This window comes from Megascapheus bottae, chromosome 18 (assembly GCF_031878675.1).
Source record: "Megascapheus bottae isolate mThoBot1 chromosome 18, mThoBot2.hap1, whole genome shotgun sequence".
Lineage (NCBI taxonomy): Eukaryota > Metazoa > Chordata > Mammalia > Rodentia > Geomyidae > Megascapheus > Megascapheus bottae.
The window spans coordinates 10,595,574-10,844,366 of record NC_143526.1 but is presented as its reverse complement, the minus strand read 5'-3'; the positions used below and the strand labels follow the sequence as shown (position 1 = coordinate 10,844,366).

General features: G+C 43.5%; 5 protein-coding genes and 1 pseudogene across 7 annotated transcripts; 4 read left to right on the top strand and 2 right to left on the bottom strand.

The window, feature by feature from the left end:
• Nucleotides 1-13,334: 13,334 nt before the first annotated feature.
• Nucleotides 13,335-20,760, bottom strand: Vsx1 (visual system homeobox 1). Its single transcript, XM_090352921.1, has 5 exons — nt 20,337-20,760; nt 17,306-17,381; nt 16,623-16,746; nt 15,076-15,256; nt 13,335-13,621 (listed from the first exon to the last, which is right to left on the bottom strand). Exons 1-5 carry the CDS (start codon nt 20,758-20,760, stop codon nt 13,335-13,337), a joined length of 1,092 nt encoding a protein of 363 aa, XP_090209047.1.
• Nucleotides 20,761-56,560: 35,800 nt separating this feature from the next.
• On the top strand, nt 56,561-88,211 carry Entpd6 (ectonucleoside triphosphate diphosphohydrolase 6). Of its 3 annotated transcripts, none has more exons than XM_090351901.1 (14): nt 56,561-56,647; nt 68,311-68,638; nt 69,819-69,895; nt 73,656-73,799; nt 76,969-77,044; nt 77,638-77,673; nt 78,540-78,628; nt 79,978-80,057; nt 80,614-80,678; nt 82,545-82,646; nt 84,125-84,262; nt 86,237-86,293; nt 86,679-86,791; nt 87,040-88,211. In XM_090351901.1, exons 2-14 carry the CDS (start codon nt 68,347-68,349, stop codon nt 87,136-87,138), a joined length of 1,368 nt encoding a protein of 455 aa, XP_090208027.1. In that variant the 5' UTR covers nt 56,561-56,647; nt 68,311-68,346; the 3' UTR covers nt 87,139-88,211. The 3 variants fall into 3 exon arrangements, with proteins under 3 accessions (XP_090208027.1, XP_090208029.1, XP_090208028.1); XM_090351902.1 differs by having other exon boundaries at nt 56,566-56,647; nt 68,315-68,638; XM_090351903.1 differs by lacking the exons at nt 78,540-78,628; nt 79,978-80,057; nt 80,614-80,678.
• Nucleotides 88,212-103,943: 15,732 nt separating this feature from the next.
• On the top strand, nt 103,944-148,837 carry Pygb (glycogen phosphorylase B). The gene is made up of 20 exons (XM_090351900.1): nt 103,944-104,288; nt 119,105-119,206; nt 126,758-126,836; nt 130,460-130,563; nt 131,573-131,704; nt 132,118-132,229; nt 132,667-132,749; nt 133,781-133,924; nt 134,405-134,497; nt 135,378-135,524; nt 136,817-136,980; nt 137,438-137,552; nt 138,404-138,505; nt 139,117-139,264; nt 140,283-140,341; nt 142,417-142,558; nt 143,640-143,847; nt 144,973-145,107; nt 147,124-147,190; nt 147,814-148,837. Exons 1-20 carry the CDS (start codon nt 104,046-104,048, stop codon nt 147,964-147,966), a joined length of 2,532 nt encoding a protein of 843 aa, XP_090208026.1. The 5' UTR covers nt 103,944-104,045; the 3' UTR covers nt 147,967-148,837.
• On the top strand, nt 111,875-113,617 carry LOC150050091 (cyclin-C-like; annotated as a pseudogene).
• A 2,764-nt stretch (nt 148,838-151,601) lies between the features above and the next one.
• On the bottom strand, nt 151,602-229,096 carry Abhd12 (abhydrolase domain containing 12, lysophospholipase). Its single transcript, XM_090351899.1, has 13 exons — nt 228,730-229,096; nt 176,905-177,029; nt 169,566-169,671; nt 167,118-167,237; nt 164,356-164,386; nt 161,906-161,951; nt 159,534-159,663; nt 158,536-158,573; nt 158,120-158,199; nt 156,856-156,938; nt 154,614-154,692; nt 153,274-153,401; nt 151,602-152,265 (listed from the first exon to the last, which is right to left on the bottom strand). The coding sequence occupies exons 1-13, from the start codon at nt 228,921-228,923 to the stop codon at nt 152,226-152,228; spliced, it is 1,200 nt and encodes a 399-aa protein (XP_090208025.1). The 5' UTR covers nt 228,924-229,096; the 3' UTR covers nt 151,602-152,225.
• Nucleotides 229,097-234,589: 5,493 nt separating this feature from the next.
• On the top strand, nt 234,590-246,661 carry Gins1 (GINS complex subunit 1). Its single transcript, XM_090351898.1, has 7 exons — nt 234,590-234,698; nt 236,473-236,537; nt 237,114-237,212; nt 238,068-238,158; nt 240,060-240,176; nt 244,143-244,217; nt 246,356-246,661. The coding sequence occupies exons 1-7, from the start codon at nt 234,624-234,626 to the stop codon at nt 246,422-246,424; spliced, it is 591 nt and encodes a 196-aa protein (XP_090208024.1). The 5' UTR covers nt 234,590-234,623; the 3' UTR covers nt 246,425-246,661.
• The last annotated feature ends 2,132 nt before the right edge of the window (nt 246,662-248,793 follow it).

Genomic DNA, 248,793 nt, shown 5'->3' with positions numbered 1-248,793 from the left:
TCTGTCTCTCTGTCTCTCTGTCTCTCTGTGTCTCTCTCTCTCTCTCTCTCTCTCTCTCTCTCTCTCTCTCTCTCTCTCTCTCTCTCTCTCTCTCTCTCTGTGCTAGAGTGAAGAATAAGGAAGGCAACGTGCTTTGTTGGGGAGCCATGAGGGTAAAGAAAAACAAAACCTATTTCTAATGTTTGAAATATTTCAACACCCAAGAAGTAAACACTTAATAATGAAGATACCCAAAAGAAGATGGAGTATTCTGGGGAACTGGTTTGTTGGGTTCTTTGAGCTGGCAAGGGTGCCTTCCTGTTAGCTGTGACAACAGAAAGAAAACAGCCTGCCCTTCAGAGGCAGCCCCAGCCAGGGGATCAGCCACCAGTCCCTGTGTGCAGAATGTTACTTCCTGCGGGCGGACTGACTACTGTACAGCAGTGACAATGGCTGGCACACCATGTACTCAGCATTTTCCACCTGGTTGAAACATTGTCTAAGCAGAGGGGCACTTCATGGCTCATGTCTGTAATCCCAACTACTTAGCAGGCTAAAACCAGAGGAAGGAAACTCGAAGTCAGCCCTGGCAGACAAATCTCAAAAATTCTCCAGTTAAACCAGCAGAGACCCAGAAGTGAAAGTATGTCTCAAGTAGCAAGAGTACCTACCTTGAGCAGAAAAAGCTAAGTGATAGTACAAGACCCTAAGTTCACGCCCCAGTAACCAGCAAGTAAGTATGCATGTGTGTGTGTGTGCGCACACACACACACACACACACACACACACACACACACAAATTATCTAAACCATGCACATTTGTAGTCTTAACTACTGGGGAGGTTGAGATGAGAGGATCCCTGGAACCCACAAATTTGAAACCAACCTAAAACAGCAGAACAATGTACCATTTGACAAACAAAGGCAAAACAAACAAAACAAAAACTTGGTTAGGGCCAGAACCTATAAGCCTTAAGTCAGTTGGAATGTTTTATCTCTCAGTCACAGAGATAAAACAGCTTTTAAAATAGCTACAATTTTTTAATGCAAGGTATTATACCCTTGTCGTCCTAGATTCCCTATCTCACATGTCAATTGCAAGCAATTAGCAAATCTAGGGGTTGGCCTTCAAAATTCCCCAGTCACCTGCTCCTCCCCCATTTAAGTCATGTTCATTTTTGGATTATTCAGTAGGCTTTTAATTGCTCCAACTTTTTCAGTGGTAGAGCACTTGACTAGTAGGCAGGTACAAGGCCCTGGGTGCTTTCCTTTTTTTCCTTAGCACATATAGATCTATATATTTGCTCTTTGTTTTCATTCTGCTCCTAGCAGGGGGTTCTATGAGGGAAGAAGTCAGCTGCCATGATATGACTGTGTTGCTATCACCTAGAGCCATCCTGACATGGGTATGTACTCACATTTACTTATTTGTCTGTTTTCTGCCTGGGCTCACTTTGAAAAGCAATTTTCAGATCTTAGCCTCTAGACTAGCTAGAGTTATAGGTGTGAGCCACCAGCACCTGGCTTGTACTCATATTTATAGAGAGACAGAGAGAAAGAAAGAGAAGGAAGGAGGAAGAGAGACAGAAAAAGACAGCAGAAAATTCTGATAAAATGAGGCATTCTCGATGATAGTTCCTCTTGTTTTTGTTTTCCAAATGTCTATGTTTTTATGATACTAAAAGAACAAAGAATAAATCATTTGCTTTCCTTCCTCTCTTTCTCTATTTTTCTTTCTCTTTCCTTCTTTCTTTCTTTCCATTCTCCTTTCCTTCTTACGTGCATTCTTTTTTTTTTTTTTTTTTGCCAGTTCTGGGCTTGGGCTCAGGGTCTGAGCACTGTCCTTGGACTTTCTCAAGGCTAGAGCTCTACCACTTGAGCCTCAGTACCACTTCCGGCTTTTTGCTATGTATGTGGTACCGAGGAATCGAACCCGGGTCTTCATGAATGCTAGGCAAGCACTCTACTACTAGGCCAAACTAAGCACATGATCTACTGCTGAGCCAAACCTCTAGCCCTAACTTTATTTTAATAGAAATACTACATACTTCCGTTTTCCTCTGATTGGATAAAGAGAAGTGAAAATGTGTACATAACACATTACAGAGCCAACTAGACAATGTGGATTTGCACCTGCTGCTGCTCAGTTTATCCAAGAGGCTATGTGGGACCTAAGTGTCATAGCCCCAGGTTAAGGTCCTCCTGCTTTCTTTCCTTAGCAGCAATGATCCAAGAACCAGAGGAAGGGTGAGTTCTGCCTGGCCCAGTGTCCACACAGCTGCTTCCCTGCGGCACACAGTTCTGAGAGTGCTACCATCCATTGTGGACAATACTGGCTGCATTTCTCCCTAAGAAGCCTTGGCCTTGACTTCAGTAGGTCCCAGTCTGGAAGCTCTGAGACCCAGGCTGCAGGAGAACAAGCTAGGGGAGGAAGGTTTCCATGGAAATCCAGGGCTTGTCTACTTTATCAGCACCAATGTTATTATCAGGGGTGACTCTGAACCCTTACAACATTGGGAGAGGGATACTCTTCTCCTCACTTTACCAGTGGCGAAACAAACTCAGAAAGACACACACACACACCCTCTCTAGGTCAAGCAGCTAGCTGAACCATACTACCAGTCCCCAAAGCTTATTGAGCAGCTTAGCAATGCAACACAGCTTTGCCTTCTGCCTTCCTGGTTCCTACCATTCTTGTTGCTTGGAGAGATGGAACACTCAGATGTTCCTAAGTATCAAAGGATACAAGGAGAGGGGCAAGAGAATCTTGGTTGATAAGGGATTCCTTGGAGAGTGCCCCCTACCCCCACCCCACCACCCCTGCCAGCCCAGCAAGGCCTAGGGTGTAGTTACTAAATCCAATCACTGTGAAGGCCTTGGCCTCTGAAGAATCTACGAAGTTCCTGCTTCCTTTCTCATCTCCTCCTTCTTGCACATCCTCCTGCTCTTTCATTCCTCCCCCTCCCTCAGTCAGGCACACTTCTTCCCAGTGACACTTGAGACCATCTGTGGGGCCTCCTGTGCATGTGACCCAAACTCAAGGATCCTCAGATCAACAAAGATGGGAACTGTAGTTCCTGCACTCCATAAGATCACAATGTGGGGGGATGAGGGGCAGGGAATAGCAGACATCACTGCAGATAACTAGAATGCAAAGCAAATGAAAAACCCCTAGTTCTCCAGTAGAACATGGAGGTGGTGGGCAGGACAGCAGATTTAAAAGTAATTATGGGATCCATCATCCTTCCTATTTCCAGTGAGCTCAATGGTAACTATAGAGGTGGAGCTTCTGCTTAAACATACATCCAGTGAGCCCCCAAATGACCCCTCTACAGCCGCAGGGGTCCCAGAGCTCCCTGTGTAACTCTGTGGGACATGCATAAGCTATCTTCCACTCTGTTAGCCCAGCAATGCCCAGCCACAAACAGAGAGGTTCAGGAAGGGGCCAGAAGTGAAAGTCAGGACCTCTGCAAGCCATAGCCAAACATCCTTCCCATATCTGTGGGCACACATAAAGAGTGTTCTATGATATTCCGAGGGCCCTGAGCATGCTGAGTGGCCAGACTCCCACTTGATTACTCAGCTCCTTCCCAGTCGTCATAGCAAGATGGTATCTTGAAGTCCATCCACATTAAATCACGCTAAAACTTTTCCTCAGCGGCACTGGGGATGGAATCCAGGGCACTGTACATGTCAACATGCATGCTGCCACGAGCTATACCCAACCCCCTGATAACTCTTAAAAATGCACTCTGGTCATCCATGAGTGTTAAAACGCTATGCGCCCTCTTGAATAGCTAAATCCCCTCTGCTCCTTACTGTGATGGCAACACAGTTTGCTCTCATTCAAAGACCCTTGTGATTTTTGTCCTGTGGGTGCATTGTCCAACAAGTCCATTCTCATGAGGCTTACTTTAAGTGAAACTGTCCCCTCCGTGGTGTTGGCACTCAATGCCTTTTAGCACACCAAGGAAGGACCATTTGAAGGCTTGTTTGTTTTGGTAGTAGTGGAAATGAAACTCAGAGCCTCACTTCTCTCTAGGAACTCTACCACTTGTACCATGCCTCTAGCCCCTAGAGGTGTCTATTTTCTGGGATACACTGGGAAAAGAAGTTACATGAGGGAAGGAAACAAGAAAAAGGGGAGGCAGGAAAGGAGGAAGGGAAGAAGAAAAAGGAGGAAAAGGAAGAGGAGATGGAGGCCATAGAAAGGCATTTGAGTACATGTGAGCTGTCCTCCAGGCAGCAAAGGCAGTTGTAACTGCCATGGCTATCTCTGCCTACAGCCTTCGGAAGTTCTCTCGGGGTTCCCTAGCCTCTTAGCTCAAACCCAAGCATAAAGATGATGTATGTATGTATGCGTGTATGTATCTATGTATGTATGCATATATGTATGTATTGTAGTGTGCTGGTACTGGGGCTTAAACTCAAGACCTTGTGCTCTCACTTGGGTTTTTTGCTCAAAGCTAGAGCTCTACCAGTTGAGCCACACCTCTACTTCTGACTTTCTGCTGGTTAATTGGAGAAACAAGTCTCATTGATGTGTCTAGTTGGACTAGCTTCAAACAATGATCCTCAGCCTTCCTTAGTAGCCAGCATTATAAATGTGAGCCACCAGTGCTCAGCCCCAGTGTGAAGATTCATAATACTATAATATAAGCACAACTTGAAGACAGATAACAAGCAGGGCTTAGTCAGCAAACATTGCTGATTGTCTGAGCCAGATGTTGCTTTCTCTGAGGCCAGTCCCCATAGGATCCAGCAGGAGATTAAACTTGGCCCCAGTGAATCCCTTTTCCCTGGGACACTGGAGGAAACTAAGTATTGCTTGAGTAGTGGTAAAACACTGTTATTGATTAGTCTTTGTTGTAAGTACCTTGTTGAACATCTATGGTTTTTTTTCGTTTGAATATGTTGACATAAGGCCAGGCACAGTGGCTCACGCCTGTAATGCTAGCTACTCAGGAGGCTGAGATCTGAGGATCACAGTTCAAAGCCAGCCCCAGCACTAAAGAACTTGAGAATCTTATCTCAAATTAACCACTAGAAAACCGGAAGTGGTGCTGTGGCTCAAGGAGTAGGGTGATAGCTTTGAGCTGAAGAGCTCAGTGACAATGAATGCCCAGGCCCAGGGGTAGGGTGGTAGCCTTGAGCTGAAGAGCTCAGGGACAGCACCCAGGCCCAGAGTTCAAGCTCCATGACTGACCCAAAAAAAGAATTGCTGATATAGTGGAGGTGGAGGCTAGAGAAATTCCCCAATCAACAGCTGCTCTACCCTTCCCCAGGGCCCCAGTTGCCTGGGGTGAAGGCTTGCCAGCCAGGCAGCTGCACTGTCCTTCCTGCCAGCCCTGGCCACTTTAAATCCAAAGCATGACTCTTGTTCTGGAAGGCTTTGTCTGAGCACTAACCTTTGGTCACCACAGTAACCATTCCCATTCAGGCCAGAGAGGGGAGCATATCCTTCCCCCAGCAGAAGACTGGTGACAGACTGTGCCATGTAGAAACATGATCCTTCCCTTGCATGGCTGCCTACTGGCACCTTCACTTCTTCCTTCAAACTGCGCATCTCACTTTGTGTCCAGTGGAGAAAGCCCCTGTCCTGTGCCTGCCCCTGCAACGTGAAGTCCAAACTCCACTCTAGTGGTGACAGTAGAAGCAGCAAGAGCAGAAACCATGGAAGGAAAATCAGTTCCCACCGTAGCAGAACCATTGGCACGAACACCATGGAGAGGCCCAATGAGCTTTCACAATGGGAACGCCTGCAGGCTGAGCAGAGTTTCCCATGGCAACAAGAACAAGGTTTGCCTCAGCCATTTATAAGGGCCACAGCCATGGGCCCCAAAACAGCACTGGCATATAAGAGCTTTAGCACACTTCCAGCCACAGGCTGTGTGGGCACAACTCAATGCAAGCAGTATATACCTCTGCTCAAGTTATTGATTGCCCTGGCCTCCAGCCCTCACTTAGGTACAGTAGCTCCAATGGGCCCTGGGGTGAAAATCCATGTCACTGTCTTTGAGGGTATGACCTAACTGTCCACTGCTGCCATCTGCCACCGCTGCTGCTGGCTACAAAAACCAGCTAAGAGCCCGTAATTAACTTGAGGTGCTTCTCCTCATCTACTCACAACTTCTATGTAGGTAAAACAGAACGCCTACCAGCTGGTTTGTAACACCACCAACCCCTGCTGTGGACCTAAGAGGGTGTATATGTATTGACCAGTAGCTAATATCATCCAAATTCCATAGAGGCCTGATTTTAAGAAATTATCCATTCGATCTGTACTGCTGCGCATGGTAGAATTCTATTCTGTTTAGAATCTTCTCCAGGACAAGCCAACTGGTAGAATACAACAGTCATGTGATAGTCAACAAAGTTCAGGAGAATTCTCTTTTCTTGTCAGTCACGGGGCTTGAACTAGGCAATCTACCACTTGGAGCCACAGCACCACTTCCAGTTTCCTGGTGGTTAATTGTAGATAAGAGTCTCACAGGGCTGGGCACGGTGGCTCAAGCCTGTAATCCTAGCTATTCAGGAGACTGAGATCTGAGATCAAGGTTCAAAGCCAGCCTGAGCACAAAAGGACCTGAGACTCTTATCTCTAATTAACCTCTAGAAAACAGGAAGTGACGGGGGTAGGGGTAAGGAAATGGGGATCAAGACATGAGAAAGGGTATCAATGTTTGTGAAGTAATGCACCTTCTATCCAATGAATATAATGTAACCCTTCTATTAATTATAATAAAAATATATGAAAAAAGGAAACAGGAAGTGGGACTTGGCTCAAGGGTAGTGTGGTAGCCTTCAGCTGAAGAGCTCAGGGACAGTGCCCAGGCTGAGTTCACCCCCATTATCCCACACATACACACACACACACACACACACACACACACACACACACACACACAAAGATTCTCACAGACTTTCCTGTCCAGGCTGGCTTTGAAGTGATCCTCAGATCTCAGCCTCCTGAGTAGCAAGGATTACAGGCATGAGCCATCAGTGCCCATCTTAGGGGCATTTTCTTAGTAGCAAAGCTTCTTCCTGGGAAGATCTTCCTGGGAAGATCTCATCTCTTCAGTGAGCTTCTGAATGGATTTTAACAAAGGTAGGTAGCTAGACAGCTCTTGTTTAGCTTTTTTTTTTCTTTCTCAAGTCTAGCATTCAGTCATGTCAGCTACTTATTCATTTCTGGCTTCATTGGAGTTAAGGGTCTCATGGATTTGTCTTCCCAGATTGACTTTGAACTTGATCTCAGTCTCTGAGTAGCTAGGATTAAAGGATTATAGGACTCTAGGGCTGGTAGCTCAAACCTGTAACCTTTGTTAGGTTGAGACTGAGATCTGAGGATCATGGTTCGAAACCAGCCTAAGCAGAAGAGTCCCTGTGAGACTCTTATTTCCAATTAACTACCAATTAACTAATCAAAAAAATGGTTCTGTGGCCCAAGTGTAGCCTTGAGCACGAAAGGTTCAGGGACAGTGCCCAGGCCCTGAGTTCAAGCCCCACAACCAACAACAACAACAAAAAGATTTTAGGTGTGATTCCCCAGTTACCAGCTTCAACTAAAAGTTTAGTTATTTTAAATTTGGATAAGTACTGTAGGTGGTCTCTGGAGAAAGGATATGGAATATTAAGTTTCAAAATGCCCCTGCAAGAGGGAACTAATTCTGTATAGATTGGAATAGTAGATTACAGGACATTTATGTGCACAAAATCATTTCAAAACCTAGGTTGAGATCAGAGCTGAGAGAGAAAATTACTAAAGCTGATGATTTAGGGTGAGCTATAAGGCTCTAGGTAGAAAAGAACAGAAATTATTTTAATGTAAATATAACCTGTAAATTTAGATGACAGTATGTCACCATAAATGTGTGTTAAGCATACCTGCCAGTAGGTGGCACCAGCAGGCCATTTATGATGGGAAGAGGTGACAAGGCAGCTTCACAAGTGTTACGTCACACATTTTGTGAGGGGGGGGTGGAGGGAAAGCTTGAACTCAGAGCTTAGATGTTATCCCTGAGGTTTTTTTTTTGTTTGTTTGTTTGTTTTTGTTTTTGTTTTGTTTTTTCTCAAGGCTAGCTCTCTATCATTTGGAACCACAACTCCACTTCCGGCCTTTAGGTGATTTATTGAAGAACCTCAGGGCCTTTTTCTGCCTGGGCTGGCTTTGAACCATGATCCTCAGATCTCAAAGGTCTCAGCCTCCTGAGTAGCTAGGATTACAGGCATGAGTGGCCCTACTCTTTATTTTAATGCATTGGTCCACTTGTATTCTCCAAGTGAATATTAAATTATTGCGATTTTATAAAAGTATTGATCTGAAACAAGCTAAGCTGCCAGCCTTTTGTATGTATATGGCTTTACTAGGACTTGCTTAGCCTTCTTATCTCAGGGCAGTGCTCTATTACTTGAGCCACAACTCTACTTTCTGAGTTTTCTGATTAATTGGAGATAAGCATCTCATGAATTTGTCTATCTTAGCTGGTTATGAACTGAGATCCTCAGATTTCAACCTCTTGAATAGCTAAGATTATAGGTATGAGCCACCAGCTTATTATTCAAAGGTGTTTTAGCTCCTTTTGGCATTCTACCATCAACTTAGCCAGTCAATTCCATTTCTCTGCAGCTATTTTCTTTCTCTTTTCCACTTGAACCACAGCTCCACTTCTTGTATTTGGGTGAGTAATTGGAGATAAGAGTTTCACAGACTTTTTACTCTTCTCTCCCACAGAAAACAATTGCAAGAGATGGTAAACTATTTGTAGCCCTTGGAGATTAACTGGAGTTTTAGCTCATTATATGTGTACTACTCGCCCTGAAGAGAGAGTATTGATTGCAATATCTACTCTATTTGTGGAGCATTAATGAATACTCCTCTCAGGCTGCTTGCTACCTCCTGCTGCTACTGGAAGCCAAAAGTACCTGCTACTTCTCATTAGGCACCTTTCCAAATTGTGATTGTTTTTTTAAATTTTCTTTTCAGATGTTGGCAGCACATTTTTTCTGGCACATCATTCTGAAACACTGGAAAGGATAACTTTGCCATCAGCCAGTGCACAGAGTCTCGAGTGACCTGCAAGACAACTTGAGTAAAGATCCAGGAGGACCATGTGTGAAATTCCTGCTGGGCTCCTTTATCCAAGAGGTCCTTGTGAGAACCAGGAAAGAATGGAAGACTAGATAAGAGTCTCCCTGGGACTTTTCTGCTCCAGCTGGCTTTGATCCTCAAATATCAGCCTCCTGAGTTGCTAGGATTACAGAGACATGAGCCTGGGGTGTTTTTCTTTGTGAGGCACAAATTTGCCTTCAATTATTGCCTCAGCCTCCTATTGTTGATTTCTTTTTTGATGTATATACTTTTCTTCTTCTTACCTTCCTTCCTTCCTTCCTTCCTTCCTTCCTTACTTCCTCTCTTTTCTTTTTTTTTCACATACACACAAACACACATGGACACACACACATACACACACACACACACACACACACACACACACACACACACACACACACACACACACCAGTACTGGGGCTTGAATTCAAGGCGCTGTGCTCTAGATCAGCTTTTTGTTTGTTTTGTTTTATTGTAATGAATAGAGGGGTTACAGTTTTATTCGCCAGATAGTAGATGCATTACTTCTCACACATTGATACCTTCTCATGTTTTTGTCCCCATTTCCCTCCCCCCCAACCCCCTCCCAATCTAGATCAGCTTTTTTTGCTCAAGCTAGCTCTTTCTCATCTGAGCCTCAGCGCCACTTCCCAGCATTTTAGTGGTTAATTGGAAATAAGAGTCTAACTTTCGCCTTAGCTGTCTTCCAACAACCACCTTCATATCGCAGCCTCCTGACTAGCTAAGCCTACAGACATGAGCCACCAGCACTGAGCTCTTTTCTTTTGTCATATAATAGACAATATTTTATGTACTGAATGCAGCAGAACGGTTGGTTGGCTAGTTGTAATTCAGTGTCTTGTTACAAGGAGCTTACACATGTTCAGTTTTGGGGAAACAAGAGCATACCAAAGGCTAGGTCACAGCCCAGCCCAAGATGATTTTACCAAGCCAAAAATTCTGCCCACTTTGCTGGTGATTGGCTTAGGTCTGAGACAACTGACAAGCAGTTGTTCTGACCAATTAGGAGTTTGAAAAGGTGAGGGTGGAGTTAGTTGGTAATGGAATGAGCCTTACAGGAACAACCAGAAGAGATAGGTCTAAAGATGGCAGACAGGACAGAAAATATCTGTGTCCCAGATGATGTTCTTGAGCTGCTGAAAATCTGCATGTTCAGATTCAAGTTACACTAGGCAGAGGAGGGCCCTCCCAGTATACCCTTAGCCAAAACAAGGGGAACTGGATACCCCTAGACCTATTCTTAAGAAGGAAGTTTGCTCTGTTCCTAAAACTCACCTTAAAATTACTTATAAAGTGATTCCATGATTACGTTAATTCCATACTGTCAATAGGATAAGCTTTCTCATTGAATTCTTGGCATGCGTAGGGGGTCATATTAGTGGCAGCAATAGTTTATATTTATTTTGTTCTTTATCTTTTACACAAAACTGTACCAAATCCATTACTTACATTGTCTCACTTAATCTTCAGATAGAAAAAAAAGAATAATGTGTGAGCCAGGCAAGGTGGCTCAAACTTGTAATCCTAGCTACTACAGAGGCAGAGATTGGAGGATTCAAGGCCATCTAGGGTAAAGTAATCAGAAGTTCACAATCTTTGACTAGATCAATGACTAAGCCTGGTAGTGATTGGCTGCCTTTCAAGCAAGTTGGAGAAGCAGAAATAGAAAGGTTACAGTCTAGGCCTGCTTGGGGCATCAAGTTAAAATCCTATCTCAAGAAAAGTAATGCCAACAGGCTAGGGATGTGGCCAAGGTCGTAAACCATGTCAAAGACTGCTCTTGTATATCTGCATCACACATGTGTATGTGTATGTGTGTACACATTATAAAATATTAAGTTGCTGCTTTGAAATAAGATCACTCATGTTAAGAAAGTCCAAGTGTTTTCCCTTCCTAAAGAAATTTTAAGTGAAATTGATATCCCATTTATAGAATTCTTCTCAATGTTTGTTATCCAACAATCTTGATTCAAAGCCAGCCCTTTTGAGACTTTGGTCTAATTAACCAGCAAAAAAGAACAGGATGCATGGTTTAAGTGATAGCATACCAGATGAGGGGGGAAAAAGCCAAGTAAGAGTATGAGGTTCTGAGTTCAAGTCCCAGTTCCAGCACAAAAATAAATAAATAAATAAATAAATAAATAAATAAATAAATAAGGAAAGATAGGAGGAAGAAGAAAAGAAAAGGAAGGAAAAAGAAATAAGAAAAAGAAAAGAAAAGGAAGGAAGGAAGGGAGGGAGGAAGGAAAGATGAGTATGCCAGCCTGAAGGCTAAAATGCTTTAGATATTCCAAACTAATGAGGGCAGCAGTGTTGATGTGCACACAGATTAGGAAGGAGGGCCTTGCAAAGCAAAAACACCACACAATGTTTATTTTTAAAGAATAAATACATGGCAAAGGAAATACAGGAAAGGAAACATTCATCAAATCATGAAAGTGCTTTCAAACATAAATTTCCAAAAGATCAAGAAGCCTGCCCTGCCCTTTAGACATTGTCCAGATGAACCATGTTCAAGACTACTTCAAAAAGGGACTGAATATAGCTTTCTCTACTGTTTATAAACTCCAATACGCAGAGGCTACCAAAAAGACATTGCAAGCACAAATCATTTACCTGATACCAAAACTGAAATGCCCAAGGTCAAGTTCAAAGAAAAGGTACTGTATAATTCATCCATATGTCTGTATAGAATTTTCACCACAAAGATGTTTGATTCTTCTGGAAATTAAAAGAAATGGACATTTTCTGCTGGGTATGCTAGCACATACCTGTCACCCCAATACTTAGGACACTGAGGCAGGAAGATCAAGAGTTTGAGACTAGCCTGTGTCTATAGTGAGATCTTATCTCATAAAAAGCAACAAGGGCCGTGAGCATGGCCTAGTGGTCGAGTGTTTATCTAGCATGCACAAAGCCCTGGGTTCAATTCCTCAGTACCACATACACTGAAAAAAAGCTGGAAGTGGTGCTGTGGCTCAAGTAGCAGAGTGCTGTCCTTGAGAAAACTCAAGGACAATGGCCAAGCCTTGAGTTCAAGCCCCTGACTGGCAAAAGAAGAAGAAGAAGAAGAAGAAGAAGAAGAAGAAGAAGAAGAAGAAGAAGAAGAAGAAGAAGAAGGAGGAGGAGGAGGAGGAGGAGGAGGAGGAGGAGGAGGAGGAGGAGGAGGAGGAGGAGGAGGAGGAGGAGGGGAAGAAGGAGAAGAAGGAGAAGGAGAAGAAGAAGAAGAAGAAGAAGAAGAAGAAGAAGAAGAAGAAGAAGAAGAAGAAGAAGGAGGAGGAGGAGGAGGAGGAGGAGGAGGAGGAGGAGGAGGAGGAGGAGGAAAGAAGGAGAAGAAGAAGAAGAAGAAGAAGAAGAAGAAGAAGAAGAAGAAGAAGAAGAAGAGGAGGAGGAGGAGGAGGAGGAGGAGGAGGAGGAGGAGGAGGAGGAAAGAAGGAGAACAAGGAGAAGAAGAAGAAGGAGGAGGAGGAGGAAAGAAGGAGAAGAAGGAGAAGAAGAAGAAGAAGAAGAAGAAGAAGAAGAAGAAGAAGAAGAAGAAGAAGGAGGAGGAGGAGGAGGAGGAGGAGGAGGAGGAGGAGGAGGAGGAGGAGGAGGAGGAGGAGGAGGAGAAAAGCAACAGCAACAGTGATGTATGTATGTACGTACGTATATATTTTTGCTCCAGTACTAGGGCTCTAATACAGGACCTCACTTGGGTTTTTTACTCAAGACTGGCACTCTGTCACTTCCAGGTTTTTGCTGGTTAATTGTGGTGATAAAAGCCTCTCAGACTTTTCTGCCCAAGCTGACTTCAAACCTTGATCCTCAGATCTCAGTCTCCTAAGTAGGTAGGATTATAGGTGCTTGGCTTGTATGTTGTAATCTAGAGTAAGATGGCAGGCCTGACCTCTGTGTATTCCAAATAATATTCAGCAGTAAAAATGCCTTTTGAACTTCAGATCCTTCCTGCTCAAGTGCTACACAAAAGGATTCACTCTTTTGCACCAAATGAATGATTTGAGTGCCTTTAAGGAATGGTTTCCATTCTGAAATGAAATGGAATTTTCCCTAAGTCATTCATTCACCCTGTTCGAGCAAGAAGACCCATGCTTTATCCTGACACCATAAGATGAAAATGAAACTGAAAATATTTGTCTTAGACCACTTTTGTCTTTTGAAAAACACCAATGAGAAATAATGCACATTTACAACCTTTGTAGGTGGGACCTGGAGGGGGCGGGTCTCATAAGTCTCCCGCCTTCTCAGACTGACGCCCCTCCAGCCCAGTGGCATGGGCGTACCCTTGAGCACCAGCTCCTGGATATACTTTCTTGGTTTCCTGCCGAGCAGAACTGGAGAGATCAATGGCCTCTTCCAAGCCGTTCTCAGGCCTCCCCTGGTCTGAGCCTCTTTGAGATCCACCCTGGCTCTCACCAGAACCTTCTTTTAGGGGATCAGAGCCCCAGAGTCCTGCCAATTTGTCTCCACTTCCTGATTTCCTTATCATTCCCGTAGATTTTTTATGCATACCTTACAATAAAATAAAAGAGAAAGAAAAGATGAAAATAGATTAAAATTAAAATTCCCTGTGATGATCCTTTAAATACCCCTGGAATTGTCCTCATCAGGCTTGTCTCTTGGGCCTACAGAAATGACAGATAGGTAGGGTTGAAAAATCTCTGTCTGCCAGGTGGCAGCTTTTGTTTGGATTTGCTTGGCATTTGTTTGTGGAACATTGAGTCCATTTATTTGGCATTCTGTAGGTGCCAACTAGTTTTCCTCCCTATGTGCTTATATAATCCTAGATACTTGAGCTTGGCTATCTAGCCCAAATTCTCTCTAGTCTCTTCAGTCTTTAGGGCAAAATCAAGATTGTATCAACCACTGGTGTCTCTGGTTCTCAGCATGGTGCCTGAAAAGTAGACGTTCAAATATCACTTGCTGAACAAAGCTGCCAGCTCCTTCTTGAGCTAATATACTGCCAGGATCTAGGATCCATCTAACTAAGGGCTCCAGCTGCTTATCTGGTTACTCATTCCTCCAAAATGTGATCCTGACCAGCTGGTCTCTGGCTACAACAAACTGAACAAAAACAGTGGGCTTCCTGAGAAGGCCCAGCCCCAAAGTTGGACAGGTTAGATATTATTTCAGCAGAGAAAACCCAAGGAAGAGAAAAACTTCAGAGGCTAGGCACTGATGGCTCACACCGTAATCTTAGCTCTTCAGGAGGTTGAGATCTAAGGGTCATAGTTCAAAGCCAGCGTAGGCAGGTAAGTCCATGAAACTCTTATTTCCAATTAACCATCAGAAAACTGGAAGTGATGCTATGGCTCAAAGTGGTAGACTGCTAATCTTGAACAAAAATTTCTCAGGAGCAGCAAGCATCCAGACCCTGAGTTCAAGCCCCACGAGAGAGAGAGAGAGAGAGAGAGAGAGAGAGAGAGAGAGAGAGAGAGAGAGAGAGAGAGAGAGAGAGAGAGAGAGAGAAACTTCAGAGAAGATTGTTAATGGCAGAACCAGAACTAGGAACTGTACTCTTTATTCAAAGTAAATGATAGTGGTAGGTTTTCATGGTTCATTATTGCCTTTTTTATTATCTGTGTCCTAAATTGATGGTTTCTAGTTTTCTAATAGCATCCCACACTTGGGAAACATTACATTAAACATAATCCAAGAATATCATAATCAGAATATCTGAAATTCTAAGACATGTTCACTAACACAAATACCCTAATGGGGTTTTCTATCCTTCAATTCCAAATAGTCGATCATCTGGACATAATGAACCTTGTATTTAAATAGAAATTTGATTGTGGGATTCAGGACCTGAATCTTAGTACACTGACACAGACACAGACACAGACACAGACACACACACACACACACACACACACACACACACACACACAAACACACATTTTGCAAATGACTGCCTAAGTAAGGCTCAGTCCATCCCATCCTCAACCCCAGGGTGCTTGTCCTACCGAGGAGCCAGGGCGCACAGGAGCCACGCAGACCGCCCTCGGAGGAATTGAGCACAGAGTCCGGCAGGGGGATGCAGTGACGCACCATGGCCCCATAGAGGCCATACTCAGCCATCACACTGCTGCCACCCCAGCGCTTCTCTCGCTTGCGCCACTTGGCCCTCCGGTTTTGAAACCAGACCTGGAAGGAGACAGTAGGGCACACAAGAAGAGGCTCTGTGAAGAGGGATACTTGGAGGAGATGATTAGTCCCAGGATGCTTCTAATAAGGGCCACAGAAAGGAAGTCGATCAAGCTCTAGGCATAGCCACAGGAATTCAGCCTGCAGTCAATGGGTCAGGAATGAAAAATAGGAAGAAATTATTTTCACCACATTGTATAAAGAGACCTAAGACAGCATTTCCTAATTGTTCTCATTGATTGGAAAGAGTCCCCTGGGGTATTGGCCTCTTCCAGTCCTCGGTTGTTGAATTGCTTATATTTTCCATGAAGAATATTAGGTTAATAAAAGAATACTTTTGAGATCAGGGTACATGTGGCTCATACTTTTAATCCTAGCTACTCAGGAGGCTGAGATCTGAGGAGCGTGGTTCAAAGCCAGCCCTCGCAGGAAAGTCCTTGAGACTCTTATAGCCAATTAACTATCAAAAAGCTCAAAGTGGAGTTGTGCATCAAGTAGTAAAGTGCTAGCTTTGAGGAAAAAGAAAGTTTAGAAAAAGTATTCCAGTCCTAAATTCAAGTCCCAGGAGTGGCACCTAAATAAATAACTACATAAATACATAAATAAATAGAAAATTATTGGATAGGCATAACTATTATAAGAAGAATGCATTAGTGGCCAATTCAAGAAGGGAAAAGGTACAACATTCTCTCTGTGTGTAACCATACATATGTGCACTCATACTTAGCATGTGCACATGAGTTTTCAGGGCTAGACAGACATAGGCTTTGAAGAACAGGTGTTGAAAGGTTGTGTTTGGCTGTATAATGATTACTTTGAGGATTTTAGGTGTAGAAATAGTCATGTTTCACATTGGTATAGTTTTGTGAAATGTCTAGCACACATATTGTATAATTTTTGAGAATGCTTTAATAATGAAGTGGTGCCAGTGGCTCATACCTGTAATCAGGAGGCTGAGATCTAAGGATAGCAGTTTGAAACCAGCCCGGAAAGACCTGAGACTCTTATCTTCAACTTAACCAACAAAAAAAAAAACAGAACTGGAGATGTGGCTAAGTGGTAGAACATCACCCTTGACCCCCCAAAAAATGGCAAGGAAGAGTAGCCAGGCCTTGAGTTTAAGTCCCACAAAATATAATGATAATAATAATATCATAATTATAATAATATAATACATAAATGAAAGGTTTAAAAGTATAAGGAGCAGAGTGATCCCTATGACATCTTTAGCCAAGCGACTGTCCATTTTTAAGCTAAAGAATATATTGGTTTATTTAGAAGTCTCTTTTGGGTTGGCTTAATGTGGGTAGGAATGACATGTTATTCAAAATCTTTGGGAAGGAGAAAGGGGACCCCAGACAGACACCTGTATTCGATCTTCAGGGAGCTCCGTTTTCATAGCCAGCATTTCCCGGGCATACACGTCAGGATAGTGGGCTTCACTGAATGCCTTCTCCAACTCTTCCAGCTGGTGAGCAGTGAAAACTGTCCTGTAGGGAGCCAGAAATAGGGCATGTGCCCACAGGGACTGTCAAGCTGCCAAGCCTAAGGACCACTACCTCCCTCCCTCCCCTGCTATCCTTACCCCCAAAGCTATTCTGACCACTGGATGACCCACCTATGAAAAAGAAAATCTAAAGTCTCTGCAAAACTCAGAAGTTTGACTCAAAGATGACAGTTTTCACTCTCTCAGGTTATGCGTACGTGTGCGTGTGTATGAATGTATGCCAAGGAAATGAACTCAGGACTTTGTGCATAAGCTGCATCCCCAGCCCTCAGCCCCTAATTCCATCGATTCATTCTGACAAGACCCATTTTAAAGAACCACAAAATTGTGTCATTAAAGTGGTACAAAGATGGTTTTGCAGCCTCCTGGGAATTGCTATGTTTTTCTTTGCAAATGGCTGTTGTGGTCTTCTCACTGCCAACAAGGAATTCGCTAGGCCTGCCATAACCCAGAGCCAGAATGTTCCCAGATGTTCTCTCCCTAGACAGGGGGGTGGTATGTGAGGAACAGTGTCAAAGAGGACTACCCAGTCTTTTCTATACCTGTGTCTCCGCTTCTTCCTCTTGGCTAGTGTAGGGGAAACTTTCAGGTCACTCCTGTCTTCAGGACTATCCTCATCTGTTAACACAAGAAAAGGAGAACTGTAAAGATGAGCACCTGGGACTTGAGCTCAGGACCTAAGCACTGTCCTTGGGCTTTCTCAAGGCTAGAGCTCTACCACTTGAACCATAGCACCACTTCCAGCTTTTTAAGTATGTGGTACTGAGGAATTGAACCAGGTCTTTGTGCATGCTGGGCAAACACTCTTCCACTAGGCCAAACTCCAGGCCCCAAGATGAACACATTTTTTAAACTTAATTTCCTAGATTTCAATATGAGAGTTGAAGCTGCCAGCCTGTTAGGCATACATTTAGCAGTAAAAGCTACAACTTTTAGCTGCCCCAGGATCTAGGCACTATATGGTGCTTAACATTGCTATGCCATATCTCAATTATTCTGCAAACCAACCAACCAACCAACCAACAACACCAAGGTAGCTGCTATTATGACTATTACCCTTCTCTCATAGGTGACAAAACAGTCCAGGAAAAGAAATCAAATAAATTGTCCAAAATCACACAGAGAACAAATAGTGATATTGGAATTCAAATCTCAGGTTCTGTGAAATCAAAGTTACATGGCCACTTTATGCCCTTTTTCTACACTCCACACATGAATTCATCTACTTCTCTCTTTCTTCCACGTCATCTTAACTTCCATATCAACCTTTCTCAAAGGCAAAGCTGAGGCTTGTGATACCCCAGTCTTCATCAGAACATCCATGCTCTGGTGTCCCATTCCACACTCTCTAGAGGTAGGGCCCAGGAAACTTATTCCTGCCAAGTGTGCTCAGACCATGTGTAGATATACCAGAAAATTTAAGAACCACTCTACTAATCCAGATGTTGGCTTCTCATGCCTGTAATCCTAGCTACTTAAGGGACTGAGATATGAAGATTGGAGCTCAAAACCAGGCTCTGTGGGAAAGTCCACTGAGACTCTTATCTCTGATTAACCAGCAAAAAACTAGAAAGTAGAGGCACGAGTCAAATATGGTAGATCATTAGCCTTGAGCAAATAGAAGCTAATGGACAGTGTGTGAGCATACACACACACACACACACACACACACACACACACACACACCTACTCTACTGTGCATGGCTCTTTTATATCTATGATCCAAATAGAAAGGTTAGAAAAATGAACTATGGTCAGATTCATGATGGTTCAATTGCCTCAAAAGATTTAAAACAGAATAAATCAAAGCAAAACTACTAAAGTAATGCTAGTTTTTCCTCCTACATCAATTAGTTCACCATAGAATTGTGTATCTGCACAATCCAGTAGCCTTTAGACATATGAGGTTATTGGATGCATAGAAAGAGGCTATTCAGACTGAGACTGTCCATAAATACAAAATGCTCAGCAGAGCTAGAAATTTTAGTGCCCTTCAAAGTAAAATAGTTTCATACCGATTGCATGGAAATACTCCCTGCATGCAATAATGGATTTAAAACAGTATTTAGGCTGACTGTAGCTCAGTAGAACTTTGCCTACCATGCCCAAAGCTCTGAGTTCCATCCCCACATCACCAAAATAAATGTTCAAATGAATAGTTCACTGGGGCACTCTACCACTTGAGGAAGGACTCTACTTCCAGATTTTTTTGTTGGTGGTGGTTTTATTTTCTTGTTAATTGGAGGTGGCATCTTGAGGCTTTGTCTGGTTGGGGTGGCTTCACACTGATTCTCAGATCTCAGCCTCCTGAGTAGCTAGCATGACAGGTGTGAGCCTCCGTCTTTTCCCTTTTAAAGTGACAGTTTTCATCCAACTCATTTTCAATCACCCTATTCTATTTCTGTTGGATACAGCTCTAGGTCTTTGTGAAATACACTCACAGGAGAGGGCTTATTACATTCTGTCTTTCAAATTATCTATTCTCATGGAAGAAAGAACCCATTTTATGAAGACAGCCTGTGAATTTTTAGTTATTCTATCTTTCAGAGAGATTCATGAAATAAAATCATTTCAGGTCTTTATTTCTATTTGATCTATATTTATTTAGTGCTCATCGATCCCGATGCTCTGGCATGCTTTCTTTTACTTCATATCGATTTCTTTTCCTTCTTTTGGCAGTACTTACCACCAAGTTTAGGACATTGCTAGGCACATTGTACCATTTGAGCCCCATGCAAGTATATCTGTTTTCATGTACTATCTCCAAAACATAAAACACGCCTTTTGCCTTGGCTGCCTGATTGCTCTACTCTGGGTTCTACCCTATAGTTTCACTACATCTGTGTTTTCTTGTGCAATTCTCCTTTCTCTTTCCCCACATTCCCAACCTCTCATTTTGCCCTGGTACTTCTTGGAATTTAATGAATCTTCCTTTTGCACTTATCCATCTCGACATCTTTGAGGAAAGAATTAGGCTCCAAACAAAAAGCAAGCATAAAGTCCACCGACACAGAACCATGATATTTTCTTTTGGGCATGCTAGAGTTGGAAAGTACCACAACCCGGGACTCCCTCTTCAGCGGCAGAGAAGCTGGCAGATCCAGGGCTCACTGCTCCATCCTCTGCAAACACTGGCAATCCTCCCGTCCCTTTAGCAACCCCCTCACCCCATCCCTGGCCACCAGGTTCCTGCTCCAGAGATCCCAGCGGCTCCCCCGAGGCCCAGGCTCGGGCCAAGGGCTTGGGAGAGCAAGGTCATGGGGCCAGGGCTGCTAGAGCGTCCGTCGTTCCCCATTTCACCTCCCATCACCAGGTCGCATCCGGAGTTGGTGGTGAGAGTCCCCACAGTCCTCGAGAATCGGATCTCGAAGGGCAAGCAGGGATTGGAGTGGTCCAGCAAGGGGCAGGCCAAATAAATGTGCCTCCCCCAACTGGGCGTCCTCCTGGGGTCCCGATTTCCTGGAAAGAAGGGATGAAAGGGGATGGGGAGGTGCCCATGGCGTGTTACCCTCGTAGGGCTCCGAACCACCAGGACCAGAGAGGGTCAGGGTCGGGAAGCGCGGGCCTGATTACCGGACGCCGAGACGCTCTCGCTGCGCTTCTGGAGGCTCAGTGCCGGCGACGGACGGCCTGGGGCCTGCGGGGCAGCGGGCTCAGGTCCCCCGGGTGGCAGAAAGGGCACATCAGCTAGAAGCAGGCAGGGAGCCCGGGTAGCGGAGGGTGGCTGGGCGCTGAAGCCGCAGAGGAGGCCCAGGCCGAAGGGGACAGCCCCACGCGCCAAGCAGGAGCCACCGAGCCCAGATCCTGGGCTAGGTGAGGTCGGTGGGCTCTCACAGCTGGATCCGGGCCCGGGACAGGCGGGAGCCGGCAGGTCTGCTTCCAAGCCTAACAAGTCTGTGATGGCGAAGCCTCGAGGGCGCGAACCCGTGGAGGAGCTGCTCGGCACCAGGGCCTTGTTCCTGACGCGCCCATCACAAAGAGCATCCCGTCCGGTCATGATTCTCTGATTTCGCCTCCTGCTCTGATCACCTTTCCAGAGGAGGCTCAGCTCCCAAGACTCTTTATATGCCCCGCCGGGCATGGAAGGCCTGGAGGGTTCCAATCAGAGCCGGGGGGGGGGGGGGAGAGGGCGGAGGGGGGACAGAGGCTGGCGCGCGGATCCGCTGGGGATGGGGTCGCCACTCTTACTCCCCAGCCCCCCACCCCCGCCTCGGTTGCCGCCCTCCCAGCTGCAGTTCTCCGCGAGCCTCCAGCTGTCCCCCCCCACCCCACCCCACCCCCTTTCCCTGAGAGAGAGAGGGAAGCTGTCAGCCAGAATCGCTAAAAGCCACAACTTTCACAGCCCGCTGGAGCCTTACAAGTCTGCTTCCCACCCCAGGAATCCGAACCTTCTCGACATGCCCGGTAAGAGAGAGGACTTAGGTGACCCTGTCCCGAAAGAAATGCACTCTCTACTCTTATGTAACTGTAACCCCTCTGTACATCACCTTTATAATAACACTTGTTACCAATATTTTTAAAGACAAGAGGATTCCCTGGGCACGGTGGCTCATGCCTGTCATGCTAGCTAAAATTCTCAGAAAGAGCAGTTGGAAGCCAGACAGGGCAGAAAAGTAAAGTGGAGACTCCATATTCAAAAAGAACCAGCACAAAACAGAGCTGGAGGCATGACTCACATGGTAGAGCTCCAGCCTAACAAGTTAACAGAGCAAGGGACATCCCCCCCCCACACACATCACACACCTGTAGGAAACAACAGATTAAAATGACCAAGGATCGCATTTCTAAAGGACCGAGATGACCCCCATTACTGTAATGATTTCCCCGAAAAATCTCCGAGATGAAAAGAATGGAAACATTTAAATAATTCATGGCCCGTGTGCTTCCAAGTCAATTTTCCTCCTGGACTCTCAAGGCTGGACTGTAGGGACTCGCAAACTCGGCCAACTTTACGCCTCATCGCTGAGAGCCCTGAGCTCATTCTATCTAATTATAGGACTTTGAAAGGACTTGGGGGGACATCGAACCCCTTTCCTCCACTCCTTTCCACTTCCCGAGGGCCGGGCCATTCCAAGGCCACCCAGCGTGGACAGATCTGCGTGGCTTCCCGCTGAAGCGGCTGGAGTCGGGGCCAGAATCCCCTTTAAAGTGAGTCAGGCTCGCCTGGTTCTCCAGCCAGGCCTCGGCTAAACTTGCAGATTAAACAGGGGGCTTCCGATAAAGATAATTACAAGAGGCTGCGCATTAACTTTCCATTATTAAAGGAAGACCCAAATCTCCCCCCCCCCTCTCCCCGCAAGCTGTTCCCTGGATTAGCAAAACAATAACTTTCCTTTGGGATAATTGTCCTTTGAATCGCTCTGGGCTGGGGAGCTGAGGTCCCTGCTTTAGATGCCCGCGTCGTGGTATTGTGTGTTTGTGTTTGTGGTTTTGTTTTTGTTTTTATTTTTTACTCTGCCAGGAATTCCCCCCACAAAAAAATTTACCCGTAGATTTAGGAGAAGGCATCCGCTGTAAACCACCTTCCAGCTGCCCCGGCTCTCTGGCTGGCAACGTTGGCGTTTATCAATTAATTGCAGTTAAGAGAGATTCCACACATTTTGTAATCTGCAACCAGGTTAGGTGCGGCGGGACAGGTGACTGGAAGGTGGCTCCACCGGGGTCGCCTGGTTCCGCATTTCAGGAAGTCACCAAGGTGACAACACCCCAAGTAGATGGCCAGGGACCCGAAGGGACCAAAGAGGCCCAGAGTGAGCAGGGAGCCTGACCTCCGTTCCGTGCCAGGAGGAGATTTGTTTGCGGCCCCACGGGAGAGATCTTACCGATCTTGCAGAAGCGAAAAGGTGACGTTTATTAATTGGGTTTACCAGACAACAGTGACAGAAGAGATGGAGAACAAGAGCCCGGGTTGGGGGACTAAAGGGCTCAGAGATGAGAAGAGGCTGGGGGATCCCTGCAAGTCTACCACTCCCTTGACAGAAAAGAGACCTGCAGGGCGGCCCTGGGTGAGCTGGATCCTGAGGCGAGCTCCTTATCCAGTCCTGGGTATTGCGGGAACACTTTCCCGGCCTTGTCTCTAACAAATGCCTCCGGGCGCAGCGCCCACGGCGGCTCTAATCTGCATCCCCTCCCCTAACAGCTGGGAGCCACCCAGGTCCCATCGCGAGCTGGGGATCAGGTAGTGCCCCCGAGACAAAAGATGGGGACGAAGCAGCCTCAGAGGCAAGGAGGTTAGCTCCGAGTCTTTCCAGGTAGAGGGAGGAACCGATTACAGTGATTACAGTCGTTTAGGGGACGTGGCTAAGAAAAAGTGAGACGCGCCCCTCCTCGCGCCCATTCACAGTCCACGCTGCGCACAACTGGTCACGGGGACCGGTGGTTCCTTTCTGTCTCCTCCGGCTTTTCTGCAAATCTGCTGCCAGAGGCCCGCCCCAGGCCACCTCTGAGAGTGGTTTTGGGGCCCTGAAGCTATGAAAGAGTCTGGATCTGTCTTCATCAACCGGGATAATCCCGGGATTTAACTAATCAGTCAAGTTTCCCTGCTCAGCCAACCACGAAAGTGCGATCCACTTCCTAAGCCCCTGGGCTCCTTCAACTTGGCTGGACTGGGTGCTTTCTAGACCCTCCTTTTGCCCCTCCCCCATCCCCACAAATATCAGGCTTAGTCTAGTGTGGGTGATCCACACAGACACCCCTCTTCTCAAGCCACCTCAGAACCTGAGCTGGCCAACCTGGCTGCCTAACTTAATCAGACACAATAGAAATGGGATGCTCAGCGTGGAGGACTTTATATCCCCTTGGGAGTGTCTCCACAAATGAACCCCTTGGCACTGACTAGGCCTTCTGATTTCCTCCTGTTATGCCCAAATTGTGAGACGATCACCAAGAAAACCACTGAAAGCCAGACGTTTCCAAATGCAAAAGCAAGGCTTTATTCAGGGGGCTGCAGCTCAGGCCTTCTCCTACACTCCGACACAGCCCGGCTTAGGAGGAAGCCCCAAGCTGAAATTTTACAGGGCTTATGAAGGCAAAGACTACAGATTTACAGCAACTAGGGGTTTGAATAAGATAAGGTGGGGGTTAGGGACATTCCAGGGCAGCCGGTTGAGTCCTCATTAGCTGTCTTGAGGGTAGTTTTATGGCTGAGTCCTAATTAGCTATCTGAGGGTAGCTTTATGGCTTAGAAAACAAATGCTGCCAAGACATGTGAAAGGGTATCAATGTATGTGAATTAATGCACCTTCTATCTGGCAAATATCATGTAACCCTTTTACTAATTACAATAAAAAAAAAGAAATGGTGTCCCTGGAATTTAAGAGTTTTAGTTAATTTTAACACAGACAGGTCAGTTCCTGGAACTTATGGGCACCACAATTCTGTTTCTTTAATTCATGTGCGCTTTTGGGTCACTCATAGTTTATATAAACAACAAGATGGTTACTGCCTCAGAATGGGGAGCACTTTTTAGCACCTCACTCCAACCTTCAATAATTGCTCTTCTCTTCTGCTGTTGTGTCCTTCCTCCAATATTGACGTAGGAGGTGATGCTTGACTCTGTCTACATCTACTTTGTACACGTGAACACAAGCATGAGTACGTGCATGCACACACACACACACACACACACACACACACACATCAACTTCCACAGCTGCTCACCTTGCCCTGGGGGTTTCCCTGAGTTTTCTTTGCCTACTTAGCATAATAAGTTTTGAAAAGCTCGGAGCAGAGACTCAGAGGAGTTGAATTAAAAGTACCCTAATCAACTCCTCCAACATCTGGAATGCATTCTATTTTGTCTCTCTAAAGTCTTAACAGGACTGTTACCTGGCTACTTACCAATGATTGCTTTCTTACTGCTTTCTCCATCCCATCAGACCCTTTGCCTGGATTGGCACACCTTCCCTACCTGCCAAGCATGTTGGCTGCTAGCACCTTACCCAGGTCCTCATTGGGAGAATTCCCGTGTTTTGGCAAATGTCCCTTAATCCAGCACACACAGTATGTGTGGTCTGGTGAGAGCAAGTATGATGTGAGTGTTCTCTTTATGAACAAGTGCTATAATCATGTCTACTCCCAAAGCCACTCCCTGTATAAATCAGGCTAATCATATTCTGGCTCAGCTCCTTCACTTTTGCAGGCCTCACTCAGTCCTGAAGATTCCCCTACACTTTCAATAAATCTAATACACCTAGACACCCAAACACTGTCTCCAGTCTAGGGACCCCGGCTTCAGACACCTTCTTTTGCCCCTTTCTTCTTCATGGGTGTTTCCAGAAGTCACCTCCAGATAGACACCTGGAACTCATGGCTCAGAGTCCACCTGGGCGCCTCTCCTTCACCTGGAATCCCATGGTATAATTATCACCCTACCAAGAACTTTCAAATCTGTCTCCAACCTGGGATACCCTCCTAAAGTCCTATCTCCAATGGCCAATTGCTTATGCACTTAAGAGGCTTCTAGAAACACTGAAACACTGCCTACCCAGCGCTGACCTACTTCCAGCTACGCACATTTTGATCACAATTTAATCAGTAGATAACATTATTGTTCACATTTTTTTTCAGATGAGGAAACAGAGATTTGGAGTAGTCAAATAATTACCTAAATTGCCCAAGGTCATTTAGAGCTACTATTTGAAATCTACCAATAGGAAGCTGGAGCCTGATTCTGGGCCCTGGCTTCCCTGTCCCCTTCTTCAAATTCTCTCAAAGCAGGAATTCTCTCTTTCTATGTCGACTGCCACCCCTTGGGTCAAGGCTAACCTCTCATCTGAAGATTACAGTTATATTTTTAAAGTTAATTTATGATGACCCAGTATGCACATAAATTTTGGACTACCCTAAAAACTTAACACCTTCAAAAGGTAAAATACAAAAACAGACTGTAGGTGTTTCTTTATCCAAGTTTGTTCTTTAGCATTGCAAAGTTATTTTTTTTGTTGTTTTTTCCGATGTTACCTGGGATCTTGACCCAATATGTGATGTAAGCAACCCCCACTACAATAGTAGTGAGTCATATACAACATCTCCTGTGAACATCATGACACCTACACAGCAATCTTCTAGCATGATCTGGCCTGGTGTGGTTCACAGATACCTAGCCTGCCTTGCTCTTTTTCCCTAGTTTTCCATATTCCTGAAGGGAAAATATCATTCATAAAATTCTTTTGTGTGTTACTTGACAGGATGTTGTTAGCATCCAAGAACACTGTGTACGACACCAGTCTCTGTCCTCTAGGGTCTCCTCCTGCCTTTTGCATGCCTCTCCCCACCACTCTGATCTCTAATCCACAACCCCCTGATCTTTGCAAGAGCACACTATTGCTCCAGTCTCCAACACCACCCTGGCAAAGCTAACAACTCCCTTGCTAGTGATCCAAGAGGTCATCCTACCACATGCATAGTTCCTCCAGGCACAAGTGAGTAATGGGGAGTCCATGACCCAGAATGTCATAGAACTGATGCCAAACCATGTTAAATGATCCGAAACTGCTATCAGTGACTATGGATCCAAGATTACCAGCCTTTGATCTCTTCCATGGTTAAATGTTTTGGCTTCTATTTCCTGCCTGAGGCCATCTAGGAATAGCTATCCTCAGATCTCACCCCTCTGAGGAGCTAGGATTATAGAAATGTGTCACCAGCACCTAGCTTGGACTCTTCTATTTCTGATTTTCCTTTGAGTTTTCCTTCATAGGGCACACCCAGGCACATACACTCCACTGTCTCTGGAATGAGGAAAACATGCCATTACAGGCACAGAGAAAACTGTGCCTCCTCATCCTCTCTTTTCTGCCTCCCATCTGCTAAAGGAAGCAAGGAAACTGTCCTTGTCCATAAGGAAGAAAAGAAGAAGGTACATTGAGTTACTGCTCAGCAGTAATCAGCCACAAAACTCAGCTACTGCAATGGTAATATGAAAGGGAACTCAAAGAGGAAAGCAAAAGGCAGAATGGGAAGAGTAGGAGCTTTCCCTGGCGGGAGAAGCTCTGGGGCTGCTCCTAATGTGGGGCCTAGAGTAGGCTACGCAGGGCAGGTTTGGGTTCACCATCTCTGTCCGGGACTTTCCTCTCATACAGGCAAGGTAAGATGCCTGGCTCTGCTGGGATATTAGTCAGTAGTTCTATCAAAGGGAGATATGAGGATCCTCAAAAGAAGCTTTGAGAAATTTTGCTAGACTAGCAAAAACCAGTAGTTGGGAATCTTGGAAAGAGAGAGGTTGCTGCAAGAGCCAAGAGGTAAGCAAGAGAAAGCAAAGATGGAGCTGTGTCTGTATCATAGGACAAGTGAGCATCACATCTTAGAAAATCCAGCAAGGAAATAGCCTGGAGTTGTCCTAGGAGTTGTCCTAGAGGAACAATGAGCCTGAAACAAACAAAAAAATGTATTGTTTTAACTCTAATTTTTTTTCTGTAACAATATTAATTGTATGTAGTTCAAAATGTCAGCAGGTGGCCAGGTACGGTGGCTCGGGCCTATAAACCCAGCTACAACAGAGGCATAGGTTGGTCTGAAGCCAAACTACAAAACCAGAAAACTCTTCTGAAAAATGACTAAAGCATTAAAGGACTGATGCTGTGGCTCAAATGATGGGATGCTCACATAAGGCTTGCATTTAAACCTAGAATTATACCAATAACTAATAGTGCAAAGTTAAGCCATATACCATAAGACATATTAAATTGTAAAAATCATTACATACACAAGTTTCTGCTTTATTGAACAACTGAGTCTTTGAGATAGAACTTTTTTTTTTAGCTTAGTGCATGTGTGCATGGGTAAATACTAAAGATTGCTAGCCTGCCAGTTGACAATCTCTAATTATACTTTTCATTTTTTAAGATCAGAACACTGAGTTATCCTAGTCACATAAAAAAATCAATGGGATAGGAAGCTGTTTTGTGTGTGTGTACGTGTGTGTGTGTGTGTGTGTGTGTGTGTGTGTGTGTGTGTGTCTAAAATTACTGGGGCTTGAACACAGGGTCTCATACTCTGGCTTGGTTTTTCACCCACAGCTGGCTTTCCACCACTTGGGGGCACTTCTCCACCTCTGGCTTTTTACTGGTTAATTGGAGATAGGAGTCTACAATTAACTCCAATAAATGTCTGCCAGCCTGGCTTCAAACCTCAATCCTCAGAACTCAGTCTCCATTAAGTAGCTAGGATAACAAGCAGTTTCTTTATGAGACCATCACTCAGATCCTTGAGTTCTTTCCTGATCTCCTGTCCCAGCCCCCACTTCTTTTTAAAATTTTTTTTCTTGGCTTGTATGAGTTATATGGATATAGAGGGGAGAGATTCCACTGTTATAACTCCATGTTTTCCAACCATGTTTATTCTAATCTTTTCACACCCTCTCTCACAGTCTCTGTACCCTTCCCTCTAAAACACAACATCCCTAACAAGTACCCCTCCTTCTGACTGATCTTAGCTGTCAGCCTAATCATCAAATACTCATTCAGTTTGCTAGAACAAAGACTAAGACAATACCTGACTTCAAAGGTATTTCTTAATCAGTTTTCATAGCCTGTATTTTGAGAAAATAAAACTTAAAAGGGTCTATCAAATTATGGCCAATTGTACTTATTTTCCATTTTTGAGGCAACTTGTTTATTGTCATATCTAAGAGCTGTTAGAGGTACTTTATGGGGGAAAAAAACCCCACAAAATCAAAATGAGTACAATTGGAAAATATGCATTTTAGAACTGTTCCTGGCGGCTCTGAGTAAAACCTAATGCAGTCAATCTATATCTACTTTATATGTCACTTTAAATATCCAAGAAATAAAGTGCTTGACAGATGGAGAGAGAACTACACCTACATGTGAGTATACATAGGAACTGATTTTCTAGTTATGTGTCTAACAGATTTAGCACAGGCTCTCCCCATCTGAGCGGGAATTAATCCTACTAAATGAAGCCGGTTTCCTCAAATTCAGAGAATTGCTTCCTAGATTATGGTTTAGGGAGATGTTTATCCTGCATACATATATGATGTGTGTCTTGTTATAGTGTGAGAGCCCTTTAATCTGGGCTCACAGCCCAGTGTTTGCAAAGGCTAAGTGTGTGGTTCATGTACCAGGAAAGACATTCCACCACACACGCCCTGCTGCTCATGGACTGATGGCATCCACATTTTGCTTCTTGTTTGTTTGTTGTCAGAGATTGAATCTAGGACCTCACGCATCATAAGCACCTGCTCTACCACCTTGCTATACCCTTGATCCCCTAAATTTTTTTAAATTTCAAATGGGTTTGCAGTATCTCTTTTCTTTTTCCTTTCCTTCCTTTCTTCCTTTTCTTTTTCTTCGCTTTATCTCTATCTTTTTCCTTTTTATATTTGGTGCCAGTCCTGGGGCTTGAACTCAAGGCCTGAGCACTGTCCTTGGGCTTTTTTCTCAAAGCTAGCACACTGCCACTTGAGCCGCAGCACTATTTCTGGCTTTTTCTATGTATGTGGTACCAAGGAATCGAGCATGGGTCTTTGTGCATGTTAGGCAAGCACTCTACCTCTAGGCCAAACTCCTGGCCCCTTTACTTTCCTTTTTTTTTTGCCAGTACCAGGTTAAACTTAGGGTTTGCTTAGTTTTCTCCACTCAAGGTCATCACTCTTACCACTTGAGCCATACCTCCACTGACTTTTTCCTAGTTAACTTAGAGATAAGAACCTCATAAATTTGTCTGTCCAGGCTGGTTTTAAACCAAAATTCTCAGATCTCAGCCTCTTGAATATAGCCTGGCTCCAGTTCTTTTTCAAAAAGGTCAATGAAAATATTTCTCCTCTAAGTCTAAATCACTGTTTTAAAATATATTAAAAAAATAGGGCTGAGGATGTAGCTTAGCAATAAAATGTGTGCTTAGCATGCACAAGGTCTTGAGTTCCATCCAATACCCAAATGAAAAAAAATGTATGGCTATATAGGGATATTTAACCATAAATATTTTGTATTCTCATGTGCAGGTATAATGTTGCTCAGTTTGAAGTAAAGGTAAAGTTGATACTAGTGGCTGATTCACTGTAATCTTAACTATTCAAGAGGAGAATCATAGTTCCCAACCAGCCCAGGAAGAAAAGTCTTCAAAGCCCCAAAATAACCAGCAAAAAGCCAAAATAAAGACATAGCTCAAGTGGCAGAGCACCAGCTGTGAGCAAGAAAGACAAGCAGATATGAAGCTCTGACCTCAAGCCAGAAAAAAATATTATTTCCCTATACCCTTTGCCTTGATGCCAAAATGTGCAGAGACCCATGCTGTACCTTCAGCATTCTCACTGTTGAGGGTAGGAAGATAGAATTGGCTTGCTATCTACTTTGTTGGCATTCCCCAGAATTCCATGTATGAATGATAAACATTCTAACTCTTAGAATGTATATTTATGGGATGAATACTTTCCAGATGGTGCCATCATTCTTCTCATAACTACAAGCTCATGGGCCTCTTTCCCTAGAAAACTACCCAAGACAGACAGATCCACCTGGCTCTCAAATGCCTCAGTCATCTCCGACTGCTTGACTGAAGGAATCCTTGGGCATGCCCTTTCTCCTTGTGGTGGAATTTGTGCCATATACAGACATGCTTGTTTCATTCTTTCCTCCATACCATCTAGCTTTGTTCCTTTCCAGATCCACAATAAACCATAGGTACCAAACCCTTGCCTCATGCTCTACTTGCAATGAACCATGGCTTCTGATGATAAAACTCCAAGATTTGTGGTTACCTGATTACAACTCTAGAATTCTACATCTTAAAAAAGTGAATTTTAGTGCTCTTCAATCATGCATCAAAAGAGTTGCCTTAAAAAAAAATTGAGCAAGGTACCAATGGCTCACACCTATAATCCTACTCATGAGGCTAAAATCTGAGGACTGTATTCAAAGTCAGCCTAGACAAGAACGTTTATTAGACACTCAGCTCCAATTAATCACCAAAAATAAACAAACAAAAAGCCAGAGTGGAGCTGTAGCTCAAGTGGCAGAGGAACAGCCTGGATTACAAAAGCTCAGGGACAGTGCTCAGACACTGTGTTCAAGCCCTAGAACCAGCACTAAGAAAAAATTAGTATAAACTCAGAATTAGAGCCCTTGCCTGGAATGTGTGAGACTCTGAATTCCACTCCTAGCACTTAAAAAAAGTTGCAGGTGAGCTTTTTGTTGTTGTTTTGCTGGTCCTGGGACTTGAATTCAAAGCCTAAGCACTGTCTCTAGGTACTGTCCCTGAGCTTCTTTGGTTCAAGGCTAGCACTTTACCACTTGAGCCACAGAACTACTTCCGGCTTTTTGTGAGTTGTTTATTGGAAATAAGAGTCTCATGGACTTTCCTGCCATGGCTGGCTTCAATCATGATCCTCAGATCTCAGTCTCCTGAGTAGCTATGATTACAAGTGTGAGTTACCAGTTCCTTGGCAAGATGAGCTTTTATGGGAAAGTAGTCATTGCTATTACTAGGAGAAAAAGTTTCTGTTTATGACATTCAAATCAAGAAAAAACTATGGAAAACCAAAAAGGAAGTGCCTTTACAGTGTGTGTGTATGCATACACATGCGCATGCTTGCATGCACATGCGGTTCTTGAAGCTGACCCTGGGACCATATGAATGCTAGTCATATTTTCTACCATTGAGTTATACTCCTCAGGCCAGAAAACACATTTAGTATATCCTCACAACCTCTCAGCTGACAGCATCCTCCTAAGTGAGGCAGATGAGCTTAGGAAAGTGTCATTCTCAAGATATACCAAGTGCTGACAGAAGGGCAAGTCTGTTATTGAAGTCTCCTTCATGAGAGACAAAGAAGAAGCAAGAGACAGGGGAAAGGGGCTGGGAGTTTGGCCTAGTGGTAGAGTGCTTGCCTAGCATACACGAAGACCCGGGTTCGATTCCTCGGCACCACATAATAGAAAGAAAAAAAAAGCCAGAAGTGGTGCTGAAGCTCAAGTGGTAGAGCTCTAGCCTTGAGAAAGTCCAAGGACAGTGCTCAGGCCCTGAGCTCAAGCCCACGACTGGAAAGAGAGAGAGAGAGAGAGAGAGAGAGAGAGAGAGAGAGAGAGAGAGAGAGAGAGAGAGAGAGAGAGGGGGAGGAGAACAGGTAGGAAAAGGCTTGGGACCAGGGGTGTGATAATTGTTCTGCCTTTCAAAGGAGTGTTGCTCAGAGCCCCAAGGCTGTTACCCACTTGCCTGGCTGTCCTGCATTCATGGGCCAATGTGTGATTATTTAGAATCTGGCTCTTTTATCTCTTGTTTTATTTCCACTTAACCAGCTTCCTGTTAATAGAAAGTCCTACTCACCGCAGGATTTGCTGGGATTTCTGTAATAAAATAGAAGGATTTGCATTCAAATGCTGGAAGAACCTTTTGCAAAAAATGGTATTTTTCAAGTGATTAGGAGGCCAGGAACATATTGGCATTCCAGGGCTGCAAGCCTGCCTTTTTCACTGAGTGGTGGTGACAGATGTCTCGTGTTAATGTCCAGTGATTAAATGCCACTGAAGAGACACTTCCTGTCCATATAACCTGTTCCATTCTCTCTGCAGTCACCATGTTGCTGCTGGTTTCAAACCCCATATTCCCTGCAAATTGTGGGCCTTCTTCCAGGGTGAGTGTCCCAGCCAACAGCAGGCCTGCCTTGGCACACTTAGGGGCAAATGCTGTCAAGTAAAGATAAAATTCACCATGAATACAGCCTAAAGATAGGACGGTGACAGACAAAGAAGATCCATTTCCTTCTAGAAATTGATCCCCCCAAAAAGGACACGATATTTAGATATAAGTTCATTTGCTATAATAGCAAAAATGAAGAAATAAATAAAACAAAAGAAAAAAAGCAGAATATCTTAGAAAAAATCCTTAAATGATGAATTCACTTGATTGGTTATGATGGGCTGTTGAAGCAAGAATTATGGAGTAAATTGGTTAAATATGGCCCACTGAGAAAGTTTTAGTTCCCATTTCTCCACAATGCTTGTCAAATGAAAGGAAATGGAAAGATGTGTAAACCACCCCACACATACAAAAAAAGAAAATGAGAGAAGAGAAAAAGTACCACAGTCAGTGGACAAAGGCCAATAGAAACTCTAAGAAAGTCAGTAATGGAGGTTGGGCACTATGGGAGAAAAGAAGGAAAAGCCAGAGGCCTGTGAAAGGAACATGGGGACATAGCGGATGTGCCATATAGACGGAGCGGGGCCAGAAACCCCATATTCCTGGGAAGACAGGATGAGCCCTGGGCTAAAAGGGAAATGTCTTTGGGGGACAGTAGGTGGATGTCAGAGAGCATCTTTTTCCCTGGGGTCATTTGACCCCAGCCTTCTGGAAGCTGAGCTGTTTTTCCCAAAGAAACTTGGGGGCTTCATACTCTTGCTTAACACATTCTTTCTTTCTTTCTTTCTTCCTTTCCTTTCTTTCTTTTCCTTCTTCCCTTCCTTCCTTTCTTCTTTCCTACCTTCCTTCCTTCCTTCCTTCCTTCCTTCCTTCCTTCCTTCCCTCCTTCCTTTCTCCCTTTCTCTTTCTTTCTTTTTCTTTCTTTCTTCAGTCATGGAGCTTGAACACAGGGCCCTGACACTGTCCTTGAGCTTTTTTGGTCAAGACTAGCACTCAACTACTTTGAGCCATAGCAACACTTCTGGTTTTGTTTGGTTTGGTTTGGTTGCCTTGGCACTGTCCTTAGGCACTTTTTGCTCCAATCTACACTTAAGCCACAGCACCACTTCTAGCTTTTTCTGTGTATGGTGGTACTGAAGAATTGAACACAGGGTTTCATGCATACTAAGCAAGCACTCTAGTACTAGGCCACACTCCTGGCCCCACTTCTGAGTTTTTGATGGCTAATTGGAAAGTCCCACAGACTTTCCTATCTGGGCTGACTTTGAACCTCAATCCTCAGATCTCAGTCTCCTGAGTAGCTCGAATTAGTGTGAGCTCAGACAAGCTTCTTAGAGAAGAACTAAGCCAAGTGTCATTGTCACACTTGTAATCCTAGCAAATTGGGAAGGCTGAGCTCAGTAGGATTGTGGTTCAAAGCCAGCCTAGGCATATGCACCAGATCCCTTCTCAACCAATGCTGGCCCCAGTGGAATGTTATTGTTATCCGAGCTATGGGAGAGGCTGAAATTGGAAATGTCATAGTTCCAGGCAAGCCCAAGTTTCCAGACATCATCTCAGTGGAAAGAAGCTGGACATAATAGCACAACCATGCTGACTTAAGCCAAGCATAGGCTTATAGTGACCCAGGCATATTTATTGCCCACTGTGGGAGTCACAGGTGGAGAATCAAAGAATGGGGTACTGGGAAGAATAACTATTTGAAGAAATCCTGGATGAAAGCTGCCTTAATTTGAGGCCATACATGATAACATACATCCAAGAAGCTTGGCAAACTCTAAGTTACATAAAGTTAAAAAGCCATGCTAAGAAGTAGCGCTGTAGTTCAAGTGGTAGAGTGCTAGCCTTGAGCTAAGGAGCTCAAGGACGATGCCCAGGCCCTGAGTTTAAGCCCCAGGACTGGCAAAAAAAAAAAAAAAAAGCCATGCTAAGGGCTAGGAACGTGGCCTAGAGGTAACATGCTGACCCAGCATGCACAAAGCCTTTGGTTTGATTCCCCAGAACCACATACCAAGAAAAAGCTGGAAGTGGCGCTGTGTCTCAAATGACAGAGTGCTAGCCTTGAGCAAAAAGTGTCCAAGGATAGTGCCCAGGCCCTGACTTCAAGCTCTAGGACTGGCAGAAAAAAAAAAATCCATGCTAAGCCAGCTGCTGGTAGCTCACACCTGAAATTCTAATTGCTCAGAAGGCTGAGATCTGAGGATTGAGGTTCAAAATCAGCAGAAGGAGAATTTTATCTCAAATTAACCAGTAAGTAGTTGGAAGTTGAGGTGTGGCTCAAATGACTGAGCGCCAGCCTTGAGAGAAAAAGCCAAGCATGAGCTATCCTTTATGTAGACGGCTATTTATTAAATTATCATTCCGAAAGCTAATATCATTGCAGTACATGTACTTTGCTTTATACCACCACATTCTGTTTTCTACACAATTTAAGAAAACGATACATCTAAAAGAGAGGAAACAGCTGTAAAATAGAAATCATATGTGTAAAGTCAAGCTGCTATAAACTCAAGATAAAGCGTTTAACTTTTATGATGTTGCTAGGCACTGGTAGCTCACTCCTATAATCCTAGCTACTTAGGAGGCTGAGATCTGAGAGTCACAATTAGAAGCCAGCTCAGGCAGAGAGTCCATGAGACTTTTATCTTCAACTAATCACCAAAAAGCTGGGAATGGAGTTGTGATTCCAGTGGTAGAGAAACAGCCTTGAGCAAAAAGGCTAAGGGACAGTACTCAGGCTCTGAGTTCAATTCCCAGTACCCGCAAAAACAAAAACAAAACAAAAACAGTGATTTCGATGGTAACCTATATGAAACTAAAACCACCTCATAAAACTACCTCATGATCTCAGTTCTCAGGGTGTTTGCAGTCTTCTGCACTATTCCTAATAGCCATATAGAGACAACTTAAGGGTCCATTTACAGATGAATGGAAAAAGAACATGGCACGCACACACAACCCCCCCCCCCACACACAGTTATACACAACATAGCATTTCAGCCAACAACAAACAGCATATGTAGTGATGGTTCCCACACAACATGGTAGCCTTGTTTGTATAAGTACTCTATGATCTTTGCGTAATCTATAACAATGTAAAAAATCACAGGGCATGTTTCTATAACTGAGATACTTGAAAACTGTATGTGTGATAGAATATAATTCATCCTTTAGAAAATCTGTCATTTGCAGAACCAAATTCTATAATAAGAAATAATAAGCTATACTAAATAATAAAATAAAGACTGACAGCCAAGTGTTAGTGGCTTATACTTATAAATATATCTACTCAGTAGGCTGAGAACTGAGGATTCAGGTTTGAAGCCAGCCAAAAACTGGAGAGAAAATTGGAGAAAATGAAGGAGGGGGTAACATTGTATTACTATAACTCCTCTGTACATCACCTTTACAATAAAATTAAATTTAAAAAGTGAAAAAAAAAGAAAATCTGTCACTTGTAACATGATGAACCTGGAGAACCATGAAGAACACTGTGCTAAATGAAATAAGCCAGAGATAAAAGAACAGATACCGCATGACCTACTCTACATGTGATTTAAAATAGAATTCACAAATAGAATAGGAGCACAGAGTAGAATGGTGATTGTCCAAATAGGGAAACAGGGAGATATTGGAGGAAAGGGATAAAGTTTCCAGTTAAACAAGAGTTTTATTAGTTCAACTGAACTTTCATTCAGTATTGTAAGCTAGGAACAAGCTCTAGAGATCAATATACAGTGCGGACCACTGTTACAAATATTGCAAAACACATAGGTGTGTATATATTACTATATTATATATGTGTATCTCTACATATATATTATATACAATATATATAACTACACATTGGACAGATATTGCTAAAATGAATATTTCATAAACTATTTTTCATATACCAGTACTGGGGCTTGAACTCAAGATCTTTCACTCTTGCTTAGATTTTTCACTCAATACTGCCACTCTACCATATATCCACTTTGGCAGTTAATTGAAGATAAGAGCTTCTTGGATTTGTCTACTCAGGCCGGCTTCAAACAGTGATCCTCAGATCTTAACCTCCCGAGTAAGTAAAATTGCAGGTGTAATATATACACAAATGTATGTGCGTCAGTTATACCTCAATAAAACTAGGCAATGGAGAACAAGAATAAGTTCACTTCCTGCTACACCAGATGATACTGTGGCCTTCTTTTTCTACACAGGAAGCTCCACATCCGTGGACTTCTCATTTCCTAAAACTGAATGTCGTCATCCTTCAGCATCCATGATGCCAAAGCCCAGGGTATTTCTATGCAACCGGTAACTTCCCTTATCTATTTTATATTATCTATAGATGATTTGTAGTGCCTAATACTATAAACATGCTAGATAGATATCTGAAGCTGATTTCCCATTAATTACTGATTTTTCTCCCCAGCGGGTGTGTTTTAAAAAAATACCATTGTTTTAGAACAAATACTGTCTTTTATAAGATTGTAATCAGCTTCACCCACTTTCCATATAATCTGATTGAAGCAGATTTTCTACAAAATCTTTTTTATTCTGTTGCTATTAAAAGATCACCTATTTAGATCTGCCTCCAACTCTAAGTTCCTGGGATCAGTTCATAAGTTCATAGATGACCTACTCAGAAACTAAATAGCTCTCCTTTTAATTAAAATCAAAAAAGAAAAAGGCAAAGATAAGAAAGATGGAGGGAGAGAAGAGGAGAGAAAGAGAGAGGGAGTGGGAGAAAAGGAGAAAGTAGGAGGGAGAGGAGGAAAGGACAGAGAGGGGAGGAAAGGACAGAAGAGGGAGGAAGGGAGGAAAGGAGGGAGAGGAGAGGAAGAGGCTAGAGAGACACACAGAGAAATGGATTTCCTCATATAGTGGCATTTGTGGAGGAAATGTTATGTACTACATTATTAAATACATTTGAGCCTATTTCTCCCAGCTCTGTGTTATAAGTCTATTCACCGTAATGCCTTTGGGCCCTCTGCACTTACTCCATCATAATTATCCTTTAATACTCTTATGAATAAACTTTTAGCTTATCATCCTTTAATTCTCCAAACATGCAAAGCCATCTACAGAAAGTGTTTAACCCTTTCATGAATGAGACAGGAAGTTCCTAGATAGGAATTTCATTGTCCTCTGGGGTACGTGTGAACTTGATCTGCCTCTCCTGCGAATCCCAAATGGTGATTCTCAACTTGTAGGTGGATTGAAGTGAGGAAGGGTTCCTGGCATTGGCCAGGAGGATGGGCCATATCCTTCCATATCCTCTAGGCACCAGAGGAGGGGTGCTTCTCCTGGAGCACAGGCATTATAGGACTGTGTGTACAAGGCAAGTGTCCTCATCTTCATGACACAGTGGGAGGCTCTGAATGACACATCAAGCAACAAGAGTATAAGGTCAAGTGCTCTGAGCTAGACTGACTTGGTACTTAAACCCGCCACATGGTAGCAGTGCATCCGTGGGCAAGAGACATGGCTTCCTCACACGGTTTCCTAGTCCTCCTCTTTCAAGTAAAAATGGGCCAGGTGATGGTATGGCTCATAGTTATGATTTTTAGCTACTCAGGACCCTGAGGTTTAAGATTCAAGATTCGAAGTCAGCCCAGGCAGAAAAATCCATTAGATTCTTATTTCCAATTAACTAGGAAAAATCCAGAATGGAGGTATGACTCAAGTGGTAGAGTATCAACCTCGAGCACAAAAGCTAAGGTCCCCAAGTTCAAGCCCCAATACCAGCACTGAGTTAATTAACTAATTAATTGGTGAGAATAATCTGAATGTATAGTCCACAGGGCTGTGGTGAGATGTGGCCAGGACAGGTGAGGCACTCATAATAGTACCAAGAAAATTCACCATGCATGCACCATCTTGTCTTGCCCTGATATTCCAAGCCCCTGTGCATGAAGATGGTACTTCCTTACAAACACCGGCAGCAGGATTTTCGTCAGCTGTTGAATGCTACCGAATGGTTGTTCCTCCAGTGGGGGAGGGTGTCCTTAAGAGGGGCCTCTAGCATGGCTGGCTGGGATTGAGCCAAGTTGCTCACAGCATTGCTGCAGGGGAAGGCACTGGTTTAGGCTCCTCCTCTTCTAATCCACTTTACTCCCCTAGTGAAATTTCCTGGGATAGCCAAGAATCACCTATCTCTGGCTATTGTGCTCCAAGGCTGTAAAGAGAAGCCAATGCCAGTTGCTTCTACTCTATTATCCAACTTTACCTTTGGTTTGCATCTTCCTACCCAGCCACCACTCACCACTCTGATCAAATTACACCTGTCTGTGTGTTCACATAGGAAGCTAGAAACATTGTCAACCAGATTCTTCAGATGCCTCTCTTTAAGTAAATGCAGCCCCTGCTGAACCTGTGTCTATACTGTCACACTCTAAACTCCAGGGAACAGCCTGGAATTCTTTTTTCTTTTTTTATTGTGATTAATAGAAGAGTTACATTATATTCACCAGCTAGAAGGTGAATTACTTCACACACATTGATAACCCTTCTCAAGTTTTTGTCCCCATTTCCCTCCCCCACCCCTTCCCCTCATCTTGTTTTCCCCCCTTCCCTATCCTATTTCAAATAAACAAATAAACATATATACAATATACCACATAACAAGGTAAGATACTGGAACAATATGAGATAACCAAGGGACAACAAAAGAGATGAGAAATAACATAGTACATTAAGAACAACAATCACACTTTATCTGGCTCTTGTTTCCATATCCTGGAGGTCCTTTCATTTAACCTCATCCTATATAGCCTATGTATCTAGGTTTTGCCCTATTGTAAACTTCTGCTAGGAGAGTCCTAGATATGTACTAATTATTACAAATGAGGGAAACCATTGAGCCTAGGTTCCTTTGAGTCTGGCTTACTTCACTTAATATAATTTTTCCAAGTCTTTCCATTTCCTTACAAATGGGGTGATGTCATTCTTTCTGATGGCGGCATAGAATTCCATTGTGTATAAATACCACATCTTGTTGATCCACTCATCAACTGAGGGGCATCTGGGTTGGTTCCATATCTTTGCTATGGTAAATAGTGCTGCAATGAACATCGTTGTGCTAGTCAGCCTGGAATTCTTGACATTCAATGGAATGAAGAAAAAGAGAGAGAGAGAGAGAGAGAGAGAGAGAGAGAGAGAGAGAGAGAGAGAGAGAGAACGGAAGGAAGGAAGGAAGGAAGGAAGGAAGGAAGGAAGGAAGGAAGGAAGGAAGGAAGGGAGGGAGGGAGGGAGGGAGGGAGGGAGGGAGGGAGGGAGGGAGGGAGGGAGGGAAGGAGGGAAGGAGGAAGGAAGGAAAGAACCCCAAAGTGAATTAGAGAAACCAGAATGGCTCAGAATGGATATCCTCATCTGAGGTCCAGAGTTCAAAAGACAAGTTAGGGATTCATGTATGTGAAGCTTGTCTAGAGTATTCTTCTGAGATACAAGATTGGGAAAATGAGAACTTTGTACCCCACTTCATCCATACCCAGCCACCTCACCTGGCAGTCAGAAGACACAGCTGCCAGTAAGATGGAGGCAGCCATTCTGGGCAAAGCAGCTTCAGCACCTAAAAGGGTCCAGGTGGCAGGAGTAAGTCCTCACCCCTCCACTTGTAATAGATTCTAGGGAGTCTGGTCATGTGCTTAAAGGTTTAGAGCTTGTATTAGTTCATTCTTGCTGCTATACCAAAATTCCTCAGACTGAGTAATTACTCAGAGAGAATAAATCAGAGAACTATTGCTTATAGTTCTGGAAACTGATAGTGTATGATGAAGTTGCTACACAGTCAACAATTTCACTTTTTTTGTTGTTGTGGTTAGTTGTGGGCCTGGGTGCAGTCCCTGAACTCTTCAGTTCAAGGCTCTACCATGTGGGGCCACAGTGCCACTTCTGGTTTTCTGGTGGTTAATTGGAGATAATAGTCTTGTGGACTTTCATGTCCAGGCTGGGTTTGAACTGTAGTTCTTCAATCTCAACCTCCTGAGTAGTTAGGATTAGAGGCGTGAGCCACTGCCCAAAAGCCTGTTTCTTACGATACCCAATAGTGGGATCTTATAGCATGGAAACAATAAAATGAGAGTCAATCATATATTATAAACAGAACATGCAAGGGTTCTTTATTGGAACTTTTGTTTCAGCTGGCTGTCTGGAGCCAAAAAGAACTCATGCTGACCAAGGTAAAGAGATTGCTATTTGAACTAAGGAAGCAGTAGACATCAATTTTTCTGGGCTAGGATAAATTGATCACTGTTCAACTGATCAGGAAAATAGCTTCCAAAGAGGTTTTACAATGATTCCCCAAACCCAGAATAGTCATGAGTACCTTTTGCCCATGAACAGCTTTTCTTGAAATACTAGCAGATGATCCTGGAAGGGAGGCTTTACTAGAGGGCTGGAACTCAGAATGCTTATCCTTCTTACCAGCTTCTCCTCCCTTTCCTGCTTGGCAAAGGAACCGTGTCTCCCCAGGGCCAGTTTCTCCAGCCTTTATATCACAAAAGAGCACACAGAATTGTCTACATAGGATTTAGAGCAACAACAGAACTCTTTCCCAGAGCTAGTTACCCTCCTCTGTGTGGGCCACACTCTTGGAAGACTGTGGGAAGAAATGGCCTGGAGGCGGCCAACCACAGATCACTATCTGAGCCTACTTCACAAGTTAGGCCTTCTTGACTGGTGTGAAAGAAGCAGTCAAGGGCCAGTGTGGAGCCTCCTCTTCCCACTCCCCTCCCTGCTCTCAGCAGGTACAGAGGAAGAAGACTCCCCATCCCCTGCCATCTCTTGTTCTTCCCTGGCCACATTAACTTCCTCAGCAGACACCTGCTCTGCCTTGCTCCCCCCCCCCTCCTTCTCCATCTTCACTATTTTGAGCTTTGTGTAGTAGAGGTGGGACCTGATGATGTCACAGATAGATGGTCCCATTTCTCTTCTCACTTGGTAGACCCTCACATATCCATTTCTAAGAATTTTCTTCCCAAAGGTTCAGCTGCACTCAACGCACCTGTCAGTGCCACCAGAATCCACACTGATAGACCAGGTTGCTATCCTCATTCCCAACTGGAAACTAGAACCCTGCTTGGCACAGGCACACCTACCCTCCATATCAGCAGATATGCCAATGTGAGGTTGGCCTTCTCCCCACATCCCTGATCCTTCTGGTCACTAAGTCTCCCTCTACTCAGCTGTCAAGACAATAACCTCTCTGTCCTGGAGCTCTGTTTGAATCCCACAAAATGATCCACAGCCCCTCTGGGTCTTCCTGTCCTCACTCATTATTGTCCTTACTCATTATTCTAAACCTACCAATGGCTCCCCAGCATCTATGGATAAAACTCAAACTTCTCAGCTTCTCTATTGGTCCATTTCCTGCCATTCTTACCCCGGTCAAACCTCTTCTGTCTTGGGCACTGTGTCACTGGACACACCCTCCTCTTTTCTTCCTGGCCCACACCTAGACATGGCTTCACTTTACCCCAGAGTCCTCTTTTGGAGGAAGCTCTCTGCAGCCTTTGAAACTCCCTTGGGTTCCACCTGAGACACTCTGCTCAAATGCTTCAGGATGTAAGAATTGTGACCATGACAACTGAAGACTACGTGCTAAGCTGTGTACCCCTAAAAAAGTTCAGCCTCTCTGAACTGGTTTTCTTCTCTGCAACAAGATGACAAATATGCTACCTGTAGCCTGCCTTTCCTTTTCTTTGTTTCTCCCTCCCTTCCTTCCTTCCTTCCTTCCTTCCTTCCTTCCTTCCTTCTTTTCTTTTCTTTTTGCCAGTCATGGGGCTTGAACTCAGGACCTGGGCACTATCCCTGAGCTCTTTTGCTCAAAAATAGTACTCTAGCTCTTTGAGCCACAGCACCACTTCTGTTTTTCTGGTGGTTCATTAGAGATAAGAGTTTCACAGACTTTCCTGCTCAGGTTGGCTTTGAATCATGATCCTCCGATCTCAGCTTCCTGAGTAGCTAGGATTACAGGTGTGAACCCCCAGTACCTAGTCCATTTTTCTAGGGTAATATCTCACTATGTAGTCCAGGCTGCTCCTGTACTCTAAATTATCCATGCCTCTACCTCCATGCTAGTATTATAGGCATGTGTCACCTTGTCCACTTGAGAAATATGCTTTTCAAATAATGCTGTCATTAAAATGTTCAGTGTCCAGGAAGTGGTGCTGTGACTCAAGTGGTAGAGCTTAAGAGCTCAGAGACAAGCACCCAGGCACAGAATTCAAGTCCCATGACTGGCAAAAAAAGTATGGTGTCCAAGAATAATAAATGATGAACAGTACAGAATGGAAGAGTGAAAGTTCCATTTTGCAAAAGTTAAAAATATGGAGCAGAGAAGAAAAGTTATATGAAAAGTTTTTGCAGGCATATTTAGCAATAGTTCAGGTAGTTAATGGTATCATGGCTTTTGGTTCCTCCTTTTCTCTCCCACCTCCTGTAATGATTTCTTGGCTTTCAAACCATATGGATAATAGTTTCACAGAAGGAAGAAACTTAGAGGAAGAGATTAGAGGACCAAATTGATGCCCAAAAGAACAACCAAAAAGTGGTCAGTAAAGATGATAACATCAGAATCCAGCAAATAATGGTGTCTTAATGCTATCTGGAAAGAAAATTTAAAGGTATAGACTTGTACAGATGGAAATGGAGGACTGTGAGTTTGGCCTAGTGGTAGAGTGCTTGCCTACCATTCATGAAGACCCAGGTTCGACTCCTTGGTACCACATACATAAAAAAGCTGGAAGTGGTGTAGAGCGCTAGCCTTAAAAAGCCCAAGGACAGAGCTCAGGCCTAGAGTTCAAGCCCCAGGACTGGCAAAAAAAAAAAAAAAAAGGACAGATGGAAATGGACTAGACTGCAAAACTGCCTTGCTATACATAACAACCATGGACTTAAAAACCCAAACACTAGCTACTCCTAGAAGCCGAGATCTGAGGATCATGGTTTGAAGCCATCCTAGGCAGAAAAGTATGTGAGTCTCCATTTAATCAGAAAAAATGCCAGAAATAGAGCTGTGGCTCAAGTGATAGACTCAACAAAACAAACAACAAAACAAAACAAAACAAAATGCACACAATTAGATTTATCCCCCACATATTAAGAATTTGCTGCATTTTTTAGGGATTTTATACTTTTCAGGCCAGCCATTCTAATGGACTATTGCATGTAGAAACTCTATGGACCCAGCAGTGCCATTGGTTGAGAAGGAGCTAAAGAATCCTCCCCCGCCCAGCCTCTGAGCTCTATTCCCTTATCCTGTTATACAAGGAGACAGTAGATGTTCCCTAGAAAGTTCAGAACAATCATATTAGTAGGCTAAGCTATTCAAGAGTCTGAGGCAGGATGATTACTTGCATTGAACTTGAGGTCCTATAGCGAGTAAGGACAAGTATTCTATCACTTGAGCCACACCTCTAGTCCTTTTTGCTTTTGGTTCTTTCAAATAGACTCTTCTATGTGTGTATGTTTGTTTGGGCATTTTATTTGTTTCTTTGTTTTATGTCCATCTTGGGGCTTGAACTCAGGGCCTGGGCACTGTCCTTGGACACTTTTTGCTCAAGGCTAGTGCTCTGCTATTTGAGCCACAGCACCACTTCCAGCTTTTTCTCAGTATGTGGTACTGAGGAATTGAACCAAGGCCTTCATGCATGCTAGGCATGTTTGCTTGGTTTCTGCTTGAGATGACCTTGAGCTATGATCTTTTTCACATTGCCTCCACCTCTGGAGTAGCTAAGATCGCAGGCATGTACCACCAAGCCTGGTCTGATTATAACTTAAGACCTAAATTTCAAACACTACAAGGAACAGTCTGGTGACCACGGGGCAGAAGTTTTAACGCCAAGAGGCTTGGGATGTCAAACTCTCCCTAAAGGAAGGAACCTCAACAAAACATCAACAACATTGATCTTCCATCAATACCTTCCTCTTTTGAGTTATTTTTTTTTCCTCTATGGATCATGCAACCTTCTTTATTGTGGTTTTCTTTTTTCTTTTTTTTTTTTGTCAGTCTTGGAGCTTGAACTCTAGGCCTGGGATCTGTCCCTGAGCTCTTCAGCTCAAGGATAGTGTTCTATCACTTTGACACACAGCACCACTTCTGGTTTTCTGGTGGTTAATTAGAGAAAAGAGTTTCACTGTCTTTTTGTGCCCAAGCTGTCTTTGAACCTCAATCCTCAGATCTCAGCCTCCTGAGGAGCTAGGATTATAGGCGTGAGCCATCAGTACCTGACTTTCTGTGGTTTAGAAGCAAAAGAAGCTGCCTTACAAAGACCTAGACAGGCTTCATCATGCAAGAGCAGAGCACTCAGTGTAACTGAAACCTTAAGGTATTGTTTAAAAAGAAAGGAATCTTCATAAAAGTATTCTCTGATCACCTAAACTAGAAAATATAAATAAAAGAATAATAATATTTCTACCACCCTGAAGTTACCACTTATAGGTTAGTAGATATCCTTCTAGATTGTGAGGTATTTTAATGGATATTTACATGGTAAATATGGTAATGCACAGTGAAAAAAATTGCACCTATTCATGTTCAAATGATATTTAGTTGTAAAAGTATGTATGCACTGAAAAGTATTAAAATGCAATATACCAACAGGGCTCATTTGTGGATCAAAGACTTATGGGTGACTGGTATTTTCTCATTTTCCACACAGTCATAGAGACTTTCATAATCAGAAAGCAAGAAAACAAACATGTCAGGAAATAATTATACTTATTTCAAAAGTGTGTCGTAATTTTAAGTATGTGTGAAATCAGGTAATATCATATTTATGTCTGATGGATGATTATGTGGTCAGGTTAAGTTGTTTGGATTCTTCCCACCCATCACTGAGGGGAAAAAGAAAAATCAAATGAGGTTGTGATATAATTCCCGAACCTGAGCACGTGGCATAACAGGAGTGCAAATGTCACATGGTCAATCCATTGGCATGAGGATTATATTATCAGGAGAATGAATACAAAGTTCTCAAGGTACTTTGCTCTAGTAATCAGGACTTTATTTATCTCTAAGCTAGGACAAGGGATTTAATTCCTTAACGATGATCAGAAAATGCTTTTAGGAAGATTTATTTCCTATTAAACAATTTCTTAAAGTCACAGTAAACACTCTGTGGCCTGCTCTTATCAGGTAAAGCCTGCCCAGGCTTTGGTGGGCAGTTTCCTTTGTCTTCAAAACCACAGGGAAAAAAACCTTCTTGAACATTTAAGAACACTAAGGCAAATTAACCTGGTGGACTTGGAAAAAATCATATTAAGTGAAGTAAGCCAGACTCAAAGGAACATAGGCTCAATGGTTTCCCTCATTTGTAATAATTAGTACATATCTAGGACTCTCCTAGCAGAAGTTTACAATAGGGCAAAACCTAGATACATAAAGCCATATAGGATGAGGTTAAATGAAAGGGTCTCCAGGATATGGAAACAGAGCTTTATGTTATGTGATTGTTGTTCTTAATGTACTATGTTATTTCTCATCTCTTTTGTTGTCCCTTGGTTATCTCATATTGTTCCAGTATCTTACCTTGTTATCTGGTATATTGTATATATGTTTATTTGATTATTTGAAATGGATAGGGAAGGGGGAAAACAAGATGAAGGGAGAAGGAGGGAAATGGGGACAAAAACATGAGAAGGGGTAGCAATGTTTGTGAAGTAATGTACCTTCTATCTGGCGAATATAACTGTAACCCTTCTATTAATTACAAAAAAAAAAAAAAGAATACTAAGGAAACTGCAGGCATCGTTGGCTGTAGGTACCAGCATGACACAAACCAACCAACTTGATTTCCAAACAGCTTGTTGGGTTGGTTTTTTTTTAATTCGTTTCTTTTATGCCAGCATTAGGATTTGAACTCAGGGTCTTTCACCTTTACTTGGCTTTTTTTTGTGCAAGGCTGACACTCCCTCCATTCTACCACTTAAAGCACAGCTCTACTTGAGGATTTTGCTGGTAAATTAGAGTCTCACAGACTTTTCTTTCACTGTAAAGATAATAAACAGAGCAGTTATGGTTAAGTAAGGTAAGGAGTTCATTTCTTGTTGAACTCTGTTACCTCTTCCTCATTTTCTCCCACTTTCCCTCCCCCATCCCCAACTTCTTTCTCCCCCAAGTTGTAAAGTTCATTGCCAATATAGTGTCTGTGAGTATTGCTATTGCATTGGTTTCTGATACACTTTTCTTTCCTGGGATGGCTTTAATCTACATCTTCAGAACTCAGCCTCATGAGTAGATAAGAGTACAGGTATGAATCACCAGCACCCAACCCAGCTTAGTTTTCTTTTCTTTTTTGGGGGGAGGCTGGGTGGGAGAGGGGTTGGTCATGGGGCTTAAACTCAGGTCCTGGGCACTGTCCATGGGCTCTTTTGCTCAAGGCTAGTGTTCTACCACTTTGAATCACAGTATCACTTCTGGTTTTCTAGTGGAGATAAGAATCTCACGCACTTTCTTGCCTGGCTGGCTTCAAACCACAATCCTCAGATCTCAGTCTCCTGAGTAGCTAGGATTACACGTATGAGCCACCAGCACCAAGCCCCAGCTTAGTTTTTTGTTTGTTTTTTTAATCTAATGCTATGATTTGGATCATAATTTGCCCTAAAGCCTCATGCATGAAAGGCTGGGAGCCCAGCTATTAGCACTGTGGAGAGATGGGCACATTGCAGTATGCCCTTCAAGAGGACAGTGGAGGGCTGCCCCTTCTCATCTCTCTCTGCTTTCTTCCTCCCTATGTGTGTCTCCTCCACCAAGTGCTCCCAATTGTGATGTTTCTAGCCATAGGTCCCAAAAGCAGCAGAGCCAAGACAAAATAAATCTTTTCTCTCTTTAAGTTGATTCTTCCCAGGTATCTTATCATAGCAGTGGAAAGCTGATACAATTAATAAATACATTGTTTTAAGGTTTTGTTTTAATTCATACATACACACACACATGCACACACACACACACACACACACACACAGAGGAAACAACTGAGTGACAACTAGAGACTACAGAGATAGGATGATTCATCCCAACAGTGAATCCAAAATGAGATTCCAAAACAGAAAAGGGACAGCAGCGGGAAACCTCGTGAAACCCAAGTAAAATCTATAGCTCAGCAAGCAGCATCGTGCCAGTATGAACTCTCAGCTGTGATGAATATTTAACAGTGTTAAAATTGGAAAAGCTGGGTATAAGGTACTTGGAGAGTTCATGCTATCTTTGTAACTCATTAGGATAGTTTATATTATCTCAAAATATGAAGTTAAAGTAGCACAGGAAAGGCAACCTGTTATTGGCAGCTACAGTCTTTTATCAAGCAGTTTAATAATTCCTAGAGCATCGCAAATCCTCTTGGTGAACTTCCAGAGTTCTGCTCCTGTGTTGATGTTAGAGCCCTCCGTAGGGAAGCCCCACAGGCCCCCTCAAGAACTCCAGGATGATGAGACTAGACAAATGATAACACTTATCTGTATTTTGTACTTCAGGAAGCTGTCCTCTCTCACAACCATCCCTGACCTGAGTCTCTGTTGGAAGCTAGTCTCTGCCCAGGGACCAAATGGAGTCCCTATGAGGGCAAGCAAAAAAGCCAAGGGGCTGACACCCCTGGGGAAGCATCAAATAATTATTGCTCGTGGATGAAGATGGGATGAGATGGTACACATTCCCAGAGATCCACACTGGCTTCTGTTTCCCCTCCCCCTCCCAACCACCTCACCTTGCCTTGGCACTTTCTCCTCTTTCTTCTCCATGTCTGATTCTCTGTATTTTTGTTGGTGCTTCCCAGGGTCACAGTTCAAATACCCTCCAGTCATTTATTAAACAAAATCCATGGATGCTCAAGTCCCTATGTAAGATGGTGTTGTGATTGTATATAAGAGCTGTGTACTCTCACAATGGCTCTGTGTCATGCTGGTTTTACAGGGGAACTCTCCTGTGATAGCTCCTATTAGCTTTAGCCAATTTACCTGGGGCATACCCTGGATATGCCAAGGTGTGCCAGCTCCTTATTAGATACTGTGAATGTCAAGGAACTAAAGCAAAGACCACAATCATTAATAAGTCTGCTTAGTCCTCTCACAAGCTAAGCATTATCCCTGAGGTCTAGGGAGATGTAAAAGCCACGCATGCCTGGGACAGGAGAGCAGTAGTGAGAAGCCAATACCTTCAGAGAAAGGCTGGCAGAAGAGAAAGGAGGAAGGTATACAGCAGCGATTTGGGGATGGGTTCAGGCTGGGCTTCATCTCATTTTCCTCATTTCTGTAACATGGACAGTGATAACCATCCCTCTCATATCTGTAGGGAGATGAGTATAATGAGGTGAATCTGGACAGATAGCTTAAGATAAGTGTTCTCCACACAATGAGATTGACCTTGTTTTCATTAACAACCATTTCTCAAATCTCTGAAGCCCCGTAGATGGAAAACTAGCTCTTCCTGATTGAGAAAACAGAAGCAGATTTAAAAATTAAATGACTCCTTTTCTCCCAAGACAGAAAACTTGACACTTCTTTCTTTCTTTCTTTCTTTCTTTCTTTCTTTCTTTCTTTCTTTCGCTTCCTCCCTCCCTCCCTCCCTTCCTCCCTCTCTCTTTCTTTCTTTCTTCCTTTCTTTCTCTCTTCCTTTTTTTTTTTTTTTTTGGCAGGGGGAGGCTTGAACTTTGGGCCTGGACATTGTCCCTGAGCTCTTCAGCTCAAGGCTAACACTCTACCACTTTGAGCCACAGCACCACTTCTGGTTTTCTGGTGGTAAGCTGGAGATCAGAGTCTCATGGACTCTTCTGCACAGGCTGGCTTTAAGCAGTGATCCTCAGATCTCAGTCTCCTGAGTAGCTAGGATTATAGGCAAGACTATCAGTGCCTAGCTTTGAGAATTTCTTTAAAAGAAAATTCCCTGTCTGACTTGGGAGTTTCCTGAAAGAGAAAAGATTTAGACCATTCCTCAAGTGCCCCACTGGAGCTTCAATATCTTGATTCCATGATTCTTAAAATGTCCTTCATTAAATTGTCTGGCTTCATCTCTGCTCCCTTTGCCCTCCTTCAGCCCCTGCTCCCCCACTACCCCCACACTCCCCAGCAGCACCTCCACTCCCCACACATATTCTAGGGAAGAGACAACCTATAAACTGTCCATTTGCAGACTCTCCACCCCTCAGCAATATGCTGCACAGTCAGCCCACCCTCCTTTGTGCAAAGTCCAACTGGTAATGGGCAGTTGGAATGTCTTGTAAGCAGACAAAAGACCTGCTCAAGTGTGCAGCTATTTGTGAGTAGTGGCCACTCCCTCTGCGGGTGGTTAAAGCCTGTGCTGCCAGAAGCCAGCTGCTAAGTCCTAAGAGAAGAATAGAGCAGGCATGTGGGCCTGACAAAGGCAGAGGGGCCTGGGCTCTGAGCATCTTCAGCATATGGGTCCCCAGGGGCTTCCCCTCACTTAACAATCATGACTTCCCTCTTCAGGACACCACAAGGTTTGGAGACCTTAAATGGGCCGTGAGACCAAATTAAATTCCCCAGGCAGTCAGAACCAAGATGTTAATTGGCTTGGCTCATGATTTTTCCCCTCAGGGAGACAGATTGGCTCATTTTTCAAACCACTAATTATTAATTTGAAGCCATGAATAGAAAAGAATGAGGGAGGACCTGTCGCCGCCCCGCTTAGTAAATGTTAAAGCTTTGTTATTTCCAGACACAGCAAGGAGCTGGAGAGCAAAGAGGCCAGTTGGGTGTACTGTTTGTATAAACTGTGCTGTGTTATTGCTTTTCTTCTGTAAAACAAGGTGGAGAGCCCATTTATAATGGATGTCACTGTCAGACCTTATGGGGTACAAAGGTTCTGTCTGTCTGTCTGGCCTCAACAAATCCAGGCTTTGGAGGTTTCTCCAAAGTTTGTATGAAAGTCCTTGTCTGTCTGGCCTCAACAAATCCAGGCTTTGGAGGTTTCTCCAAAGTTTGTATGAAAGTCCTTGTCTCTACAATGTGTGGTGTTAAGTTTTCAGAATTTAAAAGTTAAAAACTGATTCATAACATCTTGACCAGATTTCTTGACCAGACCACACTTTAAGGTTTGAACTCAGGGCCTGGGTGTTGTCCCTTCGCTTTTTTGCTCATGGTTGGAACTCTCCACTTTTGGAAAGTGTCTACTTCTAAGAGTCTCATGAGCTTTTCTGCCTGGGATGGCTTTGAATTGCAATCCACAGATCTTAGCCTCCCAAGTAGCTAGGATTACAAATGTGAACCATTGATATGCAGCTCATCTTTTCTCTTTTCTCTTTTCTTTTCTTCCCCCCCCCCCCGCTTTTTTTTTTTGAGAAGTCTATGTTGCCCTAGCTTTCCTTGAACTCCTGTATTCAAGCAATCTTCCTGTCTCAGCCTCCCTAATTGCTGGATGACAAGTGTTTGCCACCACACTTGGCTGCATTTCTGATCTTGATGGCTACAGTATGGCTGTCTAGGAGTGTGTTAGGTAGAGCTTAACAAGACTAATTACAGCTATTAGAGTTGCAAGCAGTTATAGTCTGCCCACAGGTTTATCATTATATATGGTTTTGTCACCTGATTATTTAGCAACGCATGCTTGTTCCCTGAGGGTATTCCATGTGATTATGACTTAATACACTGGCATTCAAATTTGTTTATGCAACAGACTTTGAATTGGCTCTACTCAGGCTGACTTCACATTCTAATCCTTAGATCTCAGCCTCCTGAGTAACTAGATTACAGGCATGTGCCTCCAGGGCCTGGCTATAGGATCATTTCCAGCAGCACTAGATTGGAAATGTATGTTTATCATGTCCACACAACAGAGCACTGTGCAACCATCAGACAGAAGCACCACATGCTGTGATCCCAGCACTCCTAAAATAGGATTAGGAGAGTAGCAAGTTCAAGGTCAGCCTGAGTTATTTCCATGTCAGACTTCACAGCTTGATTTTATAATGATGTTAAACTAGGCCAGGTTCCTATTAGTTGAAATAAGCATACATGTATTTTTTTTTTATTGTAGTATTGTTGTTGTTGGTCGTGGGGTTTGAACTCTGGGCCTGGGTGTTCTCCCTGAGCTCTTCGGCTCAAGGCTACCACTCTACCACTTGAGCCACAGTGCCACTTCTGGTTTTCTGTTGGTTAATTAGAGACAACAGTCTCACAGAGTTTAGTGCCCAGGCTGGCTTTGAACCTCGATCCTCAGATCTCAGCCTCCTGACTATATAGGATTACAGCCACGGCACCCATCTTACACATGTTTTTGAGAGACTTGTAAACTCATTTTTCATGCACCCTTACCTGCTTTCTGTGGTTGTATCCTGCCACCTTCTGTCTGTTCAACAAATGACACCAAGCATCATCTCAGAAACGAATTCAGATAAATAAGGAAACAGAAGCTAAGCCATCTTATTATGGTTGAGGTTTCAGAATTGCACCTTTCAGAATGGAAGTCTGAGGCATTTATCTAACTTGGTTAAGGGTTGCTGTGAAAGTGCCACAGAACACAATCATGCTTAACAAATAGGGAGCAAGGGACAATAGAAACCTAGGTAGGATTCATTGCCTGCCAATCCCCAAAGCCTAGGAAATCTGCCCTCCACTGTACCTGCCATCTGCTTGCTCCACAGATGAAGGACCTCGGACAGCAGCCCACCTGCGGTTTTTCCTTCTTTCTTTTTTTTTTTTTTTTTTGCCAGTCCTGGGCTTGAGCTCAGGGCCTGAGCACTGTCCTTGGACTTTCTCAAGGCTAGAGCTCTACCACTTGAGCCTCAGTACCACTTCTGGCTTTTTTCTATGTATGTGGTACCGAGGAATTGAACCCGGGTCTTCATGCATGCTAGGCAAGCACTTTAACCACTAGGCCAAACTCCCAGCCCTCCTTCTTTCTTTTCCTTTTCTTTTCTTTCTTTTTCTTTTTCTTTTTTTTTTTGCCAGCCCTGGGGGCTTGAGCTAAGGGCTTGGGCACTGTCCCTAAGCCTCTCTGTGCGCAAGGCTAGCACTCTACTACTTGAGCCACAGCACCACTTCTGGCTTTTTCTGTTTATGTGGTACTGAGGAATTGAACCCAGAGCTTCATGCATACTAAGCAAACACTCTACCACAAAGCCACATTCCCAGCCCCTCACCTGGGGTTTTCTATATTTCTAGGAAGACTTGAAATGTTGGGCTACCACATAACTGAAGGAGATCCTGTTTCCAGGATAGGAGAGTCTCAGCTGTTCCAGTCAGACCCTTCTTCTTACCTCAAGATAGTACTTTCCTCAAATTCTACAGTTATAGCTGAGTATTACAAGCAAGACAGGAGGACTGGATTGCTTCAAGCATACCTAGAGAGTTTCAGTAGTTAGCCCTAAGAAAATAAAACTTTCTTGATCTTTTGGGCTGTGACTGCACTTAGAGTTCCCAGATGCAGTCCGAAGGTACGCTGAAAAGAAGGCGGCAACAAGATGCCTTGAAGTGACAGCACTTATTAAGAAGTCTCTGACACAAGCTGAAGTCAGAGGTGGATTAGGGGACCAGGTCCCCGGTGCCAAACACCATTAAATAAGTCAACAAGTAAATAAGAGTGGGTGCCGTGGGTGCTATGAAAGAACTGCATAGAAGAATGACAGCCGGTTGCTATAATCCTAGCTACTCCGAAGGCTGAGAGCTGAGCATCACCGTTGGAAGACAACCCCAGCAGGGTTATCTTATCTCCAGTGAGCCACCAGAAAACCGGGAGAGGAGCTGTGGCTCAAAGCAGTAGAGAGCTAACCTTGAGCGAAAACGCCCAGGGACAGCGCCCAGGCCCTGAGTTGCAGCCCCATAAACTGGCACCGCCCCCCCCCCCCCCCAAAAAAAAGAATGTCAGAACTGCGAGGACTTAGGGGAGACCATCCCAAGTTAATTGTTCTGAAGGGGGTGACGGTGGGGAAATTCGAGCCAGAGAGGGGACGCAGGCAACGTCCGATGCCAAGATCCCACTTTTCGGTCAGCCTCACTCAGGGAAGAGAAAACCACCGTGGGCCGAAAAGCCGCCTGCAGGCTGGAGATCAACCGCACAACTCAGGCCCAGAAGCTCCAGAGCGGGGCGGGGCCAGCGTCGCTTTGCCCTGTCACGCATGCGTACCTGGGTCTGCCGCCCCGCCCACTCGATGACGCAACGTGAATGTGGGCGGGGCTAAAGTCGTGGGATCCTCGGGGTCGTGGCCTGCGGGGTTGACGCTGAGGTGACGCGGAACGGGACCGGAGAGCTGACAAGCGTCCGGAGCGGGCCGCCGGCCGCTGAAGAGACAGCGCCTGTTTCCCGAGGTGAAGCAGCGGGAACTGCGCTGGGTAAGCGAGACTAAAGAGGTCTGCCGGCCCCTGAACCTCCTCACGCGTGAAGGCTGGGACCTGAGAGTCCTGGTCCCCCGGCCTGCAGGCCCTCGCGCCCGGCTGGTGTCTCACGCTGGTTCCCGGGTCTTGATGAGGCCTCCGCGGACGGAGGTTCTGCTTCTGCGTTGGGAGGACCGGGCAGGCCAGATGGCGTGAGTCCTCGAGCAGCCTCCGGGCCCGACGCTTCCATTCAATGCACTGGCATTCGCTGACCCGCCTTCCTTCCCCCCCTCGCTCCCCTCCCCCAGCTCTCAGTCAAGCCAGGCCAGGTCCCTCCGCTCCCCTTCTGCCGTTCACCGAGGGGAGGGCGGTGAACTTCGATGGTTTGAGAGTGATCAGGAAAAGAGTTTGGGTTCCGTCCGAGCTGACCGATGGCCACCGTGCTTCAGGCTAAGAGAGGGAAGAGACCCTGAGGTGGATCGAGCTGGGTGCCATAACGTATTGGTTCTGGAGAAATCGCACAAATAACCAGAGAGAGTGTGAAGGGACTAGGAGACAGAGAAGGGAGGGGGAGGGTTATTTTAAGCGCACGTGGAGACCATTAGATGGTTTAAAGTGGATAAAAAGGAAGCCCTAGGTTGCTGGGTAAATCAGGATGAGCACAGTCCCTTATTCTGGGTGTGTATCCACAGGAACCAATCGCCTGAAAGAGCCTGAGCCATTCTAGGATTATCTGTACCCAGATACATATCCTACATCACAGCATGATACTGGGGAAATAGCCAATAGCCAACGGTGGAAGTATGTCCAGTGTCTGAGGAGGAGGTTCCTTGGGGGAGAGCTGGGTGATGGATGCGATTACAAGGGCCACACCTTGAACCTGTACGCAGAGCCAGGAATTGCAATGGGAAAGAATAGTGTTGTCTGGAGGAGATTTCTTCGTTGGTGTTAACATTCTATGATCAAATAAATATGTATGCCCTGGAAATACCTGAAAATCACAGATGTACGAGTCCAAAAACTGAAATGTTTTATTGCCCCTCTATATCTGCCCCGGAAATGATACTGGTGGATGAGGTTCCTAGATAGAAAAGGACTCCCCAAAACTCAACCCTTTAGATTCTTGTCCCCAAACACAGAATAAGCATTAGGCGTGGACACATCAAGTGGGTGAGAAACAGGTATTTATGCATCAAGCAGAGCAAAAATACCATGTGCTTCATACAAGGCATGGGCTGGTTTAGCAAAGATTGAAATGCCAGGGAAAATGTATGGGAGTGGGGAGGATGATTCCTGCAACACAGCTCTACCTGCTGCACTAATGTTCTGATGTTATCAGTTAGGTCTGAAGTCATAATTAAGTCTGAGATAGTTAACAAATATGGGTCCTTGCAACTTGAACAGTCTGTGCTTTGTGGCTTCTTAAAAAGAAGGGAGTGGAATGGACCAGGCTGTTTTCTTGAAAGTATACATACTTAATCCCTAAAGAGTCCATACTTCAAAGTGTGAAGCAAAGAAGGAAGTGGGAAGAAGATGTCAATCACTTTTATTGCTCAGTGACTGCTTAGAGAGGGAGTGTGAAGGAAATAATACGTTTTTATATACTTTGAATCTGGTTACTCATTAATGATTACTTCTGAATTCCTGGTTCCTTACTTCTCAAATCCCACTCCCTAGTCTGGCCTGCCACAGAGTCTGTTGGCTAAAGGTTATCTGCTTTTGAAGCCTTATATGCACAACCTGAGATGTGGACGGATGTTTGTGTGACAGTTCCCCTCCCACCAAATCCTGTGAAAAGGAAACAGCAGATGGAAACCATACAATTAATGTATGGTTGTGCGGGGGTTTTTTTTGGGGGGGGGTACTGTTGTTGGTACTGTTGTTGTTGGTGGTAAAGTAGGGTTTTGTTGTTTTGTTGCAGCCCCCCCCCCAAGAAGTCTTTTTACACCTACCAGGAGAATGAGTGATGGTTTGCTAATGCACATGTGTTCATTCTTTCTTTTCCTCCCTCTTGTCAGTACTAAGGTTTGATCTCAGAGTCTTATGCTTCACATGAGCCACACCTCTAGCACTTTCATTTTAGTTTATTCTTCAGATAGGGTCTCATGCTACCAAACCCTATTCTAGACTCCAATCTTCCTACCTCTGACTCCCATCTAGCTGGGATTACTGTGTAAGATACTACAGCCAACTTTGAGATAGAATTTCACCACCTTTCATCCTGGCTTGCCCCATGCTAGTCCTCCCATCCCATCTCCATGTACTTTCTTTCTAGACATGTTTTCAGCATATGCGGCAGTCATTGGCAATCATAGTACTTTCTCATACTTTCATGAAAACCTGGGGGGGGGGAGAAACTGGGTAACAGATTAGACAGCTGCCAGCCCAAATCACATGGACCATGTATTTCAATAGAGCCATTCTGCCGCCTTCAGCTCCTAGAAAGCTAGTCAGGAGATAGGGCAGGCTCCTACTGCCACACTCACATTCTCCTCTGGCTCGTGCCTTCCTGACAGAGGGCAAGCCCCTGGCAGGAGCCAGACCTCTGTTTTCCTCAATATATCCTGCTTCCTGTCCTACCTTTCACTTATTCTCCATTTGGCTCACCTTCATGTCAGCCCCACTCTTAACTCAGTAAAGAATAGGCTAAGATTATGTTGTTTTCCTTCCTCCATAAGTTTCTCATAAGATTCTAAGCAGAATATCCCATTGGCTATGTGATTTGGCCTTTCTGTAGGTATCTTAGATTTGGACAAAGTCCTTAACCCAATAGGTGAATTTGCTGTTAAGATTTGAGGACATGAAAGTGACCATTCCTCATTCTGTGCTTTCTCTATTTGGACTCTGTTAATTATCATCCCAAATTTGTTGTTGACCAGTAACATCCATGTAGGTACTGTAAATTCATGTGCTGTTATTTGGTTGTCTAAAGTACAGTCTTCTGTTTATAGGGGAAGTGATGTAATAAAGCACTTCATCTTGGAGACAAGTCTGCACACTCATCTGTGATCCATCACCTACCAGCTGTTCAATATCAGGCAAGTCCATCAACAGACACTGGGGAGGGGGGAGCTTTTTTGTGTGATGTTTAGAGAATGAGGACAATGTTGCAGACTGGACACAGGAGATGTTACATAAAGGTTGGTTGATTTTTTTTCTTTAAGTGGAAAAGTAAATTTAATAAACAACCACTGCTGCCCCAAACTTGATAGACCATTTGTTAATCAGATCATGTAGAACATGGTTTTTAGAATGAAACAGGCCATTGTAAAATTCGATTCTATAAAGAGAGTTTAATAAAATACCTTCACAATTGCCTGACATTAATGTAGCTTTTGGGTCCTTTCTTATTTAAAACCACTTCAGAATTTTCTCTATAAATTCAAGTAAATCAATATTTAATAATCACAGACAAATATGATGGTTTGGCTCATGATAACCTTCCAAAGAGAAGGCTACAAGAGAAACAGTTATAGGATGAGAACTGACTTCTCTGGATGGGGGATAGCCTCTGGATCTCTTCTGAGTCCCCCAGGAAGATAATCTCCCAAGTGCCTGCCTCACACCTGTCATCTGGCACAAGAAACAGACCCATTTCTGAATAACCTGCTGGTTAATGTGGTTCTTTCTTGCCCAACAGTAGCATGCACCTGTCCATTGATGCCTCCATCTTCCTCTTATTGCCTGTTCTGCCTCAATAAATAGCTAACTCATCAAATGACCTCCCTCAGCAGCAAGTATTGCTAAAAGCTGCTAACCTCTGGCCTCATGTTGGGTGTTGGACATTGTGAACTAGTCTTCGCTTCCAAAGAGGCAATATCTGACCGAGGAGGAGATAGCCTCATGTGAACAATCCCACATAAAATTTATCAGTGAAACAGAAGTGTGTGGAGCACCATGGAACCCAAAGAAGGGGCCTCTAGAGGCTGCATTTCAGTAAATATCCTGGAAGAATTTCAAGGATGTGGAAAAAGGATAGAAAAAAGCAGGAGGCTTTAAAACAACAGCAGGAAGAATCACAGTAAGGCATGACCTGCTACGTTTTTAAGAGTGAGGCATTATGAAAACTGGATGTATTTGTCACAATCCTGTAATCCCAACTTCACAAAGATGTAGGTCCAAGGCTAGTTGAGGCAAAAAGTATGGGGAAAACAAACTAAAAGCAAGGACTTGAGCCATAGCTCATGTAGTAGAATACTTGCCTAGCAGCTTGAGGCCCTGAGTTCAATCCTCAGTATCACTGAAAACAGAGAGAAGAGTGAGGCATGATGAGAAGTTTAAAATTTGTGGCACCCTCAGGGTGTTCCAAAGAAATGAAATCAGGATCACAAAGATACATACCCAGTCACAAAAGCCAAAAAGTTAAAGCAAGCCAAAATGTCAACTGACAGATGACAGACATATGGATAGATGTCTATTAAATTGAATATGATTCAGTCTTGACGAGGAAGGAGGCTGGGACTATTAACTCAGCAGTATAGTCATCCTTAGTAAGTATAAGTTCTAAATTCAATCCTCAACACCATAAAACATTAAATAGACTATATAGATAGATACACACACACATACCCTCAGCATCTTTCCCCCACCTGAAGGAGTGGGGGAGGGGGAGGAGCCAGGGACATGGTTGTGCTGTTTGAAGGCATGCCCCTAGTGACCTACTTCCCCCAACTAGGCCTTACTTTCTAATATTCCATTCAGCTATAAATTTATCAATGGCTTTACCCTTTGGTGGGCTTACCACCCTTATGATCTAATCACCTCTTGGTAGCCCACCACTCTGAAGGCCCATACCTTCAACCTTCAACACGCAAGCCCTTGGGGATATTTTATATCTGAACTATTAACGGTACACTACATAGAATTTCATCATCTTAGCTTCCTCTTCCTGTAACTGGCCCAAAGTAACCTGTAAAAATGATTCACTACTCTCTAGATCCAGAAACCCCCACAAAAGCATGCAAGTCAAGAGGCCCAAATCTTCAGATTCACTTTATGAACACCAGAGAAACAGCCCAGGCCATCAAGGATATGCATATCTGAAAAGCTACGAAGTATCTGAAAGATGTAACTTTAAAGAAACAATGTATGCCATTACAATAGTGGAGTTGGCAGGTATACCCAGGTCAAACAGTGGGACTGGACACAGGCTGGGTGGCCCCAAAAGAGTGCTGAGTTTTTGCTGCACATGCTTAAGGATGCAGAGAGTAATGCTGAACTGGAGGGCAGACTTCCTGGTCATTGAACACATCCAGGTGAACAAAGATGCACCGCTGAACTTACAGAGCCTATGGTAGGATTAACCCATACATGAGCTCCCTGGGCCACATTGAGATGATCCTTACTGAAAAGGAGCAAAGTGTTCCTAAACCAGAAGAGGAAGCTGTACAGAAGAAAATGGTATCCCAGAAGAAAGTGTAGAAACAAAAGCTTATGGCACAAGAATAAATTTAGCATAAAATAAATGTAAACATGAATGTTGGTTATCATAAAAAATGGTTTTTTATCATCTTAGCCATTTTTACTGGTACCATTCTGTGAAATAGAATGCTTACACAGTGTGTGCAAACACCACCATCATCCATCTATCTGCCCCCACTGAAATTCTATATCCAATAGGTCTTTATTCTCTCCTCCCCACTGCCACTAGCCCACCATTCAACTGTATATCTCTATGAATTTATGGAATACAAGGAAGGGAACTTTATGACTGGAATAATACTTCACTTACTTGACCTTTAGGACTGGTTTATTTCACTCAGTAGAATGTCTTCAAAGTTCATCCATATTCTAACACACATCAAAAGTTCCTTTCTCTCTCCTTCTTCCTCTTCCTCTTCCTCTTCCTCTTCCTCCTCCTCCTCCTCCTCCTCCTCTTCCTCCTCCTCCTCTTCTTCTTCTTCTTCTTCTTCTTCTTCTTCTTCTTCTTCTTCTTCTTCTTCTTTTTCTTCTTCCTCTCTCTCTCTCTCTCTCTCTCTCTCTCTCTCTCTCTCTCTCTCTCTCTCTTTCTCTGTATGTCTATCTAGTCTATTTAATGATTTATGATGTTGAGGACTGAACTCAGAACTTTCACTTACTAAGCATGACTATACTGCTGAGTTATAATCCCAGCCTCCTTTCTTGTCAAGATTGAATCATATTCCATTTAATAGACATCTATCCATGGGTCTGTCATCTGTCAGCTGACATTTGGCTTGCTTTAACATTTTGGCTTTTGTGACTGGGTATGAAAATGTATCTTTGTGATCCTGATTTCATTTCTTTTGGATATATACTCAAGTAATGTTGCTGGATTGTATGGTAATTCTATTTTTTATTTTTGAAGGAAACTTCATGCTGTTTTCCCTACCAGCTATCCAATTTTACATTTCTACAAGCATTTCTCCACATCCTCACCAATACTTGTTATTTTATGGGTCTTTGTTGTTGTTGTTTATAGTGTCAATCATAATAGATGTCAGGTGGTATCATTGTAACTTTGTTTCTCTAATTATCTGCTGTATTCAACTTTTTCACATTTGTTGACCACCTGTCACCTTTGAGAAATACGTTCACTTTTTTTAAAACTTAGATTACTTTCAGAGTTTTAAGAGTTCTTTACTATATTCTGATGATTTGTTATCAAGTGTGATATGGCTTGTAAATATTTTTCTACTATTCCATGGGTTGCTCTTTTATTGATTATTTTCCTTTGTTGCAGAAGCTTTTCTTTTTTAAAGATTTTATTAACACTGATTTTTACATCATAATTTAAATGTCATGTTTAACAAACAAGTATTCAAGAAGGGAATATATATGCAATCACTGGCACATAGATTTTAGAACATAATTAAAATTAAGCTAAGGTTTTGTATGTCATAGATACATATCAATCTATATAATATAACATGTCTATAGAGTATACATTCCATCATAGATTTTTATGTCTATGTAGTTATGTTTATATCTTCAAGACCATGTCCATAACCTTGGCTACCCGAATATTGAGTCATCATGCTGTTTGGATCTATATCCATATATCAAGGAGACCATACACCTTTTGTTCCTTTGGTCTTGACTTACCTCACTCAACATGATTTGCTCTAGTTTCATCCACTTCCCAGCGAATGCCATTATTTTATCTTGTCTGTTGGCTATGTAGAATCCCATTGTATATATGTACTGCATTTTTTGTATCCATTCATCTGTAGTAGGGCATCTGGGTTGTTTCCATGGCTTGGCTATTGTGCATAGTGTGGAGATGAACATGACTGAGCAGGTGTCCTTATCATATCCTGGGTTGTGATGCTCAGGGTAGATGCCCAGAAGTGATATGGTAGGATTGTAGAGAAGGTCTATTTTCAGTTTTTTAAGAAACCTCCAAACTGCCTTCCAGAGTGGCTGTACTAGTTTACATTTCCACCAGCAGTGCAATAGGGTTTCTCTTTCTCCATATGCCTGCCAGCATTTGTTGTTGTCCGCGTTCAGAATGCTGGTCATTCTAATGGGGGTAAGGTGGTATCTTAAGGTTGTTTTTATTTGCATTTCGTTTATAACCATGAACAATGAGCATTTTTTTTTTGCCATTTTAACCCCTTCTTTTGATAAGTCTATCTTCAGTTCCCTTGCCCATTTAGTGATTGGTTTGTTGGGTTTTGGGGGGATTAGTTTCTTGAGGTCCCTGTAGATATTGGATATTAAGTATTTGTCTGATGTATTATTGGTAAATACCTTTTTCCAGTTAGTTGGCTGTCTTTACTTCAGTAGCTATGCCTTTGTCTCTGCAGAAACTTTTTATTTTTAGGTAGTCCCATTTGTCAAGTCTCTCCAATCTGTTGTGACCCTGGGACTCTGTTCAGGAAGTTTTTGCCTGTGCCTATGGGTTCTAGTTTCTCTCCTACTCTATCATGTAGCCGTTTCAGGGTTTCAGGTCTGATATTGAGGTCTTTGATCCATTTTGAGTTAATGCTTGTGCATGGCAATAGGCTGGGATCAATTTTTAGTTTTATGCATGTGGCTGCCCAGTTTTGCCAGCACCAATAATTGAACAGGCTATGTTTGTTCCACTGTATATCTCTGCTCCTTTATCGAATATAAGTTGACTATAGGTATGTGGTTTTATTTCTGAATCTTCTATTCTGTTCCATTGTTCTTCTGGTCTATTTTTGTGCCAGTACCATGCTGTTTTGTTATTATGAATTATTAGAGTTTTGTTATTTGTTATTAGTTTGAAGTCTGGTATTGTAATACCATTTGCATTGCTCTAATTGCCTAGAATTGCTTTGGCTATTCTAGGTCTTTTGTTGCTCCATATGAACCTTTGGATTACACCTTCTATTTCAGTTTTTTAAAATGCCTTTGGGATTTTGATGGGAATTGCATTGAAATTTTGGCAGTATGACCATTTTCACTATGTTGGTTCTTCCTACCCATGAGCATGGGATGTCTTTCCATTTCCTGGTATCCTCTTTAATTTCTTTCTTTAGGCTTTTAGTTTTCATTTAATAATTTCTTTACATCTTTGATTAAGTTAATTCCTAAATATTTTATTCTTTGGGGGCTATTGCAAATAGGATCATTTTCTTAATTTCTCATTCTGTTTGTGTATTATTGGCATATAGAAAAGCTACTGATAGGGCCAGGAGTTTGGCCTAGTGGTAGAGTGCTTGCCTAGTATGCACAAAGACCCTGGTTCGATTCCACATACATAGAAAAAAGCTGGAAGTGGTGCTGTGGCTCAGGAGGTAGAGTGTTAGCCTTGAGAAAAGTCCAAGGACAGTGCTCAGGCCCTGAGCTTAAGACCAGGACTGGCAAAGAAAAAAAAAAAGAAAAGCTACTGACTTCTGAAGGTTGATTTTGTATCCTGTCACTTTGCTAAAGTAGTTTATTAGTTCTAAGAGTTTAGAAATGGAGTTTATTGGGTTTTTCAGGTATAGGATCATGCTATCGCCTGCAGAAACTTTTAAGTTTGACTGGTTCATTTTTGGGTTTGTTTGTTGTTGTTGTTTGCTTGTGCTTTCTGTTTCATTTCTAAAAAGTCATTGCCAAATTCAATGTCATTAAATTTTTGTCATATGTGTTCTTCTAGGAGTCTTAGAATTTAGGTCTTTAGTCCATTTCTCAACTTCACTGTTTCTCCATGTGAGTTTCCAGTTTCCTGATACCATTTGCTGAAAACACTCCTTTATTGTGTGATTCTGGCAAGAGATCATTTGGCCACATGTATGGGGACTTACCTCCGGGTTTGTTATTCTGTTGCACTGTTCTATGTCTCTGCCTTAAAGCTGCATTGCTTTGAGTACTGTATCTTCATAATATGGTTCAAAATCAGAAACTATGAGGTCTCTTACTTTTCTTTTTTCTCTTCAGTCATGTGGTTTGAACTTGGCCTGGACTCTGTCCCTGAGCTCTTTTGCTTAAGACTAGCACTTTACTTCTTTGAGCCATAACTATACTCTAATTTCTGGTAATTAATTTGAGATGAAAGTCTCATGGACTTTCCTACCTGGGCTGGCTTTGAATTGAGATTCTTAGATCTCACTCTCCTGAGTAGCTAGCCACCAGTGCCCAGCCTCTAAAATTCTTTTTTATCAATTTTTTTTCATAGTTGAGTAACAGTGTCAATTTTGATTAAGTTCTAAATACTAAGTCCCAGTGATTGTAAATAGAGATTCCCTCCTTGAACACTTGTTTGTTAAACTTGTCATTTAAAATATGATGTAAAAATCAATGTTAATAAATTCTTTAATAAAAAAATTGCCTGTTGGGCCAGGAGTTTGGCCTAGTGGTTAAAGTGCTTGCCTAGCATGCATGAAGACCCTGGTTCGATTCCTCGGTACCACATACATAGAAAAAAAGCCGGAAGTGGTGCTGAGGCTCAACTGGTGGAGCTCTAGCCTTGAGAAAGTCCAAGGACAGTGCTCAGGCCCTGAGCTCAAGCCCAGGACTGGCAAAAAAAAAAAAAATTGCCTGTCTTGCTGGGTGTCAATAGCTCACACCTGTAATCCTAGCTACTCAGGACAACAGTTTGAAGCCAGATCAGGCATACATACACATGGGAGCGCGCGTGCACACACTCGCACACACACACACACACACCCACACCTGCCAATCTTTTACCATTGAGTATATTTTTGTGACTTTCATATGTAGCTATTATTATGTTGAAGTAGTTTCCTTTCATTCCTAGACTGCTATTTGTCTTTTTTTTTATTCTGAAGGGTGATATACTTTGTCAAAAGCTTTTGCTCAAACAGTTGATTATGTTTTTTTTTCAATTGCTAATATAGTAACCAAGATTGATTGAGTTTCATATGTTGAACCATCCTTGCATTCTAAGAGTAAGTCCCTACTTGGTAATGGCATACACTCCTTTTACTATTCAGCTTGCTATTTGTTGAGGATTTTTGAATTGTTATTTATAAATAATATTGGTTTGTATGTTTCTTGTAGTGTCTTTATCTGGCTTTGCTATGAGGACCTTATGGAACAAGTTAGGAAATGCTATTTCCTCTAATATTGTGCAAGATTTTAGAAGAATCAGTATTAATTCTTTATACATTTAGCAAAATACATAATATTCTAATAATCACTCAAAATTGGTTCTCTGCTACTTGAGCTGCAGCTCCACTTTCTGGCTGTTTGGGTGGTTAATTGGAAATAAGTCTCACAGACTTCTTTACCTAAGGTGGCTTTGAACCCCAATTCTAGGATTACAGGCATGAGCTACCAGTGCCTAGCTCAAGCTCTTTGTTTGTCTTTGAGTCACAATCTCTTTGTATAGCCTAAGCCAGTCTCAGATTCACAATCCTCCTGCCTCAGCCTCTAATTTTGTTTGTAGTTTCTTCTTTGACTCACTGGTTGTTTAAGAATGCTTAATGTCCACATAACCAGTTTTACTTCTACTGTTGAATTCTATTTTCATGCTACTGTGATTGTAAGAGATACCTTGTATGATTTTGATTGTTTTTTCATTTATAAAGACATTTTCTGGAGAATGTCTGACAGGTCACCTGCCCACACTTGAGAATAATGTCTTCCCCTCTTGTTTCAGTTTAGTTTTGTTCTAATCCTGTTTCCTATTGTTCTTACATTTGATTTTTCCATCCATTAGTCACAGTGGAATATTGAGCCAGGTGTGAAGGCCTACCTTTGAATCTTGGCACATAGGAGGCAAGGAATAAGCTACATGTGAGACATTGTCTCAAGACAGAAAAGAAAAAAAGCCAGGCAAGTATCAGTAGCTCATGTGTATAATCCTAGCTACTCAGGAGGCAACAAGCAAGGAGACATGACTCAGCTGTGAATGGAAAAGCAGACCAAGAAACTGAGATTACAGACTCTTGAGTTCTAGCCCAATTACAGAAAACCAAAAAGGATATTGAAATCTTTTACTGGTTTTTTTTTTCAGTTCTGTTAATGTTTATTCAGATATTTAGGAATTCTGAATGTTACATATGTTTATAATTTTTTATCTTCCTGGCCTATATAAATACACACATATTTATATACATATATGTTTACATATATATGAGGATTTTTATCATTGATTTTCTTAATTATTTTTCGATTCTCTACTGTATTTACCCTCCTTCTGGGACTGTTCTATCATACTATGTCTTTTGGCTCATATGACAATTTTTGACTTAAACTCTCTTTTGCCTGATAGTACTTTGCTCCTTTTTGGTTACTATTTATATGAAATACTTTCCATTTTATACTTTCAGCCTGTATGTGTTCTTAGATCTAAACTGAGTCTGTTGTAGATTAGCAAATAGTTGGGTCCTGTGTTTTTGAACCCATTCTGTTTACTGCTGTCTTCTGATTGAGGTGATTAACACATTTACACTTATGGTAATTCCTGAGAAGAAAATATTTATTCTGTCATTTTGTTGTTATTTTCTATGTGTCTTACAGCTTTTCGCTCATTTCCTCTATTGATGCCTTCCTGTGGATTTAGTTGACTTTATAGAGACAATCCTAATTTCTTATTTGTATATACTTGATACGTAGCCTCTTTGTGGTTTCTGTAGGAATTGCATATTTTTCGTCCTAGTTGTAACACAGTTTTAAGTTGGTTCCAACCTAACTTCACATATAGCATCCTCTCCTTTACAGTCCTACCTGTTCCCACTTACATTTACTTATATCACACATTTCATCTTTATGAATTGTTAACATATTTATAAAGTTATATATTTTTCTCTTTAAATCATGAAGAATATTAAAGGTAAAATTATAGGCTAGGAATAGAGCTCAGGGGTAGAACATAACATAGCATGAACTAGACTCAAGGTCCAATTCCAGCACCAAAACAAACTTGAGTTAAAGACTTTAATTTATAATAATGCTGCAGTTTTCTGTTATCTAATTGTTTACTTTTGCTGAAGGTCTTTATAGTCTCTTACAGTTTTCAATTACTACCTATTACCCATTCACTACAACCTGAAGGACTTTGGCATATTTGGTGGATAAGATTAGTGATAATGAATTTCTGAGCTTTTATTTATCTGATAATGTCTTAATTTCTAACTCATTTTTTGTTTGCTTGTTTTGCCTTGTTTTATTGTTGCCAGTACTGGGGCTTAAACTCAGAATCTCCAGCTTTTTTTTTTTTTTTTGCCAGTCCTGGGCTTGAGCTCAGGGACTGAGCACTGTCCTTGGACTTTCTCAAGGCTAGAGCTCTACCACTTAAGCCTCAGCGCCACTTCCGGCTTTTTTCTATGTATGTGGTGCCGAGGAATCGAACCCAGGCCTTTGTGCATGCTAGGCAAGCACTTTAACCACTAGGCCAAACTCCCGGCCCCAGAATCTCCAGATTTCTTGCGCACAGTTAGCATTCCACTACTTCAGTCACACCCCACCATATACACCACAGCCTGGCATTTTGCTGGGGTCTCGCAGCCTGTTCTGCTCAGAGTGGCTTTTAACCTTGATCTTCCAGGTCATAGTCTCCTGAATAACTAGGTTACAGGTGTGAACCACCTACAGCTGGCTCTCCCTGGTTTTTGAAGGACAGGTCTGCTGAACATAGAAATCTCTGTTGGCAGGAAGATTTTATGTTATCATTGGCTTATTGATGTTGTTGTTTTCTTTCTGGTTTTGGCTTTGACTTTGGTTTGAGCCAGGGTATCCTGTGTGTCCCAGGCTGGCTTAGAAATCTCAGTCCTACCTCACTCTCCCACATGCTGCTGTGCTGACAAGATTTCCTTTCAGTAATTTGAATGCATGATTCAACTGCCTTCCAGACACCAAAGTTTCTACTGAGAAATTGGCTGATAATCTTAAGGATTCTTTGTTCCTAATTTTTGTACATAATGAGTCGTTTTTCTCTTTCTGATCTTAGTATTTTAACCTTGTCTCTTGGTTCTTCAATTAGATTGTGTCCTAATGCCTATGTTTGGGCTTAGGAATGCTGTTCCTTGAACTTTTTAGATGGTTATGTGCATGCATTTCTCAAACTTGGGAAATTTCAGCTACCTGCTGAAGCTAATCTATTTCCCTGTTCTTTCTCTTCCTCTTGGACTCAATAATTAAGTATATATTGGTCGTTGATGTCTTAGAAGTCCCTTATGCTCTATTTACCTCATTCTTTTTTCAGTAACTTCAGATGTTCTATTTCAAGTCTGCTGATGGTTCTGCCTATTCAAATATACTATCTAATTAATCCTTCTAGTCAAGTTTTCATTGCCCTTTTTTTTTTTTTTTTTTTTTTTTGGTCAGTCATAGGGCTCAAACTCTGGGCCTGGGCGTTGTTCCTGAGCTCTTCAGCTTAAGGCTACCACTCTACCCCTGGGCCTGGGCATTGTCCTTGTAGTCTTCAGCTCAAGGCTACCGCCCTAATCCTTGAGCCACAGTGACACTTCCAGTTTTCTAGTGGTTAACTAGAGATAAGAGTCTTACCTTCTTTAGTGCCTGGGCTGGCTTTGAACCTTGATCCTTAGATTTCAGCCTCCTAAGTAGCTAGGATTATAAGCATGAGTCACCGCGCCCAGCAGTTCAACAATTTCTATTTTATTCCTTCTTACAATTTTTCTTTGTTGATATTGTGTGTGTGTGTATGTGTGTGTTGGTACTGGGGTTTGAACTCAGGTCCTGGGCACTGTACCTGAGCCCTTTGTTTGGCATTGTCTGCCACTTGAGCCACAGATCTACTTCTGTCATTTTGTGGGTAATCGGAGATTAGATTCACATGAACTTTTCCTGTCCCAGCTGGCTTCGAACTTCAATCCTCAGATGTTGGCCTCCTAAGTAGCTAAGATTACAGGTGTGAGCCACCAGTGCAAGCTGCTATTTCTATTTCTCATATATCTTTTCCTGATTTCTTTCAATTCTTAGAATTTCCCTTTAGCTCTTCAACATGCTTAAATGCTTGTTTTAAACTTTGTCTTCAGGGATATATTCTGCTCCTCTCTCATCTACCTTTGGTGAGTAATATGTTTTCATTTCTTTGTAAGCTTTGTGATTTTTTTTCATTGAAAATTAGGCAGTTAAAAAAAGCCACAGCTGGGTGCTGGTGGCCTGTAAGCCTAACTAGTCAAGAGGCTGAGATCTGAGGATCGAGGTTTGCAGCCAGCCTAGGCAGGAAAAGTCCTTGACACTCTTTTCTCCAAATAACCATCAGAAAAACCAGAAGTAGAGCTGTGGCTCAAAGCTAACTTCTAATACATACTGAAGTCTTGTAGCCTAATAATGTGCTTTCCCTATCCCTCCTTTCTTCTAGACAGCAGCGGCTGCACAATCCTTGACAGACTAAGAAATGAGAAAAATATCGAACCATGGGACCCTGCGGATGACAAAAGTGGCATATCCACTAGGACTGTGTGTGGGCCTGTTCATCTATGTCGCCTACATCAGGTGGCACAGGGCCTCTGCTGCCCAAGCCTTCTTCACTATTGCTGCAGCAGCCTCAGGGGCCCGGTGGGGCCAGCAGGCCCATAGCTCCTCCATTTCAGCTGCACAGAGTCATGAAGTCTTCTACGGGATCATGTTTGATGCTGGAAGCACCGGCACCCGCATACATGTCTTCCAGTTTACCCAGCCACCTGGAGGTACTCTGGCCTGACTGAGCTTCTTTGGTCTCAGACTTCGGGACTGCCTTCTCCCTCTCTCATGCAAGGTCTTAGGATCTTTTCACTTCAAAGTGAAAAATCCCTAGAATCCCTGGCTTGGGCTCACCTTGTTATCAGAGTGTTCTCCTAAGATGTAAAAGCCACAAGACAAAATATATATATATATATATATACCTATATATACGTATATAGGTATATAGATATATATATAAACGTATATATATATGTATATATATATTAGACTTTTTCCATATAAATCAAACACACTTATACTGAGCTATACTTCTAGCTCTTAAACTTTGACTTTGTTTTGTTGGTCACGGGGCTTGCACTCTGGGCCTGGATGTTGTCCCTGAGCTCTTCAGCTTAAGGCTACTGCCCTACCCTCAACCTACAGCACCACTTCCAAAAAATTTTTAATTAAAAATATTATAGATAAGGAGGCTATGGATCAAGAAAAACTCCAGATCTGTACAGTTCTATAATTTAGCTAACCCAGAAATAAGGAAGTTTGTTGTTGTTTTTTTTAAACCAGTCCTGGGGCCTAATCACAGGCTGTAAGCACAGTCCCTGAGATTTTTTTTGCTCAAGGCTAGTGCTCTACCAGCTGAGCCACAGCTCTGTTTCTGGCTTCTTGATGGTTAATTGGAGATAAAAGTCTCTTGAGCAAACTTTCCTGCTTGGGCAGCTTCAAACCATGATCCTCAGATTTTAGGATTATAGGCATGAGCCACCAGAACCTGGCAATATATAATTTTAACAACTATTTGGAAATTATCTTTAATAAAATTGGGTTTTTTCTTTTATATTTATGATAACAATGATGTTGTGTGATATGTGGGGGGGAGGGAGAGGAAGGGAGGAAGAGAGAGAGAGACTGGAGATCAAAGCCAGAGGTTCATACATATGTTAGGCAAGTCCTATGCTACTGAGCCACACTCCAGCCCAAAACTGATTTTTTAGATAAATCAAAATTCTTACCCAAACATTAGGTATCATATTGGGCTTGGTTAAGTAAACTAAAAGAGTCAGAATTTCAACAGAAACATACTAAGGAATTAGTCTATGTAGCCAGACATCTGTTTAGTTAATCTCAGATGTATATATTCTTACTTCATATATGTATTACAGTTGTGCCTTAAAAAATATTTCCCCTTAGAAACTCCCACCTTGACCCACGAGACCTTCAAAGCACTGAAGCCCGGTCTTTCTGCTTATGCTGACGACGTTGAAAAGGTAAACGTGCATTGGGTCTACACGCACACACTTTTGTGTCCTCTGATAGTATAGACTTGTGACTTTGGTGGGCTATCTCAAGAGAAGAAATCTTTTCCAGTGCTCCCTGGGCCCTTCCATGCCACCAAGAACAAGTGGAGAGGACTATGCAGGAGAGCTTCAGGCATCCCAGACCCACCTACTAGCGTGCTGGCCCAACATAGGATCCTGCAGTCTTGGTACAGTTCAGAAATTCAGATGCTGTAAATGTAAAAAAAAAAAAAAAAGGATTGTTTGGAAGTTTAGTTAAAAACTGTATACTATTGCAAGTTTTCTATACTACCTTTTTTTTTTTGGCATTAGGGATTTAACCAAAGGCCTCTTGATGAAAGTAAATGCCCTGCCACTTGGCTACACTCTCATCTCTTTTAATTTTTATGGTAATTCTTTCTATTGAAGATAATACATATTCACTGAGACAAAATTTAAAGTTTCAAACTTTTATGTTAGGCCAGGAGGTGTTGCTCAGTAGTAGAGTATCTGCCTTGCCTCTGGAGGACCAGCATCGGTTTTATTGTATGTGTGCGTGTCCACAAAATCAAATGCGTACAAAAAAGATTTCATTAAACTGTCATCAATGATTTGGTATATTAGTTGTGTATTTACTTCTTCTAAAGCCTCTAATGCTTACCACTGCACTAATGTAGGACACCTGGTTTTCTCCCAAGGCACCATCAAAACTGGCTGCTTACAAGAGTTGTGAATTCCCTAATGGTTCTAAGGAAGATCTTTCCTGGTTCCTGTGTCCATATACCTGCCAGTACCATTTGAGTTACTGTCTCATGATTTTTTGCCAGTCCTGGGGCTTAAACTCAGAGCCTGAGCACTGTCCTTGGGCTTTCTCAAGGCTAGAGCTCTACCACTTGAGCCACAGTACCACTTCTGGCTTTTTCTATATATGTGGTACCAAGGAATCAAGCCTGAGTCTCCATGCATGCCTGGCAAGCACTCTTTTGCTGTTGTTGTTGTTGATAATGATGATTGATGATTTTCTTTCTTCTTTTTTTTAAAATTTTTTATTGTGGGGGTAATGTATAGAGGGGTTACAGCTACATTCACCAGATAATAGGTGCACTACTTCTCATACATTGATAACCCTTCTCATGTCTTTGTCCTCATTTCTCTCCTCCACCCCCTCCCAATCATCTTGTTTTCCTACCTTCCCTTTCCTATTTCAAATAAACAAAGATATATACAATATACCAGCTAAATTGAAAGGACCTCCAGGATATTGAAACAAAAGCCATATAATGAATGATTGTTGTCCTTAATGTACTATGTTGTCTCTCATCTCCTTTGCTGTCCCTTGGTTATCTCATATTGGTATAGTATCTCACTTTGTTATCTGATATATTGAATTTATTTGTATTTGGATATTTGAAATTTGATAGGGAAGGGGGGAAAACCAAGATGGGTGGGGGGTGTGGGGGGGGAGGGAAACGGGTACCAAGACATGTGAAAGGGTATCAATGTATGTGAATTAATGCACCTTCTATCTGGCAAATATCATGTAACCCTTTTACTAATTACAATAAAAAAATAGAAAAAAAAAACAATATACCAGCTAACAAAGTCAGATCCAGTAATAATATGAGATTAACCAAAGAGCAGCAAAAGAGAAGAGAGTAACATAGTACATTAAGAACAACAGTTATACGAGATAAGCCTCTTCTTTCCATATCCTAGAAATCCTCTCATTCAGTCTCATCCTATATGACCTTATGTACCTAGGTTTTGAGCTATTGTCATCCTCTGCTAGGAGAGTCCTAGGTTTGTACTAATTATCACAAATGAGGGAAACCATTGAGCCTATGTTCCTTTGGGTCTGGCTTACTTCACTTAATATGATTTTTTCCAAGTTTTTCCATTTCCTTACAAATAGGGTGATGTCATTCTTTCTGATGGCAGCATAGAATTCCATTGTATATAAGTACCACATCTTCTTGATCCAATCATCTAAACCCCAAAGGGCCACTCACATTCTAAGCAAGTGAGTGAGCTATACTCTTAATCTACATCCATCATCCAAGTCCAGCATTAAATCATGAGTTAAACCATACTGCCCACAAATGTGTCATGGCTTTAAGCAATGTCTTGCAAGTTTTGTTTTTTTCTATCTTGGATATGAAAAAAAATTCAGGGCAAGGAGCATACACAACTCACTCCTGTAATCCTAGCTATTTAAGAAGCTGAGATCTGAGGATCTCATTTGAAGCCAGCCTAGGCAGTAAAGTTCCTTAGACTCTTATCACCAAGTAACTAGCAAAAGTACGAGATTGGAGGCACAGCTCAAATGTTAGAGCTCCAGCCATGAGTAACAAGCTAAGCAACAGCAGAAGACCCTAAATTTGAAACCCCAAGATGGGCAAAAAAATGGAAGAGTATCCAGAAGGGCCGGATAAATGGCTCAAGTGGTATAGTGCCTGCCTGGCAAGTGCAAGGTCCTAAGTTCACACCCTACTACCAGGAAAAAAAAGTAGCTATAATCTAAACCCAAATAAACTAAATATCATTAAAAATAAACTGAAAAATTTTGAAATCTTGCTTGTAGGTAAGTAAGGTACATTTAATGAGTCAAATGTCCAAGCTATCGAGGACAACAGTGAGAATATCACTCTACCTCCAGTTTGTTTCCAGAACCATGCCCCTGCCTTTTCACATAGGTTTTATGAGCCAGTATATATATATCCACGAGCAGCTGGCTTGTCTTCTTTCTTGCTTGCTTGCTTGCTTGCTTGCTTTCTTGCCAGTCCTCAGGGCCTGAGCACTGTTCTTGGGCTTTATCAAAGCTCTTGAGACACAGCACCACTTCTGGCTTTGTGTATGTGGTACCGAGGAATAAAACCTGGGTCTTTGTGCATGCCAGGCAAACACTCTTCCACTAGGCCAAACTCCAGGACCTGTCTTTTCCTTTTTCTTTTTCTTTTTTTTTTCTTTCTTTCTTCCTTTTTTTTTTGTTGGTTGTGAGTCTTAAACTCTGGACTTGGAGATTGTCCCTGAGCTCTTCAGCTCATGGCTACCACCCTAACACTGGTGCCACAGCACACCTTCCCATTTTCTAGTGGTTATTTGAAGATAAGAGTCTAACAGGCTTTAGTGCCCAGACTGGCTTTGAACTGTGACCCTCAGATATCAGCCTTCTGAGCAGCTAGGATTTCATGTGTGTGCCACTGCACCTGGCATCTTCTCCTTTTTCAACATGGCAGAGTACAATCTGGAACATCACAACCACCCCCACATGAAAGGGCATCTTCTGATGAATTCATGGAATGAGAATTGGGTAGAAAGAATTATGAGTTTTCCCTTTGGAAAGATATTGCCAAGTACAATGTAATTATTCATAAGACTTTAATTCTTTCTGTAAGATATCCTAGAATTTGTTGGCTCCTAGACTCTCATGACATCTAAAGGAGTCACAGCTTATATGTGGTTGCCCAGTAAGGAATAATGACAAAGACATTCCTCAGAAGGCTCAGAAGTTACTGTAAAGGGCAGGTTTAACCTTGTAACTTCTGACCTGCCCTTACTTTGCCACATTGCACACTAAGATCCTTTCTCCATGTTCTAGTGCCCATGTCTCAACATGCTGGCAGTAACATTTAAGTCATTATCTCCTGTTGACTGAAAATTAGAAAAATTTTATGCTTCCAGAAGGGTCAAGGTAACTATGACTCTGTATGCTAGACATGACAGACATGCTTTGTTTTTACTATATCCACAGAGTACACAGGGGATTCAGGAGCTGCTGGATGTTGCCAAGCAAGACATCCCATTTGACTTCTGGAAGACTACCCCTCTGGTCCTTAAGGCCACAGCCGGATTGCGCCTATTACCAGGAGAAAAGGCTCAGAAGTTACTACAAAAGGTGAGCTTGGGCATATCCCACTCTGAGAGGGGCGAATAAGAGCTAAAAACACTATTCCAGGGAGATGGCAGTGGGGACTAGGAGGAGGTAGGTAGACAAATAGAAAGGGGAACATTGGGTGAACACAACCATAATAGTCAACTCAAATGTTTATCAATGGAACTAGGAATCCCAGGTGGCTAAATGGGGAGGAGAATTATAGGAATGACTGTGATCAAGATGCACTGAGCACATATGTAGATATGTTAAACTAGAAGTGAAAAAGTGGATATATATAGATATACATGCTTATATATATTTATGAAAATATTTAAGTGGGGGAATTTCCTTCAAAAGCATAGTGCATTTAAAACAAAGTTGCTTTTTCTTCTTATTAAGACACATCACCCTAGAAAACAGTCTTAAACGTCCAAACTGTTCAGTAATGGCTGGGAGACTAGTGGTGTAGTAAGTCAAAGTACTCTAGAGTCATCCTTCTTCAAGATATAATTTAACTGTTAAACTGTGTGGTTTTACCAGGATGGGAGTCTGGCCTAGAGGTAGAGTGCTTGCCTAGCATGCACGAAGACCCAGGTTCGATTCCTCGGTACCACATACATAGGGAAAAAAAAAGCCAGAAGTGGTGCTGTGGTTCAAGTGGTAAAGTTCTAGCCTTGAGAAAACCCAAGGACAGTGCTCATGCCCTGAGTCCAAGCCCAGGACTGGCAAAAAAAAAGTGGTTATACCATGCAGTCTCCTGTGTATATCATATTTTAGTCACTCTGATTATATAGATATATGCATATGGCCATTTTAGATTTAGAAGCTAGTATTTGCTGAACCTACTTCTAGTGAAATACCCCATTGAGTTCAGTGAGCTCTTTCATAAGACAAACCAACAAGTTTCTTTTGCTATCAGATTACTGAACACAATGAACTAAATATGAATACAAGAGTTCATCCACCTAACATTTACTATTTGGGATTTTGAAGGTGATATTTGCTGCTTTCTAAATCAGCAGAAGAGCTGAGTTTAAAACATTTTAGAACTGTTTTTATGAAAAGAGAAACACACATATTCTAGTGCTTTCAGCTTTCTCAGCTCCTCAAAATAAGTGTGTATGTAAGAATTCATCAAAGCTAACCTTAACCATTTAAAGATTTAGAGGCTAATATTTGCCGAACCTACTTTCAGTGAAAACTCCATTGAGTTCAATGAATATTATCTCATATGTATTTTATTTTGGGTCTAATATCCACATATGAGATAAATCAAAGTATGGAAATAATATGCATATACATCCTTTGTCTCTCTGAGCCTGACTTACTTCATTCAATATGATTTTCCCCCCAGGTCTATCCATTTCCCTCCATATGACAAAATTTTATTGTTGATGGATGAATAAAATTCCATTTGTGGGGCCGGGAGTTTGGCCTAGTGGTAGAGTGCTTGCCTAGCATGCACGAAGACCCGGGTTCGATTCCTCAGTACCACATGCATAGAAAAAAGCCAGAAATGGTGCTGAGGCTCAAGTGGTAGAGTTCTAACCTTGAGAAAGTCCACAGACAGTGCTCAGGCCCTGAGTTCAAGCCCACGACTGACAAAAAAAAATTCCATTTGTGTGTGTGTGTTGGTCCTAGGTCTTGAACTCAGAGCCTGGGCACTGTACACTTTTGTGTACAAGGCTAGTTAGTGCTCTACTACTTGAGCTACAGCTCCATTTCTGGCTTTTTTTTTAATCAACTGGAAATAAGAGTCTCACAGACTTTCCTGCCCAGGCTGGCTTCCTACTGTAATTCCCAGATCTCAGCCTCCCCAGTAGCTAATATTACAGGCATAAGCCACCAGTGCCTGGTTATAGCACATTTTCATAATGTTAGTTGGTTGTAAGGCATCTGGGCTGTTTCTATAACCTGACTGTAGTGAATAGTGATTCAGTGAACATAGGTGTATAAGTACCTTTATTGAATCCTATCTTGCCATGTAGAATTTTTTGTGTGTATGTGCCAGTCCTGAGGCTTGAACTCAGGGCCTGAGTGCTATCTTCAAGATTTTTGGCTCAAGGTCAGCATTCTTCCATTTGAGCCTCAACTCCACCTCTGGTTTTTTGGTAGTTAGTTGGAGATAAGAGTCTTAGGGACTCCATTTCATGGGCTTTCTTCAAACTGTGATCTTCAGATATCAACTTCCAAAGTAGCTAGGATTATAGGTGTGAGCCATTGATGCCAGTCACCACTGAGGAATTTGATGTAGTCAGAAGGCCATCGGAGCTTAGCATGAGCTTGCTTTGCTTACTTACCTTGGCACTTAAGTCCTGCTCTTGATCTGATGCTCAGATGTGCCTGCTCAAAAGGTCCTTTAGCCTCTTCCCCACTCTTAAAGCTTCTCAGAGCATGTGCTTCTCCAGCTACTCAACACTTTGCACTAGGGCTGGAATTATCTTCCTACCCACTGAGGTTAGGAAAGAGCTCTAAGCGCAGGATCTCCTTACCTCTCCACTGTTCTTACAATATTGAGCTGTGAGATGGTGGTCCTTCAGATTAGTACTATAGGACACAAGCGAAGTTTATATAGACAGATACACTGAAGCTTCTGTGTCCTGAAGCTTACTGGAAAACAGTGTGACATTTCTAATTGTTCACAGCCTCCACCTCACCTTTGCCTAGATATGTCCCTGAATAGTGCCTACCAGGCCATACAAATGGTCTTCAAGTTTGAGTCCCCTTTGTAGTTTACTTCAGATCATTTCCCAAAGCAAGGCAAGCTAAGCCAGCCTAACCCACCCAGGCCAACCATTCCTCCAGAGATTTTCCATTCCAGACCAACCTAAGACAGAGTCTCAAGGGGCAAACGCACTTCAGCCAACCCAGAGGAGACTAGCTGACCCTCACAGAAGGTTGGAGACATTTTGAACAAAATGCAGGCTTTGCTGCAGAACACAGCAGAGCCTTCAGTGTTCGGCTCCTGTTTACTAGACACATGATGCAGCTAGAAGTCACAGACCCTCCTTCTCTTTTTGATTTTGATTTTTTTTATTGTGTAATTATTGCAGGGAGTTGTTTTGAGATTGATGGATAGTTAAAGCTAGCCACAAATCTGAGATCTCCTGCCTCTGCCTCCTGAGTGCTGGAGTTACTTACAAGTATACATCACAATTCTCTACTAAAAAATGTCTCTTTTTATATTCAGGTGAAAGAAGTGTTTAAAGCATCACCTTTCCTGGTAGGAGATGACTGTGTCTCCATAATGAATGGAACGGATGAAGGTAGAGTGACCAGCAGTGCAACTGGACACTGCTGTATCACAGTGATACAGGGCTGTTGGGAATTACAGGCCTGGGAACTCCCTCTTTAATCAACTACAGGGCTGAAGGATAATTGACATTATTGTTCCATTTACAATTTAAGTATCCTAGAGCAGTATTAGGGGGATAGTGTTGAGAGGTAGATTCTTGTCTTGACCCATTTTAAACCTGGCTCAAGTGAAGTCTCTAAAAACATACATTTGGCTTTAAGGATATTGGACAGAATTCCAATTGCTGCCATGTTTTAAACATTCTAAGAGTGAATTTGTGTGGGGTGGAAGTAACACAGGGCCAACTTGCCAAAGAGGAACCTGCTGATGAAGCACCAGGGGGAGACTTGGTATGTGGGAGAGTATTCTAGGTTTGAGTATGGTATCTTCTAGAATAATCTGCTTGAAGTCCCTATATTCATTTATGCACAGTGTTCTTCTCTGAGTGGTCTGAAAGCCAAGAGTTTGAGTTCCCCATGTAGGGCTCCTGAATCTGGAACTAGTAGGTAATGGTCTTGGGTGTTGTCTTGACAGTCTCAAGTGACCTATACCTTTCTGTTGTAGGCGTCTCAGCCTGGATCACCGTCAATTTCCTAACAGGTGCGTGTCTACTTGATGGGAAAGGCTAGTTGTTCATAGTTCCCAAGAAAAAGGCCTGTTGGGGCTTTGTGGAGCATAGAGGCCTTGTTTCTATGACCCCTGGCTTTTAGTGCTGTTGATCCAGAGGTAGGCTGTGGGTGCTGGGTAGCTGAATATCCATCTGGCTTGGTGAACAGTCACGAGCTCACAGGTATATGTTTGGAGAATCTTCCCACTCAGCCATTTCTAGCATAGTCAGAATCTGCCTAATACCTGCTGAGCATCCACCAGGGCCCCTGCACTGTCATTTGTTTGTGAGAGAGGTAGTGAATGAGACCAGTGTGGCCCCCACATATTCAGTGTGATGTGAATGTTAATCACCTTATATTAGAAATGTTTGTTGTTGAAATCATACAGCGAGGAGATAATGTCATAGATCATTCCCAGGGCAGTTGTGTAGTGTATATGTGAAGATTTCCTGACAAGATTCAGCCTTTAAGAGGTCTGGAATCGCCATCTTTAAATGCCTCTGGGGAGCACAGCAGGACCAAAGTAGGGTGCCCAGTAGCCAGTGTCAGCATATCAAACAATTTCCTATCTCCTGAGAGGTGAGGCAGGCCTTCCCAGCAACTCCAGTCCCTCTCCAGCAGTCAGTGTCATCCTGCCTTGTCATTATTCACATCTGACAGCCAGTAGAGTCACTGATCTTGCCCTTTAGATGCATAGCATATTTGTAAGCAGAGATTTTCTTTTAACAGTTGCAGCTACTTCCCTATCTTGTTTTTCTTTCCACTAAAGGACCCAGCTTTTGACCTCTCTTGATCTCCCTACTAATCTTGGCAACTTCCTAATACAACAGTGCTGTGTCTTTACTCACCTTGATCTAGGCAGTTTGAAAACTCCAGGAAGGAGCAGTGTGGGCATGTTGGATTTGGGCGGAGGATCCACTCAGATCACCTTCCTTCCTCGGGTTGAGGTAATGAGCCAGCCTGCCTTAGGGAACAGCACAGGGGCAGCCAGAGGTGCATGGCACCCATGTCTGCTAGGGAGCTGCAGCTGCTCAGGGCGGGCCCTTTGGCTGATAGAGGCACTCCCCACCCCTGAACTTTCTCACAGATAAAGCTTCTAACAAGGAAATTCATTCTGTAATGGGGTAACAAGATTCCTTGGGGGCTGGGAGTATGGCCTATTGGTAGAGTGCTTCCCTAGCATGCACAGAAACTGGGTTCAATTCCTCTGTATCATATGTGTGTAAAAGGCTGGAAGTGGTGCTGTGGCTCAAGTGGTAGAGTGTTAGCCTTGAGAAAGCCCAAGGACCATGCTCAGGCCCTGAGTTCAAGCCCCAGGAATGGCCAAAGGAAAAAAAAAACAAAACGAAAAAAGAACCTTTGGATCAGAGAATATGAAATGGATGCTTCCTATCCCTTGTGGGATTCCAGAAAAGGTACAAAAATTTTCATAGTCTTATGAAATCTGTAGTGATCCCTTTTCAATATAATAGTTCTAAAGGACATACACACACACACACACACACACACACACACACACACACACACAAACTTGAAGTTAAGACCACCTGCTTTTTTATTATTTATTTATTTATTTTAGTCAGCCATGGGGCTTGAACTCTGGGCCTTGGTGCTGTCCTTCAGCTCAGGGTTAGCACTTGAGCCATGACTCCACTTCTGGTTTCCTGGTAGTTAACTGGAATAAGAGTCTCATGGACTTTTGTGCCCAGGCTGGCCTTGAACCACAATCCTCAGATCTCAGCACCCTGAGTGGCTAGGGTTATAGGCATGAGCCACTGGTGCCCAGTAAAACCATCTGCTATCTTAAATAGCTTTCTTTACCACCCATTTCCTTAAATTTATGGATATCCTATTTGCCTGTTTAGACCAAATTTGTCACATGGGGTAAAATGCAGGTAAGCACTCTTAACAATCCCAGTACTTGAGAATCTAAGGCAGAAGGCTCTCAAGTTCAAGGTCGGCCTGGGCAACTAGAGCACCTGTCATGAAATAAAAAAGTTTAAGAATGTAGTTCAATAATAGAACGCTTGCCTAACATGCATGAGGCCCTGAGTTCAATATCCCCAGTACTGCTAAAAAATAAATAAAAATGTTATTCAAAAGGGGAAACGCTTTGGATGTGTTTTCATTGCTTATTCATGAAAAGCTCAATGAACTCCATATGAATGTCCCTCATGTGTTGAATCACTTAGCTGGATACACTGAAGGTTGTTGGACTAAACAAATTGAAAGAGGAAGGGACAGTTGAAAAGGACCACAGGAAACACAGTAACCCTTACATTCCTCATGTTCCTAGGGCACCCTTCAAACCTCCCCTCCAGGCCACCTGACAGCACTACAAATGTTTAACAGGACCTACAAGCTCTATTCCTACAGGTGGGTTTTCCAGGGGTAAGGAAGGCTGAAATGTCAGCCCTGGTGGCCTTGCACTGCCCCTGGTGTGCCTCCCACTCCGGCCTCTCAGCCAGATCAGATCCCAGCATAGACAATCTCGGAAGCTTTGTGCAGTGAGTCCATAGCAACCTTGTTCTTCTGGCTCCTCTCCTCCCTGTTCCTCCTCCCTCCTTTAAAAAGTATATTTATAGTAAAATCACATCCTTCTTTTCTGCTCACTCTGTTCTGCTTCAAAGGAGACTCACAAAATCTTAGAGGATCCCTGGGTCTATACTGGAACTTTGTCACCCATGTGGCACCTTCAGTCAATTGTACTTTATTCACTGTCTCATTCACTGCAGTTTCCATAGCTCCCTGGTGAGCTCAGTAAGCCCTCAAGTGTTGAATCACTTAGCTGGATGCACTGAAGGTTGTAAGAAGCTTCTAAAAGAAGCAAGAGAGGCCATACTGTTTTGCTCCAAGAATCCTGCCTTTCCCATCCATGATGGGACCAGGCAGGTCCATGTGTGCACCAAGCTTTCCGGTGTTACCTTCACAGCTACCTGGGGCTAGGACTGATGTCAGCGCGGCTGGCCATCTTGGGCGGCGTGGAGGGGAAACCTGGTGAGTGGAATGCACTGCTCAAGGCTGTGTCCTCTCCCTCAGTGGGAAGGGGAAGCACCTCTCCTATCCCTCGCTTGTCCACTCAGCTAAATGGGGCTATTGTTGGTCTGGGAGGGACGGCCTCTAGATTTTGTCAGGGGTGCCCTATTGGGGAAGATGTGTGTCTTGCCACTGCACTGTCTTTTTTTTTAGAGACACTAGTGAAGTCATTTCTGAAACATGATCTAAGGGACCCCAATAACTGGATACAGTTGTCACCTACATTGGAGAAAACTTGTATGTTAGCTTTCTATCACCATGCCAACATACCTGAGATAAACAACTTGTAAGAAGGAAAAGTGTTTTGGTTCCTGGTTTCAGAGTTCCATTCCATGTCATTTGGCTGTGTTCCCTTTTGGCCTTTAGTAAAGCAGAATGTCATGTTGAAACCATGTGGCAGAGGAAATTGCGCATTTCATATGTGGAATGGAAAGAAAGACAAAGGGGCCAGAGTCCAACTGTCCCCAGTGACCTCCCTCTTCCCATTTACCTCACTCCTTCCCAAGTGACTTCATTCCCTGGAGGTCAAATCTATACTTACAGGAGATCACTGCAGTTCGTTGCAAGGGCCCTGCAGTGAGGCTGGTGTCAGCATGTTTTTCCTGATGGAGTCCAGACATGTGCCTGTGATGTTCTCCACACAGACCCATGTGTGTTCTTCAGCACAAGGCTTCTTCTGCTTGCTCCAGTGGCCTAGCACCCTTCAAAGGCTTGCTTGGTTGTTCACATAGAATTTTCACATTCAAGTTCTGTGTGTATCCTACTAGTGCTGTCTCCTTTATTTTAAGCCAAACATGTTTCCATCTCAGAAACACCTGCAGCCCTCCAGACAGAGCCAGAAATAGGTATTCTATGGTTAATTCGAGGTCTGGCAGCCTTTTGCCCTGGATCACTAATGTAGAGCCTCAGCCTAGACTCCATCTTTCCCACTCAGTGCAGTATCAGAAAGGACGTGCCTCTGCAGTACCCAGTGTTGCCTCCCCAGGACATAATGGTAAATGGCTAAGGTGTGACCTAGTGACAGAGCACTTTCTTAACATGCAGGAGTCTCTATTATATCCCCAGCACCAAAGAGATGCAAAAATGAACAGCAACTGACAGTTATTTTATAATCAGGTCTTAGGATTCAAAGTGTTCAGCTGGGCTGTGATTTTACTAGGGTCCCTAGATCTCATGTGGCTGCGGCAGGGGTGACTGATGCTGGAGTTGTGCACAGTACTCTCCTCCACATGGTCTCATCCCCAGGAAAGTAGCCTAAACTGCTTCTATGGCAGCTTCAAGGAAGGAAAATTGCAAGGATTGCTCTCTGAGGAGAGAGTCACTTCCCATGATTTCCTATTACCCAGCCAGAATCCAGAGAAGGGAGTAAGTCTCTCTCCTAGGGAGAAGCAGACTGCAGACTGTTCATGGTAACAATGTGATATCACCTTGGTCATCAACCACCAGCTTCTTTTGCTAGTTGTGGGCCTTTCATTTGTGCTATGGGGTAAACAGATGAAAGCAGACATAATGGCACCTCATTATATTTGTGCCTGACCCTGCTACCAATCTATCAATCATCTGTAAAGATGATTATGACAGACTCCCTCATAAAGTTGTTGTGGCCCCCATGAGTGGAGATAGGAGCTATGGAGGTCCTGTGGTTTTGTTTCTAGCAGTCATTGCTGCCACTGCATAGTGAAGCTGCGTTATCCACAGAAAGCCCGGCCCCAGGCTGTTCCCTTGCCCTTATTAGAGCCTGTAGCATTCCCTTCCAGCTCTTCAAAGCCCATCTGACAGCAGTATGTAGCTTTTTTCTTCTTTCTCTCATCTTTATCTCTATTTCAGCAAAAGATGGGAAGGAATTGGTCAGTCCTTGTTTGTCTCCTGGGTTCAAAGGAGAGTGGGAGCATGCTGAAGTCACGTACAGAATTTCAGGACAGAAGGCAGGTACGGTGAATTTGTTGTTCCTCAGGAGCCTGTGAGTGCAAATGGCAGTCTGCTGTCCCCTGTGCCTTTTCCAAATACCACTGGCCCAGACAAGCTTGCACTGACCATGCAAGTGCAGGCAGCATGAACCCTGCTGGGACTTAGCAGTGCAGGTCGTTGTCAGAGTCAAAACTTGCTGTCTCCCTCCTCAAGTCTCTGCACAAGTTTTCTTAGTCTTTCACCAAACGCTTCTCTCCAGATAGCCCCCAACTCCCTGTCAAGCCCCCAGTTAAAAGGCACCTAGGCCCCATGACAAATCCTCTTATCTGGGCTGTTGGTCTGGAAGCCTTGTGCCTGGCCACTTATGTGCTTACAGACATGGAGGCTTACTGCTTCTGCCTGCTCAGACCATGTAGCCCCTGTTATCCTATGACTGGGACCTAATGTTCTGATGGTCTTAGTTTCTCTGGGCCCTTGGGTTTCTTCTAAGAGAAATATTGAAATCGTATTCCCAAGTTGGTTCCTACCTGCATGAGGCATGTCTGCCTTCAGTAACTGGGTAGATCAGTCTGGTTTAGCTATCCTCTGTGCAAGACCAGGCAGTGCAGCTGGGTCCAGTGGAAAGAGTCAGGCAGTGGGAATAGGGGAGCCAGTGCTTTGAAGAACAATAAAACAGGCAGAGATGAGTGCCAAGAGGGGTTATAGTGTTAATCAGGATGACAGACTTTGAGCCAAGTTGTAAAAAAGGATAAGTTGATCCATCTAATGAGCAGATCTCCAAACCAAAGAAGTAGCACATACAAAGGCTTTAGGGAAGTGTCTGTGTTTATTGAGTAAAGTAGTAGGACTTTTCTAATGAAGGGCAGTGGAAGGAAATGAGTTCTGTGGGGCAAGGCATGCCTCAATAGCCCAAGAAGAACATTGAGGAGAACAGGAAAGTAAATTAAAGCCAGGTCGAGGTGTGGTTCATTGAAGTTACCCAATGGACATACACAGAAGTTGTGTCTTTGTTTTTCCATTGTCCTTCATCTAGCTTCGTGAGCTTATGAGCAGCCTACAAGGCCCCTTTCCTAATCTCTGACAGAGAGTATCTAGGCTCACTGATGACCTGGCTGTAAAGTAAAGCTTAGTGTAGGCTGGAAATGCTAAGTATGATGAGCAGTACTAAAAGATTGGGTGAGGACGGCATCACAGGATCCAGTGGGAGACTTCCTGGTGTCAGTGAGCTATGGCCTCCCCATCAGTGCTGAGGGCTGGACACTCTCTGCCCCTATGGTGCGCTGGGCATTTGGATCTGGACTGACAGTGCCCTGGCTCCTGAAGGATGCAGGTATTATGTGCTACAAGCAAGTCTCTGACTTGGGGTTGGGTCTGAGGGCTTGGTCCTACCTCACTCTGCCCTCCACTCTGCCATCCATATCAGTGTCTTAAGTCACTGGGACTGCATAAACCAAGCAACTCAGTCACTGACTGTTGCTATCTGTGTGCTTCTCCCGCAGTGAGCCTCCACGAGTTGTGTGCCCATAGGGTATCAGAGATCCTTCAAAATAAAGTGCACAGGACCCAAGAAGTGCAGCATGTGGACTTTTATGCTTTCTCTTACTACTATGACCTTGCAGCCAGCGTGGGCCTTATAGGTAAGATCTGGGTGTGGCAGGGCTCTAGACAGAGGGACTATGGCAGTGAATTGTCACCTTAAAGTAAAAGAAGCAGCCATGAAGAGGCTATCATCTGAACAGGAACTGTTAAGCCCCATTTTGTAGATGTTAGCTCCTCCAGACATTTAGCAAAGTCAACAGTTACCCTGACGTAACTCCCATTGTTCCACTCCTCAAACCCACAGGTTCTAGCCCGAGTCCTTCAGCTCTGGCCCACAGCCATGGTCTCTCTCTGACTTGTCCTCTCCAATCAGGGAGAAGGGAAGACAGAGCAAGGTGTTGGAGTTTGCTGAGCCTGGCTGTGGCCAGATGGTGTGGACACTCAGTGAAAGTTGCACAGTTACATAAGTGTCTAGAGACCCAAAATTTCTTAATGAAATAAAGTCATAAAATTGTAATAACAATTTTAGTTAGTGGTAACAATACTAGTTAGTGCTTTAGATAAAAGCCTCCCAGAAGAAGCAGATGACATCACTATTCCAGCTCCCTGTGTCTGTACAGTGTCTTTCCTGTGTCTACACAGTGTCTGTACTCACTATGGTGGATGGGTGTGGATGACAGCCAGGCAAGTGTGAGTGGTCAACATAAACAGTGACCTTTTCTGAGGCAGCATGGCCTAGGCCCCGTAGCTATAAGTGAGGAACACCTATCAGTGCTTTCCTGACTATACCAGGACTATGGACTCTGCCATGCCAAAGCCCACCACATACTAGCATAAACTAGAAGTCTGTGGGGGACCCACCTCTGGGCTGGTTCAGTGGGACCCTTCACCCTGGTTGTCTGTGCTATGGTTGTCTTCAAGACAAGCTTGGGGTAATTATCTTACATGGCAGCTCCAGTGTAGGACAGCCTTGCAGTTACATCCCTCACTGTCACTGTTCTTACCAGGCCCTGCTGTCTTACCTGGGGTTAACTCAGGATGTGTGGGGCTGTTCAGAAGAGCAGTTAAGACTGCTTACTGTAGTTATTCTTGGCTCTGAGAGAACAATCTGTGCTTCGAACTCAGAGTGTCTTTAATGGTGACATTTGCTGATGTAGCAAAAACTCAAAGTCAGGAACTGCTCCCTCTGTAGAGCCTCAAGAAGTCTGATTCTAAATTCAGCAGATTTTCTCTGTTATAGAACTCTTTTTTCTTTTTTCCCTAGAGAATCCAGGACTTCCAGAAAACATTGATTTTCTCAACTTTCTCAACTTTTTATTTTTCAACTTTTCCTAGCTTTAAATGTTTACTTAGTTTTGGGGTCCAGATGTCCTTTACAGGGACATTGCAAGGTTGGGGTGAGATGATCATCTAAGGCTTCCTATCCTGTGTGTCCCATGGAAACACTTGGTACTACAACCAAGAGCTTGAGTGTGACTCTAATAAAGTTCTTGGGTTTTTTTATTTAATCTTTTCCTTTTTTAACATATATATTTTTTTTGCCAGTCGTGGAGCTTGAACTCAGGGCTTGAGCACTGTCCTTGAACTTTTTCTCAAAGCTAGTGCTCTACCGCTTGAGTCACAGTACCACTTCCAGCTTTTTCTATGTATGTGGTACCAAGGAATTGAACCCGGATCTTCATGCATGCTAGGCAAGCACTCTACCACTAGGCCAAACTCCCGACTCTATATTTTTTATTTTAATTAATAGAAGGGTTACATGATATTCGCCAGATAGAAGGTGCATTACTTCACAAACATTGCTACCCTTTCTCATGTTTTTGTCCCATTTCCCTCCCCCTATGTGATAAAATTCTTGCATGAGGTTTGGATTTAGTCCTTCACTATAAAACCAAAACAATCCACAATCAATGAGTGTGTGTATAGATGCTCAGAGGCAGGGGAGAGGATCCTACAAGAAAAGCCCATGCTGTGTAGCTCCTGATCTAGGCCCCAGGTGCTAGCCTCAGGCCTTAGCAGCATCACATACTTTGGGATGCTCCTGCAGACTGTGTCTTTATTTCCTCCCACAGATGCAGAGAAGGGAGGCAGCCTTGTAGTTGGAGACTTTGACATAGCAGCCAAATATGGTGAGTGGTACCTTGATTGCTGGGGTGATATGCTGAGAGGGTAGAGGGGTAGAAACCATCACATTTAGGGGATAAACATCCCACAGTTCCTGTGACAAACATTGGCCCTGGAATTCCTGGATTTGGTTCCTAATTCTGTTAAGTAGATGGATGAGTGTGCAGAGTCCAAAGTACACTGGGATCCTGACCTAGTGGAGGTGGGAACAGACTTGCAGCCTGCCTCTGAGTACATTAGTCCTGTTACCTTCCCACATTGGGTTTCAGTCTTGGCAATAAGTCAGAAGTGAGGAGTTGGGTGGGTAATGGGAAGAGGCAGAACCAGGATCTGCACTCCACCCTCCCTGCAAGGAAGGAAGTAATCTAGAACTAGACATCTCTCCCCCAGTTTGTCGGACCCTGGAGACCCAGCCGCAGAGCAATCCCTTTGCATGTATGGACCTCACCTATATAAGCTCACTGCTTCAGGAGTTAGGTTTCTCCAGGGACAAAGTGCTGAAGGTAAGGACTTGCCTCTTGGATGCTCTAGTGGGTTGGATGTCAGGGACTATAAACCCCATTTAGGGGTTTTATTCCCTTCCCAATCCCTGGCTTCAAAAAAAAAAAAACAAAAACAAAAACAAAAAAACAACCCAGCCCAGAGAACCTTCTAGCTTCCTGACAAGGTCACCTTTATCCACAGAACCACCTGGCCTTTCACATCTCATGTGTGTGATAATCTTTTGTGCCCCTTCCTTTGTCTTTTCAAGCTGACTCGGAAAATTGACAATGTGGAGACCAGCTGGGCCTTGGGGGCCATTTTTCATTACATCGACTCCCTAAACAGACAGAAGAGCCTGTCCTCATAGCAGCTGAGCCCCAGCTCCCACCCAGCCAGCGGTCCTGGGCTTGCATCTCCATCCTAGATGTGATACCATCCTTGAGGAGCTACCATGCTGGATAAGACTCTCCATCCTCAGCCTGCAGTGGCACCTCTTACAGTTGCCTGAGACCTGGTGGGACCCCTTGCTGCCTGGCCTGTACACTAGCCCTGTTGTGCCTCATCTGGCCCAGGGGGAGGAGCTGGGAGGCCCCAGGCTTTCTCCCTGCCTTGTCTCTGAGTAGGCAATGAGCCAGACAGGGTCGAGGGCACACCCTGAGGTGGGCCTACAGCCCCTGTCCCCAGCCTCTCTGTCTGCAGGATTGTGGCTGCTTTTTGTGCATCTCTGTGATGTGGATCTTGTCTCCCAGCCCCAGCTGTTCCCTCCCCAAGGCCAGACCTCCACCTCCCCCATGCTGCCTGGCTGCTCTAGGGGAACCAAGAAGAAAAAGTGCAATCTCCAGGACAATAGACCTTGAGCATATTTGTCTGATCCTCAGTGTGGACTGGAAAGTCCCACAGACGTCTGCTTCCCACCAATCTGTAGGTAGTAGTGGGTACACAAGTAGGAAGAGAACAAAGAAGACTTCTCTTTCAGAGCTCCCTGGGAAGGTATTTCTGACTGCAGAATCTCCAGGTGTGAGCAGAGCTGAGCGTCACCACTGTAAGAACACTTATGGCCATGCTGCCTGCCCCTGGAGGTGTCAAGCACATCTGTATAAAACTATGTCTGAGCCCCTTTTCTGGACACAACTCTGTGTCCCAGTGAATGTATTGCTGCTGTGAGCCATTTGCAAATTAGCAGGGCAGGTCAGAGATGGAGGCCCGGAACCACACTTTTTTTGTGTGGCTCTTGGGCTATCTCAGGCCACAGCCCATCCTCCTCATCTGGCCCAGGGGCAGGAGCTAGGGGGCTCTCCAGCACCTGCCCTCTGAGCTGGAGCTGTGCGTGAAGCTCAGATGTAGTTTAGGACCTGGTGCCTGAGTCCCTCATTGTCCAGTGAATGTACAATACATGGAATAAGCTGAACCTATTGTGTTCCATTCCAAATAATAAAGGTTTACAAGGGTTTCACTCCTCTACTTCCTCTGGATAAGTGGCTGGAATTCATCCCCCAGCCAGGAGATCCCTGTTTACCAGCTATTAAAAACCTGCCCAAAAGATGACAATTCATAGAAATAGCTCTCAACAGTGCTTGAAGGCCACTGGTGGCCTAGGCTGTCTTGGGATCTAACCAGAGTTGAGAGAAGACCTTCACTCATCCTGGGACAGTGACCCATAGTGTGACCAGGGAAGGGTCCCAGTATATCACCCCTTCTGGGAAATGGTAAGTCCCCATGTCACCCTGTCTAACAAAGATCTGTCTTTACTGTAGTGCAGTCCTAAGAGGATGGCATACCAGAATAGGAACTGTGGGTGAACCCATACTCCATGTGCTCACAGCCCCCACACCTGTCTGAGCACCTGACTGATAGACGATAAGATCTGGCCCCTGGGCCTCTCAGAGAAAGAAAGCCTACTGCCCTATGCAGTCAGTGTAACCCCAACTTGAGTGGGGAGAAATAAATGAATAATATTCAGGGCATAAATAAAATGAGCCAGTGGTTTCTCCAAAGTTAAACCTTGGGGAAAAGGTTTGGAGACCAACACATGATACAGGCTGGGAAAGAAAAATGAGAAAAGATGTCCCACTAAATGAAAAAAATCACACTTGGGACCATGACCAGGAATGAAGAGGGCATTACAAACAGAAAACAACAATCCACTCCCCACACTGCACCAGACCTGTCTAGGCAAGATCCATGCTGCCCCTTTCCTTCCATAGTTTCTGGTGGCTTAAATATTTAAAGAACTCCATAAGCAAAGTGCAAATTGATTCGGTCTATTTAGTGATCTCACTCCTGAAATAGCATAAACAATTGGAAGTTTCCCAAAAGAACACCAAATAAGTCGTGGAATATTTCGGAGCCCAACAAAATATGCAAGTCATTTTATTCTGAGTGTCTTTTGTGATAACAAAGTCAGCTCTTGTTCTTTAAAAATAGCTGCAGACACGGTCTGTCCTCTCCTAGAGGATGTGTGTTTAGAGGGATTTGTCTAATGCACTCCCCTCCTCCTCTGCCCACATACAAAACACCCTGCCACAGGCCAGGTCACTTGATCTGCAGAGGCTGGTGGCCTTTCCTTGTGTAGATGACAGCACATCACAGCATCAGGTTGTTTGCAGCCCCGCATCTTCCCAACATCATCAGATTCCTGCAGTCCCACTAGCACATGTTGGTGCTGTCTTCCCTGAACCCTCATGGCTGTAATCTAACAGTTTGATCTTTGTTAGTCTGGCAGATAAAAAATTGGTGACAGCTAGTTTTGATAAATATCCATCTAATTCATGTCTGTAAGTATGGAGCAATAGCCACATGCACCACCAGAGCATCCTCTTTAAAGAGATATTTATGGGGCTGAACGTATAGCCTAGTGGGAGAGTGCTTGCCTAGCATGCATGAAGCCCTGGTCTCAATTCCTCATTACCACATGTACAAAAAGAGCCAGAAGTGGTGCTGTGGCTCAAGTAGTAGTGCACTAGCCTTGAGAAAGCCCAAGGACAGTCTCCAGACCCTGAGTTCAAGCCCCATGACTGGAGAGAGAGATTTATGTCCCTTTCCTGGGCTCATGTCCTTTCCGTGTCTTTCTGTACGATTGTGGTCATTTTCTTACTGATTTTAGGAAATCTTTATTGAGGAAATTAGTCCATGTGATAGAATATATCCAGTTTTTTCTGACACGGTCTTGCTGTGTAGCCTAGACTGTCCTAAAACTCACTATGTATGTCACCTAGGTTGGCCTCAAACTCCCTTCGCCTACAGAGCGCTGGTATCACTGGCATGCACCACCACATCCAGCTCCAAATGGATTTTTTTCCAGTCATGGCTTGACCTCAGGACCTGAACACTGTCCTAGGGCTTTCTCAAGGCCAACACTATCACTTGAGCCACAGCCCCACTTCCAGCTTTTTCTGTGTATGTGATACTGAGGAATCAAACCCAGGCCTTCATGCATGCTAGACAAGCACTCTACCACTAGGCCAAACTCCCAGCCCACAGCAAGTATTTTTTGAATGTCTGCCACACCCAGGGCTTTGTGCCTCTCTGAAGGCAAGAGCTCTGACATACCATTGGAACTTACAGGGATACTCTTTCAGATTTCAAACTAACAGTGAAACATGTCCTAGAACAGAGTGGATTCGTCCTCATTGAGGGGAGTTTTTTTCCCCTGTCAGCATTTAGGGATGCTGGAGAAAAGAATCTGCTGAAGATAAGCAGTAGATGCTTCCAGTTTCATCACTGGAAAATGGTAAGATGCTTAGATTCATCTTAGAAACTGCCTTGAAGATAATTGCCCGGTACATCCTCTGTTCTGCTGTTATATCTGAAGCTGGGTAATTTATGCTGAATAGAAATCTATTTGGCTCATAATTCTGGAGGCTGGGAAACCCAAGAGCATGGCACAGCATCTGGTAAGGGCCTTTGTGCAGCATCATCTCATGCTGAAGGCAGAAGGGGGTTGTAAAAGAGCAACAGGAGAAAGAAAAGAAAAGAAAAAGAAAAACACTCCCATAGTAATGACCTAAAGTTCATTCATTAAGGGACCTAATTATCTCATAAAACCCTACCTCACAACAGTGGTACACCAGTAATTAAATGTCCAATATATGGACATTAAAGCCCTAGTGCAGATAAACTATAAGCATTGTTATACATATACTCCTATTTGTGTGTATGTGTGTGTGTGTGTTTGCCAGTACTGGGGCTTGAACTCAAGACTTGGGCACTATGCCTTAACTTTTTCTTTTTAGCATTCTATCACTTGAGCCCCAGCTTCACTTCTAGATATTTGCTGGTTAATTGGAGATAAGTCTCATGGATTTTCCTGTCTGAACTAGCTTTGGACTGTGATTCTCCAATCTTAGCCTCCTGAGTAGCCAGGAGTGTAAGTTACCTGTATCCAGCACTTTCTAATTTATATGTAATTATCAGCAGCTTGTATTTACTGAGTGCTCACTGTATGTCAGGTGTATGTCAGGCTTTGTGTCCTTCAGCCATGAATCAAATAGGCAGTTTTTTCTTTAAAAAATTTTTATTCAATATTTTATTCCTTTTTATTAAACAAATGATGACTTTATGATCAATGCATCTAATTTTTATGGAATCTAAGAATGACATACTCCAAAATGCACTGATATACATGAACATCTATAAATTCTATCTACTTTTAATCTAAGTAACTGAGAAATAGAACACAATATTTGGATGCAAAGTGACCCCCCCCAGTGTCTCTATACAGCATTTAGCAATAGATACTTGAAAAGTAACTGCTTTTATGACTTCTAGCAGCATAGATGCATTTTGCCTGTTTTTGAGTTTTATATGTTTGGTTGGTATCGTAAACATCTTATTATTTTGTGGTTCCTACTTGATGTTGTTTGTGGCATTATGTTCCATGTAGTTGTGATTTCTTCCTTCTTATTGATGTACAGTGTGCTTTCAGTGACCTCTAGCTGAACAACTCTGGATATTAATGTGCTGAATATTCTTTTTTTAATTTTTATTGTCGGGATAATGTATAGAGGGGTTACAGTTACATTCATCATGTAGTAGATGTATTACTTTTTGCACATTGATACTCCTTTTCACATTTCCTTCCCCCTTTTCCTTCATTCAGTCAGCTAACTTGTAATCCACTGCCACTAGGGGCGGTAAAATGATAGAAGCCCACTGTGGAACAGTGGTTTGGGAGCACCAGGGATCTGAAATATTCCACCAGCTTTAGATGCCTGATACCCTATTAACAAGTATATTTATTGAATTTAGTTCAGGGAAGTAGTGCAGAAAGGAACGTATCAGTATCTGTAAAGTTACTACCACCAACATGTGATGTAATTTTGCATACAAGTGATAAATGACTTCCTTACCTTAGGAAGTAGATAAAAGCAATGAACAATGTATACTTTACATAAGCTTTTGTCTACCCCCAGGCTCCCAGACTGGGGGTCCTGACTAACTCACACTCCAGGGAGTAATGTGAATCTCTACAACTAGGACTGATCTTTCCAGGGCAACCCCCAGCGTGCTGAGAGTCATGTTAGAGAATGGTGTTCCAGTTCTCTTTCCCTATCAGACCACACAGTGTGGCTTCCAGAGATTCCCATAATTCTCCCTGTTTTATTATTTGAGAGAGTATGATTATTATTTTTTTTGCTTGAGCCAGCGCACACTGGATCTAGAATAAACATTGAAATAGGCAAGGAGCCAGCAGAACAATCCCTAATGTAGAAGCTATTGGGCCCAGAATGGGCAAAAGCCAGAAAAACCATTCTGGAAGCACGCCAGTTATTGTTGATTTTTTAACCTTCTCAATTCCTCTTCTTTCTTTCTTTCTTTCTTTCTCTCTTTCTTTCTTTCTTTCTTTTTTCTTTTTTTTGCCAGTCCTGGGCTTGAGCTCAGGGCCTGAGCACTGTCCTTGGACTTTCTCAAGGCTAGAGCTCTACCACTTGAGCCTCAGCACCACTTCTGGCTTTTTTTCTATGTATGTGGTACTGAGGAATGGAACCTGGATCATCGTGCAAGCTAGGCAAGCACTCTACCACTAGGCAAAACTCCCAGCCCCTCAAGTTTTGTTTTTTTTTTTTTTAAGGTACTCTAGCTGGTTTTTAATCTTTTGAGAATTGTCAGTAATAGTAAAGTAACATACATAATCCTTCAAACTGTTTTACCCTAAGTGATTTTTTTTAAACAGCAAATCATCTGTGGCAGCCCAGTTTTATAAAATCGACATTCTCAACTCCATCGTGCCTTGATTTATTTCTTCCAAAATGATAGTTGTGACATTGGTCACTTTGTTGAAAATACAAGCCAGTCTGCTAAGTTCTTTCTGGATCCCTACTACAAGTCCAGGGACAGGCAGACTAAAAGTTGCAGCCATAGCCATATTGGCAGTATTTAACAGCACAAGGTTGTCATCACAATTTGTCGGGGGGAGGGTCATACACCCTTATTCTCATGGGTCAAATTACTAACCATAAGAGGCACCATTCTCCCAACATAACAGAGTTCTGAATAATTTTTCTTCAGAGCATGATATACCTTTCCTGCACAAAGGAAAGGTCAGACAGTGTCAAGTCTTTTTCCTTTAGATAAATTGAGTATTGTTACAGAGGAACAGTTACTAAGGTCATTTACACAGTTAAGGCATAAGCACTTGTGATGGCCTAAAAATTTAAGATCCAAAGTTAATTCATTCTCTGAGATCTCATCTTCCTGCTGACTGATATTATCCTACATTATGTTTATGTACCCTTCTAAGCTGACAGCAAGTCCAACCAAATTCTGTAGTTTATCAAGAGCCTTCCTTGACACAAAAAGAAGTTTTATTCATGGCATTAGGGACCAATTGAAATCGTAAGTTTGAAGGACTGGTAAATTGTGACTCAGGCCAAATGTACAGTGATATTTTTTTCCTGTAAGAACACTGCCTTGTGGGTGGCCTTTCTGTATTTTGGAACAATTATATTTTCCTTTATCCTTGGGGAAGCCATAATTGCAACTATACCAAACTGGATATTATCTCCCTTAGGTTGACCAGATGTGTTTCTGCAGGGCCCCTCAAGCTTTCTTTCACCAAATATTTTAACTCCATCTTTATACCAATGGACAGGTCCCATTTCTTAGTTGTTACATATTATAGTACAATTTAAGTACAGTGGTTTACCCAGCATCAGAATTCCCCCAAGCAGAGGCTTGAATTGTGTAAGAGATACTAGCAGTTTAAATAAGTGCCATCATCATTACAAACAAAGACATTGTATTGATTTCCTGTCCATTGTCCTTTAAGCTTTTTGAGAAAGTGTCTTCATCTGACCCCATGTGGAATGGTCGCTGTTCTGTTTTGTACTGCTCTCCTGGAGCCTTTAATTATCCTCATCCTCTTGAGGATTCTTCCAGAGGTTCCTCAGTGCTAGATGATCTTTTCTCTATACTTGTGCCCAGCACCTTCCAATTTGAATAACATTAAAGTATCATCAAATTTGAAAAATAGTAAAGTATCGGTGGCTTATATTTACTGAGTGTTCATTGTGTGACAGGCAATGGTATTGACTTCAGCCATAAATCCTCCTTCAGCCATAAATCAGACAGGCACTGTTTTCGATCCTGCAGTCAGCTAGCTGAACCTGAATGAGCTCGAAAGGACTGTGTAGGTTAGTGAGGGAGGAGATGAGTTGCCACTCAGACCCAGACTGGAGGTTTCTGGCCCTGACCATTGTTCAACCTTGCTCCTCATTGTGGCATTGTCCTGGGGGGAATTTTACTAAGCACATCAGGCCTTAGGCTTCCTTCTCACAGGCTTGTCCCTGAAGAATCAATTGTAGTAATAATGTATTCCACAATGCTCAGAAAAATAGTTACACCATCAAGAGAAATAGGAGCCATTTCCAGGCCTAGTTGCTCCTTTAGCATTTCAACAGCCTGATGCTTTTCTCATATTATTGAGCTGATAAATATTTCCATTAAGAGCTGAACTATTGCATTGTAAATCCTATTGTTAGCCAGATGATTTACATAGTTCAGAAACAGATGATTTACATAGTTCAGTCACCAGAAACCATTTTAAAGGTCAGTAGGGTGGCCCAGCTGTGCAAGCTAGGCAAGCACTTTACCACCAAGCTATACCTCAAGCCCAAGAGCAAAGAGTGTCTATGCCACAGCACCAGGGTGGTGGGAAAACTAATAAAAATTCTACAGGGCTGAAAACACTCCACAAATACCGCTCTGTGATTCCTCTAGCCCTCAGGAAAAACAGCCAAGTCAGAATGCCTGAGCTAAAGGCCTGCATAGTCTTGTTTTAAAGCAAAAGAAGAGGTGGGAATATAAATCAGGGTTATTAGCTGTCTGCAGATTAGGAGATTTCAAATAATTTTTTTTAGAATGTGTTGTTGTATTTGTGGTGCTGGCATGGGACCCAGGGCCTCACACTTACTATGCAAGCACTCTACCACTGAATTACACCCCCAGATTTTTTTTAAAGATTTAAAAAATAACTCTATACTTTGAAATATTATTCAAACTTAAAGAAGAATGCAATTCTGGGGCTGGTGAGAGAGCTCAGTGTAAGTTACTTTCCTCAAACACATGTAAAGCCTTAGGTTTGATCCCCATCATGCCCCAAACAAATAAACTAGATCCAAAGTTCTATATGATTCCATATGTATAGAGCCTAGAACAAAGAAATTCATAAAAACAGGAAGAAGGTCAGTAGTTACTTAGGGTTGGGGTTGGGGGAAGAGTTGAGAACAACTGCAGATAGATGCAGATTCAGAATTAGAGAAGTTCTTGAATATTCTACACATGAGACACTGTGATGGTTACACAGCTTTGTAAATAAACTAAAAACCCAGAAATCGTTTAAACTGCTCAGTTTTTTTTTTAATCCATTATGGAGATTGAACTCAGGGCCTGGATGATGCCCCTAAGCTTTTTAGCTCAAGGCTACCACTATACCACTTTGAGCCACTGCTCTACTTCCAGTTTTCTTGTGATTCATTTGACCTTCCTACCTGGGCTGGCTTTGAGTCACATTTCTCAATCTCAGCCTCCAGAGTAGCTGGGATTAAAGGTATGAGCCACTGGCACTCAGCTTAAACTGGTGACTTCATGACATAAATTGTATCTTAATAAAGCAGTTTGAAAGATGAAGACTTGGGTCTGCGGGTGTGACTCAGTGGTAGAAAGGCTTGTCTAGCTTTCAGAAGTCCCTATTCCAGCCCTACTAGAGAAAATGTCTAAAGTCATCAGGTTTCCTTTCCTACAGGTCTCTTTAGACAAGCCTGGCTAAATCTGTCTTTTCATGTGCTCTTGAAAACACACAGCTTTCTTTTTTGCTCATCCTGTGTTTTTCAGCCTTGTCCTCATCTTACTTTAGGCCTTGCTCATTCACTGGTGAACTCCAGGGTCATACAGTATGCTCCTACAGTATGCTTAACTATTAACTGATGAAAGGCTTCCTAGAAGAATGAAGGTAAATCAAATCCCTGGTGACAGTGTGGAACCTCCCTGCTCACCCCACCTGGTACTTCCTGTTTGGCCTATGGTCGTCTGTTTTCTCTGTGGGTGTGCCTGGCCAGCCCTGACTAAACAGGCAAAGCAAATAGACTTCGGGTGATCTTGGAAAAAACTTGTGCTATTGCTGAGGTGGTTTCTAGCCCTTATGCTGAACCAGTGAGCTTTTGTTATTTTTTTATTAAGATACCATTTTCTTGCGTCTGTGTAGCTAATACCTACTGACATATAGAACATTTCTATCTCATTAGAAAATTCTTAGATAATCTTCCCACCCATGGACCCAGACACCCTGTTGAATTTAGCAATTGCTTAACTTTGGTCCTGTGAGAAAACACATGGTGGCTAAACACCTTTTAAGTACATTCTGCTAATGAGCTACACCTCCTAGTCCCTTTATGACACATTTCTGTTATCAATTACAGGGCATCATATGAATGGAATCATATGGTATGTGCTTTTTCTTTATATGAGGCTTTTGGCTTTGCCAAATGTTTGAGAGATTCATCCAGGCAGATATGTGTACTGTGTTCCTTTTATTGTGGAATATATGTTTCTGTATACTCCATTTCTTCCTTGTCTTATTAATAATCACGTGGGCTGTTTTCAGTTAGGGGCTTTAATACATAAGGCTTTTTATGACTGTTCTTATACATTCTTTCTGTAGACATGTACTTTTCTTTCTCTTGGATGAATGCCTAAAAGAAGATGAATGAGTCATATGGAAGTACATGTTTAGTTTCAGAAGATACTATGAAAACAAATGGTGTTGCCAGGCTCTGGTGGCTCATGCCTATTCCTTTACTCCTGTGGTCAGTAAAACAACCCTAGGGTTTTTGTCCTTTGAGAGATGTAGTATTCTAGTTAAGGTGATTAGTTCAGCCTTTTGAGCTGAAAACCCTGGGAGCAATATTGCTGCTTCTGTTATCTCCTACTTATCCAACCCATTGCTGGCCACTGTCTATAAAGTTACTTCTGTCAGTGAACAAATCCCAGTCTAATTTTAAAATGAGCTGGTCTAGGGCCGGGAGTTTGGCCTAGTGGTAGAGTGCTTGCCTAGCATGCACGAAGACCTGGGTTCAATTCTTCAGTACTACATACATAGAAGAAGCCAGAAATGGTGCTGAGGCTCAAGTGGTAGAGTTCTAGACTTGAGAAAATCCAAGGACAGTGCTTAGGCCCTGAGCTTAAAGCTCAGGATTGGCAAAAATAAATAAATAAATAAAATGAACTGGTCAGATAATCTCAACATGCTGTAATACAAAGTCTCAGAACCTCTAAATCATTTTGATGCACAGATTCATCCCCCTGAGCTGGGATCAGGGTCATATGGCTTAAGGTAGATACAGTTTTTAATCTAACATTCAGGTTATCCAAAGGGATGGCTTGTTACCTTCCTATTTTACCAGAATTCATCCAGTTACCCCTTTCTTTGTTCTAGCAGAATCAAAACCAAATGAGGCACATAAACTGAAATCAGGCACCTATACCGGCCCACTTTTCAGCCGCTCACAGGAGATCACAAGTAGCAATAGGGTTGGAAAGCTGGAGCTGGGTTGTCACCTTGTTTCTGCAGGCCCTGAGGTCCAAGTTGTGGTTTTCCTGTACATAAATTTTAAATTCTGTCATGTGACTCAGGTACTCCCAAGTCTTGAGCCATTATGAGACTTTTTTTTTTTAATTTTCAAAAACCTTCTGGCTTTCCCTGTTTAAATTAATGGCTCAATATCACTTTCTTTAAGGGCTTCATACAAAGGCTTTGCTACTAGCAGAAAAGTTGGAATCCAATTGCAGAATTAGTTACCATTTCTTTCTTTCTTTTTTTTTTTTTTGCCAGTCCTGGGCCTTGAACTCAGGTCCTGGGCACTGTCCTTGGGCTTTCTCAAAGCTAAGCTCTACCACTTGAGCCACAGAACCTCTTTCAGCCTTTTCTATGTATGTGATACCAAGGAACTGAACCCAGGGCTTTGTGCATGCTAGGCAAATACTCTACCACTAGGCCACACACCCAGCCTTTAGATGTTGTTTTGTGACCATGTGAAGTGAGATGTTTTAGCACTACTTCAGTGTTGACAAGGCAGTGTTCAGGATTTAGCTAGACACAAGGTTATTCAATAAGGAATATAGGCATGAGCCATTAGTGCCTGGTAGTAGATAGATTCTTGAATCCTTGTGCTAAGACTTCAGCTCTTAGATCTTGCCACCCAAATGAAAACATTAAGATTTTTCTCCTGGCCTGGTCAGTTGCTAACACCTGTAAACCTACCCACTTAAGGGGCTGACAAACCAGCCAGGGTAGGAAAGTCTATAAATCTTTTATTCCCAACTAATCCCCCAAAAGCTAGAAGTTGAACTGTAGCTCAATTGGTAGAACACCAGCCTTGAAAAAAAAGGCCGAAGTACCAGCACCTTGGCCCTGAGTTCAAGACCCAGTACCAACACCAAAAAAATACAAATAAAATATTCCCCTAAAGGGATGGAGGAAAAAAAAAAAAACCAACAACTTTAAATCTGTCCTTAAAAACATCCATAGCTCTGTCACAGAAGTTAAAAAGGTGTGTAAGTTAAGCACACGTAGGTAGATGTCCTGAACCATGTAATGTAGTCCTCACATCTTGCGTAATCTGATGGAGCTTTTAAATTGATATTGCAGGGAAACAAGCCAGGCCCACAAAAGTCAGTGTTCCCAAACCCTGCTTAGAATTAACTGCATTCTTTTAAGGCCTCTTTCCTTAAAAGGTAGTGTTCCTTTTTAGGGCCAAGTTGTCCCTTCTTTTAATAGCACTTTAATGCTCACCATTATAAAGGCAGGTCCAAGGGTCTCTTCAGCTCACACAGCTCTGCTTACTTTGTTGGAGACTTCAGCAAGCATGTTACCCATCTCAGTCTCTTGGCCTCCAAGTAGTTAGAGTGGAGACAGAGGGCATTTACAGGAGGTGAATGCTGTTAAGCTTGCTTTCCAGATAAAAGGTTATTTGAGCATGTAATTTGCACAGCACATCTCATCCAAAGAAAAGAAGGGGACAATCCACATGTATACAAAACTATGCCTCTGACTTCCTCCTCCCAATTTGCATTTCAGAGGCTGGAGTGTAAAGTCATTGTAGAGTCTTATTAGCTCACTACAGCAACCCTGGTGTTACTCAACAGTGTCACTCTACAACTCACAACCACATAACTTGTTCTAGTATCCATCAGAAAGTCAATTAATTGGTCATTTTCTCTGCTGTCAGTTGAATTTTGGGTCAAATGCAGTCCTATGGGGCCATTTTGATGGGAGCTGTCAGTCTGGGCTTCAGCTCTACTCTTCAGGGTCATCCCTCAAAGCCATTTGTCCTCAAGTTTCTTTTACAGTTTTGGGCACTTATTTTTTCCTCTGGAATTTTTCTTGTTTGCAAAATTGTGGGGTTTTCCCCTAACTAAGGTCAGTTCTTGCCATACTTTTTTTTTTTTTTTTTTTTTTTGCCAGTCTCGGGCTTGTACTCAGGGCCTAAGCACTGTCCTTGGGCTTTCTCAAGGTTAGAGCTTTACTGCTTGAGCCACAGCACCACTTCTGGCTTTTTCTTTATATGTATGTGGTACCAAGGAACTGAACCCCAGTATTTGCACATGTTAGGAAAGCACTCTACCACTAGGCCAAACTCCTGGACCCTCTTTTTTACTCTAAAACTTAATTCCTTTGGGGCTTCTTCATCAAGGACTTGAACTGGTTTCCATTTCTGTTCCTCTCTAGCATTTTAAGTTGTGAAAGATGCATGCCATTAGCTCCCTGTTGAAATGACTTGACGTCAAGAGCTTTCTGTCCAGACTCTTCTTTGCCTTGTCCATCACAAATTAGTGCTCATCAACCATGGGGAAGATAGTCAATAAAGTTTTTACATCTTCCCAGATATGGCAATAGATAGCAAAAAATAGTAGTAAAAATCAGTCATTTTCTTAATATCTTCCCAATAGGCTTTTAATCTTTTTTTTTTTAATTTAATAAGCCTAAAGTTGAAAAGGGCTGTATGCCCAGTAGTGCCCAGGCAGCTATCCTTGAGCATTTATTTCTGCTGGCACTACCACAAATAAATTTGCTCTGCTCCAGTTGTAATGATTGCCTGACTAAATAATATGTGTAGTTGAGCTTTAAAAGGGGAAACCATTCCTGTTTTTGACTCCCAACTGGGAGGGTCCTGGGTCAGCTGTGTTATGCCCCCTTCTCCTCCTCAGAGGTGAATATTTATATCCACCCAAATGTGCAAAAGGGCACATTTCTACTGAGCTATTTTATTTGTAAAAGAATTGTGAATTCACAGGAAGTACTTGTTTAGCTTTTGTGAATACAGCCAGTTTTTCAAGTGCTCCCCAAACTATGGCGAGTTTTGTTGATGTAGAAGCTAAAGAGGCTGGGGTGCATGCAGCCATGGGTAGGTCAGGAGTGAAGATAGGGACACCCTCAATGACATTAGTGGGTACAATGTAAAGGATTCAAAGCTGTCTGACAGATGTCCCAGTGCTACCTAAATATAGCCTGTATGTTTATTTACTCTTGGTTGAGTCAACATTACTGATTTTAGAGGTCATCCATATGCTGAGAAATGAACCATTAATCTCTGGCTAGTTCTGCTACGGAGAACAACTCTGCTATATGGGATTGAAAGCCACTTTTTTTTTTTTTTTTTTGCCAGTCCTGGGCTTGAGCTCAGGGCCTGAGCACTGTCCTTGGACTTTCTCAAGGCTAGAGCTCTACCACTTGAGCCTCAGCACCACTTCCAGCTTTTTGTATGTATATGGTACCAAGGAATTGAACCCGGGTCTTCGTGCATTCTAGGCAAGCACTTTAACCACTAGGCCAAACTCCCAGCCCTTGAAAGCCACTTTTGCTGACTTTTCACTTGGTGATTGTCAGGAATTGAATGAGAAGGCTTTACCTCTGCCATCCTAGTTTTGTTTGTCTCCTTGCCTTAATCTTTATGTCAGATGCTATACAGCTTTACATGGAAGCAGGTGGAACATTTAGAGATGATTGGTCCAGTTTAGACACAGGGCTGGAGGGGATGGTTTGGAGAGAGGAATAGTTTAGTGGTAGAGAGTTAATATGCTTAGATCCTAGGTTAGATTCTCAGCAAGGAAAAGCAAAATCACACAGGGACTAGTTTTGAAGCAAAAGGAAAGTGAAAGTTTATTACAGAAAAGAAATATAAGATACTTCATAGATGATGTATCCTTGAACAGAAATGTTTATTTCATTTTGTGGGGAAGACCTTTAAAAATTGTTTTCTCAAAAAATGGAACAAACTTTCAGTGTGGATATAGGCATTTGTGCATAATTAAAAATGTTCCTATATTGTGATGATACTGTTATGCCCAAGTCTCAGGACGACCACCAAGAGACCACTGAGAGTCAGACGTTCCGAAATGCAAAAGCAAGGCTTTATTCAGGCGGGCTAGCTCTGGGCTCCGCCCTACACCCCCATACAGCGGGAGCCCAGGAGGAAGCCCTGAACAGCTTTTCTACAGGGCTTTTAAAGGCAAAGACTACAGATTTACATTAACACAGCAATCAGCTATTGGAATGAGATAAGGTAGGGGTTAGGGACAGTTCAGGGCATTTGTAGCTAAGGGGGATTCCTATACCAGTAGAGTCCTAATTAGCTGTCTAAGGGTAGTTTTATGGTTTTAGAAAACAAATGCCATCCCTTGAATTTACACGCGAGTTCTGCTTTGTAAAACAAATACCATCCCTTGAATTTACACGAGTTCTGGTTAATTTTAACACAGACAGGTTAGTTCCTGGGACTTAATGGCACCACAATTCTGTTTCTTTAATTTAGGTGCACTTTTGGGTCACTCACAGTTTACATAAACAAGACAGTTGCTGCTTCAGAATGGGGACGCTTTTTTAGCTCTTCAATACCACCTTGTTGGGTGTAGATTTTACTATCCTAATACATTATAGTGAGGTATAAGCCACAATGGAGTATTATTTAGCCATAATGAAGGAAAGTCATTCATTTTCAGGAGAAAAGACGACTGCCTAGGGAAAGCAACACTTCGGTAATCATCAACTGTCTTCAAAGGTACAGACATTGGCCTTAAGTTAAATGGGGAAAATTGGGGGCAGTAGATGAGTAAAGGTATGTATAGTTAAGTCAGTCTCAAGTCACACTTGGTTGTCTCTGGGGTGTCTCTGGGGATAGAACAAAAAGAAGTTGCCAGAATTTTTGACTGTCTTCAAGATGATGTGAAAGCATTGCCTTTTTGGAAGATAGTTTGCCTTCCAGCAGAAGATGCTTATCGGTGAATCTGGTCTTTCCTGGAGCCCAAGGTGGTTGCAAAGTGACTGTAGCAGAGACTAAGTCAGATCAAAGGGCACATATACAAAGGTAGAGGGCTTTTAGTTCATTCGCAGGGCTCAGCAAAAGCATGTTAAGTTGTTTCTTACACTTTCAGTACTTGTTGAAAGTAATGTAAACTTCCTTTTCGCCACACTTATCCTTATGTAAATTTCCTTTTTGCCACACTTATCCTTCCTCACAGGTTTTGGGGTTACAGGACTGTATATAAGCCTAGCCCTTTTTCTTTTTTTCTTTGGAAGCTTCCTTTGGAATCTACTTCCTAGAGAAGTATGAGTGTTCACAGGCAACCATCATTTTTATGACCTCTCCAAAATTGCCCAATCAAACTAGGATTGCTTCAGCATCCCTAGCCTCCAGCCAAGTCAGACACCCCCCCCCCCCTGCAGTCAGTGACTGAAATGTGATCTGGTTGGCTCTAGAATCCCTCGGATATATAGTTTAGGAGTAAATTACAGAGGGAAGCTAATGGCACAGTGGAGCTTAGGTGAAGCTCACATAAGACACCTCTATGTGCAGAGATCCAACAGATCAGGTCTGCAGGAGAAGCCATATTCAGACACCACACTTGAAGCTACCTGGAATGATGTGGAGGAGGCTACCATTTCTGTCAAAGGGACTGAGCTCCTGTTGCCAGCTCACTGATTCCTTCTTTCTACTCTGTCACTGGATGCTGGGGTTAGAGTGCATCATGAAGCCCATGTTTTGAACCAATGTGTGCTGGTGTGTGGTTTCTCAGTGAGGATTCTGTGGTCACTCAGAGGAGGAGCGATAATGGTTCTTAGTGGTGGCCTCAGTGTGCCCTCATGCTCCTGTCTACTTGCTGCTGGTTTTCCCCAAGGCTGTCACCCTGGTCTGGATTGGCAGTTAGATTGCGTTTTTCCTATAGTGGTATTTTCAGAGCTCACCCTCCCCCCCACCTCAACTCAAGGGACTGGGTCCACTACACGGTGGAGGTTAACATTCACCATGAGTCGGTCACACAGCTCATCCAGGGCGCTCTTAGGGTCATCCGGTGACCTTGTGCTGGGTGAGGGTCTCTAGCCCCAGAAACTCCATAAGGTCCCTGGACAGTGGGGTTCTTCTCCTTGACTGCCCCAGGAGAAGCCTGGAATGGCTTCCCACTATTTTCCCCATAAGGTAAATATAAGCGAAGGCCAAAGTGGGGTGTCATTTCAGATTGCCATTTGGTCCTCATCTTGCCCTAGTCCAGGGTTAATACCCATCCCTGGGGGCACCGCCCCATAGACAGCTGGAAGCCCCGCCCATGCCCTGGTCCCCGCCTCCACTGCGTGGCCCCGCCCCCCGCGCAGAGCGCAGGCGTGGCCGGGTCCAGCCCGCAGACGCCGCAGTCTCCCGGCGGCCAGAGACGCGGCCGCATCCCTGGTTGAGGGTATCTCCTCGCTGCTCTCCTCCACGCCGGTAGTCTTCCGCGTCGGCCAGCGCGATGGCGAAGCCGCTGACGGACATGGAGAAGCGGAGGCAGATCAGCGTGCGCGGCCTGGCCGGGCTGGGCGACGTGGCCGAGGTGCGGAAGAGCTTCAACCGGCACCTGCACTTCACGCTGGTCAAGGACCGCAACGTGGCCACGCCTCGCGACTACTTCTTCGCGCTGGCGCACACGGTGCGCGACCACCTGGTGGGCCGCTGGATCCGCACGCAGCAGCACTACTACGAGCGCGACCCCAAGGTGAGGCGGCCGCGTCGGCCCCGGGGCCACCCCCCTCCTTCCCCTCATCCCGCCGCGCCGCTGCCCCGCCCCTGCTGAGGGCTGCCGGGGCTCCGGGACCCCGCGCGCCACCCCCTCCGCGCGCCACCCCCTCGGCTGCGTGAGGTGACCCGGAGCCACACAGCCTCCCGGAGAGACCGGCGCACGTCGGCGCGGCGGGTTGCGGTGCGGGTCTCCTCGGAGGGGGTCCCTGCACACACCCACAGCCCACACTCTTCGCACCCGGGAGGCTGGTCTTCGGGTGGGCGCTCTACCTCCTCCTCCACATTTCCCCTCCGTGGGGGGGGGCGGTTCAAGCCTGCCCGGGACCCCCGCCCCGCCCCACCCAGCGGATTCGCCTCTCGCCCGGGGGGCGTCCGCCGCACCACCGGGCCTTCTGTGCTCCGGGAGGCGGAAGTCTGCGGGACCTTTCCGCTGGGAGCTCGCGCAGGGCCGGCCGGGGAAGGGAGGGTCCGACTGGATGGCGAATCGCGAGGCCTGAAGTCCCCGGTGAAATGTTCTGGCAGGTTTTTAGTCGCGCCTTCGCCGGGATGGCTGCAACTGTCGATGCTTTCTTTCTCTCACCACCCCCACCCCCCCTTTTATTTTTTTGTTATTTTTTGGAGTTTTTTTGAGGCAGCAAGAGGGGTCTGGAACTAGGCCTCTTAAAGTTTTCTGGGCTGGAAGGTGATGAGGTCGGTCATCTGCAAGGAATTATGGGGGTTGGTTTTGGCAAGCCTGGCAAGAAGAAAGTGATTGTGATGCCTGCTTAAAATGAGAGAGAGCCAACAAAGTTCAGAGATGGGGTGCACTGTCTTTTGTCTTTGAGGTTCTTACACAGTCTCTGAATACTTGGGTTAAAGTTCACAAAGATTGCTTTAGTAATTGTTAACTTTTTATAGTTTGTAAACCACACAATACAATAGAAGAAGAAAGTTCCTGATACTCTTCATTATTATTCAACCATGTTAAGATGTTAGTTTCCTTCCAGATCTTTCTCTGGCTCGAAGTATCACACATGTAATACCCGTATGTTGCACAGTGTGGTGGCTTTTCTGTTCATAAACATGTCACTTTTTCATTTAAAAACAGCAGTTCCAAGTCAGTTGTGTTTTCAGTTTGAAGGGTGTATCATAATCTCAGACAGCCTCCTGTTGTCATTTGTTTTGCTCTTGACCATACAGAGTTGTCTCTCTTATACTAAGGTAGAGTGGGAACTGACAAGGAGAAAGACACACTTGCAGGTCTGAGGCCACTTAGCAAAGATTTGATTTGCAGAATTCATCTGAGTACAGGGCAGTTGCTTTGTTGATGGTATTTTAGAGTATTTTTGTAGGGCATTAAGGTATGTTTGATACTTGCCAAGAGTAAGATTGATTGCTTTATCAAACTCCACGGGGTTTTCTTTATTTTATTTTTTTCTAAAATAAAGACAGTAACACGGACAGAATTTTTAGCATATCAATTAGACTTCTTCCTATTTAGTATGCAAGACAGCTTAGGGAGAAGTGGCTCCAAATGGCTAAGACAGGTTATTAAAACAACAGCTTAGGACAACTGCCAGGGAAACTGGCCAAGAGGTAGTGGCCTCCCCAGAATTCCCTGCTAATGGAAGAGCTCTGATAAACAGATTCATTTGAATTGTCCAGGCATCGGATGACAAGTACAGAGCTTTGCTTGCACATTCAAGGTCATTGCCCAGGAGCCAGAGGACACTTAGAGCTCCTGAAGTGATGGGCCCAAGGATGAAGGACGTCACAGAATCAGCTCCTCTATCAGAACCGGTTTCCCTGTTCTCAGTGAGAGGTCCCTCTTGGGTTGTCTATTGCTGTGGCCGTCTGTGGAAATGTAGAAGTTACGTGTTTGCTTAGGAAGGGGCCTGAAACTAGCCTGGCAGGGCTTATGAGGGGAAGTAGCTTCCAATAAAAACTTGCACAGCCAAGCCAGGCGCTGTGGTTCAAGCCTGTAATCCTAGCTACAAAGGAGGCTGAGATTTGATGATCAAGGTTCAATGTCAGCCCAGGCACAAAAGGACCCTTATCTTATCTCCAATTAACCTCTAGAAAATGGGAAGTGGGGCTTGGCTTAAGGTGGTAGCCTTGAGCTGAAGAGCTCAGGGACAGCCCCCAGGCCGAGTTCAAGCCCCATAACCCACACACACACACACACACACAAAAATTGCACAGCCATCCTTCTCACCTGGCCTGAGACCCAGCCCCAGGGACTTGAAGCACCACATTTCAGACTGCATAGTTATATTTGATCGAACAAGTATTTTTATTATTTTTGTCTTTAAAAATTACTTGAGGGCAAACTAGAAAATTGATAAGCATTTAGAAAAAGTTAATCTCACCACCTAGTAAAGACATGTTTTGTGTTCTCTCTCCCTATATATTTTTTTCTGGCACTACTGGGGTTTGAACTCAAGGACCTTCTACTTAGTAGGTAGACCCTCTATACTGATAGTAATTTTGGTTTTTAACCACATAAACTAGCATTGGGTTGAATCTATTGTTTCATAACTCTTTTCGTTCTTTATTTTTAGTAACGGCAGAAATAAACTTGAGAGCATAGAAGAAGGTTTTTGTTTTGTTTTGGAGACAAGATTGCTATGTAACCAAGGCTGAACTTACAGTCTTGCCTCGATTTTTAGATTACAGAGGTGATGATTACCACCTTTCAGAAAATTTATTTCAAACAACCCACCTAGCCAGTCAACAAGTAAAAAATTTTGGCTAAAAATGAAAGCTCTGAGCCAGGTGTTGGTGGTTCATGTCTATAATCCTAATTACTTAGAAGATCTGAAAATTATGGTTCAAAGCCAGCCTAGTCAGGAAAGTCTGGGAGATTCTTATCTTCAATTAAACACCAAAAAAAGCCAGAAGTGGAGCTGTTGCTCAAGTGGGAGAGTGCTAGTCTTGAGCAAAAAAAAAAAAAAAAAAAAAGGTCAGGGACAGTGCCCAAGCCCTGAGTTCAAACCCTAGGACTGGAAGGAGGAAAAAAGAGTCTATACTTAGCAAGAGGAAACACTTGTGGAGTAGTCTGAAGTCAGGTCTGAAATGGTAGTCCCTAGAATTCTTTACAGCTTAGAGGTGAAAGCGCTGTGAGGCAAGGGAGGATTCTGTATGAGTCAAACTCCTTTACAATTCTTTTTTCTGGTGCTGGTGATTGAACCTGGGACGTTGCACCTACTTGGTAAGTGCTTATTAACACTCTTACACCATTAACCTCAATCTCCATTTAGTCCTGGTTTTACCACTCATTTTCTCCTACTGTGGATTAGAGTGGATTTTTTTGAAAAACAGGTTCTCTGTAGCTCATGTTAGCCTGGAACTCACTTTATATCCCAGGCTGGCTTTGAATTTTCTACCCTCCGACTTCAACCTTCCAAGTGCTGGAAGTATATTTCTTTACCTCAGATATTTTTCATTTTGTGTCACATAACAAAGCAGTTTATAAATATCTTCTATCAATGTTACCCCTTTCAACATTTTCATTCACCCCTCCCAACCCTCCGATTCCCCCCCCCTCAATCTTTAAAATGAAAGGAGGTAAGCTACATCTACTTGAGATTTCTGGCCATTCTAATATGTTACAGTTTTGGATTTGCTCATAAATATTTCCAGTTTAAATTAACATTCTATCTTCATCCAGAAACAGTTTATTGCATCTTCTTAGCAAGGTGCAACAAAGGGTTTAGATTACTGAAGACCCTTCAGAGAAGTTGGGATGAGACAGGAAGAGTAGACCTTGCAAGGTCAGGATACAAAATGTCATCATGACTCTCAAAGCACATGACAGACAGTGCCCATTTATGGGAGTCACCACATCCCGTGGGCACTTCTGGAATGCACAGATGCTCACCTTCTTCCAGGGGTCTGGTACAAAGTGGTTGCCAACACACCATACTTTTTTTTTTTTTGCCAGTCCTAGGCTTAAGCTCGGGGTCTGAGCATTGTCCTTGGACTTTCTCAAGGCTAGAACTCTACCACTTGAGCCTCAGCACCATTTCTGGGTTTTTCTATGTATGTAGTACCGAGGAATCGAACCCAGGTCTTTGTGCATGCTTGGCAAGCACTCTACCACTAGGCCAAACTCCCAGCCCACTCCATACTTTTGCAGTGGATTTGTTGATCAGTTATAATATGGATCTATAAACTTAGGCCAATGGTAGTAATAGATTCTTGGAAAAACAGCTTTAATATGGGGCCCAAACTGCTTGCTGTCTTAGGTATTTCTCATAAGATAATCACAATGAATATGACTAGTTTTACAGCCTGGATGAACCCAGGAGATGAAGATAATCCAGAGCAGTATTTAACAACCACAGCTGTTCTGGGATCAGTTCTGAGATTTTCTTTTGTCTAGTCAGTGGTAAGACTAGCTGCTTAAGGCTTTTTAAAATTCCTTCTAGGTGTGATGTATTTCCACTTGCATGGCTGATGTCGATCTTGAGTCCTGTGAGTAGGCTTCCCTGATCACAGATAACTCAGTTATTTTCCCTGATTGAGGCTGATAGTGGGCAGCTGTTTCAGATTACTGATAACCCTGACTTCAGTCAAGTGTAAGGTAGAGTTAACCCATTATTTACTAGGTATGGAGTCTAACCTGTATGTACCATGCTTTTCCTTAGGACACAGTCTAGCCTCTGGACACTGTTGATTACTGTTTGCATGCAGATTACTGTCCATCATTCTGGATGTTTTTGTGAAGATTTCTTTTTGGAGGGGTGGTTAACATTAAAATCAATGTATATGTTGTTTTTTTTTTTTTTCATTAAAAACTGGTTGCCACTGACTAGGTATCCTGTAATTCAGTTTAATTCTTTTTTTTCTGTCGGTCCTGGGGCTTGAACTCGGGGCTTGGGCGTTGTCCTTGAGCTCTTCATCTCAAGACTATTGCCCTACCCCCTTGAGCCACAGCACCACTTCCAGTTTTCTGGTGCTTAATTTGAGATAAGAACCTTATTGACTTTAGTTCCTGGGCTGGCTTTGAACAGTGATCCTCAGATCTCAGCTTCCTGAGTAGCTAGGATACACTCGTGAGCCACTGCATCTGGCCTCAGTTTAATTCTTGACTGTCCACATGGAGTTAGCATTAGACACCACAAACCTGTTCCATTTAGATGCCAGTCACAAGTTAGTGCTTTGATTCTGGGGTTTTTCAATTTTCTAGGGCTGCTCACAAAACCTAGAGAAGTGCCTTACTTATATCTATTAGACTGTTATGAAGTGTACAACTTAGGAGCAACATAGAAAGATGGGCATAGAGCAAGGAATGAGATAGGGCTTTGGAATGTCCTTGGTCTACAGGTGTTCCTGTACGTGGTCACTAATTTGGGAGCTATCCTTCCTCAGTTGAGGATAATAGAGGTTTCATCTCTTTGCACAGATTAGTTAAACCATTGGCCATGAATGATTGATTGACCCTCAGTTCCTGTCTTAAACAAGATTGATTCAGTCTTTAGCCATTGATGATTAATTTGACTCTCCCCCTTCTGGAATACTGTCAGGTAGTCCCAATCCAGAATTCATTACTTAATCAAACCACCTGAGCCAGTTACCCTGGCAAGCATCATCCATTGTACCATAACTAGTTCTTTGGGTACTATATCCACTTCTCTCTGTGTGTGTATATGTGTACTCTCCTCTCTCTCTCTCTCTCTCTCTCTCTCTCTCTCTCTCTCTCTCTCTCTCTCTCTCTCTCTCTTCCTCTCTCTCTCTCTCTCTCTCTCTCTCTCTCTCTCTCTCTCTCTCTCTCTCTCTCTCTCCTCTCTCTCTCCTCTCTCTCTCTCTCTCTCTCTCGGCTTGAACTCAGGGCCTAAGCATTGTTCTTGGGCTTTCTCAAGACTAGAACCCTACCACTTGAGCCACAGCACCACTTCCCAGCTTGTTCTATGTACATGGTACTGAAAAACCCAAGGCTTCAGGCATGCTAGGCAAGCACTCTACCACTAGGCCACATTCCTAGCCCTCATTGGTTATTTTTAGTGGTGTTCTTGTTTTCCTGTCCTAGTTCCCCTGAACTGCAGTCTGCCTGCTGTAAGCTATCTGTTGTTTCTGGGATTACAGATATGTGCTACCATGTCTAGCTTCCTTCTGTGGAAGTGAAATCTTCCAGACTTCTTCCTCCAGGCCAGCCTGGCACTATAATCTTCCTAATCTCCGCCTTCTACATAATTTGGAACGACAGGCATGCATCTTGCACTAAGCTATGGATTGAGAAGTGGTCTAGGGGGAATGGGGAGACCTGGGGGGGGGGGAACAAGAGAGAACTCTTCTGTCCATGCTATCTTGGAACCATGATCCTCCTTATCTCAACCTTCCAAGTAGCTAGGATTATAGACAAGAGCCATTAGCTGTCTCACAAAATTTTAAATGACTTTCTATTAAAAATTTGTTTTGGAGTGGGGCGCCCTGGCTCACGCCTGTAATCCTAGCAGCTCAGGAGGCTGAGATCTGAGGGTCACCGTTCAGAGCTAGCCTGGGCACTAAAATGTCCATGAGACTCTTATTTCCATTTTATTACCAGGAAACTGGAAGTGGCACTGTGGCTCAAGGGGTAGGACAGTAGCCTTGAGCTGAAGAGCTTGGAGGCAATTCCCAGGCCCAGAGTTCAAGTCCCATGACTAATAAAAAAAATTGTTTTGGTGCTGGGGATTGAAGCTTTAGGGCTAAGCACACTGTTGCTGACTTATACCCACAGTACTTTGCATGATATTTTTCATAATTTTTTATTGTCTTGGATGCAGATATTTTAAACATGCATTGTAGAGTTGAGTAGAACTGTTGGAAATGTGTTTCCTGACAGCAGAGGTCAGATGACCATGCTTGGAGTGACACCAGCCACAGTGGCCTCTGGGAAACGGGCCCTTTCCTGGTTTGGTTTTATAGACCCCAGCAACAGCTTGCCTTCTTAAAGGAGCCCTATATAGTCACCAAAGCACACCACAGAAACAAGTAGCCATGTACACAGTACCTGAATTACATGACTTTTTACAGATTTTGTTTTATATGATTATAGACCTTTTAAAGTTGCAAGAAAAGACAGTTCTTCACTTTTCATCCCCTAGGCTCCTCCCCAAATGGTAAATGTTTAACATAATTAGATCACCTTGTCTGTTGCTCTAGGTCTAAATATATTTTTTCTGCTGAATCATTTGAATGCTATTTGCAGCCTTGATATCTTTTTACCCCTAAACACTTCACTGTGTCCTAAAAATTAGGTTCTTACACAATTAGTACGTAGTATTGGGTGTTTAAATGCTGGATGTTCACCCTGACACGATGCTTCCATCTGAGCATTCTGTCCAGCTTCACTAGCTGCCACCTTGTAAGAAAAACAAGTAGGATTGGGGATGTGGTTCAAGTGGTCCAGTTCACTCCCCAGTATCACCAAACAAATCCAAACTCTCAACAAATTCTGTCTTTTAGATTATCCTTTTAAAAAACTTTTTAAAAAAATTTTTCAATTAAAGAGTCAGCTGGCAGGAATCAGTGACTCGCACTACTAATCCTAGCTCCTAAGGAAGAGGAGATCTGAGGATTAATGGTTTAAAGTCTGGGTAGATGGTAGACTTTTGCCTCTACTTGATCAGCAAAAAGCTGGAAGTGGAGGTATGGTTGATTTCTGCATTTTGTTGGGTAAGCCAGTTTGATAGTTTCTACTTTAAACTGTCTTAAGGAAACTGGAAAAAACAAAACCCCAACAACTGAGGAAATAATGGAAGTTCTTATAGCAAATTGCAAAATAAAGACCCTAAGTACACAGCATCTTGTAGCACTGAAGTCCAGTGCTCAGAGTTGAGCAGAGCCTATAGCAGTGCTTGGCCTGTTGCTCTCCCATTGCAGTCTTCTTTGGATGGTAGTGTCCAGTGTCCTTTGATAGATAGTATTCAGCAGACCTGGGGACCACACTGCTGCCCTGCTTTTACACACAGCACTACTTGAAAGGTTGCATGGTGTTAAACTTAGGAAGATGGAAAAGAATTGAATGTTTAAGTCTAGGCTCAACATTTTATGCCTCAGTGACCAGTCCTTATAAGTACATGTAATCATACTTTTGGATAGCAACTGTTAAGACTTGGCTTTTCCTGGTGCTAGATAAGCGTTAGACATTTTGAGCCTGGCACTAGTGGCTCATGCCTGTAATCCTAGCTACTTAGAAGGCTGAAATCTGAGGATCACACTTCAGAGGCAGCCAGCCTAGGGAAGGAAAGTCTGTGAGACCTCCTGTCCCCAATAAACTATTCAGAAAAAGGCTGCAAGTGGCACTGTGGCTCAAGGGGTAGAGTGCTAGTCTTGAGCAAAAGAAGCTCAGGGATAGCACCCAGGCCTTGAATTCAAGACTCAGGACAAGAAAAAAAAATTGAAAGATTAAGCTGTGACACCTTTAAAAATACATACTTTTGATTCAGATCCCGCAGCGTGGTTGCCAGGCTGGTCGCGTCTGTGGTCGCTCCATGGGCCGCCCCCCTGGCTGGTGCTGTTTCATCAGGGAGAACTGTATTCCATGGCAGGGAACTTTTGGCAGAGCTCCCATTATTTACACTAAATTTTGGATAAACAACATCTATTGAAGGAGCGCCAAAGGGATTTAAAATTTCTCTCAGAAGAGTATTGGAAGTTGCAAATATTTTTTACAAATGTTATCCAAGCATTAGGTGAACATCTTAAATTAAGGCAACAAGTTATTGCTACTGCTACAGTTTATTTCAAGCGATTCTATGCCAGGTATTCTCTGAAAAGTGTAGATCCTGTATTAATGGCTCCTACATGTGTGTTTTTGGCATCTAAAGTAGAGGAATTTGGAGTGGTTTCAAATACAAGGTTGAATGCTGCTGCTACTTCTGTATTGAAAACTAGATTTTCATATGCCTTCCCAAAAAAATTCCCTTATAAGATGAATCATATATTAGAATGTGAATTCTATTGACTAGAACTTATGGATTGTTACTTGATAGTGATCATCCTTATAGACCTTTGCTCGAGTATGTGCAGGACATGGGCCAAGAAGGACATGTTGCTTCCCCTTGCATGGAGAATAGTGAATGATACCTACAGAATGGCTCTTTACCTGCTGTATCCTCCTTTCGTGATAGCTCTAGCTTGCCTACATGTGGCCTATGTTGTACAGCAGAAAGATGCAGGGCAGTGGTTTGCTGAACTTTCTGTGGACATGGAAAAGATTTTTGAAATAATCAGGATTATTTTAAAACTGTATGAGGAGTGGAAGAATTTTGATGAGAAAAAATGGCTATTGTTCTTAGTAAGATGCCGAAACCAAAAACTACCTGGAAACAGAAATCCTGAGTGTAGCCTAGAGCTACAAGATGCCACAGTCACTGGTACTTTCAGCTTTAGGAAATTTTCTGATTTAAAGATTTGCTGTAAGGACATATGATTTTATTATGCCATTACACAACAGTTTTGTTTGTATGCTTGTTTTTTTGGAAGAACACTTTTGGTTTCCCTGAATAGTAGAAATAAGAATTTTATATGTTAGGTTTTAATTTTATAGGAAATTTGTTCAGAAAAAAAGGTGTAATCTCTCTGTTGAGTGATACCTGTAATAATAATGAAACCCCATACACTAATTTAAACTTTTTGAGTGTAATGGACACTAACTTTTAGACTGCTTGTTATGTGTTAGGGCAAAAAGTTACAGAAGAATAAAAACATAAAACCAGAAAGAAAAAAAAAACCCTAGCAAAACATACTTTTGGGGCCAGGAGTTTGGCCTAGTGGTAGAGTGCTTGCTTAGCATGCATGAAGACCCAGGTTTGATTCCTTCATACCACATATATAGAAAAAAGCTGGAAATGGTGCTGTGGCTCAAGTGGTAGAGCTCTAGCATGGAAAAAGCCGAGGACAGTGTTTAGGCCCTGAGTTCAAGCCCCAGGACTGGCAAAATAAATAAAAATATAAATACATACTTTTAGGAAAAGACAAAATTTGACCATATTCTTGAGTAGTTAACTGTTCAGAAAATTTCTTGGGAAGAATTTCAAGATAAATGGGGGATAAACAGGCCTCCTGTATCAGAAATTCTCCCCTCCTGGCTTTCACTTTCCCTAGTTTCCGCTACCCATGGTAAGTTGTGATATGATGTTCAATGGGAAGTTCCAGATGTAAATCCATGTGTTTTAAATTGTGTATTATTCACAGTGCTGTGATACCATCTTGCACAAATCCAATTTTGCCTGAATCAAGAGTCATTCCTGTGTTCAGCAAGTGCACACCATATATGCCCATTAGTCATATGGTCCTTTCACTTGTCATGGTCTTTTGCAGTATTGCGGTGCTTGTGCTTGGCCCCAAAGCACAAAAATAGTAAAGCTGGCTATTTGAATATGTTAAGCAAAATTGTAAAGTGTTTCTTTTAATTGAAAAGATGAAAGTTCTTGACTTTAGAAAAGAAAAAATGTATGGTGTCACATACCTATAAACTCAGGAGGTTGAGATCTGAGGATTGCAGTTCAAAGCCAGCCTGAGTACTACAGTCGATAAGACTTTTTTTTTTTGGGCGGGTCAAGGGGCTTGAACTCGGCGTAGGCACTGTCCCGAGCTCTTCAGCTCAAGGCCAGTGCCCTACCCTTAAGCCAAGCTCCACTTCCCATTTTCTAGAGGTTAATTGGAGATATGACTCTCAGGTCCTTTTGTGCCCGGGCTGGCTTTGAACCTTGATTCTCACATTTCAACCTCTTGAGTAGCTAGGATTACAGATGTGAGCCACCGTGCCCATTCCTGGACTTGTAAGACTCCTGTCTCACACCACCAGAAAACTGGAAATGGCTCTGTGGCTCAAGGGGTAAGGCTGTAGCCTTGAGCTGAAAATCTCAGGGACAGCGCCAAGGCCCAGAGTTCAAGTCCCACGACCAAAAAAAAAAAAGTTAGACATTGAGGATGCTGAGATCTATAGCATAGTAAGGTATTTTTGAGAGGCCATGTTCATAGACAATGTAGCATATTTATTTTTGTCAAATAGCAATATTATTTTCCAAGTATTGCTATTAATCCCTTACTATATTAAATATATCTGAATGCATAGGGCCAGAAGTGTATGCAAATTTGGAATATTCGTATACTTCATCATTCCAAAGGTTTTCATGTGAGCAATATTTAGCCTACGTAGGATTTGGTAGTTTCAGGCATCCTTGAGGATTTTGGAACTGATCCCCATAGATGAGGGAAGTACCAATGCATAGGAAAAGGGAAATGACTGTGTGTAAACACTTAATTGGCAGTATCTTCTTAAGCAGCTGGGTTCTAGTTGGCTCAGTATATTTTTCTATTTGTCAGCAGACTGTTTGGACAGAGTCCATGCTTCCTTTGCACCATGTAGACCCCATAAAACAATAAGTTGGTTGGTCAAGTGCAGTGTAAATACAGTGCAAGGTGATGGAAGTCATTGAGAAGCAATGGACTGTGAGCCATTGCAACAGCAGGTGTACTGTGAGGACTTGCTAATTGCTCTGTAGTAGGTCTTGTGATTTAAAGGCTATTGGAATTTGGGTGGAAATTTAGAAGACAAACATCTAAATGATCTGAAAAGGAAAATCAGGTAATCAAAGACTGAACTTCTTTTGTAATCCTATCTTTTTTTTTGTCTTTTTGGATAAGTATGTGCTTATGAGTTCCTTAGATGTTGGTGTGATTTAGTGCAAAAGGGCAATGGCCCAAGTGGTAGAGCACTACTTGCTAGCAAACATGAGCCCCTGAGTTCAAACCCCAGTTATTCCAAAAACAAAAAGCAACCCACAGCAAGTTGAGCATGATGGTATGTGCTTGTGTTCCCAGCTACTTGAAAGGTGGAGGCAGAGTCTAAGAGTTTCCAAGCAATATAGTCAGATCTGCTCTGAGGAAGAAAAAAAAAAACCTAAAACGGAAATAAAAACAGAATAAATGTATTAACAACTAATTATGAATAATTTGTAAATATATTTTAGATTAAAAATTAGCATATGCTAGCTATATAAGGGGGGGATTTCATTGTGACATTTCCATGTGTATTTATGGTGTATTTCAACCAGTCCTCATCACTCTCTTTACCCCACCCCCTTCTTCTTAATTCAACTTTAAGAGGTTTCGTTGTTCAGTTTCCACATTTGCTGACAAATAATTTCAACAGTATCCATCCTCTTTCACCCTCCCTCTCACTAGTACATACCCCTACCCCAGAGCCTGTTCCTCTTTCCCCTCCTTCCTGTCCCCTAGAATTAACAGCTTTCATTAAAGCTCTTTATGCAGTTTTCATATGTAGTTGCAATGACTCTCCCCTTCTCCTTATAGTCATTTCTATTTTTATCCATATGCATGTACATACACACATAGATACACATATACACATGCAAGTACATGTATGTATGTCTTCTAGGTCTAGCTTCCACAAATGAAGGAAAACATACCAAATCGTGTGTGTATGTGTGTATGGTATGTATTGTGTATATATATATATATGCATATATATGTATGTATGTGCATCTATGTGTTTGTGTGTGCACCCTGGGACTTCAACTCAGGGCCTGAGGCTCTCATTTGTTCCAGGTTGGCATTCTACCACTTGAACCGTACTTCCCACTTCCAAGTTTTTAACTGATTAGTTGAAGATAAAAGTCTCTTGGATTTGTCTTGCTGGCTGGCTCTGAACATGGGTCTTCAATTCTGTGTCCTGTGTCCTAAGTAGCTAGAATTATAGGTGTGAGCCACTAGCACTGAACTAATATATATTTTTTAATTTGGCCTATCTCAATCTAATGTATTTTGTGTTAATAATGAATAACTTTATTATCATTAAACATGAATAATTGTTAATTATGTATTAATTATGTGACTATTGATATTAATATTGCATTAATCTTGTATTCTACTCTTTACTGAAATCATTTATTAATTCCAAAAGCCTAAGCATGGCATAAGCCCTGATGCTGTGTTAATTTCTTCTTGTCTTTTATGACCTTGATTTGATGAGTACTGGTTAGGCATTGTATAGCATATCCTTTAGTTGGGTTTGTCAAATACTATCTGGTGATTCATGTGGAGTTAGTATGGGGACAGACCCCAGAGTTCTCTCCATATTACATCCCAGTACCTTATCAGTATGACTGGGTTTCTTTGCTGTAATGTTACTGTAGCTAGCTCACTTTCCAGGTTACCACTCTGGGCCTAGGCAGAGTCTCATCCATCCTCCTGTGTGGGGAATTCAGCTCAGTCTCTAGCAGTGAATGTTTGGCTGTTTTTACAGTCACTGTGGAGATCAGGAAGTATTTGTGGCCTATGTGAAGTCTATGCAGGGGCTATTACTCCTGTTGCTTTACCATTTGCTTTAGTGTTCAGCCATGGCTGTCACTTCCCTTGGTTGTTATTGTGGGATCTCAGAGTCGTAGTTGTTGTTCTGTTCAATCTGTCAGTTAAAGTTATTCTGTAGAGAAGGTTTTTCCTAGGCCTTGCCTTTAATGGCACAACAGGGAGCAGTAGAAACTGAGCTATGGGTAGTTGGAACTAAGTAAATACCCTTTTCTTAAGGCAGAAAGCAGTTTCTAGAGGAATAGCAAATGCCTTGAAAGGAATTGATTGAACAATCCAGTTTTTAGGGGCATTCATTAAGAGGTTCTACTTTAGAATTCACAAGGTTGTCTTGGGTCCCAGAACAGGCAGTGTTTGTGATTCTCTGCACTCACTGAATGGGACTGAGGTAGAGGACAATGGAGTGTAACCAGTCTGGCCTGGCATGTTAACAGACTTCAGTCTTTGCTCCCCACATATTAGTTCAGTATATTCTGGTTTGCAAAATTGTGGGAAGAAGACAGGAAACTATTGTGCTTCTCTTCTGGGTGATCAGTCAGGTAGATAAGAGAACTCCACTGAAAGCTTCCTCTGTGCTGGGAGGGGAGCTTGCCACAGGCTTTTCAGCAAGTCTGAGCACAGGTCTGAGCTCCAGCTGTAGCTCTTGGAGCTCTGCTTAGTTCAGGGAGCAGTCTGTGTGGCAGCAGTTATATAGTACCTCACTTAGCATGGAAGTCTTCCCTCCTCCTCCACTCCCCACTCAACTCATCTGCAGGCAAATAACTGCCTAGTGCTTCCATTCAGCCACCAGCATCTGCTAACTGCACTGATTTAAAAAAAAATTACTTGAAAATGTGATGTACAGAGGGGTTACAGTCAGGTAATAAGTACATTTCTTTTTGAATTTGTCACCCATCCCTCATTTTCTCCCACCTCCCCCACCAACTCCCTACCCCCTCTACTGATGTTTATTAAAATAGTACTTCACATGTGTTTCAAAGCTGTGCTCAGGCTGAGTGACACATACTTGCATTATCAGCTACTCTGGAGGCTGACATCAGGAAGATCAAAATGTGAGGCTAGTTGAGGCAAAGAAAAAGCCCAGGGTGACTCCATCTCGGTCAGTTGGTGATGTACACCTGTCATCACAGCTATGTAGAAGGCATAAATAAATAAAGGACCGAGAGCGTGGTTCAAGTAGTGGAGAGTGCCTGCATAGCAAGCATAAGGCCCTGAGTTGAAATTCCAGTACTGCCAGAGGATGAAGGAGGACTTGTGTATTCAGGGTTTTCCCTTTTTGTCATTGTTGTTTTTCCCCTACATGTCAGGGAAATCTAGTGTCTTTCCACTGGGGATTTGATCATGGGAATGTACGGTGCATTTAAAGGTGGCTGCCCTGGCAGGTGCAGGGTCAGTGTGGATGGATGGAAGGGGAAGTCTTGGTGCCTCATGAATTTGCTCATGGCCCAGCCCTCCTGGTATGGGAAATCTAAAAGCCTTCCTTTCCTTTCACAGCGCATTTATTACCTGTCCCTGGAATTCTACATGGGCCGAACGCTGCAAAACACAATGGTGAACTTGGGCCTGCAAAATGCTTGTGATGAAGCCATTTATCAGGTACTGGGGTGGCAGGGGCTTCTGGGTATTTTCTTGTGGCATATTGAAGTCTTAATACAGTCTCAGACTCAAATGCTATGTCAAGATTTGCTTCCCCTGGGGAAGAGGCAGAGTGTTGTATTATGTTCTCCCCTTTTGCAGGAGAATGGGTTGGTGAACCATGTTCCTCTTGTTCAAGGGGATAAGTAAGGATAAAATGAGGGGTGCAAAGACAGGATGAATCCTAATGTTAAGATTTAGGAGTTTCTAAAAACCATTGTACCCCTAACTCCAGATTGAAAACATGATAAAAGTTTTTGGTACTGTTCATTTCTATTTTTTGAATCTGGTAATTCACTTGTGGTTTTCTTCATCCATCCAAGGCAGCCTCCCAAGCTCACTGTACTTTCTAAGTAAGCAAGTGCTCCTCTCATGGGAATAAATGTCTCCTTTCCTATAGCCTCCCTTTGTGCTTCATCTCTGCACAGATGATTTCTGGCCTTTGGCAGAGCCATACCGATGTTTCCTCTTGGTTTTCCCCAGCACGGTGCTGCCTCATTGTCACAAATGTGGAAGGCCTTCAGAGAGGGGAGGGGTGGTTTTCCTGCTAGCACCCCACTCCTGCCTTGGTTGTTGTTGTGTTTGAGGAGCTTGGGAACTTTGTTGGGACCTAAATCCAGCCATGAACATGAGGTGATTTAGCCCTGCTGAGGACTCCTACCTCTTCCTCCATGGCTTTGTTAGTCAATTACAACTTGGTTGTGACAAAACACCTGAGAAAAAAATCAACTTAAAGGTTTATTTTAGCTCATGGTTTTGGAATCTCATTGAACCTGAGGTGAGGATGTTATCATGGTGGCAGGAGCTTGTGGTAGAAGCGAATGCTTAACTAGAAGTAACTAGATGTTAATAATCTCATAGAGATAGATAATCTCATAGCAGAGAGAGAACAAGCTGGGACAGTGATGAATTAATACCCTTCAGGGCATGCCCCCATTACCTGCTTCCTCAACTAGACTCCACCCCATAATAGTCCATTCATCTGTGAACCCATCAGTGAATTCATCCGTAGAAGAGATCGAAGCCCTCATGATATAGTCACCTCTCAAGGTCCCACCTGTGATGTTGCTACATTGAGCACCTAAGCCTAAAACATAGTCTCCTGGGGATATTCTTCCTTACACAGATGATAGCAAAGACTTAGAGGACAACAGCAGCTGGAGCATGGCATTTCATTTGGGGCCACAAAACAGAACCAGGCATTTCCCCTAACCTGGAAAACTATTGCTGAAAATGTTTTACCAAGATTAAAGATTACCTTTTTAGTGATACTAAGATTTGAATTCCAGTCCTTACTTGGTTTGTCTGCTCACTCACTGGCTTTCTATCTCTTGAGCTACATCTCCAGCCTGGCTTTCTGCTGGTTATTTTGGAGTTGGAGTCTCACAGACTTTTCTGGGCAGGCTCAAACTGTGATCCTTCAGACCTCAGCCTTCTGAGTAATTAAGATTACAAGCAAATCAGCCATCAGATCTGCCCTTTTATAGTATTCTGTAACTGTCACTACCATTCATCTCCAGAAAATCTTCATTTTCTTACACTGAAATTCTAGACCTAATTCAACTGTGACTTCTTCCTATTTCCTTCTCCTCAGGCTTTGAAAACTAACATTTTAATTTTTATTAATTTGTTCTACTCTAGGTGTTTCATAAGAATGGAATCATATGCTGGACACTGGGGGCTCAAAACTGTAATCCTGAAATCTGATTATTAGATTTTGAGCCAGCTCTGGCAGACAAATCTATGTGATTCTTACATCTAGTTAACCAGCAAAAGAGAGAGAGGGGGTGGGGGGAGAGGGAGAGACACAGAGAGAAAGCGCAAACTAGAAGTAGAAATATACAGTTATGAGGGAAAAAGCCAAAGGACCAAGTTCAAGCCCTAGTAACATTACCAGAAAGAAAGGTGGAATCATAGAACGTATATCCTTTTGTGATTGGCTTATTTCACATAGCAAAATGCCCTCTTTATCTGTGTTCTAGCTTGTGTTAGTACTTCATTGATTTTTTTTTTAGGCTGACTAATTTTCAGTGATATATAACTACTGTGTTTTTTCATCTTCAATCATTGAGAATAATGCTACCATGAATGTGGTGTTCAAATACTTCTCCAAGACCTTGCTTTTAATACTCTGAGAGATGGATGAGTGGATCATGTGATTCCTGTCCCATTTAACATTCCTTCTAAAAATGTACAAAGAATATTTTATTTCCATATCCTCACCAGTGAAAATTCTTCTCTCCCCCCTCTTTTCTTCCCTTCCCTCTCTCTCTCTCTGTGTCTCTCTCCTTTGCTGGCCCTCTGGACCTGGGCACTGTCCTTGAGCTTTATTGCTCAAGACTAGCACTTCACTCTTGGCTTTTTTGTGATTAAAGATGAGTCTCACAGACTTTGCTGCCTAAGCTGGTTTTGAACTCCAGTCCTCAAATTTCGCCTTCTAAGTAGCCGGGATTACAGGAATGAGCCACTAGTACCTTGTTTATAGTGTGATTTTCTTTGCCATTTACCTAATTATTAGTGATGTTAAGCATGTATTTGTATGTTTACTGCCTATTTGTATATCTACTTTGAAAAAATCAGTTCAGGTATATTTTAAAATTAGGGTATTTTAAGAGTTTTCTATCCATTTTGGATATTTATAGCTTGTTAAATATGTGGTTAGCAAATGCTTTTTTCTATTGTATATTAATTTTCTACTCCATTGATAGTGTCCTTTGGTTCACAACATTTAAAAACTTTTATGAAGTCCTGCTTGTGTTTTCATGTTTCCTTTGCCTTTGGTGTCACACATGATTAGTTTTTTGTTGTTCTTGTTGTTGCTTGTTTTTTAAGGAAAGTATACCAAAACAATTCAACAGAGAACAGCAAGTGATGCTGGATATTTGGTATTTACATGCAGATGAAAAGAGTTGAACACCTACCTCACATCACCATCACAGATTAGCTCAAAAGGGATCAGGTTAACCAAAAGAATAAACCTTGAAACTCTTAGAATATGTAGGAAGAAGCAATGGTTTCTTAGGCATGATGTCAAAAGCATAAAATAAAAGACACGACACATTGGACTTCAGCAAAGCTTAAAACTGATGTTCACGCCTATAATCCTAGCTACTCAGGAGGCTGAGATCTGAGGATTGCAATTCAAAGCCAGCCCGGGAACTAAAGAACCTGAAAGTCTTTTTTTTTTTTTTTGCCAGTCCTGGGCTTGAGCTCAGGGCTTGAGCACTGTCCTTGGACTTTCTCAAGGCTAGAGCTCTACCACTTGAGCCTCAACACCACTTCCGGCTTTTTTCCTATATATGTGGTACCGAGGAATTGAACCTGGGTCTTCGTGCATGCTAGGCAATCACTCTACCACTAGGCCAAACTCCCGGCCTCTCTTTTTTAAATAATTTTTTATTGTGATTAATAGAAGGGTTACATTGTATTCACCAGATAGAAGGTGCATAACTTCACAAACATTGATACCCTTTCTCATGACATGGTCCCCTTTTCCCTCCCACCCTCCCCCTGCTTATCTTGATTTCCCCCTTCCCTATCCAATAACAAATAACCAATTAAGCACATATAAAATATATCAGATAACAAGGTGAAAAATCGTAACAATATGAGATAACCAATGGACGGCAAAAGAAATGAGGGATAACATAGTACATTAAGGACAACAGTCACTCATTATATGGCTTTTAGAACCTAAAACTCTTATCTCCAATTAACCACTAGAAAATGGGATGTGGAGCTGTGGCTCCAGGGGTAGGGCAGTAGCCTAAAAAGGAGGAGGAAAGGGAAAAGACACACTATACAAAATGGAGAACATCTGGTAAATCCTAAATCTGAGCTGGATGCAGTAGCTATTCCTGTTGTCCCAGCTACTTGGGAGCTGGAAAGAGAGGATTGCTTGAGCCTGGGATTTACAGGCTAGACTAAGGTAACACAGTGTGACAATGTGTTAAAAATAAACGAAAGGTCTAATAATATAGATTGTGTATCCAGATCTGATAATAGTTTGTGTATTACAGCTCAAAAATGAAAAGACAGTGAGCTTAAAACGAGTGATGGTCTTTTTTTTTTTTTAAATTACTTCCAAGGCCATTGTCTTCTGTTTTGTAAATAAGAAAAATGTTACATAGAAGATGTCTTCAGAGAAGGTAGAGGAGAAAGAAGACTTTCTTTTCACTTACACACAATTAGACCAATTGTCAAAGATGCCAGTACATTAGATAATTTGATTCAGTAGACTACCTGAGTTATTTTCATCACAATTATTTTCAGAGGTTATTATAGTAGCACAGAATATATCTAAAGTTTTTTTGGATGAGTTCTAGGCTAAATTTATTGCTATTCTTTTCAGGTTTATGATGCCATTAACTCTTTGCACATCTCTACAGAAAACATTGTTTGATAGCTTCCCTAATAGCCTATAGAAATTGACTGCATTATGAAAATATCCATGTTTTCTGTTACATAGCAGTTGTGTTTGAGAGAAGCCAAGAGGAACTGCCTACTTTTTCTATCTTGTTATCTTTTCTAAGATTTTGTTATCTTTTCTAAGACTTTCACTAGAGACTTTAGGTAAAAAACTGTTCTCATAAAATCTTCCAAAGAAACTACATTTTATAACACCTGCTTCAGATAAGTGTTAAAAAAAACAACAGTCTTCCAACTGTTTCTTCCTGTATCATCATGTAGCTTTAGTATAGATTGCTCAAAATTCTTAAATAGTAATTGTTATCCTTGTTTTGAAAACCACAAGCAGCAGTAGGTCTTCATGGTATCTTAGTGAAACGTGTTCAGTGGATTAGCAGTTGTCCCAAGGGTTTCTCACTAATCTTTCTGGCTATCTCTCACATATACGGTAGGATAATACCTTATTTTTTATTGTATTTTATTGTCAGGATAATGTGTAGAGGGGTTACGGTTACATTCGTCAGGTAATGGGTACATTACTTCTTGAACCTCGATACCCCTTCTCATGTTTTTGTCCCCCATTCCCTTCCCTTATCCCCTCCCAATTGAAATAAACTCTAGGATATGGACACAAGAGGTTTATCTTTGTGATTATTGTTCTTAATGAACTCTGAAATTATTTTTCTGGGTTTTTTTTGTTTGTTTTTGTTTTGTGCCACTCCTCTGCTTAAGCTCAGGGCCTGAGCACTGTCCTTGGATTTTCTCAAGGCTAGAACTCTACCACTTGAGCCTCAGTACCACTTCTGGCCTTCTTTTCTATGTATATGGTACCAAGGAATCGAACCCAGGTCTTTGTGCATGCTAGGCAAGCACTCTACCACTAGGTCAAATTCCTGGCCCCCTATTTCTTTTCTCTTTTTTTTTTTTTAGCAGTCCTGGGCTTGAGCTCAGGACCTGAGCACTGTCCTTGGACTTTCTCAAGGCTAGAGCTCTACCACTTGAGCCTCAGCACCACTTCTGGCTTTTTTCTATATATGTGGTACCGAGGAATCGAACCCGGGTCTTCGGGCATGCTAGGCAAGCACTTTAACCACTAGGCCAAACTCCCAGCCCTCTTTTCTCTTATAGTGAGTTTCATGTCATTACTGTATCTGACTTTGTGACCTGGTATATTGTATATACATAAATATATACATACACGTTTATAATAAATGTATAACATATATACATTTATTGGTTTCTTTGAAATAGGGAAGGGGGGAAACAAAACAAGAAGTTCTTAAATGCACATTTTTTCAAGTTAAAAATGGTCAACAAGTACATTAAAAGATGTTCTTTATTATCAGTACCAAAGAAATGCAAATTAAAACCATGCTACTTCATGACCACTAGAATGACATAAAGACAGAAAGATAGAGGACAATTGTTGTTAAAGATACAAAAGTGGAGCCAGGTGTGGTGGCTCACGCCTGTAATCCTAGCTACTTAAGGGACTGAAATCTGAGGATCACAGTTCAGAGTTAGCCTGGGCACTAAAGTCTGTTAGACTCTTATCTCCAATTAACTACTTGAAAACCGGAAGTGGTGCTATGGCTCAAGGGGTAGGGCAGTAGCCTTGAGCTGAAAGGACAGCATCCAGACCGAGAGTTCAAACCCCATGACTGACAAAAAAAAAAAAGATACAAAAGTGGAGTTCTCATATACTGCTGCTGGTATGATCAGAAGACACAGTTATTGTCATTTTGGAAAATAATCTGGCAGTTACTTAACAAGATAAACATGGAATTACCATTAAACCTAGCAATTCCACTCCAAGGTATATGCCTGAGAGGGGTATGAACATATCTACACATAAAATGTACATGAATTTCATAGAAGCATAAGATATTAGTACTGCACGGCAGGGATGAGGATATAGCTCAATTACAGAGAGCTTACCTAACATACACAAAGCTCTGGGTTCAATCCCGAGAAGCCTCTCAGTAAAAGCAATAACATGTTGATACAGGCTTGCATAGATGAACCCTGACATTATGTACTTGAAAGCTGGCCATCGGAGGTCCCATAGTAAGTGTTTGCATATAGATATCTGCAGGGAACAATTCAGAGAGACAGGAAGTGGGAAAAGATTTCCTTGGTGTTAACAAACTTAAAAGGGTTGCTCACCCTTCTTTTCCTAATTGGCTCATATCAGATGTACAGGAATGAAGGGATGCATTTTCATATCTCCACACATTACCACTTTATTTCAGTCAGTTCTACCCCTTATATAATACTAAGTTTAATATTGGGTTTTATTTATTTATTTTTTTGCATTTTTTATTGTAATTAGTAAGAGGGTTACATGATATTTGCCAGATAGAAGGTGCATTAATTCACATACATTGATACCCTTTCACATGTCTTGGTACCCATTTCCCTCCCCCTCCCACACCCCCCACCCATCTTGGTTTTCCCCCCTTCCCTATCAAATTTCAAATATCCAAATACAAATAAATTCAATATATCAGATAGCAAAGTGAGATACTATAACAATATGAGATAACCAAGGGACAGCAAAGGAGATGAGAGACAACATAGTACATTAAGGACAACAATCATTCGTTATATGGCTTTTGTTTCAATATCCTGGAGGTCCTTTCAATTAGCTTCATACTATATGGCCTTATGTATCAAGATTTTGCTCTATTGCAGATCTCTGCTAGTAGAGCCCAAGGTTTCTACTGATTATGACGAATGAGGGAAACCATTGAGCCTAAGTTCCTTTGAGTCTGGCTTACTTCACTTAATATGATTTTTTCTAAGTCTTTCCATTTCCTAACAAATGGGGCGATGTCATTCTTTCTGACAGCAGCATAGAATTCCATTGTGTACAAATACCACAACTTGTTGATCCACTCATCAACTGAGGGACATCTAGGTTGGTTCCATATCTTTGCTATGGTGAATAGTGCTGCAATGAACATTGTTGTGCTAATATTGGGTTTTAATTCTGAAAGAAAGATACTTGTTTTTGGTATAAGCTCACAAGATTTAAACATCTTTCAGTGTGGTGTTTGAGGGAAATATGAAGTAATACTGAAATGCTGCCTCTTTTGTTCACAGTTGGGGTTGGACATGGAAGAACTAGAGGAAATAGAAGAGGATGCTGGCCTTGGGAACGGGGGCCTGGGGCGGCTGGCAGGTAACCCATCCTTGTTTTTCTAATTTTTTGTCTTGGTGGAGGACCAGATGGCCAGACCAAGAGCAAGTTTGCCCCTGACTCTGTTAGGATGTAAATTGGCCTCCCTCAGAGTGCATGTGCAAGTCTGTTCCTCTGGTCAAAATCTTTTCACTAGTGGTAGTGGGCTGGGGGGAAGTAGGAGATGTTCATTCTCTTTCATACTAGGGCATTTCATAATTATACAGACCACACTTGACAGAGTCAGGCCATCTGGTGCTAAGAAAGTATTCAGTCCACGGTGTAAACCATCTTGCAGGGTCCAAAAGCCTTGCATTTGGTAGCAGGACAGAGGGCTGGAAGCATCCTGTGTGTCTGACTTGTAGGGAGTGCTGCAGCTCACTGCCTTACAGTAGGCCCTGGTCCTGGCCCAGTAGCTGAGCCTTTCAGGCATATTAAGTGCTTCCTCCAGCCCCTGCTCTTGAGAGCATCCCCAGTTTTAGTGATCTCTGCCAGCCTTCCCTAGAAGACGGAGCAGCATACGGAACATGAAAGTGGGGATAACAGTGTGTGTTTCTGGCCCTAACTATAGAGGGATGGGGGAGAATGTCCTGGTTCTAGTTACTTTGAGACCTAGCCCCTTTTGCTGATTGCCATAAACTGAGGTCCATCCACCAAACAAACAAACAAAAAAAACCCCTACCTCTAGGGGAAGTGGAGCTGTGTCTCAAAATGGAAGAACAACAACAAAAAAAAACCTGTAGGGTTTTCAGATTTCACCTTAAATTCTTCAAAACTGTGGCGGGGAGTTGAAAAATATAGCTTCTTTTTTTTTTTTTTTTTTTTTAAATTGGTCGTGGAGCTTGAACTCTGGGCCTGGGCACTATCCCTGAGCTCTTCATCTTAAGGCTATCTCTCTACCACAGTGCCACTTCCTAGCATATTTTTTCTAGAATAAATCAGCACATGAATCTATATAAAGAAAAAAATCCACCCTTCTACCTTACTCCCACGTGAGTCTTCCACACCATCCTTAAGCAAGGCACATCCTTTCATTGCTACCTGCCTTCTGGGAGACCATATCCTGCTAGGGTCCTAGCCTTCCATGCCCCTAGCATTGTGACACTGAATTGTGCATCACGGACTTCCTGCTTTATCCTTCCTCAGCAAATACAGAATTCTCCTTTATAAGGAAGAGTAAGTCACTGCCTCCTTGATCTCTTCCGGGGCCTGTGTGTTTCTTAAAGGTCCTGGGACAGCTCTAGGGATCACTGGTAAACCCTGAGGCTGATCCATCCTCAGGCCAGTGCCCACAGTGAAATGGTGTCTTTCCTTCCATTTTTTCCAGGTACTTATCTTGCCACTTTCCTTCACAATGTCCTCTCCTCTACCAGCAATGCCCCTCTTCCACTTCCAGAGTCCTCTATGGCCTGCTGCAAATGACCTGCTGTCTGCTTGGATCCCTCCACTATGGCAGACCTAGACAGCATCAAGCCTTCCATGGCTTGATATTATCTGTTTCCCTCCTATAATTCTGAGCCTCTGTCTCTCTCTGTCTCTCTGTCTCTCTGTCTCTGTCTCTCTCTCTCTGTCTCTCTCTCTCTCTTTTGCCAATCCTGGTGACTGAACTCAGGGCCTGAGCACTATCCTTGGGTTTTCCTCAAGGCTAGTATTATAGCACTTGAGCCACAGCATCACTTCCAGCTTTTTTGTTTTTCTATGTATGTGGTACCGAGGAATCCAACTTGGGCCTTCGTGCATGCTAGGCAAGCACTCTATCACTAGGCCAAACTCCTGGCCCAATTCTGAGTCTCTTTACCAAAGTATGAGTCTTTCATTTGTTGATCTTTCTCACTTGTCTCCTCAGCAGCAGACTGAAACATTCAGGTGCCTGCATGGGTATTTATTTTCTAGTGTTCCACGTGGGAGTCCTTCTTCCTTTCCTTTTCTTTCCTCTCCTTTTCTTCTAGTGCTAAGGATTTTACCCAAGGCTTTGGATATGCTTAGGTAAGTGCTGTACCACTGAGTAACTTGCCCAGTGTTTTTTTTTTAAATCTAGGAATTTAGTTGGGTTTTTTTGTTTTTGTTTTTGTTTTTTAATGGGGACCGGGAATTTGGCCTAGTGGTAGAGTGCTTGCCTAGCATGCAGGAAGACCTGGGTTGGATTCCTAGCTACATAGAAAAAAGCCACAAGTGGTGCTGTGGCCCAAGTGGTAGAGCTCTAACCTTGAGAAAGTCCAAAGTGCTCAGGCCATGAGCTCAAGCCCAGGACTGTCAAAAAATAAAAAATAAAATAATGGACATTCAAAGGTACATGGTATCCTTAATATGTGACTATTAAATCCAAAGAGTACAAGAGTGAGGACTCAATAACTGCATACCCAAAGCTATAGACATGGTAATGGAAATATAAACTTAACTATATAGACATAAAAACCTATGACCCTATAGACATAATGTTTTATTAAATTAATATGTTTCTATGACATACAAACCCTTAGCCTAATTTTGATTAAGTTCTCTAGTGATTGTAAATAGAGATTCCCTCCTTGAACACTTGTTTGTTAAACTTGTCATTTAAAATACATATAAAAATCAACATTAATAAATTCTTTAAAAAAAGACTCAAAATAATGGACATTCTACACATCATTTTCTACCACGGGGTTTTGACTGCCCCTCTTACTCTTTGTTGTCAGTGAGAAATTTGTGTTTGCAGATGGGTTTTCATCATTCACTACCCCCAAGAGATGGATTTCCCTGCCCCATTTTTACATTCTCAAATTAGGTGCTACTGAACTTTGTGAACCAGAGACTTGAAAATTTTTTAAAATCTCTTTTCCATATAATTTTGACTTACAACTGTGAGAGTAACCTCATGCATAATTAAATGTTAACTGATGTGATAAAAATGTGTTCTAAAAGATGTCTTTAGAAGACAAGGATGTCTTCAAATATCTAAAACACCATTTTGAATTCCCAAATAAAAACTAAAAATAGAAAAAAATAAAATCTAGGAATTGAGTTTGTTTTCTGAGTTTAAAATCTAGGAATTGAGTTTGTTTTTTGTTTTGTAAGACTGGAGGTTGAACTCTGAGCCTTGTACTTATTAGATTCTCATCTACTTGAACCACACCTTCAGCCTTTTTTTCTTTCATTAGTTTTTGAGTAGGATTTTACATTTATGTCCAGATACGTCTGGACTACAATCTTCCTACTTAGGTTTTTCTTTTGCCATTCTTGGGGCTTGAACAAGTGTTGTAGGCCCTAGAATTACCTGTCACTAGTTAATTTCCAGACCTGCTTTCTTAACATGTATAAAAAACTCCATGTGGAGAGGTGGGGAGGTCTCATGCCTCAATGCATATGTCTGAGAGAAAACTGGCGTGGAGGAACTAGTCTTGGCCAGTAAAGAGGTACCTGGTCTTATCATATTCTCTGTGGGACTATGTTTTCCTTCTCTCTCCTCCCCACACCTATGCATTGGTATAGGTGAACAGCCCTGGCTTTCGGGGCGAGAATGTCCCCTTTCATGAAACTGAGCTGATTAAGGTCACTACTGACTCTCTGTTAGCTCCCAAGGGGCCTTGATTCCCAGCAGCCTCAGTCTCTGCTGATAGTCCGTGGTCTGTGATTGGATTTTTCAGCCTGTTTCCTTGATTCAATGGCCACCCTGGGGCTGGCAGCATATGGCTACGGGATCCGCTACGAATTTGGGATTTTTAACCAGAAGATTGTCAATGGCTGGCAGGTGAGTGACACTGGCCCAGTTCACTGGTTTTCAGCTCTTCTCACTTATGAAAGCAAGCAGGCATTCTTTCAATTAGGCTTTGTCTGCTGTGCATTTCCTAGACAACCTACAGATGGTCCTCTGCAAAGTGCAGCAGGAAAATGCAGCTGTGCTGGACATTTCCGGTTCTGCCTGATGTGGCCAAGTTGGTTCCTTGCAGACATGGTGACAGAGAAGTCAGATGGGGCAGCCTTATAGCAGCAAGGAATAGGATGCTATGAATTGCTTGCTTGCTCCCAGGGGTACCTGGACGTGCATAGAGAGTGATGCTTTTGGGGATCATCTTCAGGGATAGTTGACTTGGAGTAATCAGAAAGCAGTTATTGTAGCTTTCATTCCTGCCTTCTGCCTTCCCTCCTGACATGAGTGAGGGGACTACATCTCAGGAGGTCAGAGGCCTTAGGGGAGGGGTAGAGTGATGAACCTCAGTTAAAGCATCAAACTACAACAAGCGAGGTGATCAGGACCATGTCAGTGAGACGGGCCTGATCCCAACCTGCAGTCTCAGGAAACTCAGGCCAAGGGCAGCACTTCAGAGTATAAGTCAGAGCTGCTCCAGTTTGGTGGAGAATAGTTTATTTAATATTGTTTGGGGTGTGATATAGTGGCACGTACCTGTAATCTCAGCTATTTTGGGAGGCTGGGATAGGAAAATCTTGAGTTCAGGGCCATTTTGGATGACTTAGTGAGACCTTATCTCAAAAAAAAAAAAATCAATCTAGACACTGATGGCTCATGCCTATAACCTAACTATTCAGAAGGTTGTGATCTGAGGGTCATAGTTTGAAGCCAACCCAGGCAGTTAGCCATCAGAAAACCAAAACAGTACCTAGGCCCTGAATTCAAGGCCTATGACTGACCTCTCCTCCAAAAAAAAAAAAAATTGGGCCCTAAAAGTCACAGATGAAGCAGGGCTGGGGTTAGGAACAAAAGGTGCAGTGATGGATATGCCTTGCTGTTCCCTCTGTAGATTGAAGAGGCTGATGACTGGCTGCGCTATGGCAACCCCTGGGAGAAAGCCCGACCCGAATACATGCTTCCTGTGCACTTCTATGGGAGAGTGGAACACACCCCCGAAGGCGTGAAGTGGCTGGACACACAGGTACTGAGGCTGTGGCTGAGCATGGGGCCACCCCGCTGACTCTTGTTGCTTATTACTAGCAGGATCCAGAAACATATTTGTCTTGATGGTAGTAAAGGCCTTTCCCCCTTGGGTGTGTGAGAACAGTACCCCAACACCTCTGTGAAGCTTCTCCTTCTGGTGCCATATTTGGCTCATGGCTCTCAATAGTGTCTGAGCTGTCAGAGCTTTGGGTAACTGAGCCAGGCCTGGGCCAGTGTCTGGAACAGTGTTCAGGTCCTCCCTCCTGGCCAGGCCCTGGGGCCCCAGGGCTCATAGCCTGTGCTGGAGGGGCATATAGAAAAGGAGGATCCTCCCTAGCAGGGGACACGGGGGCTAAGAAAGAAACAGGGTCCCTGTGGTCTCAATCCTGAGTGTCTCTTCCCTGTGGTCAGGTGGTGCTTGCCATGCCCTACGATACCCCAGTGCCTGGCTATAAGAACAACACGGTCAACACCATGAGGCTCTGGTCCGCCAAGGCGCCCAATGACTTCAAGCTGCAGGATTGTACGTTGCACCCTGCTCCTGTTTCTGCGAGGATGGCTTTTCCCAGAGTGGTGTGCTCACCACTCCCTTCCCCCTTTCGCATTCTTTGCTAGAAATCCCAGCATGACCCCTCCGTTGTCTGAAAAGCACTTGCCTGGGTGTACCTGACCTCCTCAAAGCTCCCTTGTGAGCCCAGGCAGAATGCACACAGATCCAGGTCCCAGCAGTCAGGGTCACAGTCATTTGGACCCTGTATCACAAGAGAAGGGGCTGGGGATATATGTGGGTGTAGGGCACTATGGGACCTGCTGAGCACCCTTTTTGTGGGGATGAGACGAACTATCCAGCCAGCTCCTGCTTTCTCAGTCTTCCTGAAGAGGCAGCTGAGCAGCTGTGGCGCTTGCGCTTCACAAGGCTGAGAGAAGGTGTGTACTGACCCAGATGCTATCTCTCCTTAGTCAACGTGGGGGACTACATCGAGGCCGTCCTGGACAGGAACTTGGCTGAGAACATATCCAGGGTCCTGTATCCCAATGACAATGTGAGTAGCTACTTCATGTGACGCTCATTGGCCAGGCCTCTTTCCAGTTAGACTGTGAGCAGGAGGTCAGCCTGGAGCTGACCTCGCACAGGCTGTGTGTACATGTGGGGCTGCTGGCAATCCTCCCATCTGGACTGCACGGCAGCTCTTGGGAATAGGGTGGGCTTGGTTAGCCTTGAAGTCCTGTGTGTTCACATGAACGTCTAGTCTGGATGGATGCTTCCCTACTCAGGGTGGGCAGTGTCTCTTTGCAGAGCCCATCAGACCATGGGCTGGCCTGTGAATGTGCATCTAGTAGACGATCCTGTTCCGCAGGGACTGAATGACCCGTTTGTCCCTGGGATTACCTGGACATGTTTCAAAGATTCCTTCCACCTGCCCATCATGTTTAGCTAGGTGGTGACCGTGCCTAATTCTCTGGACTTAGTATCTGGCAGCTTGCTATTGTCCTTGTTGTCAGCTAAGAGTCTTGGAGTGGACACAGCTCATTGGTAGAGGGTGTGTTTAGCATATATGAGGTCGTGGGTTTAATTCCCAACACTCACAAAAGAAGTCATTAAAAAATACCTAACTTGATGAAGCATGCACTTTTTAAAATGAACTCTTTCTTTTATCCAAGTAATCTGTGCCTAGATAACAAAGACATGTAAACAGAATAGTACTGTCTGCTCTCCCTTCCCTTAGACTTGAAGTGCATTCCAGAGCTGTTGGATGCCAGTGCCTCCCTAGTTGTCACTCCTTGTGGGTTTTGTCCTCTTATATTTGTCCTGTGGTTTATCATACAAGTGGTGACCCTGAGCTGACTGCCCTTCCTTCCCTGTGTTCTTAAGGCGCACACAGAGGCCTGGGTGTCAGGCAGGCTTGGCTTGGCCACTTGTTGTTGAGCTAGGTATCTGACCTGGGCCTTCCATGTGGCTCAGAATGGACCCTGGACATAGGGGCAATTGGGTTGCCCAGGACTCCTCCCAGTCTGACATTTTCCAGCCTGAACTGGTACCTTGGCTGTGACTGTCCTGTGCTTGTGTTGGCAGTTCTTCGAGGGGAAGGAACTCCGCCTGAAACAGGAGTACTTTGTGGTGGCCGCTACCCTCCAAGACATCATTCGCCGCTTTAAGTCATCCAGATTTGGCTGCCGGGACCCAGTGAGAACCTGTTTCGAGACATTTCCTGACAAGGTGTGTGATTGATGGGGAGGAAACTCTGTATCAGAAGGGACAGAGTTGTCTTAGACTCCTAGGGGTTCTTCCTCATATCCTGGGAGGGGCTGGATCAGGCTGGAAATGTGCCCCATGTCACAGGGTCTCATCATCCTGGGTCAGGAGTGCATCCAGGGTCCTCTCCTGGGGCTGATAAGAATCAAGGCAGGGAGGACACATTGAAGAGTTCCTCTGGCAAAGCCTGGCCTTTGGCAGCCATCTTAAGTACAGCTTAGCCAGAGAAAAGCCCTGTGTGTGGAAGAGTATGTCCTGCAGCCCCTGCCACCTCCTGCAAAACATGGCTGGCTGCAGAGCCGGTGGCATCCTCCTGGATCATTCCCCAGGCCTTCTGGGATCTAAGGCTGGGGCTGGAGCTGCTAGGCAGGTAGGCCCTTCACACCATCACTGGATGCTCACGAGAGATGAGGCAGCCGAACAGCACCCTTGTGTGACCTGCAGGTGGCCATCCAACTGAACGACACCCACCCTGCTCTCTCCATTCCTGAGCTCATGCGGATCCTGGTGGATGTGGAGAAGGTGGACTGGGACAAGGTGAGTGTAAGAGAACAGGTCTCGGGATGGCATTCTCTGTAGACCGTAGCCTGTGCTTGCGATGGTTATGACTGGGTGAGCTGGTCCTAGGAGGTGGCACCTCCTCAGTCTCAGCAGGCCTGAAGACTTCACCTTTGAGAACACTGGGGCCATGGGTACGGAGTGGATCCAGAGGTGGATACTGTGTGAAATGGCAGCACAGCGGGACAAGGGTACTGGAGACAGGAAATGAGGAACGGATTTTGACACTTTTTAGGGATTCTTGTATGTAGGGATTCTTTCTTCTCTTAAAGTTTGGTGAAAAAGACCCTAGCATTTAAGAAATACAAGACATATGTATATGTCATTCTAGTGTGACATTATTTTAGAACGACTTGTTCTCATAACCCAGTTTCTTTGGTCCTAGATTCTTTGGTATGGCAGGACTTCATTAATTGAGCTTTAGCTATATTAACATAAAAATGTGAAGTAACTCTTACTCCATTCATAGACTGGCCTTGGGCTGTGTGCACTCCCGGTGAGGCCATGCCTAGTACTGGGTTCCCTGCAATCCAGGCCAGTGAAAGAGGAGCCCCCAATGATAACCGGTGCCCTCCATACTACGGGTGGCAGGTCAACTTAGTGGAAGCAATGGATACTGCTCAGCATTCTGTTGGGTTGAGAAAAGGAGAGTTGAAAAGGTGATTCTCAGGGTGTAGGTTATTTATGTGTTTGTTCACACAGGAGGATATAAAATTTAGGTGTGTCCTATCAGATCTATAGACTCTGAGAGGGAGCCCAGCCCTGGAGAGCAGGGCAGTGCCATTGGGCTCTTTCTTGTGACTCCAGTGTCTGCCTAGGAATGTTTAAACAAAACTGTCATGCTGTTCTTAATGTCTAGGCCTGGGAAATCACCAAGAAGACCTGTGCATACACCAACCACACTGTGTTGCCCGAGGCCTTGGAGCGCTGGCCTGTGTCCATGTTTGAGAAGCTATTACCAAGGCACCTGGACATCATCTATGCCATCAACCAGCGGCACCTGGATGTGAGCATTGCCGTGGGCAGTGGCGCAGGGTGGGGACATTATCCATGCCATTGTTGTCCACTAATGGTGCCTGGGTGGAGGCCCATCTCCCCTCTAGCCTGGGAGAGAAGATGTGTACTCCTTGGAGTCCCGGGACTGATACCTAGCAGAGTTCTTGGCTGACCACCGCCTGACTTCCACACTATATTGTGGGATTGACTAACTCAGGTCTTTTGTTTTGTTTTTTTTCCAGTCCTGGGCTTGAGCTCAGGGCTTGAGCACTGTCCTTGGATTTTCTCAAGGTTAGCACTCTACCACTTGAGCCTCAGCACCTCTTCTGGCTTTTTGCTATGTATGTGGGGTACTGAGGAATCGAACCCGGGTCTTCGTGCATGCTAGGCAAGCACTCTACCACTAGGCCAAACTCCTGGCCCCTGACTCAGGTCTTTTAAAGTCCCAGTTTCCAAGCAGGCTTTAGATAGGTTAGATAGGTTAGATAGAAATCAGTGTCTCTAGCTGGCCTGTGTGTATCCTGAAACCCTAGATGATTAACAGTCCTATCTGTCCTTCTGGTGCTGTCTGACAATGGTATAGAAGTGAAGAACATGGGTTTGAGAGTAATTGTGTTTTGTGTATGGTGTTATGGATGAACCCAAGGCTATACACACACACACATACACATATATATGCACATACACAGCAAGGAGTATTGATGAGTTCTACCATAGCCACAAACTGGGCAGTACTGAGGTTTGAACTCAGGGCCTCACACTCACCAGGCAGGTGATCTTATTTCCAAGCCATTCCTCCCACTACTTGTTTTCAGTATGTGCTCTTGCTTCCTGCCCAGACATATAACTATGCTACTGTGACAACGGGTGCATACCCCCATGTGCAGCCATCAAGAACTTGATCTTGAATCACACACAGTCTTCTCAGTCTCAGTCTCTCAACTAGTTAGGATTACAGCATGAACTATGGTGCCATACCTGCCATGTCCTTTTTAACCTTTGGGTGAGAAAGCAGCTGTCCTTCTGGTGGGAATGTAGTTGAGTGCTGCTTAGCTTAACAGGGGCACTGCACCAGCTTCCTCCCCCACCCTGCCAGTGTCTGTCCTTAGTGCAGCTCTGCAGGTCCCATTCCAGGCTCAGGAATGAGTCTAGGGTGAGGCCTGTGGGGTAATCATCCATCCTTCCCGGATATGGGTCCCTAGGAGAGTGTCCAGGTGCAGGTCTGTGTGTACAGCCCTGCTGGGGCTGTTTCCTGGTTTGCTGTGTGTTGAGCCTGTGTGTGCTCTGTGTCCTTGGCCTCAGCACATAGCTGCCCTGTTTCCTGGAGATGTGGACCGTCTGAGGAGGATGTCTGTGATCGAGGAAGGGGATTGCAAGCGAATCAACATGGCACACCTGTGTGTGATCGGATCCCATGCTGTGAATGGTGTGGCCAGGATCCACTCGGAGATTGTGAAACAGTCTGTGTGAGTGAGGGGCTTCCCTAGAGCTGGTGGAGCACCTTCCCAGTACCCAGGTTTAGCTGTAGAACTGTTTGCCATTACACACCATAACCAAGATACATGACATAATCCCCATGCCCACTTGTGGGAATGAAGGCAGCTACCCTGACCTTGCCCCCAAGCTCACCTGTGCTCTCTGCTGCCTCCACCAGTTGTTCCTCATCTGCTTCCTGGGCATTTCAGTCAGAAGCTGAGTTAATGCTCTATCTGCCATTGTCCATATTCCACCCACACCCCATGTGAGGCCAGGTGTACAGGGTTTGGGGAGGTGGTGGTCAGGGGCTTGATATGATCCATTCCTTCACCATATGAGCACCAAGACCTCACCATGACAGCCAGCTTAGGACCTCATGTCTCCTGAGAAGCACCTTATATTTTCTTGTACACATTTGTGACAGTTTCCTGTTTTCTGTGTTTGTAGCTTTAAGGATTTTTATGAGCTAGAACCAGAGAAGTTTCAGAATAAGACAAACGGCATCACGCCTCGGCGATGGCTGTTACTGTGTAACCCTGGGTTGGCGGATATCATCGTAGAAGTGAGTCTTGACTTGATTTTGTGTCCTATTGGGATATGGGACACGGGAAGTCCTGACCACAGTTACAGGCTATGCAGCTGTCACTGGCAGTGTCACCAAGCCCTTCACTGAGTGATAGTTGTTGAGCTGATGGCATTCTGGCCCTGGAAAGACTCAGGCAAGGCTCCTGGGAACACATACACTGCTCCCTCTCTGCCTTGTGCACAGGTTCAGAAGATCACTTAGGCTTTGGATGGGGCCAGTGTGCCTCTGAGAGCCTGTGGAAGGCTCGCTATGTCAGGGGAGGGAGCAAGCCCAAGACATTGCAGCTTCTTTCTCACATGTCTATGGGCACTGTGCTAGGACCATAGCACCTTGCGGCTGGTGTGGGGAGGTTTCCCAACAGGGGCTCAGATCAGGGAGGGCTCCCCTGGGAGCAACACTGGGCAGGTCTGGGATCGTGCCAGGTCCTCCTACACTTCTAGAGGACAAATGAGGAGAGGCTTCAGAGAGGCCCGGTCAGCACCGGAGCCTCAGATAGATAGTTAGAAACTGCTGCTTTATGAGAAGACACCCCTCATTCTGCTGGTCCCATCCGTCAGCCGGTGCTGGGACATCTCAGTCAAGGATCAGTGCAGTCAAAGACAGGGAAGTTTATGAGTTCATTGGAAATGATTGAGCTGTTGGACTTGGACCTTCCTGGTGGAGCCCTTGAGCAGGCTGAGGGCAGGGCAGGGGTGTCCCCATGCCATATGGCCATGAGGGTCCTGAGAGGAAGTGTTGTGGGTCTCTGAGGAAGCAGAGGCACAAGGTGACAGATGGAAGAAAGCTAGGGCTTGAACAGATGCCGCATGTCCATTTCATGTTTCCAGAGAATAGGGGAAGACTTCCTGACAGACCTGAGCCAACTGAAGAAGCTGCTGCCGCTGGTCAGTGATGAGGCATTCATCAGGGATGTGGCCAAGGTCAAGCAGGTAGGCCCGCCCAGTGCTTCAGTCCTCACTTTGTCCATGCCCCAGCCTCTGTGGGCCCATCCAGCATCCCTCACCAGGCATCAGGGAGTTAGGGACCCACTCTTCCCAGACAAGGATCCTGCTGACCTCCAGTCATCAGTGGACTGGTGGTAGCAGATCCCAGCCGTTCCCAGCTTTACCCTGGTCACTGTCTTGGCAGTGGGTGTGTAGAGGTATTTCTGGAAGCCACCTGCCATGGGAGTCTTGTTCTGTCACTCGACAAGGGCCAGGTCCCTATCACCCAACGTGTTGTCTGGTAGGGTCATGGTATTCGTAGCACCAAACACATCTCCATTTGAGCTTCTAAAACGTTTGCTTATTCCCAAGCCTCCCCGTGTGTCCATGTCACATTCACCACCTTCGACTCTCCTGTTTTGCACTTAGGCTTTTTCTATTTTTGCCACTCCTGGCCCAGCATGTCCATTTTTAGTATCACCCTTCTCTGCTCTTTCTCTGGTGTCCTCTTCCCCCAATGGAGTGAGCAGAATGGAAAGCCAGAGTTACTGGGATCTCAGAGAGCTTACAGGGCAATTTGTGTGAACTGTGTGGCCATTCTTCTTCCTTTTCCCCAGGAAAACAAGCTGAAGTTCTCTGCACACCTGGAGCAGGAGTATAAGGTGAAAATCAACCCATCATCCATGTTCGACGTGCACGTGAAGAGGATCCATGAGTACAAGCGGCAGCTGCTCAACTGCCTGCATATCATCACCCTGTACAACCGTGAGTGTGGGTCCTGGGGAGCTACGTGTTTTATTTTCAGACATGGCCATGCTTTTCTGGATGGTCAGGTGAACAGTAAGCTAAAACCCAAGGGGTTATGGAACCTTGGAGGCCAAGGCCTCAGGGGAGGTAAGGTGTTGTAGGCTCCAAAGCAGGTTTGGCTTCACTTTACTTCATATTTTCTACAAGTTTTACCTTTTCTAAAAAGACTGCGCAGCAGGGCTCGGTAGCTCATGCCTGTAATCCTAGTTACGCAGGAGGCTGAGATCTGAGGATCATGATTGAAAGCCAGCCCGGGCACTAAAGTCTGAGAGACTCTTATCTCCAATTAACCAACAGAAAAACGGAAGTGGAGCTGTGGCTCAAGGGGAAAGGTGGGAGCCTTAGCTCAGGGACAGTGCCCAAGCCCAGAGTTCAAGCCCCACGACCAAAAAAAAAAAAGTGTGCTTATTTGAGGTATTTAATGTGTACACATGAAAATTAGAATAGCTAGGTGTCTGTACCCCTAATTTATAAGCCAGCCTAGGCAGGAGAGTGTGCCAGGTGCCTCCTTTGAGTCACCTCTCATCTCAGTGTCATCAAGCCATTTATAGCATGTTTTAAAAACATGAGTTCTTGTGTGGAAAGGTAACAATGAGATCTTCCATTGTATAACGCTAAAACACACCAGAAAACACGTAGCTCTCATGTTCTCCCTAGCCTTGAATATTGGACCAGAGCCAGACAGGCTGCCAGGTTGGACTTTTCCTGAACCTTCCAGGAAAGGTGTCTGTGGTACAATGACAGTGGTCCTGGCTGACCTTCCTCAAGTAGGAAGGCTAAGGAGAACTTATGTACTAAATTCTTAGCAGTATTAGGGCCGTCTGTTACAGCCACCTGCCTGTGCCTCTAACGCTATAACACATACTTTGCCAAACCTACCTATCCAGATTCTAGGTTTCTGGGTCACTGTGGAATACTGGGGAGGGATGGTCCGTTTCCCACTATCTCACTTGAACTTCTTCCCTTTGTCCTGCAGGAATAAAGAAGGACCCAACCAAGACCTTTGTGCCCAGGACTGTTATGATAGGGGGAAAGGTGAGCTAGCATCTCCACTTACCATTTTGATCCTGGGCCCAGGATACACACATTCCCTCCTTCTCCTCCCCTCCCCTCACCCTCTGAAGGCTGATGCCAGTGTACACACAATGCCAAGGGCACCTAGCTTTTGAGGTGCTTATGGATAAGAGAAGCCCTTGACAGAGTTGGCTGAACAAGTGAGAATGGGATTGGGGCCTGCATGCCTAGCCCCCAGGAGTAGGGGCTTCCCCAGTGGGCATGTTGGAGGCCCATCCGAGGGTGCACACCCTTGTCCCCGCTTACTCCCAGGATTTCATGTTCTGTGATCAGAAAGGCACTGGGTGGCGGTGGCTGATTTATCTACCACATGAGGCCACTCCAGTGTGGTTTCAGTTTATGTTAGTGTGACACTAGAATATTATTGCTTCATTATACTTGACAACAGCTGGGGCTTTATTAAGGGAATGTGGGATACGTGGGTTCCCAGCTTTGATAGGAGGGGTAGTCCTGGGCCAGGGGGCAGGTCACCCAAGTGCAGGTCGAACTCCAACTGGCTGGTGCGTGTGAAGTGGGCACAGGTATTTATCCCTGGTCTGCAGAGCTGTCCTTCCCCTGGATTTTGTCACTTGTAAAGGTGATGCAGGGAGATGGCTCCTCACCTTGTTTTGTCTCCCCACCCCCTCACCTACTTTTTCTTTAAGGCCAGTTCTGAGGCTTGAACTCAGGGCCTGGGGCATTGTCCTGACCTTACTTGGTTAAGGGTTGAGCCACAGCTGCATTTCCAGCTTTTGGTGATTAGCTGAGTCTCAGACTTTGCTGTTCGGGCAGGCTTAAGACTACAATCCTCAGATCTGAGCCTCTTGAGTAGCTAGGATTACAGGGTGTGAACCATCAATGCTAAGCTAGATATCTGAATTTCTTAATTGATAAGATTTTCCTTTCATGTCTTTCTTCCCTTTTGTGGTAGGTACTTGGATTTGAACTTGGGGTCTTATATATGTGAGGCAGTTGCTTTATCAGTGCCTCCAGCCTTTGGTGGTGGTTTTTGAGACAGGACCCTAGTCTTGCTTCTTGTCCAGGCAGTAGTCTGCCTGTTTTTATGCTTTCTATTGTAGTTGTGATAACAAGTTATGTACCACCATGCCCTGCTCCTCAGATGGCGTCTCTTGAACTTTTCTCCCTAGCTGGCCTGGAACCATGATGTTTCCAATCTTAGCATACCATGTGACTGAGCTAAACAGGTGTGACACCAAGCTCAGCTATTGACTGAGAAGAGGTCTGGAGTATATGTCGGACCCAACCTCAAACCACCATCCTATCTCAGCTTCCCAACTAGCTGCGATCACTGTTCTCAGCCACCAGCACCTGACTCAGGTCTCCCTTCCCACACATACCATTTTCCCCTCCAAATACACTGGTTACAGAAATTGGGTCATTATCCCTAGGCTAGATTTTTCTGAATATATCCCTTTGATATGGTTACTATATTGCTTAGATTTTTTGTTTTCTTCTAAATTAACAGTTCTAGAAGTCTTTTGTTTCTTTTATCTCACAATTTCTGAGATGCTGGCTGGAATCAGAAAATGAAATTTGAGCCAAGTGTGGTGACTCATGCCTGTAATCTTAGCTACTCAGACTGAGATCTGTAAAGGTTCAAAGCCAGCCTGGGCACAAAAGGACTTGAGACTCTTATCTCCAATTAACCTCTAGAAAACGGAAAGTGGGGCTTGGCTCAAGGGTAGGGTGGTAGCCTTGAGCTGAAGAGCTCAGGGACAGCTCCTAGGCCAAGTTCAAGCCCCATGACCCACAAAAAGAAAAGAAAAAAAAATGGAAATTTGAAATTGACAAACATCACAAATGAGGTGACCTCCTGAGGAGAGCTTGGTATATGCCTCATCCTCCGGACAGAACCAGGTCTTCTTTCCCAAACCAGCAGGGCCACAATATGGGGTCTGGCCTGCTGTCTACTGGCTAGACTTGCACTGGGCTAACAGTTCACCCTCTTGGGAGAAGATCATCACTGCCAGCTGTGCTGGCTCCTGTATGGCCCCTGAACAAAGCATTTCTCCTTTAACCCTCACCTTCCTTTCTAGGCAGCTCCTGGCTACCACATGGCCAAGATGATCATCAAGTTGGTCACATCCATTGGTGATGTTGTCAATCATGATCCCATCGTGGGTGACAAGCTCAAAGTCATCTTCCTGGAGAACTACCGAGTGTCCTTGGCTGAGAAAGGTAACACGGGGGCCGTGAGTTTGGCCTAGTGGTTAAAGTGCTTGCGTAGCATGCATGGAGACCCAGGTTCGATTCCTCGGTACCACATACATAGAAAAAAGCCAGAAGTGGTGCTGAGGCTCAAGTGGTAGAGCTCTAGCCTTGAGAAAGTCCAAGGACAGTGCTCAGACCATGAGCTCAAGCCCAGGACTGGCAAAAAAAAAAAAAAAAAAGCCAAAACAAGACCCCCCCCCAAAAAGTCATAGCTCAAGTGGTAGAGTACTTTAAAAAGAATAGGGAAGTTTGAGCTTTAAGTGCTAGCCTTGGAAATTTGGCATGTTGCTAAATCTTCCTAAGAATTTCTCACTCAAATGTTCTTTCCTTTTCTATTTTCTTGAATCCCTTCTCACTCTTATATTGAGATGAGCTGTCTCCTGTCCCATATTCACAACTGGCCATGAGGCACCAAGGCCTCTTGCTTTCCCTCCAGCTCCTTGGACTTGCCCTGGGAATACACAGATGGACCACATGACCCGAGGGCTAGTTACACCTGTGCCTTGTCTCAGCTTAGGATATTGAGACCCAAGTGTCCAGCCAGAGTGTGTAAGAACACATCCCTTTCTAGGGGACTGCTGCATCTCAGCTGCCACATGACAAGCATAGGGTCCATTCTGTACAAACCCAGTAACTTCTGTGTGCATAAGCACGAGAATCACAGCCTCTGGACCTGCAGGAGTCCAGGTTCCTTTTGCACGATCCAAGTTTTATCAGGAAATGGAACAAGATATCAGTGTCATGGAAATGAAGGAACCACACTGTCAGCAAGTGAGGAGAGTCCTAGTTGACAGACTGGCTTGGTCCCTGAACTTCTAGAACAAAAATCCTATGCCATTAGCCATTTCCTCAATGGTCTCTATTTTGGAACCCATGCCTCAGACTGTACTGATCAAGGAAGGACCAGGAAGGAGACAGCTGCCTGGTCCCTGGGTCCCCCAGAAAGCTCACTGGCAGACTCAGGGGTAGGCTGGAAGAAGGGAGCGTGGTAATGGCTGGGTAAATGAGACAGCAGGGCCTGGTACTGACCTTTTTCCACCCTCTACAGTGATCCCAGCTGCTGACCTGTCACAACAGATCTCCACTGCGGGCACCGAGGCCTCGGGCACCGGCAACATGAAGTTCATGCTCAATGGGGCACTCACCATCGGTACCATGGATGGTGCCAATGTGGAGATGGCCGAGGAGGCTGGAGTTGAAAACCTCTTCATCTTTGGCATGAGGGTGGAAGATGTGGAGGCTCTGGACCAGAAAGGGTGAGTTTGTGCGGATGCCATTGAAGTGTGTGGCAGCCGTGGGGAGGGTGCTGTGTACAGTGGTATGGAGCAGAGGCCAAGGCTGATTGGCCCTGTGGGGCCTATGTGCTCACTGGGTGACCACCAGTCCCTTCAAGAGTTTGAGGCTGCTGGGTAGGGCCTTGGTCGCTCCTGCATTGGTCTCTATAGCAGTCCATAGACATGGAGACACCTCCATGACAAATAGCACACAGTTGACTTAGGGCCCCATTGTTGATGTTCTCCGGCCTAACTTGTCAATTACCCTTTTATTTTGAAATACTTTTGTTTCTTTCATGCAGAGATCTCCATCTACCTTCTCTTCCAGCTCCCTATTGTTTCTCTCCCAGTTCCTTTTTGTTTAAGTAAGTCATAGTGCGGTACACGGCTAGCTGTGAAAGTCCATGTTGTATTCTTAAGCTCACCAGTCTTTCCTTCTATGCTCCTTTTCTGCCCTAGGACCCCATATAGGGCACCCCACCTCCTCCTATCTGAGATTTATAGTTTTCCCTTCTTGCCATTGATATCCTTGGGAACTTCTGCCCTTGTTCTGAGAAAACTTAAAAGGCAATTGGGTTTTAAAGGTCTTAGGGAGTCAGTGAGATGTTTAAAACAGCAGTAGGGTTCACGATGTACCTCAAAAGGCAGTTGTCCTCATCACTCAGATAACTTGCATGCCTGTAGAGGGCTTCCCCCCAAATCTTCCTGCCTGCTCCCTGCACCTAGGTCCTCTGATGACTATGGCTTACACTGGCTGGTTTTCCTTCATTTTTGGGTTCACCAAGGTGATCCTGTCAGGGAAGCTTCTGGGATTTTTAAAGCTTGGCCTAGACTTTCACAGCAAGGTGGGTTTGTGAGCAGCTCGGCCTCATTTATAGAAATACAGTGTGGGTCATAAATGTAATCACACAGCTTGTAATAACAACATTGCTTTAAACTAGAGGTTTACAGTATGTCAACACGTAATCCTTACTTCTCAAGGGCTAGTAGCGAATAGTTGACAGCTGGTCCCCTGAACCCTAGACACAAGCTGGGGATTGTGTTCACTACGTGTTCTCCAAGGCTGCCAGCCTGGGGGAACACTAAGGGCACCAATTCTCTCCACAGGTACAATGCCAGGGAGTTCTATGAGCGCCTGCCTGAGCTGAGACAGGCGGTGGACCAGATTGGCAGTGGCTTCTTTTCTCCTAAGGACCCAGAGTGCTTCAAGGATGTGGTCAATATGCTAATGAACCATGACAGGTGGGGCACAACTCCTTCTTGCTTGCTTCTCTTCAGCTGCCACCACGAGACAATTGGGTCTTTCTGGTGGGCTGACAATTATATTGTTTGGAAGAAGACAAGACTTGGGCTTTTGTGAGGCTTTATCTAAGCATGAGAGAACTCATGGCTGACCAGACAGCCAAACACAGTGCAAGACTGGAAGTGTCTCCCCAAGAGTTCATGGATGACTGTAGAAACAGGAAGCTGGCAGACTTGTCCACAGGTTGGGTGGAAGCCAGTAGTGGGAGCACAGGCAACAGTCAGGAACCTAGCAGTTAAAAAGAAGTAACTTGCCAGGCACAGGTGGCTCACATCTGTAATCCTAGCTACTCAAGAGGCTTGGAGCTGAGGATCATGGTTTGAAGCCAGCCTGGGCAAGAAAGTATATGAGACTCTATCTCCAATTAATCACAGAAGAAGCAGGAAGTGGGGCTGTGATTTAAGTGGTAGAGTGCCAGCCTTGAGCAGACGGAGCCCCAAAACAGCTCTCAGGCTTAGAGTTCTAGCCCACAACTGGTAAAAAAAAAAAAAAGAAAAAAGAAAAATAGGGTACATCAAATAGTCATTAACACATGGTTAAAATTGATCTGTAATTACCTGACAGGCCAGGGGATTCTGCTGCTCTTCATCCTTTCCTGCTGGGAAAACTTGAGTCTAATGGAGGCCAACAATCTCTTCCATTTTTAGGACTCTTGTCACCAGCTAGTTTCAGTCAAACCACCTTATATCCTTATTTATATCTGTGCTAAAAAGTTGGACACCCTCCTACTGAGGCTTATGATGGAGGAGGAACATTTTTATTTCATAAAAAATTTTCTAAATGATTTTTGCTAGAGAAGTATTTCAGGGTGATCAATAAAAATCAGCCGAAAAATATATTAGGATAAAAATTCTTTGCAGAGAGAAAAAGTGCAAAGAGAATGAACAATGTAAAGTTTCCAATTGTCACATATTACATCATATAATGTAAAATATCCGGTTGTCACATATTACATCTTGTAATCTATACATGAAGAGGAACTTATTAAATAGTAATATTGTTGCCGAGTGCTGTCGGCTCACTCTTGTAAACCTTGCTGCACAGAAGACTTAAGATCTGAGGTTCATGGTTCAAAGCCAGCTCAGGGAGGAAAGTCCATGTCTTTTTGCCAATTAGGCACCAAAAAGCCACAACTGGAGCTGTGGCTTATGTGGCAATGCCAGTTTTGAGAATCTAGGCCCCAAGTTCAAACCCTAGTACCAACACACAGTAGTTTTGGGGGTTTTTTTGGTGTGTCATGGAGCTTGAACTCTGGGCTGGGCACTGTATCTGAGCTCTTCAGCTCAAGGCTTCTGTCCTACCCCTTGAGCCACAGTCCCACTTCTAGTGATTAATTAAAGCCAAGAGTCTCACAGTCTTACTGCCTGGACTGTGATCCTCAGAGCTCAGTCTCTTGAGTAACTAGGATTACAGGCATATGCCACCATAGTAAATTTTATGATTTGTGCTTCTGTCTCAATAGTAAATTGAAATACCTTTCAATAGTTCACAAGTCTGCACTTTTGTCTGCATCAGTTCTTAGACTTGGGAATACAGGGATAAAGGAGGTGCCATCTCTCCACAAAAGCCTGTGGGCGGCAGGTGAAATGGGCTCATAGCTGCGTCTGCAGGCTGAGTGGGCATGCGTATAGCTCCAAGCATCCATGTAGTTGCACTGTAAATGCTAGTCCCTTAAAGGAATAGTGTGCTGAAAAAAACGTTTTTTCCTAAAATAGCATTTCTAGTATAATGATGCCCTCTTGACAAATGGATCTGGTACAGCCTGATACCCACAAACAGAGTGGGCTCCTTTACCCTGGTCCCCAACAGAGTTAGGGATGACCTGAGGGCTAGGTAGACAGTTCCTGAGCCTACTGAGGAATGGGCCCCTGACAACAAAGGCCATTCCATTCCAGGTAGGACTCCTTGGTGGCTGCTGCTTACTGTCCTGACCCAGCCTTCTGACACTGTTTCAGGTTCAAGGTGTTTGCAGACTATGAAGCCTACATGGAATGCCAGGCCCAGGTCGACCAGCTGTACCGGGTAAGGTTCATGGGCCCAGAGACCAGCAGGGAGCAGCTGGATCTCTGGGGAATGATGGGCTGACTAGGTCAGATTCTTCACTTCTACTAGAAACAAGCCCTTTCCTGAGGCCAGTGGTTTGGGTTTTTGTCACTAGTGGGTCATACCTGCTTTTAGGTCAGCTGCTGTCATTTCCTGGGGGAAATGGCTCCTGACAGCCAAGACCAGAAATAAGAGGTCGAGAAACCAAGTCACCCCGCCAGGACCCTTCAATCTGGGCTGACCTCGAGTTTGACTATCTTGAAGGCCTCTTCTGGTGCTGGCTGTAGCCTAAGGCAGCTTGAGGAGCTCTGGAGGAGCTGTGATGAAGCCCTGGGTCAAAGGGGACCACTTTGTCTAAAGTGTTGAATCCACCTAGACAATTGCTTACCTGAATTGCCAGCACTGAGACTCTCCCCCTCATTCTCATCAATTCTAATGTAGCTTTTCCTGAGTCTCTAAGTTCCTCTTTTCCTGTCAAGCCTACCCCAGGGGGCCCAGAGCTCATCTGGGAACAGTCCTAAAGTTGCAGAAACTCAGGCTCTCCTAGGCGACCTCAGCCTTGTGAAAGGTGCGGAAGATTAACCATCCCTTTCCCCCTGCAGAACCCCACAGAGTGGACCAGGAAAGTCATCAGGAACATTGCCTGCTCCGGCAAGTTCTCCAGTGACCGGACCATCACAGAGTATGCCCGGGACATCTGGGGCGTGGAGCCCTCTGACCTGCAAATCCCTCCCCCCAACCTCCCCAAGGACTAAGCGCTCATGTAGAGGACCCAGTGGGTATCTGGCTACTGTACTTGAGTCAGTTTCCAAACACCCTGCCAGCAGCGGGTGGTCTCCACTTTTCTTCAGTGCTGTCGTCCTGGTTTCCCACAAAGGAAATAATGGCATTTGCAGCATCTGTGGTCTTGGATGGCCCTAGATGTGAACAGGGATGGAGCCAGCTGCCACACCCCCAAGAAACCATGCTTATCTTGCCATGAGTTTAGGTCTTTAGTTTGGAGCATCTGCATTCTCAGGTCTGTTCAGGTGGCCATGGTAAAAGCCTGAAGACCCGTGTTTGGTAACATGTAGGCCACTAGCCATAGGGCGTCCTGGCCCTGTTGGGAAGAGTTGGACCCTTCAGACTTCATCCCCACAGCCGCCTGTCTTTGTCCCCTCTTGGGATTCTGCTCCTGGTAAGTGGGTCAAGGACTCAGGTGGGCCCAACCCTTTGTAGCCATCCCAGGAGCCAATGTAGGTGCTTGAGACCATTAGGGAAGGACCTGTGACCCACATCTCAGAGGCCTTAGTTAGGACAAAGTTGACTGACTGATGTAGGTAGAGCTTGATCCTGCTTTTTCAAAGGAAAAAAGTAGCTGAAGCCTTCTCTTGTTTTAGAAAGTCTAACTTGTACTTCCATAGTCAAATTCTGTATCTGAGCCAGGCACTGGTTTAGGAGGCAGAGATCCTCTGAGGATCCCAGTTCAAAGCCAGCCCTCGCATGAATGTCCATGAGACTTCTCCAGTTAACCACCAGAAAACAGGAAGTGGCACTGTGGCTCAAGTGGTAGAGCTGAAGAGCTCAGGGACAACGCCCAGGCTCAGAGTTCAAGCCCCATGACCGACCTCCACCCCCCCCCCCAAATATATATCTGGAGGTGATGCTGGCAGGACAACTGCCTGGATCTGAACCTTCAGAAACCTCCTGTCCATGTCCTGAGGTTCCATAAATGCAATAGCCTTCTGTGGCTATAAGCCCAGAGGAGCCATTTTTGCTCTGCCCTTGCGCAGGCAGGTGAGAGAATGCGAGCATGCGCCCACCCAGCCCTCCCCTCTGAGGTATGAGTTAGGGCAGAATCCGCCTGGCCTCAGTGCTGCCTGTCACCATGGGGGATGGATGGAGAAATGTGGATCTGTCCTAGAGGCTTCCACACCACCTTGCATGCTGGACCTGGCTGTGGGAATGAGGCTCTTCCCTCACCCCAGGCCTGAGTGTCTGCGAGGTATGATTATCCCAAGAAACAGTTCGCCAGAATCACTGGTCTTCTCTGGGGTGGGGACAAGTTCTGAGGCTTGTCTTCTGCCCAGTGGGGGTGGCCCCGTGCATGAGGCTGTACTCCGTGAAGCCACTGTGTATGACTGCTACCCTGCCACTTGCTGTTACTGCCTCATGAAAAACTGATTAAACTGTCTGTGGTCAGTTGATACGGTGTCTCTGTTACTGCCTTTTCAGCTCTGGGGTTTCACGGGAAGTGGGAGGAAGGGTCCACAGCCTGGGGTTGGCGTCCATCGCAGATGGACTCATTCTTTCCTCTGTAACCAAGGCCTGGGCAGTTAGGACCTATCATCCTGGGACTGCCAACAGAATGTTCATTCTCATCTCCACCGGGTACATGCCTAGAATCCCACTCACTCTCTAGTCCAGTCAGGTGAGAACACTGTTCTCTGGGTACAAAGAAAGCATTCCATTTCTAATGTGAACCGTAGCTTTCTACACGCTGTGTCTGCCACCCCCACCTCCAATTTTTCAGTTTTTATTTTTTGGCCCTGGGGACCAAATGGTTCCTGCTAAGTATACACAGCTAGAGTCCAAAATCAAGAGGGTGGGCCAGGGATGTAGTTCGGTAGTAGAGCATCAGGACTGCAAAAGGCAGTCAGGAAGGACCTGAGTCCTGTGGGATGTATGTACATATGTATGGGGGCCGGGGCACGGCCCTCCTGCTTAGAGCCACACAGCTTGATGCTGTACTTCTAAGCCCAGGACAGCTGTGATCCCCATGAGCTATGGTTCCTGGGATGCATTCACAGTTGCCAGCATGGAGCTTACCCTCAGAGTGAGCCTCTTCTACACAGCCACTCTCACATGAGACTTAGTCCTGACCACACAGGTCTTGCAGCCAAATGATCTGCGACCCCACTGGGTATGTGGAGCTTGGCCCAAATTATCTGGTAGATGACAGCAGTTGCCAGCTCTGAGCTCCCTCTCGTCATTTGTCTTCAGTCAGCCTGTTAAAACACCTGTAAACAGCACTAACAGCTTGCATTTTAAATCTCTGCATTTGGCTTTGTTGCCCCCACTCCCACATCTGTGGTGGTCTGCAGAACAGAAAGAGAAGGGGGGGAAAGGATGAGGCTGACTTGGGTGGAACCGGAGACCAACACCTCACATATGTGCTGGAAGCCATGGTGTGTGATAGTGGGGATCCCAGCCTGACTGTAGTTTAGACTACCACTGGCACATACAGGAGCTCTGTTTGTGACTCAGAGGCCACTGGCACAGACCAGAGTAAAACATGGAGGCTGGGGGGGGGGGGGCGGTTAACAGGGTGTTCCAGACTTCATGGCCTTCCCAATCTGGAGCAGTACAAACACTAAGCTGTGGGAAATGCACACCCTTTAGTTAGATCAGGGCTTTGGCCAAAATGAATGTCAGAAACTCAGCAGTCCAGTTTTAACTTGGTGTAGGAAAAATATTTGAGAGAACTGAAGTACGATTCTTTCCTTTTTCTTTTTTTTTTTTTTTTTTGCCAGTCCTGAGCTTCGGCTCAGGGCCTGAGCACTGTCCTTGGACTTTCTCAAGGCTAGAGCTCTACCACTTGAGCCTCAGCACCACTTCTGGCTTTTTTTTTTTTCTATGTATGTGGTACCGAGGAATCGAACCCGGGTCTTCATGCATGCTAGGCAAGCACTTTAACCACTAGGCCAAACTCCCGGCCCCTGAAGTACGATTCTGAGAAGGGGAAGGTGTGACCATGCTGGTCTCAGAATCCCTGGTGGGTTTGGACCCTCCCTTCTACAGATGCAGGATGTAGAAAGATAAACGCTGAACTCCAACCCACAGACAGAATGGGCCTGTTCTTACTACGCCATGCATGCTCTTCTCCCAGAAGTTTCTTGATTTGAGATGTGACTACATCCATGTCTCTCTTTACCACACTGGTGTGAAGAGCTACAGAGAGGGCTGGTTTGAGCAAAAAAAAAAAAAAAAAATTTTTTTAAATCCACATCTGTACATGAGATGCCCCAGAGAAGAATAGATTGGTGCATGTCAGAATCCCTGGCCTTGGGGTTTAATCTTTTCTCCAAGCAGATGTATGTATGTATGTATGTATATGTGTGTGTGTGTGTGTGTATATGTGTATATATATATGTGTATATATATATATATATACACATATATATATATATGGACAGACGAAGCCCAACACTCCTAATCAGAGCAGGGAAAGGGCCACCTAGGTAGGAGTACATTTTAGGAAAAGGCTACCTGCAAGCTCTGAATCAGAAGAGCCCTCGCATCTGGAAAGGGGGCGGGGGCGCGTGGGGAATTCTGCCCACTCCCTGGGGTTGTGGGTGAGGCCTAGGTTAGCACCCCTGGGTCAGCTTTGTAAGGGAAAAACCACGAAACAGACCACCACCACAATTTTATTCTTAAATAAATGCTCAGTCTACGGCCAGGTTAGACAGATAGGTGGACAGACAGGAAGGAGTGCAGATCTGGGCACCTTTCCTCTGTGGATAAACGGGCAGCCATAGGAGGCAGAAACAGCCGAGGAAGGCAAGCAGGGACATGGCCAAAGGGATGATGGATCCATTACACTAGATTCTGCATGTGCCGGGAAGGCAGAAAGGGCAGTCAGTCCTTCCACATTCCCAGCCGTGTTGCCAGAAATCCCAGAGCTGTTCTGAGACCCCTGCACCCCCTCCCAGGCTCCTGTGCTCAGCTCAGGAAGTATAGGATCAACTAGGTGACACCACTGCTGTCACAAAATCTTCCCAACGAGAACTTGAGCAGAGTGGAAGCCGGAGGAAGAAGGGGCCACATGCCCACCACAGATCCAGGCTCCAGCCACGTGCACCACAGATAGGCGGGACTTCATCCCTGCTCGCTGTGGCTCAGTCCTCTCTCCAAAGGTGCTGGACTCCTGGGCTCCCGTGGGTATTTCAGGAGCCCTAGGGTGCTGGGCTGCTGACCAGAGGAAAAGGGGAGGAGGGCAGGTCTTCAATCTTCATGCTCCCTTCACAGGTCAGTCTCAATGCTGGCGTTCTGGTTCCAACTTCCCCAGGAATTCCCTAGACCGGAAGAAGACCATCATGAGCCAAATCTCCAGTCAGACCAAGGCACCTGCTCTCTGTATCCTCGAAGGATGTCTGATGAGGTGGAGTCCACTACAGGAAATAGACTAGAAACTCAGGAGGAAGCCAGTTATAGTGGCTCACACCTGTAATCCTAGCTCCTCAGGAGGCTGAGATCTGAGGATCAAGGTTCAAAGCCAGCCCAGGCACAAAAGGACTTGAGACTTATTTCCAGTTAACCTCTAGAAAACTGGAAGTGGGGCTTAGCTCAGGGTAGGGGGCAACCTTGAACTGAAGAGCTCAGGGACAACACCCAGGCCCAGTGGAAGGGCGGTAGCCTTGAGCTGAAGAGCTCTAGGACAGCACCCAGGTCAGATTAAGCCCCAGGACCCACAAAAAAAAAAAAGAAGAAGAAAAGAAACTCAGGAGGACAGGATGGACTCCTTGTAGGACTCATATTACCAGTGGGGTCAAATCCCAACACAGAATGAGGGGGAGCTTGGAGATGGGAGATGAAAGTAATGATGCTCAAACTGACGTGCTGAATTGAAGCTAAAGATAAAAATGTTACAGATAAATAAACTTCATAGCCAGGTCTAAAATTTCTGCCATACATCTTTTATAATGGGGGCAAATGACCACCTCAGAGTATACCTCTACTGTTTCAACTCCAAGTCCCATCTCCGTACCCACACCCCAATGGCAAAGAATATCCACCTTCACCCCCAACTGGTGGCCTGTGCCTGTAATCCTAGCTACTCAGGAGCACACACAGTGACTGGCTGCTCCCCTTGCACACCGGCACTGGCGTGCACAAACTATGCAGCAAGGAGACCATAGACCCTAAGCATGAAATAGCCCAGGGACAGACAAACTGTCTCCAACTCCTCTGTGATGTCAATGAAAACTCTGTCACCGTGAACCCACGTCACAAGACCCCTCTGAGCCCCTCCTCAGTGGCTGAAACATACCCAATTCTGCCCAGGTCAGAAGACAAGGTCTCACCTCAGTATCCGCGGAAGCTCAGGGCTCTTGTAGATGTACTTGTGTCTGTAGCCAAGGTCTGAGTGGAAGGGGATAAACTGAACTTTGAAGTCTCGGAAGCTTCGAGATGGTGCAGCGATATTATAGAGCTGAAGAGAGGAAGAGATGGTGAGAACCCAGAGCGTAAGGCCTAAGGCAGACTCCCCTACAGTCTCCCCTGCAACTAAGACTCCTCAGTGAGCGCTTCCCACCAAGAACAGACCAAGGTCTACGGGCTCTGCTATTAGCTGCGGCTGGACACAGCCTGGGACCCTGGGGACAGGGTCTTGGCGAGCCCACCGTTCCTGACCTCTCTCCTCACACCTCCCAGACTGCTCTTCTTCAGGGCAGTAGCTTGGTGCCAGGGCAATCTTGATGACAAGAACAGTGCAGTGGCCAGGCAGGGCCCTGGGACGCAAGGTGTGTGTTTCTGGGTTCCTGGGTCAAGACCTATCAGCCATGCTCTGTTTCCAGGATTGCTGAGGGCATGTGGGACTGAGCAGTGCCCGGCTGGGCAGCGCCATGTCCTCTCACATGGCTTTAATTTTTGTACATCTGTGGAGCCTACCCTGAGCCGTGGAGCAAACTGGCGTGTGCAAAAGGAGACCACATATCCCCCAGTGCCCCTGCCCCTCCCTGGGCCCCACTCAGTGCTCTCTACCCGATTCCTTCCCACAAATCCATTCTGCTTCCTGACTGCAAAGTCAGAAAAAGGGCATTCAGCAAAAGCCAATGCTGAGGGCCGGGAGTTTAGCCTAGGGTTGGGGTGCTTGCCTAGCATGCACGAAGACCCAGGTTCGATTCCTCGGTACCACATGCATAGAAAAAAAAAGCCGGAAGTGGTGTTGAGGTTCAAGTGGTAGAGCTCTAACCTTGAGAAAGTCCAAGGCCCTGAGCTCTAAGCCCAGGATTGGCAAAAAATTAAAAATTAAAAATTAAAAAAGCAAATGCTGAAACTGCTGGCATGACACATTTGTTTCATCAGTCTAATCCCAATGGCAAAAACGTTTCTGCATCACGTTCTGCCCCCTGCCACCCCACAATGAAGTTGGAAGTGTTCTTCCCAGCCAGTGGCTCTTAATCCTCAGTCCATGACTGAAGGGCTCTCCCACACCACGCTCTGGTGCTGTGTACCTCTGAAGGACCCATTTGCTTATTTTCCCTCCTCCCTCTTGAGGCTGGCGTCAGTCCTGACTCTGCTGTCAGACCTCCCAGCTCCATCCCAGGTGGCCTGGAGGTGACGCAGAAGGGCACAGAGGTTCCGAGGTCAATGGGACCTAGGCCTATGCCATGAGGAGGCCCTGCTGGGCAAGGCCACTCACCTTTCTGCCGAGCTGGAAGGGCACGACTGGGTCATCCTCAGCATGCAGAATGAGCAGCGGGCAGGAGATGTGCTTCACACTGGGAGGAGGAGGGGGAGAGATGGGGGCCATGGAGAGGGTGGGTCCCCTGGACCCCTCACCCAGGCAGGGTACATTTCACCTGGGTGCTTAACAGCCCACAGTCTGATGGGTTTCTTTTCACTCCAGCACTAAGATAATTGTTTTAGTTTTTTTCTTTACATCTACTCCACTATGTCACAGGTTATCAATCAAATCCAGAGATCAATTCCTTCCCCCAGATCTTGGCCCTGCATATTTTCTGAAGGTTGAGAATAATTATTTTTGCCAGTCATATAGTCTTTAAAAGTTACAAAACAGGGGCCAGGAGTCTGGCCTAGTGGTGGAGTGCTTGCCTAGCATGCACAAAGACCCGGGTTCGATTCCTCGGTACTACATACATAGAAAAAAAGCCCGAAATGGTGCTGAGGCTCAAGTGGTAGAGCTCTAGCCTTGAGAAAGTCCAAGGACAGTGCTCAGGCCCTGAGCCCAAGCCCAGGACTGGCCAAAAAAAAAAAAAAAAGGTTACAAAACTATATTTATAAATTGGATAATGTATATGGGATAAAAAAACATTGTAACTGAATGTGATTATGAACATGCTGGTAAAGAGAGCCACAGAGTTGGACACCTATAATCCCAACACTTAGGAGGCTGAGGCAGGAGGATTTCTAGTTCAAGGTCAGCCTGAGTTATATTTCAAGACCCTGCCTCAAAAGCCCAAGGCTTGCTGGTGGCACAGTGGCTCATGCCTGTAATCCTAGCTACACAGGAGGCTGAGATCTGAGGATCAAGGTTTAAAGCCAGCCCAGGCACAAAAGGACCTTTTTATCTCCAATTAACCTCTAGAAAATGGGAAGTGGGGCTTGGCTGAAGGCAGTAGCCTTCAGCTAAAGAGCTCACAGACAATGCCCAGGCCTAGGGCAAACCCCATGACCCATCAAAAAAAAAAGGGGGGGGCTTGAAGATGCAGCACAGTGGTTGAATGTTTATCTAGCATACTTAGTTTCTGGGTTTCATCTCTAGCACTACTTTAAAAAAAAAAAAAGTGCAGTCTGGCTCTTCTTACCTGTAACCCTAGGAAGACTGTGATGGGAAGCCCACCCAGGAATGAAAGTGTGTGAGACTCTTTGTTTTGTTATTGTTGTTGGTCATGAGGCTTGAACTCTGGGAGTGGGTGCTGTCCATTAACTTTTCAGCTCTACCACTTGAGCCACAGTGCCACTTCTAGTTTTCTGAGTTAATTGATGCCCGGGCTGGCTTTGAACCATGATCCTCATATCTCAGCCCCCTGAGTAGCTAGGATTATAGGTGTGAGCCATTGGCACCCAGCTCTGTGAGATCCTTATCTCCACTTAACCACAGAAAACTGGAAGTGGTGCTGTGACTCAAAGCGGTACAGCACTAGCCTTGGGCAAAAGAGCCAGCACCCAGGCCCCAAGTTCAAGCCCCATGACCAACCAAAAAAGAAAAAAAAAAAGTATGAGCCTCTCTGTACATCATTTTTATAATAAAATTTAAATTTACTTCCTTAGGAAATTTTGTCAATATTTTAATTTCTTTGGTATCCATGATATTTAGGCCACTCTCTTAATATTTATAAGTAAATTAGAATTATCAGTAATTTCAGTAGCTCCAGATCCTTTCAGTAAGCCAAACAGTTGATTTTTTTTAACCAACAACAATTACATGGGCAAGAATGTGTGTTATTGTAAGCTAGGTGTCAGTGGCTCATGCCTGTAATCCTAGCTGCTCTGGAGACTGAGATCTGAGGATCATGGCTCAAAGCCAGTCTAGACAGGAAGGTCCATGAAATGCTTAACTCCAATTAATCACCAAAAAGTCAGAATTGGCTCAAGTGGTAAGAGCACCAGCCTTGAGGAAAAAAGCTCAGGGATAGTGCCTAGGCCCTAAGTTCAAGCCCCGAGGTTGGTGTGTATGTATGTGAACATCTATGTGCACACATATATTAATATTGCTTCGATTCTATAGTCTTTAAAACTCTTCATTTATTTCCCGTGTAGATCCATGCCTCACCCCTCCGCCCCCACGAAGGTGTATTCTCAAAGAACAGCCATATCTCCTGAATCCTATCATACTTGGTTATGTGACTACAGAGGCTCATCCTGGAGGTTCTTAGTGTTTTCCTGAATTGAAAAATTACTCACCCCCCCACAATACTTACTTTTCATCATTTGCAAACTTAATTCCACTGCTTGTAATGGGATCAAGAAAGAACCAGTCAAATCCAGGGAAAAACCGATATATCTGAAAACAAGATATAAGCTACCTTTATAAGTGTTAAGATACCTGTGAAGAAAACTAATATCAAGAGTTCAGGCAGTTTAGGAATTTACACGAGTCTATCTACCTCATTTCTAAGGGAGTAAAGCTGTGAGGCACCCCCCTCTGCCCCCAAACCTCTACACTACCCCTGGCTTTGCAGCTGGGGAAAGATTCATCCCAAGGTCCCACAGGCCAGCTATGGCAGGGACTGCCCTGCAGATGGCGCCCTCATACCTCAAGAGCAGCAGCCAGAACCCAGCTCAGACACCAGACTTCATAGACACAGGGTAAGAAACCGCAGCTGGTTTCCTATGATTTCAGAGAAAAGCAGTACCCACCTCCCCTTCCAAAAAATCAAAGGAAATAAAGGGCTCCTCTGGCCGATATATAGCAGAGCAGCATGCGATCAGGGCAGATGGAAGACATGGAGACCAGGTCACCAATGGTTATTGGAGAAGAACAGTGGGTCTTTTAAAAGAACAGTCCAAGGTTTCAGACACCCTGGCAAGGGATGGAGAGGTGGGGACCATCCACCCTGCAAACCCCAGTGAGGAGAGCTTCAACATGATACATGACTAGAAGGCTGGATTCCCACAGCCCAGGCCCAAGCCCTGTCAAGACGCAGAGAGAGGCGGGGGTCACCCATCCGCTCCTCCTCTAATGACCAGGGCAGTTAGCTGTTGGCCTGGGATGAGCTCCACAACCATGTATCACCCACAGGCAACAACCACAGCAAGCAGGCAAGTCAGTGTCTGGAACTAGGATTTGTTTTTAATGAAAATCTATATTCATTAGAATAATATTTAGACTTTTTTTTCCTTTCCTTTCTTTCTTTCGCGTGTGTGTGTTGGGGGGGGGGGGTCTGGGGCTTGAACTCAAGGCCTGGGCACTGTCCTTGAGTTTTTTTGCTCAAGGCTAGCATGTTACCTGTGGATTCACAGCTCCAGTTATGGCTTTTTTTGGTGGTTAATTGGAGGCAATAGTCTCCTGGGCTTTTCAGCCCAGACTGGCTTTGAACTGTGATCCTCAGATCTCAGCCTCCTGAGTAACTAGGATTATGTATGTGAATCACCAGTGCCCAGATGCTTTTATAACTATTGCTTTTATTATTTATTCCTAATTTCATATTTTAATAACTGTTCTTAATAAAATCATGTACTTGCCACTGAAAATGGATGGCTCTTTGCTTCTTCTCGAATATTAGTGAATGGAGATTCCAGTATAAGAGCATCTGGAGGTGTTTCTATATAAATTTAAAAAAAAATAAAAAACTTTGGTTGGAACAGGAAGCCCAGTGTTCGGTTCTTCCACTCAAGAATCTTCCTTTGCAGGCCTCCTATCCCTTGGTCCCCTCCCTCAAGGGAGCCCCAGATGGCTTTTGGGAATGCTATGCGGGAACATACCCAAGACCCACCCTTACTGGCCAGCTTATGCCATCACAGGGCTGCCCATCCGCCACCACGACTGCCCATCCGCCACCAGGGCTGCCCATCCACCAGAGACTGCTCAGCAAGAATCTGCCACAGCGGCTGGCATGTCAGCTGCCATGAGGCAGCACCCAGCAGGACAGTTCCCTTACCTCGTTCACAGAGACGCCGCACCAGATTTGTTGCCACTCTGGAGGAAAGAAAAAAAAAGTGTCTGTGTGTGTGGTAAGTTATGACCTAAATAATGTTTGTGGGACCCAAGAAGGTAATGGGGTGAGCCGTCAGTTCCTCCCACAATGTGGCAATGACAGCCACTTTCTGCCCCTGAGGTATGCTGTAGGTGGTAGTCCTCCAGAAAAATATGTCCATCCCCAGCATCAACGAGGACGCTGCTGAGCCAGGAAGATGACGCACCTGGACTACCCTGTCAGCTAGGGTCTGCCTAGACCCCTTCTAGGGACACAGTGTTTGCTGCTCACCAGGTCCAGGGACCTCTTGCTACCCCCAGATGACACGTGGTAGGTCCTGCAGACTCCCTCCACAGAGGCTGTCCTAGAGGATACTGTTTACTCTCCCTGCAGGACAGGTGGCCCTGGCCTAGAACAGCCTAGGAATGCCAGCCTTCCTAGGAGCAAGAGACAAGAAGGACCCAGCTACTAACTGAAGGAAAGGACGTTAGGAAGAGGGCAGCTGCTGGGGACCAGGCTCCTTTTAGAAACACTCTGGAGTTGCGTCAGCAGAAGCATCCAGGCTGCCCACAAATGGAACATTAAGACATTTCCTCTCTTGGCAGATGTAGGAAACAGGCTACAATCAACTCTTCCCCACTCCAAAGTGTCAAGCTGCTTACAACCTGTGCTGCAAGCTTAGACTGGACAGACAGCCGGCACATGCATTCCAAAGACAGCTGTCATAGACACAGGTGCATCCCAGAATAACAATGCTCTAGAACAAGAACCCCTCAGAATGTGAGCACTGCAGATACCTGCCTCTCCACTACCCATCAAATTACTTGTTGGCATGAGGACTCTTACCCCCACCCAGGACAGAGGACCTGCACTGCTGGGGCTGAGACGAGCTTCAGATTCCAGACTGGATGGTTGCCCAGGCCTACTTTCCAGTAAGGTCACCTCATGCTGGGAGCTCTTACCCAGTACCCAGGGAATGACCCCAAATATACACGGGGTTGTCGCCACTTCTAGCTTTGATCCAGTCAAAAACGTGGAGTGCATCGTACGTCATGCCCCGCTCAGATGGTGTTCCCACAGAGTCGCCCCAACCTGCAAGGGGAACAGCAGGAGGCGGAAGTCAAGGGCAATTCCAGAGGGCGGGGTAGCAGAGCTGGAGGTGGCCTACGAGAGTACAGTCCCTTCCACGCTGTTGGCTACTGGCAGCGGGCAGTCAGGGAGAGTGGACGTGACCACATTTCTTCTCAGTACTAGCACAAGGAGGCAGAAGGGCTGGATGACTCTGCCCCCGCTCCAGCCCCCTGCTGTCTGAACAAATCAGAGATTCCCCATTACTCTAAGTAGGTGGGCTGCATATCTGGACGATGACTAACAGTCAACAAAACAACATCCCACAATCTCAGAGGTGTGCCCTGACAGTGCCACCCACAGGCACAAGCATCAAGGCCAGGCTTTCTTTCCCTCTGTCTTCTTGACCTCCCAACACAGGCTTGATGGGGACAGCCCAGGAGAGAGCTAACAAGCCAGGCAGATGACAGCCCCACCTGCCAAAAGACCACAGAAAAGCCAGGACAGGATGTGAGGAGTTAGGACAGTGTGGGAAGCAGCAGGATTTAAAGGCTCAAGGCAAGTCTATTTTTCCCCAAGAGCACTTCTCTGTAGTCTCCAGAAAAGGTCCAGTGCAACGATCTTTCTAGCAATTCAGCAGTGAGTCATCATCAAATGATCTGAAACTCCTAAAGCTTTAAAAGAGCTGGTTCTGCTGTGTAAGCAAACCCGTTATGCTGCCCAGCTTTCCAAACCCCAGAGGACAGGGAGGCAGAGAGATCCCAGAGGCTTGTGGGAGACAGGAACATGAGAAGAGAGACAGAGGGGAAGAGTGAATAAGAGAGGGAGGAAAAGAAAAGAGGGAAGGAAGAAAGACAGAAGTACAGGAAGAAGTCAGAGGTGGCGTGGGGTGGTCTCCCACACCACTTAAGAGACACCAAAGACTTTCTTTGATAGATAAATGGGGGAGGAGTGCATGGGAATAAGGAGGTGATTCATTTTCTTTGTCTGGTCTTGGCAGATAGCAGGAAGAGTAAAAGTTTTTTGGCATTCAGAAAGGGCTGAAAGGGTCCATCTCATTTTGGATTTTTTTCTGCTGGACCTTTCTCCAATGGGAGAGCCTTCACTGTGGCTGGCAAAGTCTGTTCCCTAAGGATGGCCACATCTGAATCCTGGAGCTGGTGAACATGGCAGGAAAATTAAGGGTGCAGAAGGAATGACTACTAATGTGCTAAACTCCAGCAGGGGCAGGAGGATAACCCTAAATCATTCAGATTGACCCCACACCACCACCAGGGTCTTTATAAGTGAAGGCGAGGACAACAGGGTCCAAACAATAGAGCCTGAGACTTAAAAGGCCAAGGCTGTGTTTGAATGTGGGAGAAGCTATAAACCACGGAGTACAGTGGCCTCATTGCCTGGGAAGGCAAGGCAGTGGGTGCTCTCCAGAGCTCCCAGAAGCCCCACTAACACCTTGATTACAGCCCAATGGCTAAAGATTTTGGATTTCTAATCTTCAGAAAGGCAATATGACAAATCAGCAAATTTTTTTAAAGAAACATAGTGACAATTATTACAGAAGCAAAATAAACTAATATAACCACTACATGCTGTTGGCATCCATCTCCCCACCCATCTACCTGAGAGCCTCTGCACCATAGCCCTTCTCCAGAAGGTCAAGACAAGCTAGCCAAGTAAACTTCAGCCCTCTGAACTCTTCAAGTGAGGGCTACATGGAAGAGTATTCCTTTAAAACAGTTGCTTATTGTTAATACAAATTACTTCTGCTGTCCATTGAAGTAGAATGTTCAGAGTACATTTGCAAACTGGATTCTTGATCTGCCCAGGGGCAAGCCTTGACTCATTCTAAAAAGAAAGGCACATACTGGAGGGATAGAGTAAACCTATCTTCTCTCTCAATGGGTTTTGTTTTTGTTTTTTCTATTTTTAACAGTTCAACAATAATTAAATCCAATAAAAAGAACAAAGGGTATTTTCTGCATTAACTATTTCTGACTGGGGACATATGCTGAGGGTTCTGGTAACAGTACCTCCCTTCCTAGGAAAGACTCCTGGCTGTCCACACCATGGGCTTTGTCAGGAAATGCAGAACACAGGGTCCATACAGAGAAGACCCACTCCTCGACATCATTGCAGTCACCACAGATCACAGCACAGCCAAAACAAGCTGCCAGATTTGCTTTGAGGCTCTCAGAGCAAGCTTGTCTATCAGATGCGAGCAGGAGAAACAACATGCGTTCAGACACACTCTTAAAAGAAACCTCACCTCTGTAGTCAAAAGTGACCACGTGGTAACCAAGGGAACTCAGCACCTGTGAAATAAAAAATACATACCTCTGACAACAAATCCAAGGAGTCCTGCATTGACAACTTGATTGCTGCCAAACCTATCTAGAGTTGGACTGGTGTGGATTGGCAACTTCACAGTCCCTAACCCACCCTGAGTTTTCTGTTTTGCACACAGTAGAGAGTTAATAAAGCCCACCTCTGTGCAGCCCGACTCCTGACTGAGCCATGCAGAAAGGACACTTGTTCTGGTGTTTAGACAGCTGAGAGGCCTGATGATGCCTATGACTCCCAATTCCCAGGAAAACACTATTTATGCTTCAGGGCGGCCTTGGCCTCCAGTGAGCTTTAACCATTCAGTATAAGACGACAAACCCCCACAAGCCCCCACAAAGACATCCAAACACTGAGACCCTACACAAGGACCCTTATTGCAACCTAGCCATGGCTCAATTCTGGACTCCTATTGTTTAATCCTTACAGACTAGCTGACTGTCACTCCAGCAGAGTTCCATGTCCTGGTTGGGTTGTGTCCAGGTGATGTGGGAGGTTTCATGACAATACACTCACCCATGGCCACTCACTACTCCCAGCTTTGGGAGCTGCTGCTTCCTGTCCGCTCCCAGCCTCACCCTCTGCAGGACCTGCATCACAGCACAGCTGTGGTCTCAGACCTGGAGAGGGGAAGTCTTTTTTTTTTTTTAATGTCAATCCTAGGCTTAAACTCAGGGCCTAGGTGGTTTTTTTGGTGGTTTACTGGAGTTGAGAGTCTCATGGATATTTCTACCCTGATTGGCTTTAAATCACAATCCTAAGGTCTCAGATCTCTGCCTCCCCAGTAGCTAAGACTACATGTATGAACCACCTTTTCCTGCCCTTCCTTTCTTCCTTCCTTTTCTCTTCCTTCCTCCCTTTTTTAAATTTTTTGTTAATTTTATTATTTTTTTAAAATCTTTATTGTAAAGGTGATGAACAAAGGGTTACAGTCACATAAGTAAGGTAATGAGTTCTTTTCAAACACTGTTACTCCTTCCTCACTTTCTCTTGATTATCCTTTCCTACTTCCCTCCCCAAGTTGCATAGTTCATTTCCAACACAGTGTCAAGTGAGTATCATTGTTGCATTAGTTCATCCTTTGTCCTGCTGATTCGGTTCCTTTACTCCTTCCCTCCTTCCTTCCTTCCTGTTTTAACTCAGGGCCTGGGCACTCTCTGAGCTTTCTGCACTCAAGGCCACACTTAAGCCACAACACCACTTCTGGTTTTCTGGTGGTTAACTGCAAATAAGTCTCAGACTGGGGCCGGGAGTTTGGCCTAGTGGTAGAGTGTTTGCCTAGTATGCACAAAGACCTGGGTTCAATTCCTTGGTACCACATACATGGGGGGGGGGAAGCTAGAAGTGGTGCTGTGGCTCAAGTGGTAGACCTCTAGCGTTGAACAAAACCCAAGGATAATGTTAAGGCCCTGAGCCTAAGCCCAGGAATGGCAAAAAAAAAAAAAGTCTCAGTCTCAGATTATCCTGTCCAGGCTTGCTTTGAACCACCATCCCCAGATCTCAGCCTCCTGAGTAGCTAGGATTTTAAGCATGAGCTACCAGTGCAGCTAGAGTTATTTCTATTAATAGAAACTGGTAATTCTTGGGCCCTGGCCTTTCTTGTCTTGGTCCAATTTATTTGGGGGAATAAACTCTCCAATAGCAACAGAGCAAGATAGACCTACATAGGGGTAGGCACTGTTAGCAGATGCAGACACCTCTCCAAGATGGAGAAAGGGAGGCAGACCTAGGATATTGCACAAAACACATGTCTCAAGCTCCCAGACTTAAAGGGCCCTGAGCAAGAACAAAACCACACACAAGTAAAAGGTTGTATTTTTTGCCCAAGCTGTAACTCTTTACCTTCAGGTATTCTTCTAAGCCTGCCTGGAACCTGACCTAAGTCCTGCGTTCTACCACATCTGCAAGTCAGCAGTCAGTGTAGCTCCTGGAGTATATATATCAAAAGCCCTAGAACTGGACCATGTGGAGACACACACATTCGAATGCCTTCCCAAAATTACATGTATTAGCTGGGCGCAATAGCTCTCGCTATAATCCTAGCTACTCAGGAGGCTGAGATCTGAGGATCAAGGTTCAAAGCCAGCCTGGGCACTAAAGTCCATGAGACTCATCTCCAATTAACCATTAGAAAACCAGAAGTGGTGCTGTGGCTCCAGAGGTAGGGTGATAAGCCTTGAGTTGAAGAGCTCAGTGACAGCGCCCAGGCCCAGAGTTCAAGTCCCACGACAAAAAAAAAAAGTATTCTGATTTTTGGAGATCATCCTAGAAGCAGCATAAGAGGATAAGAGGGGGAATAATCACAACAGAACAAGCTAGGCACGGCCATCCAGCATGCCTGCCTTGCTCCTGTTCGTCAGGGCCATAAACACTCACCTTATAGAGCTCCACTCGGTGGTCTCCGCCTCTGCAGCATGGGGAAAGGAAACAGGAAGTAGGTGTTAGCGCCCTTTCTCAGAATGGGATAAAGTTTGATCCTTAAAGACTCTGGAATCCCAAACTCCATATTCCAGGGAAGAGCCAAGGGTAGACACATGACCTCCTCTTTGGGTCCTCCTAAGTGGCCACAAGCTTGTCTCCAGAAGTACTAGGCTAAGCACTCGAGAAAGATTTCTTAATTATTAGGTGTACTCTTATTTTCAATGAGTAGTGCTAATGTATACCTGCAAACAAACACAGTAGTCTCACCCCCTCCCTCTGACTCCAGCTCCCCAGGTTATAAGGCCCAGCTGTGTGGATGGAAGCTACATCCCAGGGGAACTTATACAAGCTCCTTGTACTTTTCTCAAATAGCTTCTTCTAGTCTCCTGATCACCTGAGCAACTTCCCACTTTCTAACTCACCTGTGTGCCCAGGTCTTTTAACAGACAAGTGCTCACCTTGTGAGGCACACTTCTGGACACAGGCATGTGCAACTGTGACCTCATGTGGCTGCCAAATCTTTTTTAGGAGAACCTCTCACCATAGTACAGACTAATGGCCAACTCCCAGCCCCTGACAAACTAGGGTTTTTATCAGGCAATTATTTTCCCCCTGAATTTCAAAAGGTTATACAAAGGAGTTACAATTATGTCTATCTAATCGTCTAGTGCCTCTTGATCACAGCTACCTTTCCTTCCTTCTTTCTTTCCTTCCTTCCCTTCCTTTTCTTCCTTTCTTGAAAGAGGTCTTTCTGGTCAGCCTGGGTTGAAGATCCTGCTGAACTTAAGATCCTGCTTCAGGACCCTGAATGCTAGAAGTATACCTCTTAGCTGGACAGTTATTTCTGAAGTTGAGCATGCTTGGCATACATGCTTGGCTTCTCTGTGGCCTGACTAGGTCCTTCTCCTATCTTTGCACTCTTCATCATACTTTTTACATGTATAGTGTGTGTGAGATGAAGGCCAGGAGGAAATGGTGCAATATGTTTTTAGTTATCCCTGGAAGATAGTATTTCTAAATTTTCCAAAACTCCTCCTATCAAGTAAAAATGGGGTTGGACCTTCAGGATACTTGGATGCCAAGACTGTGCAGATTGATGGAGGGAGTACCTACCTGGGGTCCCTTCTAGGCACTCTGATTAGAAAAGACTTTCAGCAATTGGGTCAAGTCAACAAAAACTGGATTTAGGTAGAAACTGACAGAATTCAGGTAAGTTATGAAACACACAGTGAGTCAGGGTGTGGGAGGGGATGGCAAACCTTTGAAAGCTACCACCTTCTTCCTTTTAAACCTGAAGTTACTGGCAGGCTTTGTCTTTGCATGTGACTGGCTAATTTGAGCCTATTCATAGCCAGCTACACAGTTTTCTCATTTACAGAAAGATGTTACAAGAGCTGTTTGTAGTCACTTGCTCTAGCACAAAGAACAGCAAACAGCATAGTGCATGCGTAACTCAGTAACCAAGTGCTCTCCTCTTGGCAGAGAAGGCTCCCAGGCTGTGCTTCTGAAGAATTTCTGACATGCTTTCTGTATGGCTCTGCTGTGCAGACACTCACTCAATCCTGCTTTCCTTCCAGAAAGGTCTTGTGTGGTTCTCAATGCTATTTCTGCCCCCTCAGACACCCTAGCCTGACCCTGAGGGGCCCCCCGCCTCCCTCTGCTGGCTCTTTATAAGAGACCTAAAGAAACAGTCACAGAAACAGTGACTCTGGGGTTTTCAAACAATGCTTTGCTTAGAAAATGCACCTCCCTCCTTGTCTCCCATTCTACAGAAGCCTTCTGTGGTGTAGAAGGAACAGCACAGAATGGATGTCACTGGGTAGAAAGCAATTGCTGCTCAATCCAACCTGAAGGAGCCATTAAACCCACTCATGACAAGTATCTAGGATAGAGTCACAGGAACTAACCAGCCACAGTGTGCATTTAACCCATGGTTTGTTAGGAAGTTCTGTGGTTGCCCATGTCATGACTGTGAACAGAGAGCTCACCCACAGTGGGCCACCTGAGAAAACAGACATGACCATGTACACTCCATGAAGTGCCCACCCTTTCAGCCGTCAGCTTCTTCTCTAGCTGCTTATTCAACACTTACAGTCTCTTTTCCAAAAGTATATTGCCTCTTCCATGGCTGCCCTGGCTGGCATCCTAGAGCCATCTCACAGGCAAGGAGGGCCTGCCTGCTCATTACCCCAGGGGAAAAACCAGCAGCAAGTAGACAGGAGCATGAGGGCACCCTGAGGCCACCACCAACAATCATTATCGCTCCTCCTCTGAGTGACCACAGAATCCTCACTGAGAAACCACACACCAGCACACATTGGTTCAAAAGAAAGAAATGGATGGGCTTCATGATGCACTCTAACCCCAGCACCCAGTGACAGTACAGGAGGAAGGAATAGTCAGCCCTCTGGCTGCAAGAACTCAGTCCCTTGGACAGAATAACAACTTCCTCCATCCCAACCCAGGCAGCTTAAGGTAAGGTGTCTAAACACAGCTTTCCATAGCTGCTCAACCCTGGGTTCCCCAAGGCAGCAAGGCCAGGAGCACTCTGCAGACCAGACCTGCTGGACCTTTGCACACAGGGCTGCCACATCTGAGTTTCAGCACCTTCCACCCTCTCCCAGTGCCTTTGTCCTGGGGATGGTCACCCTCAGTGCAGTGGGGGGCAAAGCCTGGGTGTGTGCACTGCCGGTTTGCTCCAAGAAGTCTGGGCTTACCTGGTACCTGCATTCCCGTGCAGGTACAAAATGATGGGGTGGCTGGAAGCCAAGGCATCCTCATACCACATCTGGTCCTTCCCTTGGGCATTCTTCCACCAGGCAGCAGGAATGGTGTGCCTGGAGATAAAAGAGGGAATGACAACATCAGATGTCCCTTTTTACACATGATGATAATTGTCACAGAGATCAGCAGAGCCAGCTACCTACAGAAGGCAGGAGGAGGGGAATGGCAAATTGTCCTGTCCCTAGACAAGCCCAGTGGTATATTGTTAGTCACTACGAAAGGTCTGAAGTCTTCTATAGTTCTTATCTCAAATTCATTTTAGATATCAGTGACATGAATTTTACAAAATTGAATAGCCAATTCCTTGTTTTCTCCTATCTTAACATTCAGCACTTCATTTCTAACGTATCCAATGCATTCATGAGAATCATATTTTGGGTGTTCTGGCCACCACAAGGATCACTCTCATACAATCAGGAAGCTCTGGTTTAGATGGTGTACTGGTGCATGCCTATGTCCTAGTAACTTGTCCAAGTACTCAAGAGGCTGCGGTGGCAGGATTCCTTTACTTATGCCCAGGAGTTTGAGGCAAGCAAGGAAAGGAAGAAAGGAGGAAAGCAAGGAGGGACATAAAAGAGAGTGAAGGGAGGGAAAGGAGACAGAGAGGGAAAAACAGAAGTTCTATTTTTTTTTGGTCAGTCGTAGGGCTGGGACTCTAGGCCTGGGCATTGTCCCTGAGCTCTCCAGCTCAAGGCCACCACCCTATCTCCCTTGAGCCACAGAGTAACTTCTGGTTTTCTAGTGGTTAATTGGAGATAAGATTCTCACCATCTTTAGTGCCTGGGCTGGCTCTGAACCACTATCCTCAGATCTCATCCTCCTGAGCAGGTACAGGAGTGAGCCACCATGCCCAGCCAGAAGGTCTATTTTTAAAATGCTAGTTAAGGGACTTCCAAAAACCAGCCTACCTTTAGGGGATTCTGTCAGAGGCCCAGGAGCTACTCACCCTTACGCATCAGGAAAGTCTTCATGCCTGGGTCTCTCTTTCAGCTACTGGCTGAAGGGAAGGTTGGGACTGAGCTGATAATGAGAAAGGCCCCCTGGCTGCACTCACACCTTTGCAGAGTTCCCTTAAGAAGCTGGTGCCAGGTGTAGTAGCTCACACCTTCAATCCTAGCTAATCAGGAGGCTGAGATCTGAGGATCAAGGTTCAAAGCCAGCCCAGGCACTAAAGACTGAGACTCTTATCTCTAATCAATCATTAGAAAAGGGGAAGTGGAGCTGTAGCTCAAGGGGTAGGGCAGTGGCCTTGAGCTGAAGAGTTCAGGGACAGTGCCCAGACCCAGAATTCAAGCCCCACAACCAACAACAACAAGAAAGAAAAAAAGAAAGAGAGAGAGAGAGAGAGAGAGAGAGAGAGAGAGAGAGAGAGGAAGAAAAGGAAGAAAAGGAAGAAAGATGGGGGGAGGGAAATGGGGACCATGTCATGAGAAAGGGTATCAATGTTTGTGAAGTAATGCACCTTCTATCTGGTGAATATAATGTAACCCTTCTATTAATCACAATAAAAAAAAGAAAGAGAAAAGAAAGGAAAGAAAAGAAAACAGGAATCCCACATATAGACATGGAACAACAACTCCATTAAATCAAATCAAAATGCTACAAAAGACTCCACTTCCTGCATCAACTATTAAGAATAAAAATCTTTCTCGTTTTATGGGCTTTACCAAGGACTATCATTAGAACTGTCGAATGTCCTCTCATCCACCCTTGGAATCTACTCACAGCATTGCATTTATAAGCTTCTCACACACACAGTGGGTTTCTGAGACAGCGGAAAGAGACTTCATGTCTACTGAAAAATAAACCAGCCAGATAAAAGAACAATGATTCAGAGCTGCTTCTGAGAGAAAACAAGAAATTCCATAGCAGGGCAGTTTTGAAGCCAACTGTTCAGTAAAAACGTTTATTACCTATGCAAAAAAGCATGGAAAATGTAGTCCAAGGAGACACAAAGTCATAAGACTTAAACCCAATTTAAATTTACGTTAGAAAATGCCACTATCACCAGCTTCTAAGAAGTGCAACAGATGAAAAACAACAACAACAAAGTAACATTTAAAGCTGCATTTGAGATTCTCTACTTGTATTCTCTTTGTTTTTAGCTTGTTTTTTATTTACTTTGGAAATAAGACTCTAAAAACAATCTGGTTACGAAGACCTTTGCTGTTTAAAAAAAATCTCAGAATAGTGTGGCACCAAATCATCATGCACCATTGGGATCCAATTTAGCTGAGATCTTCCCAGCTAAAGTGAAGAAAAAAATGAGCACCCAACACTTCAAAGCTCCATGTTAGAGACATAACCTGGGCTAAGCAGGGTCCTTTCCTGAATCCAAAGAGGCCAGCGCCCCTGCTCTCAGACTCCTTACATGTACTCACCAGACTCCAATGGTCACGTCTTCCTCTGGCTGGAGGTAGTAATTGCAGGTGTGATTTAAACCTTGATCCTGTGGTTTTTTCAAGTCAATAAAATAGGGAACCCTCACTGTAGGAAGCAAAGGAATCAGAGTTAGTTGGGGGTAGACACACACACACATGCACAGGAAGCTAGGTGCATAATCACATGTGTACATCTGCACAACCACAGACACACGTTGACAGGTACACCTTCATACTCCCACAGCAGAGAAGAAGTGCTCAAAAAGGATCAAGTACATTTTCTATAGGATCCTGCCAGACAAAACAGAGGCTAAGAATGTATTGTAACACTGGGAATAATCTCTACAACCACAAAAGTTGTCCAAGGTATGAGAAGGAAAGGTATGCAAGATAGAGAAGGAAAAATCATCAATAGGTCTAAGAATGAGCTGGCAGAGCCAGAGGACAGACACTCCTGTGGAAGAGCTCAGCTATGTCACAGCTGAAAGCTGGGGCCAGGGTGGGTGGCAGAGATGATAGGAAAGGAAGTTATGTACAAGATGTTCTGTGCCGTGTGGAGCCACAGGACTCTAGCCTTGCCGAATGCAGGAGGTAAAGAAGGTAAAGGAGATTCCAAGTTTTTAGTGCAGTCATTTAATCCAGAAAAGACAATGGGAAATGAGGCGTGGAGCCAGTGAAATGGATGAAGCCAAACCTTGTCCATCCTTCCTAACATCACAAGACAAAAGGAATCCTATGGTCCAAGTCATCTGAAGGGAGGGCAATGTCTGAGAATCTGATGCCCAAAACTATGGAGGCTCATGGGATTGTCACCTCTGAGGAAAATCCATGTCAGTCAGAGAAGGAATAAATTGCCCACTCTTTGCAAATACAACCAACTATAAAAATATAAAAAATAAAAAAATATAAAAACAAATATGCCAGATGTGGGGAGTACTTAACTTTCTACTTATGTACTGTTAGATTTTCACTGCTGTGGCAAACACAACTCCTAAGGGCAAATTTAATTTAAAAATGAACTTACACTTACACACACACACACACACACACACACACACACACACACACACACACAGCTGGGTGCTGGTGGCTTATGCCTGTAATCCTAGCTACTTAGGAGGCTGAGATCTGAGGATCAAGTTCAAAGCCAGCCTGAGCAAGAAAATCTGTGACTCTTATCTCCAATTAACCATCAGAAAAGTGGGACTGTGGTTCAAAGTGGTAGAGTGTAAGCCTTATGCAAAAGAGCTCAGGAACAGTGCCCAGGCCCTGAGTTCAAGCCCCACAACTGACCAAAAAAACAAAAACCAGAACACATAATGCGAAAACAAAAAACAAACAAACAAAATGGGTGGTGGGGGGGGCAGGGAATTGCTTATTCAGTTTACAAAATGGTAGCTCCCCCAAAAAAGGAGAATGTTCCTGACATCTAGCTGATTCTGCTTTCTCAAAGGAAACCACATGGCTGCTGTCATTTTGTGTGTGTGTGTGTGAAGTTTCATGACTATCCTCACAAATCACATGTCTAGTTCTCACTTCTTCAAATGCCACTGGGACTTGAGGAACATCTGATTTGAAAGACATTCCTCTGAGCATTCGTCTTACCTCATGTGGGAAGATGGATCCTCCTCCCATGGACTGATGTTTATATATCAACAACTTTTTGATCTATATCTTTAAACTTTCCTATAGTCTCCTTGTTATACACTGAGTCATGCCCTCTTGGAAAGACATGTTGAAAACCCTAACCCAGCACCTAAGAACATAATCTTACTTAGGAGTCAGATTTTTATAAAGGGAAGCAATTTTAAATAAGTTCATCAGAATGGATCCTAATCACATATGCTTAGCAATCTACTGAAAATGGGGAGGGCCTCATGGAAAGGTCTATGAGAAGAAACGGTCAGGCAAGCATAAATCAATGGGTAACACAGACTGCTGGCTACTACTACTAGATGATGGGAGAATGCAGAAGGAACTCTATACCAGTGCTTATCAGAAAGCATGGCCTGTTGACAGTTTGATCTTGTACACTCTATGGCTGTGACAGAACAAATTTATTAGGAAATAGACACAATCATACAAAGGCATTTAGACCATATCCTGACAATGGTCATGACAATGGTGTCATGAGATAGGACTTTTGGCATGGAAATAATAGAAAGATTTAGCCAAGTGCGTGGGCTATAATGGAGTTTCGGCTCACAAGTGGAAAGGAGCCAGCACTGACCTCTGGCAATGAAAGAAGTGAACCTCTATTATTTTACAAGGATGGATTAAGGGATGGCTATCATCCTGCCTCAATGACTTCAGGTGCCTACAAAACAGAGGTTGAAGCTGCAGTATTGCAGGATTTTATGCTAATGCTGTGGCTGAAAGAGTGCAGGATAGGAGACAAGCTTGAGGGGCAATCAGCAAGTTTTCAGGAAGGCTGAAAAGAACTGATCCAGTGGTTACTGTGACAAAGCATCAGACGTGTCACACCTTTTCATCCTGTCTAACTGGTCCATTAGACATCTGTAGGCCTAAATGCTACGGTGTTGATTAAGGTTTTCTTAAATCTAAAGAGTGGAACACCACAGGCCTGTGTAGTATGTCCATTTCATGGGCTACCTCAGGTTGTAGAGGCCCACTCCCATGCCTTCATTCTGTGACTTTATACTTCTGGAACTTGAAAGCTAAAAACTCATTTCTGCAGCCTGCCTCTGCAGACAGAACTGTCTTCTCCTTTCTCAAGTGAGAACCAAGTCACTGACTGGGAGCTACTTGACTCCCGTTCTATGTCTGGAGGAGTCCAGTGATGAAAGGCAAAGTGCCCTGCAGCTCTGAGAGGATCCTCTGGTCACTGCCAACTGATTTAGGATTCCCCGCTAATCCTTCCAAGTAACTTAGGAACCCAGAAGCCCTTTTCTGCTTTAAGACAGCCTCATTCTAGGAAGCTGGTCTTCCTGTTCTGTTTTAATTCTGATTTGAGTCAACCAAGAGTAAGGAAGGACACTGAATGTTCTGAGTCCAGCAGACAACACACTTCACAACCTCCCTTACTCAGCGGCATTCTGGCTAGTGTGACAACCCAGAGACAGCAGGCCTAGCAGGATCATCTCGCCCCAGGTGGCAATAGGAACCACCTGGCCAGTACTTGCAGGTAAGAAGAAATGATCCAAAACAAGGACAGGGTGTACATGGGGTGAGTAGGGTCATAGGATCTGCCTGGACCAAAAGTGCAGCTCACCCCTTCTAGCCAGTGTCGAATTGAGCACAAGACAACAACCATCAATCCTTTGGGACCCCCATGACTCAGGGATGCTATCTGGAGCTGCCTGGCTGGACCTGTGCCTGGACCCCGGCTTTGCTCAGACTGGAGCAGGAATAGGGTGTGCGGGGAGCGGGCCTCTGGACAATGCTCCTATTGCCCTCACTCACTTGTTCACCTCAAAAGGGCTTGCCTGCGGGCCAGCAAGGCCCAACTAGCTGCTGGCCTCTGGCTTTTCCAGTTTCTTAAAACCTACCTTCCAATCATGTCAGCACATATCAGCAATCACAAATACTAACAGGAACAACTTAGAAAAGATCCTGCACATACAAGGCACACGATATAGAACAAGTACATCAATACATGAATGATAAATTACTCAGTCACAGGTATTTTAGCTGATCTGGAAATATTTCACAGGGTCAAAAGGCTGAAGCCCAGAGTTGTATTGGACATTTGTGTGATCTGAGTTTGATCAAATTCCAATTACCTGATGCTGGCAATAGGAGCTTCCACAGAAGCAGAAAGAAAAGAAAGCTATCAGGCTTAATATGGACTGTTTAGAGAAAGAGGTGTGTGTGTGTGTGTGTGTGTGTGTGTGTGTGTGTGTGTGTTCATACTGGAGCTTGAACTCAGGTTTTCGTTTTACCTGCCCAAGGGCTGGTGTTCTAACATTTGAACCACAGCTCCATCTCTGGCTTTTGCTGGTTAACTGAAGATAGAAGTCTCATAGTCTTTTCTGCCTGGGCTAGGTTTGAACCCTGATACTTAGACCTGAATAACTAGGATTATAGGCATGAGTCACCATACAAGGTCTAATTTTTCATTTAAAACAGGTATTTTTTTTCTTAAAAAAAATATTTAGGGGGGCCGGGAGTTTGGCCTAGTGGTAGAGTGCTTGCCTAGCATGCATGAAGACCCAGGTTCGATTCCTCGGTACCCCACATACATAGGAAAAAGCCGGAAGTGGTGCTGAGCCTCAAGTGGTAGAGTGCTAGCCTTGAGAAAGTCCAAGGACAGTGCTCAAGCCCTGAGCCCAAGCCCAGGACTGGCAAAAAAAAAATTACATATATATTAAAATTTATATATATAAAATTATATATAAAATTTATATATTATAATATTTTATTATAATATTATATATATATATATATTTAGCCAAGCACTGGTAGCTCACACCTGTAATCCAAGCTACTCAGGAATCTGAGATCTGAGGATCCACGATTCAAAGCCAGCTGGGGCAGCAAAGTCTTTTCTCCAATTAACCACTAGAAAATGGGAAGTAGCACTGTGGTTCAAAGGGTAGAGAGCTAGTCTTAAGCAAAAAGAGCTCAGGAGGACAGCACCCAGGCAGGCCTGGAGTTCAAGCCAAGAAAGAAAGAAAAAAAAGAAAGAAGAGAGGAGAGCAGGGGAGGGGAGGGGAGGGGAGAGAAAGGAAAGGAAAGGAAAGGAAAGGAAAGGAAAGGAAAGGAAAGGAAAGGAAAGGAAAGGAAAGGAAAGGAAAGGAAAGGAAAGAGGAAGGAGAGACAGACAGAGAGAGGGAAGGAAAGAAAATTTAAAGTAGTTTTAAAGTAGTCTAATATTTTAAACCATAGAAGTCATGTTTCTAAAATTTATCTAATTGATAAACTTGGTTCCAAAAAGACTGACAAATACCAGCCTGTGGTAGATTTTTTTTAGTAACTTTTCAAAATAAGCCAGAAACTCATTTTTATCCCATTGATATCTAAGTCTTTAGAAACACTGACACAGAGTGACCATGACACACACACACACTGCCATAGAGTTGGGATGGAGCTCCGACAGTACCTGTCTAGCATATGCAAGGCCTTGTGTTCAAGCCCAGTACTGGGGGAATTGTCCCCATGGTACACAATCAGGAAGGAAAAAGCCTTTAGGACAGACCTCTCTCTGAGGTCAGCCACTGTATACAGCTCTTCTTCTGTGCCTAGGGGCTGGAGTAAAGAAACTCAGAGTTCTGTGCTGGCAGGACAGTCTCCCACATCCTTAGATACCAGCACAATGAAGCTGTGGGCTGAGCCAAAAGTGACCCAAATAACTGACCTAAGAAAATCAGTTCAGGTCTTTGCTCAGAAATCCACAGCTGCCAAGTTGGCCCTGCTATCAATTAAGCTCCCATACCTGGACAGTGAAAACTCCTGCCTGAGGTGGGGGGGTTAGAATTGTGAGGGTATATTCTAGAAATCTGTAGTCATTGTGGCTCCATGATTACACATAATCCTTAAACCTCCTACTTTATCCAGAATATATTTAAGAGACATGAAAATTTGAAGGGAAGGGAGTCTCCCTTGATTTTAGTTACTTTCATAAGTATGTGCTTCTCACAAATGGCTAAATTCAGATACCATAAGTTCTTACAGGTTCAATAAGAGAAAAATCAAATTCCTCTTATAATATATTGCATCTATTTTGTAGTTATTTTTACACATCTAAATAGAAACCGCATCAAACACGACATGCTTACCTTACTTTTCCTAATCCCCATTAGTCAGAGAAACCTGGAAGATACTGGCTAAGGCTACTATAGACTGAACACTGGAAAACTTGTTAAGCTGTTAACCCTGACCCTGCAAAGCCCGGAACTCAGTGACTACAGAAACAGGACGTGAGTCCTGAGACATGCTTGGTCCCACCCCTGGCTTTGTATCATCTAGGCCACAGTCTAACACTGCCTAGCACACCCCTTCTGTCTGCTCCCTGAGATGTATTCATGTCTCAGAAGATTACCTGCTGCCTCCGCAGCCCAATCTCAGTTTCTCAGCCTCAAGTTCCCAAACATATGCCCATCAAAGTGTACAAAAAGCCCACATGGAGCTCACACAGAGGCCATCTTCCATTCAGCACTCTCCCTTTATGTTCCAGTGCCATCATCATGTGCTAAACCTCTGCAATGTCCCATGCAGGCTCCCATCCCTACCCACCACCCCATCTTGGGTGTTAAAGAGGCTCTTTAGGTACCGTTTCCAGTAAACACATCTGGAGGCCCTGGATTACATAAGCTTATTACATCCTTTATCCCATTTCTCCAAAAGTAAATACAAAACAAAACCTCCCAAACCTGACAGCATTCCAAGTTAACTCAAGGAGACTATAGAACCAGTCCATCCAGCACAAGAATCCACACAAAAGGCACCAAGTTTTTGTTTTTGGGGGCTTGAACTCTGGGCCTGGGTGCTCTTCAGCTCAAGGCTACCACCCTACCCCTGGAGCCACAGTGCCACTTGTTTTTTTTTGTTTTTTTGTTTGTCTTGGGGATTGAACTCAGGGCCTGAGCACTGTCCTTGGCTTCTTCCTCAAGGCTAGCACTCTGCCACTTGAGCCATAGCACCACTTCTGGCTTTTCAATGTATGTGGTACTGAGGAATTGAACCTGGGTCTTTGTGCATGCTAGGCAAGCACTATACCACTAGGCCAAACTCTGGGCCTTCCACTTTCAATTTTCTAGTGGTTAACTGGAGATAAGAGTCTCATGGTCTTTAGTGCCTGGACTGGCTTTGAACCAAGATCCTCAGATCTCAGACTCCTGAGTAGCTATGATTACAGGCATGAGCCACCACACCTGGCTCTCAGGTTGTTTATGTGTGTTGTTTTGTTTTGTTGTTGTTGTTGTTTTTGTTTATTTTTGTTTATTTTTTTTTTAAGAACAGGTTGCTTAAGTCCTAACTTCTTTAAAAAAAAAAAGATTTGCTATTTTTCCAGTGATCATCTTTTCCAAAAATAGTTCATCAATTTCTTAGACTGCACAAGTTACAATAATTCCAATATGTCAGTTTTGGACAACTTTTCATATTGTCTACATTTTCATTCACGTTAGCTCCCACATCCTAGTCCAGTACAGTCATCAGGGACACAAATGAAGCACTGGAGGGTAATGCCACACCACAACACTCCTCATCACTCCGGGAACTCTGAGTGATAGTAAGTGTACATACTGTATACGTAAGGTTTGTACATTTTACAATGTGCAATTTTAATCTCAAAATAAAAAGACACCTGCTAAAAAGTAGACATCATCGCAAGTATAAATTCTGAGTAAAATTAACGAAAAATTAACACAGCACTTACCAAAATTCAAGAAAATCAGTTTGGCTTGTATCCCAGGACATAGTTTGACAAGAAATGGAATGGCAATGTAGAACCCCAAAATACAGAGAAGTATCTTCCTCAGACGGAACCATAGTCCCTTTCGCCTGTGAGAAAAACAACTAAGAATCAAAAGGCAGTTGGTACAATTTTCCCAAAGCTTATTAAAAAGCATTGGCAGTGTCTAAACAAGGACCGCAGGCATCTTTTCTTTTGGGCATATTGCCAGTCATAAAAGTAGCTTCCTACTTCCTGCTTTTAACAATTGAGGAGATTCTTGTTCTATCTTTGACCAATTGTGAGGAAGTACTCCTTTCTCTTCCTTTTTTATTTCTTCCTACTTTGTCCTGCTTTACATAATCTTTGCTGAGCTCCCCAAAACAAAAAGTTTGAGAGTCTTGAGTTTAGAGGAAAACTGTAGAAATGCCCTATCTATCAATCAAAGCCAAAGAAAGAATCCTGTTGATTTATATTCATCCTTGGGTAAGAATCTAACAAAGACAATATCCTCATAAGGAACTCCACCTGGCTAGGTGAGGTGGTACATGCCTATAATCCCAGTTATGAAGAGAGCTATAGGTAAGGGAAAAGCTATAGGTAGAAGAAATGGAGTAATGTCAGCCCCAGGCAAAACATAGGGGACCCTGAGTAAAAAAAATCAGACATTCAAATCACAGATGATCTGCCTAGCAAGCAGACTCACAAGGCACCTAATAGACTTCCCCCACAAAAAAGAAAGAAAATACCCCACCTGACATGGAACCCCCACTGCCACTTCATCTCAGCCAACAGGGGCTTCTCCGCGCTTTCAGACACCTTTCTGCAAACCAGCTCTGTGGGTTACTCATTAGCTGCACGTAGGAAGCATGTGCAGCCAAGAACCTGCCCAACCAGGTCCTTGGGAAACTACAGAGGGCTGAGAACAAGACTGTGTCCTTCAATACTTGTTTTGGCATCTCAGCCCCTTGCACTCATCTGGTACAATCTTTCTCCAGATCTTTTAGGTCAGATCATTACCCCCAGAGCCTCAAGATCCTCTTCTGATCTTTCAACAGGTCCTCAATCTCTTCTCAAACCCAGGGATTCTCACTTTTCATTTACACTAAAACCTGAGGAACCTAAGGAACATCTGTCTGCATATTTATGTTTATGACTATCTATTATACAAGCAATGGAAACTAAGGCATTTCCAAATGAGCACCTAGCTCAGCGGTAGAGTCTTGGCTTAGCATGTACAAGGCCCTTATTTCATCCTCAGTACCACACACACACAAATCCAAAGTCCATTCATTCATATAGTACTAATAATACACCCACAGCTCAATAAAAGACAGATGGGTCCTCCTATCAGCCTGTGCATTCAATTGTTGTGACACATGACAAACAGCATCTGGAAAACTTACTTTAAGGGCAAATTACATCTCCATGTTATTGAGTCGATTTGATCATGCAGACCCTGTGAGGGGTCTTGGGAACCTCACAAGTGCAGAGCACACTTGGAGAACTGCTGGTGTCACCATCATGTCTAAATTTTAATGGTGCTGTTACTGGATTTTTTTTTTAATTTTAAGGTGGTTCAAGATACACAGTTAACTGCTAAAACATGAAGCAATAGAGATGAGCTCCAGAAGCATTAAGTTACACAGACACAAAAGGTTATATACTAGCCAGGTGTCAGTGGCTCACTCTTGTAATCCTAGCTACTTGGAGGCTGAGATCTGAGGATGGCACTATGAAGCCAGACTGGGGCATCCAAGTCTGAGACTTTTATTTCCAATAAAGTACTCAGAAAAAAAGCTGGAAGTGAAGGCGTGCCATCCTTGAGAGGGGGAAATGACAACAACCCCAGATTCTGAGTTCCATCTCCAGTATTAGCATCAAAAAGAAAAAGAGGTGGGGGCGGGGGAGCCAGGAGTTTGGCCTAGTGGTAGAATGCTTGCCTAGAATGCACGAAGAGCCAGGTTCAATTCCTCAGTACCACATGCATAGGAAAAGCTTGAAGTGGGGCTTGGCTCAAGGGTAGGGTGGTAGCCTTGAGCTGAAGAGCTCCGGGACACCACCAAGGAGTTCAAGCCCCATGACCCACAGGAAAAAAAAAAGAAAGAAGGTCTCAACTGAGTGGTAGAATGCCTAGAAAGTGTTCAAGGCCTGTGTTCAAATCCCATTACTGCCCCCATCTAAGTTAGATTCGGGAGCTTTACTAGATATAAATAAAAGCCAATGCTGTTGATCAATCAATAAGTACTTTCCTAAACTTATGACAAAAACATCGGGTAATGTAATCCTTTCACTCATTCACAAAGTCCATTCAACAGTCACTGCTGAGCACTTAGCATTCTATATAGGTGGCAGACCAATGCAGCAGATAGCTACAGAGGTGGCAGGCTATGTAAGAAGCACCTGTGCTTGGGAACATGGCCCCGGGTGACCTTACTCTGGGTTACTAGAGCAGGAAAGGCCACGGGGATGACACACTAAGTTAGAATACAAGAACTAACCAGATAAGGGAGAACAGTTTCAAAACAGCATCTTAAATTCCACATGTAATCAATCTACCATTGCAATAAGGAAAAGCTAGTGATACTGTAGCTGAAAATGCTGGTCTGGCTCTATACCCAACTTATCCCTTACTAGCATGCAATCTTATGCAAGTCCTGCTGAAGGCAGGTCACCAAGTCAAAGATGGCATGACATTGATAAGTTTTTTTATATGGACACCTAAAAAATCTCTTATTCATGAAACAGAATTAGTATTTCCTTTCCTGTGGCATTTCACTCATGTGTTTTCCACAGACTGAAATAAATAGCTTTTTAGTTTATTTAAAATATTTTTCTGTGGTGATGAGGACAGAAACACTAGGGCCTCATGAATGCTTAGCAAGTGCTACATATACCACTGAGCCACAGATTTAGCCCTTACTTCTGTATATTTAGAAATTGCTTACACAAGTCTTACTAAATTAAAGACAACAAGAAGAAACTAAATATAAAAAATTAAAGAAACTATAATATAAGCCAAGTTTACAAGGAGGAAAAAACCCTCCTCTTTCTACTCTTCTTCCTTCCCTTTACCCTCCGTCTTCTGTCATCAAACACGGTAACATTTACTGAAGCTTCCCTTTAAACATAGGAACTCTCCACTTCACAACATACTTGACTTTGATTGCAGAATAAGAATTTCTGGACAAGTTACAATGGAAAGAAAACTTGGCAGAGTTTTATTAAGTAAGTAAGTGGGTAATCAGATAAACAAGTACAGGGGCACACTCTAGCATAGTGCGGGTGCTCTCATAAGGAGATAAAGACATACGTGGAGACATACAGAGGAAGAGAGAGGAAGAGAGGAAGAGAGAGGAAGAGAGGGAGAGAGGAAGAGAGGGAGAGAGGAAGAGAGGGAGAGAGGGAGAGAGGGAGAGAGGAAGAGAGGGAGAGAGGGAGAGAGGGAGAGAAGGAGAGAAGGAGAGAAGGAGAGAGGGGGGGAGAGGGGGAGAGAGGGGGAGAGAGGGGGAGAGAGGGGGAGAGAGGGGGAGAGAGGGGGAGAGAGGGGGAGAGAGGGGGAGAGAGGGGAGAGAGGGGGAGAGAGGGGGAGAGAGGGGGAGAGAGGGGAGAGAGGGGGAGAGAGGGGGAGAGAGGGGGAGAGAGGGGGAGAGAGGGGGAGAGAGGGAGAGAGAGGGGGAGAGAGAGAGGGGGAGAGAGGGGGAGAGAGAGAGGGGGAGAGAGGGGGAGAGAGGGGGAGAGAGGGGGAGAGAGGGGGAGAGAGGGGGAGAGAGGGGGAGAGAGGGGGAGAGAGGGGGAGAGGAAGAAGAAGAAGAAGGAGGAGGAGGGAGGGAGAGAGGGAGGGAGAGAGGGAGGGAGGGAGGGAAGGAGGGAGGGAGGGAGAGACACACACAGCTCCTTGGGCTGTTCAAGTATTAAGAGGGTAAAGTCAGAGGGTCTAGCTTCAAAGTTATATAAAGCTAGGTGTAAAGTAACACATCTGGTGTTACTTTCTGAGTTCCCAGGTAAGAGTGCATCATGCCATAAAACAGATAGGAGGTACCCTGCTATCTGCATTTTGAGCAGGTAGCTTAAGTTTAGGAAAGCATTTTTCTCAGGAAGGCATACATCCTTGTCAGACAAGTGTTACTTCTTGAAATGAGAAATGCATCCCTCAGAAAAGGATGCATTCTGTTGGCTTTTTTTTTAAAGCAAAGATAAATAACACCATATTTTAAACACCATATTTCTGAGTTGCCTTCACCAAGCCTCAGTTTCCTTAAGTTATCCTGCTTCATTTCGCCTAAAATGACTTTGTTTCCTTAATCATTTTTTTTTGTTGTTTTTGGGTTGTTTTTTTTTTTTTTTTGCCAGTCCTGGGGCTTGAACTCAGGGCTTAAGCTCTGTCCTTGGACTTTCTCAAGGCTAGATCTCTATCACTTGAGCCATAGCACCATTTCCAGCTTTGTTCTGTGTATGTGGTACCAAGGAATCGAACCCGGGTCTTCATGCATGCTAGGCAAGCACTCTACCATTAGGCCAAAATCCTAGCCCTATTCCCTTAATCTTAAGGAAGTTTATGAAGTAGTATCTCCTGCATTTGCTATAAGCTGACTTTTCCTTATTTCCCCTACTTTATCTGACTTCATTTCCCTAAAATGACTTTGTTCCCTAATCTTATGGAAAATATATGGACAAGATTAAGTCTCTGAATTCCTGGTAGCCATTTACCATCCCTCATTTTCCCTAGTCTGTCCTGCCTCTGTCCTACTCCCCTCCTATCCTAGAACTTGAACTGAGAGCCTGGGCCCTGCCCCTCAGTTTTTCGGCTAGTATTCTCCATCACTGGAGCCACAGCTCGATTTATGGCTATTTGGTGGTTAACTGGATATAAGAATCTCACACTTTCCTACCTGGGTTGACTCTGAATCATGATTCTCAGATCTCAGCCTCTTGAGTAACTAGGATTCCAGGTCTGAACCACCAGCACCTAGCCTCCATTTCTTCTTATTGCCTATCTCTTATGACAATTTTCTTCTACTATTGTCAGAAATCCCTGATAGCATCGTTGTTTACATAATCACTCTTTACTGGGAAGAATGACAATTCCTAATTATTGATAGGAATGAGCACTGTACTGCCCATACAGCTGAGGGACCATGCCACCTTCCTTTATAGAAACTGATATAATTATGAAAGTCGACATCTCTCCAGACTCCACACAATCACAGTCAAGTAAAGGACCAATTGTTCTACACCACAGCCTATACTGTCATTCATTGTGTGTGTGTGTGTGTGTGTGTGTGTGTGTGTGTGTGCACGCACAATTAAAGATTACTTGTCTTTAGTACCACAGACAGATAACCAGTGTCAATGATCATGAAATAAAAAGAGAACAGTAAAAGTAAACTATAAAGAACAGATTTACATGGGCCTCAGAAATTGCATTCTTGGGCACTCAGACCAGAGAAATGAGGACTTCATTTCAAGCAGCCATTTGTACACAGTATTTATAACAGCTGTGGTGGTTACAGTATAGTATGCATCTTCGCAGAGTTGTACATGTGACAGCACAGCGTGTCACACTCTCTCTCTCACACACACACGTGCTTAAAATGGTACATCTGGATAAATTCTACAGACTGCACTGATGTCAAGTGACATCAATGTTGGGTTGAATGTGCACCATGGTTGTGTAACATGCTATCACTGAGGGAGGCTTAGTCAAAAGAGATTCATTGGGCCATGAATCTGAAAGTATTTACAAACAGTAAGATAAAATTAGAGAGAAATCAGTTACAAAGAAGCAAAGTAACCAAAAGTAAGTAATCATTAATAAAGCTGATCACTGGAAGGAAAGGACTTTATTTGCTGTCTGTCTAGGAAAATATTAGCTGCATTTTCACCAATGAGGAAACTAATCCCAAAGACTCAAGTAACCTGCCCAAGGCTACACCAGATTCGAACCCCAGCATGCTGGATGGAGAAAGCCTAACAGGGCCTACCTAATCTGAGGCAAGCTAGGATGTTCCTTAAGACCATCTGAGCCTGGCCCTTGCATCTCATCCCTACTCTCACCTCTTCATTCTGTCCCCTCTCTGGAGAGGGGCACACAAGAGTCAACACACTTAATTACCAGGGCACTCAACAAGGCTACCTGGGATTTTCTTTTAACAATGGTAGGTTTACAGACATTGCTTGACAGGAGACTTCTTTAATAAATAATTTCAGGACAATCTGTATAGTTTATCATCTCATACTGCCTCCTGAAAGAGTAGGTCACCACATAGGTGGATCATCTGTTTAAAGTGCTTGCTGAAGGCTGAGGCAGTTGTGCTCTGCACCTGGCTAGCCAGGGACAGTGCCTGCCAAAGGTCTGACCGGGAAGAAGGAAACCAGTAGGACAGGTAGAGAGGTACAGGTCAACATTCAGCCAGTTTCCAGGGCTCACAGATAATAAGACCAGATAATAATATCAGATCGAATTGCAGCCACTGCTCTTAGGCTCTTTGCCTTCCTGGTATCTAGCAACTCAAAGGTTAAAACCCAACACAAGGTAATGTATTACAGTATAGTGTGTGTGCCTGTATCCATTCCTCTCACACTGATGCCACAGATGTCCCCAGATATATGGTGGTATCAGCAAGAGGGGACCTACAGGGAAAGGAAAGATGTATATAGGAGATTTTATGAAATCTTATATAAGGTATATGTCAGCCTACTGTCTTGAAAAAAGAGCAACCTGACCAACAAATCAATTTCAGGGTGTTTCTTGAAATATTTAAGAAAATATAGAATTTGATTGGATGTTTTGGTCCTTCTAAGTAAATTAAAGACTAGAGAAATTTGGGATTCTTTTAATTTGATTCAGTCATGCAAAATAAGATCCAAGATGTCACTTAAGAGTACTTCATGGTTTTGGTTCAGCATGTAAGGAGCTAGGAAATTGTTACTCCATCCTGAGAAGGCTTTTCTTTCTTCCTTTTTCTTTCTCTTTCTTTCTTTCTTCCCTTCCTTCCTTCCTTTCTTTTTTTCTTTCTTGCCAGTCCTAAGGCTAGGAACTCAGGACCTGGGCACTGCCCTTAGGCTTTCTCAAGGTTAGCCCTCTACCTCTAGAGCCACAGCACCACTCATGGCTTGCTTTTTTTCCCTCCTGAATATGGAGGAATCAAACTCAGAGCTTTGTGTATGCTAGACAAGCATTCTACCACTAGGTCATGCTCCTAGTCCAAGGCTTTTCTTGTGAGCTGAGGAAAAAAAAAAAAAAACAACCCTAAAAGATAAACAACTCTTGTATCTCTCAGAGAATAAGGTCACACGGCCAACTGCTGACCAAAACAAGAGAGAGAGATGCAGATATAAAGCCAGAATTCACCAGAACAGAGACTTAGAAGCTGAAAATCATATGTATCTGATGAATTTCTAGGTGCTCAGTTTGGAGAGGTCTGAGGGCTATTCAAGGGGAAGCAGGCTTTTGTGGGTTTTCCCTCTAAGAGCTCTACCAGATCACACTGTTGGTTGGTTTTTGTGTGTGAGTCCTAGCACTTGAATCCTGGTTGCTGTCCCTGAGCTTTTTTTATTCAAGACTAGCAATTTGCCATTTGAGCCACAGCTCCACTCTCAGCTTCCAATAGATGGTCAACTTGAGATAAGAATCTGACCAATTCTCCTGGGCCAGGAGTGTAGTCTAGTGGTAGGCTGCTCACTAGCATGCATGAAGCTCTGGGTTCAATTCCTTGGTGCCATGTACACAGAAAAAGCTGGAAGTGGCACTGTAGTACAAGTGACAGAACACTAGCTTTTAGCAAAAACTGTTCAAGGACAGTGCCCAGGCCTTGAGTTCAAGCCCTAGGACTGGCAAAAAAAAAAAGCCAATCTTACCAATTTTCCTGCCTTAAGAACTATTTTTTCCCATATATTTTTATTGTGATTAATAGAAGGGTTACATTATATTTACCAGATAGAAGGTGCTTACTTCACATACATTGATACCCTTTCTCATGTCTTGGTCCCCATTTCCCTCCCCTCACCCCCGAGAACTATTTTTTATTAAATCAGGGCACTCTACCTAACAAGGTAGGTAACAAGACCTACCTTAAGGAGAAACTATTTTATCAGAGGCTACCTTGGACTAGGTTTTTAATCAGAGCCTAAATAATATGAGGGAAAGAAAATGAGCATTACCTGTGGCAGCTCAATCTATTCTGTCCATCTGATCCATATGTGGTGGCTGAGCCACTAAAGTATACATGAAGATCGCAGCAGTCCACAGGTATAGTCAGGAGTATCTCAGACCTAATCACAGGACAGTGAGATGCTTCTCTCTGTCCCCACACCTCCTTACCACACAACTAAAAATACTACTGACAGAAGTTCAAAATCAGTGAAGTAAAGACTGATCGATATTCAAGAAGAAATGGGAGAATACACTAATATATATACTTCAAAACTCTCCCATCAGAAATGAACAATTCAGAAGGCAGGTCTGAACCTAATACCATCAATCAACTAAGTGGAGCTGCCAAATGCAGACTATTTCATCCAGTAACAGGACACACAGTCTTCTGGAGCATAATTGGGCTATCCACCAAGACAGAGAGAATATTCTGGATCATAGAACAGAGCTTACAAAATTTAAAAGAACACAAATCACAATGTTTTCAGGTCACAATATAATTAAAAACTAGAAATCAGTAATAGAGACAGCTGGGGAAAAAAATCCTGAAGTATTTGGAAAATCAATAAACTACTATTAAACAAGAAAGAATCTTGAAAGACTTTGAATAAAAATGAAAGCACAACTGACCAAATTTTGTGGAATTTAATGAAATCAATACTTATAGGGAAATTTAGAATTAATCATGTAAGAATCTAGAAAGAGCAAGATATTCAAAGCAACAGAAATATAACAAAAATTAGAGTAGAAATTAATGGGATTGAATAGAGAAATTCAGCAGAGGAATAAAAGCCAAAAAAAAAAAAGCTGTTTTTTTTCAAAGACCAATAAAATTGACAATCCCCTAGTCATGCTAAGAGAAAAAAGGCAGAAATTAGTAATAGAAATAAAGAGGATTTCACTATAGAGCTCATGGATGTTAAAGGATAGTAAACAAATACTATAAAAAACTCTGCCCATGATGTGATAATCTAGATGGTGGGCCAATTCCTTCAAAGACACAATCTGTCAAAAGCATGTAAGCGCAGCAGCAGACAACCTAAACAGTCCTATGCCTATTAAAGAAATTCAGTCAATAATTAACAACCATCCAAAATAGAAAGTATGGAGTGCAAGTGAGCTTACTGCTGAATTCCACCAATCCTTCAGGAAGAAATTATACCAACTCTTTACTATTTCTCCAGAAAGTCAAGTGAATATTTCCTAACTCATCTTATGAGGTAAGCATTACTCTAACACATAAATCAAACAATGACTTTTTTAAAATAAAGATCTGTATCTCTCATGAAAAGAGATATAAAATCCTCTACACAATCTTAGCAAATCAGATCTGCCAATGTACTATACACTATGACCAAGTACCTCAGATATATGACTGGTTCAATATTTAGAAATTAATGTAATCCAGCACTTCAATGGGCGAAAAAGATCACATGATCATTAAGAAATAAAATGGACAAAAAGCATTTTTTTGGGGGGCCAGTGCCCAGGGGATGAGCACTGTTCTTGGACTTCAAGGCTAAAGCTCTACCACTTGAGCCTCAGCACCACTTCCGGCTTCTTATTTTATGTATGTGCTACCAAGGAATTGAACCCGGGTCTTTGTGCATGCTAGGCAAGCACTCTACCACTAGGTCAAAGTCCCATCTCCTGGACAAAAAGCATTTGATGAGGGCTGGGAGCATAGCCTAGTGGTAGAGTGCTTGCTTAGCATGCACAAAGCCTTGGGTTCGATTCCTTGGTACCACATAAACAGAAAAGGCCAGAAGTAGTGCTGTGGCTCAAGCAGTAGAGCACTAGCCTTGAGAAAACTCAAGGACAGTGCTCATGCCCCGAGTTCAAGCTCCACAACTGGCAAAAATAAATAAATAAAAGGAAAAAAAATGATGAAGTGCAACATCCGTTCTTGATGAAACTCTTCAATACACTAGGAACAAAGGGATATTTCCTGAATTTGACAAATATCTACAAGAAACCTATTTACTAACACATTGTAATTCTCAGACCTTCCTCTAATTTCTTAATTTTAATTTCTTTTTATCTCCCTTTCTCTTTCTTTGAGATAGAGTCTCACTATGTAGCCCAGAAAGCCTAGACCTCAAACTCACAATTACCTCAGCTTCCTGTGTGCTAGAAAACGGGAAATGGGGCTGTGGCTCCTGAGGTAGTCAAGCCCTATGACTCCCACCCCCACCCCCAAAAAAAGGGAAATAGGGCTGTGGCTCAAGTCTAGGACAGTAGCCTTGAGCACAAAAGCTCAAGGATAATGCCCAGGTCCTGGATTCAAGCCCCAGGACTGGCACAAAAACAAAACAACAAAACCCAAAAATTTTAAACTGCAGTTAGATGTAGTAAAAAACACACCAGTAATCCCAGCACTCAGAATGCCGGGGCAGAAGGATTCAGATGAGACAGATGGATTCAGACCAGGCACTATAATCCTAGCTATTCAAGAGGCAGAAATCAGAGGATCATAGCTTGAAGCCAGTCCAGACAAAAAAATCCTTGAGTTTTATCTCCAAATGGATTGCAGAACAGAAGTAGAGTTGTCGTTCAAGTGGTAGAACACTACTAGTTTTGAATAAAAAATTCAGGCAAGAGTTGGTCAGTTCAAGCACCAGTACTGGTAATAAACTTTAAAAAAAATAAAAATAAAAACTTCAGCTCAATTAGCAGCTCAGTGACAAGCAACATTAAGAGAATGAGACTCTGCTTACACTAGGAGAAAATTTTTATAAAAATGTAATTCTTACATTAGGAGAAAATATTTACAAAAATACAACAGATAACAGAATTATCAAAATATAAAAATTCTTGCCAAGAGCCAGTGGCTCACACCTGTAATCCTAGTTACAAGAGGCTGATTTGAAGATTGCAGTACAAAACCAGCTTTGAGCAGAAAAGTCAACCAAGAGAGTAAGACCCTAAATTTTAGCTCAAGCCCCAATAATAGCATACCATATATATGTGTGTTTATATATGTATATATATATATATATATATACTTAAAACTTGACAGTAAGAAAGCGAGCCACTTGATTAATAAAAAGTGCTAAAAACCTGAATAGACCCTTTATTAAAAAAAAAAAGTACATAGATAAGTAAGCAAGCACTGAAAAAGGTGTACAGAGCCAAATGAGCCAGCAAACAAGTTCAACAAATCAGGAGTTCAAATCCCAGTGTCATTTTTTTTTTTTAATGTGGGGAGGTGAAACAAGCTCTCTTGGTGGGGCAGGTACAAGCAAGAAGAGAATGGACTAACAAGGAGGGTAAATGAGGATGAATATTGTCAAAGTAGATGGATTTGCATATATGAATAAACATCGAACCCTGTGGAAACTGTTCTATAAAATGGGAAAGAGGGTGTAGGCTGGTTTACTGCTTTTAGAGAGAAGCAAAGCAACTGCACTATGAAATCCACAGAACAAGAATGAGCAAACCACTTACTTTTAAAAGCTTCAGGTCTATGTATTAGATGTTTTATATTGATGTTTTGATCAAATGGTTACAGTCTTATAAATAATTAGGTTCTGCAAGTGTCCTACACTGAAGGGAGCAGGGTTCATAGCCTAACTACAGCCAGCACAGTGCTTTCAGCAGTGTTCTCTCTGGCACTCTTCTTTTTCTGGGACTGTAATAGTGATCTGCTTTCAAAACTGGACCTTAGAACATGCTTCTTTCTCCTTCATTCTGGGAGATTTTTCTATATATGACAGTTTCTAAATACCAGATTTCTGGTATCACTTGATATGAACATTTAATGTTTACATATGAGTTTAGATTTCTCATAATAAAGTTTCATTTCTTTTTCCATTCCGGTCAGTGTTATAGTCAAGAATAAAGCTCTTCAACAAACTTGAAAGCTGTTTAATAGACAAGCACACTAGGCAGGAGTATCTCACATCTGTAATCCTCACTACTCAGGAGGCTGAGATCTGAGGTTTACAGTTCCAAGCCAGCCAGATCAAGAAGGTCCCTGAGATTCTGATCTCAAATTAACCACCAAAAAGTCATAAGTAAAGAGGTAGTGCGAGTGGTAGACTTGCGCCAAAAAACTCAAGGACAGGGCTGGGAGTTTGGCCTAGTGGTAGAGTGCTTGCTTAGCATGCATGATGACCCAGGTTTGATTCCTCAGTACCACATACATAGAAAAAAAAGCTGGAAGTGGTGCTGATGCTCAAGTGGTAGAACTCTAGCCTTGAGAAAGTCCAAGAACAATGCTCAGGCCCTCAGCTCAAGCCCAGGACTGGCAAAAAAAAAAAAAATTAAAAAAAAATTAAAAAGAGACAAAAAATTAAAAGCTAGAAGCATGATTCAAGTGGTAGAGTGCTAGTCCAGCAAGCAAGAGACTAAGTTCAATCCCTAGTAGTGGCAAAAGGGGAAAAAAAAGACAAAAAAGAACAAAGATATTTGTGTATCAGAAAATTGGGGTTCAAAAAGTCAGATAATCACAGATAAGGCATTCTTATTTTTCTTTGGTGTTTTTATTTTTAATGAATAGTTCTTTGCTAAGCTAAAAAATTTTGGTAAAGATAATTTTGTTAAAAAAGCATGTATGGGCTAGGGGTTTGGCCTAGTGGTAGAGTGCTTGCCTAGCATGCACAAAGGCTCGGGTTCGATTCCTCGGTACCACATACATAGAAAAAAGCTGGAAGTGGTGCTGTGGCTCAAGTAGTAGAGCTCTGGCTTTGAGAAAAATTCCAAGGACAGTGCTCAGGTCCTGAGTTCAAGGCCCACAACTGGCCAAAAAAAAAAAGCATGTTCAGTGCAGAGATGAACATAGCTGAGCAGGTTACTCAGTCTAATTTTAATTATGTTCTAAAAGCTAAGTGCCAGTGATTATATAGAGAGATTCCCTTCTTGAATACCTGTTAATTACATCATTTGAAATATTATGTAAAAATCAATGTTAAAGTCTTTTTAAAAAAAAGCATGTATGGGGGCCAGGAGTTTGGCCTAGTGGTAGCGTGCTTTTCTAGCATCCACAAAGATGAGGGTTCAATTCCTCGGTACCACATACATAGAAAAAAGCTGGAAATGGTATTGTGGTTCAAGTGGTAGAGCTCTAGCCTTGAGAAAAGTCCAAGGACAGTAGGACAATGCTCAGGCCCTGAGCTCAAGCCCAGGACTGGCAAAAAAAAAAAAAAAAAGGTATTAGAGTTGGGTATGTGGCTCACACCTATAACCCTAGCTACACACGGACTGAGATCTGAGGATCAAGGTTCAAAAGCAGCCAGGGCACAAAAGGACCTGAGACTCTTATCTCAATTAACCTCAGGAAAACAGGAAGGGGGGCTTGGCTCATGGTAGGGTGGTAGCCTTGAGCTGAAGAGCTCAAGGACAGTGCCCAGGCCCAGTTGAAGCCCTAGGACCTACAAAAAAAAAAGTATTAGATAAAACTAATGAAGAATTATATTTCTGTAAATGCATCTCACTGGTAGAGTGCTTACCTATCATACATAAGGCTCTGAATTTGACCCACAGAACCATTAATACTTTTTTGGGGGTCAGTCATAGGGCTTGAATCTTGGGCTTAGGTGCTATCCTGAGCTCTTCAGCTCAAGGCTACTGCCTTATCCCTGGGCCTGGACACTGCCCCTTAGCTCTTCAGCTCAAGGCTACCACCTTACTCTTGGAGTTTCAGTGCCACTTCCAGTTTTCTACTGGTTCACTTGAGATAAGAGTCTCTTGGACTTCAGTGCCCTGAGCAGCTAGGATTACAGGTGTGAGCTACTATGCCCAGCTTAAGAAATACTCTTTTAGCTCTCAAAAGACTGAATCTGAGGATCAAAGTTTAAAGCTGAAACCCAGACAGGAATTTCAGGAGACTCTTACCTCTAGATAATGACCCAAAAGCAGGAAATGGAGCTATGGCTCAAATGGTAGAGCACTACTCATCTAGGACAGTTCAGGGACATCCAGGTGCAGTGACTCATGCCAGCAATCCTAGCTACTCAGAAGGCTGAAATCTGAGGATTGTGGTTTGAAGCCAGCTTGGGCAGAAAAGTCCCTGTGAAACTCCTGTCCCCAATTAGCCTTCAAAAATGAGAAATGGCACTGTAGTCAAAGTGGGAAAGCACTAGCCTTAAGCACAAAAAGGCTCAGGGACAACACACCCAGCATGTGCATGCACACACGTAATAATTGAAAAAGAGTTTTTCTTTAAAAAAAAAATCTATGATTAATACAGTGACTCACTGCCAAACAAATCTGAATCAGCTATCCTATGCATCAAGATTTACAGTTAAAACAGGTATTGGGGAAAGATCCAAATCAGAATTTAAGAAAAAGTTTTCCAAGAATGATAGCAACCAGAAATAAAGAAAAGGGCCAGGAGTGTGGCCTAATGGCAGAGTGCTTGCCTAGCATGCATGAAGCCCTAGGTTCAATTCCTTGGTAATACCTACACAGAAAAAGCCAGAAGTGGTACTATGGCACAGGATAGAGAAAACTCAAGGAGAATGGCAGGCCCTGAGTTCAACTCCAGGACTGGCAAAAAAAAAAAAAAAAAAAAGAAATTAATAATAGCTCTTGAGTTAGGAGCATGAAATGAGAAATGAGATTTGGTATAATGATAAATTAGCTTCTTCCTTTATAGGAAGATTCAATATTTTATATGCTTTTTCACTTTTTGAAGCTAGAGAAAATGGGAACTGCTTCTTGTATTTTTGGATTGTACATGTAATGCTATTAGAGTCCAGTATTAATAGAAATACTATGGTGTGTATCTATCTTATGTCCTGCAATTTTGATGGTTTTATCTATTAGGATCTCATTTATAATGTATAAGTGCATTTTATATATTGCTACATTTGATTTTCTAGTCCTTTCCTGAGGCTTTTTCTATCTATATTCATATTAGGTACTACCTGTATTTTCTTTTTTTTCTGTAATGTTCTTCTAATAACTTGAGTTCTGATAGCAGAATAATACTGACTTTATAATAAACAGTTGGGAAGTATTTCCCCACATTTTTATTTTTTGAAGAGTTCCATGAAAACAAACTGAGGTTTGGTACATGAAGTCATCTAATTTTTCCTTTTATTTTTTGGGGGGTGAGATTCTTTATAATTTTTTTTTTTTTTTTTTTGCCAGTCCTGGGCTTGAGCTCAGGGCATGAGCCCTATCCTTGGACTTTCTCAAGGCTAGAGCTCTACCACTTGAGCCTCAGCACCAATTCTGGTGTTTTTCTATGTATGTGGTACTGAGGAATTGAACCAGGGTCTTCGTGCATGCTAGGCAAGCACTCTACCACTAGGCCAAACTCTCGGCCCCGGTTCTTTATAATTTCTAAATTAAATAATTCATCTTCTAACTTGTTTTGGGTCTTCTCAGTTTCTATCTTAAGGCAGTCTGTAGCTTATATATTTCTTGGGATGTATTTCATCTGAGTAACCTAATTTAGTGGCATGTAACTATCCATAATATTCCTTATAATCCTTTTCAGTAAATAAAAAAATTGGTAATAATCTTGCCACTTTCACTTCTAATCTCATAAATGTACTACTTTTTTTGTTCGGCCAAACTAAAGGTTTCTCAATTTTTTTTTGGCCAGTCCTGGTCCTGGGACTTGAACTCAAGGCCTAAGCACTGTCCTTGGACTTTCTCCCCAGGCTAGAGTTCTATCACTTGAGCCTCAGCACCACTTCCAGCTTTTTTCTATGTATGTGGTACCGAGGAATCGAACCCAGGTCTTTATGTATACTAAGCAAGCACTCTACCACTAAGCTAAACTCCCGGCCCTGTTTCTCAATTTTTTAACAAATATTTGTTGGTTTTTAGTCTCTATTTCATTCATTTCTACACTATACTTTATTCTTTTCTTGGTTCTGATTGCTTTACATTTTTTTCACTCAGCAACATGTGACTCAAGGATTTAATTTTGAAGTTTTTGTTTGTTGCAGTACTGGGTTGAATACAAGGATTAAATACAAGGTTGAATACCACTGGGCCACACTTCAACCTTTTATTGGACTGGTGATTTCTGGTGACTTCTCAGGCACAATCTACCAATTTTAGGCTTCTTGTCAGGCCGCCATAAACTAAAGCTGATAATGTACAATACTAAAATTCAGTTTTCAGTTAAGAAGGGGACTTACAACGTTTGTTCTGCCTTGCCTGGCCTCAAACTTCACTTCTCCTGGTTTCAACCTCCCAACCAGGTAAGATTACAGACATAACCCACCAGTATCTGGTTGGAGTCATAGTAGTCACTAATTTTTTTAAAATTTAAACATATTTTCCTGTATAAAATTGCCTCTACATGCTGCAGTACCCCATAATTTTGGTATGGTTTATCTTCAATTTCATTCAGCTCAAAGTATTTCCTTTTTTTTTGTTTTTTTTTATAGACTGGTTATAAAGCATCAATATCAACAATATGCTTATCTTTTTACTGTTGGTCTTGGGGCTTGGACACTGTCCCTGAGTTTGCTCAAGGCTTGCACTCTACTGCTTTGAGCTGCAGCTCCACTTCTGGTTTTCTGCTAAATGGGGCTAAGAGTCTCATGCCTGGGCTGGCTTTGAACCACTATCTAGGATTACAACATAAAATACCAGTCCCGGAACCAATAAGCTTACCTTGTTAAAGTATTCAGCACTTGTCATGATTCTGATGCCATTTTTAAATAGCTTCAGAGTAATAAGGTAAAAGATAATCTGTTGTAGTGTAAAAGTACTCTAGGCCTCAGAAGACAAAAATCCCTTCCTGACCTTCACCGACATTCTTACTGCCTGCTCCTTTTTCATGCTAAGGGAGACCAAAGAAACTAGAATCTCATAGAAACTATAATCTTCCTGTGTCTTTCATTAAAAGTCCATTCCAGGTGGAATTCTGCTGCATGCAGAGGACAAGAAGCTGGACCAACAAAACTTGAAGAGTCCCTCGACCTCAATTACCAACAGACTTTTGTCCAATAACATTTCTGCATGTTCATCAATGCTTTAAATATACTTACAGAATCAAGTTTCCTTAAAAATCCCAAGGTCAGGGATTAGAGGGCTCTAATTCATGGAGGCTGATCGGAAGCAAACACCAGCTCAATGTGGCAGCGAGTGTAGCTCAGTGGAAGAGTGCTTGCCTCCTATGTTGAGGTCCTGGATTCCATCCCCAGCTCCAGAATACCATTCTTCATAGTAAACTGTTAAGTTAGCTCCCTTGGTTATGAGAGCTATACTAATAGATTAATGGAATCTTAACAGGGGTCATAGGAACCCCAATTTGCAGCTAGTCAGTCAACAGCTCTCAAAGACCTAGACTTGCTTAAAGTTGGGACAATCTTGTGGGAATGGAACTTTGAATTGAATTAAAGGACACCCAGCTGGTGTCCACCAAAATTGCTTTTCATCCTGGTTGGAGAAATCTCCAGGCATTTTTAGTAAAAGATTAAAGGTTTATGGCTTCTGAAGAGATACTGAAGTAAGCCACCTATTTTAGTATCACAAAACTTATTGTGAGCATAGTAGGAGAAATTAAGTTTGTCTTTAATGGTCTCAAATGCAAAATGATAACCAGAAAATCAGAAATAGCATTCTTTTTTTAATTTTAATTTTGTTTTTGCCAATCCTAGGCTTGAGCTCAGGGCCTGAGCACTGTCCTTGGACTTTCTCAAGGCTAGAGCTCTACCACTTGAACCTTAGCATCACTTCCGGCTTTTTTCTATGTATGTGATAGCAAGGAATCAAATCCGGGCCTTCGTGCATGCTAGGCAAGCACTCTACCACTAAGCCAAACTCCTGGCCCCAATAGCATTCTTTTAGTACTTTACCAAATTCTGATACTGAAGGGTAAAGCCTCATTGTTTTTTCCCTTGGCAAACAGATATCATGTTTAATGTACCTTTAACTCCCACAGCATGAACAAGTATATGGAAATGAGAGAAAAGGACCCAAAGGAGAAACTTAAAAGAATAAACAAGTCTATTAGCAGAATATACAACTTTACTTTCCTGGTGTTCCGAAAGCTAATTCTCTCAAGACGTGCTTAAGGGGTATAGTAACTTCATGCTCCATCCAAGAGACACAAAGGCTCTAGCAGGAAAAATACAGGCAAATCAAGACCCATCCCTTTCATATTCTCTACATGCCAGGCTGTGCTGGAGAATGGTTTTTATCCCTGGCAAATAGCCCAAAGCTCTTACTGGACAGTAACTGAAATCGTGCCAAAACTGAGAAACTAGTCTGAAACTAGAGAACACAGCCTGCTTAGCTAGTGGCATCCTGCTTATCTTGTGACTCACTGTCTACCCTACCTTAATGACCAACCCACAGTCTCTCCTGAGACAAATTATTACTATCACATATAATTTTTTTTTTGCCAGTCCTGGGCTTGAGCTCAGGGCCTGCACACTGTCCTTGGACTTTCTCAAGGCTAGAGCTCTACCACTTGAGCCTCAGCACCAATTCTGGTTTTTTCTATGTATGTGGTACCGAGGAATTGAACCTGGGTCTTCATGCATGCTAGGCAAGCACTCTACCAGTAGGCCAAACTCCCAGCCCATCACATGTGGTTTACACTCAACTAGTACTTCATGAAAGAATGACTGCCCATCACAACCTGTACTTCAGACAGCCAAGATACCTCATACCAGGTGTTTGGAAAAAGACAGTAATGGTGCTAAAGATTTCAGATTTTCTTTTAACAGGTCAGTGTATAAACCCAAGAAGAACAAGAGTTAGGGAATAAGTGGAATCATCATGGAGTAGTCAATTCCTTTAATTCTTAAGGATTAGGATATCCTTATTTTAAGACCTGGGATATAGCTCAGGGGTAGAGTTCCTGCCTAGCATATATGAGGCCCTAGGACAGGGACCCTCAAAGACACAGATACAAAAAGACACAGACACAACACTATATAAGATACTCTGATGAGCAAATAAAATGTAGAAATTTCTGGCCTCCATCCAGGGCCAAAAGTATCTATAGACTCTTATCTTCAATTACCCAACCAAAAATGCCAGAAATAAAGGTTTGGCTCACACGGTAAGAGCTCCAACCTTGAGCAAAATAAGCATTAAGATCCTGAAAGCATAAGATCCTGAGTGCAAGCCCCAGTACCAGTATTAAAAAAAAAAATTCGGATCTAGGAATCAAAGAAGTGAATGTAACAATATATCACATGAAACAGTAAGCAGAAATCACAATCTGTCATTTAAGCTTGTTCCCACCTGCAATGATGGCATACAGGTGTAGGGACAGGGAAAAAAAAAAAAGCGAGACTGAGGAATGCATGCCAACCCTGGAGCAGAAGAGGAGCCAAGAAGGTCTGGCTGAGGCAAGGAGGCCACTCCTTTCTCATTGTGTCTCCTTATTTGTAAGCATTCTGGCTTTTGCAGTATCTGTTGCCAGGCCTTATATCTTCTATCCTAAAATGTCATACATAAGCCATGTGTCAGTGGCACAGATAAAAGCTGAGGCTTTTGCAGAAGAAACAGTGGCCTGACATCCAGAATGAGGACACTCTCAATTCAGAGCATTTACATAGACACACAGGATCTCACTGACTAGGAAATAAGGTGACACCAGCAGAAATCCAGACAACCAAATAGTAATGCACCAAAATTGTTGGCAAGCCAGGACTGCTGTAACTGTTAGGATATATATTTTATTTTGTAGTTAGTAGTAGTGTTGGTGGTAATAGTGGTGTTTTGTTTTGTTTTTTTTGGCCAGTCCTAGGACTTGGACTCAGGGCCTGGGCAATCTCCCGGAACTTCTCTTGCTCAAAGCTAGCACTCCACCATGTGAGCCACAATGTCTCTTCCAGCTTTTTCTGTTTATGTGGTACTGAGGAATCAAACCTAGGGCTTCATGCATGCTAGGCAAACACTACCACTAAGCCACATTCCCAGCCCCCTTGTTGTTTTCTTTTAGGGAAGCAGAGTGCAGAAAGGGAGGGGAAAATGGTGAACAAATGCAATCATGCTATTCAGTATACACGGTGTAGAAAATAACCTATGCAGCTTGTGGGCAAGGATGGGAAGGGGAAACTTAAAGTGAAGGGGGTGACATTGTCCAAAAACAGAAAAGTACTCAAAAGTACTCATTACCTAACTCATGAAGTGTTAACTACTTTGTACAACACCTAAATAATCACAATAAAATGTGAAAGGGTATCAATGTATGTGAATTAATTCACCTTCTATCTGGCAAATATCATGTAACCCTTTTTATTAATTACAATAAAAATATATTAAAAAATTTTTTATTTTATTTGTCCATCGTGAAGCTTGAACTCTGGACTGGGTGTTGTCCTGAGCTCTTCAGGTCAAGGCTAGAGTTCTACCCCTTGAGCCACAGTGCCACTTTTGGTTTTCTAGTGGTTAATTGGAGATAAGAGTCTCACAGACTTTTGTGCCCGGGCTGGCTTTGAACCATGATCCTCAGATCTCAGCTTCCTGAGTAGCTAAGATTACAGGCTTGAGCCACCGGTGCCCGGCTAAAATCATATGTTAAGGAAAGGGAAAAGAAACACACAAAAAAAACCTTGTCTGGTGTCCCCAGCTCTGGATGTCCTGTATGGCCTCCCTCAAGCAATACAGAACACAGAAGTTGAAACATGCCCTAATAATACCTTGGTCCCTTCTCTTACCTGTCTCTTCTCCTTCTGTACTTCCTAAAGAAACATTCAATCATAACTAAACTGCTCAACAAAGGAAGACATTCCATTATTTCAAAGAGGTTTGAACTGTTTGTAACAACACCAACAGAATCCACAAGGTATATGAACACTAATCACTACTAAAAGGCCCTATCCTTGTGAGAGGGTGCGGGGGAAGGAAACGGGGACAAAAACATGAGAAGGGGTATTAGGGAAAAAAACATGAGAAGGGGTATCATTGTGAGAAGTAATGCACCTACTATTTGGCAAATATAACTGTAACCCCTCTATACATTACCCCAACAATAAAAAATTAAAATAAAAAAGGCCCTATCCTTAAGTCAAAGCTGGCACTGCTTCTGTTACACAAGCTAATGTTCTAACTTTCTATGGACAGAATTTGCTGATGTCATGAAGTGCAACCTTTTTGTATCTCTGCAACCTTCAGTTCTTCAACACTAACAGTGAAGCACTTCCATTCCATGTTTACCCAAAGGGAATGGAAAGGAGCTTTAGGAGTGTAAGGGGGAATTGGTTGGCAGGTGTGAAGCTTTTGGGTCCATCTCCAGCACTAGTCAGATGGAGGAGGAGGCAGAAAACAAATGACAATTCTTAAATCAGATCCCCTGTCCTCCATTTCAAAGGAGACAAACTGAGCTCACTCTGCTTAGGGAGAAATGCTGTGTCTCCAATATAAGCCAGAGGAGCTTCCAGTTAGATGGCATCATTAAAATCATTTTCTGATGGGGCAGTTATTAAAATCATACTCTGATCATACTCCTTTGAGCAAATTTCAAGGGTATTTATTCACAAAAATGTTTCAGTGCATGTTATCAAATAGGAGCTGCCATTTATGTTTCAGTAAGATGACTCCCTTTTGAGCATTTTGAGCTCAGCCAGAGGCCAAAATGAGCAGCGATGGGCTCGGTCCTTTCCTGAGAGAAAAGACAAATTTAGAGACCACAGCATCTCAACAGGCTATCTGTAGTGATGGAACATTTATTGAGTAGTAGGCTTGTTTTCACGAAGACATTTTCTGTACTTGATGTTGAAAAAAGTAGTATACCTTTCTGTCAAGTAATACAGAAAAAGTGGCATGAGGGTCAGGCCTCCTTAGCAACTCCTCAATGATCCTTAGCTCCATTCCTTGGACTGTGCCTCTCACTTTGTGTGGGGCCCTCAAACTCCCATTAAGTTGCCATAAATCAATAAACACTCAGGCTTGTAAATCCCCTATTAATCCAGCCAGTTAACTGTTAAGTTTCTAGTCTGATTCTGAAAGGCAATGCTGGCTTTTCCAAGCGCTGCCTGTGGACTCCCATTGACTTTGCTTTCTCAGGGCACAGGATCTGAACTAGTGTACCTCACCTGCCCTGCTTGCCTGCTGCTCCTCCAACATACTCACCTTCCCAGGATTTAGCCAGAAGCTTCACCCACCTGCACAGACCCCTCTAGGGACATCCCACAGATGAGGAAGACCATGAAGAACTGGGGAGAACCTGGAGGCCTGAGCTAAGAGCAGCTGAACAGGAAGGCCTCCTGGCCTTCCCATGTTCACATTGTGACAGTGATTTTTCTTTGCTCTAAAGTTTAGAATAGTTTAGTTTAAATGTACAATATGAAATTGGAAGATGGAGCCCTTAGGCAGTGACAGTCTCCAAGGACAGTGGAATCTACCTATCCAAAGGGACTGTTATGCTTACTCAATAAGGTAGGTGGCTGAAATGCTTAGCAGAAGCCATCAGTAAAGACTGAACTGAACAAAAAAGGCTGAGCTAGAGGCTGGGATGAGTTTGTGTCTCTTTTCCAGAACCACCCATCAACTGAGTTCTGCATTTCCTTGCTGTGGTATCTTACATCATAATTGCTCTTTAACTGCATTTGTGCTTCAGCGCAGAAGCTTGAAGCTGTAGGGGATCACAAGGTAGACAGCAGGCTGAAGTAGCAAGGCTCTCCTGCCATCCTGTCTGAGGACATCTGCACCTGTCTATTCCTTAAGAAATTCTGCCAGCATGTTTTTTTGTTTGAAGTCCCAGAGCATGCCCTAAGTCAGATAGAAGAAGGTATGTATTCTGAGAAAGGTTGTTCTACTAATCTGCTAATGCCTGGAACATTGAAAGAACTGCCTGGAGAATTTTCAAGCAGTAGCCTAAACTACTTGCATTTTCTTTTCAGCTTCATGCATTTCTCCTCCTACTGTAAGTTTAAGGGTAGCCAAGTAGCTTACTTTGGCTGAAGAAACATGGACAGAAAAGCCAGTATCTACAAGATGAAAGAAGTGTGTGAGAAGCTGGAGGCTTGCTGGCTTAGACCCAAGTGATGGCAGACAATAAACAGTAAGACTGTCTTGTATCTCACTTTGGTGACCAATGCCCTGGCCTCCTGAAAAGATCTGCTGAAACAGAACCACCTACCTCACACTACCTTTCCTGACCAGTCTGCTACATAGCTAACATAAATCTGGTCACAAAGGCTCTCATAACCTGAAACACAGGTCCCTGTCCCCTTGTGACTCAACACAGCTGATCCCTCCATACACTGCCTATCTAGCTTTCAGTTCCCCACACGGGCCCAGAGTTTCACCACTTGTAGCACAAACTCCAGAGTCTCCCAGCCCTGCTCTCTAGGCCTCAATTATGGCTACTGCTAATATATTTTCCTGGACAGCCAAACTAGGGTAATATTTCAATTTCTTCTCATTTTCCTTTAAGATCTATAAAGAAATACTTACCTATATAATCATTCTCATAATATTTCTCCCAGACTATGAAATGTTGTTGGCACTGTATTGGTTACGAAGCTAATGAATTAACAAAGGAAAATCTGTAGTTTCTATCATTAATTTTCTGATTAGATGGACAAATGAACTCAGAATAAGCTACATTTTTAAATATGTTTTTATTGTAATTAATAGAAGAGTTACATTATATTAGCCAGACAAAAGGTGCATTACTTAGAATAAGATACATTCTTATTCAATCTTTTTCTTTATGGTTTCTTCTTCTTTGAAGATAGATGTTCTCCCATCTTACTAACTAGATTAATACTCGTTTTTTATTTCGGCATTTAAACTCTGAATTCAATCAATTTGGAATTTATTTTGGAATATAATGGGAGGTAGGCTTTCATCTTCTTACATTCCTAGTTACTCAAAGACTACTTTTCTCTCTAAAATGTCACCCTGAACACTTATCAGACTTTTATGTATAAGGCTAATGATGATAAACCAGATGATAAAAAATAAACATTCCCACAAAATGACAGTAAAAAATTGAAAGACACAAAGCCATGGGTGTCAATGAAAGTAAAAACAGTAACATTTATTTGCAAGCTAGAGAGCATCCAGAAAAGTAAAAAACCAGTGTGTGAGGGAGTAAGGCACATGATCTAGCAGTACCAGGTATCTATGAAAGGGGCTCAGGTTGGGCCCACAATCAAGAGGACAATTTGAACCCCTACTGGCTCCTAGCTCACTGAACAGAGGGAAGCTTCTGTTCTCCCACTGTTTGACTGGCCCACAGAGCCCTGGCCCATCTCGAGACTCAAAGTTTATGTAAGAAAGCAAACAGAAAGGTTTTAACTATGAAGTGGACTAGAACAAAAGAAAAACAAAAAAGTTTATCAAGAGAGTTGAGAATCCTCTGGACTTCTTCCTCATCCTAATAGAACTCAGGTGCTGGTGGCTTATAACTGTAATTCTAGCTATAAGAAATTGAGATCTGCAGATCTCAGTTCAAATCCAGCCCAGACAGGAAAAACCATGAGACTGGCCTGTAACCCTAGCTACTCAAGAGGATAAGATCTGAGAATCACAGATCAAAGCCAGTCTGGGCACTAAAGTCTCATTTCCAATTAACCACCAGAAAAACCAGAGGTGGCTCTGTGGCTCAAGGGATAGGATGGTAGCCTTGAGCTGAAGAGCTCAGAGACAATGCCCAGGCCCAGAGTTCAAGTCCCATAACCAAAAACAAACAAACAAACAAACAAACTCGGGAGGGGGGGAGCATAACATGGTAGAGTGTTCGCCTAGCATGCACAAAGCTCTAGGTTGATTCTTCTGTACCACATACTCAGAGGAGGAAAAAAAAAAAAAAACCACTCTCCGAGAGCTATAAATGGGCCTTGGGGAGCCAAGCAGCACCCCTTTGACTACGCTTCTGTTTGCTCTTAGCACCCTGATACTCCACAAGGGAAGATGAAACAGACTGATAGTGGAGCCAGGCACTGGGTGGCAAATGCCTGTAATCCTAGCTACTCAGGAGGCTGAGGATCTAGGGACCATGGTTCAAAGTGAGCCCAGGTAGCAAAGTCTGAAACTCATCTCTAGTTAACCACAAAAGCCAGTAGTAGACTTTGGCTTAAGTGGTAGGGCACCAGGCCTGAGCATAAAAGCTAAAGCTCTGAGTTCACGTTCTAATACTGGCATGCACACACAAGCACAATAAAAACTATTTGGGGAAGAAATATCACCTTTTTAATAGTATAGGTCTCACCAAAAAAAAAAAAAAAATGTGGGCTGAAGGTAGGGCTCAAGTATTCTTACTTGCCTAGGAATGAATGAGACCCTGAATTCAAATTCAAATCTCAATACTAAAGGAGAAAATTAAAATAAAAACAAATAGTCTATCTTTTGACTTATTTTGTTTCTAAGTATAAAGATTTTCCTGATAAAGTGGTTTTTTTTTTTTGTTTTGTTTTTTGTTTTTGCCAGTCCTGGGCTTGAGCTCAGGGCCTGAGCACTGTCCTTGGTTTTTCCCAAGGCTAGAGCTCTACCACTTGAGCCTCCGCACCACTTTCAGCTTTTTTTCTACGTATGTGGTACTGAGGAATTGAACCTGGACCTTCGTGCATGCTAGGCAAGCACTCTACCACTAGGCCAAACTCCTGGCCCCCAAAGAATCATTTAGATTTTGTATTTATTTTTTAATCAGTCTGGGGCTAGAGCTCAGGCCCTGGGCTCTGTCCCTGAGCTTCTTTTGCTCATGGCTAGAGCTCTATCACTTAAGCCATAGCACCACTTCTTGCTTTTTCTGGGTATGTGGTACTGAGGAAGTGAACCCAGGGTTTCATGCATGCTAGGCAAATACTCTATCACTAGGCCTTGCTCCTAGTCCCTTATTTTAATTTGGGTAAAACATTATTCTTCATTGCTAGCATGAGATGAGTTTATTGAGTTTATTGTTACATCTCTCTGGCTGGCATGTATTTATTTCACACTGATAGTTTTACTGAGCTTCACTATTGGGGCTCATGATAAGACACACAGGAAATCATTATCTGCAAACAAGCAAGCAGTAACAACTTGGGCTTCTCAATTTTAAGGGCTTACATTTTAACTTTTTCTTCTTGCAATGTCTAGAACATTCAGAACAACCTTTTACAAAAAGGTGAGGACAAATGTAAAGGCTTGTTTCTTTACCCAAATTCCTTTTTGTTTTTATTTTTGGATTAGTAAGAATTGAACCCAAACCCACATAGGAGGCCAGTTCTCTAACACTTGACCTACACCCCCAGCTCTTTACTTGAATTTTTTACTCCACAACAAATATTCTTCAGATGTCCATTAGGTGATGGCAAATAAAATGATCAGCATTTCCCTTTTTATTATAATGTTAGCCAATGATAAAGATGTCGGTGATTCAAATTTAATTTTAAATGCAGATGTCAGAGTTGTCAATGAAACATCAGAATATGAAAGACTAGAAAGCAGTTTTAAGAATATAAACAAACAAAAAAAGAATATAAACATAGGGCTGGGGATGAGCTTAGTGCTATATTACATCTAGCATGCATGAATTTCCACTTTTCTAGTAGTTAACTAGTGACAGGAATCTCCTAGACTTTCCTGTCCAAGCTGGCTTTGAACCATGATTCACAGATCTCAGCTTCTTGAGTAGCTAGGATTATAGACCACTAACACCCAGCTTTTCAAGCTTTATATTTGTTATGGATTTCTAACTTAATGTCACTATGGTCTGAGAGGATACTTTGCATACATCCTAAATCTGCTGTCTTAATTTGTGGACTATCATAAAATCAATCCTTGAGAAGAATGTATATTCTGCTACTGTTGTTGGATAGATTATTATCTGTGAATCTACTAGACCTTGTTTATTATGTTGATTCCTCTTTTTAAGCCCTGGTTTTGATTTCTCAGTACCATAATTAACAGAAAAAGCTGGAAGTGACACTATGGCTCAAGTGGTAGGGTAGACTGCTAGCCTTGAGCAAAAGAAACTCAGGGACAGTGTCTAAGCCCTGAGTTCAAGCACTAGGACTGGCATAGCTACACTTCTGGCTTTTTCTGAGTAAGTTTATTAGTGGTCAGAGCCTCACAGACTCTCCTGCCCACCCTGATTTTGAACCATAATCCTCAGATCTCTGCCTCCTGTATAGCTAGGATTACAGGTATAAGCCACTGGTGCTGTTGGTATTTTGTTTTGTGCTTGAATTGAACCTAGGGCCTTCTGCATGCTAAGCAAGTACTCTATTGCTGAACACATTGGTAGCCTGACTCGAGGAGTTTGGGGTTTGTTTTTGTTTCTTTCAGTCCTGGGGGTTGAACTCAGGACTCTAACCACAATCCTCTCATTCTCAGCCTCCAATGTAACTAGGATTGCAAGTGTGAGCTATCAGTGCCCTATGGGATTTATGTATTGTTTTTATTTGAACTTTTTTATCTCCTGATTAGCAAGTTTATCCATTTGCATTAAAGTAAGCACAAATAAGGAAGGACTTGATGTTATTTTACTGACTTTTTTCTATGTGCCTTACACATTGTTGCTGTTGAAAACTGGGCACTGACACTAATCATATGGTAACCCAGGAATTCAGATCTCTTCTTTTTCCAGAGTATATTGAGGGAGGCAATTGTTATTATTTATTTTTTAAGACCTTCATGTATAGTCACTTTCTAATTTCCCATATATGCAGCTGCTTTTGAATGTAGTAGACATAAATCTTGAGCTTATTAGAGAAAAGAAAAAGATGAACGCAAAGGGACCTTTCAACCTTCACTGCCCAAGAAATCATTTCGGGTTGGGGAGGGTAGATGGGACTTGCTACATTTTTTTTTTTTTTGGCACCTCTGTGCTCAGAAGCAGCAATCAGTATTCACAGCACAGAGCCCTGATATTTGTCAGAGAGAGTATTTTTTGCCTACCATTCCTATTGCAAGTAGTGTAATATAGGCTGTTCCTGTAAATGTTAGATACTTGCTAAGGACCAAGGTTAGATACTTGCTAAGGACCAAGATTAGGGAATAGGAACCTGCTACTGGATTACGGGCTAAAATTAATCCATGTTGCAAACCTTCAACACACTCTAGAGTTCAAAGTTATATCAGATAGATTCTGCCAATGCAATTCTTATCTAGGTAGGAAGACAGATTTCTGATGCTTCAGGTTGTATGTTTTTCCTGGAGTCCTCTCTCATGTATTTTATATAACAAAAAGCAGGGATTGAATTAATATGAACAGGCTATGTTACAGTCACAGTGAGCCATCGATTTAAATGCTATGAAGAGTTATCATTTAGTTCTTACTCTTGCCACATATCTAGCACATAATCACTTGAGATTTGGCTGTGCAGCAGTGCCATCATTCTGCTGCGTCATCATCTGTACATACACAAGCCTGAGAGTTTGCTACAAAAGGGACAAAGGGCACAGAGGATCTTAAGAGTCACAAGTCATTGTCCCTCCCAGATAGCAAGATCAGCTTTCTCTACACAAGGACGATTGGAACAATGGAGGTGTACACCAATGAGTGTCTTCAGACCAAAATAGCTGCAGTGCCCAGTGCTCATAAAATGGAGAAAGGAGTCATTATACAACTCACACTAGAAAACTCTGCTCTTTAAAGAAGCTCTATGTAAAATGTTTGTCCTGCTTTGCTTGAAATAACTTTTAAAATAATTATGATAGTTAAATATTTTCACTAATGTCGCTGGTTTCTCTACTCAAAATCTTGTTCATGTCATGTTCAAAAGTTTGAACATTTTGGGGCTGTGAGTTCAAGAGCCAGAACTGGCACAAAAAAAAAAAAAAGAAAAAAAAGCTTGAGGGCTGGGAGTTTGGCCCAGTGGTAGAGTGCTTGCCTAGCATGCACAAAGACCTGGGTTCGATTTCTCAGTATCACATATACAGGAAAATGCCGGAAGTGGTGATGAGGCTCAAGTGGTAGAGCTCTAGCCTTGAGAAAGTCCAAGGACAGTGCTCAGGCCCTGAGCTCAAGTCCAGGACTGGCAAAAAAAAAAAAACAAAAAGTTTATGGGGGCTAGGAGTTTGGCCTAGTGGTAGAGTGCCTGCTTAGCATGCACGAAGACCCGGGTTCGATTCCTCGGTACCCCACATACATAGCAAAAGGCCGGAAGTGGAGGTGAGGCTCAAGCGGTAGAGTGCTAGCCTTGAGAAAGTCCAAGGACGGTGCTCAGGCCCTGAGCTTAAGCCTAGGACTGGCCAAAAAAAAAAAAAAAAAAGTTTAAACATTTTCTAGCAGCCCTATTTTTCAGTACTTTCAATATAAAAATTTCTAAAAAAATTCCTGAGTATTTTCTATGATTAAAAACTAATTTTAAAAGATTTAAAAAGTTTGTCTTTGAGTCTTATTTAATCTATTATCTATTATCTTTGATTCTTACGTAATCCACTTTATGGATAAATTCTATGTTGTCATATCAGTTTATCCAAATTCCCTTTAATATTTTCTGTTGAAACCAAGAAATGTACTTTCCATCAGAAAAAAAAAAATGTTCTCAGAAACAAAAAAAAGTTGTATGTAGAGTTTTTTGGTTAACAAAGCATTATTTTTACTTATAATTGTCCCCCCTTTTCATACCTGAAAGCCTAAACTTCCAGGTTCTTTGTTCTTAAAGAAATAAATGTAGCTGGGTGCTGGTAACTCTTGTCTGTAATCCTACCTACTCAAGAGGCTGAGATCTGAGGACCACAGTTCACAGCCAGCCCAGGAGCGAAGTCTGAGAATTATCTCCAGTTAACCACCAGAAAACTCAAAGTGGAGCTGAGGCTCAAAGTGGTAGAATGTTAAGCCTAGTCAAAGAGCTCAGGGACAGGGACAGTGTCCATGTACAAAGGTTTAGTCCCCAGTCCATGACACCACAGGGAAGGGTCCTTTAGAACTAGGGTCTAATGAGAGGGCACTGATGTCATGCCCTTGAAGACCTCAAAGACCACTGTGTTCTGTTCTGTCATGAACCCCCACTATGATGTACAAGGGAGCCACCAACCCATCAGCAGGAACCTCCAAAACTGTGAGCCAAAATAAACCCCTTCTCTATCAGTTGATCATTTGAAGTATTTGTAATAGTAACACAAAAATCTGACCAACATACAGAAACTCCTATTTAATTCTAGTGGCAATGGATACATTCACTGCTCAAAGCTATCAATGGGTATACATCATCTGGTCTCTCATATACATCAATGTGTGCTAAGACACAGCTATGCTTCCTTGCCTTCTCACAGCATGCACAGCTGATGCCTACTGCTTGCCTGCCACAAGAATGTCTGTAATCCTAGCTTCTCAAGAGGCAGAGATCAGGAGGACTGAGTTCAAAGTCAGTTGGGCATGGTGGTTAATAGCTATAATCCCAGCTACTCAGATATAGTAGGGGAAGAACATGATCTGGAGCCACCAAGGGCAAAAAATGTGAGATTGTGTAAAAATAATCCAAACAGTGCGATGCACAGGTGGCTCTCATCTGTCTTTGTAGCTATACAGAAGACTAAGATCTAGAGGACTGCAGTTCAAGGCCAATCCAGACAGAAAAGTCTATAAGACTCCAGTTCTTTTTTTTTTTTGGCCAGTCCTGGGGCTTGAATTCAGTGCCTAGGCACTTTCTCAAGGCTAGAGGTCTACCACTTGAGCCACAGCACCAGTTTCCAGTTCTAAAGTAACCAGTAGGCACCAGGAGTTTGGCCTAGTGGTAGAGTGCTTGCCTAACAAGGTTCCATTCCTTGGTATCACATACATAGAAAAAGCCAGAAGTGGTGCTGTAGCTCAAGTGGCAGAGTACTAGCCTTAAGAAAGCCCAAGGACAGTGCTCAGGCCATGAGTTCAAGCCCCAGGACTGGCAAAAATAAAAATAAAATAACCAGCAAAAAGTAGGATTGGACAGCTGCTGGTGGTTTATGTCTGTAATCCTAGCTACTCAGGATTATAATTTGAAGCCAGCCTAGGCAGGAAGATCCTTAAGACTCATCTCCAATTACCCAGCAAAAAAGCCAGAACTGGAGCTGTGGCTTAAGTGGAAGAGCACCAGCTTTGGGCAAGAGAAGCTCCAGGACAGTGCCCAGGCCACCAGAAAAAAAAGGAAAGAAAAAAGAACTAAACTAAATATAGTCACACACAAAGAGTTTAAGAAGGTCAGGTGTCAATGACTCATGCCTGCAGTGTTAGCTACTTAGGAGCCCAGCTCTAAGGATCAAGGTTCAAAGCCTGTCCTGGCAGATAAATCTGAAAAATTCTTATCTCCAATTATCCTGGAAGCCAGAAGTAGAGATGTGGCTCAAATGTTAAGAGTGCAGTCCTTGAGCAGGAAGCTCCGTATTCCACCTCCAGTAATAACAGACAGACAGACAGACAGACAGACAGGGGAAGGGAAAGGGAAAAGGAGGGAATGACAGACAGAAAGGAAGAGAGAAAGAGAAAGAGAAAGAAGGAAAGAGAAAGAAAGAAAAAGAGAAAGAAAGTGAAAAAGAGAAAGAAAAAGAGGGGGGGGGGCTGGGAGTTTGGCCTAGTGGTAAGAGTGCTTGCCTAATATGCATGAAGACGCGGGTTTCATTCCTCAACACCCCACATACATAGAAAAAGCCAGAAGTGGTGCTGTGGCTCAAGTGGTGGAGTGCCACAGGACTGGCAAAAAAAAAAAAAAAAAAAAAAGCACTGGGTAGAAAGTTATTTCCACTAATCCTCCCTGGGCTTTCTTTTACTTGCTCTTCCCTTTTGTTTTTCACTTCCTTTTAATTGTTCTGCCTTTACCACTCTTCTTCCTGCTCCTGCTCTGAGACACTGGGGACTTTAAGAAGCACCCAGAGATCAGCTAATTAGGAAGATAGGTACTTTAAACGTTTAGCAAACATCTTTCTTACTCTCAAGACACCACAGACTGGAACACCTAAGTGGTAGTCATGGTTCCTCCACATTAGTTCCCAAGACAAGAGTATATTCCTTCCTGTCCCATTGGGAAATGCATGTATTAAACTTCATGAAGCTACTGTTTCTAAGTGGCAGCTATATATTGGATTTCCCTGTGATCAACCATTATAGCCTAGTTTCAACCTGGCATCAACAACAAGCTTGAATGGGGAGATATTTCAGCTACAGCTGGGTTTATTGGTGCACAACATCGATCCCAGCTACTCAGGAGGTAGGAGAAATGTGTTATCAAAGTTAAGAGGCCAGGCCAATGGCTGGGAATGTGGCTTAGTGGTAGAGTGCTTGTCTAGCATGCATGAATCATTGGGTTCAATTTCTCAGCACCACATACACAGAAAAAGCTGGAAATGGCACTATGGCTCAAAAGGTAGAGTGCTAGTTTTGAGCAAAAGAAGCTCAGGGACACTGCCCCAGGCCCTGAGTTCAAGTCTCAGAAATGGAAAAAAAAAGGCCAAGCCAAGTAAAAGTTAATGAGACACCATCTCAACCAATAAAGTAGGTATGATGGCAAATGACTGTAATCCCAGTCACAAGGCAGGACCAAGAATAAAATATTGATAATTCAGGCTGGTCTAAACAGAAACCTTATTAGAAAAATAACTATGTCCTGTACTGGTGGCTCACACCTGTAATCCTAACAAAGTTCAAAGCCAGCCCAGGCAGGAAAGTCCCAGACTCTAACCTCCAATTAATCAGTAAAAAGTCTAAAGTAGAGGGCAGGGAGTGGTAGAAATGCTCGGCTAGTATGCACAAAGCCCTGGGTTTGATTCCACAGTACCACATACACAGAAAAAGCTGGAAGTGGTGCTGTGGCTCACGTGGCAGAGTGACAGCCTTGAGGGGAAAAAAAAAAAGTGTCCAAGAACCCAGGCCCTGAGTTCAAGTCCCAGGACTGGCCAAAAAAAAAAAAGTCTAATGTAGATCAAGTAGGAAAGTGTCAGTCTTTAGCAGAAAAAGCCAAAGAAGAGTATATAAGGCCATAAGTTAAAGCTTTAAGCCTTATTAACAGGGCAAAGGGGTAGGAAAGTGATAGGGGGGAAAAATGGGAAGTGAAGGAGAGGTAAAGGGGAAGACAGAATTCAACTGGTAAAGTGGCCCAGCAAGCAAGCAAAAGGTCCTGACTTCAAATTCCAGTACTGTCAAATACACACACACCAAGAACATCTGGTTATAACCAGTATCCATTTTGATTGCTTCATTTTAAGTCATTCCTCATCAGGGATGGTTCTTCCAAAGCCATCTTTCTTGACCTCCCCCAAATAATTAGCTTCTGGATTTTTGTATTTCATGAACCAGTAAAATGTTGTGCCAAGCCCATGTTGTGGGAATGACCCCCTCCCCCCGCCTTGCTCAGGACCCATGTACTAGGAATCAAAAACACATGTTCCCGGAATTAGCCCGATTTGAACAGCCCAATGCTCAGTGGTTAGACACCTGAGCACTGACCAATCCTGAAGCAACCAGTGGTTTGAAGTTACCAAACAACCAATCAGGTGATTGTAACTATGGAATTCCCCTATAAAAGCTGTGTAAAACCTTTGTTCGGGGCCTCTTAGCGTTGCTGGCTACGGGCATGCGGAGGTCCAAGTTCGAACTTGTAATAAACGACCCTTGCTTCTTTGCTTTAACTTCAGCCTCTGGTGGTTCTTTTGGGGTCCTAGGAATTCTGGTACAACAGTTTTAGATAATGAGAACTGGTGTTGCCACGCTTTTGTTTAACTTGATTTTAAAAAGGCAGACATTTTGGCTCAGGTTTCAGCCATGATATAAGGTTACCTTCATGATATACTGTCTTCGCATGCTTTCTTCAGTTCCAGAAAGTGAGAATGTGTTCAAAACTTTGGACTCTCACCCCTCAGAATTAATATTCTGGGGCTCCCTTCCTCCTCTTTCACAACTGCAGCCCCACTTGCTGTCTAGCTCAGTATCTAAGGAGGAACTGGCTTTCGGACAAAGTTTGCCCCAGAGAACACAGTCCACAGCAGGCAGAGGTGACAGGGGCTTAGTCCTTTAATTCTCCCTTTTGCTTGCAGCAGTAGTTTTGGTTTTTGCCAAGAAGATAAACTTCTGGCTCCACCCTCCAAAGGGAGCCAATGTGACAACAAATCTTTGCATCTGTCTGAGGTTCTGGTTTTGTTGGCCCAATAAACAGTGCAGAGACTACAGTGTTTGCCAACATAGGAGCTGTTATTTTCATCTTACCTCATATTCCACACAGACTTGGCTAAGACTTACTTTTCTTTCTTTTTTTTTTTTTTTTTTTTTTTTTGCCAGTCCTGGGCTTGAGCTCAGGGCCTGAGCACTGTCCTTGGACTTTCTCAAGGCTAGAGCTCTACCACTTGAGCCTCAGCACCACTTCCGGCTTTTTTCTATGTATGTGGTACTGAGGAATGGAACCCGGGTCTTCATGCATGCTAGGCAAGCACTTTAACCACTAGGCCAAACTCCCGGCCCACTTTTCTTTCTTTTTATTGTACTTTATTCATGAAGATAACAAATGCTAAGAACTACAAATCTATCAAGTATGGAAAACTGATGCTACCTGAAAACCCAAGAATGGAAACATCTGTTGCCAAGGTTTGAATATGTCCCCTTCAAACCTGAGCAGCGATGGTATTAAGAGCTGTAGCCTTCAAGAGTAAGGCTGGAGGAGGGGGGGGAGGGCGGAGCCGGGAGTTTGGCCTAGTGGTCGAGGGCTTACCTAGCATGTACGAATACCTGGGTTCCATTCCTCAGTACCACATACATAGAAAAAAGCTGGAAGTGGTGCTGAGGCTCAAGTGGTAGAGCTCTAGCCTTGAGAACGCCCAAGGACAGTGTTCAGGCCCTTGAGAACACCCAAAGGCAATGTTCAGGCCCTGAGTTGAGTACAAGCCCCAGGACTGGTGTTAAAAAAATAAAGACTTCAGCTGGTGCTAGTGGCTCATGCCTAAAATACTAGTTACTCAGGAGGCTGAGATCTGAAGAGGACAATTCGAAGACAGCCCAGGCAGGAAAGTCTATTGAAATTCTTGCTCCAATTAATCTCCATGAAGTTGGAAGTGGAATTGCTGCTCAAGTGAGAGAATCCTAGCCTTAGTAAAAAAGCTCAAGGACAGCATCCAGACCCTGAGTCCAAGTAGGACCATCACAAAAATACAAAAACAAATAGAGGTCATTTTTATGCTCCTCACCCTGAATGAAAATAAGACTGTCTTATGAACAGGCATATTATATTGTACATATTATACATGTACAGTGAAATAATATTCCGATTTAAAGAGGAAGGACATTCTGACACATCATGCATGAACCTTGAAAACAGTATAAGTCAGTAATCCTAGCTACTCAGGAGGCTGACATCTAAGGGTCACGGTTCAAAGCCAGCCTGGGCACGAAAGTCTATGAGACTCTTATCTCCAAATATCCACCAGAAAATGGGAAATGGTACTGTGGTCCAAATGGTAGAGTGCTAGCCTTGAGTTGAAGAGCTCAAAGACAACACCCAGGCCAAGAATTCAAGCCCCAAGACTGGCCACACACACACACACAGGCAAAGGCAGTAAGATCATGAGTTGTAGGCTAGTTCAGGTAATTTAGCAAAACTGTCTCAACAACAGCCAAAGAAGGAGCCACCTGCTCTCCACCACTAAAAGCTAGTCTGAGAAAGTTCTGAAACCTCTGGTATACATCACAGAAATGCCAAAAACTAATATAGAGATGTTGTAACATTCACCCATTCAGTTCACCATAAACTCAAGGTGTTTCCCAGTCCTTTTCCTTTTAGTTTGACTTTCAGATAGGATCTCAGGCTTTCTGTCCAGCCTTATACCATGATCCTCCACCTCCCAAGTATCTGGGATTATAGGTGTATACCACCATTCCCAGTCAAGCAATGCATTACATAATAATTCCAAAATATATAGAAACTGGACAAAAATGAACACAAAGCAGAAATCCTGTGAACATCTTTTGAATTACAGATGTGGTAAGATGGGAAGTCAAAAGAAAGCAAACTACCCCAATATAACCTGTACATTCCTGATATGATCTTCCTGAAATCTTAGTACAACCCAGTAAGAGAGATAGAACAGATAACACTCCCATTTTAGAGGAATGGAAACTATTCTTGTAGCTATCAAGTGACTTGTTCACTTGATGGGGTGCAGGAATTCACCATTAAGACAACTGTCTGGGTTTTCAACAAAAGGATTGCACTCCTCACACTCCTCTTTCCTGCCACTCTGCACGGTTGAGGTTATGAGTTCAACTATACCCTGGGTCACCCTTAACCTGACAAATGACTGTATTTGGAGACAGTCTTTATTAAAAGGTAGGTGCATGAAAAGAGGCCATTTGTGTCCTTATATGAAATGTGGAAAAATACATGGGGAAGGAAGAGAGAAGTATTAGCAGACACAACCATGGGGAAAAGATGGTCATCTACAACCCAAGAGGACAGGGTCAGGAGGAGGCAACTGTGCTAACACCTTTATCTTAAGCTTCTACCCTCCAGAATTGTGAGAAAAAAAATTCTGTCACTTGTAACTTAGTCTTAGACTAGAAGGGTGGGTCAATTGGTAGACTCCTTGGATATCAAGTAGGAAGCTCTTCTCATTCACACACAAGACACAGAGACAGAGACAGACAGACAGACGGCAACAGGGAGACAGAGACAGAGAGAGAAATGTCACCCAGTGGGGGTGACCACACTTGGTTATGAAAGCCTTGTTCTGAACAAACTCACATGCCTGGTAATTGTAGATTAGACGCTAGCTCTATAAATTTTGCTTGGCTTAGGTACTGAATTATTTTATATCTGGTGGGGTAGGAGGGGTACAGTGCATGCATGTGTGCCAGTATTTGAAGTCTGGGTTTATGCAATGTCCCTTAGCTTCTTTGCTCTAAGCTGGCAATTACCACTGAGCCACAGCTTCAATTTCTGCTTTTCGGCAGTTAATTGGACATGAGTCTAGTGAATTTTCCTTCCCAGGTTGACTTCAATTGTGTTCTCAGACCTGACCTCCAGAACAGCTAGAAGCTACAGGCACCCAACTTACTTTTATGTTCTTGTATTACTCAGCCTTGTTAGAAGGAATCTGGGGACAATCTGATCCTTTTAGGTCTTGCTTTTATGACTAGTTAGGGGATAGAGAAGTGCTCAGGCTATCTCTGTTTCCCACTACTGAAGCAAGATGTTCCCAAATGCTTCACTACATGCCCTAGGAACTATGCGCTTAATGCTAGGAACTGGGACTGTTCCCTCTTTGGGGAGGCAGTTGTTCATCAAGCCTCAGGTAGTTTCTTTACACACACATTTGATCAAGCTTTGAATGCCAAGGACATTGTGCACACTCCTGGGCTGCTTCTGTTATGTTTTATCTCTGGTCGTATATTCTATGAACTCTAGACACCTCGGTCCCTCCAGACTCCTCATGGATCCCAGCAGGCTCCACCCTTGCTGTGCCACAATGTGGAAGTTCACAGCAATCAGCTAGGGCAATCTAAAGGTTCATCTTGTTAGCTATCTCTCTCAGAAGTTACTGTCCTTCATGGCCTGGTGCCAAGGGTTTGGAAAACTCTGCTTCATGTACCTTGTCTTTTTGTTGTTGGTGGTGGTGTTGATAATTCAATTATTTCAGGGTAAATTCAGTCTACTGTCTCTTCCATGGCACCCATAGGTAGTTTTCTTTTCTCATTCCTTCCCTTCCCCCCCCCACGTTTTTTTGAGTCAGGATCGCACTATGTAGCCTACACAGGCTAGAATTCTCAATTCTCCCAAGTTCTGGGTTTATAGGTATTTATCACCACATCAAGTGGAGCAGAAATTCAATGTATCCTTTAAAAAGTGTCCATAATTGGTTTTTACTAAATCTTCTATTACTATATCATCAGATGTTGAAGAAAAATGTTACCTCAGAAAGCACAAAACAATAAATTCAAGATTCATTCCCTTGGGCCAGTAGCCTGGCCTAGTGGCAGGGTGCTTGCCTAGTATGCACGAAGACCTGGGTTTGATTCCTCTGTACCACATACACAGAAAAAGCCAGAGGTAGTACTGTGACTCAAGTTGTAAAGTGTTAGCCTTGACGAATGCCCAAGAACATTGCTCAGGCCCCAAGTCCAAGCCCCAGGACTGACCCCCCCCCCCAAAAAAGACTCATTCCCTAAGACTAATGTCTGGATTAAACTCTTTAAATATATATTTATATATTTTATATATGTATAGATTATGTATGTGTGTATATATATGCACATATATATGCATATTAAACACATACACACACACACACACAATTTGGTGCCAGGCCTGTGGCTTGAATTCAGGGCCTAGGTACTGTCCCTAGGCTTCTTTTGCTTAAAACCAGGGCTCTACCACTTGAGTCACAGCCCTACTTCTGACCTTTTTGCTGGTTATTTGAAGAGTCTCACAGACTTTTTCCCTGGGCTTTGTTCAAACTGCAATACTCAGATCTCAGCCTCCCGAGTAGCTAGGATTACAGGCAGGAGGTACCAGTGCTTGGCTGTCTATTTTTCAGGTAGAAATCTTTAACACACTCTTCAATATTCCAACACCATTGGTATGGGGGGGGGGGGCGCAACCAAACTCTACAGAAGTGAAAACTTTAAGGCCTTAATACACAGAGCAATCTATGAATGTCTCTTTGTTCACAAAGACAAAAACAAAAATAATGAGGACTTTGTTGGGAGAGTTGAATAGCTAAATGTCCCACTATGAGAAGGCCTTAGTTTGTTGACAGAAACAAAAATTTTACTACTGTTGTGGAGTTCATTTTTAAGGGCATTCTACATCACTGTATTTCCTACTGTATTTTTCTTTGTAGCACTTTACCACCTTGCTGAAATTTTACTATGTACTTTCACATGTAAAAATACCTTTTTGGCTGTTTCTCCTTCAAGAAAAGGTAAACTCCACAAAGACTGGGAATTGGACTACTCTTACACAACATTTTATTCATATTCTCTAGCTTTCCAAGAAGGCTAAATGAAGAAACAATTTGTTAAATGACTAGAAGTACATGTAACATTACTCTCAATACACACTACACTACTAAAATTACCCAAAGGGAGTTTCTCTTTCCTTTATCTTCTTCAGTCTTTTGGTTTTTATGAAATCTTTTTTACTTTGCAATCAGACACAAAGGTAAGCCGTTAGGATAAGCATGAGAAACAGCCCTTCAGAGGCTGCCTTTTACCATGGAGATTTTCTGCATGACCTCATACCTGGAGACCCTCTCTGAGTTCTGTAAAATCTTCTCCAGCTTTCTCTTGAGGCCTTGGGGCTGCACTGGCAGGCTCCCAGCTGGCTGACAATGGTGTAACAGTCCCTTCTGTCTGGAACCCTAAGCTAAATATCAAATGTTGTACAATGGCAGTCTTTTTTCCTTCCCCGAAGTCTTGCCATAATGTGCTTTGTCAAAGTGTCCTGTGTTCCCAAGCTGTGATAATTTCTTCTATCTCTAGATTGTTTGGCTGGCCAGTGCTTTCCATCACATCTGTCAATGAAGTGAGAAGCAAAGAGACACTCTAAATATACATCAGGACATACAATATATTAGAAAAAGGGTAACTTTAAAAAAGGCCAAGTATGATGGTGCACTCCTGTAATCCTAGCACTCAGGAGGCAGAAGAAGGAGGATCACAAACTCCAGGCCAACTTAAGATACACAGTGAGATCTTTTGTCAAATTAAAAAAAAAAAAAAAGGCTGATGTGCAAGAAGAATGACCATCTCTAGCCATCCCTGTATTATTTCTGCCACAAATATCATCAAAACATTTGGATGGTGAGGCACAGATAGCTCACACCTATAATCCTAGCTACCAAGGAGGCTGAGATGTAAGAATCAAAGTTCAAAACCAGCCCAGGTAAACAAATCCAAGACTTCCATCTCCAACTAACCATTGGAAGAGGTGGAAATGGAGGTATGACTCAAATGGTGGAGCATGATCAGAAAAGGTTGAGAGCTTGAGGCCCTCAGTTCAAGCCCTAGTGCCAGCACAAAAAACAAAACAAGCTGGGGTACAAGAACTTATGGCTTCCACCAACAGAAAGTGACAGAAGGTCTCTTTCCCTAGGGAAAGGTACTATCACCCTGCATATTTACATCCCCAGAATCTGGCATAGCATCAAACAAATTACAGAAAATGCCGAAAAATGACCTCTAGCACTCACATGGCTGCTTTCCAGCAATAGTAATGGGGTTTTTTCAGGACCAAGAATGGCACAGGTCAAATAAAAGGGTGGCAGGGTGCACTGGCTCACGCCTATAATCCTAGCTACTCAGGAGGCTGAGATCTGAGGACTGCGATTCAAAGCCAGCCCTGGCACTAAAGACCTTGAGATTTTTATCTCCAATTAATCACTAGAAAAAGGGAAGTGAGGCTATGGCTCCAGGGGTAGGGTAGTAGCCTTGAGCTGAAGAGTCCAGGGACAGTGCCCAGGCCCCACAACCGACTAAATAAATAAATGAATGAAATAAATAAAAGGGTGGAGGCCAGGAGTATAGCCTAATGGTACATTGCTTGCCCAGCATACACAAAGCCCTGGGTTTAATTCCTCAGTACCACATACACAGAAAAGGCTGGAAGTGGCTGTGGCTCAAGTGGCAGAGGGCTAGCCTTGAGCAAAAAGTGTCCAAGGACAGTGTCCAGGCTCTCAGTTTAAGCCCCAGGACTAGCAAAAAAAAAAAAAAAAAAAAAAGGAAGAAAAAGGCACTATCCCTGAACTCTGAAGGCTAGCAATCTACCCCTTTTGAGTCACAACTCTCCTTTCAGATTTCTCGTGGTTAACTGGAGATGAGTCACATAAACTTCCTTGCCCAGGCTGGCTTTCAACCGTATCTTCCTCAGATCTCAGTCCCCTGAGTAGCTAGGATTACAGATATAAGCCACCAGCACCTGGTTCTGTTGTATACTTTTTTTTTTTTTTTTTTTTGCCAGTCCTTGGGCTTGAACTCAGGGTTTGAGCACTGTCCTTGGGCTTTTTCCTCAAGGCTAGAACTCTGCCACTTGAGCCACAGCATCACTTCCAGTTTTTCTGTATATGCAGTACCTAGGAATTGAACCTGGGTCTTTTTGCATCCTAGGCAAGCACTCTACAACTAGGCCAAACTCCCGGCCATGTTATATACATTTTTAAGAGAAGAAAACAAGGGAAATCAAGTCTTATCTCTGTTCATAGAACAGGTTGCTCAAGCCTATAATGCTAGCTATAAGGAGGCTACGATCTGAGGACCACAGTTTAAAACTAGCCCCAGGCAGGAAAGTCTGTGAGACTATCTCCAAATTAGCTACCCAGAAAGCCTGAAGTAGAGCTGTAGCTCAAGTGGTATAGTGTTAGCCTTAAAGCTCAAGTACAGAGCCCAGACCCTATGTATAAGTCACAGGACTGGCTGAGATGCTAGCATGCATGCATGCATTCATACATACATACACATATATATCACACACACACACACACACATACACAACACACATACAACTTTACTTCTAGGGAATCCTAATTAATGTATTAAAACTCAGTATTTTTTACCTTTCCATTTTAAGTACTTAAATCAATATAACCAAACCCACATGAAAAGTCTGCTAGTCAAATTAACTGAAATTACTTGGGTACAGTGGTTCATACCTATAATTCTAGCTACTTAAGAAACTGTAATAGGGGAGGACTATTGTTAGAGCCACAATTATGACCAAAGTTGTGAAACCTCTTTTCAACCAGTAACTGAGTGTGGTAGCACATCCTGTCACATCTCTGCCTGGAAGGCAGAGAGCCATGGCTCCTTGACAATATAGGCAAAAGAAAATTATGAAACTCCTTGAAGCCTGTGTTTATCATCCCAGCAATAACAGGAGAATGGTGGTCCAGTACAGCCCAAAGCAAGACCCTATCTCAAAATGACAAGTCCAGGCCAGGAACATGGCCTAGTGGTAGAGTGTGCCTAGCATGCATGAAGCCCTTGGCTCAATTCCTCAGTACCACAAACACAGAAAAAGCCGAAAGTGGTGCTGTGGCTCAAGTGGTAGAGCACTAGCTTTAAGAAAGCTCGAGGACAGTGCCCAGGCCCTGAGTTTAAGCCCCAAGAGTGGCAGAAAGAAGGAGAGGGAAAAGGAGAGGGGGGAGAAGAGGGAGTGGGGGAAGAGAGAGGTGGAGAAAGAAGTTCAAAAAGGGGCTAGAGGAGTGGCTCAGCAAAAGAGCAACATCTAACAAGAATGGTCCCATTAAAACCAAAAAAAAAAAAAAAAAAGTTAACTGACACCAACTTGAACTGTCTTTTCTTTATAAGTTCAGGGTCACTTTCTTCAAACTTGAGGAAACACGAAATTTAATCACTTTTGGATTTGCTTATATTCCCTGGCTTTTTTCATCTCTTTTGGGCAGGGAAGGGGATTGAAGCTAGGGCCTTCAGCACTCTAAACAAGCACTTTACCACCAAGCCACATCCCAACCCTGTGCCTTCACCTTTAACTCATTGTAGAGGAAGCTTAGTTACCAAGAGAGTAGCATTGTTATAAAAAGTAAACTTGGGCCAGGAGTTTGGCCTAGTGGTAGAGTGCTTGCCTAGCATGCACAAAGGTCTGGGTTCAATTCCTCGGTACTACATACATAGAAAAAAAAAGTTGGAAGTGGAGCTGTGGCTCAAGTGGTAGAGCTCTAGCCATGAGAAAAATCCAAGGACAGCACTCAGGCCCTGAGTTCAAGCCCCATGACTGGCAAAAAAAAAACAAAAAACTTATCTGGCACATGTTCTCTTGCTCCAAATTGCTCCACTTCCTGTGCTCTCTCACCATGTGATGCTTTCTACCACAGTATGACACAGAAGGAAGATTCTCGCCAGATACAAGCTCTCAATCTGGGAATTCAGAGATTCAAGAATAATGAACCAGCTAGGTGCTGATGGGTCATGCCTATAAACCTAGCTGCACTGGAGGCTGAGGAATGAGATTTGACGATTGCAATTTGAAGCCAGGGCAGGAAGGTCACTGAGACTTCACTGATTGCCAAAAAACAATCCACAAAAGTGGAGTTGTGGCTCAAGTAGTAGAATTTAAGCCCTGAGTACAAAAGCTCGGGGACAGCACCTGGCCCTCAGTTCAAGCCCCAAGGCCAGCACCAAAAACAACTATGACCCAAATATGCTTATATTGTTGGTTTTGTTTTTAAGTTGGTTGTGGGGCTTGAACTCTGGGCCTAGGCGCTGTCCCTGAGTTCTTCAGCTCTATCATTTGAGCCACAGTACCACCTTGGTTTTCTGGTGGTTAACTGGAGATGAGTCTTACAGGCTTTCCTGCCCCTGCTGGCTTTGAAATCTCAAATCTCAGCCTCCTGAGTAGCTAGGATTATAGCCATGAGCCACCAGCTCCCAACTACTTATTGATAATTTACCCAGTCTCAATGTTTTTTGTTATAGCTCAAAAACATGCTAAGACAAAATTGTTTCCAGAACTGGTGCTACAAAAAATGCTAGAAAATATAGAAACAGCTTTATAACTGTGTAATAATGGCAAGTCCAATGTAATAGTGCAAACCTGTTTCTCTACTATTCAGGAGGCTAAGATAGAAGGTCACAAATTTGAGGCTAGTTTGAACCACAAAGGGAGTTTAAAGGGCAGCTGGGATATACAGCCAGACCTTATCTCTAATAATAAAAAATAAAATTTTTATAAGACTGTGTAATGGGTAAGAATTTGAAACAATCTAGAAGAGCTAGGGGAGTAGACAAGAAGAGACTGTACTCCCATGAGTAGAATATTAAGAAAGCTCTTACAGACTATACGGAAGGAGAGAGCTGTAGGAAAGTCACCAAATTCTCAATTTTACTTAAGTGTTTGTGATTTTAAAAAATCTTGGTAGAAATATAGGTAGCAAAGGCCACTGAGGTCTCACACAGGAATGAGGAACAGATGTTGTAAACCAGGGTAAAGGCCATCCCTGATAGAAAGTAGCAAAGATCCTAGCACAACTGTGTCAATGCCCTGGAGCTTTATGGAGCACAGAATGCAGAAGCTGGAGGAGGAGGGGAGATGACTTCCTATATCTGTATTTCAAAAGTTTGGGGGCCCTGGAAAATATGTGGCATGTGCGCGCATGCCTGTGTGTATGCCAGTCCTGGGGCTTGAACTCAGGGCCTAGGCATTATTCGGGTGATTAATTGGAGGTAAGAGTTCACAGATTTTCCTGCCCAGGCTGGCTTGGAACTGTGATCCTCAGATCTCAGCCTCCTGAGTAGCTAGGATTACAGATATGAGCCACTGGCCTGGCCAAACATCTAAGGGCAAAACACCAGAGTCCTCACTAAGACAATGGCTAAACAAGCTACAGGAATAGGGCTATTCCCAAGAACCAAAAACCATGGAGATACCAGTGGGCAGGCACAAGATTCCTACCCTGGGAGAACTGGAGGCATGAGACTAACCTATGCGAGCTCCTGACACCAACAGAGCCACAGACTCCAGGCCACCTAAGACCTTGAAGACACAAGCCTTGCTCCTGGGATCAAAGACATGGAGTAGGAGGGAATCATTCTCTAGCTTGAAGAGTTCATGCTACTTTCCTATGCTACTTTGGGATTAGGACAAGTTACTCCTTTCTTCCTCCTACCTATCCCTTTAGGGAAGGGAGAATTGATGCTGGAGTGAATTAATATTTTGAGGACTATGGGAATGGTATAGACAGAATTCTTCCAAAGTTCTGGTTGAACTATTTTTTTCAGAGATGCAGTCTGTATGTTACTCAGGCAGATCCCTGGGGTACAATAATCCTCTCAACCTATCTAGTCTTTTGAAGCTAGGACTAAGTTTGTACAACCACATCCAGTTTGTGTTGGAATTTAATACCCATTGATATGGTACTGGGAGGTGGGAGCTTTAAGAAGCAATGAGGTTCTGAGGGCTCCATTCTATAAGTGGGTTAAGGTCATAATGAAGAAGAGGTAGATATAACAGAAGAAGCTTTGTTTAACAAGCATGTTTTCTCTCACAAGTGTTGGACTCTTCTCTTTCCCTTGACCCCCCTTTCTTTTGAATGCTCTCTCTGCCATTCTATGATGGAACATCAGGCCCTGACCAGATGCAATCCTTTAATCTTATTTGACTATGAGTCAAATAATCTTCTATTTAAATTTTTTTCTTAGTATATGGTATCAATAGAACATTAAAAAAAATTAACTAAACGAGTTCCAATATGGCAATTGTAGTTTTTGTGTTGCAGGGTGGTGGGGAGGGGGGAAACACTGGTCACTCTGATTCTTCTCTCCCTTTCACACTTCTCCACTTCATCCATCAGTAAATATTGATGACACCTCATTCAACATGTGTTCAGAATTCTACACTTCTCATCTCCATGGCTTCTACCTTGGCCAAGTATTCATAATGTCTAACCTTGTAACAATCCTTCATCTTCCAGTCTATACTTAACATAGACTCAGAGTGATATAATAACACACACAGCCTATCATGCCATTCCTGAATCCTGGAAGCAAACAATGGCTTCCACTCAAATATCCTCTAGCCAGAAAGGCTTCCTTTCTACCCAAGCCATATACCCTACTATGGTGCCTATCTACAGTTACAGCCTTACTGGCTCTGTATTTCTCCTTGGAGCCCTGAACATCTGTCATATTTCTCCATCTCCCCCAAGGGAATGTGAAGTCCATGAGGATGTGTGACCAAACATCAGTACTGTCTCCCAAGTGTTACCTTACATAACAGGCATTCAAATGGTACTGAATGGTTTAAGAAAGTGTTTGAAGGCCTGCTGGTATAATTTAAAATGCTCTAATATCAACAGATATGTTGACTGATCAGGCTGAACACTCTATGTACAACCACAAAAATCCAGACTGCAATAATTTGGGGGTAGAAAAGGGAACAAGTAAATCTTTCTTGATGTGAGATAATGATTTTCTCAGTTCCCTCAGTAGTAACAGTAGTGAGGATCATACTAGAAAATGCCACTGGTCAAGTGCTCACCAGGAACTTTCCATATACCTGAACTTCACTGGAAGACATGCTTATCTCATCACAGACAAAGAAACATGCCCTGCCACAAATATTCACTCAATATCCAGTTCACTAGACAAGCTTCCTCTAAAACACATGCCACAATAAGGACTAAGCTCCAAGGACGGGCTCTGTTTATATGGAACTTAGTTGTAGCATTCTCCTTCTGTGCTGGTTTGGTCCTCTGTCCTGATGCTCTACAGGCACTGGCCCTCAACCAAGGATGAGACAAATGACTAACCCTCCACACTGTATAAAAGCCCCTGGCAACATAAACTGACTCAATCTCTCAGCTTTTTCCAGTTGCTGATCAGTAAACATTCTTCCTATAGACTTCATCTTAGAAGGAAAAATGCTCTACTGAGAGGAGAAATAGGAATTTAGAAGAAGGCTCTGCTTTCATCAACATACACCTGGTAAGGTAATCAACTAAGGTAATCTTTCTAAGGCAGCCTCCATTGAGTATGCCAAAGTATTTCCCACAGCGCAGGCCTACGGGCAAGTCAGCACAGAAGGCAGACACTGCCTTGGTAAGGGAGGATGCATGGTAGCTAACAGGAACTCTGAATCAAGCAGAGATACAGGATACGAAGCCCTAATAAAGCTGGTGATGCTGGCAAGGCGCTCAGTTTGGGTGCTCCTATTGAAGCACAACCATGACAAAGTAAACCAAGTTGGGAAGAGGTATACCCAGTAGAGGTCCAGCTAAGACACCACAAAGCCTTCATGCTTCACAGTCCCAGCTCAGACCGATTGGAATAGGGAAAAGCAAATAGACAAAGCAGACAAACTACAAAAACAGACTGAAAACTAGCTTTCATCTTCGTAACCTGTAAAGGATAAAGATGTACCACACAGGGATGTTTGTAGAGAAAGGCTAAAGTTGAAAAAAAAAAAAACCTGCCTTAATCGCAGCCCAGCATTTCTAGGTTCTGATGAAACCTTTAGCACTTTAGCTGGGGGGTCCTTTTTACAGCTGAGGAAAACCAAGGATGATGATGACACAGGAGGGTGACCCAGCTATGAAACTTTCCATGTGCACCCCTAATCTCCATCTATCCAGCAGACCTAGTTTGGTGTTGGGAGTGAAGGAATGAAGACGCATTCACTGAAACAGAGATCTTAAACATCTCATAAATGCCTTTTCAGGGTTGCAATTAGATCACTTTAGATGAGGTATGCTTTCAAATCTAAGTCTCCAAAAACTCCAGGGAAAAGAAAGTGAAGGGCCGGGAGCAAAGCCTAGTGGTAGAGTACTTGTGTAGCATTCATAAAGACCCAGGTTCAATTCCTCGGTACCACATACACAGAAAAAGCCAGAAGTGGTGCTGTGGCTCCAGTGGCAGAGCACTAGCCTTGAGCAAAAAAGTGTCCAAGGACAGTGCCCAGGCTCTGAGTTCAGGCCCCAGGACTGGCAAAAAAAAAAAAAAAAGTGAAAAGCTCACAGATTCCCTCATCTACTGGCATGGAATCTCCTACATCAACCTAATATGTAGTTCATATTCTTGGAGAGTGCTAACTTGATGAGAGTAGGTATATCTTTAAATATAACCCTTCCCCTAAAAATATCAAAGCGGGGATTTCTTTATCTCCAAAGTTGAAATTAACTACTGTACCAATGTTTAAAAACCTGGTAATGATACACACACAAGTAAAAACAAAATGCAACAGAACAAAGTCACAAAAACAAACAAGAGCAAACAGAAAAATGAGTTATCCTCTTCCAGAAAGACTGGATTATCTGGTCACCTGGGGCCACATTCCTGATAGGCAGATCTGCATCAAATATGCAGCTTTAGTGTGATGTGATGGGATTTGTTTTCTACTCTTCTGCAGCCCAGAGTATCCCCCTGCTTATAGGACAATACATATTTTCTTGGGGTGGGGGGATATATGCACATCTAATATGTGCACCAAACTTCAGCATATGTGTCTATATTAGATATATTACTTTAAATGAAGGGGAGAAGAAAATCTAAGTACTCAAAATAAAGAACAATGGGGACACAGTACCAGATGAGAGGGGTGCTAGACTAAGTTATTTTCTATGAACATGCAATTGACCAAAATGGACCCAGAGAGAAAGAAAATACTAAACAGAATGATAGCCTAGAAGAAACTGTAATCATTATCAAGGTGCTATTTTCTGAAGAAAAAAAATCTAGCTTAGGCAGTTTTACAGGGGAATTCTACCAATTTTTAAAGGAAAATACAACTCTGAAAGTATTTTAAATGGTAAATGCAAAGAAAGCTTTTTATTTCCCCTCCCTCCTTCCCTGGCAAGAGATAAGTCTCACGATTTGCCCAGGGTAGTCTGGAACTTCAAATGATCCTGTCTCAGCATCTTGAATAGCTGGGGGCTATAATAACCTGGCAGGCTTAGCTGCCGAATTTTTTTTTGTTTTTGTAAAAATGCTTAATCTGCTTGACCACCTGCAAGTGGTTACAACCCTGTGTGTGGTCTCATCCCTGTGGTTATTGACTATGGACATCAGAAGGTGACTTCATCATACTGTGACTACTACCTGTGTGTGGTGTTTACCTTTAAAAGCATCATCACCACTGAAGGTCAGGGCTGTTCTCAGTAAGCGCAAAGGCGAAGAGTAGCCGCTCTCCTGCTAATAAACTGACTCTTAGCTCAGTTCACTGAGTGCTTGTGATTCTATTCCTGGGAGGATTCAGGTCCCCCCCCCCCCCAATGGCTGGGTTATTGCAGGAGCTACAAATTTGTACCACAAAACCTGGCCAGAAAAAACACTTTTTTTGTGGGTCATGGGGCTTGAACTCAGCCCGGGCACTGTCTCTGAGCTCTTCAGCTCAAGGCTACCACCCTACTCCTGGGCCTGGGCATTGTCCCTGAGTTCTTCAACTCAAGGCTGCCACCCTACCCTTGAGCCAAACCTCACTTCCCATTTTCTGGAGGTTAATTGGAGATAACAGTCTCAGGTCCTTTTGTGCCAGGGCTGGCTTTGAACCTTGATCCTCAGATCTCAGCCTCCAGAATAGCTAGGATTGCAGGCATGAGCTACCGCACCCAGCAGAACAAAAACAAAACAACAAAAAAAACTTTTAATAAACCAATGACGACACTAACACAACTGGATAAAGACAGCCCAGCACTAAAAAATAAAGTCTGCTTGATCCCCAGACCTGCCCCCACAAAAATATTAGGATTATAGACTACTCCCTAACACAAATACTGATGTAAAGTTCTTAAATGTCAGTAGACTCTGGCTGTATAACAGAGTTTGTCCCAGAAATATAACAATGATTCAATAACCTATCATTTATTATCCAATGTATCAATATGTTCATGTCTTATATGTCAAAATTGAACTTGAAAACATCACGCCACCATTTTCTTTTAAATTACAAAACAGGGCTGGGAGTTTGTCCTAGTGGTAGAGTGCTTGCCTAGCATGCATGAAGACCTGGGTTCGATTCCTCGGTACTATATACATAGAAAAAAACCGGAAGTGGTGCTGAGGCTCAAGTGGTAGAGAAAGTCCAAGCACAGTGCTCAGGCCCTGAGCTCAAGCCCAGGACTGGCAAAAAAAAGAAAAAAAATTACAAAACAATATAAGCCAAGTGCCAGTGGCTCATGGCTGTATTCCTAGCTACACAAGCTGAGATCTGAAGATCAGATTCAAGCCAGCCATCAGGAAAGTCAGTGAGAGTCCAACTTCCAATTAACCACCAAAAAGCCAGAAGTGGCTCAAGTGGTAGAGCACTGGCCTTGGGGGAGGGGGGGGCGCTGATTGCTCCTAGGCTCTAAATACAAGCCCCCGGATAAGAAAAAAGGACTCTTAACACAGGAGAGGGTCATAATACAGCAATTGTAATAATATACAATAGGTTTAAAATCCCACCTGGCAAGTAACGCAAAAGGATACATTTTCTGTCATCAAAGAGTCAAATATGGTAGTACACTTTACTGGCAGAAGCCCACTTACTTCAATCATGGGAGTATACAAATCAGTTCAACTTACTCCGAGGGCAACAGGGCTTTACCTTCTAAGATTATAGACACACTTTTCGGTATAGTCATTCTGCTTTCAGGACTTTATTCTACAAATATTCATTCATCCAACAAGTATTTTCTCCCACCCATTATGTAACAGACGTTGGATAGAGACACAGGTGGAGAGCTGATTTGCTCTCCTGGTGTTTCCATTCTTGTTGGAGAGGAAACACAGGTAAAGCAAGTCAACAAGTATGCAGGCAATTATACCAATTATAACATCAGGTAAGTGATAAAGTAAACAAGAATAGGCTGGTCTGAGAAGGCCTGAGGAAAGCACCAGAATATGATGAAAGGCAACTAAAAAGTCATGCAGTAACACACTCATTTGGTTTTCTTTCCCTCTATTTTGTTTTTTATTCTTCTAACAGCCTTTTTGTTCATCCAAAGGAAGTGAGCACCACTTGAATGTCTTTCTGTCCTGACCAAACCAAAAATTAATCAGGTCCTTTAAATATGATGCATCCTGAAAGGAAGGCATTGTTGAAGCACTGTTTTCTTAAACATGATACATAGCAATTTTGAGTTTTCAAATAAATTTCCAGGTTGTTGAATGCTATACATTTTAACAGAAGTGTATTCAACCTGATCAAGACTTTTTTTTTTTTTAGTATGGATAGACTCTGCCTAAGAAACGAGAATAGATGAGTTTCACAAAGGACATAGAGCAGTTACTAGCTGGTTTTTACCAAAACTATCAGTCTCTGTCCGTCCAGCAAAATCAAGAACCTCGGACTTAGAGGCAGCTGTAGCCTAATTTGGCAATCTTTTCGATATTAAGGCTGAAGCTCTTACTTGCTTCCAGACCTATTTGGATAAATACTTTTTACACTAAGGGCCACTGTTCATTAACTGACCCCCCAATAAATTAATGTTACACTAACACCCGAGAACACTACACACTAACCTAGTCAAACACCACGCAATGTCAAGGCTTGGAAACAGCAGGAGCGGTATCTGCTACAAAAACAGCCAGATAATGAAGAAGGCCAGCAAAGAGGGAAAGAAATCTGTCCCCGTGAAACGTGTTTCCATCTCAGTTTTGGAATCAGCTTTACATAACCACACTCTTCTCCTTTCCAAAGGAAGACGGCAAAACAGAAAGACCGACTTCAGCACTCGAGGACGGTTCCCAATGACCAGCTCCAGTACGGATTTCAAGTGCCTGGAATCTCCGACCCGTTTCCCCTCTCGCAGCTGAGGATGCTTCGCATCCTTTTCCCCTTGGACCCGGGCAAGTCCATGAAACCCCGACACAAAGGTCCTGCAGTCCTACAAGGCGAAAGCTACTCTCAACCACGGTTAAGCGGGAACTACTGCCGAGAGAGCAAGGCGCTGGCTGGGGGTCACAGCAAGACAGGTCCGAGTGATTCCCCAAAGCTCTCAGGGTCGGGAGCGCGCCCCAGACCCTTCCACCTCTTCTGCACGGGGACGTGGAGGGTGCTTAAACCTCACTATGATGCTACTCTGCCACGCTGGGTCATGACTTTCCCCGCCGCTGAATGAGGTCCCCCCCACACACCCCACACACACTGGGCTCACCTGGGCAAAAGGACAGGGGTGCGGAGGGGGGTGTAAGCCTGGGTTCGAAGTGCTGGATGGGTGAATGGGGGTCCGCGGGGGTGAAGGGGGGCGAAGTGAACTCCAGGGGAGTGAAGGAACGTGAGAGGGCAGATGCCCGGGGGGAGGGCAGGCCAGGGGTCGAAGGGGACACCGGGGCGGGGAGGAGGGGAGGGACGCTCCCGCGGGTTATCTCACTTGCTGGGGGAGGGGGGGAGCGCTGCGGAAGTGGGGGTGCGGGACCACGCCGCCCTCTTCTCCCCCCCCCCCCCCCCGCGCAGAGCCGCGCCGCGCCTCACCTGCCCAGCGCCCGCTTCATGCCCGCGTCCGAGGCGCAGCGCTGAGGCTCAGCCGGCTCCTTGCCCGCCAGGCGCAGGTTCTGTTTCACACGGCAGTCGGCGTCCAGCGCCGCGGGGGCCGAGCCGGAGGAGGGCGAGTCCGAGGCAGCGCAGCGTTCATGCTCCAAGCTGATGGGCTCCGTCCGCTTCCTCATCCCGCGGCCGATACAGCAGACCTCCCACGGCGCCCGATGGGGCCCTGTGCGCTCGGCCCTCGCCTTCTCTCCTAGCCGTCGCCGCGGGAAGCCGGGAACCCTCTGCCCTCACATCTCAGCTCCAGGCCGGGGGGCGCTCGCTACGGACCAGCGCCGGGGTGGTGGAAGGGGGCAGGTTGGCCGCAGCCCGCCAATCAGCGCCCGGCTCCAGCGGGCCCCGGTCTTGGCCACGCCCCCGATCGCCTCCAGTGGGGGAGCGCGCCCGGCATGCTCTGCGCTGACCCGCGGCCATTTTGGAGAAGGGCAGGTGAAGCCGCGGCCGCGCGTCCTCCTCGGGGCTGAGCTGCGCAACTGGGTTTTGCGGTACGTCCGTCTAGAGACGGTATCTGAGTTCCACGGGTGCCTCCGCCAGCGGACGAACTCGGGCCTCATTTCCATGTTCCGAATGGTGAGAACACTGGGAGGACGCCAGCCAGAAGCGGGGACACCCAGGGAGCCCGAGCCACCGCGCTGAGGCGGCCCCGCCACCTGCACCCCTCGGTCTCTGGCGCTCCTGACTCTGGTAACCCAGGGATGCTTTCCTCAGGGTTATACGAACCAAAACTGAAAGTCGCAAGCCGGGCGCCAGGGGCTCACGCCTGTAATCCAAGCTGTCCCGGAGGCCGAGATCCGAGGGCCATGGTTCGAAGCCAGCCTGAGCAGGAAAGTCCTTGAGAGTCATCGCCAATTAAAAAACAAACACACAAACAAACAACCCTGAAGTGGACCTGGGGCTCAACTGGCAGAGCTCTAGCCTTGAGCCAAAAAGCCCTGAATTCTAGTCCCATGACCAGCACACACATGCGTGCACGCGCGCGCACACACACACACACACAGGTATGTCAATAGAAATTTAATGAGTAAGTTAAAGCATCACAACCTACATGTGTATTTATGGGGTCATCTCACTGGTTTTGTTTTGTAAATTTGGGGATCCCAAAAGTAACTAAGATTCATGAGTGATAAACACCCAAACTACTGTGCTCAAAGCTGAATCTTGTTCCGCTCCGACTCTTACCCATAATCTTTCCCTGGGAAATGGCAATTCCCTCCCTATACTGCCTCAGATCAAGACTCTGAGATAGCCTTCATATCTCCTTTCTTGTGCTACAGCCCTAGCATATCAAGCTTTCAAAATCTATCCAAGGGCCAACCATGTGCCACTTCTACTACCATCCCTATCATGGCCCAAGCAGCCATCATTCTTCCTCTGGATTTTGCTGGACATGGGGCTTGAATTCAGAACCTAGGCAATGTCCCAGAGTATTTTGCTCAAGGCACTCTACCACTTGAACCAACTTCCAGGTTTTTGGTGCTTAATTGGAGATAGGAGGCTCATGGACTTTCCTGCATGGGCTAGCTTTGAACCTTGATCATCAGATAACAGCTTCCTGAGTACCTGGGATTGTAGGTGTGAGCCACAGTGCCCAGCTACATCTGGAGTATCACATAGGTCTCCTATCTTTACATTTTTTTTTTTTTGTCAGTCCTGGGCTTGAGCTCAGGGCCTGAGCACTGTCCTTGGACTTTCTCAAGGCTAGAGCTCTACCACTTGAGCTTCAGCACCACTTCCGGATTTTTTTTTCTATGTATGTGGTACCGAGGAATCGAACCCGGGTATTCATGCATGCTAGGCAAGCACTTTAACCACTAGGCCAAACTCCCGGCCCTCCTATCTTTCCATTTGCCACACATTTTCCTGTCCACTTAACTCAGTTACCATGTAAGGTTTTTTTTGTTTTTGTTTTTAATAGCTAAATCTAACTCTACTCCTTGGTGGTTCCTACTTAATTTCAAAATAAAACTAAAAGCTGCTGGGCAGTGGTAGCTCATGCCTATAATCCTAGCTAGTCAGTAGGCTGAGATACTAGGATTGTGGTTTGAAGGCAGTCCAGAAAACTCCATGAGAATTTTTTTTCTGGTCTTGGAGCTTTAACTCAGAGCCTGGGATCTGTCCCTGAGCCTCTATGCAATCGTTTGGCACCAGATGATGCAAACTTCCGTGTTCTCCTTATTCCATCTCAACCAGGAGCAACATAGTTAAGGAAACCTCATTGTGGAGTTGGGTTTCAGGATGCCACTGGGCCTGTACCTCTTGCCAGCAGCAAACTGCCCACACCCCCATTACTTGGGTTTTTATTGATTAGCAAATGGGAATACATGCAGGAAGTATCTCAGCAATCTCTTTGAAGCTACAGATACAGGCAAATGAAACAATCTCAGGATGAGTGACTTCCTTATCTTAGGAAGTAGAGGTAAATAGCAAACAACCACAATTTGAGTAGGCCTTCACCTGACTCCAAGGTCCAAGAAAGCTTGAATTTTGATTAACGCACATTTAGGGTAGAATCTTAGGTTTCCTTAATGCTAAAAGCCATTGATCTTTTTCGGGACACTCCCAGCTTTCTGGGAGTCAGAGAATGGCATTCAGTTCTCTTTATTAGAACTCATGGCTCAGCATTTATATGTTCCCACATACTGCTTGAGCTACAGAGCTACTTCCAGCTTTTTCTGTTTTTGTGGCACTGAGGAATCGAACCCAGAGCTTCATGCATGCTAGGCAAGCATTCTACCACTAGGCCACATACCCAGAACTCTATGGATGCTTTCTTGCCTTTTCCCAGTCCTGGGGCTAGAACACTGTCCTTGGGCTTTCTCAAGGCTAGAGCTCTACTACTTGAGCCACAGCACCACTTCCAGTTTTTTCTATATATGTGGTACCAAAGAACCCTGGTTCATGCATGCTAGGCAAGCACTCTACCACTAGGCCAAACTCCCAGCCCAACTTCCAGCTTTTTCTATGTATGGTACTGAGGCATCAAACCTAGGTCTTCATGCATGCTGGGCAAGCACTCTACCACTAGGCCAAACTCCTGGCTGCCCTCCATGGGATTCTTATCTCCGACTACTAGCAAAAGAGCCAGAACTAGGGGTGTGGTTGAAGTAGTAGATTGCCATCCTTAAGCAAAGCAGCCAAGTGAGACTGTAGGCCCTCAAATGAAACCCCAGTATCAGTAAATAAAGCAAACAACGCTTATATTTAAAAGTGCAGCATCCTACCAGACACAGCTCTAGCTGACTCACTAATCCCAACAATGTCATTCACATCCCTACTTGGAACCTTTGCACTTTAGTTCCTGCAACCTGGAATGAGTATGTATGGCTCACACTCAGGGTTATTTCCGTTTCCTCAAAGGCACCTTCCTTGGTTTATTATGTGTTCATGTTTGTCCCAATATATCTGACATAGACGTATCTTTATGTATTGATGTTCTCCCACCCCGCAGTATAGACTTGGAAAAAAGACCTTTATATTACTGCTTTATTTTCAATGTTCAGGCCAGTGCTTGGCTCCTAGTAGGCAATTCATAAATGTTTGGTGAAGTGTAGACTGAATCATCACAACTCCCTACGGGTTCATTTCACAAGTAAGGAAGTGTTCGTCAAGATCGTTAAGAAACATTGTCTTCTGGCTGGAATTGAAAAGGTATAGAACTTAGGAAGGTTGTAGCTGCTGATCTTTGTATCACAATTCTGCAGCGTAGAATTTGGTGCTCAATTAAAAAAAAAACAAACAAACCTTAGCAACTGGGTACCAGTGTCTCATAACTATAACCCTAGCCATTCAGGATCTGAGGATCAAGTTTCAAAGCCAGTCTGGGCAGACAAATCTGAGAGATTCTTATGTTCAGTTAACTAGTAAAACTCAGAAGTAGAAATGTGACTCACGTGGTAGAAAGCCAACCTTAAGGCAAAATAGCCAAGTCAGGGTAGAGTACAAAGTCCTAAGTTCAACCTACACATGCACACACACACACACACACACACACACACACACACACACACACATTTGGCTAAGTTATGCCATAATGTAGAGATGAAAAGGAAAATGTCATTCAACATAAGATCCAGAAGCTCCTTTTTTTTTTTTGCCAATCCCAGGGCTTGAACTCAGCACCCACCCACTGTTCCTGAGCTTCTTTTGCTCTTGTTTAGCACTCTACTACTAGAGCGCACAGAATGACTTCCGGCTATTTTTGTTTATGATGTACTGAGAAATTTTTTTAAAGCAAGACATTCTTTTGCCCATTTTTCAGATAATTGTTACCTCTTTCTGCAAAGGAACAATGTGAGTTTCTAGAGTTCCCCACCATGAATTCAGTATTGCTTTTCACAAATTCATATAGTTATCAAAATTGCTCCCTTTTGTTAAGGGGAGCTGGGAGTGTTAAGGGGAGCAGGGACTGGCGCCATCCGGAATGCCTAAGAGTTCCCCGCCACATTGTGGAAGGTCGACAACGGTACAGCCCAGCTGCCTTTGCCCTTCCAGGGAGAGGCAACCTTGACCTCCCCACTGTCCTTGAGGAGGGATATCTGCTTGGATGGGGGTGGGCCTGCTTTGTGTGGAGACCTTCCCAATTTGCAGGCCAACTCCAACTAAGGTGATAGGTAAATTCAAACACTGGGCTGTAACCCTATTGGCTACCTGCATGTGGCTGGAGCTGGCAATGGTCCCTCTGTGTATGTGACAATCCCACTGGCCACCTGTGTGTGGCCAGGTTCCACCGCATGGGTTGCCCTTAAAAACCCAGCATGAGAACTAGGGTCACAGTGTCAGCTCCCGAGTCTGCACTGTGTCCCTGGCCAGTCAGTTCACCATCTATTTCCCCAATAAATTCACCTTTTTATATGAGACTGTCTCTGTGTGGTGGACTCTGGTGGGATGTGGAATCCCCACCTGGAGGGATGTGGAATCCCCTCCTCTTCCCCATAACACCTTCCAGATTTCTCCCTCACCCCCAAAGTCATGACTGCAATAACTTGTTGAGAACCTCTATGAAAACCAAGACTGGATCCATAATGGGATGTATGTACACATATTTTCTCATTGGCTCTAACTCGTTTTCTACTTAACTAAAAACTAATAGTTGAAAGGGAAGATAGGCTAAAGCCCTCTTCCTCAGGTACTTGAGCTTCCTAATAAACCTCCATCAGCCCACCATCATTCTTCCCTTTATTTTGGCATGTTGGGGCAATTGGCTGGACCTAACATGTCGAACCCCAGGAGTTAAGGCCTGGGGCTCCAAACTCCAGTTTCAGTACAAACACACAGGAGGTACCCAATAAATATAGTTTCACTTTAATAACAAAATGCCCACCCTGCACAGTGAAAAATGATGTCATAACGCGCTTCTTTCTACCTCCCTGGTTTGTAGCCTTTCCTCTGCAGGGTGCTCCTTGTAAACTCAGGACAATGAATTAAATAGAGAAAAAGAAGAAGGAAGCTGCGAGCATGCATTGATCCCTGCATTTATCTGCTGCGTTGAGTCGTCTGGTTAGCTAGGAGCGACTGGGGGGGGGTGATATTGTCACTTATCTTAGGGACCAGACTAACGTCATTGACACACCTGACCTTAGTTGCTAGGGAAGCAGTCCTCCCTACCTCATCCTTGAGGTAGTGTAGAAAAACGTCCTTTCTCGGCCGCCGTAGGCCGAGAGACCCGGAGCCACGCCGCAATTGGCCGACCACGTTTGGCGCCAAAGCGAGGAGCGGGCGGGCGGAGCTGCAGCTGTGTGGGGTCGCCGGACTTAAGGGTGAGGCTGCCAGAGCCTACGTTTGACTGGCCGTTGACAGGACGAGGACACCGGGGCGCATCCATCATGTTCGGCGAAAAGGCTATGGAGCTGGTCCGCGAGCTGCGCCGCGCGCCCGAAGGACAGCTGCCGGCTTTTAACGTGAGGAGGCCGGTGACTGGGGAGGAGCGGGCCGGGGTGTGCGGGCGGGGCATCCCCGGGGGGCGGGGCATCCCCGGGGGGCGGGGCATCCCCGGGGGGCGGGGCATCCCCGGGGGGCGGGGCATCCCCTGCCCTGCAGGACTGCCCTGTGGTTCTTTGCAGCTCCCCTGAGGGGTTCACGTTCCCGCATCCGAGTCTGCGAGTATTTCCAGTTCCTGTTTAAACAAACTTTTTCATTTTTTTTTGCCATTTCTGGGCCTTGAGCTCAGGGCCTGAGCACTGTCCTTGGACTTCCTCTAGGCTATAGCTCTAACACTTGAGCCTCAGCAACACTTCTGGCTTTTTTATGTATGTGGTACCGAGGAATCGAACCCGGGTCCTCGTGTATTTTAGGCAAGCACTCTACCTAGTGGCCAAACTCCTGACCTTTAATAAGCGTTTACCCGTTGCTTTAGAGCAGTCTAGCATTAGTTGCTCTCCTTTACCCTGTCTCCAGACATGGAAGTGAGGTTATTATGAGCAGATCTGCAAGCCAGGCCCCGGTGGCTCACGCCTGTAATCCTAGATACTCAGGCTGATATCTGAGGATCACGATTCAAGTTCAATCCGGGCAGGAAAGTCTGTGAGACTCTTAATCTCCAATTAACCATCAGAAAACCTAAGTGGAACTGTGGCTCAAAGTTGGTAAAGCACTAGCCTTGAGGGAGACAACTCAAGGACTGCTCTGCCTAGGCCTGGAATTTAAGCCCCACAAACCACAAAACAAAAAAACCACACACACACACAAAACAGACCTGCGGGGCTGGGAGTGTAACTCTAGTGACAGGTATCCTTTGCCCCACCCTGGAGGGGTGAGACCAGGAGAGAGGGAATGAAGAATTTCTGGAACTAGCCTGGGATTTTTACTTTTAGACCATGGTCTGGTTGATTGTCTCATCTGGAAGAGTGGATATGATAGTGCTAATATTTCATCTCATGATGCAATAAATGACAGATCTGAGGGGTCCTGAATAATGTCTGACATTGTGTAACAGTTAAGCCAGTGTTTGCTGTTAGTTGCGGCTTCCACTTTTCAAATGAGATGATTCTTATTTTTCTGTTACTATTATTCCACCCAGGGTGACATGCAATTGACCTGCTTTGTATTTTATCACCATAATAAACCCTTGAGGTCTTAACTTTTTCATTTTTCCAGCCATATATGCAGAGGCTTGGGGAGATTTTTTTGCTAAGGTTGGCATACAAAGTAAGAAGCAAACCAAGGGTTTGAATCCTGGGACCCAAGTACATTCTAAATATTTTTGGGTTATATAAATGTTGCTAAGACATGTAAAGTTTGTTTGTTTGTTTTTTTTTTTTTGGTCAGTCATGAGACACCCTGAGCCTGGACAATGTCCCTGAGCTCTTAAGCTTGAGGCTAGTGCTCTACCACTTGAGCCACAGCACCACCGCACCACCATGCTAAGTTTTTTATGTGTGTGAATTTATATTTTCACACACTCCATGCAGTTGGGTATAAACCTAGGAAAGGAATTTCTGGATCATAGCGTTATTCTGAGTTTTAACTTTTTGAGGAACTGTTGAATTTTTTTCCACAGGCTGTAACATTTTACATTCCTCACCAACACATATAGCCATTGTAGTAGTATAAAAGGGCTATGGCTTTTTTTTTTCCTAAAAAGGTATATAAATCAAAGATTACCAGAATATTGCCATGTAAATGACAGGAAAAATGAATATGTCTCAATATCAGTTTTCGGTTTATGTGTTTTAGGAGGATGGAATCAGACAAGTTCTAGAGGAGATGAAAGCATTATATGAACAAAACCAGTCTGATGTGTAAGTTTTGAGAACACTAATAGTCGAAAACAAGCTAAGAAATAAGATGATCAGATAAGCATGCATCCATTTTTAGGGGATTTTTTTTTTTTTAAACTGTGAACCTTACCATACTCTGGCAAATGAAAAGACTAGGCCCAAATGTAATGGATGGTAAGGCCTTAGGCAAGATATTTCACTCTTGTGTATCTGTGTGTGTTTGCGAGTGCCTGGGTGCTACTCCTGAGCTTTTGAGTTCAAAGCTAGCACTCTTCCACTTGAGCCACAGCTCCACTTAGGGCTTTTTGGTAGCTAATTAGAAATAAGAGTCTCATGAACTTTCTTGCCTGGACTGGCTTTGAGCCATGATCCTCAGACCTCAGCCTCTCTAAGTAGCTAGGATTACAGGCATGAACCACTGGTGCCTGAGTTGTTATTTCACTTTCAACTGCACTGATGTGGAGATAGTTGCTCTTCACTTCAGTTAATTGCTGCTAGTCATAAATGGACAAAAACAAGCAAATTGATAATTGTTGGCTTTGAACTTCTCACACTGGAGTATACATATTTATTTTTTGTTCTATATATTTTTACCAGGAATGAAACAAAGTCAGGTGGAAGAGGTGATTTGATACCAACCATCAAATTTCGTCATTGTTCTTTATTAAGAAATCGGCGCTGCACTCTAGCCTATCTGTAAGTTTCTCAGCTTTTTCATGGTATGGCAGGAAACCCAGGATAGCTTTTGATGTCATTTGATTTCTCAGGTAACTGTACCAAATGGATAGCAGAAAATCTCATATTTGTCTCTCTCTTTATAAACATTCCAATTTTTGTTTCTCTCTAAAGTTTTTCTTATGAGCTGAGTGCTGGTAGCTCACACCTACAATCCTACTCAGAATACTGAAATCTGAGAATTATGGTTCAAAGCCAGCCTGGACAGTGAGACTTTTATCACCAATTAACCACCGAAAAGCCAGATGTGGAGCTGTAGTTCAAGTGATAGAGCACTAGACTTGAGCAAAAAAACCCACTAATAACAACAAGAGAAACCTTAAGAATAATGCCTAGGCCCTGAGTTTAACTCCAGGACTGGTTCCAAAAAGAATTTAAAAAACAAAACTGCAGCCTTCATAAAAGGAGAAAAAAATAATGGAACTATCATACCCCTTAGGTCTTTTAATGTTTTACATATTCCATTTAGTTTATGAGTCTTGAATTTCTCCCCATCAGAATAACTTTTTTTTTTTTTTTTTTTTTTTTGTGGGTCATGGGGCTTGAACTCAGCCTGGGCACTGTCCCTGAGCTCTTCAGCTTGAGGCTACCACCCTACCCTTGAGCCAAGCCCCACTTCCCATTCTCTAGGGGTTAATTGGAGGTAAGAGTCTCAGGTCCTTTTGTGCCTGGGCTGGCTTTGAACCTTGATCCTCAGACCTCAGCCTCCTGAGTAGCTAGGATTACAGGTGTGAGCCACCTCACCCGGCTCCCCATCAGAATGACTTCTGGCCCCCATCTTATTCTTATGCTATTTCATCTCTTCTCACATCCTAGGTACGACCGTTTGCTCCGGATTAGAGCTCTCAGGTGGGAATATGGTAGCGTCTTGCCAAATGCTTTACGATTTCACATGTCTGCTGAAGAAGTAAGTTAGCAACATTCAAGTTTATGAGACTGCTCAGAGTGACATTATTCTCAACTAGCGAAGAACATCTGTTCTTCAAATTTATTTTGTGTGCACTGTGATAAGAAGCATGTGGTTGTGAATAGTTCTTAATGGTTTGTGGAAAACTCTCTTATTAATAGAGTCCCTTATCAGTTATCAGTAATCCATCACTGAGATAAAGAAGTTGGCATTATGCATGCGTGCATATATATGTATATATGTACAGTCTATATCTGCATATATAAACTAATAAACATTACAGATTCATGTTGATGATAAAATTCTTCATAGAAACACAGGACTAGCCCAAGTATTTAAGGATATAGACTTGGGGTCCAGTTTCACTTTAAATATTAGGATTAAGATGAGTCAGTCCTCCTTTCTCTGCCTGTCCCAGGAGTGGTGCCATCTTGGTCATATATTGAGAGTCCATTTATTGGTGGATTTGGGATGGGAAGTCCTGTATATACTTTTCCAATAATCTAATTGTCTTTCTATACCAATTCTACTGTTGTCATTTTGTAGCTTTACTGTATTTTGAAAAGATATTCACATCTTAATCTTTTTCTCTTCCTTTTTTTCTTTTCTTTCTTTTTTTTTTTATAGGTCGTGGGACTTGAACTCTGGGCCTGGGTGTTGTCCCTGAGCTCTTTAGCTCAAGGCTACCACCCTACCTCTGAGCCACAGCCCCATTTCTCTTTTTTTAGTGATTAATTGGAGATAAGAGTCTCATGTTCTTTAGTGCCTGGGCTGGCTTTGAACCAAGATCTTCAGATCTCAGTCTCCTGAGTAGTTAGGATTATAGGCATGAGCCACCAACACCCAGCTTGATCTTCTTTTTCAAGAGCTTACACTATTTTTGATCCTTTACACTTTCATGCAAATTTTAGACACTATTAAGTTCTATTTTTTTAAAGCTAAGATTTTGATTGGGATTGAATTGACTCTATAAGTCATTTGATATAATTATATTGAATCAAATAATATATGACCATGGTATGTCAATATATGTAGGTATTTCTCTGAACAGTTTTTAAAAAAGAGTAACAACTGGGGATTAGAGGAGTAACTCAGTGGCAGAGTAAATGCTTAACATAATCCTCAGAACCACACATACAAAAAAAAATCAGATTTATTGTACTGATAAAAATTCACATTCCATGAAGTTTGCCATTTTAAAGTATACAATCAGTGACTTTCATTATATTCACACAGTTGTGCTTCCATTATCATCAAATTATTCCAGGACATTTTCTGCTCCCTAAAAAGAAGCCCCATATCATCATTTGTCAGTTTTTCAATAATGTCTCCTTTGCACCCCTTGGAAATCATTAATCTACTTTCTTTATACATTTGACAATTATGGGTTTTCCATGAAAGTAAAATCCTGTAACATGTAACCTGCCTTCCTTTCAAAATTAACAAATTTTTAAGGTTTATCTATTTTGCCATAAATTATCTCTGTAGCCAAACATTGTTCCATTGTATAGAGATATATCTGTGTAATCAGTTGATGGACAGTTGGTTGTTTTCTCAAAAATCTTTTTCCAGAAATAACATCTATTCTTTTTAATAATTCTGAAATAGTGTTGTTTTTTTGTGTTTTTTTTTGTAGTCTCGTTTCTAGACTATAGTCTTTAGGTTTATGATGACATATGCTGCAATGGAAGCTTGGTGAGAATAGAACCCTTTTTTCATCTGTTGAATGATCTATCCAAGTACTCAAAACAATGCTTGAATGACAGGAAGCAATTAACAATATTTGTAATACAAATGAATAGTGATGATTTCTGTGGAGATAAATTGCTGGTTTTGAAAGGAGGGGAATATAATTATGAGAGCTCTCTTATAACTTTGTCAGATGACTATCTTTTTTGCAGACAGAGTGGTTCAATCATTATAAAAAGATCCTTGCTACTTATATGAGGTCACTGGGAGGAAATGAAGGTTTGGACATCACACAGGATATGAAACCTCCAAAAAGCCTATATATTGAAGTATGTATATCTTCTTTAATATGAACATCGTACTAACATTTATCAAAGATAAGGAGCATACATGAATCTATATTTGCTCCTATTAACTCAGTCCAATCTGTGGGATCTCACTGGCCCTCAGGCACTTTAACACTCTAACACTTAAGCCTCCTTTATGCATTGGTTATTTTCAAGCTAGGATCTTTCAGCTTGGTTTGTAATCCTCCTACTTGTGCTTACCTTTGTCACTGTGGATAACAAGCATGTGTACTGTGCCCAGCCAATGTTCATTCCCCTATAGCTGTGCTATTAGGTTTAGGCCAATACACCCAGCCATTAGTTGAGGTGGAGTCTCCCAAACATATTTTTGCCCCAGGTTGGCCTCAAACCTCAGTCCCTCAATCTTTGCCTCCCAACTAGTTTGGGTTACAGGCTTGAGCCACCATGCCCAGCTTGAAATTTGGATTTTTGTCTTTTCTTGGCTAGTAATATAATTTTCTCTTGTGATACTGAGCAGAGGTAAGATTCACACCTTTTAGTCTGTGCCTAGTCACAAAGATAAACAACTGGTGGTCTACATTGTACTGTGTTGCAAAGCTGCATGGGAAACACATAGTGTGTGTCTGTCTGATTCTAGGGCTTAAACCCAGGGTTTGACCACTTCCCCTTAGCTTTTCCTACTCAAGGCTAGTGCTCTACAACTTGAGCCACAGCTCTACTTCCAGCTTTTTGGTAGTTAATTAGAGATAAAAGGTTCATAGACTTTCCTGCCTGGGCTGGCTTTGAAACATAATCCTCAGGTCTCAGCTTCCTGAGTAGCTAGGATTGAAGGCAAGAGCCTCCAGCCCCATTTTTTTTTCCTTCTTTTTTTTTTAATTGCCAGTTCTGGGGCTTGAACTCAGGGCCTGAGCACTGTCCTGGGTCTTTCCTCAGTACTAGCGCTCTACCACTTGAGCCACAGCATCACTTCTGGCTTTTATGTGTATGTGGTACCAAGGAATCTAACCTGGGTCTTTGTGCATGCTAGGTAAGCAATCTACCACTAGGCCAAACTTGCAAGTCCTCCTTTTTTTCTTAGTTTAGCTAAGGGTTGTAAATTTTATTGACCATTTCAAAGAACCAGCTGTTAGTTTAACTGATTTTGCAATTACCTCTATATTCTCTATTTTGTTTAGTTCAATATTATCTTAAATTATACTGTTAGGACATTTTTCTTGCTCTTGAGCCAAGCATGGTAGGTATACCTGTAATCCTAGCATGCTAGAAGCTGAGGCAGGAGGATTATAAATTCAAGGCTAGCCAGGGCTGTAAAGTGAGTAATCTGGATTGCATAGGTAGACTCCTGTCTCAAAAAAAAAAAAAAAAAAGTACACTGGTTTTACTATATCCAACAAATTTTTATCGTATTTTCAATTCTTTGGTACACATAATTCTCTTGTGATTTCTTCTTTGGGCTTAGGAGCTGTCCCTGAGCTCTTCAGCTCAAGACTAGGGCTTTACAACTTGAGCCAGAGTGCCACTTCCAATTTTGGGTGGCTAATTGGAGATAAGAATCTCAGTCTTTTGGCTTTGAACCTCGATCCTCATCTATCAGCCTCCTGAGTAGCTAGGATTATAGGTGTGAGACACTGGCACTGGCTCCCAATTTGTGTGTGTGTGTGTGTGTGTCAGACCTAGAAACTTAACTCAGAGCCTGAGCACTGTCCCTGAGCTTCTTTTGCTCAAGGCTACCACTACTTGATCCATAGCTCTACTTCCAGCTTTGTGTGTGTATGTGATTGGAGATAAGAGTCTCATAGATTTTCTTGCCTTGGCTGACCACAATTCTTACATCCCTACCTCCTGAGTAGCTAGCATTCCAGTCAGGCATGAGCCAACTGTGCCTTGCTTTTCCCAATTTTTTTTGTTTTGTTTTGCCTAGAGCTTGAACTCAGGGCCTGAGCACTGTCCTTGGGTTTTCTCAAGGCTAGAGCTCTAGCCCTTGAGCCACAACACCACTTCTGGCTTTTTTCTATGTATGTGGTATTGAGGAATCGAACCCAGGTCTTTGTGCATGCTAGACAAGCACTCTACCAGTAGGCCAAATCCTGGCCTTTTCTCAAATTTTTGAAGGCCAATTTTGCCTCAGATTCTTGATTAATAATACTATTCTTCTAGAACTTTGAGAATATTGGCTTCTGGCCTCCCAAGTTTCCGATGAGAATTTTCTAAAACTTTTAGTAAAGAGTTTCTTGGGAGTAGAGCTGTGGCTCAAGAGGTGGATTTCTAGCCTTAAGGAAAAAGAGCTCAGGGACAGTGCCAAGGCCTTGAGCTTGAGTTCAAGCCCCAGAACTAGCATCAAGAAAAAACACAATTTTTTTTTTCCAGTCCTGGGGCTTAAACTCAGGGCTGGAGCACTGTCCTTGGGCTTTCTCAAGGCTAGGGCTCTGCCACTTGAGCCACAGCACCATTTCCAGCTTTTTCTATGTATGTGGTACTGAGGAATTGAACCTGAGTCTTCATGCATGCTAGGTAAGCACTCTACCACTAGGCTAAACTCCAAGCCCCAAAACACAAATGTTTTAAAAAACTAGGTGCTTGGGGCCAGGAGACTCTTAAAAAGCCTCCTGGAGAAGTCCAAGAGACTCTTATCTCTATTAACCTACTTGGAAAAGACTGAAAGTGGTGCAGTGATTCAAGTGATAGAGCACTAGCCTTTAGAAAATCTCAAAGACAATGCCCAGGCCCAGTACCTATACAGAAAAAAGTGTTTCTTCCAAGTTTCTCTCTTTGTCTTTTTAAAGTTTAATGGTAATGTGTCTCCATGTAGCTCTTTTTGGAGTTAATTTTACTTGGAATTTTTTGACCTTCTGTGTTTATATTCATATCTTTAATCAAATTTAGAAAAATTTCAGCCATTATTTCTTTATATTATTATCTCTGTTCCTTTCTTTGCACACATGGTTATTTTTTAATTTTCTTTGTATATGCAGTTGTGTTTGACTATGTTAGCCTGTAATGTTTGCCTTCTAAGAGGGAGAAAAAGAAAAAGGAGGAGGCAGAATGGTTACTGCTACTATGCTAAAAGTTAAAATTGACCAAATGAATCTCTGTTTATCCTGTGAACCTTCTCCTGGAAATTGGAAGCTACAGTAGACTACTGAATTTCAAAATACACAGAATTTGCCAGTGCAGTTATTATCTAGGAAAGGAGATAGATTCTGGTGCTTCCCATCAAACTATTTCCCTAGAATCTAGGAATTATAGCACTTTTAATGTATAGATATTCAGGCTGTTTTCTATTTGGTTATTACTTAAACTTAAACCAGGCATGGGGGGCTCTACTGGCTCAGGAGGTTGAGTGGAAGAATAACTTCAGCCCAGGAGTTTGGAATTTACCCAGGCAAAGAACAGACCTTGTCTCCAAAAAAAGGAAAAGGGGGGATGGGGAAGGAAGAGGAGTAGGAGGAAGAGAAACAAGGAAATGTGTCAGTCTAGGCACTCTTCAACAGATGAGAGAGAAAATGTAGTATACACAATAGAGCCATAAAGAATGAAATCGTGTTGTTGGCTGAAAAATATATGAAGGTAGAGATCTTTATATTAAGTGAAATAAGACAAGGTAAAGAAAGATAAATGTCACATATTTTTTTCTCATACAATCTAGACTTCATTTTGTGTGTGTGTGTTCTGGTCCCCAGCGCTTGGCTGGTTAGTGCTCTACCACTTGGAGTTACAGCTCCATTTCTGGCTTTTTGGTAGGCAGTTAGAGATAAGAGTCTCATAGACTTTCCTGCCCAGATTGTCTTGGAACTGACATTGTCAGATCTCAGCCTTCTGAACAGCTAGGATTATAGGTATGAGCCACTGGGTCCCAGCTTAGGCTTAATATTTTATATACACAAACACATACATGAAACCCACTAAAATCTAAAATTGCAGGGGAAAGCTGTAAAAGAAAGAATCGTGGTAAAAGAAACTTAGTTAAGTGTCAGCTTTTCTTTTCAGGTGCGGTGTCTAAAAGACTATGGAGAATTCGAAGTGGATGATGGCACTTCAGTCTTATTAAAAAAAAATAGCCAGGTATTTCTTATTATTTGATACTATCTGATTTATAAAAGTATTGAATGTTTAATCAGCAGCAAAATAAGTACCACCTTGTGTCATATATCTTCAACATTATGTTTAGTATAAAAAGCCCTTTTCTGTTCTTTTTCTAAATATAAATATACTTGAAACAAATTTTTGATAGATTTAGTACAAATTGGTTAAGTACGATATTACTTGTATTAAGCATTTCCAGGGAAATTATTATTAATCCAGTAAAATAATAGATCATTATTTCTAGACTATTAAAGTGATGGTTTAGCTCCTGTTTTTGAATTATAATTTTTTTTTTAATTCCTAGTGGGCCTGGAGTGTGGCCTAGTGGTAGAGTGCTCACCAAGCATGTACAAAGCCCGTTGGCACTACATAGACAAAAAAAGCCAGAAGTGGTATTGTGAATAGAGTGCTAACCTTCAGAAAGCCCAAGGACAGTGTCCAGGTCCCAAGTTCAAGCCCCAGGACTGGTTTAAAAAAAAAAAATTCCCAAGCAATCAATCATTCTTATCTTATTTTAACTTCTTTAGCAAATAATAGAGGTATAGATTAAAATTTTCCAAGCATCTACAAGGTACCAGAGGTTCACACCTATAATCTTAGCTACTCAGGAGGCTGAAGATTATAGTTCAAAGCTATCCTAAGCAGAATTCCAAGAGACCCCAGTTAGGCAGCAGATAGCAGCAGAAAGCAGCACCTGCTATAATCCAACCGTCCCAGAAGGCTGAAATCTTGAGAAGTGAGGCTTGGAGCCAGACCAAACAGAAAATTGTTCAAGACCCTTAGTGCCAGTTAACCTGCAAAAAAGGCAGAAGCTGAGGCATGGCACAAGTGGTAGAGTACCTACCATGAGCCAAAATGCGAAGGAAGAGCATGAGTTCAAGCCCCAGTACTGACAAAAATAAAAAAATAAGAAAGGACTGTTGGTCTGGCTTAAGTGTTGGCATACCAATGGAGTAAGCATGAGTTAAAATTATGGTACCAACAGAAAAAGAATTTCTCTATATCTAAGACATAAAACAACAAAGAAATTTTAAAATTAACACTTAATCCTTAAGAATCACATTAGCTACATTTTTTTTTTTTTTTGCGCCAGTCCTGGGGCTTGAACTCTGGGCCTAGCACTCTCTCTGCGCTTCTTCTATTCTAGGCTAGTGCTCTACCACTTCAACCACAGCACCATTTCCTGCTTTTTCTGAGTATGTAGTACTGAGGAATCAAACCCAGGGTTTTATGCATGCTAGGCAAGTACTCTACGCAGCCCAGCTACATTTATTTTTATTCTATACCCATATACTGAAACTACATTATAGAAGGAACAAAATACATGAAAAACCAGTCTTTCTTTACCTGTCATTTTGGTTCTGAAAATACCTACTGAAATTCTAAATTTTTCAATTGAACTACTATAAACTACTTATAAAATTCAGAATTTAGCTTTAACAGATACCAGTTTCAGTTAATTATAACAGCGAATACGGCCAGGCATAGTGATTCATATCTGTAATCCTAACATTCAGAAAGCTTACGCAGGAGAATCGTGAGTTAGCAGCTAGATGGGACTACAAAGGAAGACCCTGTCTCAAAAACAGCCCATCAAATACAAAGTTGTACTGCTTACCTGTGGGAGGCAGAAAGACATATAATCATCTTTTTTTTTTTTTTGGTGTTTATCCTGTGGCTTGACTTCAAGGCCTGGGCATTTTTCCTCTATGTGTGTATGTGTTTCACCCTGCTCAAGTCATAGTGCTCTACTACCAGAGCACAAAGAGAGTTCAATTCTTTAAGTCAGGTTATGAGTACACTGCATCTTGATCAGTGTCATGCTTTCCCCATTGTTCCCTCCCTAGCCCTACCATCAAGTTACATAATTCCATTTTTACATAATGTACATTCAATGTAATGACTACATTTACTCACCCTTCTTCCATTAATGAACTTTCCCCTGTGCAGTCCCTACCCCCCAACATGTCTCTGCTTCTGGTATTCAGTTTGTTAAACAGTTCATTTGTTGTTCAGAGGAGTTATATCATCCTTTAGTCATTATGATCAATGTTTTTTTTTTTTAAGCATATCTCAATCATTTTTCTTACTGTCTCCACTTCCTCTTTTGCCCTCAGCACTTTTTGCCTCGGTGGAAATGTGAACAGTTAATCAGACAAGGAGTTCTGGAGCATGTCCTGTCTTGACTGTGTCCAGGCTGAACATAATACATAAGGAACTTCCAGGCACTGTCTGGGTGTGAAGCTGAAATCAACTCACAGAAATGTCTGCACTTCAACCTCCCATCTCCCTCTACCTCTTTCTTTCATATTAAATTTAGATATATTCTTTAAGATGACCATGCTCAGTGAAAGAGGGCCTTCAGCATTCACTAAGCCCTGAGTTCCACAGCCCTGAAAGTAATAATAAACAAAAGCTAGGAATACTAGGCAAGGAGTATAATTTGCTAATTCTGAATGACTTCTGTTTTTCTGTATGGTACACCATTCTGCCTGCTGGGTTTTTTTTCCTAGTAAGCAATATCTGTAATCATAACATTGTCCCAGTTGGGGCAATGACCTTTTATAAATAGAAATAAACATGCTTAAGTGTGAATCTCTTTTTAAAATAATGGGACTTACCAATCGTACAAGCAGAAGTCAGATCCTTGTATTTTGCTTGTATTCTGGTGGTATTACTCTTCTCCAGGGGGCCAAGTGTCTGAAATGGATGTTCCCAGGGAAAGATGATCATCTATAAATATTTCTGTATGTGTACTAGGTATTTTCATACCAGTTTAGTATTGCTACTGGGCAGGATGAAGGAAGGACAGTGGATTTTGTCTGTTTGCAGAAGGGGGAGTTGGTCTGGCTCTTAGCTTCCTGTAAACTGGTGAGTGGTCATCAGTTTCATCCTTGGGCAGAGAACAAATTGAGACTAAAGAAGGAATTTTTTGTGCAGTTTTCCTGTAGGTTTGCATCTCTGTAGATATGTCACTTTTAATTTGGACAGGAAGTTATTTCTCTACTATCATTGAATCCTAATTGAATACTTGTAGATTAATCTTGTGAAAGACCAGCCTTAGGTTTCAATGATTTTTTTTCCATTCTTTTTGTTTTCTATTTCAACAACAATCTTTTTTCCTCTTATGCAGTTTGTAGGTTCCATAGTCTGTTACAGGTGCTCACAGCTGCTGTTGTAGCACAAAAATGGTAGGTAAATAAATGAATGCAGTGGTTCCAATCAGACTAGTTGTAAAACCATGCTATGTAGGGCTGGGTGGGTTCAAGCTGCAGTATATTGTTGCCAACCCCTATTAAAACCTTGGTTTCTTCTTCAATTGTCATTACCCCCCCCCCTTTTTTTTTTGCAAGTCCCGGGGCTTGAACTCAGGGCCTGAGCACTATCCTTGGGCTTTCTCAAGGCTAGAGCTCTGCCACTTGAGTCATAGCACCATTTCTGACTTTATATATATATATATATATATGGTACCGAGGAATTGAACCCAGGTCTTCTTACATCCTAGGCAAGCACTCTACCACTAGGCTAAACTCCTGGCCCCAATTGTCATTACTTCTTTATCCTTTTGTACTTAACTATAATCAATCAATTTAACTTCATTCCTCCCCTCAGTCATGACCTTAGCCCATTACTGTATATCTTCTTTGTTCTTTTTCTAACTGTTAAAGGTAAAGGCTGATCCTAGCTACTCAGAAGGCTTAGCTCTAGCAGATTGAGATCTGCAGCCAGCCCAAGCAAAAAAAGTCTATAAGGCTTTATCTCTAACCAGCAGAATGTCAGACTGAAGTCATCGCTCAAGTTGTAGACTATCAACTGTGAGCAAAAAAGCTGAGTGAGGGGCCGGGAATTTGGCCTAGTGGTGGAGTACTTGCCTAGCATGCACAAAGACCCGGGTTCAATTCCTCAATATGTGGTACTGGAAAAAGCCAGAAGTGGTGGTGAGGCTCAAGTGGTAGAGCTCCAGCTTTGAGAAAGTCCAAGGACAGTGCTCAGGCCCTGAGCTCAAGCCTAGGACTGGCAAAACAAAAAACAAAACAGCTGAGTGAACATCAATCTTTCGAGTTCAAGCCCTGGCACTGGCACACACGCACACACACACACACACACACACACACACACACACACACACACAGCAATAATTAATAATAAGTATTAAGATAGTAGAGGCTGTGGACCTGGATTTGAGACCTTTATTTCTAATATAAAATATTTAGTACTATGAATTTTGCCCTAAGTAATGCTTTGAATCTGTCCCAAATTTTAATATATTATTTCCATTTAGCTCAAACTATTTTCTAAGTTCTCCAGTATTACAGTTTGGGTCTAGAATGTCCCAAGTGTTAAAGGCCCCATCAACTAAGCTAAGCAACATTGTTGAAGGCATTTTTAAGAGGTGCGGCCTAGTGAATATTAGGATATTTTGGAAGTGTTCTTAGAGTAAACCTAGTCCTCTTTTCATTGCTTTTTCCATCCTCAGAATTTTCCCAATTCATCCATTTACTTGCTAATGTAACTATAAGCCTTAGAGTGTCTTCTCCAATTCTGGTATGAGGGA

Bases quoted from the DNA above. Each gene is read 5' to 3' on its own strand.
- Abhd12 (XM_090351899.1), bottom strand. From the start codon at position 228,923: ATGAGGAAGCGGACGGAGCCCATCAGCTTGGAGCATGAACGCTGCGCT. The intron at 169,672-176,904 runs GTAAGTGCTGTG...TGCTTCCTACAG, and splicing joins ACTGATTTTCTTGAATTTTG to TGAGGGTTCCCTATTTTATT. The intron at 159,664-161,905 runs GTGAGGTTTCTT...TTCCCCTTGCAG, and splicing joins GGTCACTTTTGACTACAGAG to GTTGGGGCGACTCTGTGGGA.
- Vsx1 (XM_090352921.1), bottom strand. From the start codon at position 20,760: ATGACCGGACGGGATGCTCTTTGTGATGGGCGCGTCAGGAACAAGGCC. The intron at 17,382-20,336 runs GTAATCAGGCCC...TTGTGTTAACAG, and splicing joins CGAGAGCGTCTCGGCGTCCG to ATGAGGATAGTCCTGAAGAC. The intron at 16,747-17,305 runs GTATAGAAAAGA...GGCTCCCTACAG, and splicing joins AGGAAGAAGCGGAGACACAG to GACAGTTTTCACTGCTCACC.
- Pygb (XM_090351900.1), top strand. From the start codon at position 104,046: ATGGCGAAGCCGCTGACGGACATGGAGAAGCGGAGGCAGATCAGCGTG. The intron at 104,289-119,104 runs GTGAGGCGGCCG...TTCCTTTCACAG, and splicing joins ACTACGAGCGCGACCCCAAG to CGCATTTATTACCTGTCCCT. The intron at 142,559-143,639 runs GTAACACGGGGG...CACCCTCTACAG, and splicing joins AGTGTCCTTGGCTGAGAAAG to TGATCCCAGCTGCTGACCTG.
- Gins1 (XM_090351898.1), top strand. From the start codon at position 234,624: ATGTTCGGCGAAAAGGCTATGGAGCTGGTCCGCGAGCTGCGCCGCGCG. The intron at 234,699-236,472 runs GTGAGGAGGCCG...TATGTGTTTTAG, and splicing joins GACAGCTGCCGGCTTTTAAC to GAGGATGGAATCAGACAAGT. The intron at 237,213-238,067 runs GTAAGTTTCTCA...CTCACATCCTAG, and splicing joins CGCTGCACTCTAGCCTATCT to GTACGACCGTTTGCTCCGGA.
- Entpd6 (XM_090351901.1), top strand. From the start codon at position 68,347: ATGAGAAAAATATCGAACCATGGGACCCTGCGGATGACAAAAGTGGCA. The intron at 69,896-73,655 runs GTAAACGTGCAT...CTATATCCACAG, and splicing joins ATGCTGACGACGTTGAAAAG to AGTACACAGGGGATTCAGGA. The intron at 86,294-86,678 runs GTGAGTGGTACC...TCTCTCCCCCAG, and splicing joins TGACATAGCAGCCAAATATG to TTTGTCGGACCCTGGAGACC.